General features: G+C 50.1%; 19 protein-coding genes, 1 long non-coding RNA gene and 1 other non-coding gene across 56 annotated transcripts; 9 read left to right on the forward strand and 12 right to left on the reverse strand.

The window, feature by feature from the left end:
• Positions 1-200: 200 nt before the first annotated feature.
• TPPP3 (tubulin polymerization promoting protein family member 3) lies at positions 201-4,174 on the forward strand. The gene is made up of 4 exons (XM_045987914.1): positions 201-597; positions 2,982-3,175; positions 3,292-3,445; positions 3,641-4,174. The coding sequence occupies exons 2-4, from the start codon at positions 2,988-2,990 to the stop codon at positions 3,827-3,829; spliced, it is 531 nt and encodes a 176-aa protein (XP_045843870.1). The 5' UTR covers positions 201-597; positions 2,982-2,987; the 3' UTR covers positions 3,830-4,174.
• Positions 4,175-8,373: 4,199 nt separating this feature from the next.
• On the reverse strand, positions 8,374-35,103 carry LRRC36 (leucine rich repeat containing 36). Its single transcript, XM_045988527.1, has 11 exons — positions 34,979-35,103; positions 31,651-31,739; positions 23,312-23,439; positions 21,061-21,106; positions 16,540-16,980; positions 15,663-15,952; positions 13,554-13,719; positions 12,444-12,589; positions 11,531-11,654; positions 10,717-10,831; positions 8,374-8,648 (listed from the first exon to the last, which is right to left on the reverse strand). The coding sequence occupies exons 1-11, from the start codon at positions 35,101-35,103 to the stop codon at positions 8,423-8,425; spliced, it is 1,896 nt and encodes a 631-aa protein (XP_045844483.1). The 3' UTR covers positions 8,374-8,422.
• On the reverse strand, positions 22,014-22,120 carry LOC123931920. The gene has a single exon (XR_006816342.1). It is a non-coding gene; the product is annotated as a U6 spliceosomal RNA (small nuclear RNA).
• Positions 35,104-55,300: 20,197 nt separating the features above from the next.
• Positions 55,301-83,568, forward strand: KCTD19 (potassium channel tetramerization domain containing 19). The gene is made up of 16 exons (XM_045986951.1): positions 55,301-55,312; positions 59,437-59,733; positions 70,524-70,674; positions 71,729-71,920; positions 73,152-73,283; positions 75,048-75,258; positions 76,440-76,600; positions 77,896-77,999; positions 78,471-78,613; positions 78,817-78,900; positions 79,167-79,281; positions 79,669-80,290; positions 81,546-81,737; positions 81,915-82,069; positions 82,382-82,483; positions 83,441-83,568. The coding sequence occupies exons 1-16, from the start codon at positions 55,301-55,303 to the stop codon at positions 83,552-83,554; spliced, it is 2,787 nt and encodes a 928-aa protein (XP_045842907.1). The 3' UTR covers positions 83,555-83,568.
• A 16-nt stretch (positions 83,569-83,584) lies between these two features.
• Positions 83,585-93,674, reverse strand: PLEKHG4 (pleckstrin homology and RhoGEF domain containing G4). Its single transcript, XM_045986945.1, has 23 exons — positions 93,610-93,674; positions 93,061-93,443; positions 92,072-92,782; positions 91,826-91,921; positions 91,626-91,749; positions 91,444-91,537; positions 91,283-91,357; positions 91,088-91,204; positions 90,832-90,930; positions 90,530-90,678; positions 90,248-90,386; positions 90,039-90,155; positions 88,272-88,454; positions 87,498-88,018; positions 87,176-87,422; positions 86,443-86,532; positions 86,138-86,359; positions 85,874-86,044; positions 85,616-85,793; positions 85,075-85,191; positions 84,694-84,930; positions 84,493-84,608; positions 83,585-84,320 (listed from the first exon to the last, which is right to left on the reverse strand). The coding sequence occupies exons 3-23, from the start codon at positions 92,580-92,582 to the stop codon at positions 84,315-84,317; spliced, it is 3,609 nt and encodes a 1,202-aa protein (XP_045842901.1). The 5' UTR covers positions 92,583-92,782; positions 93,061-93,443; positions 93,610-93,674; the 3' UTR covers positions 83,585-84,314.
• A 3,666-nt stretch (positions 93,675-97,340) lies between these two features.
• On the reverse strand, positions 97,341-123,382 carry SLC9A5 (solute carrier family 9 member A5). Of its 6 annotated transcripts, none has more exons than XR_006816132.1 (17): positions 117,443-118,021; positions 113,924-114,226; positions 111,762-111,925; positions 111,493-111,571; positions 111,034-111,211; positions 110,244-110,464; positions 109,818-110,020; positions 109,508-109,597; positions 109,345-109,415; positions 108,495-108,624; positions 107,919-108,007; positions 107,631-107,757; positions 103,586-103,756; positions 103,011-103,080; positions 102,208-102,342; positions 99,012-99,618; positions 97,341-97,360 (listed from the first exon to the last, which is right to left on the reverse strand). XR_006816132.1 is itself a non-coding variant. In XM_045986949.1 (16 exons), the coding sequence occupies exons 2-16, from the start codon at positions 114,045-114,047 to the stop codon at positions 99,146-99,148; spliced, it is 2,325 nt and encodes a 774-aa protein (XP_045842905.1). In that variant the 5' UTR covers positions 114,048-114,226; positions 123,356-123,382; the 3' UTR covers positions 98,181-99,145. The 6 variants fall into 6 exon arrangements, 4 of the variants coding, with proteins under 4 accessions (XP_045842905.1, XP_045842904.1, XP_045842903.1 ...); XR_006816131.1 differs by lacking the exon at positions 97,341-97,360 and adding an exon at positions 98,181-98,452; XM_045986949.1 differs by lacking the exons at positions 97,341-97,360; positions 117,443-118,021 and adding an exon at positions 123,356-123,382 and having other exon boundaries at positions 98,181-99,618.
• On the forward strand, positions 119,180-134,820 carry FHOD1 (formin homology 2 domain containing 1). The gene is made up of 22 exons (XM_045986946.1): positions 119,180-119,450; positions 126,699-126,805; positions 127,169-127,233; positions 127,558-127,625; positions 127,699-127,804; positions 127,881-127,975; positions 128,241-128,352; positions 128,439-128,533; positions 128,647-128,790; positions 128,904-129,049; positions 129,128-129,385; positions 130,848-130,963; positions 131,050-131,654; positions 131,983-132,138; positions 132,364-132,546; positions 132,637-132,756; positions 132,834-132,995; positions 133,402-133,592; positions 133,685-133,877; positions 133,959-134,121; positions 134,197-134,397; positions 134,471-134,820. Exons 1-22 carry the CDS (start codon positions 119,250-119,252, stop codon positions 134,551-134,553), a joined length of 3,570 nt encoding a protein of 1,189 aa, XP_045842902.1. The 5' UTR covers positions 119,180-119,249; the 3' UTR covers positions 134,554-134,820.
• LOC123930723 lies at positions 123,812-128,912 on the reverse strand. Of its 2 annotated transcripts, XR_006816134.1 has the most exons (4): positions 128,860-128,912; positions 128,402-128,545; positions 124,406-124,578; positions 123,825-123,881 (listed from the first exon to the last, which is right to left on the reverse strand). It is a non-coding gene; the product is annotated as an uncharacterized LOC123930723 (long non-coding RNA). The 2 variants fall into 2 exon arrangements; XR_006816133.1 differs by having other exon boundaries at positions 123,812-124,578.
• A 120-nt stretch (positions 134,821-134,940) lies between the features above and the next one.
• On the reverse strand, positions 134,941-137,522 carry TMEM208 (transmembrane protein 208). Of its 2 annotated transcripts, none has more exons than XM_045986952.1 (6): positions 137,405-137,522; positions 136,690-136,785; positions 135,758-135,817; positions 135,543-135,679; positions 135,292-135,376; positions 134,941-135,195 (listed from the first exon to the last, which is right to left on the reverse strand). In XM_045986952.1, the coding sequence occupies exons 1-6, from the start codon at positions 137,408-137,410 to the stop codon at positions 135,058-135,060; spliced, it is 522 nt and encodes a 173-aa protein (XP_045842908.1). In that variant the 5' UTR covers positions 137,411-137,522; the 3' UTR covers positions 134,941-135,057. The 2 variants fall into 2 exon arrangements, with proteins under 2 accessions (XP_045842908.1, XP_045842909.1); XM_045986953.1 differs by lacking the exon at positions 137,405-137,522 and adding an exon at positions 136,991-137,151.
• A 96-nt stretch (positions 137,523-137,618) lies between these two features.
• Positions 137,619-151,099, forward strand: LOC123930501 (F-box/LRR-repeat protein 20-like). Its single transcript, XM_045986730.1, has 4 exons — positions 137,619-137,660; positions 142,001-142,102; positions 149,835-150,827; positions 151,025-151,099. The coding sequence occupies exons 1-4, from the start codon at positions 137,637-137,639 to the stop codon at positions 151,097-151,099; spliced, it is 1,194 nt and encodes a 397-aa protein (XP_045842686.1). The 5' UTR covers positions 137,619-137,636.
• Positions 151,100-152,586: 1,487 nt separating this feature from the next.
• On the forward strand, positions 152,587-153,634 carry LOC123930502 (leucine-rich repeat-containing protein 29-like). Its single transcript, XM_045986731.1, has 3 exons — positions 152,587-152,601; positions 152,681-152,898; positions 152,978-153,634. Exons 1-3 carry the CDS (start codon positions 152,587-152,589, stop codon positions 153,144-153,146), a joined length of 402 nt encoding a protein of 133 aa, XP_045842687.1. The 3' UTR covers positions 153,147-153,634.
• Positions 153,635-155,935: 2,301 nt separating this feature from the next.
• Positions 155,936-160,531, reverse strand: ELMO3 (engulfment and cell motility 3). Of its 3 annotated transcripts, none has more exons than XM_045989489.1 (20): positions 160,261-160,531; positions 160,092-160,132; positions 159,936-160,008; positions 159,675-159,725; positions 159,315-159,484; positions 159,129-159,228; positions 158,874-159,025; positions 158,703-158,781; positions 158,516-158,566; positions 158,305-158,427; positions 158,078-158,209; positions 157,872-157,973; positions 157,674-157,782; positions 157,429-157,565; positions 157,169-157,332; positions 156,993-157,060; positions 156,728-156,832; positions 156,537-156,619; positions 156,359-156,445; positions 155,936-156,270 (listed from the first exon to the last, which is right to left on the reverse strand). In XM_045989489.1, exons 1-20 carry the CDS (start codon positions 160,336-160,338, stop codon positions 156,058-156,060), a joined length of 2,118 nt encoding a protein of 705 aa, XP_045845445.1. In that variant the 5' UTR covers positions 160,339-160,531; the 3' UTR covers positions 155,936-156,057. The 3 variants fall into 3 exon arrangements, with proteins under 3 accessions (XP_045845445.1, XP_045845444.1, XP_045845446.1); XM_045989488.1 differs by having other exon boundaries at positions 156,948-157,060; XM_045989490.1 differs by lacking the exons at positions 158,516-158,566; positions 158,874-159,025; positions 159,129-159,228; ... (3 more) ...; positions 160,092-160,132; positions 160,261-160,531 and having other exon boundaries at positions 156,948-157,060; positions 158,305-158,466; positions 158,703-158,738.
• Positions 160,532-160,727: 196 nt separating this feature from the next.
• Positions 160,728-169,631, reverse strand: E2F4 (E2F transcription factor 4). The gene is made up of 11 exons (XM_045987846.1): positions 169,522-169,631; positions 167,129-167,593; positions 166,579-166,688; positions 166,276-166,437; positions 165,907-165,950; positions 165,100-165,161; positions 164,583-164,880; positions 163,895-164,089; positions 162,036-162,083; positions 161,772-161,816; positions 160,728-161,668 (listed from the first exon to the last, which is right to left on the reverse strand). The coding sequence occupies exons 1-11, from the start codon at positions 169,549-169,551 to the stop codon at positions 161,553-161,555; spliced, it is 1,575 nt and encodes a 524-aa protein (XP_045843802.1). The 5' UTR covers positions 169,552-169,631; the 3' UTR covers positions 160,728-161,552.
• Positions 169,484-174,630, forward strand: EXOC3L1 (exocyst complex component 3 like 1). 5 transcript variants are annotated; one of them, XM_045987842.1, is made up of 13 exons: positions 169,484-169,595; positions 169,808-169,983; positions 170,062-170,281; positions 170,816-171,428; positions 171,512-171,629; positions 171,765-171,890; positions 171,990-172,090; positions 172,297-172,407; positions 173,328-173,457; positions 173,580-173,702; positions 173,780-173,935; positions 174,031-174,155; positions 174,251-174,628. In XM_045987842.1, exons 1-13 carry the CDS (start codon positions 169,550-169,552, stop codon positions 174,438-174,440), a joined length of 2,235 nt encoding a protein of 744 aa, XP_045843798.1. In that variant the 5' UTR covers positions 169,484-169,549; the 3' UTR covers positions 174,441-174,628. The 5 variants fall into 5 exon arrangements, with proteins under 5 accessions (XP_045843798.1, XP_045843796.1, XP_045843800.1 ...); XM_045987843.1 differs by having other exon boundaries at positions 169,550-169,595; positions 169,823-169,983; XM_045987840.1 differs by having other exon boundaries at positions 171,512-171,890; positions 174,251-174,630.
• A 137-nt stretch (positions 174,631-174,767) lies between these two features.
• Positions 174,768-182,645, forward strand: KIAA0895L (KIAA0895 like). 2 transcript variants are annotated; one of them, XM_045987847.1, is made up of 7 exons: positions 174,768-175,026; positions 177,618-178,243; positions 178,326-178,469; positions 178,700-178,832; positions 179,791-180,096; positions 180,225-180,322; positions 181,271-182,645. In XM_045987847.1, the coding sequence occupies exons 2-7, from the start codon at positions 177,674-177,676 to the stop codon at positions 181,433-181,435; spliced, it is 1,416 nt and encodes a 471-aa protein (XP_045843803.1). In that variant the 5' UTR covers positions 174,768-175,026; positions 177,618-177,673; the 3' UTR covers positions 181,436-182,645. The 2 variants fall into 2 exon arrangements, with proteins under 2 accessions (XP_045843803.1, XP_045843804.1); XM_045987848.1 differs by having other exon boundaries at positions 174,772-175,026; positions 178,169-178,243.
• Positions 182,646-183,056: 411 nt separating this feature from the next.
• NOL3 (nucleolar protein 3) lies at positions 183,057-186,867 on the reverse strand. 7 transcript variants are annotated; one of them, XM_045988040.1, is made up of 5 exons: positions 186,401-186,546; positions 185,888-185,980; positions 183,773-184,075; positions 183,284-183,613; positions 183,057-183,203 (listed from the first exon to the last, which is right to left on the reverse strand). In XM_045988040.1, the coding sequence occupies exons 3-5, from the start codon at positions 184,065-184,067 to the stop codon at positions 183,196-183,198; spliced, it is 633 nt and encodes a 210-aa protein (XP_045843996.1). In that variant the 5' UTR covers positions 184,068-184,075; positions 185,888-185,980; positions 186,401-186,546; the 3' UTR covers positions 183,057-183,195. The 7 variants fall into 7 exon arrangements, with proteins under 7 accessions (XP_045843996.1, XP_045843994.1, XP_045843992.1 ...); XM_045988038.1 differs by having other exon boundaries at positions 186,345-186,546; XM_045988036.1 differs by lacking the exons at positions 185,888-185,980; positions 186,401-186,546 and adding an exon at positions 186,846-186,867.
• Positions 186,868-187,117: 250 nt separating this feature from the next.
• Positions 187,118-192,083, reverse strand: HSF4 (heat shock transcription factor 4). 7 transcript variants are annotated; one of them, XM_045988021.1, is made up of 13 exons: positions 191,797-192,083; positions 191,034-191,142; positions 190,813-190,940; positions 190,588-190,712; positions 190,242-190,317; positions 190,062-190,126; positions 189,409-189,511; positions 189,011-189,138; positions 188,663-188,890; positions 188,031-188,136; positions 187,857-187,922; positions 187,670-187,739; positions 187,118-187,423 (listed from the first exon to the last, which is right to left on the reverse strand). In XM_045988021.1, the coding sequence occupies exons 1-13, from the start codon at positions 191,917-191,919 to the stop codon at positions 187,272-187,274; spliced, it is 1,479 nt and encodes a 492-aa protein (XP_045843977.1). In that variant the 5' UTR covers positions 191,920-192,083; the 3' UTR covers positions 187,118-187,271. The 7 variants fall into 7 exon arrangements, with proteins under 7 accessions (XP_045843977.1, XP_045843982.1, XP_045843979.1 ...); XM_045988026.1 differs by having other exon boundaries at positions 188,663-188,786; positions 189,011-189,164; XM_045988023.1 differs by lacking the exon at positions 191,034-191,142.
• Positions 190,839-196,277, reverse strand: FBXL8 (F-box and leucine rich repeat protein 8). 6 transcript variants are annotated; one of them, XM_045988032.1, is made up of 5 exons: positions 195,589-195,887; positions 194,381-194,536; positions 193,118-193,829; positions 192,091-192,280; positions 190,839-190,926 (listed from the first exon to the last, which is right to left on the reverse strand). In XM_045988032.1, exons 1-4 carry the CDS (start codon positions 195,660-195,662, stop codon positions 192,260-192,262), a joined length of 963 nt encoding a protein of 320 aa, XP_045843988.1. In that variant the 5' UTR covers positions 195,663-195,887; the 3' UTR covers positions 190,839-190,926; positions 192,091-192,259. The 6 variants fall into 6 exon arrangements, with proteins under 6 accessions (XP_045843988.1, XP_045843987.1, XP_045843984.1 ...); XM_045988031.1 differs by having other exon boundaries at positions 192,968-193,829; XM_045988028.1 differs by lacking the exon at positions 195,589-195,887 and adding an exon at positions 196,194-196,277 and having other exon boundaries at positions 192,091-193,829; positions 194,381-194,577.
• On the forward strand, positions 196,101-202,481 carry TRADD (TNFRSF1A associated via death domain). 2 transcript variants are annotated; one of them, XM_045988034.1, is made up of 5 exons: positions 196,101-196,209; positions 200,042-200,200; positions 201,038-201,315; positions 201,398-201,596; positions 201,713-202,481. In XM_045988034.1, exons 1-5 carry the CDS (start codon positions 196,185-196,187, stop codon positions 202,021-202,023), a joined length of 972 nt encoding a protein of 323 aa, XP_045843990.1. In that variant the 5' UTR covers positions 196,101-196,184; the 3' UTR covers positions 202,024-202,481. The 2 variants fall into 2 exon arrangements, with proteins under 2 accessions (XP_045843990.1, XP_045843991.1); XM_045988035.1 differs by lacking the exon at positions 196,101-196,209 and adding an exon at positions 196,283-196,412.
• A 1,619-nt stretch (positions 202,482-204,100) lies between these two features.
• Positions 204,101-206,432, forward strand: B3GNT9 (UDP-GlcNAc:betaGal beta-1,3-N-acetylglucosaminyltransferase 9). Of its 3 annotated transcripts, none has more exons than XM_045988946.1 (2): positions 204,101-204,225; positions 204,571-206,432. In XM_045988946.1, exon 2 carries the CDS (start codon positions 204,597-204,599, stop codon positions 205,809-205,811), a length of 1,215 nt encoding a protein of 404 aa, XP_045844902.1. In that variant the 5' UTR covers positions 204,101-204,225; positions 204,571-204,596; the 3' UTR covers positions 205,812-206,432. The 3 variants fall into 3 exon arrangements, with proteins under 3 accessions (XP_045844902.1, XP_045844904.1, XP_045844903.1); XM_045988948.1 differs by having other exon boundaries at positions 204,112-204,195; XM_045988947.1 differs by having other exon boundaries at positions 204,115-204,229.
• Positions 206,433-206,585: 153 nt separating this feature from the next.
• On the reverse strand, positions 206,586-236,165 carry PHAF1 (phagosome assembly factor 1). Of its 2 annotated transcripts, XM_045988944.1 has the most exons (16): positions 235,882-236,165; positions 229,713-229,795; positions 225,110-225,193; positions 221,313-221,356; positions 218,135-218,214; positions 217,764-217,858; positions 217,029-217,126; positions 216,830-216,942; positions 212,634-212,767; positions 212,081-212,164; positions 210,666-210,748; positions 210,241-210,284; positions 209,742-209,785; positions 209,532-209,590; positions 208,870-208,942; positions 206,586-208,091 (listed from the first exon to the last, which is right to left on the reverse strand). In XM_045988944.1, the coding sequence occupies exons 1-16, from the start codon at positions 235,943-235,945 to the stop codon at positions 208,005-208,007; spliced, it is 1,269 nt and encodes a 422-aa protein (XP_045844900.1). In that variant the 5' UTR covers positions 235,946-236,165; the 3' UTR covers positions 206,586-208,004. The 2 variants fall into 2 exon arrangements, with proteins under 2 accessions (XP_045844900.1, XP_045844901.1); XM_045988945.1 differs by lacking the exon at positions 210,241-210,284.
• Between the last annotated feature and the right edge of the window lie 3,746 nt (positions 236,166-239,911).

A 239,911-nucleotide genomic window follows, 5' to 3' on the forward strand; every position in this document is an offset into this window, starting at 1 on the left:
CCACTGCCATTGGGGGAGGGGCCTTCTCGCTTCTCTCCCAACCCTAACTCCCCCCGCCCCCACCTTCTGTACCCTTCCACCACCCCCGCCTGCTCCAGCTCCCAAATGGCCTTGGGTTGTGGCTCTGAGAAGCTTCATTTCCCCCGTGGAGGTGGGGGCCTGCTTTGAACTTTGGGCGAAGTCCCGGATGAGGCTGTTTTCCCATTAGGGGGTCATCCGAGGATGTCCAGAGCTGCAGGGAGCGGGTCTCTCCCAGCGCGGAAGCCATGGAGCTGCCCTGGAGCTACGGGATAAGGCTTAAGCAGTAGCTCCGCCCCCCGCCCCCCCCCCCGCGCGGAGGGGGCGGGGTCTGGTGGGTGGGGCCAACGTGACCTTGGTCATTCTCCCGCCGAGACAGCCCTCGGGGTGGGACTCGCTGTCTCTATGGAGACCGAGAAACAAGGGATAATACGGCGGAACCGCCCGGGCTGCAGTCCCGCCCTGGAGCCGGCAGGGAGCAGAGCTTTGGAGCCGCCTGGTCTTGCGTCCGTCGGTCCGTTCTTGCGTCTTTCTGTCTACTGAACAAGCACTGCAGGAACAGCCACCAAGTGGAAGCAGGTAAGAGACCCGGGCGCCGACCACCCTAATCCGTATCCTGCATGATAAGGAAGGAGGTGGGTTGGGAGCGCCCTGGAAGGGGTTCCAATCCCAGATGGTACCGAGCCAGTTGAACGGCCCAGCCCTGGGCCCCAGGCTTTCCTCCCCCACCTCCTCGCGGGGCTGATTGATGACTCCAGCTGTCCCAGTGGGGGCCAGCGGGTGGCCTCCGTTCTTGGGCGTGGCTGCTGCATCCTTGGCCTGCTAGACTCCTAGGACTACCGCCTGCAACCGGGCTCCACCTGATTAGTACCAAGAATCCTTCCCACAGACAAGAGTGAGCACTGGATGCAGGATCCTGCCAATCATGGGGACAAGCATCTGTGGCCTGCAAGCTCCCCCAGACTTTACCCTTGGGCTGGGTCTATGGATCCCTGGTGGGAGGCTGCAGTGTAGAAAGAGGGAAGGGGATTGTGGGCCCACAGAGCCCCACGATGTAGGGGCTGTGGGGCCAGTCCCAGAAATTGCAACTTAGGGATGGGTGAGGGTCGTCACTGGGAGAGGGTTTTCAGTGTTAAGGCCAGTGGCAAATATAAAGGGAGTGTAGTTCCTTAGGGGCCCAGGCTGTGGTCACTGGAGGCCTTAGGATAAAAGGCAGAAGTAGATGTTTGCTGAGGACATGACTGAGGGTGTGGTCAGGCAGCTGCAGTGGAGATGCAGGGTATGCTCAGGAGTCAACATGGGGGCTCTCAGTGCAGTACCTAGGAGTCTGGAAATCCAAGTCTGTGGGTGTGGACACTTGGGGAGCTTCAGAGCGGGGTTGAGCATGAGGCCAGAAAACTGGGGGTTGCAGACAGTGGTGGGTGTGAGGATGTGGTTGGAGGCTACAGGTGTATGGAGAGGAGTGAATTGTGAAGCTCTGGTTAGGGGGCTCAGTAAGAGCTGTGGGTATGTTGGGGGGGTCCTAATCCCAAGACTGGGGTGTGTGTGGATGGAGACAGCTGTAGTGGAGGGTTGAAGGTGTGATCAAGGAGGCCTCAGTACTGGGCTGTGATACATGAAGGGAGTTTCCGTGCAGGGCTGTAGGTATGTTCAGGGGGGCTGCAGGGGGACTGTGAAGGTGTAGTACGGACACTTCAGTGCAGGGCTGAGGGTATTATTGGGGGTTTTCTGTACAGAGCTGTTAGTGGATGTGTGGGGGTGGGTGCTGCGGTAAAGGTCTAGGCCCTCAGTCCCAGGGCTGGTTAAGGGTGCGGTCAGGGGAATAAGGCCGAGAATGTTGAGTGCCAGGGTTGAGTGCATTCAGCTATGGCAGTGTGGACTGCTGTGACGGTGCTCAGGGTGTGGCCAGGGGCTTCCATGGAAGATTGAAGGTGTAGACACTGGGGAAGTATGCTTCAGCATAGGGTGTAGGTGTGAGAATTATAGGACCAAGCCATAGTTCCAGTCACCAACATGCCTCTGGGGACTCATAACTCTACAACCCCTACCCATGCTAGTCCCCAAATCACCTGCTCCTCCTAAGCTCTACACACTGGGAGGTTACAGCACCAATGGATGGCAAGGGGCCAGGCAGCCATCATTGTGCCCCAGGCGCTGGGAGTGCTGGTGTGCCGCACCCGTGGGCCCCAGTTCCCTAGCCCAGCCCAGCCCAGCAGCACTGGGAGCTTCTCTCTGAGCCACTCTGACACCATCCTGCCCTTAGCAACATTCTCCCAGTAGCACTACCCTCCCTTAGCAACTGTCTCCAGGCTTCACAAACTGTGGCCAGGCCAGCCCCAAACTCCTGCTCCCCTCATGTTTTTGTTTAACAGCAAATAGTAACAAGGTCCTGGCTGGGCCAGCTGCACCCCTGCCTAAGGCACATAACCCCTGCTTATGCTTTGGCTCCCTTCTCAGCCTGGGCTGTGTCTTGCTGGGTCCTGATGACCCGGACAGAGACCCTGTCCTAAATACCTGCCCAACTAGCAGCTAGGCATGGAACTCCTAGGGAGGGGGGCCAGCCCTGCCAACCTCACTTCCACCCAAGCAGGCCTCGTGCCAGGGCCAGACAAAGCCATGGCCCCAGCTGCTACCCTCACAGTCTTTCTGGACAGTGCCACTCTGTTCCCAGCCTAGTGTGGGCATCATGATTTCATCTTTTGAACTCTACTCTAAGCCAGGGCTGGCATTAAGTGACCGTACCTTTCCTTTTGGAAAGGCTCTGAGGCCCAGGGACATACTGAGTGCTAGCCCCTTTCCCCAGGCAGCTCCATCTACGATTCTGAGGGTTTATGGCATAAGTGCCCATAACTCAGACCTTGGTAGATTTTGAGGTAGAGGCAGTGATGTTCTGTGCCCTGGGGAGAGGAGGGGTAGCTTGGCTGAGAGGTGACTGAGGTGGGTCATGTCCCCCCCCACCACAGGGTGGCATGGCAACGAGCACCGATGTGGCTGGTCTGGAGGAAAGCTTCCGCAAATTTGCCATCCATGGTGACCCCAAGGCCAGTGGGCAAGAGATGAATGGCAAGAACTGGGCCAAGCTGTGCAAGGACTGCAAGGTGGCTGACGGAAAGGCCGTGACAGGGACAGATGTCGACATCGTCTTCTCCAAAGTCAAGTGAGCCCCAGGCAGTCCTTGCTTCTGATGTTCCCAGAAGGTGGGGAACTGGGGGGCTGGAACCAGGGAAGACATGGAGAAGGGGGAAAAACTAATGGTGCCCACATACCTGGCAGGGGAAAGTCTGCTCGGGTTATCAACTATGAGGAGTTCAAGAAGGCCCTAGAAGAGCTGGCAATGAAGCGATTCAAAGGGAAGAGTAAGGAGGAAGCCTTTGATGCTATCTGCCAGCTGGTGGCAGGCAAGGAGCCAGCCAATGTGGGAGTCACCGTAAGTACCTTGGCTGGCGAGGATATGGGGATTCATGGCTAGGGGTGGAGGGCTGGGCTCCCTAACCAGGGAGCCAGCCAATGTGGGAGTCACCGTAAGTACCTTGGCTGGCGGGGATATGGGGATTCATGGCTAGGGGTGGAGGGCTGGGCTCCCTAACCAGGCATCCCTGGGGGAACAACTCTATCCAAACAGAAAGCAAAGACAGGAGGTGCTGTGGAACGGCTGACCGACACCAGCAAGTACACAGGTTCCCATAAAGAGCGCTTCGATGAGAGCGGCAAGGGCAAGGGCATTGCTGGGCGTCAGGACATCCTGGATGACAGCGGTTATGTGAGTGCCTACAAGAATGCGGGCACCTACGATGCCAAGGTCAAGAAGTGAAGCCTGGGAAGGCCCCCAGTGCGGCTGCCCCCAACAGATGCTCAGGCCTGGGCCTAAAGGGCATGTGGAGCAAGAGAGCCCTGTCCCCTCCCTGCTGGACCTGCCACCCAGCGCTTTCTGCCCAGCCCCACCAGGACTCTGACCCAGACTGCTCTGCATCCCCTTCCCCTTCCTCTTTCCTCCCTGACTTCAGCTGTCTGGGGAGAGTCTGTGCCTATAGCCTCACTGCCCCAACCTAGTCCCAGGCATGGCTAACCCCTGTGTGCTTGCCTCATATTTAAGCTGCTGCTCTGGCCAAGTGCCTAATTCTTACCCAGACCTCAATAAAGACACCATTTGTACCAATATGGCCTGTCAGGTTTATAATAATAGGGTTAATGACATTCACACCTTGATGACCTCTGTTGCCACTCACTTGCATGTCACACTCTGCCCAGAAAAAGACATACATCAGGCCCCTTCCATTAGCACAGAGCCAGACTGCCTGAGGAAAGTCTAAGGCCTCTCACCTCAGTCCTTACCCATAATCTTAAGATCACAGCTTGCCATCCTATTAGGGTTCAGTTTTGGCCTCTCCAGGAAAGAGGAATGAGACAGCAGACTAGGCCTGGGCCAGGTGTTGGGGAGGGCCCAGTGCCAGGCCTCAGGTGTATGTCTGCTGACAGGTCCCTACCTCAATGGGGCCACCAAGGTTAGTCATTTTGGGGTCTAACTCAGAAGGTCAGAGAATGCAAGACCAGTAGGAATGTTAGAGAGTAGATAGTTCAACTTGCTAATTTTAGAGCTGAGGCCCAGAGAGTAAGGGGGCTTCTGCAGAACAGAGCCCAGAACCATGTCTCTTGCCCCAGGCCAGGCTTTCTAAAAATGGTGCTGGATGGCCAGTGATAGAGCCTGGCACCCAACACCAGCCTTTGGCAGGTAAGCAGGATGTCCAACAGTGAAGGGGCTGCTTACTGATTCCCTCGCATTTGTTCAACATCCCAGGTTGGGAGAGGAGAGGGGAAAACTCTGGTGCCTGAGACCAACCTTTTTTCTTCTCTGAGGCTCTGGGTATTAGGCCATAGCTATTTCCAAGCCCAAGGCTTTGAGGCCAACTCTCCTTCCTTCCCGCTGACAAGCAGACTAGATGGAACTTAGGGCCTGCCCAGGAGAGGGCAACTCCCAAGGACGCTAGAAAAGGCTTAACAGATACACACCCACAAATGCCTTTTTTTTTTTTTTTTTTCTGACGTGGATAAGGCAGCAAAGCTTATAGCTCTTTATTCCCTCATGCCATAGACTGTTCTGGGACATTCCTTCCCCAGGTAGGTCTAGAGTCCTTGAGTCCAACTCTATTTGGAGTGGGGTTGGAGAAGAATAGCATGGGCAGGGACACTAGGGAGATGAGATGGGAATTACAGTGGGGAGGTCAGCACCTGGCCACAGCAGAGCCTTGCCTAACAGATGGCAGCTATGGGCTCCTCCTGACTCAGCTGACCACATTACTGCCCAGGGAGGAGTTTCAGAGAGCTTTATCTCTCCCACCATCAGACAGTAAGAGGAATGATTTCTTCAGCCTTACTGAATTTGTTGAATTGCAAATTTAAGTGAGCAAAATAAGACTGAAACCCAAATCCTTCTGGCTTGCATTTACTAAAATAATTCCCATAGTGAAAAGAATTTAACTGTATTGCAAATTGGTCCAAGCTATTAAGCAGGTGAGTACCATCCAATGTATAGGGGAGCAGCAGCTCAGCTCCTCCTATGACTAGCAACATGGCTTAGAGGAGTCCAGAGAGAGAAAAGGCTGAGCCACAAAACTCCACCTTATAAGAGTAAAGCACCTCTTCTTGAAAAGTAGTTATGGAACCTGAGAGAAATAAAGGCCCTCCTGGAGCCAGTAAACTCCCTAAGGACTGATGGATCTAGCAGAATCTGGTATGTGGTATCGACCACCCAAATAATGCCACTTCAGCCCTTCAGTTACCACTGTTTCATCCTCCACAGTCTCCTCATGGTGGAAAGCTTTGGGTACCCTGCCTAGCAAAGCCAGATAGGCAAGGAAAAGAGGTTAGGTTCCGTGGGACGGAGCCATTAAAACTCTATGTATGGCTGGCAAGAAGGCCACAATTGTCAGATTGGCCCTGCTCCCCCTTTTGGATGTAGAACTTCCCTGAGAATCCGGTTTCCATCCCAGCCCTGTTTCCTTTTTCCTCCCAACAGTGCCAGGCCTATGGTGAGAAATCCCTCTCCACTTACTTTCTACTTGATTCAGTGTTGAGCCCACTTACCCCACAGGGCAACAACTCTTTGGCCCTCTCTTTGACACCCCCATCCCTGTCCCTGTCCTCTGGACCAAGGGAAATTAGGAAACACAGTTGACTCCCTCAGACATGGCCAGCAACCCAAGAGAGGTGCCTGGCGTGGGGCAGGACCAGCCACTTTCAGGGTCAATAGAAAATAGGGTGAAAGGTGATTGACTCAGTCTGCTCCTCCTTAGAGGTACCCTAAATGTGTTTTGGGTCTAGCATTATTAGATGTCCATAGGGCAAGGAAGGGAGAGCTGGGGTTGAGAAGTTCATTATTTTTCCCTCAATGGTCTACCCAATAAGTTAGCCTGTGTACTGAGCCAGGACCCTAAAATATGACAACTCAGGGCTATAAGGCTACTGGCTGAGGCTACCCTACCTGGGCAAGGTTTATACTCTTTGGGGTCCTCTTAATGGGGCCAAGGCAGGCCTAGGAAAGTCAGGAGGGGGAGCTGTTCTCACTCCTTCCACAGAATACAAGCTCACTTGAGGTCCTGCAGGGCCATGCTCCTCAAAGAAACTTATGGCTCCTTTGTACATGCTTCTTTTGAGAACCCATGTAAAAGTCAGAGGTCTGTGGATTTTATTTATAACTTAGAGGTGTGCGATCTTGGTTGTGATCTTCATGTCTCATTATTTTGCTTATAGCTCTCCTTCCCTGCAGAGTACCTGGGTCAGGGGAGCAAATAAGTGTGTAATCTTTCCACCTGTCTCTCTCTCTCTCTCTCTCTGACACGACCCTGGAGATGAAGAGAAGCACAACATAGAGTTAGGTTGACAGTCCTTTGCCTTCTACATGCTCCCTGGCAACATTAGCTGCCTGGACTACCATGAAGCAGAAACATACTTAGAGCCACTTTCATTATCTTTCCCATCGATTTTTAAATGCCCAACCAATCAGGATTTGGAAAAATTATGCCTCAGGGCTGAAATACAGGATACTTGTGTAAAGTGAGCCCAAAGCTAACATTTGGAAGCTTTATCTCTGATGTGGACCACACTAGTCTTCGCTCACATCTCTGTCTCCTCTTTGGTTTCCCCTACTCCACATGGCCCTCAACCCATTCTTTTTACATAGTAAGCTTCTCAAACACAAATATCACTCCTTTGTCTTCCCATCTAAAATCTTCAAGGACCAGTGGGACCTAGTTCCTAATCATCTCTTCTCAGCACCTCAGTTCCCTGAATGGACCGTGTTCCTTCCCATTGCCTCTGTCCTTGGCCCGAGGCTTTGCTTGGTGACTTCTTATTCATTCTTCAGGTCTCAGTTAAAAGATCCTTTCTTGGGGCACCTGGGTGGCTTAGTGAGTTAAAGCCTCTGCCTTTGGCTCAGGACATGACCCCAGGGTCCTGGGATCCAGCTTCCATCAGGCTCTCTGCCTGGCAGGGAGCCTGCTTCCTCCTCTCTCTCTGCCTGCCTCTCTGCCTATTTGTGATCTCTTTCTGTGTCAAATAAATAAATATTTTTTAAAAATAAAATTTAAAAATTAAAAAAAAAAAAAAAAATATATATATATATATATTCTCCCAGGATCATGAGCCACATCATGACCCACATCTTTCCTGCCCTGCAGTCCCTCTAGGGGCTTCAGACTCTTCTGTGCATTCTTGGCCTGGGAGACTCCGCATGCCCCCTCTATCTGTTACCACTATAATTCTGCAAACTTCCACTCAAATGACAGGTCCTCACTGATGCCTTCTCCAACTCCCCAGAGTGGGAATTCCTTCCTCTGCCTCTCTCTCCCCCTCTCTGTTTCTCTCTCCAGGGCATCTTTGGGCTTGTATTTAGACCTGTTTGATACCAATAACAAATACCATCACATGAGTTTTGCTTTTCTCAACTAAACTGTTGGTTGCTCCTGAGCTGACCCCAGACAGTGTCACCTTTTCACTATCATAGGAGGAAACTCAAAACATGTTTGATGGACCAATCAATACAGAATCTCCAAAATTTGTTCTAACACAAAACATACCTGCGTTGATGTTCTTTTTTAACCTTCGACTACATAGTTTCAAGTGACACTCAAAAAAATGTCTGGTGTTTTTTTCCTTTCAACATTTTCAGCCAAATGTTTCTATGTGATATGATGCGTAGGATTAAGTGCCAACTATTTCTGTGGGCAGGGAGAAAGAATGACCCAATGGGAGGAGATAAAAAAAAAAAGAGGAAATAAAAAGGACAAATACAATGTAATTAGAATAAGATTTTTTCTTCGTCTTGTGAGTAAATACCACCATACTAGTGGCAATGACACCGAGAGCCCCCCTGGGGCTGAGAGGGAAGCTGCAGAGAAGGTGCTCTGGACTAGCTCCATAAACTAGGCTCTGGAACAGAGTCTGAGACACTCTGTATTAGATACTGACCCGTGTCATGTGCCACTGGTGAGGAGGAAGACAGCGTGCTTTTCCCAAAGGGTGACGATCTCCCCAAATGATGACTCTTCTCAGGAGGCAGGAGTGCTTTCCCAGAATAACCTTTTTGCTCTTTATTCAGCTGCTGCAGCAGATACTCATTAGTTACCACCAGGGATCTGAGGCACAGGCGAAAAAGACAGCCATGAAATCATAAAAGCAAAGCAGATGCTATTCAGACCTGAAATATGTTTACTAAAGACAAATGTAAAATGAAGTAACATCTTTAAATAGAAAGAACTGACCGATTTATGAGTGGGTTATTTTAAAAGCAGGCTGACAGTTTCTTTCTTCATTACAGTTCTGTTTGATTATGTTCCAGACTGACTGTAGCAATAACATAGTTCACATTTTATATAGTGATTGTTCTCTTCTTTCCAAAGTACTTTCATGATGAGGTAAGTGGAAGTACTAGAAGACTGGCACCTGACCAGGCCTCCAATTTCTATCCCCAAATCTTAACTTCTACTTCATCTAATTGATCCTAATTAACTAATGGTGCTAGTCATGACTGTATTCTTGGATTCTGTATTACCATGTAATATTAAAAGCTATCAGAGATTAACCAAAAAAAAAAAAAAAGTGCACAATGTTGTTCATTGTAATACTATTTGTAATAGCAAAATATTTTCCACCTAAATATCCATCAATAGAAGAATAATCACAGTTGGAGTCCTATGCAGTTATAAAAAAGGAAGGAAAATTAACTCTATATACTGCTGTGAAGTGATTTCTAAGATAAAATGTTAAAACAATATTATGCTTTTTATATTTGTCTGAATAAGATAACATTTCGTAGATTTGACTTTGGGACCATGTAAATAAATGTTTCACGTGATTACAAAACAAGAGTAAATAAAAACAATTAAATTCCTTATGAATCAAAAGCAAAATGAAACAAATTGAGGCTGTATATTGAATTGATGGTTTAACAACACACACAAGAATCAGCAGGGAGCCTGCTTCCTCCTCTCTCTCTGCCTGCCTCTCTGCCTACTTGTGATCTCTCTCTGTGTCAAATAAATAAATATTTTTAAAAAATATATAGCAATTTGACTATACATCACTTAAAGAGATATGCCCTAATGTTTTCAAAATGCGGTCCCCAAATCAGCAACAGCATCACCTGGAAACCTATTAGAAATGTAAATTCTCGGGGCGCCTGGGTGGCTCAGTGGATTGAGCCGCTGCCTTCAGCTCAGGACCTGATATCAGGGTCCTGGGATCGAGCCCCGCATCGGGCTCTCTGCTCTGCAGGGAGCCTGCTTCCTCCTCTCTCTCTGCCTGCCTACTTGTGATCTCTCTCTCTCTGTCAAATAAATAAATAAAATCTTAAAAAAAATGTAAATTCTCTGTACCCATCAGACCTGCTGAGTCAGAAACTCAGGCTGGGGACCCAGCAATCTATATTTCACTAAGTTTTTCAGGTGATTCTGATACCCAGTTTGAGAAGGATGATTTTATGCTGCTTCCTCTACTTTTGTGTTTGAAATAATTATAACAAAAAGTTAAAAAAAAAGCCATCTAGAATGGGTCTGGGTCTAATTCTCTGAATACGAAGCTATCCTAATTCACTAGGTATTCATGAAGTAAAGTGTGGGGATGCAAGTATGGGGATGGGGTTCTTATATTTAAACTTCAATGAAAGTCATAGCGAAGGTGTTTTCCAAATCAAAATGTCAAGAGCTTCTATAAATGTACCAATAGTCTTGAAGCTTCTGATTTGTCTGGCTGGCATTCTGAGGGTACCATTTTTTGAAGAGGCTGATGCTGTCGAGCTCCTCCAAAGAGAACAAATACATTGGACTTTCGTCACTCTCCCTAAGTGCTTGATGTCTCTCCTGAGATCATTAGGAGGCAGGCATTTCCCAGAAGAGCCAGATGGCTGATTTTAGTGGCACACATTGACCAAGGAAAGCTAGCTGACTCAAACAAGGATCCTGTTGGATCTAGCGAGAAACTACTTATTTTTAAGGTGTTACAACCCACTGATGCCAACAAAGACATTTAGTCCCTCATGTGTCCTGGAACACAGAAGGTTTACACACAGATACACCTACATACATGAGGTTTACACACCGAATGGAGTTATTTTGAAAAGGATATAGACATTATCAACTAAGACAAAGCTGATAAAGGAAAGTAAATATCTGCCTCCAGAAGCTAGCTAGATAGGCCCTCTCCTACCTCTGACTTTCGTGGAGAAGGGCCACTGTCTCCTCCAGCTTTTTCAGCTGGGCAAGCTCCTGGTTCAGGCAAGCCACCTGCATGTTCAGCTGTTGGTTTTTGCGCAGAAGATCATCTACAAAGGGTACAGTAGCCAGGCGTGAACAGGATTCCAAGCCATCATCTTTGAGCAGAGCTTTAGTAGTCAGGTGGCCATCTAAAGACTCGAGGGCCCCACTGCCTCCATCTCTGCACTCCATTCACCATTCCCTCCCTTAGAGACAGCAGATATGGAGCTTAGGAACAGAGATATCAGAATTAAAATTCAACCATTTAATACTGCACATTAGTTTATTTTTCAGAATTTCACTAGGGTTAATAACCCTGCCCCACCATGGTTATGAGGATTCAATCCTCATTTAGCAGAGTCAACACGTTAGGCCTCTCTATATTCTCCATTTTAGTTTGTAAATGTAGGTCCTTCACTGCTTACGGAATCTGTGAAAACATCTGGAACTGTGTTAGGCACGTAGTAATAACTCAATGAGTATGGGCAGAAACTGAATTTGTAGGCACTCATACCTAGTTCCCCCAAAATGTTACCGTTGCCTGCAATAATGAAGCACGGGAACTCTGGTCCTAAGGAAGTCAGTCTCATAGAACAGTACTTCTTAAACTTCAATACACTTATAAATCACCTGGGGATTTTGTTAAAAACAGATTCTAATTCAGTAGGTCCAAGGTGAAGCCCTCAGTTGATGAAGCTTATTAAGTGGGTCATCTATAAACAAACAGTTGTCTTGGGACACACCACATGTTGCTTTCCTGAACTCACCATAAGTGTGTGACTGGTGCCCACTCACATTCAAGGTAGCAGCACCTTCCTCCAACTGCTTGATTTTTTCTGACAGAACAAGGTTTTCTTCTAGCACTCTGACCAGTTTTTGCTTCAAACTTTCCTTTAGATGAGAAAACACAATACAAATACATTAAGAATCTAAAAATCTGTGGAGGGCTTTTAGAAAACTGAAAAACATTTTCCTCTGTTTAGTGATAAACTAAATGGAGCTCAGCATCTCTCTGACTTTCTCACTAGAATTGTAATTTTGGTAAAACATAGCTCAAGTGCAGCAAACAAACAGCACAAGGAGATGCAATCTTTCCTGTGAGTTATCCACTACTCTTGCAAGACAAGTGCTTCTTTGACAGTGGCCAGCAATTCTGAGTCACCTCTTAAAGTTCTAGAAACTTAAGTTGGTGTGTGAAAATCCTCTTGTGCTAAGAAAAGAGGGGAAAAGCCTACAGATATGAGTCCCTTCTTCCTTTCCCAAAGTCAGCAGCCTGATCCTCTAGGAATGGCTCCTGTTTTAGGGCTCTCTGTTCCATCAGAAGGGAGGAAAGACAATTCCAGAAACACTAGCCTTCCCTTATTGGAATTAAACCATAAACTTCCAAAATACAAACTTAAGTATTTTTATTCTAAAGTCATTTTTTTTCTTTCTCCAAGTCTTTAGAATTTTTGGAATGGGGCTAGGATTAGGGAGTCATCCTTGCAGAACCTCTAAGTTGTTCCTATGCTGGCAAGTTTTGTGTTCCTGATTTGCCTTGACTGACTTCTCTGGATTTTGGTTCCCGAATACCTAGGTTCATGGTGATGATGATGTTTATGGCACAAAGCTGTTCTAGTTTTGCTGCTCTGTCCTTTTCTGGTAAAGAAAGAGTAGGAAAAGAAGATGAGAGAGACATACCATGTCATTAGGGACCACATGCCCAGCTTCCTTCAGTTCCAACTCTCTCCTGCAGAAGGTTTTTGATGTATCTTCAGGATGTGAGTGACACCACTGCTGGGAAGGAGCAGGGACTACCAAAGTCAGAAGTAAATCTCGGGCAGGACCTGCCAAAAATTCAGGTTGGGCACACCGGCCAATCTTAAAAGCTAAAGCACAGAATTCCTAGTCAATAACTACCAGCTCTGTAGGACAAATATGATAATCTACTATTTCCTTTTTACAAGAATTTGCTAATTATAAGAGGTGTTTCATAATGGATAAGAAATTCCATCCCATGCCTTCTATGGAGAAACAACAGTAGACCTTCATGAGTATACCCTCAATAGCCCTGTGCTATTATTCTCTAGTCACTGATGAATGGCTCCTGAGGATAATTTCCTAAAAAATGAGAGCAAAGAGTCAATGTGGGAAGGAAAGTAACTATACTAAGATTTTTTCTCTTATGTGTCCCTTTAGAAATTAAAAAAATTAAGCCCAAGCAACTTTAAAGTTTCTAGTTCTTCCTAAACGTTTACCACCACCAAAATCTCCTTGAACTCTTTTTCCATTTAACAACAAATAAACACGTGGGGGCAACACTTGCAGTACTATTTTTCCTTCAAGTTCCGAAAAAAGAAGCCCTAAGAAGAGTCCAAGTCATTTATTCATTCATGTTTTTCAAATCATAACATTTTAACAGGCATTTTAGAATTCTGATGATCAAGTGAAATTTTTATTGTATTTATTATTGGCACTGTCCCAAGGATCATAAAATCCTTTCATAATCATTAACACCACGATGCTCTATTTTACGTATGTCATCATTCTACATATTACCCAAAGACTAGCAAAAAAAAAAGTCACAAAAGGTATAAAACAATTGGTACCTGAGGGAAGAATATTGATAAACAGGGAAGATGACTATGAGAAAAATGCAGATTTGTCAATTACTGTGCCACTGACAAATCTTGGTGATCATGCAAACAATTTTTTCCTTGCAAGTTAATGGGGCTGAGTGGCTTTTATAGGAACACAGAGCAGAAGCAAGGTTCTGACCCTTCTTCAGGAGCTAAGAATGCATTCACTTACTGAGAAACTTCTTGTTAAGAAGGAGAGAGCCAGAGCCATTCCAATGCTTATCCACAAGCTCCAAGAGCTGTCTGAGGACAGTGGCCACATGGGATGTTCTGGCAGAGATTGGCGGACTGTGGTTTCCTGGCAAACCATGCAAACTGCCCAGGTCACTAGAGAGAGGCTCAAGAAAGAAAAAAAACACCACCAACCATTTGTCATTCTTACACAATAGGGGAAGTAAGATTCTGGAGATTTAAAGTGTTAACATAAAAAAAAAAGGTGGTTTCATCTCTCAGTTTGGATTTGAAAAGAATGTTATTTATGTCCAAGCAAATATAGTAGTATATTCAAGGATAATTTCAAAGATAACAGTACACTCTATCATAATCAGTAGAGATTTTTAGAAGAAGAAAACATTAAGTTTTGACACCTACAATTATGACTCAGTATATTAAGTTATGTAGTATAAAAAGATTAAACTTGCAGAACATTTTGAAAACATTTTACGGGGGTGCCTGGGTGGCTCAGTGGGTTAAGCCTCTGCCTTCAGCTCAGGTCATGATCTCGGGGTCCTGGGATCGAACCCCACATAGGGCTCTCTGCTCGGCAGAGAGCCTGCTTCCCCCTCTCTACCTGCCTTCTGTTCTGCCTACTTGTGATCTCTCTCTGTCAAATAAATAAATAAAATCTTTAAAAAGAAACATTTTACAGATCACAAAATGGGGAGTATTTTTTTTTAAGTTTACTTAAGTAATCTCTATATCCAGTATGATGCTCGAACTCATGACCCTGATATCAGTCGTCACATGCTCTACTGACTGAGCCAGCAAGACCTCTCCAAAATGCGGGTTATTGTATTTTAAGACATTTACTTATTTTAGAAAGAGAGAGCACGAGGGGAAGGGCAGAGGGAGAGAGAATCTCAAGCATACTCCATGCTCAATATGCATCCCAATGTAGGGCTCAATCCCATGACACCGAGATCATGACCTGAGATGAAATCAAGAGTCAGATGCTTAACCAACATTGCCACCTAGGCACCCCTGGGGAGTATTTTAAAAATTGTAACCCATAAGTTTATATTTAGTATGTTAATATATAGTAGACATAAATGTTCTATAACATTTGAAAGATTTTATTGATTTATTTGAGAGAGAGAGCGAGAGAGAGAGAGAACATGGACACAGGGGAAAGGAAAAGGAAGAGAGAAAAGCAAACTACCCACTGAGCAGGGAGCTAGACACAGGGATTCCAGGACCCTTGCATCACAACCTGAGCCAAAGGCAGATGCTTAACTGAGCCACCCAGATGCCTCTGAAATATTTTAAATGTTATATGTTAAATGTTAGTGTTGGACTTACTAAAGATACTTTTTATTTAGTAAGAATCTTATATAGAAATATGTATAGGTAGATCTTCCCAGTAAAATTCACAATTATTTTGTGTTTATTTAGATATGATATATACATATACATATATATGTATATATGTTTATTCATTTATGACTAAATGAATAAAAAGCAACTGTGAATAATTTTAAAATTTAAGATTTTGGGGCACCTGGGTGGCTCAGTGGGTTAAAGCCTCTGCCTTCGGCTCAGGTCATGATCTCAGGGTCCTGGGATCGAGCCCCGCATTGGACTCTCTGCTAGGCAGGGAGCCTGCTTCCTCCTCTTTCTGCCTGCCTTTCTGCCTACTTGTGATCTCTGTCAAATAAATAAAATCTTTAAAAAAATGTTAAAAAAATTTAAGATTTTAAGATTATAAACATTGGTGCTACACAGTTCAATCTTCAGCCAACTCAGAGCCCCTGGCAACTTCTGCATTCCCTGTTGTGGTAAACTCTGTCTGCCACTTCTTATTATCAGAGTATGTCCCCACAAAATTTATACTCTGGAAGTAGATTAGGGAATATTCTCACTGTAACCGAAATGAGAAAATGCAGCAGAAGGGGAATGCCTTTCTTAAGGACAACAGAGCACAGGCTTTGGCCTGGTAGTATTAACCACTGGCCTCTGAAAATCCCTTTGAATTTGTAGTACCCTTGGTAAGAATCACTACCACCCTCAACAGGTCTTGGATGTGACGTGTTTGATGAACCAGCACAAACAAACCAATACTTGCCTCGCTTCCCGTAGCATCTCTGAAACCAGGCTTTGGATTCAGGGTGGCAAGGATATTGTCCTTCCGTTTGAATCCTCTCCTCGATGGGCTTAATGACCTCTTGGTCAGATTCTCTCTGTGTTCGGAGGTCCCAGTAGGCAACAGCAGTGTTCGTAGAGAGTCTCCCAGGGCGGAGTTGTTTGGGAAAGAACCATGTGCTGGTGTTACATCACTGAGACTGGTAGATAATTGTTGCTCTACATTAACAAGCAGAGCAGGGTCACTGTTGAAATGGGTTGTGGCATACAGATCTGTGAAGGAAACAGGCTGGGAGATGACCCTGCCTTTCAGCTCTTTCATGTCTCACTTCCAACCTTACCCCACCTGGAGTCCAATGGTCCTAATAACCTCTCCCTACTATACTATACACCCTCAACTCTATGGATCTTTTCCCTCCCACCCTCCACCTGACAAAACCCCAACTCTGGCTAAATCCAACTGTCCGCATACTCCAAGCCTACATGAGAGCAGTACGCAGGGGTTGGAGAATAACATGCATCTCTTCTGTCTTCACTACTGTGAAGTAGTATGTGAAGTGTATTGCTCCGACTGTGGCCAGAGAAGGCTAGATGTTACTAGAAATATGTCCTGGCATGATATTTAGCTATAAGAGTACATATTTATGAAGCTTACATTTCTGCATATTTTCTTTAATAATATATCTACATGGTAAACTCATATCCTGCAGATTTCTGGAGGTTTCATTGACTACTGATAACCCAAAATCAAATTTTAAACATGCTAATGCAATTTAAGAAATGTTAACTCTCAGGTTTTCAGTTATACCTCTATCTCATGACTAGAAAAAAAGGTCTATAAACTCACAGGAAGCTATTACCTGAACTAAGCTTCAAAAGCCTTCCGGTGCTGGAGTCAGTGTTTGACAGAGAGGTCAGTAAGTCTCCACAGGAATGGGATGTGGTGGCCTTCATGTCATTTGAAGGCTTTATGCTATATTCACGGTAGTTCTTGCTTCTCTGAGGCCTTTTTCCAAGACTTTCATGCAGGGACAGATTGTGAGAATAATGACTATCATAATTTTCTAGACCAGCATCTGAAGGTAACTGATAGGGATGGATCTGGCTAGAATCACCCACATCCAGACGTTTACCCAATGAGACATCATGGGTAAGCTGGTAATTATCATGTTTTAGTATCAAATCCTTTTCTGGAGAAGAACCTGAAGACTTATTGTCCAGAAAAGATAGTCGGTACCCTTCTCTAGCCATCTTCTCTGGGGATCGGACCGTAGACTGACGAGGAGAGTAGCGTCTAAATTCTAACCACCGCCAAGGAAAAAAGAAAAGACAAAATACAATGAGAATTCTTCTTGGCTCAGTTAGGGTACCTCTGTTCACTAGACATACCTCGGTCTACCAGAAAAAGTTCTTAGGAAGCGATGGGTTTATAATTTTGATAAATAGTAGCATAAAATGATAAAAGGACTTTTACATGGAACAACAACAAAATGTGTTGGATGCTGTGTGAACAGTAAAGAATCTTTAGCATTCTGGAGATAAATTTCATGTCAACCTAATCCCCTAGGAATTTCTCCTAAAGCTATAGTATCAGAGTTTTCTAGACGCTGTTTTCATGCAAAAATTTTGGTGTACCCCATATGACAATAGTTGTGATCGTATGTCTTCAGTCTATACACAATAATTGGTAGGTCTATGATTTCACAGACTCCTCACAATAAAGCTAAGCCCAACCCCACCCTGAAACTCCAGCCAGAGATTCTACATTCATATACTGGGAACCAGTATCCTAAGCCAATTAAAAGGCAGGGAATCAAAAACCTATGAAAATCCCTAACCAGCTATAAAGCATTTCTTTCAGACAGCTGTATGTCATTGTTAAAGAGTGTCAGAGTGGGGCAAGTAGGAGTCTTTGTGCTCTTTGGAGTTTTCAGAGTTTCATGTGTTTAAAGGGCTTCCTTAGGAAGCATACCTGAGTTAGTCACATTAACTTAAAAAAAAAGTAGAACCAAGCATTTTTTATCTTTATAGCACCTATAGAATATCAATGTTTTACCTAGGGCCAGCCTACACAGTGAGGGAAAGGAACAGTATTTTTATGCAACAAAAAGAATCTAACAAGTGATATGATTAGATAATTCAGACTGTGCCTCTTATTGAAGACATTTAAAAAGTGGGATGATACATGTTCTTTAAAGCATCAAAGAGCTTGTTAGCTGGTAAGGATTTTCTAGACCAAAATCTAGGAAACAGCAAGAACACACATAGGTAAGTCTAGCACTGAAAGTCACATTTACCCTCAGAAGTTTTAGGATAACAGGGACAGAAGTTCAACATCTATCCAAAGTGAGGAGTATGACAAACCATCCCTACCCCCCATTCCACCCCCACCTACACATTAAGATGGAACTCCAAGCAGAATGCAACCTTCAGAGTAAAAGTAAACTGGAAATAAGTCAGCCCTTGTACTGACTGACAATCCAGGTTTGTATCGAGTGGGTCCAGGGAACCTTGAGCTTTGAGCCTGATTTAAGTGATCCCAGAATGATAGTGCTGGTAGAAGCAAATGAAAATCTGATCTGGAAAAGATACCTTTATGTAAGACTTTAAATAATTCCTTTAAATAGTTTTTCAAATACATAGCAAATAGCCAAAGCAAAGAAACAAAAAGGGAAACAAGATAACATAAGTATGAGTAGAAAAAAAAAGACAATAAACTTCAGGTATCGGGGGCGCCTGGGTGGCTCAGTGGGTTAAGCCGTTGCCTTCGGCTCGGGTCATGATCTCAGGGTCCTGGGATCGAGTCCCACATCGGGCTCTCTGCTCAGCGGAGAGCCTGCTTCCCTTCCTCTCTCTCTGCCTGCCTCTCTTGTGATTTCTCTCTGTCAAATAAATAAATAAAATCTTTAAAAAAAAACAAAAAAAACAAAAAAAACCTTCAGGTATCGGAATTTACAGATATAGCCTATGCAACAGCTATGTTTACTATGCATAAGGAAATATAAAACAGGGGCGCCTGGGTGGCTCAGTCGTTAGGTGTCTGCCTTCAGCTCAGGTCATGATCCCCAGGATCCTGGGATCAAGCCCTACATCAGGTTCCCTGCTCAGCAGGGGAGCCTACTTCTCCCTCTCCCCCTTCCCTGGCTTGTGTTCCTGTTCTTACTGTCTCTCATTCTCTGTCAAATAAATAAATAAAGTCTTAAGAAAAAAAAAGGCAGGAAATTTTCTGTTTATAAAAACTGAGCCAGCAGACTTGAAAAAGAACAAAATAAAACTTAGAGACCTGTGGGGCACCTGGGTGGCTCAGTTGTTAAACAGCTGCCTTCAGCTCAGGTCATGATCCTGGGGTCCTGGGATCAAGTCCTGCATTGAGCTCTCTGCTCAGCAGGGAGCCTGCTTATCCTCCCCCACCCCCCCCCACCCCCGCTCATGCTTGCTCTCTGTCTCGTTATTTCTCTCTCTCCTTCAAATAAATAAATAAAATCTAAAAAAAAAACCTTAGAGAACTGAGAAATAAAACTAATGAAATTAAGAACTCAGCAGACAAGATTAACAGCAGATTGGGTGCCTGGGTGGCTCAGTGGGTTAAGCCTCTGCCTTCGGCTCAGGTCATGATCTCAGGGTCCTGGGATCGAGTCCTGCATCGGGCTCTCTTCTGGACAGGGAACCCGCTTCCTCCTCTCTCTCTCTGCCTGCCTCTCTACTTGTGATCTCTCCCTGTCAAATAAATTTTTTTTTAAAAAAGAAAAAGATTAATAGCAGATTAGACACAGCTGAAGAAAATGTTAGTGAGGGGCGCCTGGGTGGCTCAGTGGATTAAAGCTTCTGCCTTTGCCTCAGGTCACAATCCCAGGGTTCTGGGATCAAGCCCAAATCGGGCTCTCTGCTCAGCAGGGAGCCTGCTTCCTCCTCTCTCTCTGCCTACTTGTGATCTCTTTCTGTCAAATAAATAAATAAAATCTTAAAGAAAAGAAAAAGAAAATGTTAGTGAGCTGAAAGATGGGTCAGAAGGAATTATCCAGGATGCAGATCAGAACCCCCCCCCCCCACAAAATGAAAAATATAAAAGAATAAAAGAAAAAGAGGACAAAATAAAAATCTCTACTATATATTTACTTAATCAAGAGTCCCAGAAGGACAGAGAGAAACAATGAGACACAAACAATATTTGAAGCACTTTCCAGAATTAATAAGACACAAATCACAGATTCAAGTGTAATAAATACTGAACAAGATAAATAAAAAGAAAACCACATGTCATACCAAAATTGAAGAAAACCAAAGACAATTGGAAAATCTTAAATGGAGCCAGAGAAAAAAAGACAGATTATCCCTGCAGGACTGAAAGACCTCCAGCTGACTTTTCAAAAGCAAAAAACAAAACAATACAGTGGAATACCTTCAATATTCTGGAGGAAATAACTACCAGTCTAGAAATTTACACCTGGCCAAAATACTCTTTAAGAGTGATGGTGGATGGGGTGCCTGGGTGGCTCAGTCATTAAGGGTTTGCCTTTGGCTCAAGTCATGATCTCAGAGTCCTGGGATTGACCCCTGCATTGGGCTTCCTGCTCAGCGGGGAGCCTGCTTCTCCCTCTCTCACTTCCCCTGCTTGTGATCTCTCTCACTGTCTCTCTATTAAATAAATGAGTAAAATCTTTAAAAAAAAAAAAGGTGGAATATAGGCATTTTCACACAAACAAAAACTGAAAGTGTTCAACAGAATAAACCCACACTAAAGGAAATTCTAAAAGACATACTATAAGTTGGAGAAATTTGATCTCAGAAGGGAAATCTAGAATGAAAAAAAGAAATGAAGAACAAAGTGGTAAGTACAAAGATAAATTTAGATGAACATTGACTGTATAACAATTTCATGTGGCTTTAAAAATATAGTGAGAATTAAAATCTGTAATAATAATATTTAAATCAGGAAAGACTAAAAGGAGTAAAGTATTTTAAGGTCTTCAAATTATTCAAGAGAAGAGTTAAGGTATTGATTAATTTTTTTAATTATATAAGTTAAGGGCATATATTGTAGTTTGGGGAATAATAATAAAGGTATTAAAACAGTATATAACTTATAAACCAATAGAGAGAACAAATGGATGAATAAAGTCATAGTAAATCCAAAAGAGGGCAAGAAAGGTAAGAAAAAAGAAACAAGAAACAGCCAGCCAGTACAAAAGTCAAAAAGGAAGTCAGAATACCCACTCTTCAACCAGAAAGGCCTCACGGGTCACTAAGCATCCAGGGGAGCCCCAACAAAAGCAGAAAGAGTTAGTTGACCATATAGGGCCCCAGGGCTGAGACATCTCCATCTTCTCATCTAGGTTTCTCTGATTAGTTGGACAAAAATACTTCCTGAACAAAATATTTACCATCTTCCTGGTGATTGTCGCTTGGGATCTCCCTTCTTGCCACTTCCTGCAACAAAAAAAAGTTTGAATGTTTAGGAAAACAGAGTTGATGGGCATCCAGACATGAGCTTACTAGACATTTCCTTTAAAACAAATACTAAGGGGTGCCTGGGTGGCTCAGTTGTTAAGCGCCTGACTTCGGCTTAGGTCATGATTCCAGGGTCCTGGGATCTAGCCCTGCTTTGGGCTTCTTATTCAGTGGGGTGCCTGTTTCTCCTCCCCCCACTCCCCGTGCTTGTGTTCCCTCTATTGCTGTGTCTCTCTGTCAAACAAATAAATAAAATCTTTAAGAAAAAAAAAACAAATACTAAGATATTTTAAAATAGTAATTGAGATAGTTTCTATGTTACCTAAAGAAAATCTCCAAAAACAAAGGAATCAACTAAATACTAATCTGTCGGGTGCCTGGGTGGCTCAGTGGGTTAAGCCGCTGCCTTCGGCTCAGGTCATGATCTCAGGGTCCTGGGATCCAGTCCCACATTGGGCCCTCTGCTCTGCTCAGCAGGGAGCCTGCTTCCCTCTCTCTTTCTCTCTGCCTGCCTCTCTGCCTGCTTGTGATCTCTCTCTCTCTCTCGCTGTCAAATAAATAAATAAATAAATAAATAAATAAAATCTTAAAAAAAAATACCAATCTGTCTTTTTTTTTTTAATCTGTCTTTTTATAAGATGAAAGTATGGTAAACTCAAACTGAAAAAAAAAAATCTTACTAACATTTTACTAGTACAGTGTTGACTATCCAAATGTGGATTAATCAGAGCCCTTGCTTCTTTTCTTTCTCCTTCTGGCTATTTTCAGCAATTTCATTGCTTGTAATTTATCACAGAAAATGCAGACAAAAGGAGAAGTAGAATATAAAGTAGTCAATTCTGCTTCCTGCATAATACTCACTTATACACATGAGTCTTTTTTTTTTTTTTTAATGGAACGCTTCACAAATTTGCGAGTCATCCTTGTGCAGGGACCATGCTACTCTTCTCTGTATTGTTCCAATTTTAGTATATGTGCTGCCAAAGTGAGCACACATGAGTCTTATATATAATGGTTGTATAACCCTCCCAGCAATTTTTTTCACTAAAAACTTATACTTTTTTATTGTTGTTGTTTAGATTTTTATTTATTTGTCAGACGTAGAGAAAGAGAGAGTACCAACAGGGGGAGCAGCCCGCAGAGGGAGCAGTAGGCTCCCGCTAAGCAAGGAGCCTGCTGAATGACTTGATCCCAGGGCCCTGGGATCATGACATGAGCCAAAGGCAGATGCTTAACTGATTGAGCCACCCAAGTATCCCTAAAAATTTATTCTTTTTTTTAAAGATTTTATTTATTTATTTGACAGACAGAGATCACAAGCAGGCAGAGAGGCAGGCAGAGAGAGAGAGAGAGAGAGAGAGAGGAGAAAGCAGGCCCCCCACTGAGCAGAGCCCGATATGGGGCCCGATCCCAGGACCTCAGTTGAGATCATGACCTGAGCCAAAGTCAGAGGCTTAACCCACTGAGCCACCCAGGTGCTCCTAAAAATTTATTCTTAATTCTTGCCTCATCTTGCACAATCTCTACCTCCCCACTGCCCACAACTTCTATGCCATCTTTACCCCTTAACTTTTCTTCTTTTATGTTCCAATGAAGAGGCAGCTTTGGAAAAGCCACGCTTGAGATGCTGAGATTCAGTTATTAAAAAAATCAGAGGTAAGAGCGCCTGGGTGGCTCACTCTGTCTCTTGGTTTCAGCTTAGGTCATGAATTCAGGGTCCTGTGTGGGCCTCCGAGCTCAGCGGGGAGTCTGCTTCTTCTCTCTCTCTCCCCCAGCTCATGTTCTCTTTCTCTCTCTCTCAAATAAATAAATAAATAAATAAATCTTAAAAAAAAAGTCAGAGGTGGAAAATGTAAGGAGTGAGGTAACAGGAGATGGAGACATTGGGTAGAGAGGAGAAATTTAAAAACCAGCCAAAACCTCTGTTTGAGAGCCAAAATACCTGGCATAAAAAGTACTAAAACTTGTATGTATAAATATACCACCTTCAATAATGGGATAGTAGGGGAGAGGGAAAAGGTAGATTGAAGTTAATGGAGAAGGTCCTCTGCATCCTGTTTGACCTTCTTTCTTTGATAAATCAAACAAGTCCACCTAGGCCTTCATAAATAATTGAAAGTCCAATGAACTGTTAGTATTAATCATTGACTAGTCAACAGATCAACAGGAAAATGAATACATTACCTGTGTTCCCAGTGGGAAAATGTCTAATTTCTGATCTGGTATACCACTGCCCGGGGTTGCAGAAGTACTCATTAGGGAATCCTTTATTTCCCGATTGGGGAAGGGAATAAAAAGTCCTTTGTTTGAGTCTGTGTTAAAAGAAAAGGAATACAATGAAGCACTGACCAGACTTCAAAGACAACATGTCTTATGGAAAGATACTAGAAAGGAAGTCACAAGATTGAGAGCTAATTCTGGTGCCACCAGTTGGAAACCATGTGAATTTGGGCGAACAGCTTAACCTCTCTAATTTTCTCCATTGTAAAACAGTGATGATCAAATCTAAACTACCTATCTCTTAGGGTTGAGGTAAGGTTGAAACAAGGTGATTGGGGGGTCCTGGCTGGCTCAGTCAGTAGAGCATGCAACTCTTAATCTCCGGATTGTGAGTTCAAGCCCCACACCGGGTACAGAGACTATTTAAAAATAAAATCTTAAAAACAAACAGAACTATCTCCTAGTCCTGGCCACCCTAGAAACTGTTATCAAAAAGAGCCAGTTAAGATTTTTATTAGATTGGTACGCTTGTAGAGAAGTTTTTGCACATTCTTTTTTTTTTTTTTTTTTAAGATTTTTTTGAGAGAGAGTGTGTGTGCACATGAGAGCAGGGGGAGGGACAGAGGGAAAGGGAGAGAGAGAGAGAATCTCAAGCCGACTCTGCACTGAGCAGAAAGCCCAACGTGGGGCTCCACCCCCCATGTTCTGAGCCAAATCCGAGAGTCAGTCTCTCAGCTGAATCACCCAGCCACCCCTGCACATCCTTGATCAGTACTTACTAATTGTACAGTTCTGGGATCTGGAGTCTTCTGGGGGAACTTGGATGAAAATAAGTTTTTTGTTTAGGGAGGTTTGTTTCCCTAGCAGGATTGTGTAAGAATTAAGATAGTTTTAAAAACTTGGGCCTTAGTCAAACAATGTGCTCTTCTGCTAGTTCTCATCTGTAGGCTCTGGCAAGAGAAAGCTGCTGTAAGCCAGGGCAACTGAGAATACACAGTGAATAAAGCCAGCTTTTTGAAAATCCAGCCCCTCAGTCCATTTGGGGCTCTAAAATGCTTCCTACTTGTGAGTTGCCTCCTGGGACTGAAATTTCCTATTACTCCAATAAAAAAATGCTCTTAGCTGATTCTATTTGACAGAACTACTTTTAGGCTCTCAAAGTTTATGTTCTCTGGCTCCTATTGCACTAGTAACATAGAAAAAAACAAAACAAACAAAGTAAAGCAGAAATTACTGGTCTTAACCTGATTCTTAGTGAAAAAAAAATGAGGATGGTAAGAACACTGCAATTTTGGGTTCAAGCCTCCTTTTACCTTCATCCTACAGAACAATACTTATACTTCCCAGGTGTCCAAGACCCTGCTCCATCCTGGTTTTTTTCTACTGTATTTATATTCTTCTCCAGATCACAGGTTCTTTTCCTTTCAAATTCCCAATATCCAATTTTTTTGCTAAATGCTCCAATATCTTCTCTTTATCACCTAAATTTGGATGACCCCAAATCTTTTTTTCTTTAAAGATTTTATTTATTTATTTGAGAGAAAGAGTGACAGAGATAGCAACAGAGAGCACAAGCCAGGAGGAGAGGGAGAAGAAGGCTCCCTGCCGAACAGGAATCCCAATGCAGGGCTTGATTCCAGGACCTGAGATCACGACTTGATCTGAAGGCAGACTCTTAACTGACTGAGCCACCCAGGCGCCCTGAATGACCCAAAATCTCCATCTCAACTCTAATCTCTCTTTTCATCTCCATACCTAAGTTTTTTTTAACTGCCTCTAGGGAGTGCTCCTGTCCTAGATAAATAAAATGTATTTTCTAAACCAAACTCATTATCTTCATTTCCAGGCCTGCTGCTACTGATGTCCCCCACCCACTTCAAAACCACATCTCAGGGGGCACCTGGGTGGCTCGGTGGGTTAAACCTCTGCCTTCAGCTCAGGTCATAATGTCAGGGTCCTGGAATCGAACCCTGCATCGGGCTTTCTGTTCAGCAAGAAGCCTGCTTCCCCCTCTCTCTCTGCCTGCCTCTCTGCCTACTTGTGATCTCTCTGTGTTAAATAAATAAATAAAGTCTTAAAAAAAACCCACATCTCAGTACTGGCATTATTACTACTCAATCAATCCCTCAAGATAGAAATTAATTCTTTGATTCCCATTCACCTCAAATTTCAATCAGTTACCAATGGCTATAGAATTACTTTTGGGGGGGAGTAAAGAATCTTTAACTTAATGACCTTACCTTATAATTAACCTTTCACAGTATACAACTTAGTGATTTTCAGTATATTCACAAAATCATTGACCATCACCATGATCTAATTTCATTATCGAAGAGAAACTCAATTAGCTGTCACTTTCAATTCTCTCTTTCCTGCCAGCACCTGACAACCATCAATATACTTTCTCTCTCTATGGAATTCCTATTCTGGACATGGCATATAAATGGAATAATATGATACTTGGCTTTTTATGTCTGGCACCCATCACTAAGCGTGATGTTTTCAAGATATACATTATAGATGTATTCTTTTTTATGGATATACCATATTTTCTTTATCTATTCATCAGCTAATAGACTTTTGGGCTATTATAGATAATGCTGCTTTCATTCCTGTACAAGGGTGATTGTGATTAATTTTTATTTGCTGTTTTTTTTTTTAATTTTTATTTTTTTATCAGAGAGAGAGCACACAGGCAGGCAGAGTGGCAGGAGAAGGCAGAGGGAGAAGCAGGCTCCCTGCTGAGCAGGGAGCCCGACGTGGGACTCAATCCCAGGACACTGGGATCATGACCCGAGCTGAAGGCAGCTGCCCAACCGACTGAGCCACTCAGGCATCCCACTATTTTATTTTTTTAAAGATTTTAGTTTAAGTAATCTTTATACCCAACATGGGGCTTGAACTCACAACCCTGAGACAGTCACATGTTCTACCAACTGAGCCAGCCAGGTGCCTACCCCTCTTTGCTGTTTTAAAATAAGATACCTATTAGACAAATATATTTTAGGTGCAATTCTGCCAAAAGGTAAAAGGAATTGGCTAAAAGAGTGAGCAGGACCCCTTTCAACTCACAGAGCATATATGTGTTATTTTCATGTAAATTATCTTTAGTAAGGTATTCATTGTTCTCCAATAATCCGACCTTCTATCCAAATCACGTGATCACTCAACAGTCTATGACCTGCTATAGTCACTACCACTTTCACATAGCTATTCACACCAACCTCACCAAGCTCTCAGGCTATCCCAGGGCTCCACAGCCTTTAATGACTAAGGACTTTTTTCCACACTGGCCACAAAACCTTTTCACGCATGCTCTTAGCACAGTCTGAGTTTCTATAGCATATGCCCATCTATATCAGTGTTTCTCAAACTCAATATTCTCACAAACTCTGAGAATATGAATTCAGTTTGAAAAACTTCAATTTAAGAAGCTCAGTATATAAAAAGATATTTAAAAAAAGCAGATTGTATTGGATGACAGTTTGGCAGTTTCTTACAAAATCAAACACTTGGTATTTGCCCAAAGGAGTTGAAAACTTATGTCCACACAAACACTGCGCATGGATGTTTATAGCAGCTTTTTTCAAAATTGCCAAAACTTAGAAGCAACCAAGATGTCCTTCAGTAGGTGAATGGATAAATAAAGTTTGGTACACGCAGACAACAGAATATTATTCCGTACCAGAAAGAAAGGAGATATCAAACCATGAAACGACATAAAGGAACCTTAAATGGATATTACTAAGAAGCCAGTCTAAAATGGCTACATACTTAATGATTCCAACTATACACTATTCTGGAAAAGGCAAAACCATGGAGACGGGAAGAGAGCAGAGTAAGCAGCACGCTGCACCTGTCCTCCACCTAGGCAATAATTAAACTGACAGAATCCGTCTGATGTAACTATTTTGGAATTCTGGAATCTATTGAAGGCCTGCAATTCCAGGGGAAGACCTGGAAGTTAATTGAAGTTAACTTCAGTCAATTTCGTCTCTTGCAATATCAGTAACAGCTACCCATATCGCACCCTTCATGCAAAAGAATGAAGGTACAGTACACCTTACCTGGTCATCCCTTCCTCCCCTCTAGCTTGGCAACCACTGATCTTTTTACTGTCTCCATAGTTTTGGGTCCCCTCCCCCAATTATTTTTATTGTGGCTAAATATACATAACACAAAATTTGCCATCTTAAATTTTTAAGTATACCATCTATCATTTTAAGTGTACAGTTCAACGGTATTAAATGCATTCATAAGGCGCCTGGATGGCTCAGTTTGTTAAGCGTCTGCCTTTGGCTCAGGTCATGATCCCAGGGTCCTGGGGTGGAGCCCTACATCAGACTCCTGCTCAGGGAGAAGCCTGCTTCTCCTTCTCCCTCTGCCTGCTGCTCTACCTGCTTGTGCTCACTCTCTCTCTGTCTAACTAAATAAAACTTTTTTAAAAATGCATTCATAATGTTGTACAACTGTCACCACCATCATCTCCAGAACTCTTCATCTTATAAAACTGAAACTATATCCACTAAATTGTAATTCTCTACAGCCCCGTCCCTGTAGCCTCTGGCAAACACCATTCTATTTCCTGCCTCTGTGATTTTGACTGCTTTAAGTACCTCATCTAAGTGGGATCATATAGTGTCTGTCTTTTTGAGACTGGCTAATTTTGCTTAGCAAAATGCCCTTAAGTTCATCCATGTTGTAGCACATGTCAGAATTTCCTTCTGTTTTAAGGGTAAATAATATTTCACTGTTTGTGTATACTACATTTTGCTTATTCATTCATCTGTTGGTGGACACTTGGATTGCTTCCATGTTTCAGCCATTGTGAATAATGCTGCTATGAACATGCATAAACACCTCTTCAAGACCCTGCTTTTCCTTCTTTGGCAATATGCCCCAAAGTGGAATCACTGCAAATACAGTAATTTTATTTTTTCAGGAACTGCTATACTGTTGTCCATAGCATCTGTACCATTTTATATTCCCACCAGACAGTTGGACCAGCAGTTCCAAATTCTCCACATCCTTGCCAACATGTGTTATTTTCCAGTTTTTTGATAGTAGCCATGCCAATGAGTATCATTCTCAATGATTGGTGGGAAAGCGCTGTTTGGAACAACTGAGCCAGTGGGAACTGTTCTCCAAAAAGCTTTCTTCTAGCCTGTGGCACAACCATTAACATGGCATAACCACTTTAGTCATATTGGATTACCAACAGTGCTTACAAGCAACTCTCCCCAGGGGTCTAGTACAAATAAAATTTTCAGTGGAAAGCAAAGCTCTTTAACGTTTCAAAGTAGCAACACAAATTTTATATATAAAAAAAAAATTCCAGGCAACAGCTGGAGCTTCCAAGAACATTTAGAAATGGGTCCTGTATGTGGTAAAGTAGTTTGTTTTCAGTAGAGACTATGCACCTTTTCTTTTTTTTAAAGATTTTATTTATTTATTTGTCAAAGAGAGAGAGAGAGAGAGAGAGAGACAGAGAGTACAAGCAGGCAGAGTGGCAGGCAGAGACAGAGAAAGAAGCAGGCTCCCCGCTGAGCAAAGAGCCCGAAGAGGGACTCAAGCCCAGGACCCTGGGATCATGACCTGAGCTGAGGGCAACGGCTTAACCAACTGAGCCACCCAGGCATCCTGAGACTATGCACCTTTTAATTTTATTTTTTTTAAAGATTTTATTTACTAATTTCAGAAAGAGATCACAAGTAGGCAGAGAGGCAGGCAGAGAGAGGGGGGAAGCAGGCTCCCTGCTGAGCAGAGAGCCCAATGTGGGGCTCAATTCCAGGACCCTGAGACCATGACCTGAACCGAAGGCAGAGGCTTAACCCACTGAGCCACCCAGGTACCCCGATACTATGCACCTTTAAAAAAAAAAAAAAAAGATTTATTTATTTATTTGAGAGTTGGAGTGTAGGGGGCAGGAGAGGGGGCGGGCAAGACCAGTGGGAGAGAATCTTAACCAAGCCAGACACCCCCTGAGATCATGATCTGAGCCAAAACCAAGAGCCCCACACACTGAACTAGACTGAACCACTTTGATGCCCTGAGACTATGCACTTTAAAACATTTTAACTTGTGGGGTGAACATTTATGTGTGCTAATGATGTAATATGACACAAATGAAGTTTAACTCAGCTCATACAAAAAAAGCAGTCAAATTATAGTTCAATGTATCTTCATCAGTCTGGAAATGGATATATAAATGTTTTTACCTAGAAAAAATATAAGAAGGCTGTATATCAAATTATTAATTGGGATTCTCTCTAGGGGACAGGCTTATGAGTGATTAAAATGGTATACTTCATGCTTTTTAGTATTTTCCAAAATTGTTATAATAGGATTTCATCAGGGGTGCCTTGGTGGCTCAGTAGATTATGCATCAACTCCTGGTTTCTACTCAGGTCATGATCTCAGGGTTATGAGATCAAGTCCTGTGACACGCTCCATGTCCAGCAAGGAGTCTGCTTGAGATTCTCTTTCCTTCTCCGTCCCCATCTGTCCTGCCCCTGACATGCACATGAATTCTCTCTCCAAGATAGATTCATAAATAAAATCTTAAAAAAATAGAATTTCATCAAATTTTATTTAATTTTTAAAAAGATTTATTTATTTATTTTAGAGAGAAAGAGCACTTGAGTAGGGAGGGAAGGGACAGTGGGAGATTGAAAGAATCCTAAGCAGACTTCCCACCGTGTTTTTATTTATTTTTAATTAATTAAAATCAACCACTTTACAGAGTGCTTGGTTGGGGGAGGGACAGCAGGGGAGAGAGAATCTTCTAATTTTTTTTTAAAGATTTTACTTATTTGAGAGTGAGAGAGACTGAGAGAGTTAGAGAGAAAGAGATATAGAGCGCACAAGCAGGGAGAGTGGCAGGCAGAGGGAGAGGGAGAAGTAGACTCCCTCCGGAGCCGGGAGCCCAATGCAGGACTCAATCCCAGGACCCTGGGATCATGACCTGAACTGAAGGCAGACATTCAGCTGACTGAGTCACCCAGGTGCTCAGGGAGAGAATCTTTTTTTTTTTTTTTTAATATATTTTATTTATTCAACAGAGAGAAATCACAACTAGGCAGAGAGGCAGGCAGAGAGAGAGGAGGAAGCAGGCTCCCTGCGGAGCAGAGAGCCCAGTGCGGGCTCGATCCCAGGACCCTGAGATCATGACCCGAGCTGAAGGCAGAGGCTTTAACCCACTGAGCCACCCAGGCACCCTCAGGGAGAGGATCTTAAGCAGACTCCCTACTGAACACAGAGCCTGACAGAGGGGTCCAATCCTATAATCCCAAGACTACAACCCAAGCTGAAATTAAGAGTCAGACACTTAACTGATTGAGCCACTCAGGTACCCCAAATTTTAAATATAAAAAATGTTATTTAAAATGAAATAAAGTAATCCATGCTCCATGACATATGTGCACTGAGATTTCCAAGAAAGAAAAATAAAAATCATACTTCACTATGGCCTATGTTACCATAAAAATCACATGAAAATGACTTGTAGTATGTGTCCACACAGATAGATAAGTAGTAAGGAAAACAAAATACTTTATGTTATAAATGGGAAATTCTTAACGTCTGAACTACATAGTCCATCTATTTAAAGTTATTCCTGGGATTTTAGGGATTAATTTTTAGAGTTGTAAATAATTTGGTGTATCCTTCAAAGGGACAGAGGGCTCTACAGAATAAAGTTTCCTCAAGTAAAAAGTCATCCGATGAAGGCCAGATTAATTCATAAGGGTCCACTGCATGCTATTCCTCTCAAGGAATGCTTTCTCCTTGCCTGTGCCACAGTCATTATATGTGGCATAACCATTTAATCCTATTAGGTTACCAACAGTACTTAACAGGCAACACTCACCAGGAATATAGCACAAACACAAGAGATTCTGGAGCTGCAAAGGTTCAAGGTAGAGAAAGCCCAGAAGGGCCAGTGTCTGAGCTATATTGATACAGATGAGTCATGAGTCTCTGGCTAATGGATCAATCACCTTAGCAATGCTCAGGGACCATGGGGACTGGTAATGCAATTTTCAGGATATACTAATGATGTAAATTGATGTAAATGAAATTGAATTCTGAGTACAGCTTGTACTCGATGAGTTCTGGTTTAGGCCTGCTCAATAAATAGGGCCTTTTCTGGCATTGAGAGAAAGGAAGAAAAACACAGTAAATCTAGTGCTTACTTCAAATCTGTTATTTCTCAACTATTTTGTCTTCATCCTACTCAAGATGAGCCACAAAAGCTGAAATAACTAATGTTCTAAGCATTTTGTGATCAAAGAGAGGAAACTTACCAGTTTCAATTCTGTTGTCAACATCGGCATTGACTTTTGATGCTGAGCTCTCATCGGTCACACAGTTTTTCATTGTCTTCTCCCTAGAGCTGCCACACAGAATAATTTATTTAAAATTAAAAATTTTTTTAAAAAGCTCAAAAGGAGCTTTCTGAGATCACCAGTAAATGCTGTTTAGAAAACATTAATTCATGGTAATAAGACTTTTTAAATGTTCTAGAAAACATTATTTTCACAAATATTTCAGTTCAACCCATTTTTAAAGCCATAATATTGTTACTGGGAATAGTGAGAGAGAAGGACACTATATAGTGCAGCCTCGAAAGTATGAAAGTCAGGCTCAATAGGTTGAGCATCTGACTCTTGATTTCAGCGCAGGTCATGATTTCAGGGTGGTGGTACTGAGCCCTGTGGAAGGCTCTGGGCTTAGGAGGGAGTCTGCTTGAGATTCTCTCTCTCCCTCTGCCCCTCCCCCTGCTCGCGCAGGTATGTGCTCTCTCTCACTCTCTAAATAAAATCCTCAAAAAAAATAATAAAGTATGAAAGCCAGAAAATTCAGGACTTAGACACTCTGTTTTTTTTTTTTTGATTTTTTTAAAATTAATTTATTTTTTCAGCGTAACAGTATTGTTTTTGCACAACACCCAGTGCTCCATGCAAAACGTGCCCTCCCTATTACCCACCACCTGTTGCCCCAACCTCCCACCCCTGACCCTTCAAAACCCTCAGGTTGTTTTTCAGAGTCCATAGTCTCTTATGGTTCGCCTCCCCCTCCAATTTTTTTTTTTTTTTTATAAACATATAATGTATTTTTATCCCCAGGGGTACAGGTCTGTGAATCGCCAGGTTTGGGCCTGGTTAGTACTTGGATGGGACACTCTGTTTTCTTGATACAAACTTAGGTCTAAGTGTTTTAGGGAATAAGATATTTTCTTTTGAATTAAAAAATTCATAGGACACAGAAAGTTCTGCTGCCAAGAATTGTACTGGGAGCAACTACAGCCATTAGTTAAAAGGAAAAAAAAAAGACAAGAGAGGCAAATGTTTGCTCTTGATTGATACAGTGTAGTAAGATATAACTACAGATTGGAAGTACAGCCAGCCTAGATTATGAGCCAGGCACTTTCCACCCACCATTTCATTTAATCGTAAAAGCTCCCCTATTTAAAAAAAAAAAAAAGCTCCCCTATTATTCATTACCACCACTGTATAGGTTGGGGGAACTGGGATTCAGAAAGACTTAAAAAAGTCTTTAACCCAGGGTTAGAGATCTTAAAAGATATTAATGCTAGGACTGGGCACTTGAGTAACATTTTACCTCTGCTTTTGCAATCATCACATCATATGGTAACTATGATAAACAGAAATATGATAGTGCTAATTATCTGCCTTATTAGGAAGTGTATTCAGTTACACACTAATTCATCTCTGTATTTCTGTAATAAACAAGGTACCCCGGATGAATTAAAATAAGAATTACTTTACAAAATATATATACAAATAATTTTTAAGGAACATTCCATTTTTTTTTATAGCAGGATGAATTTTACTCTATGTAAAAACCTCAATAAACTTGGATTAAAAAATAGAGAAATAAAAATATACATATAGGAAACTAAAAATGCTCTCTGAGCGTTACATTATAAGACATCCAAAGGATCAGGGCAGAGACAGACAAAGAGAAAGATCCCAGGCCGAGAGAACAGTTATTGACTTTATTCATTCATCATTCAACAAATTATTTTTTTGGTACCTTATATGTGTCAGGCAGTGTTCTAGGCACTAGGGATATTGCAACAAATAAGACAAGCAAGGTCCTATTTCTCATGGAGGGAAACGGCAATAAACAAAGAAAAAACTCATTCTGGAGAGGAATATTTAATGTTGTGGAGATATGTTCATATCTTAACAAGCTACAAATGTTATGTAAAGGAAGCAAATTACTATAAAATAAATACATATGTATTATTTTATTATTAATGTATATTTAGAGATCAATTATATAACATAGAATATTGTATATAAACACACACACATACATATACCTAAGACTAAGAGAATGTTTACTATAATATAATTAATGTTTACTTCTGGGTAGTGAAAATATGAATTGCTTATTTACTTCTTATGGTTCTTCTGTACTTTCCAAATTCTCAATAATAAGTATGCTTTACTTATACCACCAGAAAGCAATACTAACAGACACATGTACATTTGTCTTTTGGTAGGTACACAGATGTCTAGAAGGATGTCTACCAAACATTACTAGCAGTTAACTCTTGGTAACAGAGTACGGGGTGATTTTCACTTTTTTCACTGTATTGTTCTGTATTATGTAAAATTTAATGGAGTTGATTTTCAAAAATAATAAAGCTACTTTTTTTTTTTTTAAAGAGTTTATTTATTTGACAGACAGAGATCACAAGTAGGCAGAGAGGCAGGCAGAGAGAGAGGAGGAAGCAGGCTCCCTGCGGAGTAGAGAGCCCGATGCGGGGCTCGATCCCAGGACCCTGAGATCATGACCTGAGCCGAAGGCAGCGGCTTAATCCACTGAGCCACCCAGGCGCCCCATAAAGCTACTTTTTAAAAATAAAGAGCATGAGTTTGTAGTAGAATACATAGTATCTTATTTTGATCAGATTTTAGTAACAAGAAGTAGAAAAATCTACCATTCATATACTTTAGATCTTCAAGGTCTGTTTACTTTTGATTTGGTAGAAAAATGCTTCCCTTACCTTTTAAGAAATTAATCTCCCTGGTACTGTAAATCTTCTAATCCAATAGGAAAAGACTGCATACTGATTTATAATTTCAGGAAAGAGTTGGTAAGCATTTATGGGGAGGATATCTCATGGTATCCCTACCTGTAAGCTTTAAACAGCAGCTTTAGAGAAATATCAATAATTATATCCAGGGACACCTGGGTGGCTCAGTTGGTTAAGCATCTGCTTTTGGCTCAGGTCGTGATCTGAGCCCCACATCTCATCAGGCTCCCTGCTCAGTAGGGAGTATGCTTCTCCTTCTTCCTCTGCTCCTACCCCCAGCTTATTCTCTCTCTCTCTCTCTCTCTCAACTAAATAATATCTTAAAAAAATAATAATTATACCCAAAGCAGACCCAATAGTTCAAGAAAGCAGAAATGTTCCCTCTGAGGGCCAGATTCTCATCCCGGATACATTTCAATATGTTGAATAGATACGTTATTTCCTGATCTGAGGATTCTTACAACTTGTGGAGATTTCTGCTGAAAATGAAGACATTAAGTAGGAATTCACTGCTATCTATGTCTGAACCAAACTAAAACATATTTTTTAAGTAATTGTCTTACCTTTTTTCCACCTCTAAAAGAAAATTTTCACTGTTGCCCAACTGACTAAAATGCAGCTTGGCAGCTTTTCTCTCACTTTCCCGCACAGCTCGGTCATCTGGAGGCAAAAACCATGGTCTGAGCATGTTTCTTTTTTGGAGTAAACAGTAGTGGGTCAGAAAACCATATTCACAGAGTAAAAACTAAAGAGTCTCATATTCTTTTGTTAGAGACAGGTCACAAAATAATGCTATTATGTTGTCACTGGGGCAAGTAGTAACTCAGGGAGACTACAGGGATACCATAGCAACAACTGCCACATAGGTATAGCTACCACTGCAGGAAAGTAGAGTTTAGGCAGCAAACAATCCAAATGGCCTAGTAGTCTGCTGAAAGTTACACTGTCTCTGATGGGGTGCCTGGGTGGCTCAGTGGGTTAGGCCTCTGCCTTCAGCTTGGTTCGTGATCTCGGGGTACTGGGATAGAGCCCTGTATCAGGCTCTCTGCTCCGTGGGAAGCCTGCTTCCCACCCCGCCTCTGTCTGCCTCTCTGCCTACTTGTGATCTCTGTCTGTCCAATAAATAAATAAAATCTTAAGGGGCGCCTGAGTGGCTCAGTCGGTTAAGCGGCTGCCTTCAGTTCAGGTCATGATCCCGGCGTCCTGGGATCGAGTCCCGTATCAGGGTCCCTGCTCAGCAGAGAGTCTGCTTCTCCCTCTCCCTCTGCCTACCGCTCTGCCTACTTGTGTTCTCTATCTCTCTGTCAAATAAATAAGAAAAACAATATTTTTAAAAAATAAATAAAATCTTAAAAAAAAAGAAAAAGAAAAAAAAAGTTACACTGTTTCTAAAAGAAATTAGTTTCCCCACTAAGCAAGAGAAATCTTGCTTTCTCCAAGAATGAATTCAAGTTTATATCAATAAGAAATGTATACTCAACAATAAAATTATAAAGAAATACAGACTAGCTCATTTGAAGGAATATTTATTGTTCCTTGTCAACGAAGCCCCAAAGAGTTGTTGTATTCATTTTCTATTGCTAATACAGTTGCAAATTTGGGGCACCTGGAAAAATAAATCTCAACCTGGAAACTCTTTGTTGGGGAGGAAGTGGTGGTGAAACCATCAACTGAAGAAAACTAAAGCTGGAAGTAACTGATAAAATCATAGATTGTCATTCAATAAAAAAAAGGACTCGTCATACATCCTGCCAACACAAAAGAATTACATAAATATTGACTAATAGACAAATATATCCTGCCAGTGCACACTGTGGGCCAACACCCAAAAGGATAGGAGGCAGCTGGTTTAATGTAAATTCTGGGGCAAGGAACAGGGGAGGAGGGTCTCACCCAGTTTCTCCAGAGTTTGTAGCGTGTACACAGCAAAGAGCCTATAATCTGTATCTTTCCTGACAACAGGATTGAGTCTCAAATCTAGTTCTCTGAGGAAGGGTAAAGGCTGTAGGCGGGACACCTCCACTAATGAAGGAATGTTGTTATAATATAGATTCAGGTCTTGGAGTGAACATAAATACTGGATGCCCTGCAAGGAAAAGACCACATTATGAAACTGCACATAGGTAAGGACTAGGAATCTCACAGATAAAGGTGGAAATGTAACTATTACTTCCATCCTTAAACATGTTACCTGAATCATCCATGAGAAAGGCAGGTTTGAAACTCTTACTTAGATACCTAAGAATAAGAACAATCAGCCCACAGGCACTAGATGTATTGTATATTTAAAAACCTGACATGGAATTATCTGCAATCAGGTATTTGCAGTCAGATATCTACTTCTGTTGCTCCCCAATCACTCTCTCTTCCAGTGTTCAAGCTAAGTCACTTTTGCCCTTCTCTTACCCTTGCCACATCCACTCCCCTGACCCCAGAAACACATCAATTTTCAAGAGGAAAGGAGATAAGCAAAAAAGATAGTCCTGACGAAGAAGAGTATAATTTAAAGAAAATTAAGTGTGTGCACGTTGTGTGTTCTTGTATCTCAGTGCCTCATGTTTAGGGTCAATGGAGTATATGGGAAAACAAAAAAAACACTGTATCTAAGTCTTCCTTGTTGCAACAGTCTAGAACCCTTCTTGTCCTTGTTTCCCCTTCCAGAATTATCCCACTCCTCCATTTCTCTGGGATACTGGAGGAAAAGCCACAATACGCCTTCTTTGCTGAAATCTATGATTGAAAATAATTATTTAATTTTCATGCATTTGGCTAGTTCTGCTTTTGCCTAATGTTAAATTTCAGGACAGTAATTTAAAACATGTACATATATGTACAATCACATCCTTTTACAGTAAAACTGCATACCATAGAAGGAACTCTGTCATTGAGAGTAATTTCAGTAAAATTATTTTCCATCATGAATTTATAAAATAATGTTTTTTATTCTTCTATTATTCAAAACTACATTCTCTTATGGCACAAAACTTAAAAACTCAAAGATATACACAAAGCATTTCTGAATAAAGAACCCAGTTTACACTTTGATGCATTTCTTTCTGGCTTTTTTGGATTCCATTAACTTCTGCATTGTGAAATGGTCAGTAGTTAGGAATAGTTGTCAGTGACTTTGGCCCTACTCTCAGCGCAGTACACCATTAGGACTCTCTTTAAATGTGTCTAATGGCCCAGCTCAAGTAATCTTTTAATGTCTCTCAGTGTAAAAATCAAGAAAATGACTTCTATCTTCCTCTCACTTTTCCCACTTGGCATGAATTCACATTTTCCCCAAAATTATACTAGAAATAATCACAAAACATTTATCCCCTGAGAAAATTAAGTAAAATGATTCAGAACTGCTAGAGATGAACATATGTAGATAAATCATAGATGAAAAAAAATGGAGAAAACATTTACTAAGTGCTTCTTATATGCCAAACAGTGTACACATGTTAATCTTCACAATAGTTTTTTGCCCAATTTACAGAAGTAGAAAGAATGCGAGTATAAAAACAAATTATGGCAATGTCCATTCAATTTTTTTAACATGAAAATTAACAAGCAAACATACATACATACAGGTGAAAAGAGGAGACCTAAGCCAATCTGAACTAATGCTTTCTGAAACTAATGCAATCTGAAATACAAATGGCTGCTACCAAAGAGTCTAATGACCTCGTTTAACTTGCAGCTTCTGCTTTTAGAGTCCTAGCTGGAAATCTTGCTTGAACTTCTCTTTTAGGGTCCTTTGTTTTAGATTTGGGTCTGGCCTGTCTTGTTGAATAAGTATCCCCTTAAGAGCACAAAACTGGCAGGATAATCCAGGAGATCATTAACTAATCCGGAATAGCATTTGTGAGTCTTTCACCTTGAGTCTCGCAAAGAAGGGCTTAATCAAGACAGGCATATAAGTGAGTAAAACAGGAACACGAAGGGGAAATACTATTTGGGGGTCTACCACAAAGAAGACAGACCTTCCACCTCCGTGTGTGCATACTTATGTTTGTAGAGCTCTTTGTGTATTTGCTAATCCTCACACTGCTCAAACCTGCTCTGTTCACTTTCTTGTCTTGCCCTCTGCTCTCCCATCCCCTGATCTAGAGATTTTTCTTTGTTTCCAAGACCACCATTTCCTCCTTCTTGAAAAAACCCACAGTAATAATCTAGGTCAATGTTTCCGTACCACGTACCAACACCATCAGAATCCTCTGGGTATTCCATCAGCCCACCCCAGACCTACTAACTGAGAATCTCTCTCAGAGTAGCAACTAAGAATCTGTACTTTCACAAGTGCTCCTTATAATTTTTACACACATTGAAATATATGTCCTATTGCCTTAGCCTGTTATCATTTAATATAATTTTCCCCGAGTACAAAAGAAAATTTCCCCAATATTTTATACCAGAAAATTTCAAACATAGAATAAAGCTGAATGAGTTTTCAGCGAATAATAAAATTTCATTTGGAAACACTTAAAAGGAAGATCCTATATTCCCCAGGCTGACATTATCTCTTATTTCTTCCCATCAAAACTACTACGACTAAGACTACTACTACTGCTGCTAAAATAAATTGGGTTGAACTGACTAGTCATAGAATATAGAACTTACTTTCAGGCTTGTGATCAAGTTTCTTGATAAATCTAAGGATCGGAGGTTTTTAAAATTTCTGAAGGCATCACCAATGGAATGAATTTTTCCAGCATAAGATCCCTGCAATGAAAGAGACTCCACCAATTCTGAAAAGAGATCACCAGTAGATATATTATGAACTCTGCTTAAACAACAGAGTCAGAGAACATAGCTCTTCCTTCCTCCCATACCCCATTTGTGAAAGGACCTACATCCAAGATTCATAAGATCAGATTTTCCTTTTATTTATTTTTTTTTAAGATTTTATTTGTTTATTTGACAGAGAGAGATCACAAGTAGATAGAGAGGCAGGCAGAGAGAGAGAGAGAGAAGCAGGCTCCCTGCTGAGCAGAGAGAGCCTGATGCGGGACTCGATACCAGGACCCTGAGATCATGACCTGAGCCAAAGGCAGCGGCTTAACCCACTGAGCCACCCAGGCGCCCCAGATTTTCCTTTTAAAAGCAGAGATATCGGGGTGCCTGGGTGGCTCAGTGGGTTAAAGCCTCTGCCTTTGGCTCAGATCATGATCTCAGGGTCCTGGGACCAAGCCCCAAATCAGGCTCTCTGCTCAGCAGGGGGCCTGCTTCCCTTCCTCTCTCTCTGACTGCCTCTCTGCCTACTTATGATCTCTGTCTGTCAAATAAATAAATAAAATCTTAAAAAAAAATAAAAGCAGTGATATCACCTAATACAATGAAACCAAACCTTGATTTTATAGCACCCTTGTGTTTCTCTATTCATCCTGCACTATGTAATACGTCTTCAAAAGTTCTCAAAACAAATTTAAGAAGAAATGTAGCAATCCCACTGCTGGGATTTAGTCCTAGAAATCATACTCAAAAAAACTTTGCCAGGATATATAATATATACACATGGGTATCAATTGCAGAAAGGTTTTAGGATCATTTTTTAAAAGAGAACAAAAAAAAAAAAAAGGAAAAGAAAATGATCACAAGGTCTACCCACAGAAGAGTAGAACCTGGTGTCCTAGATAATGGTAGATGGATACAATGGACAAAGTACTAGATCTGTGGTTTTCTGTAAGTAATTTACTCTCTCTGTACTTCAGATTCCTTATCTGCAAAATAGGGATAACAATAGTATTTAACTCATAAGATGCTGTAATGATTAAATTAATATATATACAAAACTTATAACAGTACCTGATACATAATTGCTATGTAAGTGTTAATTATTGTTATGAAGTTATTAAAAAGAATGAGGTAGATTTGTAGGTGATCATATGGAAAGATCTCTAAGATAGTGAGGGAAAAGTACATATGTGTGTAACAGTTTTAAAGAATATAATATATATTTACATAATATATTGTATATGTGGAAGAAAATCAACTAGACTTCTAACAGCACTAAAAAGAGGAGAATCTCAAAATTGTCAATAAGAACTCACTGGCAAGTGTGGCGGGCTAAATACAATAGCAATCAAAACTGGAAGGAGGTTCTGCAAGATCCAATTTGTAGGCGAGTGCCAGGAGACTGCAATGAAATAAGGTTTAAGGTGCTAGAGCAGTCTAGACCCTAAAACTCTGAAAAGTAATAAACTGAAGATCGCTTTCAAGATAAGACCCACATCAGGGAAAATTAGTGGGAGTAGAATCCACATTGAATGGGATAGAAACAATAGGTTCAAAGGAAAGAGAGGGTACAGATACAAGCGGGGAGAAAAGCAAAGATGGCAGATATCAGGACACATAAAGCTCCATTTTTTAGCACTTTGTGAACATAACAGAAGAGGGAGCTCCAAAACCCTGAAACTAGAAAAGCTATTCTGGCCTACCCTTATCATGTAAAAGTATAGGAAAACTTAACCACACTTAAAGAGCCACAGGAAAGGATTACAGTCATTTTATATGAGTTAATAAAAGAAAAAAGAGGGGTGCCTGGGTGGCTCAGTGTGTTAAAGCCTCTGCCTTCGGCTCAGGTTGTGATCTCAGGGTCCTGGGATTGAGCCCCACATCGGGCTCTCTGCTCTGCGGGGAGCCTGCTTCCCCCTCTCTCTCTCTGCCTGCCTCTCTGACTGCTTGTGATCTCTGTCAAATAAATAAATAAAATCTTTAAAAAAAAAGAGAGAGCAGCATCCCTAAAGAATGAAAGCACTCTATAATACATTACAAATGAAAACTGTAACTTTAATATTTTGAAACAAGCTAAAAGATATAAAAACAAAATGTAGCTGTTATTATAGTGTGGTCCCCAGATTGCTGAAGGTCCCTGAGACATGCACAGGGGTCCACAAAATCAAAACTACTTTTTTTAAACTTTCATAGTAATATTAAAATATTAATTAGCTTTTCCAGTGTTGCACCTATGGTGTAAAAGCAAAACTACTGGGCCTTAGGATGACCAAGGAACACTCACAGTCATAGTGTTCTTTACCATCACATACCTGCAATTTAAAAAAAATAGCCAGTTTCGGGGCGCCTGGGTGGCTCAGTGGGTTAAGCCGCTGCCTTCAGCTCAGGTCATGATCTCGGGGTCCTGGGATCGAGTCCCACATCGGGCTCTCTGCTCAGCAGAGAGCCTGCTTCCCTTCCTCTCTCTCTGCCTGCCTCTCTTGTGATTTCTCTCTGTCAAATAAATAAATCTTTAAAAAAAAAATAGCCAGTTTCACTTAAGAATGTCCTTTAAAAAAAAAAAAGATTTTATTTATTTATTTGACAAAGATCACAAGTAGGGGGAGAGGCAGGCAGAGAGAGAGAGGAGGAAGCAAGCTCCCCACTAAGCAGAGAGCCCAATACGGGGCTTGATCCCAGGACCCTGAGATCATGACCTGAGCCGAAGGCAGAGGCTTAACCAACGAGCCACCCAGGTGCCCCAAGAATGTCCTTTAAAAAGCAGTAAAAATGGTTAATTTTATTGATTTTGCAACTTGAGCACATGTCCTTTTTATTTGTGTGACTAAATGAGAAATATGCACGAAGTACTTTGCTGCATACGGATGGTGGATGCCCTGAGGGAAAACATTTGTGTGAATTTTTTAGATTTATTTATTTATTTGCGAGAGAGAGAGAGAACATGCAGAGGGAGGGGCAGAGAGAGAGAGAGAGAGAAAGAAGAAGAATCTCAAGAGATTGAGTGGGGAGCTGAGCACAGAGCCAACACGGCTCACCACCCTGAGATCATGACCTGAGTCGAAATCAAGAGATGGATGCTTAACCGACTGAGCCATGCAGGAGCCCCAGTGTGATTTTGAGATGCTAGCTTAATTAGCTACTTTTTATCTGGAATACAATTTTTACTTGAAAAACCCTGATACATGATGGTTAGTCAGACTTGAATATTTGGAGACATTTTCTTGAGAACAAAGTGAGCTTGTTATTTCAGGAAAACAAGTGATAGACCTTTAAAGATCTTTCTAATGAGATTGGTGACATTTTTTTTTTAAAAAAGGATTTATTTATTTGAGAGAGGGAGACAGAATGTGTGAGAACGAGCACAAGGGGAGAGGAGAGGGAGAAGCAGGTTCCCTGCATCAGCCAGGAACACAATGCAGAGTTCAATTCCAGGACCCTGGGATCATGACCTGAGCCAAAGGCAGGCGTTTAAGCGACTGAGCCACCCAAGTTCCCCAAGATTGAGGACATTAACAAATGAAATTTTTATTTTATATGTTATCCAGAATGAAATTTATCAGCATTTGAAAGACCTACATAACTCAGTGAGTTAATATTTTTCAAATGACCAATGCATGATGTCACAAAATCATGCATGGGTAAAAGATCCATTTAAATGCAAGATGTGGGATGCCTGGGTGGCTCAGTCGTTAAGTTTCTGCCTTTGGCTTGGGTCATGATCTCAGGGTCCTGGGACTGAGTCCCATGTTGGGCTCCTGCTCAGTGGGGAGCCTGCCTCTCCCTCTGCCCTCCCCCTGTGCATTCTCTCTCTCTCTCAAATAAATAAATAAAATCTTAAAAAAATAAATTCAAGATGTGCCAATGGATTTAATGCAACAAGTACAAGAAGTACACTTTTTAAAATATGGTTTCAGATTCCACATACAACTAAACTTTAAGAAACTACCAATTGTCCAGTTTTCATCTCATATCAAAGAAGAATATCCACAATTCATTGAAAATGCTATTAAAGCATTCCCCCCCTTTTTGAATCTCTTATCGGTGTGAGGCATTATTCTTAAAAAATATGGGGCGCCTGGGTGGCTCAACGGGTTAAAGCCTCTGCCTTCAGCTCAGGTCATGATCCCAGGGTCCTGGGATCAAGCCCCGCATCACGCTCTCTGCTTAGCGGGGAGCCTACTTCCTCCTCTCTCTCTGCCTGCCTCTCTGCCTACTTGTAATCTCTATCTGTCAAATAAATAAATCTTTAAAAAAATATATATATATATATATTTCAGGGGTGCCTGGGTGGGTTAAGCCTCTGCCTTTGGCTCGGGTCGTGGTCCCAGGGTCCTGGGATCGAGCCCCACATCAGGCTCTCTGCTCAGCAGAGCCTGCTTCTCCCTCTCTCTCTGCCTGCCTCTCTGCCTACTTGTGATCTCTGTCTGTCAAATAAATAAATAAAATCTTAAAAAATAAAAAAAAAATATATATATATATTTCAATCGGCGGTGCCTGGGTGGCTTAGTCAGTTAATCATATCCCTGTGGCTCTGGTCATAATCCCAGAGTACTGGGATTGAGCCCTCCATTGGGCTCCCTGCTCAGTGGAGAGCCTGCTTTTTTCCTTTCCTGCTGTTGCTCCCTGCTGCTTGGGTTCTCTCTCTTTCTGACAAATAAATAAATAAAGTCTTTAATATATACATATATTTTTTTCAACCAATACAACATATTTAAGAGATTTAATACAGAAGCAGATATGAGACACTAGAGGTGTCAAATTAAGACATTAAAGATATTTGTAAGAATATAAAACAATGTCACTCTATTTTTTTTAATATTCTGAAACCAAAGAGTTTGAAAATTGCTGAGAAAATGTAAATTAAATTAGACAAAATCAGAAAAATTATCAGAAAGAAAAGGAAGATTTGAAAATAAAGATAGAACTCAAATAAAAAAAAATAAAAGGTTATTTCAAAAATGAAGATCAGGGCGCCTATGTGGCTCTAGGGGTCCCTGGGACAGCTTGGCAGTGTCTTATAAAACTAGACATAGCTTACCAGATGATCTAACAATCATGTGCTTTGTTACTTGCCCAAATGAGTTGAGAGTTCATGTCCATACAGAAACCTCTGTATTTATAGCACCTATACCTGTACACAGAGGCTTATACGTATAAACCTGAATGTTTATAGCAGTTTTATTTATAAGTGCCCAAACTTTAGAAGCAACCAAGATGTTCTTCAATAAGTAAATGGATAAACAAACTATGGTACCTTCATACAGTGGACTATTACTCAGCAATAAAAAGAAATGAGCTATAGAGGTGCCTGGGTGGCTCAGTGGGTTAAGCCTCTGCCTTTGGCTCAGGTCATAATCTTAAGAGTCCTGGGATTGACCCCTGCATTAGGCTCTCTGCTCAGTGGGGAGCCTGCTTCCCCCTCTCTCTCTGCCTTCCTCTCTGCCTACTTGTGATCTCTCTGTCAAATGAATAAATAAAATCTTAAAAAAAAAAAAAACCAGAAATGAGCTATCAATTGAGCTCTGGGAAGACATGGAGACCTTAAATATATACTGTTAAGTGAAAGAAGCCAGTCTGAAAAGGTTATACATTATATTGTTCCAACTATATGACACTGTGAAAAAGGCAATAGTAAACAAATCACTGATGTACAGCATGGTGATTATTTAATAATACTGTATAGCATATTTGAAAATTGCTAAGTAGATCTTAAATGTTCTCATCACAAGAAAATAAATTTCTAACTATGTAATGTGACAAATGTTAACTAGATTTATTTTATCTATACATGTCACAATGTATACAAATATTAAATCATTATGCTGTATATCTGAAATAATATAATGTTATACATCATTTATATTTCAATTAAAAGATTTTTTTAAAAAGGTTAGTGGTTGGTGGTGCTTGGGTGACTCAGTTGGTTAAGCATCCATCTCTTGATTTCGGCTCAGGTTGAGATCTCAGGGTCCTGGGATTCAGCCTGGAAGCCCTGTGCTGGCCTCTGCGCTCAGTGGGGAGACTGCTGGTGGGGGGGATTATCTCTCTTCCTCTCCCTCTGCCCCACGCACTGCATGCGTGCACACTCCTTTTCTCAAATAAATAAATAAATCTTAAAAACAAAAAAAAGGTTAGTGGTTGCCAGAGATTACATACTAAATGATTGCAACTATATGACATTCTGCAGTGAGTAGTATATTGAGTAGTTGCTAGAGGTTAAGTGGAAAGGGAAAGATGAACAGATGGAGCACAGGGGATATTTAGGGCAGTGAAACTATTCTGTTTGGTACTAGCTGATAACATCACAAAAAGACCACCAGATAATTATATACTTCATGATAGAATATATACCCTCACCTATGAAGTAATGGTATACACATGACACTACATATTTGTCAAAATCGACAGCATCAAACAACACAAGGAGTGAATCTTAATGCAAACAACAGGCTTCAGTTCATAATAATATATTGGTATTGGTTCATCAATCATAACAAATATACCACACAAATGCAAGATACTTATAATAGGGGAAACTGGGGAGATGTAGGGGAAATATGAGGGGTGAAGAGGGAGCTTTTATAGAACTCTTTGTACTCTCTACTTAGCTTTAAAAATAAAATCTATTAATAAAAAAAGAAATGAAGTACACATACATGTTAAAATATGGATGAACCTTAGGGGCGCCTGGGTGGCTCAGTGCGTTAAGCCTCTGCCTTCGGTTCAGGTCATGGTCTCAGGGTCCTGGGATTGAGCCCTGTATCAGGCTCTCTGCTCAGTGGGGAGGCTGCTTCCCCCTTTCTCTCTGCCTGCCTCTCTGCCTACTTGTGATCTCTCTCTCTGTGTCAAATAAATAAATAAAATCTTTAAAAAAAATAAAATAAGGATGAACTTTAAAAATATAATGCTAAGTGAAAGGAGCCAGATATAAAAGGCTATATATTGTATGATTATATTTATATGGAATATCCATATATTTATATGGAATATGTTTGCAGAACAGGCAAATCCAGAGAGACAGCAAGCAGATTAGTAGTTGCCAGGGGCTCAGGGGAAGCTAGAAATGAGAAGTGCCTGACTAATGGGTATAAGGTTTCATTTGGGGCTGATAAAAATATTCTGGAACTAGATAATGGTAATGGTTAAGCGATGAACTAAGTGGCACTAGATTACATACACTAAATTTTGAAGTATGTGAATTATATCTCAAAAATTTATTTTCCTGACTTTGAGTGCAGCATATTGGTAGTCCTGTAGTATGCAATGATCTGGTACCCTAAGAATCTGTTATCATGGGACAAAAGCTAAAGTCAATTATAATTTCTATCAGTGCCCTGCAGCATTTCTCATGCCTTTCACTGCAGTCAGTGTAGAAGAACAGACATTTTAATGTTTTTTAAAGGAACCAGAATTATGATTCAAATGTTAAACAGCCACAGTGATATTCTTTTATGATTCATATGAAGTGCAAGTTTTTAAGAGATTATGCATTCAGTTTCAATGTTTACAAAGAGAGGGAAGACAAATAGATCAGAGATAGAATCAAACACTGCTTGTCATAGATGTCAAGAATAAGAGAATAACCCTCCAATTTTAATATATGAGCTACAGAATCCCAATGGGTCAAACCATATTTTTTTTTAAAGATTTTATTTATTTATTTGACAGATAGAGATCACAAGTAGGCGGAGAGGCAGGCAGAGGGAGAGGAGGAGCCTAATGCGGGGCTCGATCCCAGAGTTCTGGGATCATGACCTGAGCCGAAGGCAGAGGCTTTAACCCACTGAGCCACCCAGGCGCCCAGAGGTCAAACCATATTTTACTCGTGAAAACAACAGATCAAGTAAATAATCTCTCCATAGAATACCATTCATAGCTCCCTTGGAAACTAAATTCATAATCCTTAATAAAGCTTGTTTATAAAAAATAAAGAAGGCTTGTTTATAATGATGAAAGGGTTTCAAATAAATAAAATTTAAAAAGCTCTCAAGAGGGGTGCCTGGGTGGCTCAGTGGGTTGAAGCCTCTGCCTTGGGCTCAGGTCATGCATGATCCCAGGGTCCTGGGATTGAGCCCTGTGTCCAGGCTCTCTGCTTGCTGGGGAGACTGCTTCCTCCTCTTTCTCTCTCTCTCTGCCTGCCACTCTGCCTACTTGTGATCTCTGTCTATCAAATAAATAAAAATAAAATCTTTAAAAAAAAAAAGCTCTCAAGAATCAACCTGAAAGATTTCCCACTAGCTAAAGTTGGGACAAGTTCAGCAGCAATTATGGTAATAATTGCAATAGATTAGAACACACCAAAAACACTTAAATCCATGAATTTATAATGACACTAACAAAACAAAACAGCTTATTGGTCACCTTTAGAGGATATTAAAAAAAAACTAATTTTTCAAAAAATTGAAAATAAGCTGAAAAAAAGATCAAAGTATTTATCCTGTCTTTCCTGTACAAACTGTGCCTCAAGATAACCAAATAGTTAACAGGAAATGTCTTTTTACATGTCTTATAACTAAAAAAAATGGAAGACAATTAGAAAATTATCATTTTGCAATCCCTAATTAGTGAACTTTACACAGTCATGTTTAATAGCTGATAATATCACAAAAAGACCACCAGATAATTATATACTTCATGACAGAATATATACCCTCACCTATGAAGTAGTCTTGCAAAAAACAAACAAACTTGAATCAAATCAAGCTTCACTTAACTAGGAATTCATAGGAACAAGAACAGGTGAAAATGTTAAAACATCTTAGGAATGTAATGAGCAAAATCCAGACTGTAAGAAACTATTCAGGGCAAATGGCATAGTTTCTTTAAGAATAATAGAAAATGCAAGGAAAAAAAGAATGGGGGACCTATGGATCAAATAATATTTAAGACAAATATCAACTGTATAATGCTAAGTGAAATAAGTCAAAGAAAGACAAATACCTTATGATTTCACTTATATGTGGAATTTAAAAAACAAAACAAATGAGCAGAGGAAAAAGAAAAAACAAAACAAAACAAAACAGAAACAATCCAAGAAACAGACTCTTTCAACTACTGAGAACGAACTGATGATTGCCAGAGGGGTGAAACAGGTGATGGGGATTAAGGAGTGCAATTGTCATGGTGAGCACTGGGTGAGACATGAAACTGTTGAATCATTATATTGTATACCTGAAATGAATATAACACTGTATGTTAACTATACTGGAATTAAAATTTTTTTAAAAAGAAAAATATCAGGGCGCCTGGGTGGCTCAGTGGGTTAAGCCTCTGCCTTCCGCTCGAGTCATGATCCCGGGTTCCTGAGATGGAGCCCCGTGTTGGGCTCTCTGCTCGGCAGCGAGCCTGCTTCCCTTCCTCTCTCTCTGCCTACTTGTGATCTCTGTCTGTCAAATAAACAATAAATAAAATCTTTTTTAAAAATAAATAAATAAAAAGATAAATATCGACCAATTACAGTAGGCGGTACATAGATCCTGATTCAGAAAAATTTTATAGGACAGTTGGTGAAATGAGAAAACTGGTTGCACATTTGATGATATCAAGATTTTACTATTAAGTATTTTTAGGTTTATAAGTGATTATTTTTATTTTTTAAAAAGATTTTATTTATTCGAGAGAGAGAGAGAGTGAGAGGGGAGGTCAGAGGGAGAAACAGATTCCCTGTGGAGCTGAGAGCCCAATGCGGGACTCCAAGATCATGATCTGAGCTGAAGGCAGTTGCCTTAACCAACTGAGCTACCCAGGCACCCTATAAGTGATTATTTTTAAAAGAGTTCTTTTTTTTTTTTTAAGATATATACGTAAAATATATATGGGTTAAATCATGACAGTGATTTGCTTCATAATAGTGCAGTGCAGGGGTTTAGGGGTGGGTAGAAGTTAGGTGAGGAACAGATGAAAGAAGATTGGCCATGAATTGACAATACCAGCAGAGGTAGGGTGATGGGAGTTCATTACTTTGTTGTCTCTACTCTTATATATATTTTTATACTGCCATTAATTTAAAAAATTGTAAAATAAGTGATATATGCTTGTATATGTAGAGAATATTTCTGGAAAACTATCCAAGATATTGCTAAGAGTGATGGTCTTTAGGAAAATTGGCCAGGTCCAGGGAAAGGGGGTGGTGGTCAAGACTTACTTTTCACTGTTTATATTACCCATATAATAAATTAAGTGAATTACTTTTAAAAGCCAAAGAAGTGGGGTGCCTGGGTGTCTCAGTGGGTTAAAGCCTCTGCCTTTGGCTCAGGTCATGATCCTAGGGTCCTGGGATTGAGCCCCGCTTCAAGTTCTCTGTCACTGGGAAGCCTATTTCCCCGTCTCTCTCTGTCTGCCTCTCTGCCTGCTTGTGATCTCTGTTGAATGAATAAATAAAATCTTAAAAAAAAAATAAAAGCCAAAGAAATATATAGTTATATATTTCCTCTCTCTACCAAATAATTATCATCAGCATACAAATATATTCTAGTATATTGTGTCTTTAAAAAAAGTTGTTCTTGGGATGCCTGGGTGGCTCAGTTGATTAAATGATTGCCTTCAGGGGCGCCTGGGTGGCTCAGTGGGTTAAAGCCTCTGCCTTCGGCTCAGGTCATGATCCCAGGGTCCTGGGATCGAGCCCCACATTGGGTTCTCTGCTCTGCGGGGAGCCTGCTTCCTCCTCTCTCTCTGCCTGTCTCTCTGCCTACTTGTGATCTCTGTCAAATAAACAAATAAAATCTTAAAAAAAAAATGATTGTCTTCAGCTCAGGTTATGATCCTGGAGTCCCAGGATAGAGTCCCACATCAGGGTCCCTGCTCTGCAGGGAGTCTGCTTCTCCCTCTGACCCTCCCCCCTCTCATGTTCTCTCTCTCTCATTCTCTCTCTCTCAAAAAATAGATAAATAAAATCTTAAACAAACAAACTTGTTCTTGGGGCGCCTGGGTGGCTCAGTCAATTAAGCATCTGCCTTTGGCTCAGGTCATGCTCAGTGGGGAGGGGCTTCTCCCTCTCCCTCTACTCCTCCCCCTGCTTGTTCTCTCTCTGTGCATGTGCCTCAAGTAAATAAATAAAATCTTAAAAAAAAAAAAAGAAACCCACTAAAAAACTTGTTCTTGATCCCACATCTAATCCTATCCTAGCTAATTTGCTATATCCCAGCTAATATTCCACTTCTGTGTTCTCTTTTACAGCCACATTTCTCAGGAAAGGTCTTACCTTCACTATCTCTTCTCCCTCATATATCATTCCCTTTTCATCCCAGCCCAGTCTGGCTTCCTCCTTCCCATTCTCTCGAAACTCCCCTAAACAGGGGCGCCTGGGTGGCTCAGTGGGTTAAGCCTCTGTCTTTGGCTCAGGTCATGATCTCAGTGTCCTGGGATCGATCCCTGTATCAGGCTCTCTGCTCAGTGGGGAGTTTGCTCCCCCCCCCCCCCGCCCTCTCTGCCTACTTGTGATCTCTCTCTCTCTCTCTCTCTCTCTGTCAAATAAATAAATAAATAACATCTTAAAAAAAAAAAAAGAAGAAAGAAGGAAACTTCCCTAAACTAGTTAAAGTGACCAATGAGTTCCATGTTGCCAAATCTAACAGACATTTTTCTGTTTGCTTAGCCTATCAACAGCATTTGCCACAGCTGACCATTACTTCCTTGATATACTACCCTTTCTTAAATTCCAAGACACCAGGTCTTTCCTTCTCTATTCAAAGTCTAAACATTAAAATACCCCAAGATTATTCTTTTTTTTTTTAAAGATTTTATTTATTTATTTGACAGATAGAGATCACAAGTAGGGAGAGAGGCAGGCAGAGAGAGAGAGGAGGAGGAAGCAGGCTCCCTGCCAAGCAGAGAGCCCGATGCGGGGCTCGATCCCAGGACCCTGGGATCATGACCTGAGCGAAAGGCAGAGGCCTCAACCCACTAAGCCAACCAGGCGCCCCCCCCCCCCCAAGATTATTCTTAAACCTTCTTCTAGGGCGCCTGGGTGGCTCAGTTGGTTAAGCAACTGCCTTCAGCTCAGGTCATGATCCCGGAACTCCGGGATCGAGTCCCAAATGGACCTCCCATCTCCATAGGGAGTCTGCTTCTCCCTTTGACCTTCTCGCCTCTCATACTCTCTCTCACTGTCTCTCTCTAAAATAAACAAATAAAATCTTAAAAAAACCAAAAACCTATTCTCCATCCACATTCTCTAGTTAGGTGAGTTTACCCATTCCCATCGTTTTAAATATTACTTATTTGTCGATGTCTTCCCAAATTTACAGCTCTAATCCTGACTTCTCTCCTCTGAGATCTAGACTTGTATATCCAGTTGCCTACTAAAAATCTTACATTTGAATGTCTAGTAGGTATTTTAAACTTAACATGTTCAAAACAGCACTCTTGATTCCCCTTCCCAAGCCAATATTTCCCTTAGTCTTTGTGCTCTCTCTAAATAAATAGCACCATTGTTCCCCCAGTAATAATTGAAACCAAATCTAAGTGTTATCTTTGAAGCCTCCTTTTCCTCATCTCCCATATTCATCTCCTATTTTTTTTTGTAAGTCTTCACTTATCTACCCACAAAATACACCTTGACTCTGTCCACTTCTTTTTAATCTCCACTGTCATCTCCTATCTAAGCCATTCATTATCTCTTATCTGGACTACTATAACAGGCTTCTAATGGGTGAGAGTCATATTTTAAAAATAAGTATTAGATCAGGACACATCCCTGCTTAAAATGCTTTCATGAAAACTGACAAGCTGATTCTAAAATTTTAAAAGAGAATAAAGGGCTAAGAATAGTCTAGACAACTTTGAAGGAGAAAGAGGAAAGTAAAGTGAAGGAGGGCACTGACTTTACCAGTTATCGAAACCTACTGTTAACCCATAGTAGTTAAAAAAGCGTGATACTGGTGTAGGAATAGACAAACAGAACAGTGGAACAGAACAGAGGTCATACAAACAGATTTACAAAGGAACTTGGAATATAGCAGAGATACTATAAATAGGTTCTGAGGAAACTGGCTACCAGTATAAAAAATACAATTATATCAAATCACACATTGTATATAAAAATAAATTCCAGGTTGATTAGACTTAAGGAAGAGCAAAGCAGCAGAAATTTTAGGGAAAAAAAATTCATTAGTATAGGGGAAAACTTCAAAATTAAGACCAAAAAATCACAAATCATAAGGAAAAATAAACTTGACTACCTTAAGATGAAAATTTTCTGCATGACAAAGGAAAATTTAAACATGGGGAAGGGTGCCTGGGTGGCTCAGATGGTTAAGCGTCTGCCTTCTGCTCAGGTCATGATCCCAGGGTCCTGGGATAGAGTCCCACATGGGGCTCTCTGCTCTGCGGGAGCCTGCTTCTCCCTCTCCCTCTACCGCTCCCTCTGCTTGTGCTCTTTCACTCTCTCTGTCAAATAAATAAATAAAATTTTTAACAACAAAAAAAAAATGTATGGGAATTTTTTAGTACAGGGAAGTATAACAACAAACAAATATATAAAACAGTCTATAACTGCACCACAAGCTCACAGAGTATCCCTTTGGACATTAAAAAGAAAGAAATGCTTATTACTTAGCCAGAAAATTCCAACAGTAAAGTACAGAATAAAAGTGAAAGCCTTTCTTCCCCAAAGATGACCACTGTGTCTTACTTAATTTTGTAATGCATATACCAGTTCATTGATTTAATTGAAAGTATCTGTTTTATTGATTAAAAAAAGCTAGTTGCCAAATAATAGATATGCTCTTATACCTTAAAAAATACCTATGTGTGTATGTTTGTATAAGTAATGGAAAAGGTATGGAAAGAGGGAGAGGGAAGAACATTCTTTTACTTTAGATAGTTCTGCATTGCTTGAATTGTCAGAATGAGCACAATTAATTTTGTTACTCCAATGACTGTAATAAAAGGAAACAAAAACAAGCAAAAAAAAATCTGCCATGTGCCATTATAGCTGGAGAATGTAAGAAGTACATGTCCCACCCCCAACAGAAAAAACTAAATCAATATTCTTCTTTAAAAAAGCAAGAAAAGTACAAAAGTGTGTCAAATCAACAAAGCTTTTCTTAACTAGCTTGTAAAATAAGAGAGCTCAAAGTAGTTTGGAAAAGAAAAAATAAACCTGAAATACCTGCATCAGTCTATTCATACACATACCACACTACTAACTTTGGTTGGGGCGGAAGGATTTCCAGAGGAAGGAAAGATTAATAACCTCTTTGTTCATTTATGTAATGTCTGTTATAGCATGCACTAGTTTTTATAAATTTTAAATAATAATTTTTAAACAAGATAAACCTGAATTATTTCATATTCCACAAATATGGAATTAAGAAAGGCAACTTTTTGTTATGGTTAGAGCGCAGGCTCTGGACTCAAGAGTCCTGGGTATGGGGCACCTGGGTGGCTCAGTGGGTTAAGCCTCTGCCTTCCGCTCAGGTCATGGTCCCAGGGTCCTGGGATCGAGCCCCGCATCGGGCTCTCTGCTCAGCAGGGAGCCTGCTTCCTTTCCTCTCTCTCTGCCTGCCTCTCCGCCTACCTGTGATCTGTCTGTCAAAATAAATAAAACCTTAAAAAAAAAAAAAAAGAGTCCTGGGTTAATAAACCCTGGTCACTTTGGGCAGAAGACTAAAACTAATTTTAACATATCTGTAAAATAGGCACAATAACAGCATCTGCTTTACAGGCTTGTTATGGGGATTAAATATTGCGGGGGAAGGGGGTGGGCGGGAGCATATAACTCAGGGCCTGGCATTAAGGATAGAGTAAATTTGGGGCGCCTGGGTGGCTCAGTGGGTTAAGCCTCTGCCTTCAGCTCAGGTCATGATCTCAGGGTCCTGGGATCTGCTCGGCAGGGAGCCTCCTTCCTCCCTCTCTCTCTCTGCCTGCCTCTCTGCCTACCTGTGATCTCTCTCTCTTTTTGTGACAGAAAGAGAGAGATCACAGGTAGGCAGAGAGGCAGGCAGAGAGAGGGGCGGGGCGGGGGGGGGGGCAGGCTCCCTGCTGAGCAGAGAGCCAGATGCGGGCCTCAATCCCAGGACCCTGAGACCATGACCTGAGCGGGAAGGCAGAGGCTCAACCCACTGAGCCACCCAGGCACCCAAAATAAATACAACTCTTTGGAAAAAAAAAAAAAAAGAGTAAATTTAATAAGGGTAAAAAGCTGAATTAGGAATGCTCTTAACTTTCCCAACGGGTCTACCCCTCAGAGACGCAGAAAACAAGTTTGGCGAATCAGAGCCCAGGTCAAAGGTGGGGTACACAGTTCCTCAGCCAATTCTCTCCAGCTCCTTGAGAAACCAGCCGCTTGCCCTTGCTTTCACAACCGAGGCCCTTTCGGAGAGTCTCTTAAAAGGAGGGCCCACATTCGGATGGATCAAAGAAATGGCCAAGTTCTTGAGGCAGAGACTAGACGAAGAGAGGGACTGATAAGGGAACATCCTTTCTCATTTTACCGCAAAGCCTTCCTGGGTCTGAAATTTTCAAAAAATGCCAAACGAACGCCCTTCGTGCCCTCCTCAAGAGCACCGCGACCTCCAAAGCGCTTCTCAGCTTGCCCCTTCTCCCGCCAAAGGCCCTCTTGGGGCTCCGTTTCCTTCCATTAGCTCAGACCCTTTCCGGTTCCTGGTTTCCGGCCATAGTGTCCTGTTTATCTACTTTCTCCTCCACTTCAGACTCTGTTCGTCTCCCTCAATTCCTCGCCCTCCTCCCCACACTCTCAGGTTACTTCACGACTCTTCCGTCTCAATAACCCTTCCTCTGCCTCAGGGACCGCTCCTCTGCCGCCATTCCCCCGCGTCAACCTCAGGTTCCCCCACCTCTACCTCAGTTTTCTCCCCTCAGCCTCAGGCCCCACGCTCCCCGCCCAGGTCCTCCGGTCCTGGCCCTACCGGGCTGCTCCAGACTCAGCGCCCCCAGGCGGCGGATGCCTTCCTCGTCCAGATCCCACTGCTCCGCCATCCCGGCCCGCCCCTCACCTGTCTCGGTCCACGAGACAGGCTAGCGCACGCCAGGTCCCGCCCCCCGCCACAGGCCCCGCCCCCCGCCCCCGCGTGCCGCCGATCACCCCGGGCGGTTAGGGCGGTGATCGCGCGCCTGCCCTCCTGCCTCAAGAGTCCCGGCTATGGTATGGATCCCGCCCTGGCGGGGGCGCCAAAAACACCAAAGCGGCGAATGGGAAGGCGATGTGGCCAAGGGTTAGGGACCTGGCTCTGGGACACGGGATGGGATAGGGCCCCAGCTTTGAAGGGTTTGGGGTCTGGCTCTGTGGGGTTGGAAGAATGCGCCTGTTTTGAAGGATGATGTGTTCTAGTTTGAGGTTCTGGGGGACTTCAGGTCTGAGAGGTGGAGGGTATGCCTCTTAACGAGGTGAAGTTCTTGATGTCTCAGCGTTTGGAGCTGTTGACTCTGAGACGAGGCGGTGGCCAGCGGGGGAGTGGTAGGGAGGTGTCCAGATCTGAAGGAGTGGGGTAGGGGGTGGGCGGGGGCAGCTCTCTGAGGCATGATAGGGAGGGAGCCCCAGATCGGACCGTTGGTGAACTTGGCTCGGAGGAGTTGAAGTCCTGTCTTTAGATCATGAGGTGGTTCTAGCTCTAGAAATTGATTTGGAAGTGCTCCTTTGGGAGGGAGGAGCAGTGCGGAAAGGAGAAATACTCTTTGGAATTGAGTATGGGCTGGAGATGATTATTGCTAGGACTACCCTACCCCATTTCCTATAGTCAGTTTGGCAAGAAGCCTCTTGTCCTTCAAGTGCTCTAGGTCCCCAAGCTTGCCTCTGACCGAAGGCTCTCCCCAGGCTGGGATACTTCTATACTAGCAAACTCCTGTGCAGTCTTTGGAAAGAGAACTCTAGAAAGAGCAGCCACATCCATAATCCCTACCCTCATTCCAGCAGGCATCTCTTGAGAGCCCGCCTGTGGATGGGTCATGTATGTGTATGAAAGAGGCAAACTCTTGAGCCAAGACATTCTTGTCAAAGCCTGTCCTTAATAAGAAAAGAGGACTGAGAACAGAGCTGTGACTCACCTTCCAGGAGTGGGTTTTCTTTGGCAGCCAAAATCTGCATAGTAGGAGCACTTAACACTGAGCTGTCAACCAGCTAATCACCTTTAAGAAAAACAGAAAGCAAAATCAAGAGTCCTTGCATATTTATGCTTTCTGGTCCAGGTGGGACCCTTATTTACCATCAGCTTGTCATGCTCAGCTGTAGCCATTTTTAAAGAGGGCCAGGATTCAAAAGCCTAGATTAGTTCATTAGATTGGCTTTTCTCCCTGAGTTTCTGTCAATCATGACACCATTTAAAAATCTGTAATCTTTCTCATGACCCCTTTAACTCTTCTAGCCTCAAATGTGGCATATATAATTGCCCTTCTTTACATCTGAATATAGACCAGGTTATTTTAAGAGAAATGAACTCCATCCACTTCTTTGTTGTATGCATTTATTTTCCTTCCTCGGCTGTCAAAATAGAAGATGCAGGTTTTGTTGGAGAAGTAGTCCTTTCCTCTCTTTAGCAACCACCTCTTTCACACTCTTCCCCCCCTCCACACCAACATTTTAATGCAAATTTTGAAAGATTCAGAGAGGGTGAAAGAACTATATACCCACTGCCTGCATTCTACAGTGAACATCTTGCTGTATTTATCACATGTCCATCTTTCCATCCCTTTACCAATGCATATTGGTTTTCTGATGCATTTCAAAATGTTATAAACATCAGTACATTGCATCCCAATTGCTTCAGCATGCATAATTTTTACTTAGAATTCAAAATTATTTAATGGTTCTTCTTAAGGTGCAATTTTTATGCTATTTACCACCTTTTAAATTTTGTTTACAAGAGTAGTGGTCCTTGAGTGTTTATTTTAAAATCTGATACAGATGGTTTGTATGTTCGTATATTCTACTTTTTTATAGTGTTGATAAGCTAAGTCATCTTTTTTTTTTTAAGATTTAATTTATTTATTTGACACACAGAGAGAGATCACAAGTAGGCAGAGAGGCAGGCGGGGGGGTGGGGGAAGCAGGCTCCCCGCGGAGCAGAGAGCCCAACATGGGGCTCGATCCCGGGACCCTGAGATCACGACCCGAGCCAAAGGCAGAGGCTTTAACCCACTGAGCCACGCAGGCGCCCAAGTCACCTTTTCTAAATTCTTTTTTTATTAACATATAATGTATTATTTGTTTCAGGGGTACAGGTCTGTGATTCATCAGTCTTAGACAATTCATAGCCCTCACCATAGCACATACCCTCCCCAATGTCCATCAACCAGCCACCCCATCCCTCCCACCCCCCTCCCCTCCAGCAACCCTCAGTTTGTTTCATGAGATTAAGAGTCTCTTGTGGTTGTCTACCTCTCTGCTTTCATCTTGTTTCATTTTTCTCTCCTTTCCCCTATGATCCTGTTTAGTTTCTCAAATTCCTCATATCAGTGACATCATATGATAATTCTTTCTCTGATTGACTTATTTCACTTAGCTTAATACCCTCTAGTTTCATCCACATCGTTGCAAATGGCAATATTTCATTTTTTGATGGCTGCATAATATTCCATTGTAGATATATACCACATCTTTTTTATTCATTCATCTGTTGATGGACATCTAGGCTCTTTCCATAGTTTGGCTATTGTGGACATTGTTGCTATAAACATTACATTTGTATCTTTAGCATAAACACCCAGTAGTGCAGTTGCTGGGTAATAGGGAAGTTCTATTTTCAACTTTTTGAGGAACCTCCATGCTGTTTTCCAGAATGGCTGCACCAGCAATAAGCTAGGTTATCTTGAAGCAAAATAGTGGACTTACATGAATAGATAAGCTTGACCTTTTAACAATGAGCTGAGGAAGGTTAATGATCTTTGCTGCCTTTGTATATACAAAAAGGAAACCACAACATTCAGGTATTCTGCTATGGCCTCAATAATGTAACGTCTTTGCAGATATGATCCCAAGAAAGCTCTGCATGCACTCAGAGGGGTAGGAAGTGCCTCCTCATAACTCTCGCTCTCTCTCTTTTTTTTTTAAAGATTTTATGTATGTATGTATGTATGTATGCACGTATTTGAGAGAGCGAGAGAAAGAGCACAGAGAGGGGCAGAGGGGGAGGAGGAATGAAAGGATCCCAAGCAGATTCCATGCTGAGTGTGAAGCCCAATGTAGGGCCTCATAACTGTTTTAAATGGCTTTATTAAGAAATAATTCCCATACTACAATTTATCATTGAAAGTGATACAGTTCAGTGGTTTTTAGTATATTCACAAAGTGTGCAACTAGTATCACAATTTTACAACATTTGCATTATCTGAAGAAGAAATTCCATACCTGTTATTAGTCACTGCCCATTTACCCACAGCCTCTCTAGCCCTAAGCCACCACTAATCTATTCTAGAAATTTGCCTGTTCTGCACATTACACATGGATGGAATCATGTAATATGTGGTCTTTTGTGTCTGGCTTTTTTCACTTAGCATAATGTTTCAGTGTTCATCTGAGTTGTAGCATGTAGCAGTACTCCCTTTTTATTGACAAATAATACTCCATTGTATGGATACACTACATTTCATTTATTCAGCAGTTGATCAACATTAGTTTGTTTCTAACGTTTCTAATGTTTGGCTGTTATGAATAATGCTTCTATGAACATTCATCTGCAAGTTTTTGTGTGGACATAGGTATCATTTCTCTTGAATTTATAACTAGAAGTGGAATTGCTGGGCCATTTAGTAACTACATTTTGATGAACCACTAAACTGTTTCCCAGAGTAGCTGTACCACTTTACACTATGTTTTGAACTTTTCAGAGTACAAGTATTACCTTTCTTTTATTAAATTTATTCCTAAATATTTTGTTCTTTCTGATACTGTTGGAATAGAATTGTTTTCTTAATCTCATTTTTGGATTGTTCATTGCTAGTGTATTAAAATCCAGATGAGGGGCACCTGGGTGGCTCAGTCAGTTAAGCATCTGACTCTTGATTTTAGCTCAGTTCATGATCTCAGGGTTGTAAGATCAGGCCCCTCAATAGGCTCATGCTGGATGTGGAGGTTACTTGAGATCCTCTCTCTCCCTCTGCCTCTGCCCACTCCCCCAACTCTTGCACACACACACTCTCTCTCCCTCTCAAATAAATACATAAATAAAATTTAAAAATAAAAATACAATTGATATATCTCTTTCACCCTTGTTGAACTCATTCCTAATAATTTCCTAGTGAATTCCTTGGGGTTTCATCTACAAATAGTCTCACTTCTTCCTTGCCAATATGGATGCTTTTTATTTCTTTTTCTTGCATAGCTTTGTTTTCATTCTTCTTTTAGGAGGAGCCTGGCATGCCTCATGAATCAGCAGAGGATTTGTTTCATTTCAACGTTGGGGGCTGGCATTTCTCAGTTCCCAGAAGCAAACTTGCTCAGTTTCCAGACTCCCTGCTATGGAAAGAGGCTTCAGCCTTGACCTCTTTGGAAAGCCAGAGGCTATTCATCGACAGAGATGGTTCCACATTTAGGCATGTGCATTATTATCTCTACACTTCCAAACTCTCCTTCTCCAGTTGTGCAGAACTGAACTTACTCTATGAGCAAGCACTGGGTTTGCAGCTGATGCCTTTGTTGCAGGTAAGATACTCTTGTCTTCTCAGAGTGATCAGAAACATAAGACTTATATCAATCACTAAGTGTTGGATCCTTTCATGTATTGGTTGCTGAGATGACCCTCTTAATGGGGAAGTATGATGAATGAGTTAAAGCAATAAATAAACGGAATAAACGATTTCATCCTGACTGTGCCTTACCTCTACCAGTAGCCACCACATTTCCAGGATGGGACTTAACCAGCTGCGGAGTTGGTTCCTTGACTCTTGGAAATCGTATTTTAACATTCTTCTTGAATCTTAATTTTTCTCCAGACTACAGAAACCATTTCTATAGCTTATCTTAAGTAGTTTATTCTTAGGTTTTGGGCAATGATTTTCCTTTTAACCTAGAAAAGCTAAATATTATGACTGGAAAGGACTATTGGCCATGCTCCATACTAATCCCACTGTCTGGACAAAGTGTTGTTTATGGGATCCATCTCCGTAAGCACTGACCCGATAAGTCACAGTTCAGCTCAGGGCACTACCAGCTGTGCCTCCCCAACAACTCTTAGAAGAAAATTGAGGTAGATCGTGCGTATCTGGGTCATAGAGGAATGAGAACATTTCACACTGAGTGTTTTTGTAGGTATTCCTTACTAAATAACTTAATGTTTTTTCTTAAAAGTTATTATATATTTGGAAATCAAAACCCTAAAAAAAAACCCTTAACATGTGTCAACACAAGTTGTTGTAGTGGTCTTTTCTTTTTATTTTTTTAAGGCTACCCACCTGAAATAAAGATTTTTTCCACTACCTCTGCAATGGAGTGCTAGAATAATTACAAGTGGCTTCAAAAGTACTTACATTCCCTGGTATATCAAGATTGCTGATGACTCTATGCCAAAGCACTGATTCTGTGGGGAAAAGGAAGGAGTCACATGTTCATTACAGAAAATCAAAGAGATCAAGGCAATTTTTTGAAGAACTATTTTAAAGAACACAAGCCCGTTATACAAACAGTTTATAAAGCCCTTTAATTCCTTTCCTATCCTCACTTTCCAAACTGAAACAAAATCTATATGGGAAGCAACTTCAGAACAGGAGGTCGCAACTCACAGGCCAATGAGTGGGTCCAATTCCAAAGTTCCAAGTTGTGTGAGCAGTAGAAGTATTTGAAGAATCACGTGGATCTGCCTCCCTAAAGATACAGTAAAACTAGTGCTTGTGTTTTGGAAATAGTGTTTTCAAAGAAATAAACACTTAAGCTGGTCTAATTGAAGTGATGTTTATTCTTTGAAGCAGAGTATAAATACAGCTGGAGAATCAATAGCCATCTCAAGCAAATCAACAGCCTCACCCATTTCCATCACTTTCTCCACTGCTAAGGCCTGTCCAAAACTCAGGTTCTTGCATAAATGTATGAATGCTTTCCTTGGAGAAAATGGGAGTTTTCCAATTATTAGTCTAAAGACTATTCTCAGGCAGTCCAACTTAATGCATTCAGCCAGTATTAATTAAAAACATTTTGGGTACCAGGCATTATTCCTGTGGGCTTTAAGGAAAACATGGAATGAACCAACAAAAACAAAATGTGAGGCACAAGTAATTTTAAACTTTCTAGTAGCCATATTTTTTAAAAATTAAAAAGTGACATTAATTTTAATATTTTCTCTAATGCCACATATTTAAAGTGCTATCTTTACAGCATGTGATCAGTATTTTAAAACTGATATATTTTACATTTTTGTACAAAGTCTTCAAAATCTGAGCTGTGTTTTACACATATTATAACACATCTCAGATCCAGAAGATTGCATTTCAGTATATACATACAGCTTCTTTGGAAAACAGTCTGGACATTCCTCAAAAAATTAGAGTTATCATGCAACCCAATTAATTCCACTTCTAAGTCTATACCCAAGAAAAATTAAAACTTAAGTCCACACAAAAACTTGTAAACAAATGTTCAAAGCAGCTTTATTCATAGTAGCCAAGAAGTAGAGACAATCCTTATGTTTTATCAGTTGTTAAATAACAAACAAATGTATATCCATACAATGGAATATTTTTGTCAGTAAAAAGGAATGCAGTACTGATACATGTAACAACAAGGATAAGCTTTAAACATTATGCTAAGAGTAAGAAGTCAGACACAGAGGCCATATTGTGTATGATTTAATTTATATAAAATGTGCATAGTAGGCAAAGTTATAGAGACAGAAAGTAGATTAGTTGTTGCCTAGAGCTGAGGTACAGTGGGGGAAGGATAAGGTGAGGAGGATTGGCAATGACTGTAAATGGGTACAAAGTTACTTTTAAGGATGTTTAAATAGATTGTGATGATGGCTGCCCAGCTCTGTGAACATACTAAAAACCAGTGAACTGTACAACTTAAATTGGAGATTTTATCATTCATATTATATATAATAAGAATGCATTTCACATTAAATATATTTCAATAAAACTATAAAAAAACATTGACTTCTATCTTAATATTAGACCAGGAGTCATCAAACTATACCCTATGGATAAAATCCAGCCCACTACCTTTTTTGTACACCATGTTAGCTAATAATGGTTTTTACGTTTTTATATGGTCAAACAAAAACCAAAAGAAAAATATTTTATGGTGCATGAATATTATCTGAAGTTCAAATTTCAGTGCCCGTTAAGTTTTATTTTAACACAGTCATGCTCACTTGTTTATATATTGTGGATAGCTGCTCTTGAGCTTTAATAGAGTTGAACAGTTGCAACAGGGACCATATTCTCAAAGCCTAAAATATTTGCTATCTGAACTTTCACAAAAAAAGTTTGCCAGGGCACCTGGGTGGCTCAATGTGTGAGGCACCCAACTCTTGATTTCTGCTCACGTTTTGATCTCAGGGTCATGAGTTCAAGCCCCACAATATGTCAACCCCTGGCCTACACTCTAGTAGGTCACAAGAAAAGCAAGACCAGTTAGGAGGCTCCTGTAGCATCCAGATAAAATACAGTGGTTGTTTGGCCTAAGGTGGTAATAGTGGAGTTAGAAGAGTCCAAATTCTGGATGTGTCTCTGTGAGAGGACTGACAGGGTTTGCTAATGAATTATTGGTGTGAGTTGTTGGTAGGGGAAGAGAGAATGGATTAACTCCTTTGTATCCTAAGCAGTAAGTGAATGGTGGATTCCCAGGGATGTGCAGGTTTAGGGGGAGAAATCAGGAGTTAGGATTTGAATGTGTTAAATTTGAGAGGCAAGAAAAGGGTATTTATTAAAAAATCTAAGTGGCAATGGTGAGAAGGTGGCAGGATGTACAAGATCTGGAATTCATGGGAGCAATCTGATCTGGAGGTGTAAATTTGGGAGTCATCAAATCTGCTATGTAAATCCATGAGCCTGGATGTTCATAGAGAAAATACAGAATAGTCATTCCAGGTCTGTACATTAACGTTACAGTGTATCCTGGAGCTTTCTATGTGATTTGGGAAGTCCCCTTTGCCTAAATAAATGTAAGCTGCTTCCGGCCTCTCACAAGTCATCAGCCTGGTTGAGAGTCAGCTGCTACTGCAGTGTGAAATTTCTCTGCAGAGTCCCCCACATGGGTTCAAGGTTTTTGGCAGACTAGAGATTCCCTTTAACTTGTCCCCTTGAAGCCCACTGAGGACTTAGTATGACAGTGCATGCTACTTGTGTTTCCTTTTTCATTGCCTTCTGGGGACTTCTAAGTTTAGAAACTCAAATCATTCTGCCTATGAGCATTCTGCTACCAGCAAGCAACCCAAATACACCTGCATTCCTTGTGCTCGAGGGAGCCAGGGAGTTCTTATGTTGATCACACAAATGATGCTTTTATGAAAACAGACAAGTAACAGGTCTCACATTTCCTGTTACTCATGATGTGAAGACAGATTACCACTGTAATCCTGGAAAGCAAGATTACATCAACAGTAGATACTCATCCCAACAGCATAGCTTGTCTGCTGATGTATGGGTAAGTGGACAACTTGACGTGGCATCTGCATGCCCTGTCCTGTCCCAGCACATACACAGCCACGTGCATGCATGGGTACTCACCCACACACATACTTTGAAGTTCAACCATGTCCCTAAGCACCCAAAATGACTTCTCCTCACACCTTTTAACTTGCAATTTCTTCTTCCTAGAATGATCCCCCTCCATGTGTTCCAAGGGAAGCCTAGCCTGACATTTCCAGGCAGCGTTTTGTTTCTCTGCCCTGAGTTAATTCCTGTCACCTATCAGTGCTATTCTGTTTGGCTCAGGTATTCGTGTATCTTCCTCCTTCACTAACCTGTATTCTTTTCATATTTGCATTCCCAGCCTCTCACAGCACCCAGCCTGTAACAGGTGTTTAATAAGCATCCACTGAGAGAGCATTGAATGATGTACCCAAGATGACCTATGAAGGTTGAATCTACTTCTGCGGGGTCAGGGAACGGGAGGTAGTCGTGGGAGAGGCGGGTTTGAGATATTGATAGTTGTCTCTTATTTGGCTCCTTTGGCTGATAGCAGCTCTTCTGCACATCCTCTTGTTCTACTAGCCTTGCTTCCTTTGAGTTTCACATTGGTGCTGGCCTTCCTTGTTTTTATAAGGTAGCTGGAGATTTGTGAGCTCCTCCAAGCTCCTTCCAGCAGCCCACATCAGAGCATTAGACATCTCTGAGCACTGATTCTGCTTTGGAAAACCTCCATTAAGTCCCTGAGCTCTGCCAGTAGTACATTCGTGAGCCATCTTGTGGTGGTCATACCTACACACATACACTCTATATTTCCCTAAAGAAATTCTCCCTCAGGGCGCCTGGGTGGCTCAGTGGGTTAAGCCTCTGCCTTTGGCTCAGGTCATGATCTCGAGGGTCCTGGGATCGAGCCCCACATCGGGCTCTCTGCTCAGCAGGGAGCCTGCTTACCTCTCTCTCTCTCTGTCTGCCTCTCTGCCTACTTGTGATCTTTCTGTCAAAATAAATAAATAAAATCTTTAAAAAAAAAAAGGAAAGAAATTCTCCCTCTAATAACTTTATGGGTCATTGCATGTGAATAGTAAAATTCATAGAAGTAGTATTCAGGCAGAAGTGGAATTGAACGCCATAGAGAGCAGCCATATACTCTGTGGCAACTTCAGTCAATGAAGCCAAAGGACAGCTGGAAGCTAGGCTCTCTGAAATGCTCTTCACTGATTCATTACCTCTTTCATTCTATGAAAATGTACTGAGGTGTGCCTGGGTGGCTCAGTTGGTTGAGCATCTGTCTACAGCTCAGGTCATGATCTCAGAGTCCTGGGATCCACTTCCACATTGGGCTCCCAGCTCAGCAGGGAGTCTGCTTCTGCCCCTCCCCCCGAATCATGTTTGCTCCCTTGCTCTCTCTATTAAATAAATAATAAAATCGTTTAAAAAAATGAATTGAGGGGTGCCTGGGTGGCTCAGTGGATTAAAGCCTCTGCCTTCAGCTCTGGGATCGAGCCCCACATCGGGGTCTCTGCTCAGCAGGGAGCCTGCTTCCTCCTCTCTCTCTGCCTGCCTCTCTGCCTACTTGTGATCTCTGTCTGTCAAATAAATAAATAAAATCTTTAAAAAAACAATGAATTGAGATCCCATGAACCATTATGGCTGCTGCAAATATAGCAGAGAACAGAACAGGCAAGAAGATCCTCATGGTTTTGGAAATTTTACCTACTAGGGGAGACTAACAGATGGTAAATAAATAAGTAGGTGTTATTGAGAACAATAAAGCAAAGTGAGGGAGTTAGGGAATGTGTTCTTCTGATTCATATAGCCCCTAAATGGCTTCCCATGAGTAGAATGCTTTGTGTTTCTAGAAGTCAGAGCAAGGATTGACTGAGAGAGTTTTAGAAAACAACCTAATTAAGGTTTCTGGGCCCAGTGCATGCAGCATGACTTGACTGGCAGGAATTGTGATCTTTTGGGATTTGTGTGTTTTTCTTTTTTAAGATCTGTCAAACATACCTTCTTTCTTGGGGACGCCTGAGTGGCTCATTCAGTTAAGTGTCTGCCTTCAGCTCGGGTTGTGATCCCAGATTCTCAGTCGGGCTCCTTGCTTAGCCGGAGCCTGCTTCTCCCTCTGCCTGCTGTTCCCCCTGTTTGTGCTCTCTCTCTCTCTCTAACAAATAAATAGATAAAATATGAAAATAAAGCAAAACAAAACATACCTTTCTTGGAGAGAATGGTACAGCTCACACGTTACATTTGTAGAAGTAGCAAGAAATGGAGATTTCATTTCTACAAAATAGATCATTCTCCTCTCAGCTAGTATATCTCTCAAGCTGGTTAGACTGTCCTACCCACCCACCCCACAGGGTATACCTGGATATCAAACAGCACCTCTGAAAAGGGAGTCCCGGCCCATCCTCCGGGTTGTTTTCCCAGACAGGGATTTCCTCCTGCAACACATCCTTTCCACAATGGCCAATTTAGAGTTGTTCAAGGGCACTGTTGTTTCGTCCACTGGGACAGAATTTCAGGATTTGAATCTGCAAGTGAAATAATGGCAGGTTCAAGTTCTTCTGATGCAGTGAGCTTAGCATGGGTTTCAAATGGTCTGCTGTTTCTTGTAGGCTCTCCCTAGTTTTACTCTCTTTTCTTTCTACTTCACCCGAGATCTTTTTTTTTTTTTTAAGATTTTTATTTATTTATTTGACAGAGATCCCAAGTAGGCAGAAAGCAGGCAAAGAGAGAGAGAGGGAAGCAGGCTCCCTGCTGAGCAGAGAGCCCAATGCAAGTCTTGATCCCAGGACCCTGAGATCATGACCTGAGCCGAAGGCAGAGGCTTAACCCACTGAGCCATCCAGGCACCCTCACGTGACATCTTTTGATCCATCACCAATCAGACCCAAGTTGAGATCTTTTGTCTTGTCCTCCTGTCTCCCTCTCCTTCTTCATGTCCTGTCCCTCTCCCTTCTAGATCTTCCCTCTGGACTCTAGGTCCCAAGTTGGAATCACTGCATTCCCTACTCTCTGAACTCTCTGGGCTCTGCCCACTGTAATCCTTTGTTGGCTCTTCCTTGGCATCTTTCTCAGTTTTTTGTGAATGCAGTCTCCTCCTCGGCCAGCTCATTTTGGGCTCCCTCATGTTTCATTTTGCTCTTCTTTCCAGAGGACTCAGTTTTCTCTCTCTCCATTTACACATATTGTTTCATTTAACACATCAATTCTGAGCATTTACTACATATTAGGTTCTAGACTAGAAACTGGGGATGCATCAAGCCAGCTGTTCCCCCACAAAGCCTGAAAGGACAGGCCTGAAACCAAGCTAGGAACCCAGAAAGAGAAGTTTGGAGGGGTCTGTGGGAACAAAAGAGAATGACCAATTCTAGCTAGGGGAGGCTCCAGGCTTTTCAGACAGAGAAGGGAGGAGAGAAGTGTTCTGGGAAGAGGAAATTGCATATACAAAGTTGAGGAGACATTACAGAGTCTTTGGAGTTTTACAGAGTTTAGAATCACTGATGATGGGATGCAGACAGAAAGAATGGTAGGAGATGAAGCTGGAAAGGTAGTTTGGGATCTGACCCCTAAGAGGAAGGAAATTAACATTTATATTACTTCCTTTAATCCTTACAATAATACCTTCCAGATTTTCCTATCTCCAGTTTGCCTGTGAGGAGTCTGAGGCTTCTAGAGGTTAAGTGACAGATGGGAGGCAACTTGTTAAGAGCAATGGTGAAGAGCATGGTTCTGGAATTCTGGGTTCCATTCCTAGCATCTCCACTTATGTGGGGGCACTGAGTACTTGTTCCCTTCTTGGGCCTTGTTTCCCATTGCTAAAAGGGAGTGATAAAAGCAGAGCCTACTTGGTATGTGGGGGAGGTGGGACATTAGGAGGATTCAGTTTAAAAATTTCTGGATGCAGTGTCTGGATGACTCAGTCAGTAGAATGTGCAACTTTTGTTCCTGAGGTTGTGAGTTCGAGCCCCATGTTGGGTGTAGAGATTACTTAAAAATAAAATCTTAAAAAAAAAAAGTGCCTGGGCAATAAATGTCAGCTCTCAAGTGACCAAGATTCAAAGCCCAGTCTGTCTGAGTTCAAGGCCCTTGTGCTTTTGGTGTATATCCTGCTGCCTCTATTGATTGTGAAGGACCTTGCATTCAATGCCAAGGAGAATTTGGATGTCCCATAAGTAGTGGGGAGCACTTAAGTATTTTAAGATGGAGAGTGGATTGGACTCATTTGCATGTTTGAAAGATCACGGAGAGGGCCTGGGGATGAGAGGACTAGGACTAGGGGAGGGGAAAGAAAGAAGAATGGGAACAGAGAGCAGAGCATGGAGTCTTAGGGCTTGCTGGTTGACTGGTGTGACTATCAGTCAAGTCACAGTCCCTGCTTGAAATCTTTCTCTTAACCAGGGGAGATATCAAACTCCTCAGTCCAGCTTACAGAGCTCTTCACTCTCTGGCTCTTGTTTACTGCTCTAGATTCATCTCCCTGACTCCCTCAACCTCCAAAACTTTTTTCTTAAGATTTTATTTATTTATTTGAGAGAGAGAGAGAGATTATAAGAGATCAGAGGGAGAGTCAAGAAGCCAACTCCCTGCTGAGCAGAGAGTCCAAGATGGTGCTTGATCCCAGGACCCCAAGATTATGATCCAAGCTGAAGGCAGGCACTTAACTGACTGAACCACCCAGGTGCTCCAACCTTCATACACTTTAAGGCTACAATCAAGGCACAGGGGCAGGTGGCCTCAGTATATATCTCTACCTATCATCCTCCCATCTGTCCTGTCCTTCCTGTGCAGTCACCGTTTTCTTTATTCCACTTACAAATACTGCCACATTATAATAATTTATTATTATTATTATTACCATCATCATCATTATCATCTCATTTTAATTCAGTAATCCTGCTCACCCACTGATGCAGAAACTGTTCCAGTTTCTCTGTTACCTTCCTAGCACCTCGTTTTTATTTCTCTTTGCCCAAGGCTAACTAACTCCCTCATACAGAAACCCATCTTTCACCAATTTCCCTCCTCAGGGTGGCTGCGAGCTTGACATAGAAGCTAAAGTCATGTGCAATGCTGAGCAAAGAGGGAGAAGAAAGCTTACATTTCCTTCCAACACTGTGCAAAGAAATTCTGGGGTTCCTGGAGCTCCTGAAACTTCAAAAACGATGCTGGCTTTTAATCTCCGTAATGTAAATTGTTGGTTTTCTCATCTTTTCTCAGCTTTCCTCCAAGCTGAGAGTTCCTTGAGTCTAGGCACAGTATCTTTGGTCCTGGTGATACACAAGCATTTCTCAAATAAATGCATGACAGACTCTCTTCTGGAGTTTCACACACACCCTGATCCTCCCTCCCATTACTCAGTGCTCCCAGAATGCACTCCCCACGACCCTGATCTTTTAGAGTCCTTCCACAAATCTACCAGTCACCCAAAGTGAGGAAGATTCTCCCATTTCTAGTCCCCTCCTTTTATAGACGCTAAGCGATTATGTGGGTGCATGGCCACCAGAGGGCACTTTCAACGCTTGGGCTTCCTAAGAGCAGCTTCACAAGAGCCTCACCTGTGTTGTTCAGCTTAGAAGCAGGTTCTCATACTGAGTCTAAGGTGTTTTGTTGATTTTGTTGATTTTGAGGCTCTTAGAGGAAAGAAAAAGTTGTCATGTGGTGCCTTTCTAAAACTACTTTTCTAGCTATCTCCAGAAATGTCTTGGGAAAATACTATTTTCTTCTAGAGTAGGGACAGGAAAAATGGGATTGCTGTTGTGATAATCTGCCCCTTATACAGGACTTTCAAGGGAGAATGGGTCCTTGAGTGACGGGCAGCACCAGCCCACCTTCTGCTTTGAGTTTCAGCCCTGCCCACCTAGTGTGCTCCAGCTTATGTACCCGACCCTGGTCACCTGCTCCTTCAAGTGGAGAAGCTCTGGACGTGGAAGACTGCTTGAGCAAGTCACAAATACTTTACCCTCAATTGCTTCATCAGTAAAATGGGAATGCAGACATTTACCACATCTGTCTCACAGAGTTGTGTCAGGGTATTTGAGCAAATGTATACAAAAGTGCTCTGGGGGCACCTGGGTGGCTCAGTGGGTTAAACCTCTGCCTTCAGCTCAGGTCATGATTTCGGGGTCCTGGGATCGAGCCCCACATCTCGCTCTCTGGTCATCAGGGAGCCTGCTCCCCCCCCCCACTTGTGATCTCTCTGTTAAATAAATCAATAAAATATTTTTTAAAGGGGCACCTGGGTGGCTCAGTGCGTTAAGCCTCTGCCTTCAGCTCAGGTCATGATCTCAGGGTCCTGGGATCGAGCCCCACATCGGGCTCTCTGCTCAGCGGGGAGCCTGCTTCCTCCTCTCTCTCTGCTTGCCTCTCTGCTTACTTGTGATCTCTCTCTGTCAAAAAAATAAATAAATCTTAAAAAAATATATTAAAAAAAAAAAAGTGCTCTGAAAACTGTGGTACCCTCTGCCATGTCCAATTCTCTGCTAAGCTCACGTTCCAGGATTAGGATGAACACAAACGATAAGCAGATCACAACAATTATACAAATTGTTGAGGGGAAATGGTAGAAAATCTCCAGTTTTTAATGATTAAATATAAATTACTCTTTAGCTTTATGTAAGATAAATTTTTATTAATCAGCATAAAATTATAACCCAAAAGGATTGTTTCAAAAATCAGAAGATGGTCATTGAAATTTTGAATATCAGCATATCATCTTGTAGACTAAATTTTTATATTTTTGTGTGATTGACTAAATTTATTTCAAAACACTTTGCCAAAGTGAGTCACATGCTATTTTTCCTGGTATTTTGCCCTAGAACTGATAATTATGCAATTTAGAATTTCAAGGCAGTAATTTTCTGTATCTCACAGACTCTAGATAATCTGAAGGAAGGGAAACACCACCTGCGTGTACGGCCTGCGGACATACCTGTTGCTGAGAGAGCATCTTTGAACTACTGGCGGACATGGAAATGTATCAGCAAACCCTCAGAATTTCCTATAAAAAGTCCCGCCTTCACAGGTATACCCACTGGCTGACTGTTCCTGTCGCCCACGCCAGCTTCCCTTCTCCTCGCCCTAACAGAGTAGCTTCCTCCAGAGAGCAAGACTGCTCTCAACGCTTGGGCTTCCTAAGAGCAGGAAGTAGTTCTGGATGATCTCTCTACCTCTCCATCATCTTCTTTGATCTTGTAGCCTGCACATGTCCTCTCCAAGGGTGCTTACCCACTGGAACTAAACATCCTTTTCCACGTTCATTCTTCTGCATACGGGCTTCATTTGGGCAGGGCTGGACTGTATTCTGCCCTCTCCTAGTAGTCTGAGAACTCCACCAACCTTTCAAGTCACCTCTAACTACCACACGAGAAGAGTCCCCAAATGATCACTGTCTGATGGGTGACTTGCAGTATAGATTGGCCTGAGACACCAATACAGCCATTCATGATTATTGATGGGTTTCGATCTTCCAAGAGAGTCAAAAGCATCTGTTTTGTGTCTGTGGGTAAAAATGGTTGGTTTGATCAATTAGAAAAAAACAGATGCGGGGTGCCTGGATGGCTCAGTCGGTTAAACAGCTGCCTTCAGCTCAGGTCATGATCCCAAGGTCCTGGGCTCGAGCCCCACATCAGGCTCCCTGCTCAGCAGAGAGCCTGCTTCTCCCCCCGCCCCCCGAGCCTGCTGCTCTGCCTCCTTGTGCACTCTCTATCTCTCTGTCTGCCTCCTTGTGCGCTCTCTATCTCTCTGTCAAATAAATAAATATAACCTTTAAAAAAAAGAAAAAGAAAAAACCAGATGGGTAACAAGTATGAATTTAATGACTTTGAGTCTATAAGCCAAACTGCTACAACATGTCCTACTGCCTTTCATTGCAGATAAACCAGATTTCCGTGTCCTTCTTCCCACCATACTTCTGCTTTTGGTGTTAGGGTTACATCTGGAGAGAGGGGGATGGGGAAAGGAGGCACCTGGCAGGGCCGTCTCTGGGGTGATCTCCCCAGCTTTCTCCAAGACCCTGGGATAAGTGAGAACCCTTGTCTCTGAGAGGTAGTGATGCCACTCTGAACATTCTTTTCCAGGCCTACATGATAAGGCACCTTTGGGACTCATGGACACACCATTGTTAGACACGGAAGAGGAAGTGCACTACTGTTTTCTGCCCCTAGACCTCGTGGCCAAGTACCCAAGCCTGGTGACTGAAGACAATCTTCTGTGGCTGGCCGAGACTGTGGCCTTAATCGAGTGCGAGTGCAGCGAGTTCCGCTTCATTGGTGATTGCTCTATCCTGGGGGAGGGGGGCTGATACAGCCTATCCACCCCTCCCCATCCCAGATCCCATGGAGGCTCAGCTTGGTGCTTAGAGCCTCAGAAGCTTCTTTGGGCTGAGGTGGTGGAGGCATGACAGAGCCTTCTGGAAGGCAAGCAGATTCCCAGCGTTAGACTCCCATGAACCTCAGGGCTATTTCATTCTGTTCATTTGGGGATGGCCTGGATGTAATGGAGCACGAGGGGGTGCCTGCAGTGATCAGGGGCCACAGGAGTTGGTGTGAAGGGCAAGGCCCTGAGCTGGGCTCAAAAGTCAGCTATTCTCTAGCTTGCCTTTATGTGTCTACTTGGGTGGGTTCCTAGCCCCAGTTCCTCTCACCATAAAATGAGCAACTATGGTTTCCTATTCCTATTCCTTTGTTTCAAAGAATGGTCCCTACCTGCTCTTTTATCCACTAAATCCAGAACAAAAGAGAAGGAGGGCATATGGTGAAATATTCCTCAAAATCATTGTAAAATTGTCTGCTTGAGCTAGTGACCTAAGGAGGGATATCTTCAACCCCTGGACAGAGAGAACCTCCTTCCCCCCACACCCCCAGAACACGCTCCGGTCAGGGTGTGAACTGAGTGAGCTCTTTGATTCCAAGATGCTGTTCCGCCTAAATGAATAGGACAGGAAACACCCAAATCGTACTGGGGCCCAACTGCCTGGAACCCCAGCCATTCCTTCTAGTCACCTCGAAAGTTGTTTTGATGTGCTTCTGAACCTCCAAGTTGATTCACACAGGACGTTAGCATTGGCTCCATCTCTGCCTCCCACACTGCAGTCCAGGCGGGGACAAACTGCAAGTGCCACCTGCCAGCCCAGCTCAGCTGGGTCCTTCCTCTGTAAGCGGCAAGACAACTCCCTCTTTTGGAATGACCTGCTCTTGGGTCAAGACTCACAGGGTAAGTCTCAAGGCCAGTAAGTTCACCAGGAAGTCCTGGCCTGAAAGCCCCAGGCCAGACCAAGGGAGGCCACACCTATGGACTCAAACACAGGAAAACAATGTAATTTGAGGTCTTTCACCTTGAAACCACAGACTTGAAGCTAATCTAACCAGGTATGTTTAGAATTTGTTTCAGAACAAGGAGAGCCTAGGATATGTTGCAGAACCACAAACCTGCCAAAACCCGGACCTACAGCTGAATCAGAAATAACCTCCTTAACCATTTTGTTTCCCCTTGCTTTTCAAGTGAATTTTCTACGCTCACAGAAGATTTTACTACCAGATAATTTCTCCAACACAGATGTGTTAGAAGCAGAAGTGGAGATTCTGGAAATCCCTGAGCTCACTGAGGCTGTAAGGTTATACCGGATGAACATGGGTATGTCACCAGGGGGACCTTGCCCTCCTCTTGACATTCTGGGGCAGTCCAGGCTTGAGCTGGAAAAGCCAAGATCAAACGTCTCCCCTTCCACCCACAACCACTTTGGGCTTTGGCTCAGCCCAGCCTGGGTGGGGAAACCAGGCCTGAATGTGCTAGGGAGGGAGGTTGGGCCCAAGCGCAAGCTTCCTGGGGGATACAGTGGGTGTGCCCTGCTTGTGGAAGTGGTGAGCACCTGGGAACTTGAAGCACCTGACGGCCACTGCAGTCCTTCCTCCTCCAGGCACAGCTGGAGGGCATGGGAGACTCTAGGGCACTTTCTCCACTAGTGCCTCAGTTATCCCACCCACCCCCAGATTCCCTTGTTTCCCTCCTCCACCACCTCCAGCTGCTGTGCCTGTCTGCCTGCTTCTGACACTTCCTGACCCAGGTCCAAAGCAGGCTTTCATGCTCCCAGCCTGCCTCATTCTAGTTTCTTCCTCGCGTGTTTTATTTGCCTTTCATCATCCCATCTACCGAATCCCATACGTCTATGGAAGCTATGGTGCATGTTGCAGGGAACCGGCTACCCCGGTGTGGCCTTAGCTGGCGTGCTGAGAGTGTAGAGAACTGTCTTGCACATGTGGAATCTGGCCTGTGCATCACCAGACAGTTATGCACGGGAATAAGGTCCTTCCCTGTGCTTAGGCCCAGCTCTCCCAGCCTCATCCCCAGGCAAAATGGGGGTTCTACCCGATCTGCAAGTAGTGGCATCCTGCAGCAGGTCTCAGGAGCCTGTTCTAGGGTCTTACAGTCCTCTCAAGGGGGGTGAGTTCAAATCCCTCCTTCAGGGGCTCCTACTTCTCAGAGGACATGGGCCAGTGAGAGATGAGCTGTAGGGGTGCCTGCTCCCCCAGAGCCATGAGAAGTTGGGAGGGAAAGCATGTTTGCAGTCAGGCTCTGTAAACCATGCAGCAGCCCGCAAAGACAAAGCATAGTTTTCACCTTTTATTAAGCACACAACTAAAGGAAACAGCTCCCATAGCCTTGGAGCGGGGCCAAGATGCCCTCAAATCCCAGCTCTGCCCCACCTAGGTTTGCGGTTTGGGGCAAGGTACTTAATTAGCCTCTCAGGATAGCTTCCTCATCTGTGATACAAGGATGGCATGACCCCTCCTGGAGGACTGCTCAGAGGGTTGGAAATGATCCATGAAAATCACCCAGCAGCTTGCCTGCTCGCCCACTGTTGCCACTGGGATAGGATCCTACAGATTGTGCACTGAGCCCACTGCAGTAGAGCAAGGGCCTGCCCATGAGCCAGCAACCCCATACCCAGTCTGAAACTAACACCACATGGCGTGTCTCCGGGGAAAATCCTGCCCAGGAGTGACAGGGGCTGTGATGCACGGCAGGTTCTGTGCTATGGTTGCTGATCCTTCCCCACAGATGGTCAGAGCAGAGCTTGGAACTAAGGGAGATTCCTGAAGAGCCTGGGGCCAAATGGCTGCTCTACTGAAATTTCTGAAAATCAAGTGTTAATGATACAGCAAACTAATCCCCCCAACCGCTACCTCCCAACAAATAACTTTGACCTCTAAACCCAACTAAGTATTCACAAAATTATACTGATTTTGAGAGGATCCGGATTTGGCTGTGCAAAGAAATAAGCTCCCTTTAAGCTTCTTTGGTACTAATTCAAGGCAGCAGTAGGAAGCAAGACCCAAAGCTTCTAATAGAGATATGACCATGAGGGGTCTAGGAGTCACCCCATTCTCACCGGCACAGGTGGCTGTTCCCGGACCTCTTGTCCTCCCCCAAGCCCTGGGAAGGGGGGCCGCGCAGCAGGCCAGGAGTCTGTGAAGCCGTTGTACATGATGGCGCTGGGTCTGCTTGTCAAGTACCCAGACTCTGCACTGGGACAGCTCCGCATCGAGAGCACGCTGGACGGCAGTAGACTGTACATCACGGGGAACGGGGTCCTCTTTCAGCATGTCAAGTAAGGCCCTCCTCAGAGAGCAGCTTGGTTCCACTCAGGCTGGTCTTTGCCCTTCCTCAGGAACCAAACTGGGGCCCTGTCTATGAGCCAGAGGGAAGTCGAGTCCTTGAAGGCAAACCCATCATTTTAGCTATACCCACCACCACCATTAAACCTAGGCCTTAAAGGAGAGGACTGGTGCTAAGTAGAAGGGTTCCCAGGGTTCAAAGGCTTCAGATGGTTTCATACTTCTGTTTTCTGCAATCCATTGCTGTTTTTAGCCCTGTTCTAGGTCTGAGGTGACCAGACCACAGTCACAACCCTCAGGGTGCTAGATAATTCCCCCGCCATGCAGACCTTTCTACGAAGGTCCTCCCCGTGCCCCTCAACATTTGGGAGACTTGATGGAGATGCAGAAGGGCCAGAACTGGGGGTGAGCTCAGGAAGCAAAGCCAGACAGGCTTTCTGAAAAAGGCAATACCTGGCCTTTGGCTTGGGGGATGAGCTCTTGAATGTCCCCATTAGTGCAGGAGCATGGATTCTAATCCTGTTTTATAGAAAGGCAAACTGATGTTCAGAGTGGAGCAGTTCTTTTAGAGTCACAAAACATGGATACCACAACTAAACATAGAAGTGGGTTTTCCTGGGCCCCTAGGAAGGTCAGCAAGTCCTTGGCATTTTGGGCCTTTGTGGCCCACACCATCCATCTCTCCCAGAGAGGTCCCATCCCTGATGTCACAGAGGGGAAAGACAAGTGTCTTTGGAGGCAGGGGGTTGATGTTCAGACCCCCAGCCTCTTTCCTAGGCACACAGGGTATCAGTAATCTCCTAAGACCATGGCAGGTCTTAGGGATACTTATGGGGGTATGATATGGGCAGATACTTACAGGGGTAGGATGGGAGTGGCTGGGCCCTGGCCTGGCTTCTGGAACCTTAGGCATAGCCTAGAAGCTTACAGTTAGTTGATTAAGAGGGCTTTGCTAAAGTAGGTCAGACTCAGCTCCAACATGGTGAGCCTGTGTGTCCAAGTTCAGTCTCCCACGAGACATCATCAGATTTCTGGTTAAAGCAGGAAATGATGTAGTGGCCACAGGTTTGAGGCAGTGGTAGGGGCAAGGCATTCTAGAGTGAAAAGTTGGCAGGCTAGACTCCCTTGGGGTGCGGTGCTGAGGTTCTCCTTAACAGGCCTTTCTTCTGGGCAGGAACTGGCTGGGGACTTGTCGGCTGCCCCTGACTGAAACTATTTCTGAGGTGTATGAGCTCTGTGCCTTCCTGGACAAGAGGGACATCACCTATGAGCCAATGAAAATGGCCCTGAAGACTCATCTGGAGCCGAGGACTCTGGAACCCGTGGATGTGCTCAGTAAATGAGAAATCTTCTTTATTTGAATTTAGCATCAGAGGAGGGCTTGGGCATCATAAAGCAAAGTCAAGGCTGGCCAGACCCAGGAACTATAGATGGAAGAGGAGAGGAAAGCCAACATTTGTAGGTTTTCCTAGAGGGAAACTTTCATATTAAGGTACCCCTCCTCACCTCAAGCCCATGAGTAGTCTTGAGTAGTATACACTGGGCCTGACCTCAGTATGGGGCTGCATGGGTCTCCAAGGGTATGACTGCTCTGGCTCTGAGCTCACATGCTGTGCTCACTTGATCCTCACAGCCATCCAGGGAGGGACAATCTCTGGGTGCATTTAACAGAGAAGCAGAGGCTCGGGGAGGTGACTTGCTCAAATCACACAGTGGGATAGTGATTGAGTTAGAGTTTGAATCTGAGTCCAAAACTAATGTTGTTTTCACCAGCTGCCCTGTAATCTCTAATAAACAACCTATTAACAACAAGTTGTTAGATCAAGTTTCCACTGTATTTCTATCATTCAGCAATAATCAAATTTATTGAGCACCTACCATACGCCAGGAAAGAAGTAGACACTTAGAGTGTAGAAGTGAGGAAAACGGACCCAGTCCTTATCATCATGGAGTTCACAATCTAATGATATACCTCTTACCCTTTGATTGTATAACCTAGGTATATGCCCTTTACTCCTTAACAAAGCTCACTGGAAACTGGTTCCCAAACATCAGAACAAAGCCTAAGTCTAACCTCCCCCAGGAAAAGGGTCATGGGTTCATCTTCTCAAAATAAAGCCCCGTTCTCCAGACAGGCCTAGAGGCAGTGACAGTGATTTGATGAGAGCTGGCAATGTGACATTTGCCAAACCATAAGCACGAACATACAGAGGCACTCCTCACCACATGAAGAGTTACACACCCAGGACACACCAGCCAGAAACCAGAGGCAGTTGGCAGTGTAGGTGGACAGGAACATCAGTCCAGCTTTCCTGAGAGAGGTGGGTTGGGGAAGAGCATCAGTATCCCTGGGATTGAGATTTTAGAGGATTCTCCCTTCCTACCCCGAGTTACCAGCTGACCCTCCAAGCTGCCATTCCAAACCCATCTCACCACCCAGGAAAGTGAGCTGGTGAGCTGCAGGGAAAGCCTGAGAGAAGGTTGGTTTCAGGGATTCCGGCTGCTTCTCAAAGGAGGCAACACCACATAACTGATGAAGATATTGAGTCTTAATCTGCGTTATTAACCAAAATGCCCCACTAATTTCCCTTCTGGTCATGTGACATGTTCCTTTTCACTGGTTTCTTCAGATGAGGAGTGGACGGCAGAAATTACTGTGTACTCCCCCCAACAGATCATCAAAGTTTATGTTGGAAGTCACTGGTATGCAACCACCCTGCAGACCTTGCTGAAGGTATGCCGTCCCCAGGCTCCCCTCCTTCCCTTTCAGCTTCTGTGGCTGAGCAGCTATAGAAGCTTGTCACCTGACCCTCACACAGCTCCTAGCCCCTGCTTAGAATAAGACCTTCCCCCTATTCCATGACCCAAAGTGCTCTTACTGTATGAGCAGCACACCAGGAAGGCCCTCAAGAGTTTGGGTTGAGGGGTCTGGACCAAGGAAGACACAGGTTGGGGTTACGAATGCCTCGAGAGGGTGGTCTAGTCCAGAGGCCAGCAAAACTTCAAGCAGGGATGTTCTTGTCCCTGGATGCTCTGCTCCCCACTATGGCTCCCTGTGGCCAACAAGACGGGGAGATGGAAATCCCAAAGCCTCTGTTCTAGAATGGTTGAGAAAATGAAGTAAGAGAAGACTGACCTGCCTCTTACTAAAGACCCAGCCCTTTAACTAACAGACTAACAGAGTCTGGCGTACAATCCCTTGCAGTATCCAGAACTTCTATCCAACCCGCAAAGAGTGTGCTGGATCACTTACGGGCAGACCCTGCTGGTCCACGGGGATGGCCAAATGTTCCGACACGTTCTCAACTTCCTGAGACTTGGAAAACTGTTTTTGCCATCTGAATTCAAGTAAGTGACAAATGGAAGGAAATCGTGATGAAACCCCTTCCTTCTGCAATGAAAAAATCTTGAGTTTGTAACCTTCAGGAAGGAGGCTGTATTATTTACAATATGTATGTAAACTGCTGTTCAAGGCATCAGCTCCCAAGGCTATGCCTCCATCCACACTCCCACTGCAGCTGCCCAGGCTGACGACATCTTGTCATCTGCAGGGAGTGGCCCCTATTCTGCCAGGAGGTAGAGGAATACCACATCCCATCCCTCTCAGAAGCTCTTGCCCAATGTGAGGCATACAAGTAAGGAAACTTTGATCTAGGCACCATGTTCTACAGTTTGGACCTTTATAGTCCTCTTAAGATTCCTGTCGTCGGTCCCACCTCCCCGTTCTCCTTGGGGCTAAGGGGGTGGAGGAGGCCCAGGATTGGCTAATGACCTAAGTGAAACCTTTTAAGAACCCTTCTCCACCACTGTTGAGAGTTAACTAGCCAAAGGGCAGACCTGACCAACTGGTCGATGAATTAGTAGAAACTTCTGCTCACTGACTCCCTCTTGGAGTCTGCAGGTCATGGACCCAGGAGAAAGAATCTGAAAATGAAGAAGCTTTTCCCATCAGGAGGCTCCATGTGGTGACGGAAGGGCCAGGGTCACTGGTGGAGTTCAGTAGAGATGCCAAGGAAGTAAGCCCCGGCCTTCTTTGGTTTGTTGTTGTCCTGAGAGTGCTATCAGAGGATTCAGGGGTAGGCTCGCTACCGAGGTGCATGGCAGAATTAAAGAGCAGGGCCCACATGGATTCCTAGCATGGTAACTATGTCCGAACATTGAAGGAAGCAAAGGGAAGTGTTGGCCACTTGTGGCCTAGGATGCTGATGGTATGTCCCTTTGGAATATGAGAGACCCCTGGGCTGGTACCACCCCCACTCGGGCTGAGCAGAGATCAAATGGGTGGCCTATGTGGAGGATAGGATTGATCTGGGTGAGCAAGTGAGGTCTTAGAGGCCCAGATTATTATTCTCAGGTGAAGCTTCAATGTGGAAGCCCAGAACTGCTGTATCCTCCTTCCCCAGACCACAGCCTGCATGCCCGTGGACTTCCAAGACTGCAATGACAGGATTCCATGGAACAAGGCCAAGGGGACCCTGGCCAGATCCAGCCAGACGGAGGAGTCTGAGCAGTACTCCCGGACCATCCAGGTGTCCCTGTGCCGAGGTGCCAAGAGGGCGGGCAATCCCAGCACATACTCCCACTGTCCTGGCCTATGTGCCAACCCCAGATACTGGGGGGCCCACCCTGAGAGTCCTCCCAAGAAGAAATGCACCACAGTCAACCTCACACAGAAACCTGAAACTAAAGACCCTCCTGTCACCCCCATGCAAAAACTCATTTCCCTGGTGAGGGAATGGGACATGGTCAATTGCAAACAGTGGGAATTCCAGCCACTGCCAGTCCCCCGGAACAGCTCCATGGAGGAGGCTACCCTGCAGCTCCCTTCGGGAAGTGAGGCTCCTTCCCAGCCCAGCACCTCAGCTTCCTGGAAAGGCCACTCCACAGGCTCAGAGAAGGACCTGGGCCCACTAGCAGGGGCTGGAGCCAAAGACAAGGGGCCAGAGCCAACCTTTAAGCCGTACTTCCCTGTGAAAAGAGCTCTTCCGCTAAAGGACTGGGGCAAGCAGAAGCCAAGAGAGAAAGGTGAGTCCTGTCCCATCATTGACCTAAGTCTCATTTAACAACAGAGAGGGCAAACCTTGGCCAAGATCACAGAATGAATTAGTGCCAAAGGGGGACTAGAACACTCTATTCACTGACACCAGCTCTGCCAAGCAGCAGAGATGACCAGCACACTGGCATGCCTTGTGGGGCTAAGAGCCTGCATGAAGCATATGGGAAGAGGGTGTCTGTGAAATAACAGGAGCACAAAGAAGGCTGGGGGTTGGGGAGTGAGCAGGGGAAGGAAGGAGAAGTCTTCAATGCTTGTGGAAACACAGGTCTTTGGTCTAGCTCTGGAGGCCAGGTTTCAGGTAGGGAAGTGACCAGAAATAGGGCTGAAGACATAATTAATCAGGACAGGTCTTGTAGGCCAAGTTCAGGACCTTGTACTTTATTCTGATTCTACGGGGTGTGGGCAGCCACTAAAGAATTTTAAACAAGGGAGCAAATAGTCATGTGTGCCTTTAGAGAGTTTGCTCCTGGAATAGAGGAAATGTAGCAGCAGAAGCAGGAGTGTTAGAAGCGTAAGGTCATTCTAGATCAAACAGTCTGGGCAGTTGGGGGAGGAAGTAGGGAAGGATCCAGCAAGAGAGAGGCCAGGTTTCAGGCTTGTGTGACTGCAGGAGGGTGGGTGATGACTGAGGCGGAATGGACAGAAGGAGCTGGAGAGAGGCATGTGGTGGAGCAGTGTGGAGACAACCCAGGGGAGTATGCTGAGAACTGCCATGTTGGGCTGTTTCCTCTGGTCCCTCAAAGTCTTTCTACAGTATTCTGTTGCAAAACTTCCCTTTTAAAGGCTTAGGGCCCTCCTCAGAGGTACTTCCTTGGGGCCCCCTGCCTGTGAGGCTTGAGTTGGTCTGTCAAACATACTCTTCAGAGTGGACATGTATCAAAAGCTCAAGCTCCTCTCATTTTACAGTTTTCCAACAATTTCCATTCCCCAGGTCGGGTATTATCAACTCTAGTTAATACTAGCCTTAGTTCAAGAGGAATTTGGAGAGTTCTTTGGAGTTCTGAAATGTAGGGTTGGGCTTGTAATGCTTCTACAACAATGGAGAGAGGAAGGCCAGGACAGGCCCCTACCAGCAGAGGGTGCTACTTCTGAGAAGCTGGAGACAGAAGCTGCTAGAAGGCTGCAGTGACTGACTGTGCTGGTCTGACACCAGAGAACCCTTCCCTGCTTAGTCTCCAAAGTGGCTTAAGGAGGACCCCCCCCCATCCCATGTTGTTTTCACAGAAAACCCTGGCTCTGAGCAGCCTCTGCTTGAGGCCAGTGAGGTGGATAATGCAGGGGTCATCCTCAAAGTGACCCATCCCCCTGTGGTGGGCAGCGATGGCTCCTGCATGTTCTTTGAGGACAGCATCATCTACACCACACAGATGGACAACCTCAGGCATACACCAACTACAGCCAGCCCTCAGCCCAGAGGTGAGAGACTGAAGCCATAGCTGGCCCTGTGCTTCCTTGTGGAGATGCCTGAGCCCCTACCCAGGGTACTTCAGGAAAAGTCTTCCTCAGGAGCCCTACGCCTCTCCCCTTCCTCCAGGCGGGCTCTAAGGCCTTAGCCACAGGCAAGTGTGGCCATATCCACTCTCTCCTCCACAGAGGTGGCTTTCCTGAGTTTCTCTCTATCCTGGGAAGAGATGTTTTATGCACAAAAATGTCACCGCTTCCTGACTGACATCATCCTGGATTCCATCAGGCAAAAGGACCCCAAAGCCATGACAGCCAAGGTGGTCTCCCTGACCAACCGGCTGTGGGTATGTTTGCCAGGCCCCAGACCTGGTTTCTTCTCCACCTGTCTGTCCCCCTTTCCCCACAGTAAGTGGTGCCAGGCAAAGGGAAGCAAGTCAAGGGGAACAGGTCAGGGGCCCAAGGGGGGCAAGAAGCACACAAACAGGAAGACAGGGCAGTGTCATCTGAACCAAGCCTTGACCAAGAGGAGTTTGGCATGACAGTGGCCCCTGATCCCTGTAGCTCCTATGGACCAAGGGAAGCCCTGTTCTGCATGGGAGCAAATGTATGTCAGGCAGCTGCTTCCAGCCCTGCCTGACCAGGGGCTCTTCTGGCAGACCCTGCACATCAGCCCCAAGCAGTTTGTGGTGGATTTGCTGGCCATCACCGGCTTCAAGGATGACCGGCACACCCAGGAACGCCTGTACAGCTGGGTGGAGGTGAGGGCCACCTGTACCCCACTGGGAATGCTGACCCTGTGGACACCTCAAATGGACACTGTCTTGCTGCATGAGGCCAAGCCAGCAGTGCCCAGAAGGCATGGCAGGCAGCTAACCTCTGATCCCTGGTCCCAAGGAGGGAGAAACAGTGGCTGAAATTAACCAGCCCAGAGTGATCAAAAAGCAGTATGCGGGCCACTGGTTTTTGTAGATTTCCTCCAATGGTACCAATTTTGCCTTCATTACTAACACCCCTGCCCATGCTTGGGAAGCACATCACATGAGCCCAAGTTTTTGGGGTCCTGAAGCCAGAGAAACTATTAGGAGTCAGCCCTTTTTGATGGGTGATACCAATTTCACCTACTTCGCTATATCCTCACTTTCGTACATTCCTTTCACGTATAAGCTGCTTTTAAAAGCATTCTTTACCAAAAAAAATGTTCAATAAGGTGAAAGGAATGGCCCAGGTTTGACCCAGGTTCTTTTATTTTTGTTTTTTTATTCCTTAAAATAATTTTAGAGTTTTAAGTTTTTAACATTGTAGGTGAAAAAGATTCAGCTTATTTCTCCTTAATTTGTTATTTCTGCAGTCAAGTACATTATTATAATACTCTTCACCCTAAACACACTGGTTCCCAGTTACTATTAGGCCTCTCGCTGGTCTATTGATTAGAATGGTGAAGTCAGCATCTACAGCTAGAAAATGGAAAACCAGTGGCCCGAGAAACATACATTTTTGACCCTCTGGTCATTCTGATAGCCACTCCCAGCCAGAGCCTTGTGAGAGGCCTTTGGACAGAACTGAGCCCGAGAGCATCAAAGGTCCCCACTAACAGGCCTTGCCCTATCCCTACCCCTGCTCCCAGATGGGAGGACCCTCCCCACACACACCCACAGAGCTAGCTAGGGTAGACAACCAGCCAAGAAGCAGGGGATAAAACGAGCCTTTCCTTCTAGCTCACACTGCCTTTCGCCAGGAAATATGGTCGCTGCGTGGACCTGCTCATCCAGAGGGGCCTGTCTAGGTCTGTCTCTTATTCTATCCTGGGCAAGTACTTACAAGAGGGCTAGGGTGACCAGAAATGATGCCCTCACATACCCCCACCTGCCAAGGCTCATTTTAAGAATGTGTGTCCCCATCTGAGGGTGTATCAGTCTATTTTTATTATAAATAAAGAGTAATTTACAAGTCAACGGCCTGGACTCTCTGAGACATCAAAGACCTAACAACCAGTAAAATAATTTTAGATAACACTCTAACTGAAAGCTATTCAAAAGATGTGGAGTCATTATAACCAAACTGACCCAGGAAAGAAGAGCTGGGCATGGGCAGCCAGGGCAGTCAATGGTTAAGGGCATAGCAGCTGTGGCCTTGCCCCTAAGTTTGAGAAGGTTGGCTTTGAGACCAGGAGTTAGGAAGCAACTGCTGGGAACCCACCTATGTTCCTCCTGAGGGTCGGGGCAGTCCAGTCGCTGCCCAGAGCCACTTGGTGCCTCACCAGCCTAGAGCAGGGAAACACCCACACTCTACTCTAGCCTAATCCTAACTTGTAACTGGGATGGGAACTGCAGAAGGAACAGAAGAAGGGGACGTGGGGCCAGAAGCTCAGGATCAGGGTAGTCACTCGGGCTTTGTGGCCAGGCTCCCTAGGAGAGGTCCCTGCCAGTCTGCCAGTGGGCACAGACATCAGAAAGAGTAGTCCACAGGACAGTGCATGTGGGCTGGAGGTGGCCCAGGTGGCGACCACACTCTGGTCACAGCAGATCCTGAGAGAGGTGATGTTTCTTGGGCAAAAGCTGCTGGATCCACTGCCTGCCTTCCAGCCCGGGCTCAGACCTGTAGTTGACAAGCTGGGCATGACTGCCTGTTTCCTCAACTCAGGGTCCAGCAGGGATGCCTGGGGTATGGCCCTGACCCACCCGCCCACCCACCCCCCCATCCCACCTAAAGGAAAGGCAGCCATAGGTCTGGGCTGGGGCTGGTAGATACAGGACAAAATGGTACTCACACAGGACAAGTCCTCAAGACCCCTGCCCAGAGCCTGCCCTGACACACAGCTGCTGTCAGACCCACTGGATCCACTGGCTGATGGGCACTGGGATGAGACCTCTGAGTCCTCAGGAGCTAGGGAGGAGGAAGGTTAGCTGTCAGCAAGGGAGAGCCAGACCCTGAACGATACCATCCCGCTTCTGGCTAAGCCCAGACCTACTCAAAGACAGCAGACTGCCCAGCTCCACTTCGGCCTCCAGAGCTGCTTCCTCCGGGAAGCTGGCAGAATACAGGGGCCACCGGAGTCCCAGAAGAGCCGGGTCTCTGTACAGGTGCAGGTTGAGGGACCCCAGTACAGAGCAAGAGGCAGGGTCTCCAGAAAGGGAACTCAAGGTCCCCAGGTAGGGGCTGTCACAGTCAAACGGGGCCACAGCAATAGAGGCCCGAGAGCGAACTTCTGCATAAGAGAGAAGGTCAGGTTGGGACAGACCAGAGCCTACCTGGGCCAGGGTCCTGAAGGGAGCACAGGCAAGGGCTGACAAAGGTCCATGTTGCCTCCCACGCAGCCTTCCTCCCACACCCCCGCCAGGCTTCCCACTACCTCGGCACTTCAGGACATAGTTGACAGTGCGGTCGCTGATAGCTTCCTTGCTGGGGGCGATGTCCCGGAAGGCCTTGCTCCCCACACCCATGGACACCATCTCAGCCATGCGCACCTCTGGGTGGAGAGGGGGCATAGGTGAGGGCTCTCTGGACATCAGCCTTGCCCTTGGCCTCTGTCTACCCACTCCCTTGAGTAAGTCCTTCCCGTACATCCATACCCTGCAGATTAGCTATCCTGTGCACAGAGCCTTTCTTGGTGCCATGCTCTCCTCCCAACAATCCTGGGGGCAGGTGTCATAATTTCCCTTTTAAATATAAGGCTTCTGATACTCAGAGAGATTAATACTGTGTCCTCTAATCAGGTACAGTGATAGCAGGACTGCCTGACTTTGAAGTTCTTTCCCCTACACTGGCTGCTGCTGCTGGACCTCCCTACTCCCAAGCATTTCCAGGCCCCTAGGCCCTGCCTGGGCCCCTGTGGGACACTGTAAGCTGTCCAGAGAGGGGACCTTATATTGAAGTAGGGGGCAGGGACACACCCTTGTTGTGGATGGCCTGCCTCCAGAGAAGACGAGAAATGTCAGCTGTCCAAGCCTGCTTGGTGGCCAAGCTGGCAGCCTGCAGCACAAAGGTGTCCCTGGCCTTGCGACGGCGGAACCAGATCTCAAACCGTAGGTTGCTCTCCCCACAGCACTCTGTGAGGCCCAGGTCTGCCATCTGCGCGGTCAGGAGAGAGGCTTGGTGAGGCACTGGGGGAGGAGGGGCCGGGGAGCACGGGAGCGGTCGGGTGGGCCTACCTTGAAGGAACGCTTGTAGGCAAATGTGTCCGTGCCTGTGGGTCCTCGGCGAGGCTTGCTGAAGAGCAGCAGCTCCTCAAAGAGAAAAACGCGGCGCAAGGACTTACGGCGCCCAGTGCGCACCATGAACTCATCCTGTCGTACCAGCTGCCCCTGTTCCTTGAGGTTAACCTGCCAAGATGGTGCCCAGTGAGTGCCCAGCCTCTGCCGCCCCCTCCCCTCCATACCCACTGCATCTGCCCACCACAGCCTGGCATGACTCACATCACAGCCCTGAATGGCATCCATGGCCAGCAGGTCATTGCCGTGTCGCAGCTGGAAGCGCACGAGGCTCTGGGCGGCCCGAAGGGCACTCAGCTCCTGCACGGCGCCCCCGCAGGCCCGTGCCAGCTCCTGAAGCAGCAGCGCATACTTGCTCATGCGCTGGATGGGCTTCAGCAGGTAGGAGGCCAGGTCCAGGTGGTCCCCCAGCATTTGCTGCTTGTCCTGCCGGGTGCATGGAAGACCATTAGGTGGCTTTGGGGTGCTTCCTCCAGCCCCTCCTCCCGTACAGTCTCAGGCACATCTACCTTGAAGAAGGTGTGACCAAAACTGGTCATCAGGGCATCGGAGCGAGGTTTATTCTTGCTGTAGAGCGCGTACATCCCAAACTGCACCCTCTGTGAGGACACACAGTTCAGCCTGCTGAGTGCAAGGGGGCCAGCTCCCAAAGTCTGGCCCCCATGGGCCAGATGCCCTCAAAATGCCAACAAACAGCTCCCAGGGAAGCCTCCCCCGATCCAATCCGCCTGGCCTTGAATGAGGGGTAATGTGGCAAGAACAGGCACTGTGCAGAGTGGCGCTTGCCCACAGGGCCTTTGCTCCTCCCACTGCTCTGGGAACACCACTCCGGGACCCCTCACCTCAGACTACCCCTTCTCTTGCTCACTACACTTGGCTGCTTTGACTGGTCTCTTCCTTTAACCTTAATCTTTCCTCTGGATGGAACACTCCAACTCTAGCCCTGCCCCCTGGCCCCAGCTTAAACATCAGTTCCTTAAAGAGGCCTCTAACTGCCCCACCACTAATTCACTATCATCGATCTATCCTGATTATTTTCCTCCTAGCTCCACCTATAATCTGGAATTCTCTTTACTTTTATGTCTCTTCTACTAAAATATGAGCATCCAGAGGGACAGGGACCCTGCTGGTCTTGCTCACAGCTGTACCCATCACAGAGCCTGGAACCAAGCATGTACCCAGGTGCCCTTTGTTGAGTGTGACAGAATCAGCTAGGGGCCATGTGGCCTGTGGGAGGCTTACGTGGCGCAGGAAGGCATAGGCTACTCGAGATGGGTGCTGGGTACAGGCCTCCAGTTCACGCAGGAAGAAATGACAGTGGAAGTCCCGCAGCTTCTCCAGGTTGCCAAAGAGGTGGGCGCGCTGGCCACGGAGGCCCTGGGGCACATCGGGACGCTCCAGCTCCGGGAAGTAGTTCTCCATGGTGTAGTCAAGAGCACGGACATACTCCCGCTCCGTAGCCACCATCTCCGCCAGCACCAGCTGGAGCCTACCAGAGAGGTGGAATCAGGATTCAAGACCTCTCTCCTCCCACTGCCCTCCCTGCCCTGCCCACTGGCTGCACCTGCTGGGGCTCCTGGGGTCAGAGCTGCTTGGCAGAGGCATGGGAGGGGATGACCCTGGCCGGTCACCCCCTCCAGCCTCTGGTCTATGGCAGGTAGCCGCAGTGGCCACATGGTGGCAGTGGTGGGCAGGCTCTCTGAGACTCTGCCCCAAATTCTGATCAAGGCTATGTGCCTTCCTCAGGGGAGGGATAGCAGATACAGGTGGGATGCGTCTGACACACAGGCTGGCTGTGCTGCCCGTCGTGGTTGTGGTCGTGGTCAGTGGTGGCTTCAGTGCGGCCTCTAGCTTCTGGTCCAGCGCTAGCCAAGTGTCCTGGCATCGTGCCCAGGCCCAGCGGCACTCCTGGCGAATGCTCTCAGAGCCCAACCCTGTGGCCAGAGCCCACATTTTTCGGAAGTGGGCAGGAGGCAAGTCAGGATGCTTGGTCCAATGCAACTGCAGCCGTTGCAGCACGACCCCGGGGTGCTCCTGCTCCAGCTCTGCCAATACCTGCTGCCCGGCCTCAGCCCAGGTCAAGGCCTGTAACACCAAGCCCGGAGAGGCAGTGAAGGTGGAACCCACCAAGACCACCAAGCCTTCCCTTCAACCCACTCTCCATTCCCACAGGATCATGACTCGGGCCATATCCCCCCAGTGGTTGGATTTTGGGGTCAACCTGAAGACAAGGAGAGAAACAGAATGTCCTGAAAGAGCCCAGGCTGTGCTGGGGTTAGGCAGCCGCCCCTCCATTCTCACTGACCACCTGGAGCCAAGGTCAGGACACCTTACCTACCTGCTTGAAAAAATGGGAGAGCTTCTCAGCATCTGCCAGCTGCTGCCGCCGCTGGGCCAAAGCCTTGGAGAAGTCAGTCAGTTGGGCTTGCAGGGCCAGAAAGCGGGCCCCAATGGGGCCCAGCTCAGCAGCCTCCCAGCCAGCCAGTGGCTGTAGAAACTTCTCCCCTTGCCTGACCTGCTCCTGGAGACAGAGACTGGGCTCAGTGATCTGGGCCTGGTGGTCTAGCCCAAAACAGTCCTTTCCACAGACATCTGTATATATCATTGTCAAGTCTCTTCTATGACTGAAGACCTTCCCTTGCCCACCACCCCCAAACTCCCCTCTGTCTCTGTGCCCCTCTCCACAGCCAAACTTCCTGGAGAGGTTGTTATCCTTGGTATCACTGCTTCTTCACCCTGTCAACCTAATGCAACCTCATTGCCACCTCCATCCCCAGCCCTCCTCAGGCCTCATCTGACCACCGCTCAGCAGCCTCTAGTCCTCTCTCTGCTAGCTCCCCAACAACTCTCCACTCACCTGACTCTCCTCATCCTTCTCTGGTGGTTCCTCCTCCTGCTCCCCATCCCTCACCTGGGCCATTAAACACTGATGCTCCTGAACACAGTCCACACTCTCTCGCCTCAGGCAATCTTGTGTGACCAACTTCAAATGTCATCCACACATCCACATCCACCAAGTGACCCTCTACACCCTGTTCTCTGAGTTCCAGGCCAATCCCCATGGGCTTCATTCCCTCATGGCCATCTCCAAAGCACACCCAATGTCCTTGTCTCCCAGCCCCTCTCTCAGGGAATGGCACTCATTCACCCCTGCAACTCCCCTCTCCTTCTTACTATGTATCCACCATCAAATCCCAGCAATTTCCCAAATCAATCTCCTCTGCCACCATCTGGCCAGGGAAAGCATCACTCCCAGTGGGCCACTGCAACTGCATGTGTGGACTCTACACAGACATCATTCACATCACTGTCTACTCAGAAACTAAGATGATAATCTGAGAATGTGGATCTCGTTATGTGACCTTCCCACTTAGATTTTACACTGCGACAGGGCCCAGAAACTTGGCCACTACTTTTCCAGCCTCAGTTTACCTCATCTCACTCCATTCTCTCTCCCTTTTCTGCACTGCATTTCAACCTCACTGTCCTGCTTATGGTTTCTCCAGCAACCCATGCTCCCTCCTGCCACAGAATCTTTGCACATGCTGTTTGCTCCCTCAGCCTGGAATGTCTCTTAACCCCAACCCCTCTCCCTCCTGATTAACCCAGATCTATTTTTCAGCTTTCAGTTCAAAAGTCCTTATCTCAAGGGGCGCCTGGGTGGCTCAGAGGGTTGAGCCTCTGCCTTTGGCTCGGGTCATGGTCTCGGGGTCCTGAGATCGAGCCCTGCGTTGGGCTGCTTGGCAGGGAGCCTGCTTCCCCCTCTCTCTCTCTGCCTGCCTCTCTGCCTACTTGTGCTCTCTCTCTCTGTCAAATAAATAAATAAAATTTTTAAAAAGTCCTTATCTCAAGCTAGCCCAACGCCCCTTGTGGGTGAGGTCTTTATTAATATACTCAGGTAGAACCACCTGCATTACTTCTCTCCAGAGCTTCTGCCTGTTTACAAACACATACATGACTTTGAACCTGTGATTACAGATCATATTCTCTACTTAACTATAAATTCCAAGAGAGAAAAGAATAGATGTGCCTTCACTCACCCTGCACTCCCTGTCCCCAGCAAAGTGACCCAATACTTATGGAATAAACAGGTGACCAAACTCACCTGGGCAACCTGGTCCAAGTCCTGAAAAGGACCTTGGGCCTGGAGCAGCATGTCCAGGGAGGGCTCCCTTAGCTCCTCAAGTGCTGGCCAGCCCACCTGCTGCAGCCACACTTCAATCTGGAGGGGGACAAGCAGGGAAAGGAATGCTGCTGTGGGGTGGAGGTCATGCTTGAGATGAGAGGGCGGGCCCATCTGGGCAGAGTTCCCACCTGGTGCAGTCCACCCTGCTGGGCCTCCAGAGTCTGGACCAACTCTAGTGCCTGTACCCGCCGGTTACTCTGGAGGGTCAGTTGGTGCAGCAGTCCATCTACACGGCCATAGAGTTCATCAGCCTCATCCACTGCTGGCCTGGTACAGGGTACATGGTCTTAGGGCTCTTAGTTACCCTGTTCCACTCCACCCTGTCCTGGGACCACAATCCTGGCTGGTTCTGAGCCAGCATAGGATGTGGTGAGCTGGGGGCAAGATCTGGAACCTGAGTTTGCATCTACCTGTAGTCTGGGCTCAGGGCCACCTCTGGGACTTCTTGCTTCAGCCATGCCAGCTCCAAACTCCCCTGGCCTTGTAGCCACGTTAGCCGTGGTGAGTCTAGCACGTGCTGCATCAGGACCCGTGCCTGCCGTAACAGCCGACCAACTTCCTGTGATTTAAGGCAATAGGTAGTGGAGGTGGGCATGGGAGAAAATGAGGGAGACAAGGAGCATTTGGAAAGGTGTCGGGACTTTCAGCGGGCGGAAAAGCCTTGGCCTACCGCCGCCTACCATCCAGTTTGGAAAGGTGTCGGAACACTCACCCCAGGCTCCATTGGCCGGGGCACAGCCTTCATGCTCTCGATGGCCCCCTGGAGCAGGGCACAAACCACCTGGCAGCTCCGCAGTAGGGCTTCCAGACGCTGTGAGCAGGGGCAGGTATAACCAGAGTAGTGCAGTGCTGGTCCCCCGCATTCTGGATCCTGGGCCAGCTTTGCACCGCTGAAGCCAACCCCAAAGAGGCCCCTCTGCTGGCCAGGCTGCCTGCCACCCACCCTACGCCCCACGCACTGCACTGACCATCCGGAAGTCCAGCCAGGCCTGGTGGCAGTAAGGCAGGCCTCCTCCCATTGAAGCTGGCAACCCGGAGGTGGAGACGTGATTCAGGAGGCTCTGATGAGAAGGCAGCTGCTGCAGCTGCCAGAAAAGAAAGTGGCGACAGAGGCCTAGTGGAGAAAGAGCCCATCTCCACCCCTGGCCAAAATGGCTCAGTACCTGCAGCCTGGAAGGCACGTCCTCTGGCATCTTTCCCAGTAGCAGCACCTGGTACACTGACCCTGGAGCTGCCTCCTGCAAGGCATTTGAGTTCAACCATGTTCCCAACCCTACACAAAAGGAATGACTGAAGGCAGCGGAAGCTACAATCCTGTACTCACCTGCAGTTGGCTGAGCCCCCAGAAGAGAGAAGAGCTTGGGGAACAAACTTGGGCATCCACCAGCACGGTCAGACCCATGGCCTGTACTTCGGGCCTAAAAGAGAGGTTTCAGTTCAGTATCTAATTCCCCAAACTTGCCATCTCCCAGCTCAGCTCCACCCCCTCAAACTTCCTCCCCCAACCTGGGGATGCTGCGCAGATAGAGCAGGAGACGGATGAGTTCATGGTTACTGCACTTGGGGTGAAGCCAGGCAGGGCTATGGGCACAGAGAAGCAGCACTGCCCGGCCTTCTACATCCCGAGTCCCTGTGGGGAGAAGACAGTGAACACCTGCCCAATCAAGTCACCCCCCCTGCCCCCACCTCCAGTCTTTCCCAACTACCTGGCAGAGTAGCCATGCCACTGGCCAGCAGCTCCCAGGCCAGGTCTTGAGCCAGGAGATAATCAGCAGGCTTAGGGAGGCTAGATCCACTGGGGTCTTCGGAAGGAAAATGGCTTGGGTCTGCATTGGGCCACCCACCCAGAGACCCCCTCAGACCTGGGCTCCAGCTGGAGTAGGGTGAGAGCCCTCCACACCTTCAGGAACCCCCACTCCCTTCCAAGACCTCGTTGGCCCTGCCTCCCTTACCTGCCTCCAGTAGCTCTGATGACATCTGAGATAATGGGCCTCCAGGGTCCACAGGATCACTGTCCAAGCCCTCAGGACCCAGGCAGGCTGGCATTAATCTGCTTGGAACTTGGTCCCTTGCCAAGCCTCCCCCTTTGCTATCACTCTCACCCTGTGCGAGGCTGAGGTGGGAGGACATTGGGCACAGGAGGCTCTCCACTCCAGGGGGCTTTGGTCCCTCTAACTGGAGTGAGGAACCCCCTAATGGGCAACCCTGGCCATCCCCCGACCCATCTACAGCCATCTGTCCTGGGGGTGACTGAGGCTCCCCAGGCAGGGGGCTGCCCTGTAGCCCTTCTCCCTGGGCTGTCCCTACTGTTGGTCTCAGAGGATTGGGGTCCTTAACCTGCATGGGGGGAACAGGTTCCCCTTCATCCCAGGCATCCCGGAAGCTGCACACTGCAAACCTCCAGTCAGTGGCATGACCCTGGGAGTCCGGGGACTCATCCCCAACCGCCGGTGGCCCTTCCATCACCCCCTCCTTAAGAATGGGCCTGCTCAGAGCAAGTAAGAGGGGTTTGGGCCCTCAGTGTGAGGCTTCTGCTCATCCAGGGAATGGGGTGGTGATGGTCGGGGTACAGCTCAGTGGGTGAGACAGGCAGAAGGCACTAGACCAGAGGAGGGGCTGGTCCTGGTGCCCAGAGGGAGCACAGACGCAGCGGCAGTTCAGACCTGAAGAGAGGGGAGAACAACAGGGGTCAGTCCCCACGCGACCGCGCTCACGTGGGCCTCAGCCATGAGGGCCCCCACGCTTGGACGCGCACTCCCACCACGCTTTGCCGGTCTACGCTGATGGGCCGCCGCCATTGCGAGGAAGCCGTGCTGCCTAGTGCCGACACCAGCCCAACTGGGCCTTGTCTCCCCACGAGACTCCACACCCCACCCCGAGCCCGCCCGCCTCACTCACGTCCCCGGGACGCGGAATCGCGTACCCCAGCCCTCGAACCTACCGCTCCGCCGTCGACGGCGGGTACAGCGCGCCGCCCGGCGTCCACGGGCGCCGCCTCCTGGCCGCGGGGAGGGAACGCAGGGCGGCAGAGGACGCGGCGCCGCGCCGCCCCCTGGGGGCCGGAGGACGGAGCTGCATCTCACCCCAGGCCCGACGGCAGCCGCCCGGACCCCCAGGAAAGCGCGGAGGGGCCGGCCCTTGCAGCGCCCCTTGCCAGCCGCCGTCCCACCCCAACCCTCGGGGCCAGGCGGCTCCGCTCCACTCCCACCCTCAGGGCCCCCTTACTTTGACTTGGCTTCTCTGTCGCCCGGAAGGGGCAGAGACTACCAGCAGTTTTGCTGTGCCCACTCCCCGGGCCTGCCTGGGAGCGCCGGAAGCTGCCCCCTGCTGGGGAAGGCGGTGTTAAGTGCCCGAGGTGAGTGATCCGGTGGGCGGCGGGGGGGGGGGGGGGGGGGGGGGGGCAGTGGGGCACTCCGGGGTCCCGGAGACGGGGTTGGTGAGATTTCTGCTCTTGAATGCACGCAGTATGGGGTGGGGGGGACTACCTCACCCTCTCTCCTCAAAACTGGGAGCATTCACTCCTGACGGGAGAAGAAAAGTGTGAGCCCAGGGTCTCAGGAGGTCCCTAGAAAGAGAAACTCTCTAAGCCCAAACCAGCTGCTTGGGCTACTAGAAACCAATAGGGGTATCTTCGTGGAGGGTAGGAAGAAGGCACCCCTCCCTTGCAGCGCTCAATCTTCCTTCCAGGCAGGGGCACTAAGAGGCAGGTTGTTTAATTCCATGCCTGGCTGGGGACTGCTGTCTGGGCTGGAGGGAGGGAGGGAGCCTGGAGGCCTCTGGGGTAGGAGCTGACTCAGGCCTACCAGAATCTACCAGGCCCAGACCCTCCACTCTGGTGCGTTCCTGGGCATTTTCACCTACCACCCCTCCCCACAAAGTCCCGTCAAGGAGGCTGGGACTGAGGTCAGGGTCCTGGAACCAGAGACACTAACCCAGGCCTGCTCCTTCACTTACCTGCTGGGTGAGCTCCAACAACTCAGTTCCCTTTAAGCCTCAATTTACTCACCTGTTTAAAAAAAAAAAAAAAAAAGGAAAGAAAGAAAAGAAAGTAAGTCATTCCTTTTTTTTTTTTTTTTTCCTGGGGTTGTCGATAGGAGTAGGGAAGACCCCATGTGTTAGATGTTCCGTCGCTGTCAGCATCTGGGCTGTGTTCATGCCCACCCCATCATTTCACCGTCAGTCAGGGCATCCTGAACTGGTGAAAGTTACCTGGAGAGTTGACCTGTGAGATCCCTCCCAGCTCTGAGGTGTGAGGTGCCTTTAGGGCATGTGTGCCTGGCTTGACACTCTCCAAAATTTGTGGGAAGACTGTCAGAAGATAGGCTATGTAGCCAGAGGAAGGCACGATGCCCCACAACATGCTCAGGCCCTTGGTTCCTGGGTGGGGAGGGGGCAGTTGGTATTATGGCTTCCTTGGCTCTAAAGCAGGCACCTCCTCAGAAGCCTGGAGGTTCCCAGAGGAGCAGACCTGAGCCTCCTAAGCAGGCACAGTAACAACAGCAACCGGCTCCCCCAACCCCAGCTGCCACATCAGCACCCCTAGTCCAGACTCTCAGGCCAGCTACCTAGGAGCCTTCTTCTCAAGCTGATCTGGCTGTCAGAGGAGGCTTGGAATTGTCCTGCTCCATCTCCAACCCCCAGCCAGGACCTGGTCCCACCCTCCTCTAGCTTTTGTGAGCATCAGGACCAACCTTGGATCCCTCCCCAGCTGTCCCAGGGCCGCCCCATTGAGTCATTGCCTCCTGCTCCCTCCCTCTCCTCCTGCTGCCCACTGTCTGCCCACCCCCAGCCACCAGCCAGGCCTCCTAGGAGTGCTAAGATCTGGGGGGACCTATGGCAGGCACACATACCCCCCCCAATACCAGAGGCAAATAAGAGGCCTCAAGCCACAGGCCATAGCCGACCCCAGCATGGCCATGCACAGGCGGGCAGACAGATTCAGGGTCAGGTCAGGCCTTGGTTTATTCACTCCACATAGAATGTGCATTGTAGCTTCATGGAAACAGAGGGTACTGTCCACTTCTGTACTTCCAGCACTTAACATAGGGCCTGGCATAGAATAAATGCCTAGGGGTCCCTGAGAGTGGTCACATTACACCTGCCCTTCTGAGGCTCCCCATCCTTAAGCCAGCTGTGAACTAGAGTCACAGTCAGAGAGGGAAGACAGAAAAGGCAGAGAACTGCCGGATGCACGGCCCTAGGATGGCAAAGATACAGCTAGAAATGGGGACACACAGAGGCCTGGTGGGGGAATACTGGGAACTGGGCCTGGAACCAACCCAGGCCGCTGACCACAGCAGGCTCTGCAGGGCTGAGCTTGCAGGACTGAACAGTGACTCATGGGGCCCTTCTCTGTGGCTCTGCTGGCAGCAAAATCCGCTCATAGCAGCCTTTTCCACTGAGATCATAAAATGGGGTTGGGCCTCCCTCCTCTGCCCCGTCCCCAGCCTTCCCTCAGCCTCCCATTCCTTGCCAACATGAATCAATCAAAAATATGATGGGGGCTGTGGGCCTAGTGATAAGAGACCCAAAGTCATGGCCTTACTCCACCCCAAACCTTGCACACTCTCTTCAGTACTGCCCCAGACAGCAAGTGTGATAATACCCCAGACCTTCCAGATTGCTCTCACTTTTGGCCTAAATAAACTCCAAACTCCGTACTGGCCTGGAAAACTCATCTGATCGCAAATCTTATCGTAAACTGTCCTCTACCTGGAAAGCTCATCTCCCCTAGTCAAACTCCTTCCTCCTTCAAAGCCTGGATGCAACTTGGGTCACACCAAGGCCCTGTCCACCATCTTGCCCAACCCATGACTTGCTCACTCTCCTATATCCCACATGCCTGCCTCTCCCCCAGCTGTACTCACCTTCTTTCTCCCCCTCCATCTCTGGCTAACCCTGTCTTCCCAGCTGTTCTACTGTCCTTAGTTACCCAGCACCAAGCCCAGGAGTCCCTCTGTACCCCCTCCCCCTACACGTTTAGTTGCCTGATTATGTGGATTTGATTTCTACCACCTTTCTAATCTACAAATTCTCGAAGGATGTCGTCTCTGTGATCTCCTTTATGAGGAGCTGCTGAAGATTACAGATCTCTGCGTCCCATTGCTTTGCTGAGTCAGAACCTTGGGGCAGGCCCAGGAATCTACATGGTTTTTTTTTTAAAGGTTTATTTTTAGAGAGAAAAGGAGCAAGGATGGGGAGGGGCAGAGGCCGAGAATCTCAGGCAGGCGTCCTACTGACTGCAGAGCCCCGACATGGGGCTCGATCTTAGAACCCCAAGATCACGACCTGAGCCGAAACCAAGAGTCAGATGCTTAACTCATCGAGCCACCCACCCAGGTGCCCCAGGAACCTGCATGTTTGACACCTCTTGGTGATTGTGACCCTAAAGTCTGAGAATGGTTGCCTGCCCTCTTCAGCCTCTTCATGTCCTTAGGGTGCTTGAGCAGAACAAGCCTCCCGTCTCCAGCCTTCCTTTCTACCAGTCCATCCTCCACCAGGGGTTTCTTTCGTTCCATCTGGCACCAGCTGCATTTGAGCTCCCTGAAGCATATCACTGCCCACACCACTCCCCAGATCACAGTTCTCCCAGGCCAGCTCTCTGCCCCCTCCACAACTCAGAAGCGTTTCCCACACCAACCCCTACAACCCCAGCCTTTGTGTCCCCGGCTGGTCTCTTCACAGCACATCAGCCACTGCTCCTAGCATCTTGCCACGTGTGCTCTGGGCATCCTTTGTTTATGCGGTTCTTTCTACCTGGAATGCACCCACCCACCTTTGCCTGTATTGTCTGAACCCTTACATACACACACTTTCACATCCACTACCTCCTCACAAAGCCTTCCCAGATCTCAGCGCCCCACAGCACTTTCCTCGATCCCCGCCTTGCGTCTAAAACCTGTAATGGCGAACATTAGTGATCCCTTACTGTAGGCCATGCTGTTTACTAGATTCTTCTCATTTTTTCACTTCATCCTGACAGCGAACTTAGAAAATAAGTATACTTGCTTTTCCATCTTGGAGATGAAGACACTGAGGCTCACAGAAAGTATGTAACGTGCCTGAGCTGCCATAGCTGGTAAGTGACAGCTGGACTGTTAACTCTAAGGTCCTATCACTGTAAACTCTAAACAATGTGAGGGCAAAGCCCACTTCTTCCCATTTTCCCATTTGTAGCCCAGAGAAGGGAAGTGCTTGTTGACTACCTGTGTAACCTTCGCAGTGTCGAAAGTCCTTCAGATCTATAGAGACAGAAAGTAGATTAGTGATTCCCTAGAGCTGGGCAGGCAGGGGATGACGAATGACTGCTGATAGGCACAAGGTTTCCTGGGGATAATGAAAATGTTCTAAACTTAGATTGTGATGAGGGTTGTACAACTTTGTGAATATATTAAAAAAAACCACTGAACTATATACATTTTGAACCGGTGAGTTTTGTAGTATATGTGTTGTATCTCAATAAAGATGGATGTTTTCTTAAGTGCTTCAGACACAGTGGGAATTGAATCTGGGGCTGCTGTTATCTAAGGGTTTTGGTCCCTAGATGTTTCTGGACCCCACACTACCCAATTTAGAGTGTAAACTCCCATGGTAACCAGCTCCCTTGAGATTGCCTCCCACCTGCCAGGTGCAGAGGACTTCTGTTTATTTGTCCTATACCTGCCTCCAGATTTTCAAGGAAGGCTTATCTGGTCCCGGGATGTGCTGGCTGCATCTTTAGGTACCTTGGGACCTATCTTCTGGAGTCTCTTTTCCCACTGCTCTCCCCATTTTAGAGTGGGCTCCCAGTTCTATGACTGTATGCCCATACAGCGATCTCTGGACTGCCACTGTAGGCCCCGTGCTCAGGCGACCATATTGGGAAGGTATGAGGGAGGAGGCAAAGAGGGCCAGAGGGCCCAGCAGTCCTTCCCAGAATCCCCCTCTATTCTCTCTCCTAGAAGCCCAGGGCAGACAGTTATAAGTTTGTATTTCCCTCATCAGATACCCCAATTGCCCCTGCAGCCCTAGGACCCCCAGACACATGGACACAGGACACCCATTCATCCGATAGATGTTTAATGTGTCTTAAGTTCAAGATACAAGACACAGGGCAGGTGCTAACCCCAGGAAATTTACCTGCCACCCAGTCAGCCCGCTTACCACGGCAGCCAGGTATCCCAGCCCCAGAGCCGTGGGACGGTGGCCCTGGAATACCTGGCTCTTTTCCTATTTGGGGAATGTCAAGGTGGCCGTGGTCCAGAGGCCACTATCTCCCTCCCTCAGAAAATCCAGACCCAGGAATCTGAAAGATCCAGACTTGGATACAGAGCAGCAGATCTTCAGAGTGACCCCTGCCAAGAAATAGCCCTGATCTGAAGCCTGGCCCAGCCCTGTGGCCTTGATCCTGGAAAAGGAAGAACTACGGCCCCAATAACTGGCAGCAAAGGGAAGGAAATAAAGCAAAAATTGGGCACAGGTTCCCACTGTCCCCCCGCCCCCCCACAACTGGCTATAGGTAGCGGACTCAACAGGGCAGCAAAGCCTAAGGTTGAGGCCTGCTCCACCTCCCACCCCCATCTCTCTGAGGACCAGCCCCTCAAGTAGCCTCAGTGCCAGGGCGCTGTCCTTGAGCTGATGCTGGGGAATGGGTGGAGGGCAGGAAAGGCCAGCATCAGCTATGGAATGATGCCCTCGCTTTGGAGGCAGGAACAGCTACCTAGAGTGACCCTAGTGGGACCCACTGAGGAAAGGGCATCAGCTTCCCAAGTGGCTGGGCCTAAGACCTAGAAGTTCTGGACTGTGTCTTGAGCCAGTGTAAGGGCCTTATTGAAAGGGAAGGTGGCAGGGATTAGGAGCAGGGAAGGTGGTGAAAGGGCCCCTGTGAGGACCAGTCCAGGATACCCCTCTGACCTGCCCCAAGGAAGTCCGGTTGCTAGTTCAGGCTCCTCTGGCCCCTTGTCAGGCTAAGTGGGCTCCTCTTCCATTGCCCAGGGAAGACTTCCCATGGGGGGGTCCAGCCTCCTGTTCCTCCTTGAGCCCGTGGGCTACAGCCGGCCACCTTTGTTGAACTGGATGCACCAGTGGGAGTTGGCTGTGCGTGGGCTAAGATGGGTGCGGTCCTCGTGTCCCATGAGGGGCTGCAGCTCCTGCTGCTGGGGGATGTCAGCGCTGCTCTCACTGCGAGAGCGGCCAGCTTTGGCCAGGCTTGGTGGAAAGGCGAAGCTAGGGCGTGGATCGTAAGGCAGGTCGAAAGGGGGCTGGGGCTCTTCAGCGGCCAGTGGGCAAGGAGGCAGGCGGGTCATAGTTGGGGCCTGGGTACAGGGCGGGGATGCCAGGCTCTCCAGGGACGAGATGCTCTGGTTCCAGCCCGCCTGCATGTCCACGGGCACAATCTTGGTGGTTTCCGAGGACACGTAGACTGCCAGATCTCCCTGCCCACTCTTCCAGGGTAGCTCCTTCTCTGCACAGGTTGGGGAGGGGGGGATGATGCGTGGGCTTGGGCACACCTCAAGGCTCCCTGGGGACAGAGAGTACATAATGCACTCATCAGTAACACAGTGGAATCCTTCTCAAGTATCACCACATTTTCATAAATAAATTCATTCCACAGTTGCCCTAATACATCCATATGTGCGATTCGTGGATGAGGGAAAGCTCTCCATTGTGTCCCTAGCACCTAGCACAGGACTGGGCACCCAGTAGTTGCTCAGCAAATACTGACTGAACAAAAGAAGATAATTCAATCAAAAGAAAGCAGGCGCCAGGCAGGGATAAAAGCCCATCTACAATCAAGTCCTCACCAGCTTGCAGCACTGGCCTCAGAAACCACATCCTGCCAGGCCCTGTTCCAGAGGAGACAGCAGCGAGGGTGAGGGAGATCGTGAGGCTCCACGCCAAAGGCTTTGGTGCTGGACGCCCTGCCTGAGCCTCCACCACAGCCGTTTGGTGGGACAGAGCCCAGGAGCATGAGCTCATGCAAACCCCATAGCAGGCTGGAAGCTGTGCCGCAGAGAGGTCCTGGGCCAAGAGGCTCCGCACTGCTGGCAGCCGGCACGGAAAGCCAGGCCACTGCGTGACAGGAAGTCTGAGGTTCTCGAAGAGAAGCCCCTGGCCACATCCTGCCCCCTGCTCTCCAAAGTCAATACAATACCTTGCGTATAATAGGTGCTGGGTCTCTACCCGCTCACTGAAAAGTCCTGCGCAGTCGAGTACATTATGAAATGCACTGATGCTGTGATTGGAAGTAAACTCCCTCTCTTGAAAGACCCAGAATATTACATTTTTAACCACCACCACCACCAAACTAAAACAACAACAAAATTCACTCTTTAACTTTGGAGGAGGCTTCATTGGTCTGAGAACTCTTAAGTGAAAGGGACAAAAATGAGCATATATCTCTTCTTTCCTGTATGAACTGCACCTCAAAGTAATGAAGTCGCTGAGGAGAAGTTTTTTTGGTAGAAGAAGTGCTGGTAATGCAGATGACAAGAGATGGAGAGTCCTGAATGCAGTGCTGGATCTGGCAATGACCGTCAGCGGCCACGAAGACGGCTGGACAGCTGGGGGCGAACTTCACTATGGAGGGGTCGGGCTACCATCTGAACCCAGTGATCAGCGGTAACCTTCCAGAAGAGAGACCCCACCGGGGATGTGTTTCCTGATGTGATGCGATACAAAGTACACCATCACTGCCTCTGAAGGGTTCTTAGCAAAATAGCTGAACTGAAGTCTGATCGAGATGTAATGACTGGTTTAAAGGAAATATAAGGCCCAGTGAAACATATGAAAATGATGCCTTGGGGATTCAGTCAGCAAAATCCAGACAAGGGAAGACTGGGGGACAAATAACCAGATTATTTCTATAAATACATGGGAGGGAAAGAAAGGAAAGGGGGAGGAACCTATAAATCAGGGTTTCTCAAATTTGATACCACTGACAAGATGGAACAGATACTTTGTTATAGGGCTGTCCCGTGCGTTAAAGGGCATTCAGCAGTGTCCTTGGCCTCTACTTCCTACACGCAAGTGCACCTCTCCAGTTGTGACGACCAAAAATGTCTCTGGATATTGCCAAATGTCCCCTGCAGTCAAAGTCACTCCACTACCACTCTCTTGAGAACCACTTGCTGTAGGTTAAGAGAGACTTAGCAACCAAATGTCATTTGTGGGCCTTGTATGGGTTTTTATTTGAACAAATCTACTGTAAAAAAAAAATTATAACAATCAGGGAAATTTGAACACTCGATAAAGACTTTAGATATGATAACGGTATTGTGGTTAATATTTTTTAAGAAGACCTTGTATCTTTTAAAGATACATGCTTGAGTGTTTATTGAGGAGATAATATATTATCTGAGATTTGCTTCAAAAGAACCCAGAGAAGAGGGGGGCATAAGTGAGGGACTAGATGAAATAAGATTGGTTAGGAGTAGGTAATTGCTGAAGCTGGGTAATGGGTAGATGGAAGTTTACTTTATTATTCTGTCTATTGTATATTCTGCAATTTTCCATAATAAAAAATTTTTTAAATGACCTCTGCAGAGCCAACTACAGTGATACTATGAGTAAGTTAGGTCTCCACATATGGAAACACGTATGCGTTGTTTTTTATCCACAACAATGCCATTTTGATGAATTCGGACTCCTCCCCCAGGCCAGGCTGCCACCCTCACCAGGGGCTCTACCTGAGGGCAGGTGTGCTGAGCCTGGGTCACAACAGAGCCTGGTGTTAGGTTTGCTTTTCACCTCATATGCCTCGCCAGACTGTAAAGGGAGGCTGGGAAGTAGTGACCAAGGTGTAGGCTTTGGAGTCACATGGGTCAGATTCGAATTCTGATTCTGCTGTGGGATGCTGGGCAAGTCCCAAGTCCCTTTGGCCCTATGAGCTCAGTTCCCCCATCTTGATTGTGGTTGTTGTGAAGACTGAATCAGATCAGGCAGGTCAGATGTCTGATTATAAAGGAGATGCTCAGTAAATGTTGGTTGGGGAATAAATGAGTAGGAAAAGGGAGTTGTCTGGAGGAAAGGCCATGAGCAAAGAGGGAAGAAGGCAGCTGCACAGCTCCGGCCTGCCTGAGGGGGAGGGAGGCTGGGAGGAAAGCATTACCTGAGACCTTGCCCTCTTGGAGAACCTCACTGGTGGCCCGAGCCACAAAGATGATCCCCTCGTCGTCCTCCTTCTCTGTCTCTGAACTGTCACTCTCCTCCTCCTCCTCAGACTCCACAGTTAAGATCACAGCAGCTGGACGGGGACAAGAAGCAAGTGGGGATGGCCAGCCTGGCAGCTGCCTCTTGGTGCCACATAATCCTAAGCCAGCTCCCTGTCCACCCAGGCAAGAGCCCACAGCTGGCACAGCCCCCCACCTTCTCCTCTGGCTACTTCAGCCCTGGCCTAGGGGTTGAGGCTGGAGAGGAAGGGAGGTGGGGTGCAGAGCCCCTCCTCAGAGGAAGCCAGTGGGGAGGTTTTACTTTCCACCTCCTCCATCCTGTCCTCTCAGCCCCAGAGCCCATCATCAACTGAAAATATGAGCATCTGGAAAGGTGAAAGGCCCATCAGTGCTCAGTTCATCCAAACTCTTGGTTTTGCAGACAAGACACTGGGCCCCAGGTGCCGCACACCCTTCAAACTACCCCCTTCTCCATGACACCGTTTCCAAGTCCTCAGGGCCTATAACCTGTAGTTAGTAGCCATCAGACGCCTCTTGCCATAAACTGAGATCTGCTTAGAATATGTCCAGCTTTGAAACCAAGGAAGCCTAGGTCTGAACCCAAGCTCTGAACCCAAGGAAGGGAGGAGCCTCAGTCTATGGCTCTGAATGCAGCACAGAGGAGATCCTCCAGGTTTGGGCTGAAGGGCATCTGCCCTCCCAGATCTCTCCTCCCTCAGCCCCACCCCCACTCCCTGCTTGCCTGTGTCCTGAAAGCCCAGGTCTCGCAGAGGTTTCCCATTTGTGGCCTCAGTGTTAGCCAAGCCATCCTTCTGAGGACCAAGGAAAAGAAACCCTAAGCCTCCGACCCCAGCTCAAAACCCCAGCCCTGTTGTCGGAATCTATGTCAATCCCACTGGTTCCATCCACCCTTGGCCCCCCAGGCAAGTGTTGTGGAGTCTAAGTAACCTCTGCTCCGACTGGCAAGGGCTCTGGACGCCTCAGCCTGGGCTGAATTAGGGACTCACGGAGCTCCCCCTGCCCCTGCCCCCAGGAACCTGCCTTTCTCTTGCTGGGTTCATTTCTGGTAAAAGGTCCTGCTTCATCCCAGCAGGTGACCACCCACATGACAAGAGGTGGATCTCCCTCAGAAGGCCTCACCTTACCCTTCTGTGACACCAGGAAGACGCAAAAGGGTACACAAACTATTGTACCCGCCACAGCCTTGAGGATTATCCAACTAGGGGCCCCCCTGGGCTGGATTCCAATACTTGGGAGCTCGACACTCTGCACCATCAGCCTCTAGCCCCAAACAGAAGTCCCAGAGAAAGCACGTGCCTTCTTGCGACCGGTCTTGCGAGGTCGTGGCTTGCTCTTGTTGAAGCAGATGTTGTGCTTGGTGGACTTAAAGGACTCTAGCCGCCGCTTCATGTTCTGCTGGAAGATCTCCTTGTCCTGCCGTTCCTGAGCATCCTCTGAGATGAAGTGGCGGCTGCAGCTGGCTTTGTACTGGCAATGACAGCCCCACCCTGCCATGAGGCTGGGAGCCTTGGCCTCCCACAGGAACCCAGGCCATAGCACCATGTGCACCACAGGCCCTGCTAACCCAGTTTTTTCCAGAACCAACCATGGATTAAAAAAAAAATAAGAAGAAGAAGAAATAGGAACCCAGAGAGACTCTATTCTCAATTCACTGGGGGGGAAAAAACTTCTTTATATCACGAACCTATTCCCTCCGAATCTGGCATCCCTATCCTCTACTACCCTTCCCAATCCTCTCTGACTTGACGTAACAAGAGGCGGGGGACCCTGTATCTTGTCCCTCAGGGCTACTACTATTTCCTTCTTTGCACTTCCATTTAGGAGCCTGGTCCCTGTGCCTGGTCCACACCACCCCCAAGGTACACAGGATTCTCCCTCCATGAGGAACTCTCTAGCCAGCCATTTCTCAAAAACTTTGGACTTCCAGAACTATTTCTCCTGACAACCTGGACCCTCTCGGTCCAATAGCCACCTGCAACCAATTCAGCCCCACACCCATCACCTGTTCCTTCCCACTCTTCCTTACAAAGACCAAGCCCACTACCTACCTACCTAGACTGCCAGATAGAAGTACTGCCATTTGGTCTGAATCATCTCATCTGGGCTCACCTCCCCAGTACCATCCTTTCCTATGCCTTGTATTTTCTGCTGCCCTGAGCCAGTTCTAAGAGCTTTCTTCAAGTCTCCCATCAGCCCTCCTTGACCTAATCACCCTCTCTCCGGGTGGTGCAGGAATCAGCTCTCTCCCAGGCCTCCCCCGAACCCTGGCCTCTCCCTTGCTCAGCCCATTCCTCTCTGCCTCCATCAGCTCCTGGCTCCCTGCTATTCCCCCTGCCCCAGCACCTTCACTCCTTCCCCCACCATGACCACCCCCTACTTTTAAGCATGCTCCTGCCCATACTCCCCTGAAGAAAGCTTTCCACTGAAGGCACTGCTTGCCTTCTGCTGCCAAACTTTCATACTTTGATTCTGACACTTTCCCTCATATGCATTACTTTCTTAAAAGCCAGAAATACAACTCCAGGGTCCACGAGTCCATGGTGCTGCGTTCTCCCTGGTCACCAGTGCCAAGGCATGGCCTCTGGATAGGCGCTGGCCTGACCTCTGTGGAGCATTCAGCTGTCCTGCCCCACACCTCCGAGACACACCATCTGCTACTGCTCCTCTCCCCTCCTTTGCTGGCTCCCCTTCCTTTTCTCGCATGTGGAGTCCTCACCTGGAGTCCTCACCCTGTTGTCCTTGGCCCTCCTCTCTCCCTTCCAAATGTTCTCCAGAGTGAACTAGCCCTTCCCCCAGCTTCAGCTAGCCAGCCTCCTGACTGAGACCAGGGCGCCATCAGACCATATGCATTTGAATCACCTGGACAATTGACTAAGCTCACCAGATTCTTAGTCTGTTCCATACTACAAATTCAGAATCTCCAGGAGGTGAAGCCAGGAATACTATTCTAGCAAACTAGTATTCTAGCAAACTCCCACAGCGGATTCTGATGTCACCAGGTGAGGAAACCTCTGATGATAAAGACTGCTTATAAATCTTAAGTTGTAGCCCTTATCTCTCTCTCAAACTATCATCTCATACTTGTAACTGCATACTAAACACTCCTGTCTCTCTCTGATGACAGTTCTGTGTCTTTCTCTGACGACATTTCTGTGAAGAACATGAAGAATTATAGATTGTGTTATGGTATACCCAAGTGGATTCAGAACTAGTTGAGTAACTATACCCAACAATACTTGGTCCATGTCAGTCTGGAGGAAAGTCTTTAGTAGCAGGCCATAGGGCTCTGTCCTCAACTCTATCCTGTTCAACATTTTAGGTTGATTTGGATGAATACAGAGTTAGCAGCCTTAGCAAATTTTCACATCATGTGAATCTGAACAGATATTTGGTGCCAGACATGGGATCCAAACAATAGAATGATGGGCTAAATCACGTAAGATGACATTTAACAGGGATAAGCACTATCTTACTCCAGTTTTTTTAATTGACTATACAGGAACTGCACCCATTGACCAATCTTATGCACACACATCCATAGACAACCAATTGTTACATACATCCTGATGTGATACAGGAAGAAATACAGAGCACACCTACTGAATGATCCTGAATCTGACCAGGCCTCCAGATCTAGCTACCAGGAAATACAAGGGATGGAGGAACATGCTAAACACCGCCCCTGGAATACAATCACCAAAATCCATAAAATGGGAAATTCTCCTAGACGAAGTATCTAGTTTCTCAACAAATAAGCAACTGGGTGAAAAGGAGAAGGAACAATATATTAGAGATTTCTTCTTTAATAAAGAGACATATTTACCAAATGCAAAGTGTGGACTTTATTTGGATTCTGATTGAAACCATCTAGAAAAAAAGATGTATATGAACACTGATTGGATATTTCATGTAAGAAGAAATTATTATTATTTGCTGTAAGTGATAATAGTACTATGATTTTATATATATAAAATATATGTATGTATACATGTGTACATATAGAGTTCCTGCCACATAGAGATATATATTGAAATATTAGAGGTAATATGTCTGGAATTTGCTTTAAGATAATAAGTGTGGATGGGGTGAGGTAGGGGTACAGAATGTTACAAGATAAACCATGCATTGATAATTAGAGGAGCTGAGTGATGGATACATGAGTTATTTTATTGTCTAGTTTTGTGAATAAGTAAAATTTGTCTTAAGAAAAAACTAAACAAAATGAAACCAAAAAACCCACAGGTAAGATAAGACAGTGTTTAACAGCCATTAACTGAGGAAGACATGGGGGGGGGGGGCAGTGCCTGATTGCAAGGACAATATGGAGCCTCAGAATGATAAAACAAAGCTGGGTAGATTCTGAGTAGTGGGAAGAGAACGGCAAATTCTAGAACTAGAAAGGTAAGAGAGCCCCTATGCGATGCCCTGGCCAACCACAGCTAGAGAAGCATTCTGGGTCTTGTTTCTTATGACCAGAGAAGACACACCAGGGAGAAGAAATGCTGGCTTGAGGGCAAGAAAGCCTATGTGAAAGGGAATTTGTCTTGAAACCTTTGAAGGCTTATTCTGCAGAACTGCAGAGGGTCAAATTAGGGCCAGTTAATGCCACCAAGTTAAGGGAAGCCAGTTCTGCCTCAATGATAGAAACAACCTTGACTGTTAAAACTGCCAGGAATGTTAACAGCTGCCTTCCAGGTTCAGAAAAGTTCAATGTAATGGCTTGCTGCCCCCTTGTGGGGTTGCAACAGATTCCCTCCTGGATGGGCTGGGCCTTCTAGCCCCAAAGCTTTCTGACCTGCTTTGGACTGACATTACCTAAGAGATGTCTGCCTTCCCCTGTGCTGAGCTGGTCCCATAGGCTTCCTCAGCACTCCTGCTTCTGCCTGCAACCCCATCAAGCCCTCTGTAGTCTGTCCCCGCCTACACCCTTCAAGACAACCACCCAATCCTATGTGTTCCTCTCCCTTACTACCACCCAGCTCTGATCTAGTGTTTCACTCCAGCCTCCCAATTGGCTCTCCCCGTCTCTCACCTCACCCCTCCAATTTGGTCTGTGCTCTGCTACCAGAAGAAGACATCTTTAAATAGTGCTTGTATCAGGCCAACCCTTCCTCAACAACAACAACAAAAACAAAAACAAAAAAAAAAAGAAAAAGAAAAAGAAAAAAAAGGCTAAAAGTTATTACAAGATGAAGCCCATGCTCTTCAACTGGGCGTTTATAGCTCTCCACTAGCTGGCACCAACTGCCTCCTGCGCCTGTAGTCATGGCCTCCCCAGACCACCACCCCCCAACCAGCCCCCAACTCTCCCTTGGAACTCTCACATCCTGCCTGCTCTCACCCTGCGGCGTGGCTTGTAGAGGCCTCCACAGAGCAGGTGGTGCATCGCAGCATCCTCCCGGTCCCGGCCGCTGCGCACTGTGTCAATCACCTGCAGATCCAGACATGCTCCACTGCCGCTCTCCCTCCTGCAGGAGGCAGGGAACACGTGTGCTGGGGAGGGGCCAGGAGGCACAGGCCAGGGGAGGGCAAAAGGCAAAGGTGCCCACACATCTTCCCTGAAAAGGATGCAGAGAGAGGGCCCAGGAGAGAGGAGCTTGAGGAATTGGAAGGGGGCTCAAGGACTTACAGCAGGTTGGTGACAGAGGTCTCTGCCACAGAATTGCGGCTGGGCATAGAGGGCAGAGTGAGCCCTGTGGAGGACAAGACATGGCCTCCCTGCAGGGGCCAAGACAGAGGTCAGACAGCAGTCAGATGGAGGGTGGCCCAGAGAGTCAAAGGGTAATAAAAAAAACAATAGTTAACACTTATTCTGCTCTTTGATCTTCTAGGTACTGTGCTACGCACCTTAAATATTAAATCCACAAAACTCCATTACATAGGTATTCTTATTCCTGCTTTCTTACAATTGAGGAAACTGAGACTCAGAGACGATAAGGGACTTACCCAAGATCACAAGCCTGTAAGCGATAAGAATTGAACTGCATCTGCTGACTCTAGAGTCCAGCTCTTTCTCAGCTTTCTCTACTGCCTGCCAGACTCTGAATTCAGCATCAGGTCAGGCTGGTTCCTGCAGCTACCACTTTATCAGACCATGGAGTCAGCTGGGAATTCCCAACTGCCTGCTCAGGTCCTGCCTGTTTGTCACCCCTTCCTGTCTTGATCTACTGGTTACCTGCCAACCCCCCACTGGCTGCTGGCCCACCTGGTCCACGAAGCTGATGGCATCCCGGATGTTGAGTCTATAGTACACATCCCAGATCTGGTCCCGGATGCGGTAGGCTGACCGCCGCATCAGCAGCTGACTCAGGTACTTCTTGTCAAACTGCTCCCACCTACAGAGGATGTCAGGCCCAGCCCTGAGTGCCATCCCCAAAGCCCAGCTGGCTGGCCCTTCCTCAAATGGGGCAGGGGCACTGCCAGCACTGGCCTGGCTCTCTTGGTGTGGGCCTCAGCCATGGAGCATCTCATAGCTATTCCCGGCCCTTATGGAACTTACAGCATTATGGGAAAGACTGACATTAAATTGAAGTTATTGCGAATAACTAAAATTGCAACCATAACAAGAACTACAAAGGATAGAGTATGATAGGGATTTGTCCCAGTCAGGGAGGCCAGGAAAGTCCTCCTTAGAGATTTGATGCTTATGGTGAGATCTGAAGGCTGAACAGAGGTTAAGTAGGTTGAGGAGGAGGCAAGGGAATGTTCTAATATACAGAATATGGGCAAAGGTCCCAGTGGCAGGGTGGGGAAAGCACAGTGGATCCTGAGGCTCTAAACCAGGATCTGTGTAATGAGCAAGCAGAGAGTCGAAGGCAGAGCAGAGCATGATGAGGCTGGAGTCTGGCAGATGCCAGACGACACAGGGCCAAGCAGGCCTCCCTGGGAAAACCTGTCTTATCCTGAGAGTACTGGGATGCCACTGAAGAGCTCCTGGCAGAGGTCAGCCAGCCCAAGTCTGGCTGTGTCCCTTCTCAGAAGTGTGGCACATCCCCAATGCTGCCCTGGCTGGTGGGGCTGGTGCTGCTGAAGGAGCCTTGGGGGAGCTCCCTCACCTGTCCCTCCAGTAGTGATAGCCATGGTGCCCCACAACGTCCTCCACTGCAGCCAGAATGTGGTCAAAAGTCTAGAAGGGGGTGGGTAGGGGGACTGGATCAGGACTCTGCTCAAAACAGAAGGAAGAGAGGTATGGGTGGAGGGATGGGGTTTGGTACCCACGTGCTCATGCAGCTCCTGGTTCAGGGTAGGTTTGTGATGCTCACTCCTCTTCACCTTCAGCCACTTGACCAGTGGCTTGATGGTTAAGCCCTATGGACAGGCAGCAGGTGAGCCCTGCCCTATCCAGTTCCCTGCTGCCTTTCTCTCCCCATAATTAGACCTCAGCTTCTGTACCTCCACCTCACTGCACTCAAGGTCTGGGAAGTCAGATCCCTATTCCCCAAAGAGAGGAGCCCCGGTCCCAAAGGCTCCATGCCTCCCCCAGGGCCTGCCGGACCCTCTCCCTACCCAGCCTCATGGGCTCTCCCACCTGCACAATGACTGTGAAGAAGACCACCACAATAGTGGTGGCCACAAAGTAGTCCTTGGCAGGGACCTTGGTCCTGTCCAGTAGGATGACGAGAGCGAAGGCCACAGCCCCCCGCAGGCCCCCATAGGACATCACCACCTGGTCAATCTTGTCCAGAGGGACCAGCCGGAACTGATTCAGCACCCACGTCTGCAGGACTACGCCTACAGCAGGAGGGAGGCCAGTGGGAGCAGGGCATTGGGAGTGGAGGACCCAGGAGTGGCTGGCACCAAGTATCTGGGCTAGGGTCTCACAGGGGTTGGAAGGGGTGAGCAACGGGGTTGGGGGCAGGGGGCTTAGGAATTGACAAGGATGTGGACTCAAACTGGGGGATGCGCTGGGGCAGGGCAGGAAGGAGAGTGGGAAACCAGAGGGTACTGGCAATACCGAGGGCTCGGAAGAACAGGATGAAGAAGAGGGTGCCCAGCACCAGCCCAGAATCCCAGGCCCACTTGGAAGAGTCCACAGCTGAGATGCCAAGCAGCATGAAGATGACAGTCTCAGCGCAGCTAGCTAGAGTCTTCATTGTGTATTTGACAGCCGTGCGTGACTTATGGGAGATGTTGGCCTCCACGTACTTCTTACAGCCCAGGCCACACATAGTCACCCTGGGAGAGGAATGGACAGACAAGGCAAGTAAGGAGGGGTTGCAACCTCTGGGGTTTGAGCGTGCTGCAGGAGGGGTGTTGCCCATCACAGGATGTCAGACCATCAGAGCCGAGCCTAGGGAGGCATAGAGATTATCTCAGGATAGCTAGTGGTGGGTGGTCTTGGGATAAGGCTCCAAATCTGCAGGTTCCCACTCAGTGCCTCCTGGAGGGGAAGCTGGGAGAAACATGCTCTGACTAGCATCCTCTCTGAGGCAGCTTTTACAGTGCTGCAGCCATTAGAGCTGGTGGCATCAGGCCTTGAGGTCCACTTCTAGCTCAGCCTATACCCTAGAGAGTGCTTCAGGCAGAGGAAGGTTGGGTTCTGAGGTGCCCAGGGCAGTGCTAGAGGCAGATCCTGAAATATTACTTGAGGTTTGTCATCTCCCCAGGGGAGTTTGAGGCTCCCACTACCACAAGGGCTCAGGGAAGCCTACTGCCTCCTCAGGGTCCTGCTTCTGCCCACATAAGGGGCAACCATCTCCAATGCCCCCTCCCAGCAGCCTACATGCAAGGCCCCCAGGACTCACGCAAGAATAGCAGAAAGCGAGGCCATTTCAGCAGTGAGGTAGGCTGCATAGGCGAGGAGGAAGACCAGCAGCGGCTCGATGATGCGGACCCGCTTGGTGAAGCGTGTGGTCAGGGCCAGGAGGAAGGCAAAGACTAAGCCCACAGCTGCCCCGCCCAGACTGACCACAAACAGGGAGGCTGGGGGAGGAGTGGGTTGTCAGCATGACCCCTGGCCCGGACCCCACCCGGGCAGACAAGACTGCTGCCTGGCAGGGAGCGGAGGACAATGCCCACTGTACTCCCCGGGGGTCAGGATCCCAAAGCCAGGATCCTGGGAGAGCCTCTCCTTCTCAGGTTTTTGGGACCCCATTTCTCCATAGTGGAGGGAAGGGAATGAGGCAACCCAACAGCCTCTTCTGTCCTGATGCAGTTGGGGGGGCAGGGACTCAGCAACCCAGCCAAGAGGGGAAAATACTGACCGACTCCTTTCAGGTAATCAGCAGCCTGCACGTTGGCAGAGCCCATCTCCACAAAGGAGTTGCAGACCTTGTACAGCACCTGAGTGAGAAGAGGAGAGTCAGGAGCAAGGAGAGAGAAGCCCCAACTGGGACTGCCAGGAGAAGGTGAAAACTGAGGCCATGTTTCTTCCCCAGGAGACCCAGGGAAGGGTCTGAGCATGCTCAGACACCCAACCAGTCAGAGCACGGCAATAGGGGTCAGGGAATGGCAGCCAACTGAGCACTCTCACCACGGTGACGGCATCATTGAGCAGGGACTCGCCAAAGACGATGATAAAGAGAGTGTCGTTGACGTGCACCTCCTCAAAGACAGCCAGCACAGCCACAGGGTCCACTGCTGAGATGAGGCTCCCGAATAGCAGAAAGTCCAACAAGCTGGCCTGCACTCGAGGGGCTTTTGAGGGATAGATGGGGGACAGCAGCTGGTGAGGTATCCAGTCTCCCACTGCCTTCCCCGTGACAAGCCCTAGCTCCCCACCCACTGTGGAAACAAGGATGCCCAGAGAGGACTTGGGATGGTGAAGAGTGTCAGCCCGCAGGTCAGGAGACTTGAGCCTAAGGCCTGGCTTTGCTACTTACCAGCTCTGTGATGTTGGCGCTGTCACTGTCACATGACTTCTCTTAAGCCATGCCTCCTCATCTGCCTACCTCACGAGATTGCTGCAAAATCAACCCAGGAGATGGCTAAGAAAGCTCTAAGTAACCTGAAAAGTTAAGGGGGCGCTGAGAATAACGATTTCAACGACAGTAATAAGAACCACTAGCTGGTGGAAACTGGCTGCTGACTGGCTTTATTAGAGACAAGAACAAGAGAGTGCTTTCTCCCACATCTGTGGTTCTCAGCCTAAGGGATGTGACACAATTCTCGGCAGGAGGGGGAGGGGTTGTCCATCTATGAGAGCTCAGTATGCTAGGAAAACACCCACCGTGGGGAGAACTTGAATATGACATAGAGTCTCTGTGAGCCTCAGTTTCTTCATGTATATACTGAGAATAGTAACAGTATCTACCTCAAAAGCTTCTTTATTTAGCCAGAGCCTCATGCATAATAAGCACCTAATAGATATTACTTATTCTTATTCTTATCTAATGTCCTCCCTTCCCTTCCTGCCCCAAAGAGTTCACTCACCCATTCGGAAAACCAGGTTGGAGTCCTCAAGTAGAAATTGCAAACCTCCCCTTGTGCCTTGGAAGAAGTCTGAATTATCAAAATTCAGAATTGAACGGATTTGGGTATAGGAAATGAGGAGGAAGGGAGTAGGAAGGCAGCCTGAGGGCAAAGAGCCCCAGTAAAACAGACCTCTCCTACTACCCTTGGACCTATCTAATGACCTAAGGAATTCTATTTCCTCATCTATTAAGTGGGACAAATTATACGCCAAAAGGGTTGCTGTAAAGAGTCCATGGGATAAGTAAAGAGAGAACACTCAGTGTAATATACTGAATTCTGTGGATGTATAATGTGGATTTTAATAATAATAATAATAGTAATAATAACAACAACAACAACAACAACAACAATAGGGGTGCCTGGCTGGCTCAGTCATAAGAGCATGTGACTCTTGACCTCAAGGTTACCAGTTCAAGCCCCATGTTAGGTGTAGAGATTACTTAAAAAAAAAAAAAATTTAGGGGTCCCTAGGTGGCAGTTGGTTGGGCGCCCGACTTGGTTTTGGCTCAGGTCCTGATCTCAGTGTTTTGAGATCCAGCCCCATCTCGGACTCAGTGCTCAGCAAGTGTGCTTGATTCTCTTCTCCCTCTGCCCCCTCCCTACTATGCGCATGTACTCTCTCAAATAAATGAATGAATCTTTAAAAAAAAAAAAAAGAAAAGAAAAGGGTGCCTGGCTGGTTCACTGAATGAAGCATGTGACTCTTGATCTTAGCGTTGTAGGTTTAAGCCCCATGTTGGGTGTAGAGATTGCTTAAAAATAAAATCTTTTTTAAAAAGTTAAAAAAAAATTTAAGAAAAAATAATAATAACAGAAAACCACCCTGACGTGACTTGGGCAGAGCCAGGATGGTTGGCCCTCATGGAACAGTGAATCGTATCTCAGGGGAGCAAGACTGGCAAGTGGCAGTGTGGTAACAGAGGGCAGGAGGCAGCAGAGTAGTAATATAGGCTTCCTAGCCTCGGCAGCCCACACACAGCTGGGAGCCAGGCCTCTGCTCAGCTGTCATGCTGCAGGAGCCCAGACTCAACTGGCAGAGACCTAAATGAAGGCTGAAAGCCCATCTGGAGTGTTGCCTTGCACTCCAGGTGGGAGCAACCTAAGATGGAGCTCTCAGGGTATGGCTCTTGCCAATATGGGATCTCCAGAGCTGGAGAAGGGAGCTGGGTGATGAATCTAGTAAAGCCTCCCTCTGCCAGTCCAGGTCCTAGGGACACTCACCCACAAGTCCAGCCTGCTGCAGGCCCCAGAGGGCAGCACCTGTTGTGAAGGCATTCCAGAGCGTGCCCACCACGGCATAGGTGAGGATGGCACCCAAATTGTCAAAGAACAGCCTGCTAGGCATGAAATAGCCTGAGTCCAGCACAATAGGAGGCAGCAGGAAGAGGAAGAATGTGCCTGGCTCCAGTTGGTACTCAGCTTTCTTGGCCACAGCCAAGACAATGCCTCCAAGCACCAGTCCCAGCAAAATCAGCAGGCAGCTCTCAGGAACCAGCGATGTCACCTTCCGAGACAAGTGAAATACTACAATGCAAGAAGAGGGCAGGATCTATCAGCTTATGGGACAGGGAGACACACACACACACACACACACACACACACACACACACACACACACACGTCTTTAACCTCCCAGTCTCAGAGAGTTATCCAAGGTCAGGATACCTGACCCTGGGACCAAGGAGGAGAAAAGAAAGGCAAGACTGCTCAAATCTCCAGCTTGCATGGCTACAAGCCCTGCGCGGCAGCTAAGGTTGTCTGTCTCTTGGTGCTTCTGTCATGGTAACATAGGCCTTTGCTTGCTCTTTCCATTTCTGGAAATGTCCCCTCCTCTCTACTCTCATCCTCAGGGGACCTCACCTTTCTCTCTGATCTCCCTTATTCATAGCTATTATTTGAGCCTCAGCAAATGCTAGTTGGTATATTTTTATGCATAACATAGCTATAAAAATCAGTGCCTCTACAGTCAGGCTGTCTGCATTTGAAAACTAGCTCCTCTATTTCCTAGTTCCATGGGCTCCGAGCACTTAACTTCACCTCTCTTTCAGTTTTCTCATCAGCAAAATGGGAATAAAAACAGTCATGATCCCATAGAGTTGCTGGGAGGTTTAAGTAAAACAATCTACTTGATAGCACTTAATCCAGTGCTTTATCATAAGCACTCAGTAAACATTACCTAATATACTGTGTCCTGCTTCCTAACTAGACCATAACACATACTATACCTCCTAACCCAGTGTGCTTCTCATTATATAGGCTCAACTAATGACACAATAGCTTTAAATTAAATTAAAACAATAGTTTTTAAAACACCGGATTTTTAGCAAGATCTCCAGTTCTTCTGGCTCCATCACTTTCTAATGTGTGATCTCAAACTATTTAATTTACCTGAACTTCAATTTCCTCTCCTGTAATATAGGAAAAATACCTTTCACCCAGGGTGAGGATAAAATGATATAGTGTGAATGTGTCCAGCAGGATATCAGATATATAGTAGGTTCTCAACAAATGTTGACTGAAAATGACTCTAGGGAAGGGGTGCCTAGCTGGCTCAGTCAGTGAAGGATGCCACTCTTGATCTTGGGGTTGTGACTTAGAGTTGTATATAAAGATTACTTAAAAATAAAAAATATTTTTTAAAAAATGGCTCTGTGGGGGCGCCTGGGTGGCTCAGCGGGTTAAAGCCTCTGCCTTCAGCTCAGGTCATGATCCCAGGGTCCTGGGATCGAGCCCCGCGTCGGGCTCTCTGCTTGACTGGGAGCCTGCTTCCTCCTCTCTCTCTCTCTGCCTGCCTCTCTGCCTACCTGTGATCTCTATCTGTCAAATAAATAAATCTTAAAAAAAAAAAATGGCTCTGTGGGAAAATAATGACAGATCTGTCCCCAGGAAAAGAAGAGAAGTATGAAATGGGTGTCTAGCATTATCGCCACTCCTATCTTTCCCCACTATAATAAACTCTTTTGGCTTTCCCCTGGGCCCTGAGATCCGAAGTAAACACCTCTACCCACACCTGGAGTGGCAGATGATGGAAGTGGCCTCCACATTAGTGTATGTCAGACCCAATGCCAAGACAGTGCCCTTTGGAAGCTGTACCCAAAGGGCTTAGAGCAATTCCAGGCACATAGTGGGATAAATTTCTGTTGAATAAAAGGGGAAAAAACCTCCTAGCAATGAAGCTGAGGGAAGGTACTCCTGATTGTCCTACTGATCTCTCCCATCCTCTGTGAGGACTTGTGTGTGTGTGTGTGTGTGTGTGTGTGTGTGTGTGTGTGAGAGAGAGAGAGAGAGAGAGAGAGAATGTGTGTGAGTGTGTGTGTGTGGCTGATGAAGAGGCTCTCTTCTACCTCCAGAGGAGGTGACTTCCAACCTAGCCAAAACACTAGAATTTATGGGGCAAACTACATTTGTTGCTATATAAACCCCATATAAGACAGGAACTTTTCCACAACTCATAGACTCCTCAGCAAACCCAATTCTCAGCTCCCAAATCTAGGCTCCTCCTACTTGCTCCCATTGCTGCCAGGCTCTAAGGTAAATTCAGTCATAGATCTGCCCACACACATCCCTACCTTCAGTTCCCCTCTCCTCTCCTTCAGGGACTCCATTCCATTCTCACTTCCAGGGCATGCATCAACCCCAGCACTGCAATCCAAAAACCCATCACCAGATCTTGTACTCAGGCAGAGCTAGGTTCCCTGAAGGCATTCAGGCCCCATTTTCCGTTATTAATGGGTTGCCAGAACAGAGTGGAAAGTAGTTCTGTTCCTGCCCAGCCTCCCCTCATCCCCAGCAGAGTCCCTGGGGGAGTAGAGGGGCAAATTCTAAGCTGTGTGATTCCTACAGGAAGACTGTATTGGTGAGATTGGAGTACAGCCTGTGCCAGCATAGCTGGGGAGTGAGTAGCAACGCTCAGCTATAATTAGTCACCCCCACAGCAGAGCCTGAACAACAGGGAGAAGGAGGAGGGTCTCTGGTGGGAGGAGGGACCAGTGGCTGCTCAGAAGTGGGGAGGAAGGGGCAAAGACAGGGAAAAGCAGCTCTATTCAAGGTAAGGAATGTGAAGAACAACCTTCAATGTTGTGCAGACTGAAGAAGGTCGGATGTATGAAAGCACCTAGTGTAGGCAGCAGAGAGTAAGGCCCTAATAAATGGAAGGTTTTCTTTTTTTTTTTTTTACCCTGAAATGGGAAGAATGTAGACCTGAATTATGGGGGGGGGGGGTCCTGCTAAGCACCCTAAAGAACCGTGCATCTATAGGAGAGCAGAGGGTAGCTAGAGGAAAAGTGGCAGTCTAGTATCCCAAGAGAGTGGACACTTGTACGTGGTCTCCTGGGAAGACTGCTTCTGCAGATCCAGGATGCCTGGATTTGCTGGAGGACACTATCTCCACAATATCCCCACACATCTTTGTTGCTGACAGAGGTTTCTAGGAGCCTGGAGATTGGTGGAGAAGAGGCCAGACCAAAGGGCTTACGCGGAGGAGGGGGGCTGAAAGAGCAAAGGAGTGTAGGGATGAGGCTGGAGAGAGCTGGGGCAGCCCTCAGAGAAGGCCAATCCTCAGACCTCCACCGCGGAGAGGGGAGGAGGAAGAGAGGGCGCAGGAACTCTGAGAGCCCGGATTTGTGGAATCGGAACCTGAGTCCTGGCACGGTGCAAGAAGCCGACCCAGATCTGGGGACTAGGGGTTGAGGGCGGGTCCGCTGCCGGCCGCTGGCCTGGCGCTCACACACACGCACTCACCGATTTTGGCCAGGCTGGCCACCAGGATCCACAGTGCTACCAGGTAGGGCGCCTCCACCTCGTGCCACTGCCAGCGGAAGAGCGCCAGCCCTGGGGGAGGCTCGCCGGACGACCCCGGCTCCTGGGTGGGCGCTTCGGTGGTGGCCGCCCCCGCCAGGGACAGCCCGAGCAGCGGGAGTGAGGCGAGCAGCATCCTGCTGCCTGCCTAGCAGCCCTCCCAGCACCGCACGGCCGCCGGCCCCGCGTCGCCGCCGCACCTACCGGCCGCCCCCGCGTCACAAGCACGTGGGGCCCGCTCCCCCCAATCCCAGCTCCGAAACCCCCAAGCCCGGTCCGGACTCCGAGACCGTGCCCCGGGCGTCCGGACTCTGGACCACTGCTCCTCCCGCTCTAGACCAGTCTGAGCTCTGGATAGCCCCCAGTCCAGCTCTCCAAGTCCCGAAACCTATTCCTTCGAGTCCAATCCCCCAAACCTTCCCCAAAGCTCCTCTGACCCGGTTTCAGAGCTGTAAGGTGCCCCAGCCCTCCGGAGGCGCGGCCGCTTCCCACCCGCCGAAGGCGGTAGCCGGTCGCGGAAGGGGAGGGGGTCTGCGGGGGGGCGGGGGGGCGGGTCGGAGGGGCTCATCTCCCTCACAGCTAGTGCAGACCGGCGGCGAGGAGCCGGCAGCTGGTACTGAAGGCGCGGGCCCCGCCGCTGCCGCGTGCAGACGGCAGGGGGCAGTGCGCCGCCGCCCTCCAGAGCCTAGGACCCCCTTCGGGCCCCCGCCCAGACCAGCGCTGCGCACGCGCACTGGGCGCACCCAGAAAGACGTGATGGACAACGCTGTCCTTCCTCAAGTCCCCAGAAACTCCAAGGCCCACGCTGGGCCCAGCTCATTCGAGGCTGATAAGGAGGAGCACCCGGCTTCCCTTTCGGTCAAGCTACAAGGAAGTCTCCTCACCTTTTCCATGAACAGAAGGGAACCTATCTTCCTTCCCTAAACTATGAGAAAACCCAGCCTATCGATTTCCTTCAAACTAAAAGGGATCCACTCACCTTTTCCCCCAAACCTGAGAGGCATTTGGCTTATCTCGCCCCAAACTGAGGAGGACCGTCTCCATTTTTCATTCAAGCTGAGGGGCATCCATCCCACATCCTACCCTAAACTGAGAAAAACGTTCTACCTCCTCACTCAATTTTCCCAGAGCCAAGGGGCACCCGTCCCTTTTCTTACCCCAACTAAAGGGAAATGATCCGACTTCTTCCTTAAAACTGAGTGGAACCTTTTTCACTTCTTGCTCCAAAGTGAAAGGGACCCATCTCCCTGCTTTCCCCAAATGACGGAATTCTATCCACTTCATCCTCAAACTGAAGGAATCAGGACCTTCTCGTCCCTAAACTCTGGGAGACCTGGCGGGCCATTAGCTGAAGAAATTTCCGCCCCAGCCGCCCGAATAACCCCCTCAACAAGAAGGCAGCCTCACCCCCAAGAACCCCAAAGAAAACCTCTCTGCACTGGGCACGTTCTTAAAGGCGGGGCTCAAGCTCGGGTTTTCCCGCCCGCAGAGCCAGTGAACTAACGGGAACACGAGAGCGCCTCTGAGTGGCTGGCGGCAAGCCCCGCCCCTGGCAGTAGTTGCTCCTCCCCGCGCTTTCAGGGAAGCCTCTTGGCTCCACCCCCTTCCTCGGCCCCGCCTCCGTCTGGCTCCGCCCCTCTTCAGCCTTGTCCGGTCCTACCCGGCCCAGTCAGCGAGCGGAGCTAGCTGAGCAGACGCCGCCGCGGGGCCGGGACCGTCCCGGAGGCGCGACGTGAGCCAGTGACAAACGATGGCGGGCGAGGAAGACCGCGGAGACGGGGACCCGGTATCAGTGGTGACCGTGCGGGTGCAGTACTTGGAGGACACCGACCCCTTCGCATGTGCCAACTTCCCGGAGCCGCGCCGGGCCCCCACCTGCAGCCTGGACGGGGCGCTGCCCCTGGGTGCGCAGATACCCGCGCTGCACCGCCTACTGGCGGCGCCACTGAAGGTGAGGGGACCCGGAGAGACCCCGGGCGATCAAAGGTTCATGGCGCCATGAAAGCCTTTGGGAAGTAACCCTCGGGGAGAGGCTGGAGCGGGTGCGCTTCTGCGGGAAAGTCTTGGGCTGGGGACTCAAGGTCCACGCTTCCTCCTTTCGCGGGACGCCTCTCAAGCTGAGGGAAGCTGAAGAAGGGAGATGGGAGTTTGTGGTCTGCGCCACTTTGGCTGCCCTTGGAAGTGAGGCCCACCTGGGAAGTTGTTCGGGGTCTCTTCAGGGCCTGTCTGTCTCGGTAACCGATCTGGATAAAGGGACGGTAGGTGTTTGGGTAGTAGCAGACTAAAAGTTGGAGCCGGGGAAGGACCAGCTTCCACCTGCTTCAGGTGAGGTGAGGCGGGACCAAGAGGAGGGGCGGATCCGGGGGCGGGCCACTGGCTTCCAGCGGTTTCTGGAGCTGGATTGGGTCCTGCCGGGTAGAGTGTTGCCTCTGTAGGTGGGGGCCCTGCTTGGTATTGCCAGTAGAAGAAAGGCTTCTCGGGGAGAGGTGAGTCCCCGGGAAGCGGTCCGGCCCGGGACACGCCGAGAACTAGCTGGTGTCTGCATTGGTGGAAAAGCCCTTTGAGTCACCGCCCCCACCATCCCGTACTCCCGCCGCAGCCAGCCCACCGCTAGAAGGGAGGGGGCGGGCCGGGCTAATTTTAAACCGCCAGCCTGCCCTAGTTTGCTTGCGTCCCGGAGCCGACTCGTGCACAGCGCAGGGAGAGGCCCTTTTCCAGATGGCTGGCCCTACCTCCCCTCCGGCTCCCTGCGCTCAGCCCCCTGCAGGCAGCGCTTTCCGGCGCGCTGGGTTTCCGGACCAGGACTCTGGGAGGCGCACTACCACCCCCACCAGGGTTCCCCGCCAGCCAGTATACACCGAGTGGAGAGGAAAGGAGAAAGAGTTGGCGGGGGTGCCCCCCCACTGCTATCAGCCTTAGCTGAGGCGAGTTGCGCAAACTTGCCCCCCAAGCCCGGGGTCTCCCCTGGAATGTGCCCCGGGCGCCGGGCCCTCAGCCTGCATTCCTCGCTCTGCGGGCCGGCCCCGCCTCTGAGCGCGGGCGGGAGAGTTGGTGAGATTATCGGCCGGGGGAGTGGCGCGTGTCTGGGCAGAGCCCGGGCTTCAAGGCCACGGCTTGAAGGTTGCAGCACAGTGCCCACTTTAGAGTTTTGATGCCACCCCTTTTGTTCTACCCTTTTCAAAGGGGCAACCTGAGGTGGGCCTGGAAGGATCACGTCCAGCCCGAGGCCACCTTCAATTCAGGATGGGCGCTGGAGAGGGGTGTTAAACCAGGTCTAGGTTCCTGCCTTCAGGCTCCTGGAACTCCTGGTGCTGAAATAAGCCTGGAGCACTACAGAAAACATAGTATTCCTCCCACTCCCCACTCTAGGACAGGACTTAGCCCTAACAGCCCTCTTCCCAATTAGAGGCAGATTTGGGAGGTCAGCGACAGAAAAGAACCCACCCCATTTTCTTCCCCTCACTTAGGGACCCATCTCCCTGCTGCACCAGGTGCTCTGTACTTCATAGCTAAAGACACTACAGAGCCCAGATGTAGAATGTGTTAAGTATGAACTCCCCACCTCAGGCATTCCTGGTCTCCCCACCTTTAGGATCTCCCACTTGGTGTACCTGAGAACTACCATATCCCCCACAGGCAGGATATGCTGGTGGGCACACTGAGTTACCGCTGTGCCTGGAGCCAGGATTCCCTGGGGCTGGCAGCTCTGCCAGGAACGGTCAGATACACTGTGATGTGCTCATCCCAAATATAAACTGTGACCACAGCCCCAGAATAGAAGGCTAGAGGAAGAAGGGCTGAGAATAGGGTAGGGGCAGGGACATCAGAGGGTTGAGAGAGGGGGAGCAGGGCTGCTCCTTGCAGGAAATATCAACAGCTGGTTCCTCCCCTGCCCCTATAAGTGCATGCCCCAAGGGCACAGACGTGACTCAAGCCTGCCTACATAGCCCTAAAGAGGGGAGAGGTGGCCCAGAAACCCAGGCATTCCCATCCCAGGCTTAGAGCAGAAATAATAAGGAGGGGGGCTCCACTCAATACTTTATCCTCTGTATATCTGTCCAACAGGGAAACAGGACACAGTCAAGAGATGACATCTGCCCTCCCACTCTGGGCACTGACCTTCATCATCCCTGCAAACCCTGCTCCCTCCCTGGGAATGTAGGAAGGCCCAGCCCACTTTCTCTCTGGAGCTCCACCCCACATACCCCATTGGGCTGGGCCTAGCCACTAGAGTTCCCCTGGGGGCTTCCTTTTTAAACCGTTTAGAGCTTTCAGATCTGAGAAGGCCTTGCTCATTTCCTCCTAGTCTAGGAGGAAGCTCCTTGCCACAGCCTCTGACTCATCTCCTGGCCCTGGGTGGGAGTGGGAGGGGTGAGGGGGGTGGGGAGGGTCCTGGCAGTGCCTTGGGTCACGCTGGGTGTCTGCAGGCGAATATTAGGAGTATCTGTCTTCCCTCAGTGCAGAAACCTCTCAGCCCTGGAACGTGCCCCTGCCCAGGGGAGAACCTGACCCTCTGGCCCTGCATTTCATCTCTACCCAGAGCTCTGATACATTTTGGTCTTCTGGGCAGTGCCTCAGGAGCCCCTCTTGGACACCTAAAGGCCCTGTCACATATGAGACAGCACTGACTTCTCCGTGGGTTCTGGGTAGAGAGACCTGAGCACTGCTCTGATCCTGATGCAAAGGCCCGAGGAGCCCCCTACTTCTAGCAGCAGGGATAGCCCTAGAAATCTGTCACCAGTAACTCTGTTTCCCCAGCCATGGCTAAAGATTAGAGGAGGACAGGGGTGGCACTGTCCTGGAATGTTTCTTGCCCTTGCACCCTCCATACTCCAGCCTCAGTTTACCTCTCAAGAGCATGTGGCAAGGGGGCTAAAATGTGAACCTGATCTGCTGGGACAGGGACCAACTGGAGGGGTCTCCGATGAGTCTTAAGGGTAAGATGGGGTGCTCTGGTGATGAACTGAGCCCTTTATTTCCTTGATATGGAGGTCTTTTGGGGAAACTAGAAGACTGGGATATGGACATGAGTCATGGCTTCTCCCAGATTTCTCTGGGACCACCGTCCATGTCCAGTTTACTGGTCATTCTGGGCTAGGGAGCCTGAGATGCAGCCTGGTGAGGGACCCCAGGACCTAGGTCCTTGCAGATGTAGGCACGGTTACCTTGGTGTGTATGATGCGTTTATTATGTTCATTTGTGTTCCCTTGCTACAACTGGGAAGACCAGTTTGGGGTATTTGCAGAGTCCAGAAAGCTGAGGGGTGGTCTTCAGCCCTTAACAACACTACATGCTCCCAAGATCTAGGTCAATTAGCCCTGGTTCCATTCCTGGTTGTGCAGTCTGGGGCATATTCACTGAGTTTCTGAGCCTTGGTTTCCTCACCTGTAAAAGGATTATCAGGAGAGGGGCACCTGGCTGGCTCAGTTGGTAAAGCATCTGATGCTTGATCTCAGGATCGTGGGTTCGAGCCCCACTTTAGGCGTAGAGATTACTTAAGTAAATAAAACTTAAAAAAAGAAGGAATAGCAGGAGAATCAAACAACTAAGCAGCCTGGTATGTGACACAGAGGAGGCATAACTAATGTGGGTTTCCCTCCTCAAGGCCCATCCATAGTGTCTCATCCAGGAAGTCATGGTCTAGTTGGAAACCCAAGATAACAGTAGAAGGAGGATCTCATGTTTAAAGTTTAATTGTTTGTTTGTTTGTTTAAGTAATCTCTACACCGAATGTGGGGCTTAAACTCATAATCCCAAGATCCAGAGTTGCATGCTCTCCAAGTGAGCCAGCCAGGCGCCACAAGGGTCTTGTGTTTATAGGAAGGCAAAAGAAAAAAGCAGTTAGCAATGGGGCACCTGGGTGACTCAGATGGTTGGGTGTCTGCCTTCAGCTCGGGTCGTGGTCTCAGGGTCCTGGGATTGAGTTCCGCATCCCGGGCTTCCTGCTCACTGCTTCTCCTTCTGCCTCTGCCTCTCTCCTTCTGTCTCTCATGAACAAATACATAAAATCTTAAAAAAAAAAAAGCAGTTAGCAAAATTATTTCCTAGAACAGTAGTCCTTCAGCATATAATTCTGCCCTCTGCTCCATCTTCTTTCCCTGCCCCTAGTGTTCGTTCTCACCTGATTTGTAGTTAATGAAAAATACTGGGGAGTAGACACCGTGGTCCCCTAAGTTTGGCCCTGAATTTAAAGCCATGTGGAGGGATGCCTGGGTGGCTCACTCGGTTAAGCGGCTGCCTTCAGCTCAGGTCATGATCCCAGGGTGCTGCGATCAAGTCCCCCATCAGGCTTCTTGCTTGGCAGGGATCCTGCTTCTCTCTCTGCCTCTGCCTGCCACTCTGCCTGCTTGTGTGCTTTCTCTCTCCAACAAATAAATAAAATCTTAAAAAAAAAAAATATATGGAATGAGTTGGTTTAGGCTGTCAGAAAAGCCTAAGCGCAGAGAACCAAGAGAAAAGTGGGCTGGATGCTGAAGGGAGGGGCTGAGCCTGGGAAGAAAGGAGAGGACTCCACTCCAAGACAGACACAGAGAAGCGTGCAAGACAAGAACCAGGAGGGAGTCAAGGATGTGGGCCCACATGGGCCCTGTGCTGACCTTAAGCACTGTCAGCAGGATTATTCTGGCCTGGCTCAGCCCCAGGGTGTGAGAAACAAGCCCCAGAGGTTTGGCTCTCAGAATGGTGACCCAAGCAAGGGGCCAGGGGTGTGAGGGACAAGCACCACCCAGCTGGTAGGAAGTCTCTGTTCTTTGCTACCTTAGCCCACCCTCCATCTCCACTCAGGACAGGCAGCTGGGTTGGGGGTCACTGGGGGGCACCATCCTTGGAGCCTTTGGGCTGGCTGCTACCTCAGAACTTCTCTAGGGAGGCCACTGATGATGGAGCACTTGGCCTTCAGGACCTTACCCCGGATATATGCAGGCATTCTGGAAGGAGAGAGCCGTTCTCTGCTCACTTGGGATGAGAGCGCACGAACGTGCTTGCAGGAGGGAGGAGAGCCTGCTGGAGCCGAGTTTTGTGGGGGTGTGCTTCTTGGACATGTGCTCCAGCAGGACACATACAGACACCGGACCATGAACCTGGGTGTGGAAGTACATACCGGGTATAATCTGCTCACCCCCAGTATTTACCTTCACAGCACTCCACCCCTCTGCTTTGCACTCATGGCACTTACACTTCTACATTCATTTGTAGCCTTTTCTTGAGGCGAGTCTGCCTGCCTCGGCTGGAAGGCAGGAAGAGCAGAAGCAGTTATCTTCCCTGCTGTGTGTTCAGCACCTCAAACCAGCCTGGTCCATAAATGTTTGAATGAGTGAGCTATTCTATAGATGTGTGATTTGGGGGATCCCTGAAGGAATTTGTTGCTCTGGGGCTGGGGCAGGGTGTGTGGATATGTTTCTCTAGGGTCCCAGAATCCTCTAGTCCGAGGTGGAAGGAGATGCGGCTGTGCTTGGATGGGGGTGGGGAAGGCAGGCTGCTGAGTCACCATGTGGGAAAAGGGATCAGGAGGAATGTGGGGTTGCCCTCAGCTGAGCTGGCCCAAGACGGAGCACCCCAGCCCTGGGGCCTTGCCTTGCCATCTCAGGCCTGTTGCTAGCAGGCCCTGGAGAAGATGACTCTGCTCCCAGGGAGGGGAGAGAGGCCAGGCCCGCCCAAGGCGCCCAAGGGAGGGCAGGCAGCCAGGCAGGAAGTGGGACAGAGAACAGGCTGGAGTGTTTGTCCTATGTCCCATGTCCCAGGCGAGACAGGGTGGGGGAGGGGAGCCGGGGGGGGAGAGGGGGTGTCACCCAAGCGCCTCAAGGCTGAACTGCCAGGAAGGAGCTGGGTCAGGTTCTCATGCATGAGCAGGGGTACAAAGCAGAAACAGGGGTAGGGGCAGGTTCTGGACTCCCTTCCCCCACCCAGGGGACCAAGGGCAGCTGGAAGCCCTTGGACTGGGCCCAGAGCAGGGCAGGGCTGACAGAACAGCAGGACAAATGATGGGATTGACTTTCGCAGGAAGATGGAAGCCAGAAAATACCCTGCTTCTCCAGAGGTGGGCTCTCCCTGGGCCATGTTACATCAAGGAGCAGGACCACCCAATTCAAGGGGACTTTGCTGAGCTCTGCATACCGGCTCTGTGCTACCGGGGAGGTGTCCAGAAGAGGCCCAGTGCTGCTGCCCTCAGACTCTCTGGAGTCACTTCACTAGCCCTCTCTACGGGTACTTCTCAAGAGGCCAGTGTCATGCCTGGTAGTGGTGGACCGGAGCCAGGCTCAGGCCGCCGCGGAGATATGTGGGAGGCAGACACGTGGGTAGAACGTGTGCCTTATACAATGCAGGTCTCAGGAACCCAGTGCAGACTGACTGAGTCAGACCCTAAAGCCTGGTTTTCAAGAGGCCCCTTGGAGGCCTCTGAGGTCCAGCTCGCATGGGGCAGGGCAAAGATCCTGAGCCTTAGAGGGACTTATCCCCCATGTATTACCTGCAGCTCCTCACCACCTGGGTTCAGGGAGACAACACACACACCCCTCCCAGCTGGGTTTACACTTTCTCCCTGGGCTTGAATGCTTTGTGGATGCAGCTTATCACCCCAGGGCTGTGAACTTCCTCGAAAGCAGGAACTTCCTCCTATCTTCTCACTATTCCCCTTCCTTATTCATGTTCATTAGCTCAACAGTGTTTAGTAAGCACTTAGTGTGAGCCAAATGCTGTGCTGGGCTCTGCAGATATGGCATAGGGCAAGACAGACACGGTGCCTGAACCCAGAGAACTCATGGTTAGTGGGGAGGAAGAGTAGGGTCTGGGATATTATCACGCTCTGTGGAAGGCCTCACATGTGGGAGCTGCACACGTTGCCCAGAGTCAGGCAGCAGAGGAGGAGGCTGGGGGTTCATGGAATGGGTTGCATAGCACTGGCTAGAGGAGGGGAGGAGAGCGTTCCAAAAAACCATTACCTGATCTGAAACCTACAGAATGGGTAGGTGTTAGCTGGAAGATACAGCATGTGCTAAGGGCCAGAAAGCCTGGCACCTTGCGGGGGTGCGCTGCATGTAGTAGGCCTGCGAGAAGCGGCTGCTGGAGGAATGCGCCGCTGCAACGCACCCTGTGGTCTGCCACTCTGCCAGCTCTCTGAGTGGGGGTCGGGAGGTCATAGGGTCTTCGGACATACCCCTGCCACCTCTTTCCCAGCCCTGACAGCTATTCCCTTTGCCCCCAGCTGGAGGACTGTGCCCTCCAAGTGTCTCCCTCTGGATATTACCTGGACCCTGAATTGTCTCTGGAAGAGCAGCGGGAGATGCTGGAGAGCTTCTATGAGGAGATCAGGTCAGAGCTGATGGGACCGGGAAGGCAAGGCTGGCCCCAACCTTGCTTCCACCAGGGGCTGGCTCAGGTGTCAGCAGCCAGGACACCTGATCTCTAGCCTGGGGTATGGGTTACCTTCTGCCACCCCAGGGGACTGTGTGCCAGGGGAATCCCAAGACCTGGCCAGTGTTACCTGATGCCCGGGACTGGGGGGGAGGGGCTCTCGCACATACCTGAGATACCTATGTTTGCACAGATCCTCTTGTTAGGAAGGAAGGAGTTGGGCCAAGGTTGGCATGTGGGGTGGTGTTTAGCAACTCTGGTATGGGGGCAGGAACCCTGAGGAATGGCCTGGAAACTGCTGACTAGGCTGCTTGATTCCAGCAAAGGGCGGAAGCCTACACTCATCCTGCGTACTCAACTCTCTGTGAGGGTCAATGCCATCTTGGGTAAGTGTATGAGGGCATTAGAGTCCAGGAATCCCCCCTCCCAGCCCCACTGGCTCAGTTTCTTTCAGGCCTGTGCTGGACAATGGACAAGGCACATGGGAGACAGGATGTGCAGCCCCTCCCCATTCCTATCCTGACCTCTCCTTCCAGGGCCAAGGGCTGATGCTGCAGCTAAACCGTGATGGGGGTTGCCCAGAGTCAGGCAGTGGAGGAGGAGGCTGGGGGTTGAAGAGTACTAGAATATTCTTTGGTGGGGGACTGTGTTCCAGTAGAAGAGGGTGTCTGTGCCCCCTTGAGGTTTCCATGTCCACCTACCCCTTGCAGAAAAGTTGTATGGCTCCAGTGGCCCTGAGCTGCGTCGCTCCCTCTTCTCACTAAAGCAGATCTTCCAGGTGAGGCCCAGAAGAGGGCTGGGGTTGGGCATCCAGCCTGAGCACTGCTTAAACTCCCCCATGGTGTCCCCAGGAGGACAAGGACCTGGTGCCTGAATTTGTGCACTCAGAGGGGCTGAGCTGCCTGATCCGTGTAGGTGCTGCTGCTGACCACAATTACCAGAGCTACATCCTCCGAGGTCAGTCCCTTTCCTCCCTCGTGACCCCTGCCTTTGGCAATCCCTATCTGACCTTGTCTTGTCCCTGTGTCCCCAGCACTAGGCCAGCTGATGCTGTTTGTGGATGGGATGCTGGGAGTGGTGGCCCACAGTGAGACTGTGCAGTGGCTGTACACACTGTGTGCCAGCGTGGTAAGTGGCCCTCCACACAGCCGTGCACCCTTCTCCCATTGCCTCTGACCTCAGTCTCCTCTTCTTCAAAATGGGCTGGAATGGAGTAAGCCTAAGGCTCCTCTAAGCCTAGAAGGCTCTCCAATACCTGGGGGTCTGGGGCCAGGGTCTTTGTGCCTAGACTCTCCTCTCTGGGTCCAGCCCCAGAAGCCCTTAACCCTCCCCACCAGGAGCTGGCACAAGTCTGGCCCAAGCCCCACTCATATGTGGTGACCCCTCCCCCCAGTCCCGCTTGGTAGTGAAAACGGCCCTGAAGCTGCTGCTGGTATTTGTGGAGTACTCGGAGAGCAACGCGCCGCTGCTTATCCGTGCCGTCAACTCTGTGGCCAGCTCCACAGGTGAGAGACTGTTCCTTCCTCCCCCGCCACTCAGAGTCCTCTCTCCTACCTGTCCCTGCATGATCGCTGCCCTTTCTGTGTGTTAGGCTCTCTTCCTTGGGCCAATCTGGTGTCCATCCTGGAGGAGAAGAATGGCGCTGACCCCGAGTTGTTGGTGTACACCGTCACCCTCATCAACAAGGTCGGGGGGACCCTGAGAAGGGGGGAGAACCAGGTGCCAATTTTAGGCCGCTAAAGCTCCTAACTTCCGGTCTCCATCAGCCTTAGCCTTGCCTTCCCATCCCCACCCTCTAGACACTGGCAGCGCTTCCAGACCAGGACTCCTTCTATGATGTGACAGATGCACTGGAGCAGCAGGGCATGGAAGCTCTGGTCCAGCGCCACTTGGGCGCATCGGGGACTGATTTCGACCTGCGCACACAGCTTGTGCTCTATGAGGTGGGCTGGGCCATCTGGGCGCGGTTGGAGGGGAGGGAGGAGGCGCAGTTCCCCAGCACCCCACCCTACCTGTGCGGGTCTCAGCGGCTCACATCTGGGTCCACCTCCACTAGAATGCCCTGCGGTTGGAGGATGGAGACATTGAGGAAGCCGCTGCAGGTGGGCGGCGAGAACGCAGAAAGCCCTCTTCGGAGGAGGGCAAGAGGAGCCGCCGGTCTCTAGAAGGCGGGGGCTGCCCCGTGCGCCCCTCGGAGCCTGGGTAAGAGAGAACTTGGCACATGGGGAGGGGTGGATCTGCCCAGCAGTGGCCTTGTCAGTTGACAGGCCCCGCTTCTAGCCCTGCAGGTCCCGCAGCTGGTCGCACAGGCCCTGCCTCACCTCGGACAGGCCCCTCAAGCCCGGGGGACCCCGCCTCGAGCCCCGGGGACCCCTCCTTGGCGGTCATCTCCACCTACTCCGCTGGCCCTGCCCTGTCGACCAGCCTGGCCCCTAAACCTGCGGGCCCAGCCTCTGGCCTCTGTACTTCAGTGAACCTCTTTCCTGCCATCTCTGTGGGGCCCTCAGCCGACAGCTCCAGCGAGAGGAGCATCTACAAGTAAGCAGGGAGATAGAAACTGCCCCTAGAGTCCTCTCTCCAGCTGTCCCCGCACTCTGAGCCCCTCCGCCTCCTCTGCCCAAACTCCTCTGCCCAAACGCGTGCTTTCTCTTTCTTTCCAGACTTCACCAAACTGCTCCTGTTTGGTAAGTGACTGCTGAGGGGTGGGGTTCTGCTCTGACGGGACCTCCTCCTCCTGCTGCTTGTCTTCATCTCTTTCTGGCATTCTACCTGCCCCTGCCCCTTTGTCATCTATCCCCTGGTCCCCCTTCTTTGTTTCTCTGTTGCTGTCCCTGCACTCTCTTGTTCTGCTCTGTCTTTGTCTCTTATTGCTCCCTGTCCTGCTTTGTGTCAGTCTCTCCCTTCCATTTCCAGTTTCCTCATGTCCTGCCTCCTCCACACCTCCCCTTCCCGCGGGGGCTGGGAAGAAACCCCTGGTATTACCGCCCAGCTCTGGGTGGGTATGAGCAGCTGGGCTTTGGAGTGGACCAGGCACCACAATTACCATCTCTTCCTCTCATCCCCCCCACCCAGCGCCCCAGAGAGCCCACCTGTCCCTCAGTCCCCTACTGAGCAGGCCAGGCTGGAGTAAGTACAGAGGCCAGCCTGCCAGGCCTGCCACGTGCTCAGGGCTTCAGCATTGCTTCCCCCAGCGGGGGTTCCATGTGCCTCATGCCGCAGAGCTGGGGGACTCTCAGGCCCACCCTCTCCCAGGCATACGCCTCCTCTGATATCCTAGGGGTAGGGAAGCAGTTCCATAGTGGTCGCTGTGCTTTGATAGTGACACCTTAACAGACTCAACCAGAAATGAAGACACAGACTCCCAACCTGGAGCCCATTCTCCCAGGAAGAAGGCAGGATCATAAGCTATCTAGGGTGTCTAGGGTGCTGTATGGAGTGGGGGAAGAGAAACAACCTAGGACTGAGGGAAGGGCAGGGACCGAGGGCCAAGAGAGGCTGGAGGGGCTGAAAAAAGACACTGGATCACGTTCATTATTTCCACATAAACTGAGTGCCTATTGTGGTAGCTCGGTCAGTAAAGCATAAGACACTCAAGCTAAAGCCTGTTGTTTACTCGGCCCTTTTCTGGGCATGGGTCATAGCTCTCTGAGCTACCAGGCATGAGACAGCTATCCCCTTCCCCTGCTCTGAGGGTCCTGGTCTAGAATCAAGACAGTGAACATGAACAGCAGCAAGGTTGCAAGTTAGACGTTAAGCAGAACTTCTCCCCATATGTTGAACTGGGGATGCTTGGTTGGTACTGAGCCTCCCCAGATATGGAGGACTGAACAGGGACCGGCCTTGGGGGGTAAGTCCTGGGTCTGCTCAGCGCATGGACTGTTCCCCTGTGTGTCTGTGTGTGCCTGCAATTTGGGGCAGTGCCCAGGGGCCCAGCAAGGCATGTACACCACCTTGGGCTAGGTTGTGTCAGACATCCTCACTGACAAGTGCCTCCCTCCAGAGCCCGGTTCCTGGAGAATGTGGCAGCGGCAGAAACAGAGAAGCAGGCTGCACTGGCCCAGGGCCGGGCAGAGACACTGGCTGGGGCCATGGCCGATGAGGCCGATGGACACCCAGGTAAGTAGGCAGGTGGGTAGAATCCACTCGTGTTGCCCTGTTGTTCCACAGAGGGCATGATGCTAACGGCTGTTTCTCTTTTCTAGATACCCGGGAACTATGGGGCTCCCCAGAACCAGGTCCTGCACCCGGAACACCCCAGAGCCCTGTCTCCCGAGGTCTGCTCCGGGCCCAGCGGAGCCTTGAGCCAGAGCCCAAGGTGTCACTGGCCCCACCAAGCCCCAAGGCTGAGCCCATTCAGGAGTTTCCTGTCCATGTACCCAAGCTCTGCATTGGAGACCTGGACTTCTCAGATCTGGGGGAGGATGAAGACGAGGACATGCTGAATGTGGAGGCTGTGGAGGCTGTGAAAGGGGTCCCACCCCCACCACCCTCCCTGCCTGCGTTCTCTGGAGGCCCCCCACCTCCTCCGCCCCCACCTCCCCCACCCATCAAAGGCTCACTCCCACCACCTCCACCTCCGGCCGCGCCACTGCCTCCCTCAGCACCTGATGGTCTAGCCCTCCCCAGCAAGAGGAAGACAGTAAAACTCTTCTGGCGGGAGCTAAAGCTGGCTGGAGGCCAAGGAGGCTCTGGGAGCCGTTTTGGGCCTTGCCCCACCCTGTGGGCCTCACTGGAACCTGTCTCAGTGGACACAGCCCGGCTGGAACACCTGTTTGAGTCCCGTGCCAAGGACGTGCTGCCTTCCAAGGTAAACCCACCCTCATCTGCGGGGTAACCCCAGTGGAGACGGGAGGAAATCCGAGCTTAAGGGTCTGAACTGCCGCTCATTTCCCACATGGGGGAACCGAGGCAAAGAAAGGCATCGAGTCTTGTCCAAGGTCTCTCAACAAGGTCTCAGCAGAGCCCTAACTAGAATCTCAACTCATCCCAAGGTCTTACACATCCCAGATCCCTGGTTGTGGGGTGACCCCACCATCTGGCCATTTAGAAGGGGGATTTAAGAGTGCCCTCTTCGATTGTTGCCCCAGCTAGTTCTTTTCCCAATCTCATTACCACCCTTCTCCCCAACCTTAAAGAAAGCTGGTGAGGGCCGCCGGACAATGACCACAGTGCTGGACCCCAAGCGCAGCAACGCCATCAACATTGGCCTAACCACCCTGCCACCTGTGCATGTCATTAAGGCTGCCCTGCTCAACTTTGATGAGTTTGCTGTCAGCAAGGATGGCATTGAGGTGGGGATACCAGCTAGGGGGGTGATAGGGAGGGGGGGAGGTCTGGCCCTCTCCTTCAGTCAGTGGGCATTCCTGTCCCTCCAGTAGTGGGCATGGGCTTGGTATTTCTAGAGCAGTCCCCAGACCCTGGGGATCCCCTGGATGACCTAGGGATGAGTCCAACCAATGCCTAAAGCCTCAGGCCAGGACTGAAGGGATTCTGTGGGGTGGTGGCTGCATCCTCAGAAACTGCTGACTATGATGCCCACGGAGGAGGAACGGCAGAAGATCGAGGAGGCCCAGCTAGCCAATCCTGACGTACCCCTGGGCCCAGCTGAAAACTTCCTGATGACCCTTGCCTCCATTGGGGGCCTGGCCGCCCGCCTACAACTCTGGGCCTTCAAGCTGGACTATGACGGCATGGAGCGGGTACTTGGATTATGGGGTGGGGCAGAAAGTGGGCCAGGTGAGCATGAGGACCAGGTAATTTGAGAGTCCCTCCATCACCTTCCACTCCAGGAAATCGCAGAGCCACTATTTGACCTGAAAGTGGGCATGGCACAGCTAGTACAAAATGCCACCTTCCACTGCATCCTGGCCACTCTCCTGGCTGTGGGCAATTTCCTCAACGGTTCCCAGGTGAGTGGCAGCACACAAGGGCTGGGGGCCAGGGCCCTGGAGCCAGCTGGGCCCGGGCTCAGATGGAGTCCTTTCAGAGCAGCGGCTTCGAGTTGAGCTACCTGGAGAAGGTGTCAGAGGTGAAGGACACAGTGCGCCGGCAGTCACTGCTGCACCATCTCTGCTCCTTGGTGCTCCAGACCCGGCCTGATTCCTCGGACCTCTACTCAGAAATCCCTGCCCTGACCCGCTGTGCCAAGGTTAGCCCCAGCCAGAGGCTTGACTAAGCCCAGCTGTGGAAAGGAGGGCGTGCTGCTTCCTGGGGCTGGCTCTCCCTCCCCAACAGTTTGGACTGTTGTGCCAGAGTGTGCTCGGCTAGAGGTGTCTGCGTGGGCTGTGTCCTTGGCCAGAAACACTCTTTCCTCTATTGGCCTGGCTACACACACCTACTGTCTTTGGGTCTCCATTCAGCCACCACTTCCCCCAAGAAAGCTTCTCTGTTCCACATTAGATTAAATGGACTTGTCTCCTGCATTAGACTGTGTGCTTTTGGAGGGAAGGAGGCAGGTCTTGGCTATCTGAGCCCAAGCTGGCTGACCTGATAGAGGCAGCCACCGGTGCTGCCTTTCTGTGGGGGGACAGCATGCGTACCCCCTGCTTTTCCAGGTGGACTTCGAGCAGCTGACTGAGAACTTGGGGCAGCTGGAGCGTCGGAGCCGGGCAGCTGAGGAGAGCCTACGGAGCTTGGCCAAGCATGAGCTGTCCCCAGCCCTGCGTGCCCGCCTCACCCACTTCTTGGCCCAGTGTGGCCGCCGCGTTGCAATGCTGCGGGTAGTACACCGCCGTGTCTGCAATAGGTAGGCACATGGGCCAGAGAGGCAGGAACGCCACCGCCATCCCTCAAACCCCACGCAGGACTCACCATCCCTCCCTCCCCCACCCTGCCCAGGTTCCATGCCTTCCTGTTGTACCTGGGCTACACGGCTCCCGCGGCCCGGGAAGTGCGCATCATGCAGTTCTGCCACACGCTGCGCGAGTTTGCCCTGGAGTACCGCACGTGCCGGGAACGGGTGCTGCAGCAGCAGCAGAAGCGTGCCACCTACCGGGAGCGCAACAAGACCCGGGGCCGCATGATCACGGAGGTGGGCACCCTTCCAGGTCTGGCCTGCCGCCCCCTGTGGCTCCCTTCCCCTGCTCCCAGCTCATCCTTCTCTCTTCTGCAGACAGAGAAGTTCTCAGGTGTGGCTGGGGAAGCCCCCAACCACCCATCTGTCCCAGTGGCTGTGGGCAGTGGGCCAGGGCGGGGTGATGCCGACAGTCACGCCAGCATGAAGAGTCTGCTGACCAGCAAGCCGGAGGACACCACACATGGCCGCCGCAGCAGAGGTGGGACCTGTGGCCACTGGGAGCAATGGGCTTTGTGGTCACCGTAACCTGACTTCCCCGTCTGGCCTCCCTTAGGCACGGTCCAGAGCAGCTCCCCAGTCACGCCGACAGCAACAGGGCCCTCCACTGCACCCCCAGAAGAACCCCCAGGCTCCAATTTACCCAGTGACACTTCAGATGAGATCATGGATCTGCTGGTGCAGTCAGTGACCAAGAGCAGTCCTCGTGCCTTAGCTGCTCGGGAGCGCAAACGTTCCCGGGGCAACCGCAAGTCCTGTGAGTACTTCCCAAATGCCCACCACCCGCCGTTATTCCATCAACCCCCTCCAACCCTGCTCTGTCCCTGCAGTGAGACGGACACTGAAGAGCGGGCTTGGAGAGGACCTGGTGCAGGCCCTGGGATTGAGCAAGGGTCCTGGCCTGGAGGTGTGAAGGCCCTGCCTCCGGACACCTACCTACTGGGTCCCCAGCCTGCAATGCAAGAGACTACAGAGTGAGAAGGGATCAGCAGAATTCTGGGTCTCTTTTCAACCCCAGGGCCACTCTGTGCCCAGTGGACAATGCCTTGAGCAGTATTAGCTATGCGTGCCTATGTGCAAGTGTGTGTGTTTGTGTGTGTGTGTTTGTGTGTGTGTACTTGTATACATACTTGTATGAGCTCCCTGAATACATGGAGTATAATAAAGTTTTCATAGCCAACCCAAGCGCCTTTTCCTTCTTTCAAGGTACCCACCACACTCGGTCTGCAGCTGGAGGCTAGTACCAAAGGACTGGCTCTTCCTGCCTCGCCCTTCCATTATCACCCACACAGCCATTAGCCACATTCTGAGCCATTTATTCAACAATCCTATACCTTAGACTGCTTCTGGGCCCTGGACTAGGCCCTCCTTGCTCCTGGCATGGGGGCCATGCAGCCTGTGGCCAAAATGTCATTGGCTATAATCGCTTCATCTGCCGCCGCTCCTGTCGGCGCTGCCGTTTCTCATTGTGCTCTGGTGCTGGGGTGCTACTGTCTGCCGTGAACCAAGGACCCAGCACGTTCACCCAGAGGAGATAAAGGGCCCGGCCCGGAGCCTAGGACAGAAAAGGGAACTTGAAGCCAGGCACAGGAAATGAAAGGGAAGGGTTAGATGCTCCAGCCCCCTCCTGGGAGCCCTACAATCCACGCACCAGAAGCCAGAAGGACCAGATGTAGAGGGAGAAGCAGCTGAGAACTTGCACGATGGCTGTCAGTAGGATCACATCTTTAAGGTGCCTGGGGATAGAAGGGAGGCTGAAAGGGCCAAAAATAGTACATGGGCCCCAGTTCCTCTCCCTTCTACCCTCTTCAAGTTGCGGGCAGTTGTGGGTCTTGGGCTATCTGGGCCCCAACACCCCAGCCCTGGGGCCGCTCACCTGGGCTGGCAGCGGGGGACACTCACTCTGCCATGCCCTGCTCCATGTTGAGGTCCATTCCACCATCCATCAGGGCCCCATCCTCAGAAAAGGCTGCCCGTGCCATCGAGCTCATAGAGTGGTAGCTGGCCCCATATACTGCCAGACTAAAGGCCAGGGCCATCTGCAGAAAAAGAATGGTATCAAAGACCAGCCAGAAATCCTATATGCTTATCCACTTCCCAGGATAGGGGACACTTACCCAGGCCCAAAATGAGGCAGATGAGTAGAAGAACACCAAGGTCACAAGACAGTAAATGGCCTGTAAGCAGATATACGATCAGGCTGTGATCAAAAGATACCCTAAACCACAAGGCCTTCCTTGACTCTGACCAAGAGTTAGGCCAGGCTGTGGTAAGAGACAGTTGTTTCTCTTAGGGTTGGTGGGTGGAAGGGGTCTCTTCCCTGAGTTCTGAGTACCCAGAATCCCCTCTGATATGTCAGCCCAAGAAAGAAGGTCCTGTGTATCTGGGTTGGGATGGACTGGGCTCAAGTCCATCTGACTCTCAAACCCTCCTTTCATTTTTTACTTTGTTTTGTTTTGACTACTCAGCATTTTCTTTGTGCCCGGATCCATTCTCATTTCTTTTTTTCTTTTTCTTTTTTTTTTTTAAAGATTTTATTTATTTAGGGGGGCCTGGGTGGCTCAGAGGGTTAAGCCTCTGCCTTTGGCTCAGGTCATGATCTCAGGGTCCTGGGATCAAGCGCTGCCTCAGGGGCTCTGCGAAGCGGGGAGCCTGCTTCCCCCCTGCTTCCTGTCTCTCTGCCTACTTGTGATCTCTGTCAAATAAATAAATAAAATCTTTTTAAAAAAAAGATCTTTAAAAAAAAGATTTTATTTATTTATTTGACAGAGAGAGACAGCGAGAGAAAGAACACAAGCAACGAGAGTGGGAGAGGGAGAAGCAGGCTTCTCACAGAGTGGAGAGACCAACGCGGGGCTTGATCCCAGGACCCTGGGATCATGACCTGAGCTGAAGGCGGACGCTTAACTGAACCACCCAGATGCCCCATTCTCATTTCTTTTTAATTGCAGTTTTGAAAATGACACATGGCTGTCACACACCATCCCCCCCACCCCACACACCAGAGCTGACTGTGGGATATCGGGTAGGCAAGGAGGTAGGTACTTACATTGGCCCCCAGTATGATTCGCAGATAGAACTTCAGAGTCTCTTTGTTCTCTTCAAATATCTGCTTCTTCCCTCTCGTGCCCACTTTGCCCTTGGGCTGCACAGGGATGGTTAAGATGCTGTCAGAGCCCTCCTCAGGCAGGGTCCTCCTCACCCTCCTCCCCAGTCTAGTCAGGTACAGAATTAAACCTGCACCTAAGCCAGATCCCCATGGTGCTCAAATCTAGCACAATCCTTGGGATGCCCACACCTCCTCCAGTCCACCTTGTTTAGGGCTGACAGTATCTGTGCAACACCCTTACCGATGATCGCCTCCTGCTCACCCTGGAACAATCCAACACTAGGCTGGTATCTCCTAGCTCTCCTGCTGAGACCCAGCTTTGGGCTGACTACCCCTTCAAGGGGAGCTCCTGAGTGGCGCTGAATAGTGCGCCCCTCCAGATCTTGGCTGACGCCCACCCGTTTCACAAGCCCCTAAGGTCCCCTATCAGGTCTGGTACAATCTGGTACTGACGCCCACTCCCCTCCCGCACCACTTCTGGTATGGCGGTGCGCCACTCCATTCCCCCCACCCCGCTAGCTCTAGAATGGTCTGGCCACTGCATGGCGCCCCCCTCTGGCAGATCCGCTTCCTTCGATGTCCTTCCTCTGTTTTTAGTCTCCCAGACCCGGGAATCCTCTGCCGTTGCGAACCCCGCCCTATCCGCCCTCCTTACCGCCATGGCGCGACGCTAACAACCAGCGAGGATAACAAGGGAGAGCGACCGAAACCGCGGTCAGTAGGTACCACATCGGCAGTACAGGCACTTCCGGTGCAGACGCAAATCGTCACAACTGTGACGGAAGTGGGGATGGTCCATTTCCTTCCCAGTCCCTCCCCGCACCCAGAGTCGGTAGGACTACACTTCCCAGAAGGCCTTGCACGGGGGCGGAGGTGGCAGGGATGCGATGGCGGAGTCGCTGCCCCTGGAGGTGAGAGGAGGCCGCCCTGAGGCCCGGCTTGGAACAGGCTCTGCCCTCGGGGTCCCAGGTTGTGGGGAGGGGCTGTCAGACAGCTCGCCCGGCTCCGCCCGCCAGGTGGAAACTACAGGCGGGAGGGATCGAGATCGCAGGACCTGCAGGCTATGGGTAACGGCCCCTCCTTGGGCCATCCCATCCCCTTAGCTTGGGGAAACCATTCTCTCCTTACCCATCGGCCCCAGGAGATGGCTGCCGTGTCACCTCAGCGAGGACAGGGTCTCTGCCTACCCCCTTCTCTAGAGATGGCCACCCTCCCGCTCAGTTCTGGAAGATGTCCGTTCCATCCCCTCGTCCCCGAAGGGTAACCGATCTTAACCTCCTTGGAGCCCTGGGATGATCTTTCCATTCCCTCTGCCCAGAAAGACGGCTGCCCCATCCCCCTGGCGGCGGGAGACTGACCCCTTCCATCAACTCCGGGCACAGTCGCTGGATTACTTCACCTAGGACAGGGCTGATCCCCACTCCCTCAGTCCGTAGTGATGGCTGTCCCTACCTCCTTCACCCAGTGGGATGTTTGCTCCTTTTCCTTAGCTTGGAGCAAGGCCACTCTGCCGCCATTGGCCAGAGAGAGCGAATAGATTTTTGTTCCCAGGGGCTGAAAGTTGTCAGCCCCCTCCCGTGGTCCACGGGAGACAAGTCACCCTTTCCTCATCGGTCCTGGAACGGTGCTTCTTCCCCTTAGCAAGAATAGGACAGCTTCTACCTCCTTTAGCCACCTACCATGGCATCCTTTATCTCCTGGGCATCAGAGGATGTCTACTACATAGATCCCAGGAATAACCAGTCATATCTCTAGTAGTAGCCCCTTAGGATAGGGTTCATAGGATGGTGACCCCACCCTTACCATTGCCTCCTCTTTCCTTTAGAAAAGCTACCCCCTTTCTCAACTCAAAGAGCCATGCTCCGTCCCCTCAGTGAGGACAGTTTATTGCCCTCTCCTGTTGCTTTCTGGGTTGGTTGCTGAGCCCCAGAAGACAGGATGGCCACTGTCTTTTTTTTTTTTTTTTGACAGAGAGAGATCACAAGTAGGCAGAGAGGCAGGCAGAGAGAGAAAGGAGGAAGCAGGCTTCCTGCCAAGCAGAGAGCCCGATGCGGGACTCGATCCCAGGACTCTGAGATCATGACCTGAGCTGAAGGCAGAGGCTTAATCCACTGAGCCACCCAGGCGCCCCTGGATGGCCACTGTCTTAACTTGGCTCAGACAGGCTTCCCTGCCTCCCCCTGGGGTTGGGGGCTTAGTCAGTCCCAATCTCATCAGTGTTCTTTTTCCCATGCCTAGCTTTCCTGACCCAGAAGGCAGTTCTCCCCAATCTTCTCAGTAGTGAAGATCTGCTTTATCTTCCCCACTCCTTACCTGGGCAAACCTTTGGTGAAAATTGAGGTAGAGGGCTTTGGTGAAAATAGAGATAGAGCACTATCCATCTTTAATTCAATCTAATGACTATTGGCTAAGTAACTTCTCTGTGTTAGGGATCAAAGAAAGGAAGAAGAGGTTAGAATGGGCTGGTGACGTCAAGGTTAAGGAAAGGCATTCCTGGAAAGAGGCCTACCTAGGCAAAAGGTAATAGGCATAGTATGTAGGACAATGGGAAGCCTGAACTGGGGAAGCTCTGGGGTCAGGGGTCCAGTCAGGCATAGGGCCTGGCAAGGTCTTGCTTGGGGTCTTGCTGACCCAAGAGTGGAGATTTTGTCCTGAGGGTACTGGATACCCTGAAGGTTTTCATCAGGGATGTGCTAAGACTAAAAGCTGTTTTGTTTTATTTATTTATTTATTTATTTGACAGATAGAGATCACAAGTAGGCAGAGAGACAGGCAGAGAGAGAGAGAGAGGAGGAAGCAGGCTCCCCTCTGAGCAGAGAGCCTGACATGGGGCTCGATCCCAGGACCCTGGGATCACCACTCAGGTGCCCATAAAAGCTGTTTTTTAAGGAAAATTAACCTTGTCACTATGTGCAAATTGACTAGCAAGGCTGAGCCTGGAAGCAGGGAGGTCAGGTGGGAGATTGTAGGAGGAATCCCGGTGTATGGTGATAAAGATCTGGGCTACTGAGGTGCTAAAATTTCAAAGGTAGAAATATTAGTAACAGCAGTCCAGCAACCATTTATGGAACATCTACTAAGTGTCAAGCACACCTATATATATATATGTGTGTGTGTGTGTGTGTGTGTACACACACATATATACACATATACACACACACACATATATATGTGTATATATATGTATATATATATATAATGGAAACTGAAGCTCAGAGAGGTCAGTTACCTTGCCTGAGGTCACATAGGTCCCACAGCTTGGAAGTAGTAGAGAGAGCGGGGATTTGTTTTTTTGGTTTTTTAAAGATTAAAGATTTAGGGTGCCTGGGTGGCTCAGTGGATTAAGCCGCTGCCTTCGGCTTAGGTCATGATCTCAGGGTCCTGGGATCGAGCCCCGCATCGGGCTCTCTGCTCCGCAGGGAGCCTGCTTCCTTCTCTCTCTCTGCCTGCCTCTCTGCCTACCTGTGATCTCTCTCTCTGTCAAATAAATAAATAAAATCTTTCAAAAAAAAAGATTAAAAAAAAAGATTAAAGATTTATTTATTTATTTGACAGACAGAGATCACAAGTACGCAAAGAGGCAGGCAGAGAGAGAGGAGGAAGCAGGCTCCCTGCTGAGCAGAGAGCCCGATGCAGGGCTCGATCCCAGGACCCTGAGATCATGACCTGAGCCGAAGGCAGAGGCTTAACCCACTGAGCCACCCAGGTGCTTCCAGAGCTGGGATTTGAATGTCTAAGTTATCCTGGCCTAAGCCTGTGCTGTACACCTATATCTGACAGCAAGAGACAGAAGAGCATGAAGAGTCCACAGTATTAATCAGGATCTTCAGGCAAGATGCACTAGTGGCATTGAAGCTCAGGTGCTGGAAAGTTGGGAGCAAGGGATGTTTTGGACTGAGAATGTGAATTTTGGTTGAGATGAAAGTGATAGTAAAACATTTAGATGATGGATCCTATGGACGATTGGCAACACTAGACTAGCACATGAATGGTGAGACAATATGGGGATACTGAATTGTTGGTTTCTCCTATAGAGGTAACTGTTGAAACCATGCAAATGAACTTACTATCCTAGGAAGTAAACAGATTGAAAGACCAGGTCTGAGCCATGGGAGCCACAGAAGACTCCAGAAACAGGGCATTTGGAGTTGGAGAGTGGAGCTCTAGAAAACACAATGTCACAAGAGTCCAAGAGGGAAGATTCCAGAAGAACAGTTAATATTAGATCATTCTTGGCCTCACAAGTGACTCCCTCCCCAGTTCCCTGTAGGGCCTCCAACCTCATGACCCCCAGCCTTACAGAGCATAGGTGAAGTGAGGGCCTGAGCTGGGTCCTATTGGGGATCATAACAGTCAGCTGAGAAGGCGAGCTGACAGTGGAGAAAATGGCAAGAGGGAGGACCCAGAGCCTGACCTTTGAGGGCAGGAGGAAGGGATATGGTTTCCTAAGATCAGAGGAGGATACCTGACTTGCTGTCCTGGGTGGCTCAGTGGTTTGGGCCACTGCCTTCGGCTCGGGTCGTGATCTCGGGGTCCTGGGATCGAGTCCCGCGTCGGGCTCTCTGCTCGGCGGGGAGCCTGCTTCCCTCTCACTCTCTCTGCTTGCCTCTCTGCCTACTTGTGATCTCTCTCTGTCAGGTAAATAAATAAAATCTTAAAAAAAAAAAGACTTTATTTATTTGAGAGGGACAGTGAGAAAGCTAGAGCACAAGAGCTGGGGGAGGGAGATGCAGGCTCCCCACGGAGCAGGAATCCCAATGCGGGACTCAGTCCCAGGACCCTGGGATCATGGCCTGAGCCGAAGGCAAATGCTTAACCAACTGAGCCACCCAGGCGCTCCGACCCTTTACTATGTTATTAAATTCTCAGCACAACCCATTTAAACTTCACTACCATTGCCATTTTACAGATTAGGAAAAACAAGGCTCAGAGAGGACAGTTGATAGAGTAAGGATTTGAACTAGGTTTACTGGTCCTAATGCCCAGGCTCTTTTTACCAAACTGAGCAGGAAGTTTGCTTTTTATCGGTCAGTACAAAACTGCGTCCAGGTAATTCTCAGGAATGGTTTGTTCAACAGTAGAGATGCCTGGAGGCAAGAGAGGGGGAAGTGAAGACCCCATGAAGCTTAGGATTCAAGATGATCTAGAAGCCAGTGTTCCAGTCCCCTCAGACTGACTGTGCTATTAGCTGGAGAAGTTTCCAAGGGCCCCCAGCTCTAATAGTTCCCAATGCCCTGTCTTTTTCCCTCAGATGCTCACACATATTCTGAGCTTTCTGCCTCTGTCAGATCAGAAAGAGGCCTCCCTCGTGAGCCGGGCTTGGTACTGTGCAGCCCAGAATGCCCTTCGGGAGGTAAGGTGGCTAGCCTCACCTAGCCCATTCTCAGCTGTCTCTCATTCCAGTTTGCTCATGGCCCTGCTCGTACGTCGTCCATTCATTCATTCATCCATGCATACATATACATACGTTACATTCATACACACTTGACTCTGGGTACAGTGCTGGGACTTTACAGATGAGTAAGACATAATCCCCTGCCCCAAGGAGCTCTCAGTCCAGTGAAGGAGAAAAGCAAGTGCATGAAGCTTGGTGATGTCGTGTGCTTGGTGCTGTGACACTGGAATGAAGGGTGCACCAGGAACAGGAAGAAGGACGTCCAAAGGAGACTAGCAGCATCAGGGAAGGAAGGCTTCCCAATGGAATAGGATGAGGGGAAAGGTTGATCTCCCAGGAACCGGTGACAGCACTGGGAAAGGCAGCAAGGTGTGAAATAGTTCTGGAAATGATGGAAATGACCACATAAGTTCCCTAAGACTAGAACTGAGATGTGCGTAGAAGGGGTGGGAGATGGGTGAGGGGAACGGGTCAGACCACAAGCTGGCCCTCGTGTTGGGGCCCAATTATCTTCCGAGAGCCTGTAAAGGAAGGTTAAGGCAGAGAAGTGAGATGGTGTGATGTCTTAGAACTCCAGCGCTGAGTGGACTGGAGAGGGTGAGTCGGGATGTGGGGAGACAGCCCAGCTCAGAAGTGAATGCAGACATCTGCGACAGTTCGAAAGGCAAGCAGTAACAGCTCCTTGTTTTCACTCTGACTTCTTTGATCACTACTGAGGTTGAACAGTTTTCTCATTAGCTTCCCATTTATATTTCCCTCTCTTGTTTATTTCTGTTCTTTATCCATTTAACCATTGGCATCTTAGTATTTTTCTTATCCATTTGTATGAACCTTTTCTATATTAAAGAGATGAACCTTTTACATATCTATTGAAATATATTCCCAACGTATTTGCCTCTGATTTGTGGATACAAGCTTATTTCTGAGACACAGAGGTTAAATTTCTATGTTGTTGATTCTGAACATCTTTTGCTTTCTTATTTCTTCCACTGCTTTTTAAATTTAGAGACCCCTTGCTTCTTCATGATTTGATATACACTCAGATGTCTCTTCTGTTTGTTTTTTTTTAATTAGACTTATTTTTTCAGACAGGTTTTAGGTTCACAACAAAAGTGTTTCTTCTGTTTCATGGCTTGAATTTTTATAGTAATTTTTTAATTGTAAAGGTCATTTTGATCTATTCTCTCAGGTAAGAAGCTAAACTGATTAGTTTTCAAAGAGCCCTAATACCATTTATATATACTCTTCCCCTTCCCTGCTGCGTGGGACTCCTCCTCGGTCACATATTAAATGTGCATATATAAGTAGGGTCTATTGTCACGTTATCTATCCAGTGTCATTGAGCTCAGTGTCTAAAGCAATTTGATGTGGACTTGTTGAAAATTTCAAGTGTGAGACATCTAGATGGTGAGATGCAGTTGGTCGTTGGGTTTCTGAGTGAGGAATTCAAGACAAGGGTCTTGGTAATAAATGCAGAGTTGGGTACCATTCAGGAACGGGTGGAGCTTGAAACCATGGGTCCAAGCAACATCCCCCAGAAAGCACTTGAAGAGCCATAGGAACAGCGGGCTGCAGAATACCCCAGAAGAGTAAACCAGTCCAAGGGCATGGAAGGGAGGAGGCCCCTCCAGAGGAAGTCCCAGGGATCAAAAGTGGAGAGCATTTACAGTGTCGAGTGGATGACTGACAGTGTCAAATCCCACGAAGAGTCCAGAAAATAAAGAACAGTGTCCATGATGTCTGATGTCCAGGGAGGTCCCCAGTGACTTCAGCAACATTTGGCATCTGGGGGCAAAAGCCAGGTGGGTGGAAGAGTGAATGAGGTAAGAAAGGGCTTGTAGAGAGTGACCTCCTTTGCAAGAAACTTCCCCATGAGAGGAAGGAAACAAATAGGGCAGTAAGGACAGGTTGAGGGGACTCCACAAAGGATTTTCGTTGGGATAAATTTCAGATGTGTCCATATGCTAAGGAGAGTCACAGAGGAGGGGTGAATGTGAATGCTGGAAGCAGAGACAGGAGAAAGGGCAGATGCCACCCGGGGTAATAGAAGGCCTGGCCTGGGCTGGGGTGGGGAGGATGGCACCTCTCTGGCTCGGGACATGGAGGAGAGCGGGTGGCAGTGTGGAACCGTTTGCTGAGGATGTTCCTCTGAGGCTAGTGGCCTCTTTGATGGGTGAATTTGGAGGCCACGTTGTCTTGGGGAGTGACAAGAAAGGTCTCAGCACAGAGGCTTGGAATAGTCGCAGGGCAGAAGGAATCGGGAGAGTTACCAGAGCCGCTCAGAAAGGCCTCGCTCCCTCAGACAGGGATGCTGGCTGTCTGTGCCGAGGCCTGGGCTGGCCACTCTGGCTGCAGGGCTGGGGGAGGCCTGGGCTGGCCACCGGGGTTGCAGGGCCGGGGGAGGCATGGCACTCCTCCACTGGTTGAGAACAGGTAGTGAGAGGGAGGGAAGCCTGAGCTAAGAAGAGTGAGTAGGGGCACCGCGCTGGAGTCTTGTGTGGGACACGGGGGTGCCCAGAAGATTCAGAAGAGACTTCATGGAGCAGGGGATGCTTGTGCTGAGTCTAGACGGAGGAATACACATCCGCTAAAGAACAGAAGTAGGTGAGCAGTGAGACCAAGCCCCCTACCGCCCCAGCACTGTGACCAGACAGAAAAAGCAGCAAGCAGAGAGGCCTGGCAGCGTGAGACAAGCATTAGAAGTTGCCATTCTCAGGGCCGGGAAAGAGGGGGCGCGGGCGTGGGAAAGCCGGGCTGAGGAGGTGCTGGCTGGGAGGCTCAGCCTCCATCCCGTGGAGTAGAGAACCACCGAGGGGTCCGAAGAGCATGATCAGTTCACCTTTCATAAGGACCAGCATGAGAGTACAAAGGCCAGACAGGACCAAGAAAGACCGGGGACCAGGACTCCCATAAGGAGGAAACTGCTGTCATGTATTTCCAAGCAATGGTGCGGGAACCTGACCTGGGGCAGGAGCAGTGAGGCGGGAGTGGAGGGGGTTGAGATGCAAGGGACTTCACTCACTGGAGGCAGGGAGTGAGGGAGAGGTCTAGAACGGCTCCCAGATCTCTGACTCGGGTGACCTGGTAGAGGGCAGTGAGAGCTCAGGAGAAGGAGCAGCACCAGGGGATCAGACAGTGAATTTAAAAGGAAGTATGATACATCCATGTGTCTGGCGAGGTCCCAGGCTCTGTGTTCTGGAAAAAGATGTGGACTGCAAATAAAGAAGTTGGGATGTGATGGAGTGCAGTCTGCTAGGGTGCACGTGAGGGCAACGGAGAGTGTGTGCATGCGCATGTGTGCGTGCATGCGTGTATGTGTGTGTACGCACGTGTGTGTGGACACTGGGAGGCAGTGGGGTGTGGGAACCCCAAGGGCCTGGCTCCCTCTCTCAGATTTAAGGAGAGTGGGACGATCCATCCCAGTGGGTGGGGAAGGTGATTCAAGGGGATGAAAAGATCAGGGAGGGGTGTGTGTGTGTGTGTGTGTGTGTGTTGGGGCGGAATGTACAGTAAGGAACTCAATCCTCTATGGACTGGGTCTCTCTCTTCTTTGGTGGTCCCGAAAGAGGCTGATGGGGAGCGGGCTAGAAGGTAGGAGGAGAGCCAGGCAGGCAGAGCCACAGAACGCCCAGTGGGAGAGAGCATGGGGGAGACTGGCCATCCACAGCAGGTGGCACGGCAGAAAGGACACTTGTGGGAGGTCTGCAGAGGAGCCCCCAGATGTTGGTGACTTTGCTGGAGGGGAGCTGTTGCCAGGAATGAGAGGTCCCATGGGGGAGTGAGAGAGGGGTGAGTGGGTGAGGCAAGAAGTCTAATAAGGTGGCTAGCGTGGTGTGGGCAGGCCCACGTGCTTCCAAGAGGCCTGCGGACAGAGGAAAGGGGAGAAGCAGGAGTGGTGGGGGGTGGGGCAGGATCAAGGGAGGCCTTTTGTTAGTTATGACCCTGAGGTATTTGTAAACTGAGGAAGAAGCAGCGGAAAGGCAGGGACTGCCCATTCCTATGCCAGAAGGTGGGAGCAGGACCAGCAGGTCGAGAGAAGAGAATTAGGACCTGGAGAGGGAAGGAGGTTAAGGGAGCTGGCTGGCGGATGTGAACATGGCAAAGGGAGGGCCTTCCCCACTCGATGGCTTTGGCTTCTTTTTGAAACAGAACAGATCGTCTCTGAGAATTCTCTCTGAGAATGTCAGAGTAAGGGGACGGTGCTGCCCTTGCATCAGGGACTGGAGAGAATGGTGGGCTTGGGGAGAAACCTTGAGACAGGGGGAAGAGAGCCAGGGGAGGAGCTGGTAGTGGGGGAGACAAGAGGGGAGACTATGGCTTCCATGGGCAGAATTAGCACAGACCCAGAAGAGGCAGCAGTCTCATCTTGGCAGGGCAAGAAGAATGGGCACAGCAGCATGATGGGGGCAGGGGCCCAGGACCCCAAGAAGAGGTAATCAGGGGAGAGGTTCTTGGAGTCCAGCCAAGAAGGAGAGGGGAAAAGTGAAGTGGGTGGTCAAGAGTAGAGTGGAATGGGATAGGAGAGTGAGGAGAAGGAGGGCGAAGTTTGAGATGGTAGAGTCCGCCACCATTTTAGCCCTCGGGCTGTTCCAGCTGTGAGCTCCAGACACAGAGACCTGTTTGGTGTCTCGTCAGAACTCAGCCTCACCTGGGCTGGGAGTCCTCGAAGGACAAGCCACAGGTACAGGGCATCTGGGGCTCTGCTGACATCCCACCACCACCATGTCCCAGAGAGCAATTTGCAGAATTTACTAGCAGGAACCATCTCCCAGGGCCCAGATATGGGCAGGTGGATAAGAAATTAGCACTTCCTGCTAGTCGGTGCTGCTGAAGATTCTGGCTCACCAAAGCATGGCTGGGGTGTATGCCTCACCAGGCCAGGCTAGGATGCTGGATGGGTGACTTCTTATTCCCCCTGACTTGCTCCCACTTAATCCTATCTCTTCTCAAATAAGAAGGTAGACAAAGGCAGAACCTTCCCCCAGACACACACACACACACACACACACACACACACACACACACACAGGCTCTGCCCATTTCGGGGAGAGCCCTGGTTGCTTGCCACTGGGCCAGTCACTGTGAAGAACTCTGGACAGCTCAGCTTCTGCCCTCCACTCCCTTCTCCTGCCCGGGGTATTTATAGAGGCCCAGAGGAGCCTCTGGAAATGACCCCCAAGGTCTAATTCCTCTCTAGAGACCAAAGCCCCTGGGTTCCAGGGCATATATTTTCTTCTGGAGAACAGGCATGTTAGTTTTGGATTCCCGTGCCAGCAAACAGGAGAGCCATTCCTCTAGCAAATGATTTTCCAAGCCTGCCATCTCAGCTCAGGGCTTCATGAGGTGCAGTGGAACCCTGGCCTCTCACAGTCAAGGGCTATGTGTCCCTTTCAGCAGATTTGGGGCATTTCCCAAATGACCTGGCATCTAGTCCTAAGAGGCCAGCTCTGGAAAAGGACGAGATGGGGGCTGGTTGGCTTCCCTGTGAATAGGGCAGCTGCAGCTGGAGCAGACAACCTTGCAGTCCTCCCTTGGAGCTCCAGAAGCATCTGCCTAGGGCCTGGGGAGGGGGACCTTCCTACGCTGGGGCCAAAGACCGCAGTGACCCAGGAGCCTGCTGCTTCTGCTTGCTGCTCTGCTCCCCACAGACGATCAGTATCCCTAAAGGGCTGCTCCTGGGCACTGCACATTGAGTCCAGGGCAGACCACCTGGGCGATGGCTTAGAGGCTGCCCCCTCCCCATCAAGAAAAACAATGGGGAGCAGGGAGGTGGTCTCAGATCTCAACACACACACACACACACACTCTCACACATCTCCCAATAGCTGCTGGAAGTCCTTCAGACCAGGCCCTGCCCCTGTGTTTGGTGGGTTTTCCTGCCACCAGTCTGCCCTTGGACTTGCCTCTAGGCTGACTGCCAGTGCCCTCCCCCTCAGCTGTTCACCTACCTTGTTCATAGGGAGGCAGTGGGAGAGGGGGAGAACATGAGAACATTTCCTGGCCTCCAAGGCTCAGGAAGGAAGGCAAAGAAGGACAGCAGCTGGTGGAGCCTGGGAGGTGGGGATGGGAGTGGGGGACATGACACAAGTTCAGGGGCAGTGCTGCTTCAGCAACGGGCCCTGCTCTGTACCTGTAGCCACGCTCACTCTCCATCCTTGGACTGGCCCCTCTGTTGGCAGCCAGCTTTAGCCTTTCTTTCTCAAACTTTTCCCCTCTGATCTTTTCATCCCCTTGAATCACCTTCCCAGAGCCAGGCCCTTGGGGTTCCCACCCCCCACTGCCTCCCAGTGTCCACGAGGGGAAGCTGCGGCAAGTGCACCTTTAGTCTGCAAGGACCACATCCCGGGAATGGGAATGGGGTCTGGACAGGGGGCCTGGCTTGACCCCTCATTCCCGTGGAAGTGGTCAGGAGCTGACCCCCATTTCTTACCACACACTCTGTCCCTTGATGACAGCCACAGGGAGCTGCTTCTCTCTCTGGCAGAAGTCAGCCTGGTTTCTCCACCCAGGAATGGGTTTCCCGTGTCTTCCTGGGAGATTCCGCTGATAAGTATCTTACAGGCGTGCATCTTGTGTGTCATCCTACCTTTCTGAGTCCCTTTTGATGACGTTCTGTGGGGCACAAGCAGGGGACATCAGCTTGTTCTTGCAGTAACCGACAGGACAGGTTTTTTAGAGAGCTTGCTTTCCTGCATCAGGATCACGATGCTGTATTGAAACAGCCTTTGAGTACTGCTTGCCTGTGGCCTGGCCATCCATCGGGGGTAGAAAAGAAGCCAAACCCTCCTCTCCCTCCCCCACGCCTGCTATAACTTCCCTCTGGCACAAAATCAGGGACAAGTCTATGAAAATGGGGGCTCCCCAAACTCCTAGACAAGCCAGGCTCTCTCCGCCTCAACCTAGCCCTGAGTTCACCTCCAGGCTCCACCCCACATCAGTCACAGACACACACACATACACCCCGCCCAGCACATCTTGAACTCTGGAGCCTGCAGGGCCCACACACATTGGTGCACCCCTATGCACGTGCGCGCGCACACACACACACACACAACCCCCTTTTCACAAACACTCAAGTGGCTGAGCTACTTAGGTCACCAGGGGACCTAGGCCTCACTGCCTGCCCTAGACCTCTGGCACCTGGGCCACCCACAGTAGTGGGAAGTGACAACTGCTTTGCTTCTTAATGCCCTCAGCTGTTCTGAGGGCTATTTATAGTCTCTGGAAAAAGTGGGGGGAGGCTGATTTCTTAGGTAATGCTGAGCTGACTCCCTGCAGAAGGAACCGAGGCCACGGGTCTCAGGGCCACCTTCGGAAGGTCCCAAAGTTTGGGATCTAGCACACTTAGTCCTTCTGCCCCCTGGGAGCTTTGCTGGCTCTCCTCCAGGCCACCCCAGCCCCCTGTGCCCAGCATGCCAGCTCCCCACCCTGTCCCCACCCGTCCACGGGCATCTAGTCCCATCTGTCGATAATCTCCCTGCCCTCCCCTCGCAGTCATCTCCTTTGAGCCCCGGAGTGACTTGTCTTCCCACCCCCCACTTCCCACCAGCACCCCCTCAACCACACATGACACTGGGTCCTCAACTGGGACAGGGCCCTTTTCTGACCTGCCAATAACTGGCCGCCAGACCTGATGGCCAACCCCCTCTGAGGCAAGAGGGCTAACTCCATTCCTGCTGCTGCCCCTTAGACAAATGTGCAGTACAACATCCCCGTGTCCTTCGCCTCCCTCCTGGTCATCAAGAGCCTGGGCCTCAGGGGCGTCACCTGCATCGGCCTGTCCAGCCTGGATGGCTCGCCAGCTTCGCAACAGGTGCTGGAGTCTGTCGCCTACCACTTGGGCCCCCACCTGCAGAGTTTGTGCCTCAGTGGGGGCAGCCCCACGGAGGCCTCCTTTGTGGCCTTGATCCTGGGCTGCCCGGCCCTGCATAGCCTCGACCTCAGTGGCTGCCACAGCCTCTTCACATCGGGCACGCTGCTCGCGCAGCCCGAGACGGCGCAGCGGGTCCGGCAGGTGTTGCGTGGCCTGTGTGAGCTCAACTTGGCCGGCCTGCGGGACCTGACTGACCTCAGTTTCAACCGGCTCAGCAGCTGTGCCCCCAGCCTGGAGCGCCTCTCCTTGGCCTACTGTCACCTCACTTTTGAACTACGCCCAGCCCGGGGCTCCTGTGGCCCCCCAGACTCCTCCCCCTCTCAGCTCTCCTTCCACAACCTGCTGCGATTCGTGAAGGAGAGGGCTGGTAGGCTGCATGCCCTGGACCTGAGCGGCACTGGCTTGCTCCCCGAGGCCCTGAAGGCCCTGGGCGGGGTGGCCGGGCTGCAGCTGCGGGAGCTGAGGCTGCACGGCTGCCAGGACCTCTCCACAGAGGCTGTGACCGCCCTGTGCCGTCTGCAGTCGGGCCTGACCTCCCTGGACCTCAGCGGCTGCTCAGAACTGGCTGATGGCGCACTCCTGGCCATCGGCCGGGGCCTGGGGCACCTGCAGTGCCTCTGTCTGAGGAAGCTGCAGCGGCTGACGGATGCGGGATGCACAGCGCTGGGGGGGCTGCGGGAACTGCGCAGCCTGGACCTGGCAGAGTGCTGTCTGGTGAGCGGGCAGGGCCTGGCCCAGGCCCTGGGTTCAGGGCACAGGGCTCCAGCCCCCTTGGCCTCCCTCAGCCTGGCCTACTGCTCCTCTCTCAAGGTGAGCACACCCTCCCCTTCCTTCCTCTGCAGGGCTGGGGCTGGGGGAGCTGCACCCGTGGCAGCAGGGAGGCACTGCCCAGTGTCAATGTCCAAGCAACAGCGATGAGAAAGGAACTGAGGGCACAAGGGGAAGGGAGCCTGGAAAGACAGTGCTGCTGCAGGCACTCCTCCCCTTACCCCCTACTGTGGGCCCAGACAGAGGAGGTCCAAGGGACCAGGCCGGCCCAGCCCACGAGCTGGTACACAGCTCCCATACCGAGTGCTCTGTGACCCCTGTAGTCTGGGTAGGGGCACTGATGGCGGGTGTTCTGGAGGCAGGGAAGACGAGAGAGGGGATTCTGCAGGGAACGGATACTGAGGTTACACAAGGAGGTTGCTCGGCACGGTCTGATAGAAGGGAATGTGATGTGGGAGTCATGGTCATGTCCTGCCTGCGGCCAGTCCCTTCAACAGGGCTCAGCCCTGTCCCTCTGGGTGGTGTCCCTAACTTGGCAGTGTCAGTCCCTTCCTCTTCAGGGGGTTATTCCTTCAACCTCTCAGTGTGCACAGGGCATTCCCAGCCTGAAAACCGTCTCTCATTCTTTTCTCCACAACCGTTTCCCCTGCCCTGCTGCAGTCCATCTTCCCATCAGCACGATGTGTCCCCTAGCTGCTCTCCCTGGGGCCCCGCGTTCTTGTGTCTCTTACAAACCTCTTTAAAAACCAGCTTCCTCTACTCTGCCCTTAGCTCCTGCTCCTGGCAGGTGGCAGCCCTACCCCCACAGTGACCTCACGGTCTGCTTCAAATTCCGGAGGGAGCATACCTGATTGGCTCAGCTAGGGCCAGGTGTCCACTGATGATCCACTAAGCTGCGGCCAGAAGGCTGCCTCTGCCCACAACTTCCGCAGGGCCTGGGAGCACACGCACAACAGATACTTCAGAAACTTGCACCTGCACCCTTCCCACTGTAGACAGTCTAGGCCTTGGGCCTCCGGCAAACTCCTCCTGGTGTCCTGCACCTACCTGTTACCAGAATAGGGACATGGTTGCTTCCCTCCAGGGACCATCTGGTAGCTCCCTGTTGCCTGTGGGGCTGGAACGTCTGCAGAACCTTCCTAGGGACACCTGCACAAGCTGCCTTCCCATTGGTCTCTCCCTTCTGCACTTCCCTCCTAGGACGCCTCAGTGTTCTCCCTGATCCCAGTGCTGGGCCTGAGCCTCAGGGTGCTAGACTTGTCCTCCTGTGTGGCCCTCACCAATAGGACCCTGCAGGCCATCTGCACCTGCCTAACCCACCTCTCTGTCCTGCGTCTGGCCTGGTGCACAGAGCTCCAAGACTGGGGTCTTCTGGGGCTGGGAGAACCAAGTGAGGAGCCTGCGCAGGAGCCTCAGGTGCAGGTCAGGGAAGGTGGGGTGGTCCCTGGGCGCAACTGCCCTCCTGCCCCTCCTAAGTGTCTCCGTCTAAGAGCATTTGAGGGCCAAACTCAGGAGGAACCTGAGAAGCAGGAGCTTCTTCCCGCAGCTACATCAAGAGCTGGACCATCAGGCCTCGGGCCCCAAGGACCCTTCTGCCCAGCCGCAGGGCCCGTCACTGCTCATGCTGCGGGCCCTGCAGGAGTTGGACCTCACAGCCTGCAGCAAACTAACTGATGCCAGTTTGGCCAAGGTGTGGGGCTGGGGGTGTGGATAAGCCAAGGATCCTGGCACCAGAGCCAGGCCCAGGTCAACCCATTTTTTGCTTTAAAAAATGACCCATTCCCTTTGGCTTCTGCTACATATGGCCCTTGCTCTGGTAGGGGTGGGAGAGCCTGGAAGGCCTCTGGGCTCCAGTGCCATACTCTACCCTCCACTCCTCACCCTCATCCTTGCAGGTGCTCCGGTTCCCCGAGCTGAGGCGGCTGTCCCTGAGCCTGTTGCCAGCATTCACAGACAAGGGCTTGGTGGCCGTGGCCAGGGGCTGCCCCAGCCTGGAACGCTTGGTGCTAAGTCATTGCAGCCTCCTCAGCGATGAGGGCTGGGCCCAGGCAGCCCGTTCCTGGCCCAGGCTGCAGCACCTCAACCTGGCCAGCTGCGGACAGCTCACAGAGCAGTGAGTTGTCTGATGCCACGGTACAGGGGCTGGGCTGGGTCCCCACGCTGGCTTGTGCTCATCGGAGGCCTCCCCACAGAACCCTGGATACCATCGGGCAGGCATGCAAGCAGCTCCGGATGTTAGATGTGGCCATGTGCCCTCGTATCAGCATGGCTGCCGTCAGGCACCTCCAAGCCCAGCTGCCCCAGGTGACCTGCGTCCAGTCCCGGTATGTGGGAGGGGCTGACCTGACCTTAACACTCTAGGGCCAGGTCAGTAACCAACCTTGGGCCTCAGCCTCCGTTGCCCCCAAAGACCCAGCCCTGGCCTCTTGACTTGGCTTGACGCTGTGCTTCTGCCCCACTCTGCCATATACCCCAAAGCCCCTTCCCCAAACTATAAACCCCTTTTTCTAGGACTGGGCATAGGGCTAATCCAGGGCAGCCCAGGGGCCTTTCTGCCCCAGTCTGCCCTAAAGTCCAGCAGGAGCCCTTCCCAGCTATACATCGCTGCCACAGGCCTCTGGAAATGCCAGCTCCTGCTCTTCTGGCCAGGCCTGGGTCTGGAGGCTAGGCCCCCAGGATGCATCAGGGGCTGCAGAGGAGACCTTGTGCCTCCTGCCCTGCCCACTTCTCATACCCAAGGTCCGCACCTCACCTCGTCTCATCCCCTGTAAGAAGCTCACCTGGCCCCTACTAGCACCAAGCTTTAGAAGCCAAACCAAGACTTTGTTGTAAACCCAAACAAAATTAAAAATTCCAGATCTTACCTCCTTGTCTGAAGTTCTCAGACTAAAGGGTCCCCTCCCCCCAACCTCTGTTGAAGCAACCCAGCCAAGTCCAGGGACAGTGTGGACAAACACCAGAAGCACAGAGGCACATAGCCAATTTCTTCCTTACACCTGACCCAAAGCCCCACAGGTACCCCCAGTAAGTCCTAACTTCCTGCCCAGCATGGTGGGAGACTAGAAGCCTAGAGGCCTCCGTGTCTGAGCCTCCAAACATGTCCTCCAGCCAGGCCCAAGGACCACACTTAAGGATGTGCTAAGGCTGTCATCAGGGAGAAAAAAGAGGACAGTATCTCTGGGTAGGGATATTAGAAATCCCCTAGTCCAACCTCCTAAACAGTGCCAGTGATTTCTCAACAGCAGCTGTGAGAAACTATCTGTCCACCCTCTTTGTCCATCTGTCCATCAGTTCTAGAAGCAGCTAGCATAGCTGCCCGAGTGCCCACAGGCACTGCACTCTATGTGGGGTTCGGAGGTGCCAAAGCTCTCCCAGTCGACAGGTCAGGTGGGGAGGCAAATGACCCAGCAGAGAAGGACAGTCCAGTGTGCAGGGTATGCATAAATAAACAAGCACCTGGAACTGGGAGCCTAGGAGAGCAACAAACAGAGCCTGGGAGATCAAGGCAAGACTCAAGTCAGTGAAAAAGGAGCAGCAGGGAAGGAAGAGGGCAATGAGAAAGGACCGGGGGCGTGCATATGGCAAGCCAGAGCTGGTGCCTGGGAGGGCAGGGTGGGGCCCCTGGGCCTCGGGAGGATGCCAGCTCGGATCAAGCACAGAGAACTCTGGAGAACTCTGCATGCCACAGGCTTTTTTTTTTTTTTTTTTAAGATTTTATTTATTTATTTGATAGACAGAGATCACAAGTAGGCAGAGAGGCAGGCAGAGAGAGAGGAGGAAGCAGGCTCCCTGCTGAGCAGAGAGCCCGATGCCGGACCCGATCCCAAGACCCTGAGATCACGACCTGAGCCGAAGGCAGAGACTCTAACCCACTGAGCCACCCAGGCACCCCTGCCACAGGCCTTTTGTTAGAGTCCTAAACCACAACACGTCTGCAACACATCTAGTTCTACTGCTCAGGCGGGTAACTGACCATCCTCCCACAGACAACAGAGACACTGAAAAATACAGGAGGGGGTAGTGTGCCTGTGAGTGTGTAATCACATCAGCTTCATGTCTGAAGAAGCACTCGGGGGGTTAAGGACTGTAGGGGCAAGACAGGAGGCAGGAAGCCAGGAAGATTCTTGCCAAGATGCTGGTGGCCTGGACAAGGGCGTGGAGACACTGGGGAGGGAGGAAGAACTGATGGTATTAGAAGAGTTAACTGCATGTGGGATCACACTCCTAGCTGCCATCTTGAACTCAACAAGTTGAACTTGAACTATTCCAAGTGTGGTGGGAAGGCTCCGGATACAGGAGGGCCCTGTAGGCCTGAGTCAGAAGCAGGTGCTCCCCCAAGCGCATTGTCCAAAGGAGATGCCATTTCACCAGTTTTCAAGGTAACAGATTGATGGTTAACATTTGAAAATGTATGTGCAAAGGTGCTGAGAAAGAGAAGTACTGAAGGGCATGGAGGAGGTCAGAGAGAGGTGGCAGTTTCCAGCCTGCCCTGTGGGGCCCATGGGTTGGTGTACTAGTCTCTGAAACTGACCTCCAGCTGGACCCAACACCCCTAGCCGCTTCCACCCCCAGGGGTCTTGCCTGGCTGTGGCCCCTACCACACCCATGCTCCTGGGTAGATTTGGATCAGAATGCCAGGCTTCCAGCACTGAATACCCTCCTGTCAGCATCAGCCCCATCCCACCACCAACTGGGGGCATAAATTTGGAATTCGGAGTTTGCTATTCATCACCAAACAGGCCCGGCTTCACATCTGTCCCTTTAGGTCTCTCATCAGAGGGCCTCCTAGTCTTGAAGAGGACATGAGATGTGGCCAAGCAGGACTGAGGACTGAGTTCAGATGTCCGGAGCCTTCTGGAAACTAGGCCCCTGTTAATGCGGCCCAGGAAGGTATCCACTTAGGCAATACCTTCTGCCCTGCCACTTCTCCCTCAACTGGCCCAGCACTGAGACAGGCTGAGGACTCATCCGGTGGAAAGACTGGAGGGTCAGCTTGTCTCCAGCCCCTCCTGGAGAAGACCAGCTCCTCAACCACAGCCGCCCATGTTTGTGGCCCCAGGCAGTGATCTTGACCCGATGCCTCTATCATTTGCCAGCTAAATTTGAAGGCAGGCTTGGCCCACAGTTGGAGAACTGGCTCGACACACACCCAGGAGTCAGGCAGACTTTATTTCTGCTGCAGCCTCTGCTGGCCAGGGTGTCTGGGTTTTTCCACCCCCCACCCTTCACCGCCACCAATGCCAGCAGCTGAGGTACACAGCCAACCTCACTGTCAAGGTTCAGCGATGCTGCAGTCATAGCAGAAATTGAAATTGGTGGGGGGCGGGGGGATGGGAGGAGGCTGCTCAGGAATAGGCACATTCTCCAGCTCCAACAACCGCAGCTTGGTCTCCATCGTCAGCAGCTGCTCCAGGTCCAGCCGAGTCTGCTCACTGCCCATGGGACTGCCTAGCAGGGCACTTAGCCCATCTGTCCACAGGTGGAACTGGGGACAGAGCCAGCTCTGTGAGGGCCTGCCCATCTCTGCCCTAGCCCATCTGCCCAACTTGGCTCAGCCTGGCCCAGACACTCACCTCCTGTTTGGATGGGGCGATGAAGTTGAGGTATGCCTCTGCCTCCCCATGGTCATAGCTGATGGAGAAGGCTAACTCATAGAGATCCTGGGGAAGGCAGGGAGTGGAGAGCGCTGAGCGGAGAACAGAGCAGGGCAGGTGTGGGTAGGAAGGAGCCCCAGGCTTCCACTGCACTCACCTTGTTCTGCTTCCCTGAGCCCTTCTCCCGGACGTGGGGGCAGTCTTTGCCTGTTAGCAGTGCCTTGATATCGGCCACAGGGACTGCAGGAAGAAGGCTGGGCTGATCCCTGGGACCCAGGTGGTCCCCGGACAGGGGGTGGTCTGGGGAGGGCAGGTGGCTGACCCGGACCCCTGCCCTGTCCTCCTTACGCTGCTCAGGCAGGCTCTCCAGGGTGGGTGGGCTGGCGCCCTCCTCCATGTCCCCGTACTGTAGCACCTTGTGGTTGGGGGACAGGCAGCAAAACCAAAGCTTGTCTGTGAGCAGAAAGGGAAGAGGGAGGGAGTGACGAGAGGGGCCCTGACCCCAACCCAGCCACATTCTGCCCACCCCAACACCCCCACTTCCCCCACCCCCCACGGGCTCCACCACCCTGGCGCCTCCGGCTGCTGATTTTGCGGAAGAGTGTCCCCTCACAGAGGCGGAGCAAACGCTGCTGGCGGATCAGGCCCATGAGCTCTGGCTTCAGCTTCTCCCGTAGCTCCCTGGGGGTGGGGGACAAGAGGAAGCCTTGCTGACTGGGACTGACCTGGAGCAAGGCCCGTGGGGCACCGGGTTAGGGGCTGGAAGGGGAACCTCACCCACCAACTCACAGTATGGGAGGGGCCAGCGTGCCCTCCTGATGCAGCCGCTCTGTCTGCCTCAGCCGCAGCACCTCCCCATAGGGGAGCGCGTTCACCTTGGTTCGGAAAAGCTCCAGGGAGCTGGGCTTCAGGGCCAGCGTGCGGGCCAGCTGCTCCCGCACCACCTGCATGACCTGGGGCCACCAAGTTCTGCTCAGCGTTGCGCTCTGGACCTCGACTGAGAACAGCCCCTGCCCTGGCTCGGGTTTCCTCCCTCCCACCCTGTCCACCTTGTCAAAGTCCTCCTGGGTGGCTCGCATCTCCTTCCAGGTCTTATTCAGCAGCTGGATGCTCACACAGAAGAGCTCATGAAAACTCTGGTCTTGGCCAAAGAACATGGGCGAAAAGTCCTGGGCTGTTTCGGAGCCTGGAGCAGGGGGGCAGGCGGGGCTCAGGGAGAACACGTGTGCAGCCCCTGGCCCTCTCTGCCCTTCCGTCCCCTGTTCCCAGACACGCTGTGCCCAGTGCCACTCACAGGGTTCCCCAACACGAAGCAGCTCACACAGCAACACGGTGAGCTGGATGCTGCTCCGGGCAAAGGGGCACTCGTGCTTGTCCTCGCGGCTGCTATTTTCCAGCACAAACTGGGGTGGGAGAAAAAGCAAATGGGATGGGAGCAGAGCTAGGGCCCAGGAGACCCTGCCATCTCCCACCCCCCCAGACGAGTACTGACCCGGCTGTAGGCGCTGGGTGCCTGTCTGGAGAAGTAGAGCATGTTGTCCAGCGCCAGCAGGCCGGGGGGCACGCACTCTAGATCCTGTGCAGGGTTGCTGTTCTGGGGGAAAGCAGGACCGGCAGTTCAGGAAGGGCCCCCGGCCTCTGGAACAAGAGCAGCCCCGGGTTGAGGCGAGGGTGGGGAGCTAGGGAGGGGTCACTCACAGAAAAGCCCAGTTTTCGGAACTCGCGGGCACACAGGGAACGGCGACGGTCGGCACTAAGCCCGCTGCCCAGAGACTCCCCCTCCGACTGGAAGGCAGCCTGACGCAGGGCCTGCAGCTGCTCCCGCTGTTCCTGGGGTCGTCGTCATGGGGTAAGGGGGTGTCAGGATCACAGATCCAAGGCCATGCTCTAGCTTCCCCAGCCTCGTGTACCCCCAAGGCACCCACCTGGCTATAGGGGTCCAGTGGCGTCCTCATACGTGGCTCCAGCAGCCCCAATGTAAGGGCCTGCAGTACATACAAATGGTGAGCCATCTCGTCGCCCAATGGTGTCGCACTGTGGATGATGTTCTGGAGAACGGTCAGTCCGCAGGTGTGAATGGAGGCTTACTGGGGGAGGAAAAGTGGGGAGGGGTCTGCCTAACCCAGTCCTTCCTACCTTATAGATGAACTGGCGAAGGTTTCTCTGCCACAGGTAGTCAAGCATGTGCTGGGGTAAGTGGGAAGGGGGCTTAGATGATTTAGCCCCACCGTGAGCAGCCATCCTGCAGTCCCGGGATGGAGCGCAGTACCCACGCTCCTGCCCTTCCTCCCAGCCCCAAGTCCTCACCAGATGGGACACTCACCTTACGTTCAGTAGGGCTGGCCCCCTGCAGCAAGGCTGTCAGCAATGCCATCGCCTTGGTTTGTAGCTGCTGGTTCATCCTGGGGCAAGAAGAGGAGGCTATCAGCGGGCTGTCCAGGGTCTGGCTCCATGCCCCTCACCTGTGTTCCAACCCCTACCCCCAGACACTTACACCTGTAGGTGTACCAGCAGCCTATCCAGGGGCACCTCACTCTTGACCAGCTGGCCCAGGGCAGGGCTGCTCAAGGTCACACTCTCGAGCAGCCTGAGGGCCAGGGGCTGCACAGATGCATCCATCAGGTTCATGTTCACGTAGCACACCACCTGTAACAGGGGGAGGGGCTTGCTACCACTTCCTCGCCATGGAAGGCCAGATCTTGACACCAACCCACAGTCCCACCTGCCGCCCCTAGAAAAGCCAACCCACCTTCCTAACAAAGGGGATGCTGAGTGTCTCCCAGGACACCATGCCATGTTCCATGAGCTCCAAGAAGGCCCTCAGTGCAAGGGTCAGCACCTCCCCTAAGCTGGGGGGACATCTGGGGCTGAGTGGGGCCCAGGCCAGGACCCCCAGCCCCACCATGTCCACCACAAACCACAGTCCTATGCTCACTCATCCCCATCCTCAATGATGGTGCCCAGTCTCTGAAGCCCATCACGGCTGATAACCTCCTGGGCAAAGGTCACGTCTGGGACCAGCAAGACCAGGTGGTGCAGTGTTTCCCGGCGCCTTTCACGACTCCCATTCTGCAGCCCACGCAACAGCCGCTCAGCCTCAAGGTCCTGGGCAGGGGTGGGAAAGGTGAGGGAGGCTGGAGAACAGAAACTGGAGGTGTGGGGACTCAGATGCCCACTAGGTGGAGCGCTGCGGAGCTGGGGTTGGGCCCTCCCACTACGGGCAGGGAGAAAGGTGGGCGGCAAAGGGGCATGGAAGAAGGGCAGGGAATGAGGGGAGGGTCAAGAAGGGCATTACTGGGGCAGTGCTGAGGCACAGGATGCTGCCATTCTTGATCTCTGCGCGGTTCTGGAGAAGACGGAGAGAAAGGGAGAGAAATCAAGGAAGGGCTCTGAGGATTGGTTAATCTGGGTTGTTGGTGAGGGAGGGTTTGGGAGTCAGGAAAAGAAAGATCACATTCTAGACGGGGATGAGTCTGAGGGATCAAGATAAGGTGGGTTAGAAGGGGCGGGGGTGTCGCACAGTGGGGTATGGGCCTAGCGGGTGGGGGGGACTCACGTTCTCAGTGATGTATCTCCTGTGCCCATCAGCAAACTGCAGAGCGTAGCATTCCGAGTGATCCAAGCTCCACCTGCGAGGCGGCCGAGGCTCAGTGAGGCAGGTAGAGGGCGGCCCTCCTTCCTGCCCTCCCCAGCCTGGCCAGCCAGCACTCACGCGTCGCACACCTCCTTCAGCACAGCGGCCAGAGGCTTTGCCTGCAAGTGGAGGTCACTCATGGGGCAGGTATAGGGAGGAGTTGGGGAGGACCCTGGGGGTTCCAAGGGGAAGGGGTGGACCCGGAGGTGGGTGGTGGGGTGAATGTAGGCCAGACAGGCTGAGTGACCTGGTCCAGCCGGATGAGCTGCGGGATGGCGTCAGGCATCTGGACCGCGATCTTCACGACGTTTCGCGGGGGTGCCATGGTCCTACCAGGGCAAGGGCGCCTGTAGTTTCCAGACCATCCAAGCTCCAGCCGAGGCAGGCGCCTGGTCTGGTGTCTCCAAAAACGAGGACGTCCCTCTGTCCAAGGCTTGGACCCCGGGGCCCGCAGTGACTGGCCGGGTTCCCGCTCCTGGCCAGGGTCCGCGGCCTTCCCAAGGGAGACGAGATTAGTTCCGGGTTGGAGTCCTGTGGGTAGGCGCTGGCCCCGCCCCCCTCCCCTCGGCCCCACCCCGCCCCAAGGTGCGCCAGGTCAGGACGCGGGAGGGCGGAATACCAGAGCAGCCACACCTCCCTTTCCAGGAAAGGTAACCCGCGGGGTCCCACCACCAACCCAACAAAATTCCAGAGAGAGGCCCTGAAAGAACCAGATCAGAGACAGCCTTAGGCATGGTCTTTATTCACTTGGATACTGTACAAATATTACAATTTCCTTTTGCTGCAAAAAGTATAAAAATAATCTTTATATAGGAATCCATTCGTTACTGCAAATCTTTCTAAATCTCTGCAAATGGCTCTAAATGAGGGTAAATGAATAAACAAGGCCTACAGGGCAGCAGATTGGGCCAATCCTCAGGGGCTTACCTGCCCAATTTTCTAGCTAAAGACCTCTCTGTTCCTTCCTGTTAGCAGCCCCCCCGCAACCCCACCACCTATAGGTCCGGGGGCTACTGGCCCAGCAGATGGGGGAGTACAGGGGAGAGGTCCAGGGGGAGCTGCAGGGTCAGGGGTGGGGAGATGCGAAGGAGGCTAGGGGTGGTGCTGGCAAGCTTCTGGCTCCACCCCAGGCTTCCCTCCACAGACTGGGAGGCATTGGCTGCAACAAGGCAGTGGGGCTGGACAAGCTGCCCTATGCAGATGATGGCAGGTCTTCAGTTCTGTGCCACTGAGTGGCAGCCGAGCCTGGGCTCTGAGAGGGCTCGGAGAGGGCATGACGTGGGGGAAGAACCCCAGAAAAGGAGAGGCAAACACTCTGGCTCCATGGCAAAGGGGGCTGAGCCCCTTGCCCCTGCTTTCCTAGCACGGTACAGGTGCTTGTGGAGGAGTGGGAGTTTTCAGAACTGCAGTGAGGGAAGGCTGGGGAAGCCAGGAGTCTGTGGCTCTCAAGCTGTGTAGGGGTAGAGTGGGGGAGGTCCTCAGGCAGCCTCCCAGGTCACACAGTCTGTGTCCCAGCCACACAGGGAATGTCCCTGTCAGTCAGAGGTTGAGAACAGGCACATCGAAGAGGTCACAGACACCTTCACTCTCATCCAGGTTGTAGATGTAATCGTGGTCTCCAGGGGGTGGAGAAAGGCGGAGGAGGGGGGCAAACACTGCAGAGAGCACCAGCCTGAGGCTCTGGGCCAAGACCCCCCACCGCCAGCAGTTGCCCAACACCCTGCCCACCCCCACCCTCCACCTTCCTGGGCCACCCACCTTCTGAGGACATCAGCTCCTCCAGCAGCTCTGAATTCATGCATTCTGGGGAGGAAGGGAAAGCTCAGTTACATTTTGGCTCCTGGCTCTCCACCTACTAAAGCCCATGAAAAAGACCCCCCCACCACGCCAGCCAACCCATCAGGAACTTGACTCTTTGCCCAGGTACCCAGCACAATCATAGGTCCTCAGAAGTGCAAGAAAACGACCATAAATAAGACCCAATGAGCTGTGCCCTTACCCCATGGAAGAATGCAGACCTACCTCGTGTGGGATCAAAGATTTCTGACAGCTCTTTGGGGAGTTCCAGAACTGAAAGACAAGAAAGCCATGCTCAGGGGCAGAGATCCAGTCTGATCCCACTCTGGGCTCCACCTTCCTCAGATGTTACACCACCTGTTTTGGGGCTCCACACAGCTGAGATGGAGGCCCTGCCCCAGGCCAAGCTGGCCTTGTTAGTTTCCCCTGCTAGATGTGAGTTCCTTAGTGCTGAGCCCAGGGCACTAAAGGCCCATCTTAGGAGACTGATACAGCCCTTCTAACTCAGAAGTGCTGCGGAAGGGCAGCAGACCCCTTCCCTTTATGGACTCAGTAGATATGCCCTGTCCGATGACAGATGCCCCCTCATGCCTGCTCCTGCTGACTGGAGAGAGGAGGAGGCAGACACTTACTAGGGGCTGGTGCTACAGGGTGACAAGTCTGCTACAAAGGTCTGACTGGGAGGAGGCACATGGGAAGCAGAGGAAAACAAAAGTGGAGAGGTGTGCTGGCACATGACGATCTCACAGGCCAGGTGTAGGGCTCTGGTTTTATCCAGCAGGCCTTAAGAAGCATTAAAGGTCCTTTTCAAACTCAGAAATGCCCCACCTAACCTGTGTGTCAGACAGACCCCTGTCAATTGGGGTAAAGAGGAGGGTGCTGAAGAATTTAGGGGAGAAGTAGCCAGCAGTGACCCTGAGTGTTGAGAATACATGAAGCCAGTGATGGGAGATGTCTGAGACAAAACTCAAGTTAGTTAATGTGAGGTGGAGAGCAGGAGGAGCAAGAAGGAAACGGGAAGTGGAGTGACAAGCAGATATCAGGCCTGGGGGACCAGGGCCAATAGGAGGGTACACACAGAAAAAGAAAAGCAAGCTTCAGTTAGTGACACAGGAATGAAGTGCTCATCAGATGCGCAGAGGAAGGCACGAGGACACAGGTGTGGAGTTCAGACAAAGACCTAGGCAAGCTGGAGGCTGGGGATTCATCTGCCCAGAATGGATACCCTCCACAGGTGTGCAACAGAGACCTGGGAAGCACATTTATAAAGGCGTGCAAGGGAGAGGTCAGAAAAAGCCAGTGAGAGAGAAGGGCCGAAGTTGGTGTCATAAATGCTAAAGGAACTAGAAAGCAACACCAAGGAGCAAGAGGGCACCAGAACGCATCAGCCCAGAAACCTGCTGGAGCCAGCAGTCAGGGCAAGGCCATTTCTCCAGAGCAGCACTGGCATCCTGTGGGGTGGGGAGTACAAGTGTCCTGAATGCTACCAACCTGGAGGGTGATGAGGAGACCAAGACACAGAATGGGATAGAGATGTGGAGTCCAGACAGAAACGACACAGTGAACATGAGAAAAGAAACACAGAGAATAAAGGGTCACTTAGTGAGAAGAGACTAAGTGGTGCCTGTGGGCCAAGGAGAATGAGTCCTAGAAGAAGCAAACACCCAAATGGCAGGATGGAAAGAAGACTCCAAGCAGATGATGTCACCTCCCCTAGGAAAGCACTGCCCCCCGGTTTGGGACCTGAGGGCCATACCATAGCCCCTTCCCCAGGATGGTGGTTATGCCTTCCTGACCCCTAAGTGCAAGGGGGGGCAGGCAAGGCACGAGAAGGTCCCGAGAGTCCTGGGTAGCCCGGGAAGGGAAGCAAAGGGGCACCGGTGCTGAGCTGGTGGCAGGCTCCTCACTCAGGCTGGCAGAGCTCTGGGGTTGAGGCAAGGGTTGAGGCTTGGGTGCTGGCCGTTGGGCTGGCCAGCTCTGGTCTGGCTCAGGAGACAGGTGAGCTGGGTTCCAGCTCCAGCTGTTTCGGACCAGGGAGTGACTGCGCCTGGGTTCTCCCTGCCTCTCAGGGGACACACACTCACCTCCTGTGGGGTCTGCCTTGATGGGCTCAAAGGAGGTAGAAGGGTTGGGTCCGGATGAGCTGCTGCTGCTGCTGCTGCTACTGCTGTCCAGCAGGGCGGAGGACTGCAGGGGCCGGGTGTCCAGGGCTGCCAGGACCGGGGGGAGGGAGCCGAGCTCCCCACCATCCTTGCTGTCTGGTCCAGGGCCACCACTCACTGCAACCAGATCCCCCGAAACCCAGTCACTTGGGAGCAGGAAGTAGGATATGAAGGCTTTGTGCTAGAACCTATAGTCGGGATGACAAGAGCCCCAGTTCCCAGCCCCAAGGACAGAGGCACGGCCAGTCCCCAGGCCACAGAGGTGACCTAGAAATGAGCCCCCAAAGGAGAGAGGGGCATGAGGCCTGCAGGAGGGAGACTCAAGGATGGCATGGCTGCCGTGGCCACACTTTAAGAGCGGCTGCCAGGGAAAGTGAGACACAGGTGGACCTGGGGAGAACTGTACCCACTGACACCCCTTCATACATTGAGAGCTTCCCTATTAAAAAGGACTCATTTACCACCATAGCAAGGGGAGGCCAGCTGGAGGCCAGGTAAAGGACAACCCCACAGGGTCTCTTCCAACTCTGAGTACACCTCCCCCCACACTGAGGCGTTGCCTTTTGGGCCCCAGAAATCACCGCATCACCAGCTGTCTATTATACCTCACCTGTGATCTCAGTTGCTGGACCAGGGACCCCCTGGGCTTCAGCGATGTCAGGGACAGGGGTGGGGGTGGTCAGCTGGGGACTGCTTGGGCGTGAGGTGTCCTGGGGTTGGGCCAGCATAGGCTTGGGCAGAGGCGGAGGGGTAGAGACAGCAGGCGGGCTCTGGAGCAGATCTTCAGGTGGTGGCACAGGCACCGCCACAGGCGGCGAGCTCCATGCCTCCTTGTTCACCAGCAGCACCTCAATGGGGCCACTCACACTCTTCAGATGAATCTGGTACTTCTTCTGTCCATTGAGGCCCTAGAGGTGGGGGATGGGGGACAGGTGGAATTAGAAGCAGGCTTGGCTCCTGCCTGACCCTGGGCCAGGACCACAGCGTTCTCTCCCACCCTAGATGCCCGTCCTTCTAGATAAACCCCAAACCCAGGCCTCCCCCTACCTGCCCCACCCGGGACTTATCAGGCTCCACAGCCAGCACCCGCCCTCAATCAACCCCGCCTGCCTGGGCTTAGCACCCACCTCTGGGATGGGCACCTCAAGGCTGGTGCCTGACGGGGCCCGGATGGCCAGGAGGGTATCTCCTAGAATGACAAGGCTGGGTCAGGGCCCATGGGCTCAATCTAATCTGAGAATGGGGGTGCCTATCCCTTTGAGCAAGGAAGGAAAATATAGTCTCTCAGGACAGTAAATTTCACCCAAACCCCACACTGGTCGGGGAAGAAAACTAAAGCTTTTCTCCTACTAAGAGCCCAAGGGTCAGTAACCAGAAAATCTGGGTTCAAACATGTGTATCAAAGGATTGCTGGCCATGGGCATTTCACTTCCTGATTGATGGGGCTGCTACCTAGGAGTAGATGTTCAGGCCAAGGCCAATCAATGTTCCTTCCCCAAAACAATGCAGAGAATGCAAGGCAGAGAAGGAGGAAGGAACATCTATAATGCAACTAACTACAGGTTGCAAGTGAGCACCACTGTTCCCTGGAGAGAAGCATGCAAGAGTATACACACAACCTCTGAGACCCCTTATGCCTCTGTCATGCCTTTAGAAGCCAGACCCAGGAAACAATGCAGATGGGGACTGACCCAGGAACCGAGCCCAAAATTCTTGTACGCTTTCAGTATGATTTGCCTCCATGGGGTCCCAATGACCCTTAAATCCAGGACTTACCCTGCTTGGTTCCTCTTAGGCAAGCCCAAGGAACCCTCTTAGGCAAGCCCAAGGAACCCTCTTAAGAGAGAAACTCTTCATGGGCACTAAGCCCACTGCTCAGGGCTGTGGCTCAGCGTGGCCCCACCCCCACGGCCCCCTACCCAGGCTCTGCTCACCAGCAAAGCATCTGCAGATGTCCTCATGAGTCACGTAGGCCAAGGTGTGGGGGTTAAGGAGAACGGCTGATGCCCTGCCTATGGTGACAGACAGCAGACCACAGAGAAAACCCAGCTCTTTAACAGAGATCTGACATACAAGCTCTCAGAGAAAGTCCTGGGCCTTGGGATCTACATGGAGAAGGATCACAGACCAAGAATGGTTGGGGAAGGACTTTGAGTTTGAGGGATGTCAAGGCAGGGACCTGGCCAGGAGCTGCAGGATCATCCTCCCAAGAAGGACAGTGTCTAGGGCACCACAGAGCAAACCCAGCTGGACTAGAGGGCCCCTCGCCCACTCCCCAGGAGCAGGGACCGCCAGGAGGATATCAGCTGTTCTGCACGTCCTCTGTGACATTCCGGATGCTCTGCTGCACCCACACCTTGTGCTTGTCCAGTTCTTGTTCCCGCTGCTGCAGCTCCTCGATCTCAGCCTTGAGCTCAATCAGCTTGTCGGCAATCTCCCGAGTATTGCAACCAGGCCCCACACCCCTGAGCCCAGGGAGTGAGGCTTAGCAGAGCTGCCAGGAACTCTGGGTCCCATGGCCATTGCTCTCACCTGTATCCTCCTCCCCACACCCCTGACACTTCTGAGTTAAAGATGCCATTGCCCTCCCAGGTGCCCCCACTTACTTCCACTGGATGCTATTCTTGGATTTTTTCTCGATCAGCCCGATACCTTCCAGCACGTTGGTAATGTCGTAAATCCGCCGCTTCTGGCGCACAGCAAGGGTGTCAGCTGCCTGGCAGACAGAACAGAGCGCAGGATACTCAGCCCCACTCTCAGGTGTTCCCCCAGCTACCTCGAAACCCAGTCTGGCAATGATCTGAAAAGGGGGTGGCCTGAGTCCCAACCCTTCTCCCAGGCACCATAGCAGATCAGGACCGCTGGGCAGGAAGAGGCCTGGCACAGTCTGTACTGATCTTCTGATGCTCTTCTTCCCACACCAGCGGAGGAGAGCCACGAGGACCCGCACCTGCAGCCCAGAGCTTGCCACATAGCTGACGCTCAATGGCCTCGGCCGAATGAATGAAACAGCTCCCAGCCTCCCTCCCGTGAGAAAGCGCACCGATGGCAGCTTGCTCTCTGAGGGCTCAGTTGGACGGCCCCGGGGGTTCCCACTACCGGTCCCGGCCTGCCGGGTCCACTATCCTCCCGGTCGCCCCTTAGCTCAGGCCGCACCAGCTTGAGGTCAAGCACGCCGTCCTTGGCCTCCTGCAGAAGCGACACGAACTTGGTGGTGAGAAGTCCCAAGCTTTTCTCGTGCCGGCTTGGGGTGCCCGGGGGCGGCGGCGCCTGTGGCCCGGCCTCCGCCATCGCTCCCGCCCGCCGCCTCCCCTCAGCCAGGCCAGGCCAGGCCGGCGCCGCCGCCACTTCCGCTTCCGTTCCTGGCCACCCGGCCGCCGGCGCCAGCGTCGCTGTTTCCGCTTCCGCTCCGCGCTCTCCCAGGGAACCCGGCGCAATTCCTTTCTGCGAACAGGGCAGCAAAACTTCGGGGACCATCAGCAAATGTCCAACCGCCGAAGAGGACGAAAACAATCCGTGGATCCCGGGCGAGAGGACAGAATGCAGAGGGAGGTGGAGAGTCGGTGGACAGCCCCGGCAGTAGTAAAGGGAGATCCACAACAACCTTCCTGGCTGGCCAACCTGTCCCCATTTCAGAAGAGGAGAACACGCTGCCTGATGAGGCCCATGTATTTCCCCAAAACTGCTCCTAGAAGCTGTCCCAGTGTCTTGGGTTTACTGACCCTAATACTGTCCCTCACTTCCTGCCAAAACAGCAAGCACTAACTCCATCTAGCTTGCTCACTTGTCTCCATTCCCATTCCCCATCCCTGATCCCAGCCTCATCTTTCTCTTGTCTCCATGCTGCAGTGCTCAGAGACAGGGAGTTATAACCATTTTCCCACCACGGCAAACAGGCTCATATGTGTAGGGACGCCTGGGTGGCTCAGTTGGTTAAGTGGCTGCCTTCGGCTCAGGTCATGATCCCAGCGTCCTGGGATCGAGTCCCACATGGGGCTCCGTGCTCAGCGGGGAGCCTGCTTCTCTCTCTGTCTCTGCCTGCCACTCTGTCTGCCTGTGCTCACTCTCTTTCTCTCTGACAAATAAATAAATAAAATCTTTTTTAAAAAAGCATGCTCATATGTGTACATATACGTAAAGCACTTAGAGCCGTTCCTGGAAGGTAGGAAGGATCGTGTGTTGCCTAGTACCATGTTGCTATGTTTGATACCATCATTATCATTTATTTGTCATTTATTGACATTTATTGTCATTTATTTTAGGTCAAGATCTCTGCGAAGCTGTCTTTGAGACAGGGATCTGCCCGCTGGGAGGTTTATTGAGGATTCTCCCTTGTAAGGGAGTAAGACGTGCAAAATTGGGCAGAAGGGGGAATTAAACCATGATACAGTTACAATAGAGGCCTCAGGCCATCCTATTAGCAGCACTGAAACTGGGGTGGCCCTTCCAAGGTGGTCCATGTCCAGACAAGGTTACCAGGCCTTTGTGCCCTAACTTCAAGTGAGAGACTCAGCTGTGACATCTCAGCTACCTACACTACTGGAAGCTAGGGGAACAGGTGGTTTTGTCCTGAAGGGTGGATTTGGGTGGTAACCGGGGTCCACTATATTAGTACTAGCCGGTGGTCCTCTCCATGGCCCTCTCTAACTCTCAAGACAAACACAGCTTTCATAGCCCTTCTACCCCTCTCTCATCATCACCCACCACACACCTTCCTCACAACAGCCTGTGGCCTCTCACCTCTCTGCAGAGGTGCATACCCTCTTCTGAAGAGCCACCAACACAGTTTTCCTACTGTGATGTTGTCTGCACCCATATTTGCATACCCTGTTCTCCACCCCAAGTTGGGGCCGTCTAGTTCACGTCTGTGTCCTGAGCACCAAAAAGTCCTGGATGGACTGGACAGGACTCAGGGTTCACAGGGAGTACGCCCCCTCCCCCCAAGGAAGTGGCGCCCAGCCCTCTCCACAATGCAGATGCACTTTCCTGTTGGGAATAAAGGGCCAGAGGCTGCTTCCTTCCTTTCCAGCATTTGGCCTTGGGGAAGGAGGGGCCTTGGACAGAGGAGGGTGCTCCTGGGCAGGGAGGTGGTACAGAGGCTTCTTTGGGGAGAAGTCTCCTGCGTGCTGAGGTGTGGGCTGGAACTACCCAGGCCTCGTGAGCCGGGGAAGAGAACACCCAGTTCTGCCCTGAAGACTGGGGGAGAGGGCCATCCTCAAGGCCAAGACTGTTTGCAAAGGAGAAAGAACTGGATGCCTGGTCAAGTCTGGTGAGTTCCATACCGAACTGTCCTCTGCAATTCAGAACAGCAGCGGGGGCCAGCAGAGGCCTGTGCCTAACCTCCCTCACTTGGCATCCACAGGGGAAAAACTAAGAAACCCAGTCTCCCCATCACACTCACCTCCTCATATCCTGAGGGGATTGGGCTAGAACCCCCTAAGAACCCCCCTCCTCCTTCTCATAGGGCCCTAGACTAGTGTGCAGAGGCCACAGCTCACAGGAGCGTCCATTCTGCCTGCTTGAACCCAGACTCTCGCCCCTACTCCTACCTCGTCTTCGGCTCCTCCAGAGACTGCCATGGACTCAGCAACCAAGGATGAAATGCAGCCCTCACTTCCCCCCGGTATGAGCCCTTCTGGGTGGGCTAAGGGAGGGATGGTGGCAAGAAAGATGGGAATGGGGGGGTTGGATCCTCCTTGCCAGGTCCGGCTGGAGCTCTGCAGGGCAGCAGGAGGAATGGATCGGACTGCCCTAAGGGGACAGGCTGAGAAGTAGGAAGGGGAGCAGGTTCGGGCCACTTCCTGTAGGCCCTGCCCAACTGACGAGGCTGCCCAGGCTCTTCCTGCCCAGGGTCTGAGTGGCCAGAGCAGGAGAGGGCGGAGCAGCTTGCCCGAGGAGCAGCGCTCAAATGGGCCTCGGGTGTCTTCTACCGGCCGGAGCAGCTGGCCAGACTGGGCCAGTACCGCAGCCGAGAGGTTCAGCGTACCTGTTCCCTGGAAGCACGCATCAAGGTAGGCATCGGTCGGGAAAGGAGGGCTGGGGATGTGCTGTGGGACTGCCAGGCCTCATTGGCTGCCTCCCTCCCATAGTCAGTGGTGCAGTCCTACCTGGACGGCGTGAAGACTGGCGTGTGGCAGCTGGCCCAGGCTTTTGAGGCTGTGCAGGGAGCCCGTGAGGCACTGGGCCAGGCCCATGGGTTGCTACAGGGTATGGCAGAGACCACGCAGACCCTGAAACCACTGCGGGAACAGGTTGCACAGCACAAGCAGCTGCGGGTCCTGTCTCAGCTGCTGCCCCGGCTGTGGGCAGGTAAGTGTGCAGGGGTCCTGGGCCTCAGCCCCCCAACCGTTAGTTACTAAACTCCCATTGCTGGTCGAGGGGCTGGGGCTCTAGTGGGAGATTGCAGGGACCTTCCAGAGAGTAATCCAGGCTCCAAATGGCGTATGAAGCAGGATACAAATTGGGATTCTGGGATTCTCAAGCATGAGTTGTCTGAATCAGGACTGAGACCCAGTCAAGTGGCTCTGACCACCCTGGTTGCTAGTTTATTGAAATAATTCCTTAACAGGGTAAATAGCCACTAGCATGGCCCCATGAATTCCTCACTGTCTTGCCTCTAGGATCCCTGACTTTCTTTGTTGCATCAGCTCAAAAATTTACACCTGGCCCACCAGGTCTCCAGGCCCTTCCCTGGGTGCTTTCAGATTGGTCAGTGCTCTGCTGTACTGCTTATTAAACATTTTACACATCACTCCAGCCCTAGGGCCTGAGCATCTCCTGCTGTACCCATTGTACAGGTGGGAGGTTTGAGACTCAGGACTGTTTCATCTTCTCCCTGCTTAGTGCCAGCTGCAGTGGCCCACACGCAGACCCTGATTGATGGCCATCGACTCTTGGAGGCATATGCGTGTCTTCGGGAGCTGGAGCACCTACAAGAGGAGACATGGGCCTCTCTGGAGGGCCTGGAGTTGCCAGTCTTTGAGGGGCTGGGCCCTCTGGCTGAGGCTCTCGGCCGGGCAGTGGAAGCAGCTGCAGGGGCCGCAGGGCAGCTGGCACGGGAGGACCCAGCCTTGCTGGTGGCTGCTGTGCGTGTGGCGGAGGTGGATGCTGGGTACATGGCCTCCCTGGAGCCGGCCCCCAGGGACTGGGGGCAGCGCTGTCTGCAGGCATTACAGGAGGGCCTGGAGAGGACCCACTTTGGGACACCTCTTCTTCCTGAACCGGGGGCCCTGGCAGAGTGGCTGGAAGCCCTGCGGGTGGCTTTACCAGCCGAGTTGGCCATAGCTGAAGCACTGGTAGCACCCTGCTGCCCACCACACTACAAAGTGGTCCAGCTGTGGGCCCACACCCTGCACAGTGGGCTGCGCCGCTTCCTGCAGCAACTCCTGGAAGGGCCTGGACTAGGAGCTGCTGATGCCTTCACCTTGCTGCACTGGGCACTGCATGTGTACCTGGGGTCAGTCCGTCCCCTTGGGGCAACGGGAAGTGGGTGGATCTGAGGCTGGGGGCTCAGAGTGACCCTGGGCTACCCATCTGCAGGCCAGAGATGATGGGGAGCCTAGAGTTGGGGCCTGAGGCTGACGTGTCTCAGCTGGAGCCCCTCCTGACCCTGGAGAATATTGAACAGCTGGAGGTAACATTTGTGACCCAAATCCAGGTGAGTAGTTGGGGCCCAGGTACAGAGAAGCTCTGCCACCAGCTGTGGGCCTGTATCTGTAGAGTCGCATGTCTACCCATCTCAAGCAGGATCAGTGCCCTGCTACATCCTGGCCCCCTTCGCCCCTTCCTCCAGGCAAATGTGACCCAGTGGCTGCAGAGGGCGCTGGATGGGGAGGTAGCTGAGTGGAACAGAGAGCAGGAACCTGGCACAGACTCTTCTGGCTTCTACCACTCACCTATGCCGGCCATAGTGTTGCAGGTGGGTGGGAAAAGGCCAGGCAGATGGGAAGCCCCCATAGAGAAAGGGGCGGAGAACAGGACTAGGACTCTGCTGATGGCCACTCATTTCTGCCTGTAGATCCTGGAAGAGAACATTCGTGTGACCAGCCTGGTCAGCGAGTCACTGCAGCAGCGGGTGCATGGCATGGCACTATCAGAACTGGGCATATTCCTGAGGAGGTCTGCCAAGGCACTGACCCACATCCAACCCCTAGCCCTGCTCCTGGGGCAGCCCAAAGGGGATCTGAGTGAATTAGACACACCAGGGGAAAGGGCGTCTTCAAAACAGGCTCTTGGGTTTCTTTGAGGTGGGGCTGGAGTAGCAGGGACTTAGGTTGTGGGGGCTCCAGAGTGACAGGTACAGGAACTACCTCTGCCCTTTGCAGCTTTAGTGATGCTCTGATCCGATTTTCTCGAGACCACACCAGTGGGGAAGCAACGGCTCCTCATTACGTGCCCTACCTACTGGCCACCCTCAACCACCAGTCAGCACTCAGGTACCAGACCCCCCGAACCCCTGTCTGAACCTGAGTTAGGTATGGACCCAGTCCACACTAGGTCATCAGAAATTTTAGACTCACATAGCCCTGGGAATCCCATCCTAGTTCTACTGGTTGCTGTGTGACCTTGGATGAGTTACCTGATCTTTATGAATCTTGTTTTTTTTTTTTTCAAGATTTTATTTATTTGACAGAGATCACAAGTAAGCAGAGAGGCAGGTAGAGACAGAGAGAGGGGGAAGCAGGATCTCCACTGAGCAGAGAGCCTGATGCGGGGCTCGATCCCAGGACCGTGGGACCATGACCTGAGTCAAAGGCAGAGGCTGTAGCCCACTGAGCCACCCAGGCGCCCCTGAATCTTGTTTTTCTTATCAGTATTATGTGTGGGTAATAATGGTACATTCTGAGAATCCTATGACGGATGTGAAATACCTACCACAGTGCCCACCTGCCAGTATCAATTATTCATTCACTCATTTATCCAACACATATTCATCAAGGCCCTACTCCATGCCACATAATGTCTGAGGTTACAGTTGTGAACAAAACAGAAAAAAATTCCCTTCCTCTTGGGTCTTATGTTCTTGGGGGTGGGGGACAGAGAGAACAAACAAGTTAATGAGTTTGAATCCCTCCTGACTGGGATTAAACTCTTTCCTTAACTAGACAGAAGCCAAGAGGCATGATTTGCTCGAAGTCTCACTGCAAACCAGGGGCAGGTCTGATTGGGTTCGTTCCAGATGCCGGAGTCCACAGCACCTTGGTCCAAGCCCCAGATCCTCAGAAGTAGAGAGCCGCCATTCTGGTCCCCTCGCGCCACACACTTGCACCACTAGGTGGCGACAGAGTGGCTAGACAACAGAGGGCCGCGAGGGCCTTGGCCTTGGTCCTGAAGCCTTAACTTTTGGTTGGTCCAGCTCCTCCGTGTCAGGCCTGCAGCCCGACGGGGCGGCTTCGGGAGCTTTGGCTCCGGTGGAGATAGCGTTGGACGAGTTACAGAGGAGGATCTGCCGCCTGGTGTTGGAGGCGCTGCTGGCAGAGCTCCAGGTAAGTCTTCAAGTGGGGATGCGGGTAGGGGAGGAGATATAGCATATATGGATGTGCGTCTTTGCAGGGGGAATGCTAGGTCTGGATCGTTCTTCCAACCCCGTTTCTGCCACCACCCACAGCCCCTGTTCGCAGCTCTGCCCTCACGCCGGTGGCTGTCGAGCCCAGAGCTGCTGGACGATGTGTGCGAGCGGACAGCGCGCTTCTGCCAGGAGTTTAGGCGGGTGCGGAATCCTGCGGCCCAGGTGCGTTTAAGGGAAAAGCTGGGAAGTAGGGAAGCGCCCATGGGAAAGGCATGCTGAATCCACTACACCCTCCGCAGCTGCTCCTGGCCGAGGCGGAACGTATGGTGGTACTGCAGTACCTAAGTGCGCTGATGCAGGGCCGCCTAGTGTGCCGAGGAGCCCACGAGAGGACTCAGGTGGCCGAGCGCCTGCAGCACGACGCGGCCCAGCTTCGGGAGCTTTTCCTTGGTTTGGTGAGAGTTCGTTAGGCGAGTTAGAAGATGGGCGGGAGTCTCAGTGGTTAGGGGGAGGTCCAGGGCAGGCATGAGACCTACTCTGCGGTGCCCAGGGCCTGGAGGAGAGTGTTCAGTGCGCACCAGTTCTCCTTGCTCTGCGGGATCTGTTGAATCTCAGCGACCCCATGCTGCTTGGCCTCGAGGTGGCAGGTCTACGACAAAAATTTCCCGACGTGAGGTGCGAAGACTGGTTCTGGTTGGGGGGTGGCGAGGGAGGATGCATTCGGGTGGAGCGGGACGGAGGTGACACACACGTCTGTGGTGTTCCCGTAGCGAGGATCATATCTCTGCCCTCTTGGACCTGCGCGGGGATGTGTCGCGGGAGCAGCGCCTGGCTGCACTCAGCTCCCTGCAGGCCGGCCCGCAGCCCTCGCCCTCTGCCGGTCGCCGCGCACTCTTCAGCCTCGTCCCAGCACCCACTCCTGCGCTGTCCTCTTGCCTTCCCTCGGGGCCCTGTGCCTGACGCCCGGCTGTTCTTCGGATACCGGGATGGCCCCCAGACGCCTGAATTGTGTATTGGAGAAGGGGGGATAAAATAAAAGTGCGATGATTAGGGGGTTCACGCTCAGTGAAACGCCTAAGGTATCCTGGCTCCAGTCCTGATATATGCGCTGTACCTCACCTATCCTGACATCGGCCCGGTATGGACTGCGTTCGCAAGTACCCGCGCTTCTGCCATAGGTGGACTACAGCCCCACCTATCCGCGCCAGGGCAGTGAGCTCATGTCGGGGCCCTGACTCTGAAGGCCGAGTAGTACGTGAAGCGCTGAAACCCCTGGGGGTCCTCGTGGAAGGGGCGGGCTTAAGATAACGCCACGCCCTGGGGCGTGACTTGGTGCGGACACCACTCCCTCGGCTCTCCATGGCCCGACCCCCAGCTTTGTTCTCGGGTGCGCGCCGTGGCCGAATTTGACGTGAATAGGCGCGCCTTCCCGTGAGCGTGCGCGTGCCCGAGTGCGTGCGTCACCAGCGGTCGCTCCCGCGGGCTGGACTGCCGGCGACTGGTGTTGCGGAGCGGGAACGGCGGCGGCGAGAAGAGGAGCGAACAGGTGGGGGTGCGGTACGCGGACAGAACCCCCCCACCCCGAGAGGCCACGAAGGCGCGCGACACGACCCCTACTCACCTAACAAGGGACCCCCTCTCCATTGTCATCTGGCTCCGCCCCCATTGGTCACGCCCTTTGCTCCATCCTCCGCCGCTTATTGGCTGCAGGTCACGCCCCTTCTCTCCCCCCCATTGGCTCCTCTTCCCCGTTATGCTCTCTGGGAGTTTTTCTATTGGCGTAGGCCACACCCTCTCATTTGTCACTAGACTCCACCTTGTGTCTGGGCTCCTCCCCAACCATCTTTCATTCATTCCGCTTGTAGTGCTGGGTGCTTGGGACATGGGCGTTAGTCAGATTCGTCCCTGCCCTGAGGGATTTAAGGGGGTAGTGTGGGGACACGGATCTAGGCTCCCCCAGTGACAGCTAAGGGTGGTAAAGAAGTCGCCTAGACACTGGGAGCCTCCAAGACGCCAGGAAGGCTTCCTGGAGGAGGTGAGACCTAAACCGAGCCCTTAGGAATGGTTAGGAGTTTGCTACAGGGAGGCAATTGGGAGGACATTCTTGGCAAAAGAACCTGAGACGTGAAAGAAACAGGCGTATTCTTGGTAATTGCAAAGAGGTAGGTAGAATGAAAGAAGGGACGGGGTGAGGATGGAGGTAGAGGCCCAGAGACCAGTGAGGAGTTCAGAAAAGCGTACAGTTAGTTGAGAAGAGTGAAGTCTGAGGCCTGAAATCTTTTCAAACTACTGGTCACTAGGCAGAGGGAAGAGAGGTGGGGTAGGGGATCAGAAATTGATATGGAAACATAGTGCGTGGAAAGAATGATTCCAGTTCTGAGAAGGAAAAGTGCTCTTGAGTTCATCCATTTATTGAGCAACTGCTCTGGATCGGGTACTGTTCAGGGTTCTGGGGACACAGCTGTGAACATTCAAAAGGAGAAAATGGATAACTAATAATGACATATACTGTACTTCAGGTGGTGATAACTGCTTTAGAAACCAATAATATGGAGAAGGGAAGATTGTGGTGGGGAGGAAAGAGGAGGTTTACTATTTTAAAGAGAGTGTGTTAGGGAGACTTGTCTGATAACATCTTTGTGAAGAAATCTAAGGAAAATGGGAGAGTGAGCCCTGCGGTTATCTGGTGGGAAGCATTCCAGATAGAAAACATACTCAGTTTGAGATACCTGTTGTACATTCAAGGAAAGATGTTGAACTGAGAACTGGCAACACCGGCTGGAGGTTTATAGAAGTCTGGAGTGGTGTACTTAAAACCATGAAATTGGATGAGATCACCCTGGGAGTAAGCATAAACGAAGGAGAGAAGTTTCTATAGGAATTTCCAAGTCCTGAGGCATTATAATTTTAAGAGATCAGGAAGACAGGAATGATAAGCGAGAAAGACCAAGAACTAACAGCCAGTGAGGTAGGAGAATATATTTGAGTGTGCTTGAGAAGCCAAGTGGAGAACATGTTTCTAAAATGAAATGATTAATTATGTCAAGTGCACCGATCAATATGAAGATCATGGATGATCTTGGTCAGATCAGTTGCAATGGAGAGTGGGGACAGAAGCCTAATTGAAATGAAACATAAGAGAAAACAGGAAAAGAAGGAATCAGATTGCATACAGATGGGTGTTGTGCTGCAACAGGGAGCAGCTGCTGGGAGATGTGGTGGGGCTAGAGGAGTGTGGGGTCAAGTGAGGGTTTGGTTTTGTATTTTTAAGACAGAAATAACAGCATGTATTTATGCTGCTGGCAAGAATACAGTAGAGAGGAAGAGATTGATGGTGTTGGAGAAATACTGGAATTTTGTCCCTGAACAGGCAAAGGAGTTCAGAATCTGGAGCCATCAGTCAATCTCTGGGGAGAGACTGGATTGTTCTGAGTCCTAGTACAGAGCAAGGGGTGAACGTACCAACACCGGCCATTAGAAAGAGGCCTCTGAGAGGAGACAGACCAAGGATTGGCTTGAATTTGCTGAAGTCTCCCTCTGCTCCCCACAAAGCTAATTCTAACTGGGATTGGAACAGATGACCCAGAGGCGAGAGAGACCATTCCAGGTGGAAGGACTAACATAAGCAAGGGGGCATGCAGGCACTCAACCTGACTGAGGCCAACTGGGCTGGCGGAGGTGGTGGGGCCAGGTGGGAGGGGAGGGATGAGACTGAAAAAAATGCCATAGGTGGAAGGCAGGTTAAAGGAAGTGAGGCTCCCTCAGCCATCCTCCCAGCAGCTGGGGCTACACTATACCAGCTCCCAGTCTGGGTGGGTGCCGAGCACCCAGAGATTAAAGTCATGAAGGGGCTCAGGCCTCACTTTCAGCAGCTCAAAGGCTAAGGGGGTTCCAGTACCACCATCTAGGTGAGTGTATCAGTTCTGCCTCCTGTTTCCCCCAGTCCAGCTTCCTTGGGTGAGCCTGGTGGAGGGACTGGACATGGGAATGGGGATGAAGGGGCAAGCTACCCCGAGCCCTGGTGGCAGGCCCTGAACCCACTAAGCACCCAGCCAGGGCATTGTGGAGCACAAGGCCTGTTTGTGCTCAGGCCACACCCACTCATACTGGCCTCCACATGCCCTTCTGTGTCCCCAGAAGTCGACAGTGTGGGGAGTTGGAGTGACCCGGCTGGATGTGATCCCCAGGACAGAATGGTGCTGGACTCAGGGGCTCAGGTGTATGAACAGGCACCCCCCAGCCCACCAGCCAGTCCCTCATCCTTGGGCCATAGACTGAAGCCCTCAGACCGAGATGGGACACTGCTGTACCCCTGGCCTCAGTCCCTGGCCTTGCCCCTGGCTCTGTCAATCCCCTCAGCCCTGCGGCCCCGGCCTGAGCTGCAGCCCTACTCAGAGCTGCACTTGGGCCTCCGTGGCCACATGCGTCGCAGTGAGAGCACCTATACTGTAAATAGTACTGGCCGGCGGGGGGGTGGCACCCAGGGTCGGGCCCCACCTGGACGGGGACGGGACCCAGGTGGGGGAACCCTGCGGCCTGCAGCCTCCCTGCCTCACATTGCTAAGACTCAAAAGGATGCAGGCCGTGGTGCCAGCAAGAGCCCTTGCTTGTTGGTGGCCTTGCGGCCAACCAATATGGACCGAGAGCGGGACAAGTTCTTCCAGTCCCACTACACCTACAACCCACAGTTCGAGTACCAGGAGCCCATGCCCACGGCTGTGCTGGAGAAGTACTGTGAGGCTTCTGGACAGTTCATCCATCAGGTCAGTCCAGCCTGCCTGCTTTGTCCTGGTCCTGATCACCCAAGAGGCCTGGTCTGACCAGCCACCACAACCCTCTGTGCAGGCAGTTGGCATCATTGAGGCTGTCCTGGAGAAGTTTGGTACCTATGAACACTTCGAAGCTGCAACGGGGGGCCAGCTGCTGACCAAGTGCCAGATCTGGTCCATTGTTCGCAAATACATGCAGAAGGAGGGCTGCGTTGGGGAGGTGAGCTAGCCCTGCTTTCAAGGCCCTCTTCTTTGTGCCAGGCCCAGCTCCACACCTGGCCAGCTTGGGATCCCAGGCAAGCCCCCGTCCCTGTTCTAATAAGGTGGGAGCTGGCCCTGAGCTGAGGTGGTGAAGGGTGTGTGGCTGTGCTGCCCTGTGGCATCAGTGGGTCCACCTGCATCCTGGTCTCAGGGCTGGTGGCCGTGGCTTAGGTTCACTCCCACCTGCAGGTTGTGGTGCAGCTGAGTGAAGACCTGCTGTCCCAGGCAGTGATGATGGTGGAGAACAGCCGACCAACACTGGCCATCAACCTGACGGGAGCCCGCCAGTACTGGCTGGAGGGCATGCTGCGGCACGAGATAGGTCAGGGTGTGGGTAGGTGGGTGGGTGGGTAGGATGAGGGGGGTTGGGACAGGGTGGGGGGCAGTAAGGGGCCCCAGTAACCCCACCCCCCTCTCTTTCTTCCCCTTCCTTCCCGAGGACGGGCCCTTTCCCTTCGTGAGCAGCTACCTCCTCCCTCTGGCTCACAGAGGTAGGCCAGAACATGCCTGCCCACTATCTGGGCTCACCCTCATCTCTTGCTCCTTTTGGGTATCTCTTCCTCTACATCTCTCCTTCCTCTCTGATTTCCCTTGACAGTGGGGACAAGGCTGCTGAGGCCCGGACAGGCCAGAGGGAGTACCCTGAGGGCCCCACCAGCCCAGCCAACATGGAGGCCCTCCCGGGTGGGTGGAAGGCCAGGTCCTAGGAATGGAATTAGTTGAGGACATAATGCCAGGTTTTAGGAGGAGATAGGTGGAGCTGAAAAGGAGAGCATGGGACAGGAATTACTATTCCTTTCTGTCTGATTCCCCTATTTAAGAATCCTGTAGCTCTGGGCAAAAGATGTTTTTCGCTGGGATCATCAGCATGACGTCAAATTGATACGGGCATTTGGGACATCGATGTGGGGCTGTGGTGGTTTGGGAGTTCCTGCACCTCTCCGAGGGGCGTGGGGGGACAGTGTGGGTTTGGGAGAGTTGCTTGTGTGTGTAGCCCTGGATGGGTGGGGAAGGATTCTTGTGTGTGGGACTCTAAGCCCTTGGGTGTGAGTTCACCTGAGGAGGGTCTTCCCACTGCCTGGGGTTGGGTGAGTATGCATTTGCGGCGGGGGTTGGGGGCAAGAATTTGCGTGAGAGGCTGAATTTAGGGGCTAGAGTACGCGTGAGTCACCATGAGTCACCTTCACTGTCACCGGCTAGAGCTTCTGTAGGAGGTAGCAGGATGTGGCCCGCAGGCTGGTCCCCTAGGATGACCTACCCAGTGGCGCCTTCCTCCGTAGGCACTCACTACCTGCGGGGCGTGAACAACGCGCGGCAGCCGTGGCACAGCGCCGAGGGCCGGCTGCAGTACGGACTGCGGCCAGCGAACCCCACGGAGGAGGGCTTGGCCAGCCTGCACAGCGTGTTGTTCCGCAAGCAGCCCTTCCTGTGGCGCGCCGCCCTGCTCTACTACACCATCCACCGCGCCTCGCACATGTCCTTCCGCCAGCTCTTCCAGGACCTGGCGCGCTACGTGCAGGACGCTGACGTGCGCTGGGAGTACTGCGTGCGCGCCAAGCGTGGCCAGACTGACACCTCACTGCCGGGTGGGCTCCCGCGCGGGGTTGGGGTGGGGTGCCCTGAAGGAGGCCTGGGGGTGCAGGATGCCCTGAGCCGGGCCTGGGGGCGGGCCAGGCCTCGGGCCTAGGGGCTCACAACCCTCCCGCGCCCACAGGCTGCTTCAGCAAGGATCAGGTGTATCTGGATGGCATCGTGCGCATTCTGCGGCACCGCCAGACCATCGATTTCCCGCTGCTGACCTCACTGGGCAAGGTGAGGGGCCACGGACCTCTAGGGATCCCAGCCAGCTCTCCTCGTCCCTGCAGTGTTCCCTGAGCCTCTGATGGCTGCCCAACTGAGGATTAGGTGCCAGGCTTCTTTGGCAGGGAGACCTGGTTGGGGGGCGGGGGCGGTGAACAAAGAGGTAATTGACCTAGGCTGCAGGTGTATGTGTAGATACCACACCTCAAAGGAGGCGAGCATTTAGGCCAGGGGAGCAGTCAGGAAGGTTGGGGGGAGGAGGCTGGAGAAACGACCAGACACCAAATCTGGCTCTGGGTATCTGTGCCAGGCTAAGGAAGGTGAACTTCACCTGAAGCAATAGAGAATCAGGAGAGCTTTCAGAGATGTCACTTTTGCTTTAGAAGGCTCCCTGTGGATGTTCTGTGGAAGTTGGAATGGAGAGAGAGACCTAGAGAAGGGAGTGCAGCGGGAGGAGGAAGCTGCCTTTCCAGTCACTCCTGTGGAACTGATGGCAGTCTAGTCTCCTGTGGCCATGCAGTGGGAGGAGCAAGCTAGGGAAAGCTCTTCAGAGAGTGGAATTCCTCCAACCAGTGGCCACCCTGAGTTGGAGGGTGACATTCCAGGTCCCTTCCCTCAAGATGACCTAGGGAACTGTGAGGCCGGTAGGGCTGGCATAAGCTGGCACCCAGGCATTCAGCATTGGGTGTGGGGTCTGAGGTGCCTGAGGGAGATCCCGGGAAAGGTGTTCAGGAGGCAGTTAGATACCTAGTTTTGGAGGTGAGGGAAGAAGCTGGGTTGGGGTTAGGAGAGCAAACACACCTAAGCCTCGGAGTACATAACATTGGGAGTGGATCTGGAGGGGAAGGGGAGGCATTGCAGGAGCAGACGGCAATGAGACACTGAGAGAGAGCAGGGACCAGCTACCTGAAAGCCATGGCTACCTTTGGCTCCCCCTGAAGACTGGCTTCCTTCCTGCAGGTGTCCTATGAGGATGTAGACCACCTGCGGCCCCACGGGGTGCTGGACAATACTCGGGTGCCCCACTTCATGCAAGACTTGGCACGCTACCGGCAGCAGCTGGAGCACATCATGGCCACTAACCGGCTGGATGAGGCAGAACTGGGCCGCCTGCTGCCTGACTGAGGCTGGCTGAGGGTTATAGCCGGAGGCCCTGGACAGAGGGCTCCAGATCAGCTCCCAGAACATGAAGCTGACTGTTCTGTGCTTCCATGGCCTGGGTGTTTCTTGGGGAACTGGGAGGGCAGGAGCATCCCAGGAGGTAGGAGTGGCAACATCAGAGCCTTTGTGTCCTTCGCTAGCCTCTCTGGGGCCTAGGGACCGGTAGTAGCATGTCAAGCAAACTGAGTCTGTCCTCCTACGTCCAGCTCTCTGTTGAGCATAGGGAAAGCCTGGGGGCAGGAGGGAGGCTGAGCATGATGGGGATGGAGGGTGGTTTGGGAGAAACTTGTTCTTGCATGAGATGGCTTTGGGTGTCTGCATACTCCAGTGTCTCCCTTCCCCCACCTGGCCCCTCGGTGCTCCTTCAGCTCTCACGCTTTCTACCTCTCACTGGGTCCTGGTGGGGATCTCCCTTCTCCTAGGGTGACTGCCTGAGCATGTGGGTCTGGCTTTCACACAGGCTCAAGGGGCAGGGGTCCTGGTGGTAGAGACCCAGCTGGGCTGGGGTGTGCTTTCTGGCATTTTACCTCTCCCACTGCTCATGTATTTATACCCTATTTTTGGGCTCTGCTTCCTGGGGCTGGGAGGCAGCAGCTTCTGAAGGTGTGGTGGAGGGAGCAGTGCTCCTCTGGAAAGCACCAACTGTTCCTAGCCCCACTCTCCTCTCTCTCTCTCTCTCTCTCTCTCTCTCTTACACACACACACATAGTCCTTTAGGCCTTGTGAGTCAAGACCAAGAGCTCACTTGGCCTTGTTCCTAGCCCCCAGCCCCTCCACTGGCCTGTGCTGTTCCTGTGTCTTTGCCCACACCCTCACAGCTGGCCTCTGGCAGAGGGTGGCACAGGCTGGCAACAGCCACATTTGAGACTGAGGGGCAGGCCCCTAGCTGTTGTCCCAAGTCTTGAGCCACCCCTCCCCCAGATCAAGATGGTGTAGAGCTGGTTGTTGCTTCTGGTTTCACCTCAGACTCAGCTGTGTGATGCTGACCCATTCCCACTCTCACCCTTGCCCTTGGTTTTCCCATCTGTAAAACTCAGAACTGCAACTGGAAAGTCCTTATTCATCTAGTCAGTGAATGTGTGTAGAGCACCTTCTGTGTGCCAGTTACTGGTCATAACCCTCCCTGAGTCCTCAGTCCAGAGAGAAGCCAGACAATTAAAACAATTACAATGAAGTGTGTGGACTCTGTCTACCCAAGATCCCTTCCTCTTCCTCTCTCCTAATCTCACTTCTCAAGGCTGTGAGCTCTAGCCTGCCCCAACTGGAGAGAAATCTCCCTTCCCTGTACCAGGCCCAAGGACTTCCATGAAGTGGGGGGCAGGTAACTACACAGCCCCAACCCTCCGCAACTGGTTCAGGAGGGGGAAAGGACTGTGGGGCAGGGCCCAGGGGTCTGGCCCTAGTCACACTAGGGGCCTGGGACTGAGGACTGGGTGGTGGGGGGGGGTTGTGGCTTGGGCTACTGAGGATGAAATGGGGCTAAGAACTGGACAGTGGGGCATGAAGCTGCCCAGGTTGCTGAGCCTCAAGGGCATGGACCCACAGCCTGGTTCCTGGACAAAAAGCCAGAGTCACACGGCCCAGGCTGACCCTCTAGAGTTTATTCACTTCTAGTGTTACTGGGTCAGATGGAGACTTGGTGGCAACCCCCCACACATGTCAGGGCAGGATCCCAGGTCCTACGCGGCTTGGGCAGGGGCGGCCTGTCTGTGTTCCTCCAGCATTCAGGAATCTAGAGATGACAGAAAAAAGTGGTCGGTCAGGTGGGGCCCACGCTCTGGCCAATCCGACCCAGTTTGGGTAGCCTCACACCTTCAGACTCGTCACCAGCCTCGAAGTCGGGCTCGGGCTCAGGCTCCGACTCAGGCTCCGGCTCGGGTTCGGGTTCCGGCTCCAGTTCAGGTTCGGGTTCTGCCTCTGGTTCTGGTTCCACATCCCACTCAGCCTCTTCAGAGGCCCCAGCTTCCAGCTCCGGATTGAGTTCCTCGGGCGTTCCGGCTTGCACTGCCTCTGAGGCCCCGGGAACCCCAGCCTCGTCGCAGTCCGAAGCTCTGGGCAGTTCGGGGCAAGTGGTTCTCAAGCCAGGTGCCTCAGGTGTCCAGTGGCCGGGGCACGAAGTGTCGTAGCTGCGTTCCCGGTAGCCTGGGGCGGAGGTGGGAATATCTGAGGCTCATTTTCTGCCTCTGCGGTATCCCCGCGACACATACCTATGGGGGTGGGGGAGACTACTACTCGGTTCCCCACTTTACCCTTTACGCCACGCCCTGCGCTCTGGCTCAGACCCCGCCTCCGCGCGCTCACCGGTGCCCACGTGCTGCCAGTCCCAGGCGGGGTCGGGCGTCCTCGTGGTCCGCTGCGCACAGTGCAGCAGCTCCTGACAGGCGGCCTCGCCCTTGCTCTGCACCAGCAGCAGCAGGCGGCGCACCCTGCGCTCGGCATCTGGCAGCGCGTCCAATGCCTCGTACTCGGGCCCGGTGAGCACGCCCCGCGCCAGCAGCGCATCCAGCAGCAGCCCCGAGTCCGCCTGCAGCGTCTCCACCAGGCGTTTCCGCTCCCGGTCGATGGTTTCTGAGGGCCGCTCCTGCGCATTGCCCATGGTGGGGGCTGCATGGGGGAGGGGGAGAGAGATAGTGGGAGCCGGGACTCCCCACTTTCGACCTCTCCCCCAGGGTCTCAGTGAACACCCATGGCTGCGATTTAAGCTCACCCCCAGCCCGGGCGGCCGGATAGCTCCTCAGCAGAGGGCTTGTCCCCAGTCTACTCACACTTCTCTTCCTCCGCTAAAGGGCAATTGTGGCTCTCCTCTCCTCTGGGTCCCGATTTACTCTCTACCCCTCTCCCCAGTCAGCACGTCCCTCCCGAGCCCCAGCTGCCTGTGGATCCCATATTCTATTCAGACCTAGTTTATCCAAACGAACTTCTTTTTCCCAGCCTGCTTCCCCACCATAATAGAAAGAAAGACGATCCCAACTGATCCCAATACCCGGCTTACAGCCGGGTCCTTTCCAGTCTATCCGCTGACTTTTTCTGTCATCCTAACCTCTTTCTTAGTCTGGCGTTTCCTGTCCAGCTTAGAGCCTGCAGAGCACTGAATGCCCTCCGCATCCAGAGCACAAGTGCCGAGAGCCCCCCCTCACCGACTGAAGGGAGTCAGGGCTCTTTATTCTCACCCTGAGGATAAGTCCTAGCTCTGACCAAGATCTCCTGACATCACCCGAGATCCAGCTGTTTCCCTGCTGCCCTGGGAATCTTCTCTTGCTGCTTCCTTAGATGCCATGGACCCAACTCATAAAAGCTGCCAACAAATGCTGCTGAACTTTCACTGTTTTCTTCCATGGATCTTCCTATTTTGAGAGCCTGTCTCTAGCAAGCAGTGGGTGTTAGGCAGAAATCAATCTGCTTTGTCCATTTATTAACAAGCAAGGACAATGGCCCATCACTTCTGGGGTGGCCTGACCCAGGCAGTAAGGCCCCCCGGCATTAAGCGGCAAAGAGGTCAGGCCCTAGACCACTCCCTCTCTCAGCTCACCTCCCTTAGCCTTGGCTTTGTCCACACAGCACCCTCCTGGGTCTCATCCTCCTTCTGAGGCCACTCTTCTACTTCTCTACCTGGCTCTACGTCTGGAGAGTGGTTGTGGTCCTAGCCCCATCTTGCCTCCCAGGTCTCTCTCACTACCACCTGGTGTCATGCGATGTCTCCCTGGTCATTTCACCACTCCTGGCCATACTGCATTGTCGGTGCTCCCCCCAGACTACTGAGCAGAGACCAGAACTATCCCCTGCCCCTCCCTCTCCCTTCATGAGGCATCTCTGACAGACGCAGTTCCTCTGCTACTCAGTGGGTCTCCATCAGCATTCTCCCTCTGCCCCACCATCCTCTCCTCACCTCCTGCAACAGTCTCTCTCGGTACCCTTCACTCCCGTCCCATCGCCCTCAAAGTGTAGTGACTTTGACAAGTCTCTGGGGCAGGATTTATTGTCCCCATTTTACAGATGAGGAGACAGGTTCAGAGAGACCAGAGGGCAGAATTGGAATCTGACTTGGTCTAGCTTGAACTTGGAGATCTCCTGCCAAGCAGAGTATCAGCCCCAACTACTTGCCCGCTTTCCCCACTGCCCATCAGAGAGAATTAAGATCATGTGGCCTGGCCACTCAAACCACCTCCCACCCCTATGGACAGCCAGGTTTCCCACCACCACCACCTACTTCCCTCCACCACACAGTGCTGGGAGAACCGTGCAAGCCCCTGGCACACGTGAATGTTTGCAGATGCTGTTCCCTAAGCCTGGAATATCCTTCCCCTCACTCCATGCTGGGGGCCCATCCTCCAAGACTCAAAAGTCCCCTTGTCCACCCCAGTGCCTGAGCGTCCCCAAGGCAGACTGGCTCCTTCTGTGTGCCCCAGAGCATCTCACCACCACGCTGACATCACTTCACTGTATTCAGGGACCCTCTGCCCTCTTCAGCGGAGACCTCCAAAGGCTGTCTCCCAGTCACGGGTGCAGGACCTGCTCAGTACAAGTTGGGGGTGGGGGACAGATTGGATTGGCCCCTCCTCCCTCATGGCTCTGCAAGTTATTTTCATGTTAGCCTCCTCCCTGCAGTATGCCAAGTGCCGCACTTTGTCCCGTGTGGGATGCACAGTTCCCAGCGGCAAGTCAACGGTCGGAACTGAATACCGAAATTAAGTCCCGGCCAGTCCTTCAAGGATCAGAGGCCAAATCCGGAGCTCCAGGCGGCTCCAGGGGCGAGGCATCGAGGGAGGTCTCGGGCTCCCTCCCACCTCTCTGCGCGGTCTCTTATGCTAGAGAGCGAGGGTTGTGGGAAACTGCGGGAGGCTTTACAAAAGAGCGATCACAAGGCTCCCCTTACCTCCCCCGCACCCAGTCCCACCGCTTGAACCCGGTGGAGGGGCGGTGCTCACAGACCTCCTTCGAGCGCGGCTGGTGGTGGTGGGGCGCGGATTCTGCCCAATCTCAGTATCTCTTCCCTCCCCCAGCCGGGTGGGGTGGGGCTCCCGGTTCTAAGCGTTCCGGGCGGCCCCACTCATGGGTCGAGCCTCCGCGGGGCAGTAGATGACGAGGCAGAAACGGCTGGGCGGGGTGGGGGTGGGAGCAGCAGCTGCGGCGGGGGCGGGGCGGCCAGGGCTGCCGGGAACTGGGAGGGGGGAGGGGAGCGGGGGGAGTTTTTCTGGGGACACCCGGAGGCAGGCTTCGGGGGCCGCGCACCCCTGGGCATCTAGGCATAGTCCGCTTTCCCTCCCCACCCCAGGCGCACCGAATGAATCCGGGAGGGGAGCAGGAGCTTTACATCCATCTTCTTGAACTCTCTCTGCTTATCCCAGATAAGGCTCAGAGAAGGGGACCAGCTTACCCAGGATCACAGAGCAGATGCATTGTGGAACCGAGGTGACCCCAAAAGCCCTTGAGGTTGCAGTGGCCACGTGCCAGCCCTGGAACCAGCCACTGGGCAGGAGCCTAAGCATAACTAGGGCCTAGTGCCCCCAAGCACCTCCACTCTCCAGGGGTTCCGCTACTAAAGCTTTAGCATCTGGAAATTTCTATGAATGCAAAGTCGCCCTCCATCCCCACCCATGACTTCTGTGCCCCTTGGTCGGTCGAGAAAAGAGACCAGAAACACAGAAAAAAATGCAGTTTATGTGCAGGGCTCAGTAATGGAGAAGAACCGCAAAGTAGCAGGGTCTTGGTTCTGCCTCTTCCAAGGGCACCAGTAAGCCCAGAAGGGGGCGCTGCTGCAGGCCAGCCCCTCAGCTAGGCTGGCTTCAGAGCAAAGCAGGTCTCAGGGGGAGGGATTGGCCCCGGGGCCTAGGTAGGAGGCTCGGCTCTCAGGGGTGCTGTAAATGGTTAAAGCTCCAGGAAGACTGAGAGTTGGGCCTCCCAAAGCCGCTTGGACATCCAGCAGGAGTGGTGCCCCAAGGGTGGAGTCCTTCCCTAGGAGGATTGGGCCGTGCTCAGCAGGGAGAGACATCGTTTCCTCCTCTCTTGGAGGAAGGAGAGCCTCACCTGTCCTGCCCGCTGGTCAGTCAGGATGAAACATCCATTCTCCACTCTCACCCACCGGCCAGAGCATGGGTAGCCTCAGTAGCTATCCCAGGGACTTCCCTTCAAAACACAAACTGTCCAGCCCACCCAATCCTGGCAGCACAGACCAAGGTCCTGAGCCACCACAACTCTCACCTGGCCCTGGAGAATTTAACCCCTTGACCGCCAGCTCAGTCTCACTCCTCTCTGGACCCAAGGGCTGCATCTGCAGAGGAGAACCCCAGGAAGCAGCTGGGGAGGGGAGTGGAGGAAGGGAGCTGGGGCTCTGGCTGAGGGCTTGGTTCAGTAACTCTAACCCTTGTCCTCCCCACCTTCATCTTACCAGGGACAACTCCATGTCCAAGTCCATCAGGGTCCATTCTCGCCCTTGGTGGCTGGGGCCCAGCACCTGGGGGAAGCGCTCAGCCAGTGGTGCCCTTCCCCCTCCAAAGAGACCCAACCCAGGCCGCCCCCTCCCCTCTGCCCTGTGCCCCTGCCCTGCTGAAGGTATACTCACATCCAGGGACCCTGCAGGCTCCACACTTTCAGGGGGGGGCTGAAGCAGCATGGGAGGTAGCAGATGCTCTGGGCTCCGCACCCCCCTCTCCAGGCCGAGAGTTCCCCTGCACACAGAGAACTGCTGTCGGCCTGCAGTGTTCACCCCGCATTAGGTTCCTAAGGAACCTGGATACATCAGGATCAAAACAGGACAACTACAAGATGGTAGGAGAGGACTCCCCACATAGAGGGTGCTTAAGGAGCACCTCTGCTTCCTAGGTTTGACCTGAGGTTTGGGTGATGGAACTGGGGTCTTGGGATACATGTCCCTTTTGTTTGGAATTGTCAGCACCCATGGTTCTTAAACTATAGTGTACTTTTCATTGTTTCCAATCACCGAAATGAACTCCGTTACAATACAGGTTCCGGGGCTCTACCCTAGATAGACTGGTTGACCGGATGGGAGCTTCTACTTTCCAGGGCATTCTGATGCTGGTACTCTTTAGAGCAACTCTGAGAAATCTGGTCATCATATTGCCTCACCTCCCCCTCAGTCACAAGGGGTAGGCAAGGCTGGGAAGTTAGTTATCGGTGGTCTACCTGCAGAAGAGGGCCCCAGGGCTCCCAGGCAAGAATGGACGCTTTGCTCACCTGTCAGGTACCTCCCTGGGACCCCTTGGTTCAGGCTGTTGGGCATTCCTGGGCCCCTCAGGGCTGAAGTTCCCTTTCCCTTCCAGGATGGCCTGCACCACAGCCACAGGCAGTGGCGGGGGGGCTGTCACGCAGAAGTCACACTCGTTTGGGGCCAGGGCCAGCCCAGCCTCGCCTTCCCCCCCTGGGCTGGCTGGCTCTTCTTTGAGCAGTGCCAGGCCCTTCTCCCTGCACCAGAGAAAAGCTTCAACCAGACTCTGGCACTGACCTCCCCCTTATCTCCACAGCCATCTGGGCTGCCAGGCCCTCCCCTACAAGCTCCCCAGAGGGCAGCCCTGTCTGTCTTACCTCCTGCCACTTCTGGGAGGAGAAAGCCTGGTCCCATCAGGGGATGGAGAGTCTTCGTGGATGTCAGAGATGACAGGGCCCCTGGCCCTGTGAGAGCTGCTGAGGCCGGAGGTGGTCTCTGGGAGGGGCTGTAAATAGATGAGTGAGCCCAGTCCTTCCTCTTAAGCAACAAGGGAGAGCCAGAACCTAACGAGTACCCACATCCACCAGGTCTGAGGAGTAAGATTTGAGGGGGGAGGCTTAGTCCATGCTGGGGAGCCTGGGTTTGGGGTGGGGCGGGGGCGGGGGGGGGGAAGGCTGGCCTCCATGTTCTCTTCCTGTTAGGGAATGGGGGAAAGGAATAGGCTCTCCATAAGCCCACTTGTGCCCTAGGGAAGGGAGAAGAAGAAAAAACCTACCGACTGGATACAGTAGGGGTCCTGCAAGAGGGCACCAGGTAGGGGACAGGCACTGAATTTGGCCGGTGTTGGGCATGAGCTCCCCTCCTCCAGCATCAGGGACCTGTGCAGGGGGCAGGGCAGCTACATCCCCCAGGCCTCTCAGCCTGCACCTCCCTCCCTCAGGCCCCAGCAGCCAAGTCAGCAGAGCTGAGGCCTGTTGCCAGGGCATCAGTCACATGTTGGGAGGCAGAAGGGGCTCCCCACCCAGAAATGGGGGCCTTCTGGGGGTAGAGAGGGGAGGGAGAGAGCATGGTTTGAACCCCAGACCCTCTGCTGTTGGGATGTTTTGGGGTGAGGGGGAAGGGACTATTGGGGGTAGGAATTTCAGGCTAAGGCCCTGGAACACAGGAATCTGGGAATGGAGGTACTTGGTAGGATTGGAAGGAGAGAGGGAAAGTCCTGGAGGGGGGACCTTGGGGAAATTGCTATGGGTTGAGGAACACTATAGTGTAGGGAAGAACAATGAAGATTCCTGGTGAGAGAGCTGCTGGAGGAGAAGGAGTCCCTGCATGGGACCTCTGGCAGGGAGGCTCCTGGAAGTGTGCGGGGGGGGGGGGGGGGGGGGGGGGGGGGGGGGGGGGGAGGTGGACGTTCCTGACTTTCTCACTCACAGCTTCCTCTTCGTTCCTGCGCTGCTGGACCCTGTCTGAAGTGGCCCAAAGAGGCACTGGATCAGCTAAAGAGGAAGCAAAGAGTTAATTCACACTTGGGACCTTGTCCCCACCCAACAAGGCACTTCCAGGTGGATTTGTTCAGGAGTGGTAGAGAGAAGGGTAGGGGGAGAGGAACACCTTTCCAATGACCCGGTGCTGCTGACCATGGCTCTGCCGCAGAGTCACCACCTCCCTCCATAAGATCTCGTTCTGCCTGCGGGGGAAGGCGTGGGGGGGGCGGTGCTGAGGCATCTGAGAGTCCTCCTGGTCACCACCCCCCCACAGAATGGCAGGTCTAAACCCACGACCACTCCGATGAGCATCCATCCGCCCAGAACTGAGTTCCACAGCTCAGCCTCTTTGGACGGAGGCACTAAGAAATGAGAGAGGAAGGAGCTGTCCAGAAGAACTGCCTGGCAGCCAGTGTCCTCTCGCCCAGACTCCCCTTCTCCCTCCCAACCCTCCTACACCCCCTCCCCCGCACTGCCTGAGCTCCCGCAGCCGCGCCTCGGTGCTCTCCTGCACTCCCCGCAAAGCCTGCACCTCGCCCAGCAGCCGGCCCAAGTCCTCGGGGCGCCAGCGGCCATCGTCGCTGCGCAGCGCAGGCACCTGCAAGTGGGAGGCACCATCAGTTCAGAGTCTTCGAGAACAGGGCTGGCCTTCTCGACACCTCCACGCGAGTTTGCTGGTTCCCGAAGGCCGCCCCCACCTTGCGCCGCACACGTTCCAGTAGTTGTTCTCGGCCGCGTAAGAAGCTCGGGTGCTGGAACTCGACGTGGTCGCGCTCGGGCCTAAGCAGGCCGCCCTGCTCAATGCTCACCACCTTCCGAAAACCATCTAGGGAAGGGGGAGGGGGGGGAGCGTAAATTGCCCCACCCCCCACTCACCAAGGCCCTCGCACCCACTTCCCTCCCGGTCCTAGGGACTCACACATGTTAAGCTGCCGCACAAAGCTTGCCATGTTGCTGTGCTTGAAGTATTGGGGCAGCACTTCCTTAGCGAAGCGGCTCTGGTCACTTACGAGGAAACTGGTCCCGCTCTGCCAAGAACGCAGCCCGCCCACCCACGGTGCGGGCGGAGACCCGACAACACAGTGAGCCGTGCTCGCCCTTGGCCAGGCCCGCGCTTTGGCGCGCACACACGCACACACACACGCACACACACACGCACACTCGTACTCACGCTGGAGACCCGTGCCGCTCATGAAGACATGGGACAAGGCCAGGCCAGAACCAGCTCTGAGGCCTAGCCTGGAGCGACCACAGTCAGTCCCTACCCTAGCCAGACCCAGACTCCGTACTGGGTTCTGGTAAAGAAAGAGCAGAAGCCAGACTTGGGTTCCAACCCTGGACGGGTCCCAGACCCGAGACGCCACTCCGATCCAGAACCAGACCTAGCTCTTCCCTTCTCCAAGTCTCTGTTTTCCTGTCTGTCTATTGGGGTGGGGTGGGAACTAAATGACCTTAAAGATCCCTCAGGCTCTAGGTCTCCAGAAGGCGCCTACCCTTTCCTTGCTCCGGCGGAAGTCGCCTCACCTTCATTTCGCACAACCCCTCCAAAGTAAACTACACTGGACAGCTGAATCAGGAGACCCATAGCCCTGTCTCAGACCGGGGTTGGGTGGGCGTGGATGTTCACTGACGTGGAAGGATCCTGGGGACCACTGGGGAAGTCAGGGGGCCCCAGCCCTCACCGGGCTCCAGCGGATCAGGTGGTCGGTCCCCGGGTCTCCCACCAGGGCCCATAGCTTGCCGAGGAACGCAGGCACTGGGCTGGGGCCCGGCTCCGTGGGCAGCGCGGCTGGCGCTTCCTGCATGGCGCAGTTTCGGCCTGGCTAAGAGCTCGGGCCGGGTGCCGCGGGCTTGTGAAAGCCGCGGAAAGTGCTGCGTTTGCCGCCCGCCCCGCCCTACTCCGCCCCCCCCCCCCCCCCCCCCGGCGCGGGGTCAGGTGGGGACCACGTGCGAACCCGCGGGGGCGGGGCTCGGACCTAGGCAGCCGCTCCAGCAGACGGAAAGGGAAGGCTGGGATTGAATGTGAGTGGAGGGGTGCGGTGGGGAAGAAGACCCGGGTTCTAGTTCCACCCTTCTCAGGCTGTTTCCTCCTTTGGTCTTCGGGAGAAGTCACCCATGCGCGGCCCGGTGTGGGCTGGAAAAGCCCTAGAAGGCGATGGCCATTGCCTGGATAGGGAGGGCAAATAGGAGCAAAGGGTGTGGAGAGCGGATGCGGAGAGAAGCTGGCACCCTCCCGCAGAACTCTGGGGCGTTGTCATTCCAAGGATGCAGAGTGCCCCGCCCCTGACCTCCGTAGCCGAAAGGGTACAACTGATCGATCCCACGCCAGCCGGGTCGGGTCCTTGGGCCTCTGAAGTTTCCCCGCCCTCCCCCTTCAGAGCCGGCCCCGCCTTCCAGAGGACGCGGTGTTGCTACAGGATTTATTTCACACGCACACCCGAGTCGCCACAGGAGCCAGGGTCCTCTCTCTACCCGCCCCCCTCACGCGCCAGGGCCGTGGAGCTAGCGCAGCATCAGCAGAGGAGTGGGATTGGGGGAGGATGATCCCGTTATGGAGATCCGTCCAGTGGACTCAAGACGCCCTGGGATGGTCCCGACGCTATCCTACATGCGCTCATCTTCCAGAGGCGCAAGACGCAACAGAGACCCGAAGGAGCGGGCTGGCAGTTGGTGCACGCCTGGACAAATGCATCCAGCCAGCATCTCAGCGGACACATATATGCTGGAGAGGCGACTACCCCATCACGCCACAGGCGTGGGCAGCCAGGGATGGGGCTCCCGCGTTAGTTTGAGCGTGTAGCTGCGCAGGCGCGGACAGTGCGCGCGGAAGGCGTGCAACACAGAGGGTCGTACCACGCAGAAGCAGTGTACTTCACGCAGGCCCGCGCAGCGCGCCGCCAGCAACTCCAGTGCGGCGTCCAGCTCCGCTGAGGCAGCGGCGCGCACTTCGAGCGCGCGCAAGGTTGCGCCGTAGTGGAGCGCTGCAAAGCACACCGGGCCTACCGTATCCCCAGAGAGGCTGAGGCGTAGCGCAGCCACTGGCACAGCAGGTTGTAGGACGCGCGTCACGCTCTCAGCGGGCAGCGCTGGCTCCAGCTCCAGCTCCACGGCCAGTCCTGGGTGGCGGCGGCGCACCGCGGCCCAGGCTTCCTCGGGCAGGCGTGGTGCGCGTGCGTCCTCGGGGCACGCGCACCGTAGGGCCAGGAGAGCGAAAGGCGCGCGGTCCGGCGCTGCCAGCACCTGGAGGGCAGTGCCGGACAGGCTAGCTAGGTGTAGGCCGAGGGCGCGCAGGCGCGGGCAGGCTTCTAGCAGCTCCAGCACAGAGTCGGGCCTCACGCTGCCTACCAGTGTGCAGTTGTTAAGGAAAAGACTGCGGAGCTCGGGGCAGCCGCGTGCCGCCTGCAGCACCAGCGCGTCGTCCAGCGTAAAAGGCAAGCGCCGAAGGTCGAGGTGGCGCAGCGCGCAGGCGGCCCGACATAAAGCGTGCACGGCGTCCAGGATGTCGCGGCCTGCATCAAAGAGCGGCTTTTCTCCGCGGCACTCCAGGAGCAGGCTTCGAAGTCCCGGGGTGCGGGCCGCCAGGGCGGTTAGCAACTCAGTGGCCGCCCGGCGGCTCGGCTTCTTCGACGGCTCAAATTCCAGTCGTAGGTTGTGAACATGGTCCAGGCAGGCAGACAGGTATGGTAGCAGCGTGCCTTCTTGCTCACAGTCGCAACTTGCAGTTAGAACAGTGGTGAAAAAGGCATTGGCCGCAAGAAGCCTCTGCCCATCCCCACTTCCTGACACCCCACACATATACCTCCCAGTCCTGGTCATGCCAGGTTGCCCCCAAATAGCCACTGATACTAGGAGGGAACTCCCACCCTATTCCTTTGGACGATGTAAGCTGCGCCTGCCGTGAGTTGAAGCCCTGGCAGGGAGAGCCAGTGATATTCCAGGGACTCAGCTTTCTCAGGGGGCTAGGCGTGGCCTCTAGACTGTCAGGTTCCCATTCTGCCTCTGCTACTACTTAGCTGAGTGACCTGTAGGAGGTAATTAAATCTCTCTGCCTCAATTTCCTATCTGTGCAATAGAGATAATTCTACCTATCACTACATAAGGTTTTCGTGAGGATTAAATTAATATATGTAAGGTACTTAGAACACCGGTTGGTACATAGTACATGGTCAACAAATGTTAGTAATGATTATGCTTTTACATGTAGATATCCCTAACCCCTGACTCCATGAGAAAGGGATAAGGCAGGAGAGGGAGGAGCCTGCTCACCTGATGGTCGTGTCGTGCCACACCACGCTGCAGGTCACAGCGGCAGCCCAGGCTCTGCAGACCCTGGCGGCAGCTGCACGGTCCCTCAGAGACAGGTGGCGGAAGATGAGCGCCAGCACCTCCTCTGGCAGTTGCTCTCCAGGCTCAGCCATGGCCCTGTGTGAGATGGGAACTCTGCCACTTCCAGAAGCTCTTGCCTGGAGAGAGGGATGTCTCTGGGCTCCAGAAAGCCAAAAAGTTGAGGGGACCACCAGAGCCTATGTGTGCAAAGGCTTGTGGCCCAGAAACTACTACATAATTTGCAGAGCCCAATGCAAAGTGAAAATGGGGGACTCTTTGCTGAAAATATTATTAATAATTTCAAGTGACAGCAAAACATTTAACCAAATTATTAAAAAAAGCATGAGGCCCAGTTTCACTTACTGCACAGGTCTCAGACCCATGATCGCCCCTGGATGCTGAGGATTTCTGATTCTCCTTTATACTACCTTCTCACTTGTTGAACAAATCTACATTTTATGCTATACTAAAAAGGAATGCAACCACGATCTGTGTACGAGGTTGATAAAGCCAAATATGTGGATTTGGAAAATGCTGTTGGATCTTTCTCTTCGCTCCTAAAGTTTTCCCTGGGGAAGGTGGAGGGCAGCTGCACCTGCCCTGACTCGGGACAAAGCTGTCCTCCCCTACCCACCCCAACCCCAGCTCAGAGAGCCTCCTGTCTCCCTATACACACACTCAGAGCCACCGGCACCACCCAGACTAGTCTTCCAGACACCTTCCAGAACTGCTTTCTTCCCAGCTTCTGTTGAGTTCCAGGTTAGTACTGGACCCAAGCCTTGCCTCAAGGGCCATTGAAATGAGGGCTTCTCACACGGCGGGGGATATCAGAATAATTCGGACACTTGTTCACAATACAGAGTCTACCGCCCCACCTACTAAATCAGGCTCTCCGGTGAAAGTGGGGCCCAGGAATCTGAATTTCAGCAAGTGCCAGTTGACTTTACTGGTCCGGAGTTGAGAGACCTCATCCCAAGCCAGTCACTAGAGAGTGACGCCAGGGTTAATAGGGCGGGGACACTGGAGAAGACTTCTAATTGGCGGGGACTACCAGCCAATCAGAAAGCGGGGGAGGGGTGGGGCACTGTGGAGTCTGCTCGAAGAGGGGGCGGCTCCTTCCTTTCCTTCACCTCACTGGGGAGACGTACCGGGTGCTTCCAAAGAAAGGCCGGCTGGGTGGAGAAAAGCTTCGAGTTCTGGGTCTGAGGGGCCCAGGGTTCATGTTTCAATCCTGACTCCGGACCAGTCCAGGCTCAGGTCGGGCAGTTTGGGTTCAGCTGGAGTTTTGCAGACCCATTACAGAGCGCGGCCTTTATCGGAAAGTGTGTCCTCTTCAAAGTTGCCCATTTTGGGGTGCTCGAAAGTTTTCCTACACAACGTTTCACACCACTTGCCAGTTTTCTAGTTCCCCGTATTTTCCAGGCTAACGGTCCCTTACTGCACTTTGTACCTCATGTATCCTGGGGCTTCAGATACCTGCGGCCAGGCTTGAACTTGGACCCACCGGCATCCCGTTCTGAGTGTCAGGGAGTAGGAGAGGTCAGAGATCATCCCGCTCAAACTCTCCCCACCCAGACGTCACTAGAAAATTGTGGTGCCCAGGGTGTGCCCCTTTGTTGATTCGTCCGCTCCCTGCTTGATAAAGCGAGGCAGCTCTCACCCCGGGCCCGCTACCCCTGGGATCAGAAGAGCCGAAAGCGCCCGAAGTCTTTTCCCGTGGTTCTTTACGCCGTCTCGGGCGCCAATGTCTTACCTGCTCAACGGACCAGGTGGGCTTTGCCCAGAGGCTGGCGACTGGCAGCGGAGGGCAGTGGGCGGGAAGAAACCGGTGGGAGCATTGGAGGCGGGACGCCGGGGCTGACGGGGCTGCTCGGGCTGGGGCACCACCCCTGCGCTTCGCGCACACCCGGAAGCATCCTAGTCCAGTGGAGCCCGGCGGGCGTGTGAATCCGGGCTGGGCCAAGGCCGCCAGGTTAGTGCAGAGGGTGGGTGGGCTTCCCGGTGCTGGCGCGAGCAGAGGCGAATCCTGGCTCAGGAGGGTGGGTGCAGCTCAGTTGTCATCCGCGACTGCCCAGGCCAGTTGGTGGCGGCGGCCTGTTGGGCTGTTTCCGTGAGAGGCGACAGAGAGCGTACGGATGTTGGCATTCGCAGGTTCCTTGTCCCAGTTGAGGTCTTTCGAGGGGGTGTCAGGTTCCTGCTGGTTGGAGGGCGGGCTGGGCCGGGTTCTGAAAATGTCTGTGGACAAAAAGCTGTTCCCGTCCCAGCCAGGTGAACATGCGACCCCGGCATGAGAGTGGGCACAACTGGAGTCAGGGGAACTTCCATCGGGAGCTTGGGAGCAGGCCAGCTGGGTAGGGGGCGCTCCAAGGCGGAGCTGCCAGGGGATCGTTAGGCTGTATTAATGGCGCGCTGTGCCTGGCTGGCCCCTGGTGGTAGGGGCCTATTTTCTTGAGTCGGTACCCGCTAGTCGCTCACAGTCTCAGCTCAGCCGAGAGTCCCCAGGAGCTGGCCCGTTTCCACCCTCAGAGAGGCGGACTCCCGGTGGGTAAGGCGCGGGGCTTCCCGAGGAGGGGCTTCTGTAGGACACGTAGGAAGGAGTTCCCCAGCGGACCAAGCAAGCCAAAGGTCCCTGTCCCAGTTATCTGAGCCGCTGAACCTCCAGGCTGGCAGACCCGTTTGACTTCTCCCATTTGTCCACTAGTGAGTGTGATGGAGTATCTCCTCTTCCTCCAGGTTTCCAGTACCCGCCCTGACAGTCCTGACAGGCACACTTTGACCGGGTCCTGCCCTCACTTCCGCCCGTGGGGGCCGATCACAATGATGGGGTCAGCAACTTCTAGTCACGGGGCTAAGAAGACAAGGAAGGGGAAATGTTTCACAACAGGTTCCCACACTCTTCTACCCTCTGGTCCACTCTCTTTGGGCTCTAACTCCTCTCACTTGTCTTGTACTGCTCTTGGTCCCACTTGTCACCTATAGAGTCTTACCCCATTTATGTTTTGTTTTTTGCTTCAATTTTATGTCGCCTTTAAAAAAAAGATTTTTATTTTATTTATTTGACAGGCAGAGATCACAAGTAGGCAGAGAGGCAGGCAGAAAGAGAAGCAGGCTCCCTGCTGAGCAGAGAGCCCAATGCAGGGCTCGATCCCAGGACCCTGGGATCATGACCTGAGCTGAAAGCAGAGGCTTAACCCACTGAGCCACCCGCACACCCCTTTATGTTACCTTTTAATACAAGGGGCATAGGTCTATTTTACATAAAGTTGCTTGTTGCTAAATACAATGAAAATAAGAATCTCCCCTCTCCCCACTCTCTTCCCCACCCTCTGTAGAGGTAAACAATGCTAGCTAGCTTCCTTTTAATTTCCAGACTACTACTTTGGGTAACTACACAAATATCAATATGTTTTCTACCAAAAGGTTATGGGGGGGGGGTGGGCACTCAAAAGGCATGTCCCCTGTGCGCAGACAGAGGGTGGGATGGACCATCACTAGGTACCATTTCTCTTGCCAGGTCTGGGTGATGCTGGGGAGCCCTGCCCAGTTACTGTCCCAGCTTTGGCTCTTGGGTTAGGGTGTGGCAGCAGATCTGAAATGCAGCCTCTACTCTTAGCTCAGGATTCCTGCTCCTTCCTCAACAAGGTCCAAGGCTGTGGTCCTAGTTCCTTGTGGCAGCAATTCCCCCCCCTTCCCTGTCCCTCATGTAAATGGGTGCCAGCTGGGGCCCACCCCATCTGTTCTGCCCAGAGCAATGACATCCAGGGTGCTCACAGCTAGGGCTCAGTACCCCCTCCTACCCTACTATATATAAATGCTGGAGATCAGAGACAAGGAAGTGTGACTGGTGGGGCAAGAGGTGGGGTCTTGAGCCAATGTTTCTGGGACAAGGATGGAATGTTGCCTCAGGTGAGGTGGGGAGGAAGAGGCCGGGCAATTCTCCACCTACAGCTTCATAGTGCAGTAACTGGGAGGCAGTTAAACTGAGGAGGGTCAATGAAGTCAATTCCTGGTTGGGAATTCTCCGTCCTCCCACCCCGATCTAGGAGCTAGGATTTTGTCAGAAGATAGAGGAGATATGAGCACCAAGGGGCTCTGGCTCTGCCTGGACAGGGAGGAAATCTGTAATAGAACAATTTGAGTTGCATAGGACAAAAGTCCAACTGCAAGGACTTTAGAACAAAAAGGAATGATTTTTTAAAAATTTTAATTTATTTCTTATTTTTTTATAAACATATAATGTATTTTTATCCCCAGGGGTACAGGTCTGTGAATCGCCAGGTTTACACACTTCAAAGCACTCTCCATAGCACATACCCTCCCCACTGTCCATAACCCCCCTCCCCCTCTCCTAACTCCCCTCCCCCCCCAGCAACCCTCAGTTTGTTTTGTGAGATTGAGAGTCACTTACGGTTTGTCTCCCTCCCAATCCCATCTTGTTTCATGTATTCTTCTCCTATCCCCCTAACCCCCCATGTTGCATCTCCACGTCCTCATATCAGGGAGATCATATGATAGTTGTCTTTCTCCGATTGACTTATTTCTAGTTCCATCCACGTCGTCGCAAATGGCAAGATTTCATTTCTTTTGATGGCTGAATAGTATTCCATTGTGTATATATACCACATCTTAAAAAGGAATGATTTAAATGTCGTAACTGAGAAGTTCAGGGTGCAGCTAGAGCCAAGAGCATAGCATGGTTAGGTGTGCACCTCTTTATCTCTTGGCTCTGTATCCTTCTGTGCTAGTCTTATTCTCTGCCAGGCTCTTTTCTGCAGTGGCAGAGGAGTCCTGTCCTTTCTTCCAGCTCAGTCCCATGGGAAGGGAAACTAGTGTCTCTCTTCCTTATAGGTCCAGCCACAGTTGCAGGCTGGTTCTGACTGGTTGGTCCAACCTAAATCCTATGCCCAATTTTGAACTAATCACTTTAGAAAGGGGAGTAGAATATGTGGATTTGGCCAGGCCTATTTCACTTGTGCACACCTGGAATTAGGGAGTGGAGTTAGGGCTCCTAACAGGCACGTGGATTGAGAAGAGGGAAGAGGGAAGGCCCCAAAGGTGAATCAGGATTGGGAGAGGGAATCTGGGCAGGTGAAAACTACAGGTGTCCTTTGAAATGGACCCAGGAGGTATATAGTAGGAATGCAGGTGACAAAACCTAGTGAGGGCTATTGTCCCGAAGTGATCATGGGGTTCAAGTTTAGGCTGAAGGCATACCAGGTTCTGTTGGCTGTGGGGCATGGGCACATCCAGGATAAGGATGTCTCTTGTCAGCTTTCAAAGAGTGACCTCCTGCCATGAGGAGAGGGCAGACCTTCTCTGCCACCACTGCAGGGGAGTACCTCACATTTTCCGCCACTGTGACCCTGCACTTTCTCTGGGAAGATAGTGGCACGACAGTCCTCACTGCAAGTCTGGGCTGAGCTGGGCTGTGCTGTGCAGATTTAGAAGCACAAGGGGCTGCCTGTAAGAGGATGAACTTCCCCTCACAAGTGTGCCCGCTGGGGGCGGGGGGTGGGGAGCAGCTGAACCACACAGGACTAGACAGTTGTCTCCTGGGCTGGGTGGGCGATGATCTGGATGCCTGACTATCTGTGTCTCCAGGGGACAAGATGGCGACTGGGCCAAATGGGCTCGACGAGTGGGTGGGCAGCGCATACCTGTTTGTAGAGTCCTCGCTGGACAAGGTGGTCCTATCTGATGCCTATGCTCACGCCCAGCAGAAGGTGCCGGTGTACAGAGCTCTGCGGACTGCACTGACAGGTGTGTGGGTGGCGGGTACTTGGAGGAGGAACTGGGAGGGTTTGGGCATTTTATGGGCGGGACCAGGAGCTGAGGCCCCACCTCCTCAATTCTTTGGGCTGGTGCTTAACTACCGAGATACAGAAAAGATTTTACGGGAAAGGGGGAGAAGAGGAGAGGGATGCCTGGCTTTGTCTTCTCTGTTTACACATGTGTGCCCTTGGGTGTAGACGTGTGTCCCGTGTCTGTGTATGATCTACCTATATATGCACTAACGCCCCCACCTCTCTATGACCCCCAACTCCCCAGACCAATCAGCTCACTGCTTTCTAATTACGCTTCTCTCTCTTTTCCTCTCTCACTGCAGCACTCCTTGCCCCAAACCCCTCCCCAGTACCTACCTTTTGGGAGCCCCCTTTCCCATCTCAAGGCACAGGCCACAGGAAACTGAAACGCGTTGGGGGATCTGCCTCCTTCCTGGGCAGCGGGAGCCACAGTTAGTAGAGACCGAAGACCTGACACCTTCCGCTCCTCCGCTGCCCCGAGGGCCTCCTACCCAGAAGGCATGGCCGCCCTGGGCATGCGCCCCTCTCTCTGCTGCAAAGCTTCTCGCCAATCCCTTTTGCCTACCCTCATTTGGGGCTTCGAGGATGGGTCTGGGGAGGCACCCACTCCGTTGCTCCCTGTGATAGGTTCTGGCCTTCATTTTGGGTTGTTGGCTATGTGCCTCCCAATTTTGTTTCCCAGCTGGGAGCTAGGGTCAGGGAGGGAGTCTGTGTGGGCTTCACCCCACCATGGCCGCTTGGAAAAATGGCCCCGCATGGGAACTGCCTGTCGCCTGACTGCCCGCCTCCGCAGAGAGTGGCGGGAGCCCAGACGTACTGCAGATGCTCAAGATCCACCGCAGCGAGCCCCAGCTGATTGTGCAGGTGCGTTTCCGCGGGCGCCAGCCCTGCAGCCGCTTTCTCCGCGCTTACCGCGAGGGGGCGCTGCGCGCTGCGCTTCAAGAGTGCTTGGCGGCGGCTCTCGCCCTGCACTCTGTGCCGCTGCAACTGGAACTGCGCGCCGGCGCGGAGCGGCTGGACACCTTGCTGACGGATGAGGAACGCTGTTTGAGTTGCATCTTCGCCCAGAAGGTGCGGCTGGGCTGGGGCCAGTTTGGGGTGGGGCGGGGATCCGCGGCTAAGACGCCCACCGACGCCGCACTCCCCTCCCTAGCCTGACCGGCTCCGGGACGAGGAACTCTCTGAGTTGGAGGACGCGCTCCGGAATCTGACGTGCGGCTCAGGGAGCCAGGGTGGCGACATGGAGGTCGTTCGAGCGCCCTCGCAGTCCCTGGTCACCTCTCTCTCAGAGGAGAAGCCGCCGCCGCCGCCGCCGCCTGTCCAGACTTTTCTGTTCCAGGGTCAGCCCATAGGTGAGGCGCGTGCAGAGTCGAGGCAGGGTCCTCGGGAAGAGGGAGTTTGGGAGGAGCAGGGTCTGGGACGGTCTTGGTGTTCCCGAGCTCACTCTGCTTCCCACTCCTCCCCGCAGTGAACCGGCCGCTGAGCCTGCAGGACCAACAAACGTTCGCGCGTTCAGTGGGTGTCAAATGGCGCAAAGTGGGGCGCTCCCTGCAGCGAGGCTGTCGTGCGCTGCGGGACCCGGCGCTCGATTCACTGGCCTATGAGTATGAGCGCGAAGGGCTGTACGAGCAGGCCTTCCAGATGCTGCGACGCTTCGTGCAGGCAGAGGGCCGCAGGGCCACGCTGCAGCGCCTGGTAGAGGCCCTTGAGGAGAACGAGCTCACCAGCCTGGCAGAGGACTTGCTGGGCCTCACGAATCCCGATGGCAGCCTGGCCTAGCCTGGGTACCAGAAAAGAGCGCCCGAATGACCCTCGGCTCCCTTCTGCTGCTATTGCTGAGCTCCTGTCCATCCACGGGACTCTGAGACCACATTTGTAACCCCACTTAGCCCAGCTGTTGGAGCTGCTGGGCAATGTTGACTGCCTTCTCCAGGAGCTGGACAAGCACCCACCATTCCTGTTGCAGTGCCATTGGGGGTTTGGCCCCAGATACTGTGAGATTAACAGGATGCATGGGTGACCTGCAGCAGTCTGCCCACCCCAAATGAGGGGCTTCTGGCCAACCCTTACCTCTTTACTCGTTGAACAACTACTCATTAAGTACTTGCTGTGTCCTAGCCATCATCCTGGGTGCTGCAAATACTGTGGTGAACAAGATACACGAAACCTGCCTGCCCTCAGTTTATACTCAGTGTCGGACTGCAAATTTTAAGCAACAGCAATAAAATATTACCTGTTTTTTTAATGTGAAAAATACAAAATGTTGTGGGGGCACTGAGCAGCAGCTGCCTAACCCAGGTTGGGGATTGGGCTTCCAGGGAGAGACAGGAGTGTGAATAGAGGGGAGAGTGGGGGGTTGAGGGAATGGCAACATTCTGGGCATAGCCAGCCTCTGGTGAGGTCTTGAGGAAAGTTAGAAGGACAGAGGATGTTAGAAGAACAAAGTCTGGAGTGACTAGATCTAGGGGTGGTGGGTGGGTTTGCAGAGTTTGTGAGTATGGGAGGTAGATAGCTCGGGATCTGGTAAGCCATTCGACAGATTTTGGATTTTATACTGAGGCCAGTGAGAAGCATTTAGAGGGTCTGGGGAGTTAAGGTTGGGAGGCTGGTGAGGAGGGAGAGGGGAAGGTGGAGGGAGGGAGTGTAAGGGTGGAGGCCCAGGCTAGGGCAGTGGCTGCAGAGATGGAGGGAAGGGATGAACACTGACTGCGAGCTGTTAGGAGGAAAGAGAACAGGCATGGTGACACTGGATGAGCAGTGAGAGTGCAGGAGGCCCTCAGAGTTTCTGCCTTTTTCAGTCTGATGGAGGGTGGGGCTGCCTGCTCAGGTAAGGGGGCCCTCGATCTCCAGAACAACTTTCTGTCCACTGGGGTCCCAGATCAGACCTTTTACTCACAGGCCTACTTCAGAATCCCTCCAGTGGAACTGTCCCTGCTAGTCTAGTCTGGCCTGCAGTGACCCAAGCTTGGTTATTTCTGCCTGTAGGAGGCTTTGCTGGTTTGGAGCACGAGGGACTAGGGGGCCAGAGGTACCTCTGGGGAGACAGACTGAAGTGCTCCCCTGTGAAGTTAGAGCAGAGAGGGTTGGCCCCTGTCCTGTATCCTGGCGGACAGATGGGGAGAGTGGCAAGGGAGGACAGAACAAAGAGTCCCAGACTGAATTCCAGAAGACCTAGGGCAATGCTCTGAATTTCTGCCTGTATGTTGCTGGGCAAGTCACATTCCCTGAGGGGCAGTCCCCATCTGCATGAGCAATGAGAGCTGCTACCAGAGTTGTGATTGAATAAGCCATCTTGTTGGGGTGTGTGTGTGTGTGTGTGTGTGTGTGTGTGTGTGTGTGTGTGTTTGCTGGGGTGGGAGGGGACATGACAGAACCAGGAGTAAGGAGGCAGCCATATATCCGGGGCCATTTATGATTATAGGTCCTGCCTGGTTGAACCTGGGCAGCTGGTGAGGTGAGGAGAGGTGCTTCCAAGGATAGCCTGGGATCTTGGCCAAGTAGATGCCTAAGAGGCTCAGCCTCCAGGATTTGGAGCCCTGGACTCCCGCTAGCCTAGGCACTGCCCCACTCCGGAGAGGTGGGGGTGCAGAGATTAACCAGAGAGGCTAATGTTTCTTCCTGCCCCAACAAAAGGCAGGTTTGGGGAGTTTGAGTCCACACCGAGACCAGAAACCACCTCCCCCTCAGGCCTTCCCACAGAGAGCTGCCCGTGGGGATTCCTCTCAGAGATTAATCTCTACTTGGAGACAGCGCTCCCCGCGGCGCCAGGGCGGAGCTGAGCTCCAGATGTCCAGGCGCGCACAGCTGGAGGGTCACGTGGTAGCAGCCCCGGCCCCCCTTTCCTGCCAACGCTGCATTTGGCCCAGGCCCCGTCCATGGCTGCCCTTGGGACCCTGCGCTGAGCCCCGGAGGCCCTGGCGTCCGGGGCTGCGCCGCTCCCAAGGGACAAGCGTGAGTGTCAGGATCCCAAGGACCAACGTGGTGGGTAGGGAGGGGTAGAAGGGATTCGGCTTCAGCGCGGGAAGGGCGGGAGGGGGACAGGGCCGAGCTCCGCGTCTCCCGGCCTGAGGGAACCGTCCTGGGCCGGCGCTGAGGGGGTGGGGATTGGCTACTAGGAGAAACTTCCAGCGCCTTCAGGGTACCCAACCCAGTGTGTGGGGGTGTGCCACGGCCCAGAGCAGGAGAACGCTGGAGGGGGATGAATGGCTGGTAGCGGAGACCCTCGGCGTTTGGCCTCTGCCCCCTCCCCTCGGGGAGACGGAGGCCGGGAGCCCCTCCCGGCCAATGGCTTCCGCGTCGCGAGCCCCTGACTGAGTCTTTCCGCAGGGGGCGCGGGCGCCTGCCACGCGGACATGAGGCGGAGGCTGCGCCTCCGTGGGGACGCGTCGCTCACGCTGCTCCTCGGCGCCGCCCTCGGTCTCCTTCTCTACTCACAGCGCGAAGGCGCGGCCCCGACGACAAGCGCCCCGCGAACGCAAAGGAAGGCAGCGCCGGAGCCCACCCCCGTACTCCGCGTCTTCCAGGCACCGGACGCAGGCGCAGACCCAGCCCCGCCGGCCTACGAAAGGGACACACCGGAGCCGCCCACACCCACGGGACCCTTTGACTTTGGCCGCTATCTGCGTGCCAAGGACCAGCGGCGCTTCCCCCTTCTCATTAATCAGCCGCACAAGTGCCGAGGAGATGGCTCACCTGAAGGTGGACCCGACTTGCTCATCGCGGTCAAGTCAGTGGCGGCGGACTTCGAGCGGCGCCAAGCCGTGCGCCAGACGTGGGGTGCTGAGGGTCGCGTGCAGGGGGCGCTCGTGCGCCGCGTGTTCTTGATGGGTGTGCCCAGGGCCGCGGGCACAGATGGGGCAGAAGCGGAGGGGGAGGGCACGCGAACCCACTGGCCTGCCCTGCTGCGTGCTGAGAGCCGGGAGTATGCGGACATCCTGCTCTGGGCTTTCGACGACACTTTCTTCAACCTAACGCTCAAGGAGATCCACTTTCTGGCCTGGGCCTCGGCCTACTGCCCCAACGTGCGCTTTGTTTTTAAGGGCGACGCAGACGTGTTCGTGCACGTGGGGAACCTGCTAGAGTTCCTAGCGCCGCGAGACCCGGCGCAGGACCTGCTCGCGGGTGATGTGATCGTGCAGGCGCGGCCAATCCGTGCTCGGGCCAGTAAATACTATATCCCTGAGGCGGTGTATGGCCTGCCCGCCTACCCGGCCTACGCTGGTGGTGGGGGCTTTGTGCTTTCAGGGGCCACGCTGCGTCGCCTGGCCGGCGCCTGCGCACAAGTTGAGCTTTTCCCCATTGACGACGTCTTTCTGGGCATGTGTCTACAGCGCCTTCGGCTCACACCCGAGCCCCACCCTGCTTTCCGCACCTTTGGCATTCCCCGTCCTTCAGCAGCGCCGCATCTGCGCACCTTTGACCCCTGCTTTTACCGGGAGCTGGTTGTAGTGCACGGGCTCTCAGCCGCGGATATCTGGCTTATGTGGCGCCTACTGAATGGGCCCCAAGGGCCAGCCTGTGCCCGTCCGTGGCCTGTCGCTGCTGGCTCTTTCCAGTGGGGCCCCTAGCCACCTTCATGGCCTCAAGCTCTCCTCACTCAGACCCAGGATGGCTATTGTCCTGTATGTAGTTCTTTCCCAGAGGTGGAAGATTTCAAAATCTAGCCCATATCCCCGGAAGTCTGCCTCCATTAAGTCCCCAGGGAGTTAAGATTGAGCTTGGCTCTTGCTGACCTACCTTACTGGGATCTGATGTAGAACCAACCGAATAATGGCCCTTTGAGACATCTAGGGTTGAGGCCTTAGGGCACCAGGCTCTGCCAATCAGACATGTTTGGTCCTCCTAGCACCAAGTAGGTTTTTGGGGGTTGGGGATGAGTGGTTGCAGAGGCTCACAGAATCTGACCATACTGCTTGATTTGGAAGTCTTAGTGTGATCCAAATGCCGGTCTCTCTCAAGGCTGGAGGAGGTGTGGGGGCATTTTGTTACAACTCACTCTGAAGGTAGGCACTGTGCTTCCCACCTGCCCCTCCAAACTGGATTTTCAGCCCTGTACTGATCTTTAGATCTTCTTCTAGAGGTCTCCTTTCCCTAAGCCAACCCCTCCTGGGCCCTGGTCTGGCTGGAACACCAGTGATGGGAGGAACACAGGGACAACCAAGTGCACAGTCCTACCTGAAGTCTTTCTCTACCACCTAATAATTTACACACACAACAATGCTAGTCTCCTACCAGGGGCTGTGCTGCCCCACTCAGAAGAAACAAGGAACCTAAGATGACTCCACCATAAAATTTCCCATGTTCTTCACCCACTTTCTTAAAAATCAACACCTCCATGCTTATTTTAGTACAAATATCCCAGCAACAGCACATGGCGAGCCGCTGCTGAGGGCATAGGTCTTTATTGGAGGGGTATGGGCAGGGCATGAGGAAGGTTCCCCTATTCTAGGAAGATGGGGATAGTCCTGGCTGGCCCTACAGTGGGATGTGTGTGTGGGGGGGTCTGTGGCCAGGCCACACAGTCCAAATGGGAAGACACCAGTCAGTCACAAAATTATGGGAGCGCCACATAAGCCTGGCTGTAAGTCCAGGAACCACCTAGAAGCCCAGGGCAGGTCCCCTGCACATTCATTGTTAGACTCTACAGGATGAGGCTGTACATGAGTTAATTACAAAAGAGTCATATTTACAAAAATCTGTACACACATTTGAAAAACTCACAAAATTGTCATCTATGTATCACAAGTTGCTAGACCAAAATATTAAAAATGAGATAAAATTATACATTTCTCTTCTCAATTCTTTTCAAAAGGATTATTTTTAAAGCACATATGCTACTTTCCTTAGCAAGACCCATGAAATGACTGAGCAGCTCAGCCTTCCTTGAGCCCCAGAGGCCTTGACCCATGAATGGGCCTGGCCAGGGGACATTGCCCAGGGTTGGGGCAAGAGAGCCAGCCAACAGTGCAGAACAGAATGCTGAAACAATAAAAGGAGGAAGATGTCTTTGGCTAAAACTTTGGCATTAAATAAAAGAGGCAAACAGGATGGAAACATGCAGCCTGCCAGCCAAGTTGGGGCAGAGCAGGGGCACAGGTGACCTTGAAGGCTGGCTCCAAGAGGGGTAGGAACCCAGGGCTGGGCACCTATCTGGATGGTAAAAAGGTGTGTTTCAATGAGCTGGGCGTGCCTACTGGGCCTGGTAGGGAGCGCGTGCAAGGAAGGAATAGGGAAGGGCAGGTGGGCCACCTTGGCCATAGCCAGCTCATCAAGTAACTAAAGTGGATGTAGTGCAAAAGTCGCAACCAAGTACTATGGACATGCTACCTGTTTGCCTTAAGGGTCACGTGGCAATGATGGGCCAAAGGCGGGACCTCGTCCTCGTCCTCGTCCCTGGTGCCTGTGTCCTTAGCCACAGAAAGAGTCCGAACTTTTCCCAATGTGTATGGAACAGGAGAGACAGAATTCTGCCTCCATACATGTTAGTTGAGGTCACCTGGGTCCAGGTATCAAGGCTCAGAGTTTGTGCTTCTCTTTGCAGTCTCTGTCCTCTGTTGGCACCAGCAGGCTGAGGACGGACAGAGGAATATTTGGGCTTCTCACCCCATGGCAGAGCACCCAGTCTGAGCCCCACCTCAGAATAACAGCCTTTCAACACTGGCAAGGTGTCCAAGAAAACCCACAGGGTGGCACATGGAGGCCCACTGAATAGGACGCGAAGCACAGCTCCATGGGGCAGAGGGGCATGGGTGGTGATGTCCTTAGGGGAGCTCCGCTGTTCTCAGGTGGGCACCAGGCCGGGGGGGGCCATACAGGGTCACCGAGGCAATATGGTTATTCTGCATGACCTGGTGTGGGAAGCAGACAATGAGTCAAAGGGGAGGAGTAGGAGGGATGTAGACATGGTAGGCAATCAGATCCACAAAAACCACCAGTACTAGGGCTGTGACTACAGAGAAGGGATTTGGGGCAGCTCCTGTGCATAAAGAATGGATGTTGTATGTGTAACACACCTGTGCATAATGAACAGCGGTAGTCTGTATCCAACAAGATGAGAGGTAACCTGATCCCTCAACATCCCCCAACTCATGCCAGGAGTCACCTCTGGTCCAGCAACTGCCTGCTCTTCCTGGGATACATAAACTTCACCATACCTACTGATTCAGTCCTTCTGGAACTGCTGGGGGCCTAGTGAAGGTGTAGCATCCAAAAGGGAGAAGAGGGACAGCCCATTCTGCCAAGCCAGTGGGACCTCTAGAGCTACTCACCCATAGCACACTCTTTCACATGGCATTCAGAGATCCCCAACACTCCCATGCTGAGCTCCATTTGCTCCCTGGAGTTCCCTTTCCTACCATATTTACATTCTCACCTATGTGGGATCCCCGTTACCTCTCATCTTGTTGGATACAGACTACCGCTTTAGCTTCCATGACCTAGAGTTTCCCCAGAAACTCTACTGTTTCCGTACTCTTACTGTTCATTATGGACAGGTCAGATCTTAGCAGACAGGGTTACTGGGGAAGGATTAACTCACCCAGCAGGGCTGTTAGGCCCTCCCCAACCTTTCTCCATCACTTGCCTGTCCCTGTCATGGCCACCAGCCCCTCAACGCAGAGGGCTTACCTCAAAGATCATCCGTTGAAGACCAAAGCAGAATGTAGAGCCAAATGGGTTGGTGTTGTTTGGGGAGGAAGACCTGAGGCCAGAGAAGCCAGAATTAGAGGTGCAGACAGAAGCTGAAGCCAGGCAGGGAATACAGTCCCTTTTGGGACGGGGGCTACCGGCCAGTGGTCTCTCATGGCTGTCTGTTTCCCACATGGCCCTTGAGGTACCAGGGGTAGTGACAGATATCATTCAAGCTCTGAATCCTACACAGTCCAGTGAGGTACAGGAAGTTATTACACAGTGAGACTGGAGTGGCAAGTTAGGAGGGAGGAGCCTCAGACAGCATGGCAACTGGGTAGACTACAGCATGTGGCAACTTTAATGGGAAAAAAAGAGCCCAGGACAGCCAGTGAAAATTTCCTTTTCTGAATAACCAGGGGTGAAAGGCCCCCCCCACCTGGAGAGGCGACTATCCCCAAGGGGGAAACCTCTCTGGTGCAGGTGAACATGCAGAATAGCTGGCCCAGTGGTAATGTGCAGGATGGGGAGCGGGAAATATATTTGTGGCAACAACAGAAACTTCTGTCATTTCTAAGCCCCAGGCACTGCTAGGCTTCCCTAGGTCTTCTGGGCTGTGAGGAGCAGGATGGGGTGGTCAGAGCTAGCAACCTCCCACTCACCTGTGCAGGACAACAGGTTTCTCCACAGGGTGGCCCAGGAGCTCCTGGATGTTGTCCCACTGCAAAAGGGATGGGGTCGGTAAGGGATTAGCAGGGACCTAGTCATGCCTGTGACCAATGGCTGGCCCCGAAGACATGGGCCCCAGACTGCTGGCAGGCTCACACCCACCTCAGTTTGGGGCTACACGAGGTAGGAAAATAGAAGCTCACCTTGCTGTAGGTTGTGCATGTTTCTGTCTGACCATCTGCATTTTCTGAAAAGAGAACACCGGGTGGGATGGTATCTGGCCTAGCCCACATGTGACCCCAGCCCTAGGCAGAATCCAGACCTGGCCACCCTGTGCACTGGGGTTGGGAGTACAGAGGGAGGACAGATGGGCTATTTCAGAGTTCCTGAGTGAAAGAGGGTAGAGAACCAGCAGGGGACAGCAGTCACAAGGCTGATCTGGGAGGACCTGGATAATCATGTGTAGGAAATTCTCCCCATCAGGGACCGGCAATCCCATGATCATAGGAAAAAACCATGAGAGCCTCCAGGAAACCATAGGCCAAGCAAAATGCAGCCCCCAGAACACAGAGCCCAAGCCAGAGGAGCTGCGGCTATGGGCAAAGCAGGTGGGCAAAGCCTCCTGCTACCATATCTGTTTGGATCACTGTGTCTCTACATTATGAAAGACTAACTTCAAAACCCTTTTCTTACTCTACTCACCTTTCTTTATGGCTAGTGGGATCTTGAACTCACAGCGGTGATAACTAGAGAGAGAAGCCAGATGGATAAAGCCTGGGCCCCTAGAGGCCTGACTACCCACGCATCTCAACCCCGTACCCCAGCAAACACAGAATGAGCCCACCCCCGAAGCCCTGGCTCTGGGGTCTGAAGACCCTGTCATCTTCGATAAGATACCAAGCTCTTTGAACCTACTTCCCTATCTGTAAAATGGGTACAAATGGAGAGACATAAGGTATTAACACTGTACCAGGAACAGAACAAACACTCAGGAAATGTTCATTTCCCACAAAACTGTAAGAATTCAGGTACAAATTAGTGAACACTCAAAGCTACAAGCTCTCTTTTCTTGGGAATTTTCAACCCAAAGCTCAATTCTTGGGAGGGGCAGGTATAGGTATACTCACATGTTAAAATTATAATGCCCAGGGTAATTCGTGTGTAGGACAAACTTCTTCACTTTGTGTGTATTTGCATCAAAGAGGATATCCTGGGACAGAAAACAAGAACGTCCAAGTAGGGAGTGTGACTGAGGCTGGGCAAGGGCCTTTCTAAAGGCATGTTCGAAAATAGCCACTCCATAAGGGGGATGCGTCTGGGCAATAGCTTTCTCCCAAACAACAGTCAAGGGGACAGCTGAGGCCAAGCAGCCTTAACCAGACATTTTCAGTGAAGGTGGCACCCAATCATCTGCAAGCCCCCCATTCCAAACTTTGTAGCAGCAGGCCCAACAAACCTATGGGCTACAACTCCCACTGCTTGGAAACTCAAACACATCATGGAGACCTTTCTTAACAAACACCTGATTGAAAACTCTGAGCACAGCACAGATTTTTGCTTACAGGCTACCAAGAAGATTCAGAGACTACCTGAATTTCCAGGAGCTCAAAGCGCCTAACTACTCCGAATGTCATGACTGGCCATTAGGCCCTCTCTGTGGGAGTCAGCAACCCCTGGAACCGAAGGTCCAGCCTCTCACCAGGGCTCAGACTTGGATCTGATGTTGCCCACCAAACGCTTCTTCCTATCCTCCACACCCTCCTCAGTTTCATGTCTTGACATCTGTTCAGGCCTATGACCCCAGGGTTACCTCTGACTCTACTCCTACATTAGCTATGTAAGTCTTATTAGGGTTGGTCCATTTGTTCCATCGTCCTTGTCCCTTACAATCATTGCCCCTTGAACTCGAGAGGTTCAGCTTATAAAGTGCCATCCCCTCCTGCCACTGTCCTACCCTTGAATTTATGATCTCACTGCTGTTCCCTCACTACTACTGATTCCACTTTTTTTTTTTTTTTTTTGACAGAGAGGTGGGGGAGCAGCAGGCAAAGCAGGCAGAGGGAGAAGCAGGGTCCTCACCGAGTAAAGACCTTAATGCAGGGCTTGATCCCAGGACCCTGGGGTCATGGCCTAAGCAGGGGGGAGATGCTTAACTGACTGAGCCACCCAGGTGCCCCCATTCCCAATTTTTCTGACCCTTTTTTAGTCGCCCTGTTTTGTGGCTCCATAAGAGGCTCCTATGTTCTACAAATGTGCAGATCCCAAACTGTTAACCTGAATGAATCCCACAGCCTCCATCTGAGCAGCATGTTACCCTCAATAAAGAAGCCAAGACATACCAGGGACCCGGTGTTTTTGAGCAATCTCAGTGGCGGGGAAGGCCCACTTTAGGGTACCACTGTAAGACCACTGGGCAAAGCCAGCTGGGGCTAGTTTCCCTGCTGCCAGGCATGGTTACAGCTCCACGTGGACACAAAGGTGTGCCCAGTACATGGTCAACCACAACAGAAATGAAACATTTCTCAAAGGAATCACAACTTACCACTCCAAGAGTGAAGTAGTTAAAAAAGTAGTCATTGCACTTGGATGGAACTTGTTTATGAGGGGAAGGAGAATGAATTTTCATCTGTTGGGAGAAAAATAACAACAGATTAAATCCCAACTGCTTAATATGGTTCTCAGATTAACTAAAAGTCTACAAACTATGTTTGTGTATAAGATTAAACTGTTGGGTAAGCAAGAGTGTCAAAGTCCCTGCTACTGGTGCTGAACAATGTAGCCAGCTTTGGTTGACCACAGATGGGCCCTGGTCTCCCAAGAAAAGGCAGGACAGTCTGACCAATAGCATCAGGAAAGAGCTTTCAATTTAATTCTTTATCAGTTTTAACAGAACAGGTTCTATGGAAAAATAACGAGCAATTTATATTTATTTGATATTAAGTTAATATTGATTTAAAAAGAAGGATGCCTGGCTAGCTCCGTCAGTAGAGCATGTGACTCTGGATCTCAGGGTTGTGAGTTTGAGTCCCACCTTGGGTGTACAGTTTACTTAAAAGGAGACTGCCTATTTGACTTTATGAACACATTTCCCCTACCTTGTCTTCTGACTTATAGAAGACCTTGTGTGGAGAACCAAGCATGCTAAGAACATCTTGGCAGGAATCACCAAAATACACTGAACGTTCAAATACCCGCATCTTGGCATCTGCTAATAGACCAGGTCCACAACCTACAGAGAATAAGGGAAAGGTGGTCAGGTTCCCACCCAGAGCCTGAGATCCTACAACCTAGGGCCAACGGGGCCCCAAAGAGGCTAATGGCTGAATGTTGCTTTATTAGCTCTGGCTGAGGGGCAAGCCTGCATGCAAGCAGAAATACCAAGTCACAAGCACTTACAGTGCTACAAGAGATCACAATCTACTTGCAATAATTCCAGAGACGGGCACCTGGGTGGCTCAGTTGGTTAAGCACCCAACTGTTGATTTCGGCTTAAGTCATGATCTCAGGGTCATGAAATTGAGCCCTGAGTCAGGCTCATGCAGGGCATGGAGCCTGCTTGAGATTCTCTTTTTCCCTATTCCTCCGTCCCTCTCTAAAAAAACCTAAAAAAAAAAAAAAAAGAAAGAAAGAAAGAAAGAAAATAATAATCCCAGAGACTCATTCAATCCCACAAAACTGATGTGGAGCTCCAAAAACTGCATTCATCTACCTCACCAAATATTCACTTATTGACTACCAAGGGCTAGACTGTTAGACACCTAAGAAACACGCTGAGCAAAACAAGCGCAGTCCCTGCCCACAACAGAGCTTATGGCATGAAGATCCCAAACCGGCACCACACAGCCGTGCACAATACACAGCAGCATGGACGCTACGGAAGTATATGATGAGGTGCTATTATCTCTTGCCACTTTCCAGGTCCTGACAAGATATAAGAATTTATGTTAAGAGGGGCTTCTCAATGGTAACCCCCAACCAGAGACTGGACCTCAAGAGTGAAACATCTATTAACCCACTCCCTCATGCTACAAATACTGACAGACCCATTAATACTCAAAAATGACAAATCAGAAAAGTGGGAGGATAAGAAAATCCGATTTGCTAAAAGTTTCCTCTTTGGGAAGAATCTTTAAACCCTGACTCTGTCTAACACATTTTGGAAACAGTTCCAGTTAAACATGTACACATAGCAGTAGCTGTGGAACAGCAAAAGACACACCAACTCTGTGGATGGGAAGAAAAAGTGTTTTACTTCCCCCCCACCCTACATACAGCCAAGAACCAGAGGAAGACTGCATTTCCTGGTACATAATCACCTTGCCCTAACTCTGCACAGAGCTTTATAGTTGACAAAGCTCTTTCATGTGTAACAATCCATTTGTTATACAGGGAAGACTTCAGGGATCCAACATCTGAAATAAGCTGTTACTGAATTCTTCAACTAACCCAAGAGTCTTTAGCCACAGCACATCTACACCGAGTGGCAAATAAAGGTTGTGTTTAACTAGGTCGCAGGGAAAGCGTGGCCCACGTTAACCTCTGTATATAAATCCTACTGCTCAGGAAGGCCTGGGTGATCTACAGAACCCACCAAAAGTCCTGTCAAGCTAGACTGTATGCCCAAAGTCTCCAAGTACCGGACACCTGCAAATGTCCAAATGGGGCCACAGGGAAGGCACTTGTCATGTATGAGTCTTCTCTCTTGTCTCACCCTACCTGAAGCCTACCCAGAGAAAAAATACCTTAGTTTTAGGAGACTATTTTAGTTTCTGATTCTTTGGAGTGAATCTTCCTATAAATTATTGTGGGGACTGAGAGAGCTGAACTGACTTCCTATCTTAAAAACATCCCAGTAATCCAATCAAGAAATGGGCAGAGGACATGAACAGACATTTCTGCAAAGAAGACATCCAGATGGCCAACAGACACATGAAAAAATGCTCCACATCACTCGGTATCAGGGAAATACAAATCAAAACCACAATGAGATACCACCTCACACCAGTCAGAATGGCTAAAATTAACAAGTCAGGAAATGACAGATGCTGGCAAGGATGCGGAGAAAGGGGAACCCTCCTACACTGTTGGTGCAACCACTCTGGAAAACAGCATGGAGGTTCCTCAAAAAGTTGAAAATAGAGCTACCTTACGACCCAGCAATTGCACTACTCGGGTGTTTACCCTAAAGATACAAACGTGGTGATCTGAAGGGGCACGTGCACCCGTATAGCAGCAATGTCCACAATAGCCAAACTATGGAAAGAGACTAGATGTCCATCAACAGATGAATGGATAAAGAAGATGTGGTATATATATACAATGGAATACTATGCAGCCATCAAAGAAATGAAATCTTGCCATTTGCGACGACATGGATGGAACTAGAAGGTATCATGCTTAGCAAAATAAGTCAATCGAGAAAGACAACTATCATATGATCTCCCTGATATGAGGATGTGGAGATGCAAAGTGGGGGATTTGGGGGGGTAGAAAAAGAATAAATGAAACAAGATGGGATCGGGAGGGAGACAAACCATAAGTGACTCTTAATCTCACAAAACAAACTGAGGGTTGCTGGGGGGAGAGGGGTCGGGAGAGGGTGATTAGGGAGGGTATATGCTATGGCGAGTGCTGTGAAGTGTGTAAACCTGGCGATTCACAGACTTGTACCCCTGGGGATAAAAATACATTATATGTTTATAAAAAAATTAAAATATAAAAAACAAAAAAACAAAAAAAATCCCAGTAGTTATACTCCATAAGGAAATATGTGAGACATGGGTTGGATGAGACAAACTACCTTTCTGCTTGCCAAAGGAAACTCTCAATGAGTACTGGATTGGACAGTAATTTGATGAGTCCCTGACTTCAAGTGATTCCCCACTGACCCTCTGAGATGTGATTGCTCAGAGTGTACTGTACAGGGTGGCAGTCAGAATTGGAAATCCCCCAGCCCTGATGGACTCCTCCTGCTGTCACCTGGGATAACTGTATCATCCTTGACTAACCTGCTGTTTCAAGGTGTGATTCTCCCAACAAGAGAGACCCCAAATCACTTGACCATCTACATCTCAATTCTCAATCTCAAGTCTATTAAACACTATAGCTCAAGTGCAACATTCTTTTAAATAGAATTTTCTGCCTTGGCTAGAAAACCACATTTTAAGAAATTTCTAACGTAGAGGTTGTAAACCATCCAATTGTTCAGGAGAGTGAGCTCACAGTTTATATACCAGATTCGTCATAGTTAAGAACCAGTGCCCCAGAAACTGATATAAGACCTCAATTTATGAACAAATACTGGCTAGACTATGAGCTCCATGAAGACACAGCTTCTGTGCTGGCTCCCAGGCCAAAGATATGGCCTGTACTACTAAACATGGCCCAAGGTCCACAGTAGCTGAAAGTGGTCACATACAAGTAAATCACAAATGAGGACTGGATCCTGGAGAGACCAGCCACTGAAGGCAGCAGGTTTTTGTTCACAGTCAGCAAAACTCATAGCAGGGTCTGGCCAAACCACAATTCAGCAAGTCCCTACTGCCAGCCTACTGAGAACTGGGCATAAAGGATGGTAAAGGGGATGGGGCACCTGGGTGGCTCAGTCACTTGAGCATCTGACTCCTGGTTTCGGCAGAGGTTGTGATCTCAGGATTGTGGGAGTGAGCCCTGTGTCCTGCTCTATGCTCAGCATGGAGTCTGCTTGAGACTCCCTCTGCCCCTTCCTGCTGCACGCTCTCTCTAAAATGGGTAAATAAATCTTAAAAAAAGGAGGGGGAGGGGTGCCTTGGTGGCTCAGTGGGTTAAAGCCTCTGCCTTCAGCTCAGGTCATTATCCCAGGGTCCTGGGATCGAGCCCTGCATTGGGCTCTCTGCTCAGCAGGAAGCCTGCTTCCTCCTCTCTCTGCCTACCTCTCTGCCTACTTGTGATCTCTGCCTGTCAAATAAATAAATAAAATTAAAAAAAAAAAAAAAAAAGGAGGGGGAAAGGGAAGAGCAGACCAGTATCACAGCCCATAAGACACATCTCCAATAAATAGCCTGGGAAGCACTGCAAAACCACATAAGCACACAGAAGACTTATGCATATGCAAGGGGGAAGCAAGGCTACTGTCATTTATTAAGATTTGCTAATGATAAAACTGTGTCTTGTCCCTTCACAAATCTAAAGGAAAGCTTTAACCATAAATATCTCCATTGTCTTGTAAAAATTATCTCTAAGCATGTGGGATTTTAGACTGTCTCAACATGGATAAAATGGAGAATCCAACACCCCAAGGCCAGTAACTGACCTGCAGCAAGTAGCCGAAGTCGTAAACCTGAGGGTCCAGTTCCATCTCGAAGAACATCCACACTCTCAGCATACACATTGCCAAGGAAACAGCTCAGGGGCATCACGGGAGCCCTGGAGGCAGGCACAGAATGAGCAGAGGCTTTGCCCTCCCTCCCAGGGAGCCCATGGCCCAAGAAGTTTGAGCTTCCCACGCATACTTTGTATCCTGTAGGCTGTTTCCACTGTAGATGTACATTCGTTTCACAGTTGCCCCATGGGGTATCTGGAGAGAAGCTAGGCCATGGGCAAAATTGGGCTGCAAACACAAGACAAGGTTTTACTAAGAGCACAATGCAGCCCATGGGAGCCAGGCACTGCCATTTCCCCAGCCCTCACGGGCCAGGTCAAAGCACACAGCCAAACCTGGTTCCAGGCCAATCAACTCACCCCATGCATACAGGTTCATCTTTAATTTTATTTAGTTTTTCTTTCCTTCATCAAGAAAAAATTACAGGAATGCTTTCTTTAATAAAATGTAAGCTTTACAAACATCTATCATTTCATGACCCTAAGGATGTTGTTACCTAAAGATGAACGAAACATTTTGCTAAAAGCAATAGATAACTCAAAATCCAGAAGGGACTCTCAAACTCTAGGCCACTGAAAAAAATGAACAGTGATTTGGAGCTTAAAGCAAGGCACAACTGAATTTCTCTCTGAAAAGTGAGCCTGACCTCACTCTGCAGTGGGAAGGGCCCTATTCCTGCTAATGCCAGCTTGGGCTTTGTTCTTGCTATCAATCCCACTCACTGTACTCATTTTGGCCTCTGAAGACCTCAGAGATAAGGAAACCAAAGAAAGGCTACCTATCCAGCTTCCCCAGTAGCATCATCTGCTGGATCATTATTACCTGGATACTGGGTGACAAATACCAGAGGAAGGGAAGGGCTAACCTCGTACTTGGGAGCCTCGGTCCATGAGTCTAACTGAAAAGAGAAAGACAGTCCTCTGAAGTTGAGGTGGAAGAGCTGCTCAGCGGAGTTGTACACTGTGGGAATGGGGAGGAGAAAATGACATAGTTGAATGGCATCAGGAGATGTGAACACAAACAAGCTTGGCAATACCTCCCTTGTGTTTGATTCCCGAACTAACCTACTAGGCTGAAAACAAGGGGGAGGAGCTTTCCTTCACACCCAACTATCAACTCTTAAATTCTACAGGAACCTGGCTTCCGGGGGCCCTGGGGCTGGGATGGTGCCACTGGCCAGGCTTATCATTATGAGCTGGGACAGAGGATGAGAGGAATCAGACAGACTTGGCTTACCTCCAGGATGGGTCGCACCGAAAGACTGGTCAATCTGCTCAATGGTGGGAGCTATGGCCTGAGAGTTGAAGTGCACTCCACTGAAAGACAAAGATGCTTCTCAAATCCCTAAAAACGGCGGCTGGAATAGTTATTCTTAAAACACAGGCAGGCGAGTTTACAAGTACGCCAAAACACAAGTTTAATTAAAGAACTTTTAATGAAGTCAGAACAAGTCAAGTCTCCTGAGGCTGATAGACAGAATTGATCCTTAGGGCCTCCCAAGACATGTGTGGTCATCAGGCAGTTTAGAAGGAAATTCAGTCTCAGCCCCATGGCATTTGCACTTGGATAAAGAGTGGCCACAGGAACAGAAGTGTTAATGTGCTTTCCTAGGATGCCTACTAATAGTTTGGCTTGAAAAGGAACTTTTTTTTTTTAATATTTTATTTATTTGACAGACAGAGATCACAGGTAGGCAGAGAGGCAGGCAGAGAGAGAGGAAGGGAAGCAGGCTCCCTGCTGAGCAGAGAGCCCGATGTGGGGCTCAATCCCAGGACCCCGGGATCATGACCTGAGCCGAAGGTAGAGGCTTTAACCCACTGAGCCACCCAGGCGCCCCGAAAAGGAACTTTCTTAAAAGGGGATAAACATCTTAAAAGAACAGTACAGCCAAGCAAGGCAGCTTATTTTCTTTCTTTCTTTCTAAAGATTTACTTATTTGAGAGACAGAGAGAGAGAGAGCAAGCAGGGAGGGGCAGAGAGAGAAAGAACGTGAAGCAGAATCCATTCTGAATACAGAGCCCCACATGGGACCCTGAGATCATGACCTGAGCTGAAACCAAGAGTCCAGCGCTTGACTGAGCCACCCAGGTGCCCCAAACAGCTTTTTTTCTTAAGAGCCAACACTCAAGGACTGGGTGAATGGTGGGGTGGGGGGACATGGAACCCATGCAAAGGGGAAACACCTGAGGGGGAGGGGCTTGGGAATGAAGGGAAGCACATGATTTCCAATGATGAGCGTGAAGATATGGCATGTATGACTTTAAGAACAATGTTTAAAGGTTAAGAATATTTTTTAGGGGCATGTGCATGGCACAGTCAGTTGAGTGTCTGCCTTTAGCTCACGTCATGATCCCGGGGTCCTGGGACTGAGCCCTGCATTGGGCCCTTTGCTCAGTGAGGAGCCTTCTTCTCCCTCTCCGTCTGCCTGCTGCTCCCCCTGCTTGTGTTCTGTCTCTTTGACAAATAAATATTTTTTAAAAAGAACATATTTTTAAAATCAGCACAACTTGTGGAATAACTCTATTCTTCTTAAAGATTTATTTACTCATTTGGCAGGGGGCAGAGGGAGAGGGAGAGGGTCTCTGCTAAAGCAGACTCCACACTCATAGCTTAATCCCGTAACCCTGACACCACGACCTGAGCTGAAACAAAGAGCTGGATGCTCAAGCGACTGCGGCACCCAGGCACTCTGGAACATCTCTTTTTTAACCAGGCATGGTGCTATATGCGTTGCCAGCAGTGTCTCATGTCATCTTCCTAACCTAGCAGCCACATTACTGGCTTCATTTCTCTGATGGGAAAACAAGCTCAGAGAGGTTAAATGACTCTCCAAGGTCACAGAGGTAACAGAATGATGAACGCAGGGCAGGCTGACCCTGGACCCCATGCTTTTACTCACCACCAACTCTTAAGAGGGAAAAGAGAAGCCAGACCTTGAGGTACAAAGGCTCCAACAGAACTGAAAGACAAAAAGAATCTGCAGGGGCCAGTGCTGTTACACATTTGCTTTATCTACTTCTCTATTGGTAAATGCTGCTTGAGCCAGCCCCAGGAAGTGGGCCCTTTCATGCTCCCACAAAGGAGAGGGAAGCCTGTTAAGAAGCTTACTATATGGAGTATTCTGGATGTTAGCACAGTGTCTTGCCATAATGGGAGCTCAAATATTTGTTTTAGGATATAGGCTATTCCCATTTTCTTTCTAAAAAGCAGATTTGGGGGGCCCTTGGGTGGCTCAGTTGGCTGAGTGTCCAACTCTTGGTTTTGGTTCGGGTCGTGATCTTGAGCCCCATGGCGGGTTCCATGCTCTGTGTAGAGTCTGCTTCTCTCTTTCCCTCTGCCCCTCTCCCATCAAGTGTGCTTGCTCTCTCAAATAAATACAATCTGAAAGAAAGAAAGAGAGAGAGAGGAAGGAAGGAAGGACAGAAGGGAGGGAGGGAGGGAGGGATGGGGAAAAAAAGGATAAAAAGGGGTGCCTGGGTGGCACAGTTGGTTAAGTATCTGATTCTTGGTTTTGGCTCAGGTCATGATCTCAGGACTGTGAGATTGAGCCCTGGGTTGGGCTCAACTCTCAGTATAGGGTCTGCTTAAGTCTCTCTGTCTCTCTCTCTTCTGCCCCTCCCCACTGCATGCACTCTCTCTCTAAAATAAGTAAATCTTGGGGCAACTGGGTGGCTCAGTGGGTTAAAGCCTCTGCCTTTGGCTCAGGTCATGATCTCAAGGTCCTGGGATTGAGCCCCGCGTCAGGCTCTCTGTTTGGTGGGAAGCCTGCTTCCCCTTCTCTCTCTGCCTGCCTCTCTGCTTACTTGTGATCTCTGTCTGTCAAATAAATAAATAAAATCTTAAAAAAGAAAAAGAAATCTTTTTATTTATTTATTTTTTAAAAGATTTTAATTATCCATTTGACAGAGAGAGAGAAAGAGAGCAAGTATAAGCAGGGAGAGTGGGAGAGGGAGAGGCAGGCTTCCCACCTGAGCCACACAGGCACCTCAACAAATCTTAACAAATCTTAAAAAAAAAAAAAAAAGGTAGATTTTTGGCCCCCCAAACAGCAGTCCCTTTGGCATTCTCTTTAGCATTCACAGGCTTTGGAGTCAGACCCATGGGGGGTGGGGGGATGGCAGCTGTGACCCATAAGACAGCCATATCACCTCTGAGCTGAGGTCCTCCTTTGTTGTGAGGATTAAATGAGCTGACATATATGAGAAATGTTTAAAACACACCATGTCCTTAACAAGGTTTCCTTCTCTTCCCTGGAAAGCTGAGTAGGTTTGGAGGCTGCCTGAGGAAATCATGGCACTAGGCTGTAATCCTAGAACTGCTATGGATGGGAATCCTTTACTAACTTAATGAGGGTAATTGATAAACTCCATTTGTACCAATCCTGTGACAGATACCAACAGGGAAGTAAACTTACCAATATTTTAACTTTACTTTAGTCAAGTCATATACTTCAATCACCTAAAAAAAAAAAAAAAATCAAATGTTTAAGCATTGATAATGCTCTGCAATTGAAAAAGATTGACTAAAAAGACATTTATAAAGGGACACCTGGCTGGCTCAGTTGGTAGAACATGTGACTCTTGATCTCCGGGTATAGTGTGAGCCCCTCGTTAAAAGACATTTACAGCATAGTGAAGAGGAAAAAAAATCTATCACTAGTCAGAATTCTCCTGAAGTACCACATATTATGTTTTGTTCTCATTTTTAAATCTGGAGGAAAAACCCATACCTAACACACAGCATAACCTCTCCTTTTCCTTCTTCTAGTGATCACTCAACAGGTGTCCACAGATGCTGTGGGTCAAGGTTCCTCTATCTAATCTACTACTGGGTCATACAGAGGACTGCACATACAGAACCATGAAACCCTCCACAGAAACAAAAAATGTAGCTTAAAGGTTAAAGCTGCACCTTTGGATACTGAGCCCTCTGCCTCCTTTGCTGCATTAGTAAGACCCCAAATCGAATCACTTTAAAACACTTTAAAAGCTTTAAAACACTTGAGTTTACAAAACAAAAAGCTGGGGGAGGTCTTTCCTGCTGGAAAAGAAGTCATATTGCATTAGGTTAGGACACGTATGACAATATTCATACATATATCTCTCTCTACTGAAGGGCACCTGAAGAACCTCAGGACCCTTGTGTCACGTCAAGGGGTTCAGCCTTGGATTAAACGCCAAGAACTCAGGGCAGAGACAAAAGTACTGAATGCTCAGTCACTAGTGGTGCCAAGTAATGAGCACTATGAAGTCTATGCCATTGGTGTCAGCGGCTTGGGAGCCAGAAGCATGGCTGGCCGGGGCCTGGAGAACCAGCTACTATCCTCCAGTTGGGAGTCCTGGCCTTCCCTGTGGAGGAACAAGCACAGCTGGTTCAATGTCCGCCTGCCCTGAGGGCCTCAAACTAGAAGGGGCTGTGGGGCCCTGTGTGTAGAAGCATCTGGCACTGCCACAGAAACGAGACATAACAGGCAGCTTACTCTTGGCCAGACCTTATCCCTAACTTATCCCCAACTTTGTTTAATGACCCTAACCCCGAACCACAAGCTGGGCACCTCTTCATTATAACGCAGCTATTCGGATCCTACTTGCAGCTAAGAGTAAATCCCTCTGCTGGGCCGTCACAGCACTTCAACCAACTCTTTCCTACATTACTTGCATATACTGTTCGCCAGTCCCACAAATTAAGCCTTTTAAGGCCGGCCTTATTAGTTCACACAGGAAAGGTACTTAAAACGTCAGGCAAGTTGGACCGTCAGGAAGCTAGCTACAGGCAGTATGAAGCTAGAAAGCATGAAAAGAGGTGCCCTCAGAGGTCATACAAGTAAGGACCGGGGAACAGCTGTGATTCATAAGATACCTAGTGTCCCCTTCAGAAAGCCTGTATTGTGCCAAACTGGTATGCCATTTCACCAAGGCCAGGGCTCCACGCTGGCAGAAAGCCTCAACCTTTAGCCAGAAGCCGTGCTTATCTAGCAGAAGCAGGCACCCTGCCTCCCTGATTGCCATCCCTAAAGCTGGTCAATGACCCAAAACTCACGCTGTGGGGGTAGGTCTCGAGGATATTCCTTCTGTGTCACTGTCACCCACGTACCAATAATCCAAACCAACATTTTGGGTGTTTCAACCCTGCCTGCCTACTGGGAGAGCAGTGGGCCAGAGTTAATTACAGGGCCTATGTAGGATAGCACTTGTGGCATGAGACCCATCTTCGAGTCCTTCATGTCACCAGGAGAATCAACAAGCATATTTGGCCCATGGAGCTTGCTGGGCCGTGGGAACAAGCAATAGGGGAAGTCTGAAGTACATGATTTACCACCGTCTGGGCTGGAAAAGGCCTTGATTTCCCCAGAGGAGAAGCCATGACAGCAGTCAAGCAGGAAAAGCAAAGAGAGGTAGCTGTGAAGGTTGAGATTTGGGAAGCCTCATCCCACAGGGCTTTCTCACGGTCAAGGCATTAGGGAGAGGTGGATTCTAAGTGCTCAGTTGGAAGGGCAGGCAGATGGGGTAGGTCAAACCTGATGCTGACTAAGGGCACCTGAGAATTGCTTTCCCAGTTTCCAGAGGCTTTGACAGGGCCCCAGCCCCCTCCCTCATTTCACAGGGACCCCACAGAAAGCAGAAGAGAAGGTTCTTATTGCCTTTCCCATTCACATGTACTTCCCATTCCTCACATTTCTCCGTAGTGTGCTCACACAGTTTTCTTCAGCTTTTATCACATTTATTTCCCATACCCTTCCACAGAAGCTAAGTCATTTCTATTCCTGATTTCTATACCACCACACACTGGTAATTCAGGGTCAAAAGCTTAGCAGAGCACGCATCCTCTGTCCCTCTATTATCTCACGGTAAACAGTATTCCTCACAAGCTTGTAAGTTAGGAAATGTATGGGAAGCACTTAGCCACGTGCCTAACCTGTACCAAGTATTCACTAAATATATGATGCCACCCTCACCAGGCTATGATTCTATGATGGGTTGCCTAGCCATCCCCCTCTGTTGTCCATTTAGGTTATTTCTGGCCTTTTATTACTACAAAAGTCCTGCTATGCAGGCAACATATGTAAAGGCAACATTACTTCCTCATAATCTTTTCGGGTTATGTTTCCTAAAGTGGACTTACCAAGCTGAGACAAATAATTCTTCGTAAAGATGTTTCTAGATTATTTTCCCCCCAATTTGTAATGAAGCCACACTAATGACCATCCTCTTTCCTTTCCCACTCTGAAACTTCTGGTCAGTGAAGACAGGATGACTGAGTCCACAAGGAGAGGCAAGGTAGTTGTGGGGATAAGAATATTCACATTTACTTTCTGATAAAACCATCATAAACGAGGCATTCTCATTTAATGTATAGATTCCTTTTCCATGTTCTGTCTTGTCTCCTTAGCAGCTCAATTGTGTTAGGAGGATGAGAACTAGGAAGTACCCAAGTCTTTTGGAAAGGCACAGCCTAACCAGGATAACCGCTCTGGTATGCCACTGCCCAGAGCCACATTCAACCTTGTGACTCTGAGGCATGAGTCTGGTGCCACATGACTAATCTGTGAAGCTCAAGCATTTGTAAATAGTATATTAAAAACATCCTAGACTGAAAACAGATGTTAGTAAACTGCCCTTGAACAGCAATTAAGACAAACCCTACACACCACTGAATTGTTTGTTTACATATCCTGAAGGGGTTAAAGAATCAACTCATTGAAAAAGAAAAAAAGAAAGAATCAACTCATTGCCGGTGGTGCCAAGCCCTAAGCCCCAGCATTTCAGGAAGAAGAGTTCCATTTTTCATCTTCTAAATCATACTGTCTGACAAGATACAAAAACAAGTCTTGAGATCCTGTTCTGCAGTTAGGCCCCATTTTTAGTATCCCTTTTAAGATCTGGAATAATGTGTGCCAGATACTTAGCTCTTCTCTCACTTTCCTTATTGAATAACTTGAGTCTCCTCCCCATAGCATATTCCCCAAATCTTCAACAGTTTTTCCCTTTCACCTCTGGAGCCTGGGATTCAAGTCCTTCCCAGCCTCTTTCCAACCACCACAGGCCACCCCCCAGCTTCCCTCCTTTTAGGGGAACAGGCACAGCTTCAGTCCCCTAGACTGTGGTAGACTGAATCACAGGAGTCTACTCCGACTCATTAGTTTCAGAAATATCCCACAATAGCACCTATTAATCAGCCTGACAGGCAACTTTAGTTGTCATTCATAGTTACCTTAAGTCTCTGATTGAAAGCATCAAACAGCAGTTTGATCCCGTCCTGAGTCAGGTTAAGGATGAGGTCATGGCTTAGAGGAGACTGAAAAACAAAAAATAAAGCACACTGAACAATTTACTCAACAGCAACTACTGAACACCTTGCAAATCTAAATGCAACACACAGGGACTATGGAAGTACAGAAAGCCCCTCCCTCGCCCAACTAAAAAACTGTTGTGTAAATGCAGTGTCCTCTGCTTCCAGTCTGAAGCTGCCACTTCCTAATACCACATGAAAAGAGCCTCTTTCTTCTAGGCTTTGAGCAGTAATACCTAAGGGAAAGAGCCAAGATTTTATGTGAATATACAGGTCATTTTTTTTGGAGGGTCCAGGGTCCACATCTGTACAGCCTGGGTTTATCTATCAAACCCACAGAGTAATCAGTGAGGAACACAAGCCAGGTAAAAGGGCCTTGCTAGGACTCAAATCTGTCAGGTGATGTTCAATGCATGTCAGCTGAACCTATGTCCATTAACTTCCAGGCTGTTTGTGCCATCCAGAGGAAATATGTTCTATACTTTGACTGCTTTAAGCCATATTCCAAGACAAAGAAATACCTTGTGCTGTTTATATATGAAATGACACCTTACTCTTTCTTTCCCTCACCCCACCATCCCATATCACATGTGCTTCCTTCTGAAAAGCCCAAATCTAAGATCTAAGGAGTCGTATTTCTACATTTGCCCCTTCTGAGTCCTGGGGGGAGGGGAGTAGCAGCACAAAGCAGTGGACAGAGCCAGCCTTGAGTATTGGTGAGCTGGTGACCTTAAGCGACTCTCAACACTTCTCTGAGCTCTAGTTTCTTCATGGGAATACCATCATCCCTTCCCCCCAGGGTTGTTGTGGGAACAGAGATAGTAGGTCTAGATGGCAGGAGACAGGGCACCAAGCACAGCACTTAGCACACAGCACTCTTTCATCAAGTCTGCATCACCACCCTGCTTCTGCTCCAATGCAATCAATTCAAGGTCTTGACATCTGAAGTCATTCCATAGTCCTGAAACAAGCTGGCCAGCAGAAAAAAAAAACACCCCTCCATCTAAAACCTTGCCCCTCCTTTAAACTGGCACACAGCCCTCAAAAGAGTTTTTTTAATAGAGCCTCCAGGTAGGGACAATGAATGATGGAAGTGTGGCTGTCAGAGATAGATATGTAGGCTGCAAGGCCAGGTGTCACTGGCGTCAGCCTCACTGTGAAAATTCTCTCCAGGGACGCCTGGGTGGCTCAGTAGGTTAAGCGTCTGCCTTTGACTCAGGTTGTGATCCTAGGGTCCTGGGATCGAGCCCCACCTTGGGCTCCCTGTTCAGTGGAGAGCCTGCTTCTCCCTCTTCCTCTGCTACTCTTTAAAAAAAACCTTGTAAAGCAAAGCAAAGAAAATAAAAGAAAAAAAAAAATCTCTCCAAAGAGCCTTCTGTGATAGCTCAGTCTGTTTGTTCCCCTCTACCCCAATGATCTTCACAAGGTAGCAGGCCCAGGTGGCACCACCATGCCTGGCAAACACTAGAAGAAAGAATGTTGGAATTTTCCAGGAGGCATGTATGAATGTCTGAAACCATCAGGTGTCAATCAAGATAATACAAAAATGAACCCTGACCTTAGGTCACTTATTCTCAACCCAGAACACATTTCTGAGAGGGCCACTCCATGACAGTAAGCAGGATGAAGCAGTATTTACATAGCATCCTTCAAGATCCTTGCTTGGAGTAGGAATGATGGAAGGATCTCAATTTTTTACACTCTCCCAAGATCTGATCATTTTTCTCCCAACATTGTTACAATTCAGGGCATAATTAGATAATTTTCAAAAACAAGCAATTTATCCTCACAAACCATTACTTTATTAGTATTTTGTATCTCCAGAACCAAAGTATACCTTTACCATATGATGTTTAAGCAGTCCCTTCCAGTGACCCAGAACTATACAGTCCTCCACATGGAACAGTTTAGTAAAGCTGTTCTCTCTTAGTTAACGCGTTTCCCCCCAAGAAAGATAGGACCTACTTGATATACATTTAACTTCCAAGGTGTGATATGATAGAGATAAGAAGATATTTCTGAAACATTTATTGGGGCCAAACTATTCTTCACACTTGATGGGAGCAAGGAGACAGATGGGAAAGGAAGGGAAGGAGGTGCAGAGGAGGACGGGACCCAATTTAAGAAGCACTACATCGGAGCTCTGAGAGAACACCTCTTCTTGATCCTCATCAAAAAGGTTATTCTATTCTAGGGCGCCTGGCTGGCTCAGTCAGAGGAGCACGCGGCTGTTGATCTTGGGGTCATGAGTTTGAGCCCCACAATGAGTGTAGAAATTACTTAAAATAAATAAATAAAATTAAAAAAAAAAAGATTACTCTATTACAAGAAAACTATATCCGCATTACAGATGGAGAACCAGACTGGTTAGTAACTTGCCAAAGTTGCATGGCTAAGAAATAGGAAGAGCAAGGATCCGAACCATGGACTCAAAAACCCATGTTTTCTAACTGATGCCAGTTGCTCAGAAGATATCAGGGGCAATGAGCTCAAAGCTAAAACTACTATGTGTACCTAAAGATTGGAACAACAGACAACAAAGGTAGTGAAATAAGAAATAAATTTCATTCTTAAAAATGAATTAAACCAGGGCGCCTGGGTGGCTCAGTGGGTTAAAGCCTCTGCTTTTGGCTCGGGTCATGATCTCAGGGTCCTGGGATTGAGCCCTGCATTGGGCTCTCTGCTCAGCAGGGAGCTTGCTTCCCTTCCTCTCTCTCTGCCTGCCTCTCTGCCTACTTGTGATCTCTGTCAAATAAATAAATAAAAATCTTAAAAAAAAAAAGAATTAAACCTATTTTCAAATGCATCTAATTTGGGGGTGCTCAAATCTGATTTAACTGAATATGCAGGAGCTATATGCTCAAGAAGCAAGCCTATTATCCCTGTTTGGATGGTTGCTAATTGTTGTGAGTAATTCCCTCATGGTCTAACACTGAAAGTCAGAGTAGGTTAGCGATCATCTGAGAGCGATAAAGAGGAAAAGTCACCATCCTTCACTTTATAAATGAGAAAACATTGACACTGTGGCTCAAAGAACCCCTTTGCCCACTCTTTGAAGTCCCTTGTTCCATGGTAGGTACCACAAGAATATCTAAGCTCTTGCTTGGAGATTATGCATTCCCTGTCTCAGGAAGACCCTTTCTATAGGGTCTCTCTCACTAGGCTGCAAGAGGAGTATTGCACTGCAGAGTACAATGACTAGACATTGATGAGAGGTTCAACCTTGACACTAGGCCAAACTGGACAGCCTCATAGAATTTCATTCACCTCTAATTCACAACATTCTTCACATCAAAAATAAATAGTCATGTGCTTTAGGATCTGAAACTAATTAGAACAAAGGGAACTCAAATGATCAAAATGGTACTCCGAAGGTCTCAGAGAAGTGAGTGAGGATACCCTGTAGCACGTAGAGGCTCAAAACTATTTATTCCCTGGGGTGCCTGGGTGGCTCAGTCCATTAAGCATCTGCCTTCAGCTCAGGTCATGATCCTAGGGTCCTGGGATTGAGTCCTGCATCAGGCTCCCTGCTCAGCGAGGAGGCTGCTGCTCCCTCTGCCACTCCCCCTGCTTGTGCTCTCTCTGTCAAATAAATAAAATACTTAAAAAACCAAAACAATACAAAACATCTTTATTCCCTGAAATTTGTGACACATGGGGTACCATAAAGGTTGCTCCACACAGCAATACATGGTCTGTGTCACAGAAGAATCACAGGTTTCAGAGAGTTTAGTAGAAGGTAAATTGTATTTTTAGAGTGATAAATAATCTTATTTCTAAAAGCCCATAAAAAATAGTCTCTAACTTTATGTATAAAACCAAGCACAAAAAATCCTAATGATCAGAAAGTACTCTGATGTAACATATACATTCTTTCTGGAAATGGAAAAGGTCTTTGTAGATACATGTAACATTATACAATAGGTGTTAATTCCTGGCACATCTGACCAACATTTAATAGAGACTACCATAAATCAGACCAAAAAAAAAAAGCAAAATATGAACTATGTCCATTAATTTGGAGCCAATATTTTGATATACGATCTCATGTATCAGATCATTCTCACTAAAGTAGTGAGCTACACCTGCTTCTTTTCAAGTCTGGAGTGCTCTGCTGACTAGAAATTTATATTCAACAACTTTGAACACAAACCAATCAACAGAGCAGGCAAGACTATTTTAAATAAAAAAGTGGAAGACAAGCATCCTCGAAGACAAGACAGTCCCAGAGGTGACCTTCCACTGAAATGTCCCGGTCTAAGGACCAGTCAGTAAGTCAAAACACATAAAAAAAAAATAGCAGTTATTATTGCTCTTCCCAAACCTGGCAGCACTAGATTATCAAGATGAAAAGTTTCAGAATTGAAGAAAATGTACTTGGTAACTGACAAGTGCTAGAGATTCTCCCATTCAAACACAATGACCAAGCAATCTCTGCCAGTCTGCCTCTCCCAGAGCATCAGCCTCTGGAGGTGACTCAATGATGAGGAATGCTATTTCAGTAAACAAAGCAGCTACCACTCACCTGTTCACTGTAGAGAACCTGGACATTTTTGATGATGCGACAGTGCTTCTGAAGAATGGCTACTGCCTGAGCCAGAGGCATTCCTGAAATAAAGCAAGGACACCTGTGTGGTTACTTGGGCTATCCATTTACTGACATCTATCTTCACAGTAGGCATCAGTCCCTGCAGTAAAGCCTGGGATGGGAGGTGGGGGCCACCAAGGTCTATAAACATATGAGTAAATAAAAGTTCAGTAAGCAGCAAGGGCTAGAATAAAGTCAGCAAGCACTAAGGGAACAACTGGATTGTATAAGGAGAGGGAGTCAATATACAAAAGAGATTCCTGGAAATGAGAACTACTGCACTGATCCCAAGCAGGAAAAGGGCTCAGAGAAGGCAAAGTCAGCATGAACTAAAGAACAATGAGAAAAGCACTGACTACAGGACCTTCTTTGGAGACCAAGGTTCTGGTTCTCACTCTACCATGAATTACATATAACCTAGGGCAGGTTCCTTCATCTCTTTCTTTCTGGCATGTTTCCTCATCTCTCAAATGAAGTGTCTGCAGAAGCACCTGACTTGTAAGGGCTCATTAGAAAAGTTAAAAATCACACATCTATCAGAACCAACTTATTTTACTAAGGATTTCACTGGATCCTTACTTATCAACCCACAAATCCTCGAAGTCTTAATACTTAATTTTTGAACTCATGGCCCATTATAAACAAATTTATATATGCCAATTTAAGAAATCCAAATCCCAACAATATCTCCAAGATCCCAGGGATTACCAAAAAGTATGTTTTCAGAGTCCATTATATTTCAAATAAGAAGAAACTTACAGAGAGACAATCCAAAACAAGTCCCAGACAAAATCCAAAATCAAGACTCACAATTTTATGAATCCAAGGACAGTGTGTGTTATTCACTGTTATCTTGATCTCCAGCACCCAGTACAGGGTTGACCACATAGTGGCTGTTGGATAAATATTTATTCAGCCACGCTGATGTACAATGGAGTAGGTAGTAAGAGAAAGGGAGAAGGAGGGACCACCATATGACCTCAGGTAAGCACAGTGGCTCACATTCAAGATCAGTTTCCTCTGATTCTAGGAGAGATGTGAAGAAAAGACCTTACACACAAATAATAGATGGTTATAAAAACACATGGTCTATCTATATTTAAACAATGATCTAACCTTGCCTTCATTTGATGGTCCATTCTACAGTTTGAAGAAAGAGGAAACCAGACCTTAACACAAAGCACTTTCCAGCCTTCTATAACATAGAGCCTGGTACAAAATAAAGGCTTAATAAATGTTTGTTGACAATATGAACAAACTGCACACATCACTCAGCTCTGCCATTCCTGAAATGGAGGAGCATCTACGCTGTCTCTCCCAAAAGGAGTGGGAAAACATCCATGTGTTAGGTGCCCAGTTAGGTGGTGAGGAACAGAAGGCCACATGGCTTCTCTGGCCCACATGGCATAAATCAGTTTCTCAAGGGAGGATTGTTTTCCAATTAATCACATCAAATCCACAGCCTTGGAATCCTTAGGCCCTCAGGTCCTGAGTCAGTTGGGGAGGAACTCATCTGGAAGAGACAAAGCAGCTACAATGACCAGTTATCACACAGCTATTGATAAAGGAAGGCTAAAAAAAGTCCTCTAAAGGGAACCAAACATATGTACAGCAAAGAAACTAGAGCATTGTCCCACTTCTAACAGAGCTACCTAGCCCAAGAAAGGGTATGTCAACCTTCTAAACTGTATACATCCTATGTTTTATAGATCTTATCATTTACCTTATAACCCTTCAAGAGTTTCCCATTACAGGGCAATAAAACTCAAACAACATGCCATCACCTAAAGTTCTTGAATATTCTGGATCTTGTCCACCTCCATCTTTCTTTCCACTGCTCATCGTGCCTCCCTTTGTTCCCGGCACATGTCAAACTCTTTCCTACCTTATGTCTCTGTGCTAGCTCAGACTCTGCTGGAATGTTCTTCCCATAGTTGGTTTCTTCTCATTCTTCAGCTCTTGACTCTCATCTCACTTTCCCAACTGCCTTATCTAACAAAGCCTATCATTCAGTTTATTTATCTGTTAGTCTCCTCTATACCTCGAGGACAGAACCACTATCTATCTTACTCACTGCTATATCCCCAGCACCCAGTCACTGTGCCCGGCACAAAGTAGGTGGTCTCATGTGTTTGCTGAACTTTGATTGAGTGAAACAAAGCAATTAGGGGACATGTAAATCCTGTACCATAGACCCTAGTGACCACTCTCTCATTCCGAGCACTCTCATCCTGCCTCTACACACACAGTCTTTCCTGCTGTTCCCCTAACTTTCCTAGGTCTCTATGATGGGCAATGTTTCCTTCTGCCTATCCCTCATTCACTCATCCAACCAACCACCTGGTTTCTGACTCACATCTCAATCTGTTTTCTATATAAATCTAAAGGCAAATAAGAAGTAGACAGATTAGGGGCACCTGGGTGGCTCAGTGGGTTAAGGCCTCTGCCTTCAGCTCGGGTCATGATCCCAGGGTCCTGGGATCAAGCCCCACATCGGGCTCTCTGCTTAGCAAGGAGCCCGCTTCCTCCTCTCTCTCTGCCTGCCTCTCTGCCTACTTGTAATCGCTGTCAAATAAATAAATAAATAAATAAATCTTAAAAAAAAAAAAAAAGAAGTAGACAGATTAACAGTAACCTTTCATCATCTTTTCAATCTCAGTTCTCCACTGTATTCTGGGTCTTAATACCTCTAATATCTACCCAGTCACTCAAGCCAGAAGCCTCTAGATTCCTTTTCCACCTTCCCAAATCTAGTCTCTTTCTTCCTAAACCCATGTCCACAACACACTTCACTAATCTTCACTTCACCTTCTTTTCCCTTGGACCCCAAAGTCCTTGGTAGTATCCCAGACAGCTACCACTAAAGAGCACTGGGAATTTGGAAAACCCATTTTCTTCTTCCATTAGGATATCACGCTCCAATTATAATAACAAACTGGTTATAGTTTCCTACACAAACAATCTTTCCCACTGTTTCGTTTTGTTTTGAATTTGACTGGAAAATTATTATCTATAGAGACATTGTAGAGAGAAACCTGGCAGTTTTCTGATAGGGCATTCTTGGTGCTCACTGGCTCCAGGAATGGTACTGACTACTGTAAGCAAAAAAAAAGCCCTCCCTGAACCTCCAGGTCAGGTCAAGTCTTTTCTCCCCTTCCAAAGCATCCTATACAACCCCTATCTCATTTTAATAAAATGAACTATTGCTGTAACCCTTCCCTCACACGAAACTCTTCAGGGCACATGACCATTTCTTATTCACTTTTTGATGTTTGTAAGCAGAGTCCACAGAGGTATATATGCTGCCTTCAACGGAGTGAGCCTTCAGCTTCTCTAGAACAATTCAGACACATGCACGCACACCAATATATTCTCCAAGTCTTAGTGAAAACATTTCAAGTTTGTACTGCCTTTATTCACTCACTAGTCAAGCCATCAGTGGCATTCTCAGCGATTCCTCTTTGCCTAGATTTTCCTGTTCCTGTGTTGTTGCCATTTCCCTAATCTCCCAATATCACACAAAGGCCAGGAGGGCAGCCAAGAAGCTGGATGCAGCTCCCCACTGCGACGCCAAGCAGAAGATGGCAAGGGCTAGATGCATCTGCATTTGCAGAGATTCCAAACAGAACAGAGACAAAGCTGAGCCAATTGTCAGAAGGGCAGAGCGGTGGGAAGCAGGAGTTTCCTGTTCAGGTACCTACTTTTCATCATCTCTACCTTTCTGAGTCTGCTCCTCATCTGGCAAATGGAGATTACCTTGTAGGGTTGTGGTGACTTTAGTTAAGTACTGCCTGGTTCTCTGGTCTAGGAAGGTAATTCTAAAGCACAGATCCACTTCTTAGACCTATTTGTACCTATTAGCTCCAACTGCAGTTTAGATATGTTGAGGGTTGGGGAGAAGACTGACAGAGGGAAAAATCTTTTTCTTTCTTTTTTGTTTAAAACCCGAGGAAATTAAAATAATCATAATCTTTAAGGAAGACATGCTTTAAAACCATAGATTTTTTAAAAGATTTTACTTTTAAGTAATCTCTATACCCAAGGTGGAGCTTGAACCAACTTGAGATCAAGAGTCACATGCTGGGGGCGCCTGGGTGGCTCAGTGGTTTAAGCCGCTGCCTTTGGCTCAGGTCATGATCTCAGGGTCCTGGGATCGAGTCCCACATCGGGCTCTCTGCTTGGCAGGGAGCCTGCTTCCCTCTCACTCTCTCTGCCTGCCTCTCTGCCTACTTATGATCTCTCTCTGTCAAATAAATAAATAAAATCTTAAAAAAAAAAAAAAGAGTCACATGCTTTACCAAGTAAACCAGCCATAGGCCCCTAGAAATGCAGATTTTTAAGACCCACAAGAGAATCATTAAGACCAAGCCACCTCTATGAGGTTTAGCTCAAAGTTCAATTCTGGGCTACTCTACAGAAATGCTCTTTTCACTGTTGTTGCCATTTAGATATTCAGACAGTTTGAAAGACCTACCCAAAACCTTGACTTCTGGAAACTGGCAAAGTTAGAAGTAGGGGTTAAGTATCTAAACAACAGGCGACAGAAGAACCCTTGCTCTTCCACCCAGCTGCTTTTTTTTTTTTTAAATCCTGGTCTCAAGTGACATTCTTTTTATTTTTATTTTAAGTAAACTCTACCCACCAATGTGGGTCTGCAACTCCCAACTCCTGAGATCAGGAGTTGTATTCTCTACTGACCAAGCCAGCCAGCCATCCCTCAAATGACATTCTAATCACTCCTTTCTGCCAAGAGACTCTGCCACTGAGATCCACAAACTAGATGTATCATCAAGCACAGTTTGAAGCTATCTATGGTTGTGGTTCTCTTCCCTGTGAAGTACTGGTATGAGAAGCTGTTGGTAGGGGAGGTTCTTAAATAGAAGGCAAACAGCATCAGCATATGAAGGGGTCTGGAGGCAAATGTATCACTGGCCTCCAAATCAAGCTCTTGGTGCTTCACAAGAGGCCAAACTGTTTTATACCAGCTAAAATTTTGGGATGAACTCTGCAGGAGTGGTGTAATTTATGAGAGAAACTGGCTAAGACCTCTCCATACAACTGGCTCCTATAACCCAGAGGCTTGTAGTTCAGTTCGTTCATGGAGACACGGAGCACCAGCACGGTCCTACCAGCATTTATTGTGCAGTTTCTCATCTAGCCTGTCTCCACTGAAAAGAGTCTTCAGATTCAGGGATGAGCTATAGCCCAAATGAGCAGGTCACTCAGTCCAGTAGCCCAAATTAGTGGGACAGAAGGGGAAGCGTGCACAAAAAAATAGCACCAACACCTGCTCCATAACCCCCTTTGCGTAGGTGCTGGGTAAGTGTAAACATACACTAGAGTCAGTGGATGCATGTACTTGTATATATAAAGGTAGTGAAGTTGGGAATAGTTAATACCGGACCAAACTGCATTTTACACAAACTAAATGTTACTTTCCTTGAATTCTTATTTCATTAAACCTTCAACCCTCTCTGCTGAGGTCTGGGTTTAGGATTACACCGCACATCGACCACATTAAAAACGAGAAGGAAACAAGTCACAAGTTCCTTGAATACACAAACTCTTCTCACCTCCCTTGACTAGATCCCTAACATGTGATTAAGGATCTGACCCTAGCTTTCCCCTGGGGACGAGGGAATCCACAGCCCAGAAAAGCAAAACGCGACCGACTACTGCAGCGTTTAAGGGTGTCAGTCACTTCTTAGCTATTAAATCTGTAAAATGGAAATAGGAAAAACAACAGGACGGACCCTCAGACCCCAAGGAGGCATACTCGAGATAATTACGCACAGAAGCAGGGTCTGGCCTTCGTAAGTGTCTGGGGAGTGTCGGCCATTGTTGTTATTATTTCTACTGTACCACTGCCCCAGAAGGAGCTCTTCTGAAGCCTGAAGCGAGGGCGTCAAGGCCAGGACGAGCGACAGACTGGCGGGTATGGCCGGCAGGAATGGGTAACTTAGTGCTCGGAGCCCAAAGAGCCAAGAGGATGGAAGAGGCGAGAAGCAGCGGGCGCAGGGGAATAAAGGGCAGAGACCAGAAACAGGAAAGGCCTGGAGGGAAGTAAGAAGCTGAGCAAGGTCCTGAAGTAGGACCCCAGACTCACCCAGCGTGAATTCCCATTGCTCGTTCCCCAGAGAGCGTTCGGGCACCACCTCCAGATCCAGCATTGGTTCAGCTCGCCGGGCCGGGGCGGCCTCCCTGCAGCAACGCAGACGGGACCGAAGCTGGGAGACACAGCAGCCACTGATCTGCCGTCCCCGCTGGCCTGGCTCTCCGCCTACTCCTTGGCCACCGGCGGCACCAGCCCCAAACCACACCTCAGGTCAGCAGAGCTCAGCTTAGCTCAGCTCACCTCACCGGTAGCAGCCCCGGCAGCAGGGACAGCGGCCGCAGCCGAAGCGTCTGCCGCAAAACTGGCGTGCGGGGTCGTAAAGCGTGGTGGGGCGGGGCTAAGGCGGGATTTCAATCGCGGGGCAGTGGGGAGGGAGGAGCCCAAGGCGGAGTCAGGCACGCGCAAAATGCTGTGAAAGTGCGAGCGAAGGCTGAGGGAAGACGGTACCGCCCGGAATGATGGGCGCTGGTGGGAAGGGGCTTCCATATTCCGTGAATCCTCACATTTGCACACCACACTGCACACATTTCACATGTCTACACAAGGATGTGCATACCACGTAACACACAAATGTGACGTGTTATGTAAATCCGTCTGCCCTCTGCACGTACGTACGTCCCACTCACATTCACTGGGTGCAAAAGTTCCGAGGTGCAACGTCTGAGGCCCAGCGGGGAGGGAAGACACCGACTTTCAAGTGAGTGCGGAATGTACTCGAGTGTTTGCGTAGGAACGCGGGGGTGAGGAATAGGTAGAATGGGGAGCAGCTAGGCCAGACCTCTGCTGACCTAGTCCAGATGTGTAATGCCCCCTGGGGCCGGTATCCAGAGGTCGATGGCAGCAGCTCAGCCTCCAGTCAGAGTCTGCTTTGCCGCCAATGGTGTGTGGTCTTGACCAAACCTCTGGTGCCCTTTGTGGCTCATTCTCCTCATCTACAGGTCGGAAAGGGGCTCTTCTAGCCTGTTCGGCCTGAGCTTTTGGCCCATGGCCTGGGGAACTGAAAAACTAAAAGGCAACCAGACTTCTTTTAGAGCCAAGCCTTCACGAAAGCCGACTCTGGATTCTCACAACCACCCTGAGATGTCAGATTATACTTCACTTTACAAGTGAAGAAAATGAGGCCCAGAGATGTAAATGGCCTTATGGACCTCAGTGGTGGAACCCAAGTTCTTTCCATTACATTGCCCTTGGAGGAAGGATTTTAGCAGGGGAGAGAATGACATGCTAAATTCTCAAACTGGTTTGGTAGGAATGTAACTTGGGAGGCTCATCAAAACTTGAAGTCACTGCTATTGGCAGTAAGACAACACAGAGAAGGATGTCCATTGCCACATCATATGCCAAAACAATAGAACTGAGTCACTGAGATGTCCATCAGTAGGGAAGTGGCTGACCAAACTGTGATATAGGTAATAGAATATGTTTAAAAAAACAAAGTATATCCCTGTATGCTAATGTGGAAGGAGTGGTAACAGAAAAAAGCTAGGTGTAAACAGTATAGTATATAAAAACAGAAATAAAAGAAACATTGTCCATACCAAAAGAACCTTTCTGGAAAGATTAAAAAAAAAAAAATACCAGGGGTGCCTGGGTGGCTCAGTGGGTTAAGCCGCTGCCTTCGGCTCAGGTCATGATCTCAGGGTCCTGGGATCGAGTTCCACATCGGGCTCTGCTCAGCGGTGATCCTGCTTCCCTCTCTCTCTCTCTGCCTGCCTCTCTGTCTACTTGTGATCTCTCTGTCAAAAAAAAAAAAAAAAAAAAATACCAGTGAACCTAATACAGGGATAAGGTGGACATTTACTTCTTACTATGCATGGCAAGCATTAAAGACGTTTATATGTGGATGGGATAGGTTTAGGATAGGTTAGCTGGGCAGCTGGCCTAAATAGCATAGGAGTAGACCTAAAAAGAAATCTAGCATTGATGAGGAGTAATCTTAGTCGATCTAAATGTTTGAATTGAACTCAAATCCAACCAGGCTAGGACTGGTTCTTATATAAACAAACAAACACTTAGGGGACTTATTTCTGGTGAACAAAGAGGTTGGGGCAGGTCATGTGGGGGTGTGGGAGAAGAAAGACAAAGAACAGAGAAAGCCACACTGGATAACATGAAAATAATTTTTAGTCTGGAAAATCCAAGTAACAGGAAGAACAAGGGTGGGTAAGCCTATAAGAAATTCCCTTTCGGTGGTGGTGGGGGGGGGTGCCTGGGTGGTTCAGTTGGTTGAGGAGCCGACTCTTGATTTTGGATCAGGTCATGATCTTGGGGTCATGAGATCGGACCTCACCAATCTCTGCTTGAGATTCTCTCCCTCTGTCCCTCCAAGTGCTCTCATCTCCCTCTGTAAAATTAAATAAATAAGATCTTTAAAAAAAAATAGGGCAGAAACTTTAGAATGGAAGCTGGAGGTCAGCAGAGGGAGCTCTGACATCCTACTCCTGGCGGTGGATTGCATACTCAATAGGATCCATATTAACATAACTAACATTTTACTGATGGGCCAGGTGGATGCAGTTTCCTCCTCTGTGGGGAACAGCCCAGCCAATGAAACAATGTCACAACTCAGCCAATGAAAAGCCACTATACTTTAAACTCCCATTTTACCCTAATTTGACTTTTGTTTGTAAGAGCCTTCCCAACTTACCCCTTTCCTATATAAGAGCTGTCCTCTCCTTTATTCTGGGAGTTTACTTACGGCTTTCCTGTATCTTGTCTGTCCTGGCTTGAAATTCTCTATTCCGAAACAAGCCCCTTTTTGGTAAAATAACTGGCAGACTTATTTTGAAGGCTAACAGCGGTCAAACACATTTACTGGAAGTTTGAATCCTAATTCTGCCATATAATGATTTTGTGCCTTGGGCAAGTTACTTAGCTTCTCTGTGCCTTTGTTTCCTCATTTGTAAAATGATCATACTTCACAGATTGGTTAGCACTTACAAGAGTGTCTGACTCATAGTAAATGGTTTGTGTGTGACTAAAATTTTTAAAAAATCTGATAGTGACAGAATTGATGGAGTCCTTTGGCAGGATCTATGAATGTGGAATATGAGGGAAAAAAGGATTAAAGAATAAAAACACGGTTTCCAGCTTTGGGTAGCTGAATGGATGATGGCGTTCCTCAGGACAACGGCTGGGGGAACTGACATTGGAGGGCTGGAAGGATACCAATCCTATTAAAATGGTCACATGAAATAGCTTAGAAGGCGGGAAATGTACATGTTTGAAGCCTAGGTGAAAAGCTTAGAAAACGGAATCTTATTTTTTTTTTTTTAAAGATTTTATTTATTTGACAGATAGAGATCACAAGTAGACAGAGAGGCAGGCAGAGAGAGAGAGAGAGAGAGAGAGAGAGGAGGAAGCAGGCTCCCCGCCAAGCAGAGAGCCCGACGCGGGACTCGATCCCAGGACCCCGAGATCATGACCTGAGCTGAAGGCAGCAGCTTAAACCACTGAGCCACCCAGGCGCCCCAGAAAACGGAATCTTATTACCATGGTTACTATTGGTTATATTTGTCAAGAGAAGAACCAACAGCCAGTTTGAAAGCAGAAATGAAGGGTAACTGCATCCTGCAAATCAGGAATGGACAGGCCCAAGAGTTGTGGAAAACAATGGATTGGGGAGTCCCTCCCAGTCAGTCTTACAAAGGACACTCCCCTCTCTCAGGGTAGAAAGCCCTGTCTCTCTCCCCAGTGACATTTCATAATTGTTAGTATAGTGACTTTATTCTCCCCTTTTCTGAATGGCAGTGTTTCCTGTTCACTTGTTATTTAGGTCCCAGCAAAAACGTTACTTCCTGCCACATCTTCCCTAGTTCTTCCTTTATTTGACCTCATCACCATTTATCCCATGATGCTATTTTAGTTAATTCACAGCTATCACTTCACCCACAGCTATCTATCACTTCACCACTTAATTACTCATTGTTCATCTTCCCAGGAGATGTAAACTTCACTAGGTGAGGAACTTTGCCCATTTTATTCATCTCTAGAAAAGTGCCTGGCACATAGTTGGCTTACA

The sequence above is a fragment of the Meles meles genome, chromosome 19 (assembly GCF_922984935.1).
Source record: "Meles meles chromosome 19, mMelMel3.1 paternal haplotype, whole genome shotgun sequence".
Classification (NCBI taxonomy): Eukaryota; Metazoa; Chordata; class Mammalia; order Carnivora; family Mustelidae; genus Meles; species Meles meles.

Coding starts and splice junctions, on each gene's coding strand:
- TPPP3 (XM_045987914.1), top strand. CDS start 2,988: ATGGCAACGAGCACCGATGTGGCTGGTCTGGAGGAAAGCTTCCGCAAA. Junction 3,176..3,291: donor ATCGTCTTCTCCAAAGTCAA/GTGAGCCCCAGG, acceptor CATACCTGGCAG/GGGAAAGTCTGCTCGGGTTA. Junction 3,446..3,640: donor CAGCCAATGTGGGAGTCACC/GTAAGTACCTTG, acceptor CTATCCAAACAG/AAAGCAAAGACAGGAGGTGC.
- LRRC36 (XM_045988527.1), bottom strand. CDS start 35,103: ATGCTCAGACCATGGTTTTTGCCTCCAGATGACCGAGCTGTGCGGGAA. Junction 11,655..12,443: donor ATGTGGTCCCTAATGACATG/GTATGTCTCTCT, acceptor TCTCATCTAAAG/GAAAGTTTGAAGCAAAAACT. Junction 10,832..11,530: donor GCACCAGTCACACACTTATG/GTGAGTTCAGGA, acceptor TACCCTTTGTAG/ATGATCTTCTGCGCAAAAAC.
- KCTD19 (XM_045986951.1), top strand. Junction 73,284..75,047: donor GTTATACCGGATGAACATGG/GTATGTCACCAG, acceptor TCACCGGCACAG/GTGGCTGTTCCCGGACCTCT. Junction 76,601..77,895: donor GGAACCCGTGGATGTGCTCA/GTAAATGAGAAA, acceptor TGGTTTCTTCAG/ATGAGGAGTGGACGGCAGAA.
- PLEKHG4 (XM_045986945.1), bottom strand. CDS start 92,582: ATGGAAGGGCCACCGGCGGTTGGGGATGAGTCCCCGGACTCCCAGGGT. Junction 91,358..91,443: donor GGGGGCTCAGCCAACTGCAG/GTGAGTACAGGA, acceptor AATGCCTTGCAG/GAGGCAGCTCCAGGGTCAGT. Junction 90,387..90,529: donor GCCCTGAGCCCAGACTACAG/GTAGATGCAAAC, acceptor ACCCTGTACCAG/GCCAGCAGTGGATGAGGCTG.
- SLC9A5 (XM_045986947.1), bottom strand. CDS start 117,635: ATGCTGCTCGCCTCACTCCCGCTGCTCGGGCTGTCCCTGGCGGGGGCG. Junction 111,572..111,761: donor TCAATGATGCCGTCACCGTG/GTGAGAGTGCTC, acceptor CTTCTCACTCAG/GTGCTGTACAAGGTCTGCAA. Junction 99,619..102,207: donor CCAAGAGGGCAAGGTCTCAG/GTAATGCTTTCC, acceptor CTCTGTCCCCAG/GGAGCCTTGAGGTGTGCCCA.
- FHOD1 (XM_045986946.1), top strand. CDS start 119,250: ATGGCGGGCGAGGAAGACCGCGGAGACGGGGACCCGGTATCAGTGGTG. Junction 127,626..127,698: donor CACTAAAGCAGATCTTCCAG/GTGAGGCCCAGA, acceptor TGGTGTCCCCAG/GAGGACAAGGACCTGGTGCC. Junction 133,878..133,958: donor GGGGCCGCATGATCACGGAG/GTGGGCACCCTT, acceptor TCTCTTCTGCAG/ACAGAGAAGTTCTCAGGTGT.
- TMEM208 (XM_045986952.1), bottom strand. Junction 135,680..135,757: donor CTGCCTCATTTTGGGCCTGG/GTAAGTGTCCCC, acceptor CTTTTTCTGCAG/ATGGCCCTGGCCTTTAGTCT. Junction 135,196..135,291: donor TCTGGTCCTTCTGGCTTCTG/GTGCGTGGATTG, acceptor TTTCTGTCCTAG/GCTCCGGGCCGGGCCCTTTA.
- LOC123930501 (XM_045986730.1), top strand. CDS start 137,637: ATGGCGGAGTCGCTGCCCCTGGAG. Junction 137,661..142,000: donor CGGAGTCGCTGCCCCTGGAG/GTGAGAGGAGGC, acceptor TTTTTCCCTCAG/ATGCTCACACATATTCTGAG. Junction 142,103..149,834: donor CCCAGAATGCCCTTCGGGAG/GTAAGGTGGCTA, acceptor GCTGCCCCTTAG/ACAAATGTGCAGTACAACAT.
- LOC123930502 (XM_045986731.1), top strand. Junction 152,899..152,977: donor TGCGGACAGCTCACAGAGCA/GTGAGTTGTCTG, acceptor GCCTCCCCACAG/AACCCTGGATACCATCGGGC.
- ELMO3 (XM_045989488.1), bottom strand. CDS start 160,338: ATGGCACCCCCGCGAAACGTCGTGAAGATCGCGGTCCAGATGCCTGAC. Junction 158,428..158,515: donor TTCGCCAGTTCATCTATAAG/GTAGGAAGGACT, acceptor ACCGTTCTCCAG/AACATCATCCACAGTGCGAC. Junction 157,974..158,077: donor TCCGAAAACTGGGCTTTTCT/GTGAGTGACCCC, acceptor GCTTTCCCCCAG/AACAGCAACCCTGCACAGGA.
- EXOC3L1 (XM_045987840.1), top strand. CDS start 169,550: ATGGACTCAGCAACCAAGGATGAAATGCAGCCCTCACTTCCCCCCG. Junction 170,282..170,815: donor GCTGCCCCGGCTGTGGGCAG/GTAAGTGTGCAG, acceptor CTCCCTGCTTAG/TGCCAGCTGCAGTGGCCCAC. Junction 173,936..174,030: donor GGGAGCTTTTCCTTGGTTTG/GTGAGAGTTCGT, acceptor TGCGGTGCCCAG/GGCCTGGAGGAGAGTGTTCA.
- E2F4 (XM_045987846.1), bottom strand. CDS start 169,551: ATGGCAGTCTCTGGAGGAGCCGAAGACGAG. Junction 166,689..167,128: donor GCGTGCTTGACCTCAAGCTG/GTGCGGCCTGAG, acceptor TCTGTCTGCCAG/GCAGCTGACACCCTTGCTGT. Junction 166,438..166,578: donor AAGAATAGCATCCAGTGGAA/GTAAGTGGGGGC, acceptor CCCTGGGCTCAG/GGGTGTGGGGCCTGGTTGCA.
- KIAA0895L (XM_045987847.1), top strand. CDS start 177,674: ATGGTGCTGGACTCAGGGGCTCAGGTGTATGAACAGGCACCCCCCAGC. Junction 180,097..180,224: donor GACTGACACCTCACTGCCGG/GTGGGCTCCCGC, acceptor CCGCGCCCACAG/GCTGCTTCAGCAAGGATCAG. Junction 180,323..181,270: donor TGCTGACCTCACTGGGCAAG/GTGAGGGGCCAC, acceptor TCCTTCCTGCAG/GTGTCCTATGAGGATGTAGA.
- NOL3 (XM_045988036.1), bottom strand. CDS start 184,067: ATGGGCAATGCGCAGGAGCGGCCCTCAGAAACCATCGACCGGGAGCGG. Junction 183,614..183,772: donor CTGGCAGCACGTGGGCACCG/GTGAGCGCGCGG, acceptor CCTCCGCCCCAG/GCTACCGGGAACGCAGCTAC.
- HSF4 (XM_045988020.1), bottom strand. CDS start 191,307: ATGAGCGGCACGGGTCTCCAGCGTGAGTACGAGTGTGCGTGTGTGTGT. Junction 190,713..190,812: donor TGGAACGTGTGCGGCGCAAG/GTGGGGGCGGCC, acceptor TCCCACTTGCAG/GTGCCTGCGCTGCGCAGCGA. Junction 188,891..189,010: donor CCTCCCAGAAGTGGCAGGAG/GTAAGACAGACA, acceptor TCTCTGGTGCAG/GGAGAAGGGCCTGGCACTGC.
- FBXL8 (XM_045988027.1), bottom strand. CDS start 195,662: ATGAACCCTGGGCCCCTCAGACCCAGAACTCGAAGCTTTTCTCCACCC. Junction 194,537..195,588: donor CCTTTCTTTGGAAGCACCCG/GTACGTCTCCCC, acceptor CATCTCACACAG/GGCCATGGCTGAGCCTGGAG. Junction 193,830..194,380: donor TGGCACGACACGACCATCAG/GTGAGCAGGCTC, acceptor TCTAACTGCAAG/TTGCGACTGTGAGCAAGAAG.
- TRADD (XM_045988034.1), top strand. CDS start 196,185: ATGTCTTACCTGCTCAACGGACCAG. Junction 196,210..200,041: donor TTACCTGCTCAACGGACCAG/GTGGGCTTTGCC, acceptor CTGTGTCTCCAG/GGGACAAGATGGCGACTGGG. Junction 201,597..201,712: donor GTTCCAGGGTCAGCCCATAG/GTGAGGCGCGTG, acceptor TCCTCCCCGCAG/TGAACCGGCCGCTGAGCCTG.
- B3GNT9 (XM_045988946.1), top strand. CDS start 204,597: ATGAGGCGGAGGCTGCGCCTCCGTGGGGACGCGTCGCTCACGCTGCTC.
- PHAF1 (XM_045988944.1), bottom strand. CDS start 235,945: ATGCTGGATCTGGAGGTGGTGCCCGAACGCTCTCTGGGGAACGAGCAA. Junction 225,194..229,712: donor AGGTTCTCTACAGTGAACAG/GTGAGTGGTAGC, acceptor TTTGTTTTTCAG/TCTCCTCTAAGCCATGACCT. Junction 216,943..217,028: donor AACAGCCTACAGGATACAAA/GTATGCGTGGGA, acceptor GCCTGCCTCCAG/GGCTCCCGTGATGCCCCTGA.